At 37.6% G+C, this 243,793-nt stretch overlaps 2 protein-coding genes across 5 annotated transcripts in view; one reads left to right on the top strand and one right to left on the bottom strand.

Moving 5' to 3' along the window:
- Positions 1-4,175: 4,175 nt before the first annotated feature.
- Positions 4,176-123,998, bottom strand: LOC150076272 (thymidylate kinase). The gene is made up of 6 exons (XM_090387464.1): positions 123,630-123,998; positions 108,182-108,347; positions 78,951-79,059; positions 42,358-42,448; positions 23,605-23,793; positions 4,176-4,386 (listed from the first exon to the last, which is right to left on the bottom strand). The coding sequence occupies exons 2-6, from the start codon at positions 108,315-108,317 to the stop codon at positions 4,273-4,275; spliced, it is 639 nt and encodes a 212-aa protein (XP_090243590.1). The 5' UTR covers positions 108,318-108,347; positions 123,630-123,998; the 3' UTR covers positions 4,176-4,272.
- An 81,173-nt stretch (positions 123,999-205,171) lies between these two features.
- LOC150076271 (uncharacterized) overlaps positions 205,172-243,793 on the top strand; it is a 695,145-nt gene continuing 656,523 nt past the window's right edge. For 3 of the 4 annotated variants that reach the window (XM_090388136.1, XM_090388134.1, XM_090388133.1), the window contains exons 1-2: positions 205,172-205,369; positions 221,772-221,859. In XM_090388136.1, coding sequence (XP_090244262.1) covers positions 205,313-205,369; positions 221,772-221,859 — 145 coding nt within the window. In that variant the 5' untranslated portion in view covers positions 205,172-205,312. The remainder of the gene's footprint in view (positions 205,370-221,771; positions 221,860-243,793) is intronic. The other variant, XM_090388135.1, reaches the window with a different exon arrangement.

Genomic DNA, 243,793 nt, shown 5'->3' with positions numbered 1-243,793 from the left:
TTTCTTATGTTCCAACTGCATATATGTGTTTTCATAATTTAAAAAAACAAAAACATAATAGGCATATGCCAAGAAACATTAACGGTGGTTAAAATTAAATGAGAGAACACTTATTTTCAGAAATCTATGTAAAAAATTTCAGTATTGCTATAGCTTAATTCACCTATTAAAGTGAAAAATTTTCAATTTCATATAAATTACTTTGCTAAAAAACTATCTTAAAAAATATTTTTTCAGTGGATATATAAGATAACATTTCTTATAATGGGTTTGCACATTGTTCCCCTAATTTCTCTGATTTTCATAAAATCAAATTTGTCCCTTCTTTAGAAGCATATAAATGTGACTAAAAATGGATTTTTTTTTTGTGAGTTTTTTTTTCCTTTCCCTTTTGGTCTGATACAAATGGAAAAATCCTGCCATAATAATGCTGTTTTCATTAACCTTTTAATTCGTGAAATAAATGCCATTCTAAAAGGAAGACATTTTTGGTTTTTATTCATAAATTATTCAATGCATTACTGAGCCCATGTCTAACTACAAACTGAATACAAAGAAATTATCAATAACTGCCAACATTATGTTCAACTCAGAGAGCCTCTTATACAGTAGTCTGGACAACAGCTATTTTGAAAGGGCTGGGTTCATTTTCTTTTGAAGAACTTTACGAAGGCTTTTTTCACTCAGAACTCTGGAGAGGTGCTGAATATTTCATTTTGAATGCAAACTGGTGCATAAACACAAGCATCCTAAGGCAATACATGATCCTCTAACAGTTTAGTTAGTGGGAGATTTAAAAATGACTCATACAATGTGATTGGTCAAAAAATGAAAGAAACACTTTCCTACAGGAAACATGACTTACAAAAAATCTAGTTCTCCTAGGGCCATAAATTGGAATAGGAGAACAAGAAATCAACTTTATCTAAACAGTGAGAACAAAATTAGGTGACCAACAGTTGCTTGCATTAGTTTAATCTTTCAAATAAGTAGTAGATGATACAAAGGTTGGGACAATTAATCACAACAATCAGGTTATGCCACTGTAACAAGATCTAGACAAATTAGGTAGATGCGCTCGGAAGTGATGAAGTTTAATATTAAAAAGGCCAACACGAGAACCACGGGCAAACTTCAGGAAACTTACTGGACAAACTGGTTTGCCTCTACCGCAGTTTCTCCCTGCATTCTCGGTAAACATACAGTTCGTGTTATCGGTAGCAGCAGTGGAAGTTGATTGACACGTAGGCATGCCAGATCATTAGCTTTTCTCATTATTAAAAGATTATTGGAGTTCATGAGTGTTTTTGCTATTAAAAAAAAAAACCATATTACTGATTTCTTTGTACATTTTTAAAGTTAGGTTAGGAAAAAGTTTCTTTATTTTTTATTATATTTCATATAATAAAAATAGTAGGAAATAATAGGAAAAGGTTTCCTTATATAGAAATAGAAAAAGAAAGAAAGGTTCTTTATATATATATATATATACTTATAACATCAGTGAATCACTTAACACTATGATGTTATCGTCTGTCACGCCTACATGTCAATCAGTATATTGTTCTTGACTTCTACTGCCGATAACATGCACCTTCTGTTTACCGAGAATGCAGGGAGGCACTGCAGTAGTGACAAACTAGTTTGTCCGGCAAGTTTCTATTAGTTTGCCGTGGTTCTCCTGTTGGCTTTCTTTACCTTCGCCATTAACAAATGCAAGGTACTTCACATGGAGAGCAATAATCCCAGATTAATGTACCAGCTGTGTGGTGCCACATTCTGGGCAGTGGAGACCTAAGGGTAATTGTGCACAGTGTAAAAGTTCTCTGAGCAGTGCAGACAAGCTTCCAGCACAGCTCATGGGGTTTTGTTAATGGTATACAGTAATTTGAGAACAATATATTCATTGACATTATGATATGTGTGTGTGTGTGTGTGTGTGTGTGTGTGTGTGTGTGTGTGTGTGTGTGTGTGTGTATATATATATAAAAAGAACCTTTCTTTCTTTTCCGATTTCCTAACCTAACCTTAAAGGTTAGGTTGGCTGGTGCAGCAAAAGCACCAAGCTTCCTTGCAAGGTGTTAAGGTCGAAGAAATTAATGCTATAAGGGATTAAAAAAAAAAAAAGTAATTTTAGAAGCTGTTACCAACCAAGACTTACCCACGATACTTGTGTTCGATGTAACTAAAGGACACGAAGAGATAACTGTTAATAGAGCAACTTAGATGTAAGAACTTGAAAGAATATGGCTTTTCTAAAGAAAAAGTATTTAAGGATGTCAATGATATCTAGTTTGTATACATCCCATGCATTTTTCTTTTCTGCCACGAGTCTCATTAGTTCATCTGATATCCATTTAGGCCTAAACCTTGAACAATATTTATTAGTTGGTATGAAAAGCCTAGTAGCTGCCAAGATTAAATCTTTGGATTCTTCCCATTTAGAATTTGCTGTTGGTAACATCATCAGTTGGTCCCACTGTATAGAATTTAAAAACTGTCTGAGACCACTGTAATCACCTTTACAAAAGCAAAAACCCTTCCCTTTACCCCTGATAGTAGTTACATCTTTGAGTAAATCCCACATCAGCACACTGTAATCACTGCCACCTAGTGGTTCTTTTACCTGCAGATTCTTATGCATGAAGAATCACTGCTGATAATCAGATCAAGAGTATTATTCCTGGTTGCCTCCAGAACATGCTGCTGTAGAAAACAATCATCCAATAAATCCAAAAAAGCCTTGCTAGTGTGTGAGTGACCAAACCGCAAGATCCAGTCAATATCTGTGAAGTTAAAATTCCCCATTATAATACAATCTGATATAACACATTCTGGAAACCAAATACCAGGAGGTTTGCTTTTAACATTTTGATGCCTTTTGGTTCGACATACATCTGTTAACTTTTCTCTTCCATGAAATAAGTAGAGGAGCCAGCTGACTGACGAAAGATTGAAAGCTGTAGTATAATTAAAAAATATCAAATACATTTGAAATTTGAATAAGTTGGCTGAGAACACAAGTTCAAAGGTCACACTAATAAATTTTATTTTTACAATACAGATTTATTGTATTTACTTGAATATGCCTATTAAAATCAAAACTTATCAAAAATGTTTTATTTATTATACTTACAAAAAACAAAATAACCGTGCAGACATCAGACATCTTTTCAAATGTTATAACTACAGAATTAGTGTTTTTGTCACTGCAGAAATAGTGATAAAATCGCTTATTTTAAGTTTCGACTTTTTAAAAAATTTCCTGGACCCCCCCCCCCCATGGCTCAAATTATAGTTGCCGCTTCTTAAATTTTACTCTTATTAGGTTTTTTGCTGATTTGGCCCTTCGTTTGAAAAAGTTTCCTGACAATGGTGCTAGACATGGTACTGTATAGAACAGAGAAATTCCTTTGTAATGCATGGACGGTTGTCATTGGCTGGGATGGTTAGCATTCTGATAAAAGGAGGTTACTATGTAGCAGTTCAGAGATATTCTTATTGGCTCTTAAGCTGTCTACTTGTTGTTTGTTTGTTATTTGGATTTTAGGAGCATTAGCAACTAAGGCCATATTGCTCCGGGGATATGCGGTGGTCATTCCCCGACCTTTCCGCATCCTCCATATATGGTGATCATGGTCTCGAACCCTGGTCTAATCAAGAAGCATGTGCTATGCACTGCTGCTCCTGCCCACCTGGCTACGGAGGCACCTAAGCTGCCTACTACGTATGGTAATATTGCCTGAATTTCCATTTTGTCATCAGTAAATTTAAAGTGAATTTATTCTTAGGAAAGAAGTATTCTTCTGCCTAAGAATAAATTCATTTTAAACTTCTTCTTTTGATCTGCATATCAAGATTCCTCACGTTCGGCACTCTACAAGGCATTATACACTATATTTAAACTATTTTAATGCATTAAATTAATCTGAGTATAATATTCTACAAGACTACAAAAAAACAGTACTGATATAAAAATTGAAAAATTGAATATTTGAGAAATAAACTATTCCAACCCTTTATATACCATGATAAATTTTTTAATAAATGAGCAAAATTCTATAAACCTTTCACCAGGTTCTTGTTTATTGTGCACAATAAAGAACCTGGTAAAGGGTTCATAACATGATGCTCACTTATTAAAAATATTTATCATAATGTACAAAGTGTTGGAATAGTTTATTTCTTGATTGATATCACCCACAATGTCTCATTTCAAGACATTATTAAAGCAGATTCTGGGCTTTAAGTTCTGGACAGCTTCAAATATAGTTAAGTATGCCATAATTTTTTTAATGGTGCATTTGCTACTTCTGGCAGGACTTTTTCAACACGTTTTCTTAATTTTTGGAAGATCTCTTCTATGTGAAGATTTGCATCAACAACCTGGAAATAAGGGAGAAAAGACAAGTTAAAATAAACAAATCATTAGCATATTATAAATACACTGGTGTTCAAAGAAAGTGCATCACCTAGGAATTTCACATTTCTAACCCTTTTTTGGATGGTATGTTACATTAATGACTAGCATCACAAATATAAATATAAACAAAAGATATTTATTAATGGTTAAGGCAAAGCTAAGTAATATTTGACAGGTACTCTCAAAATATTCCAAAATGAGCATTTGCAACCTTTATACAACAATTTTGGTAAACACGACAATTATGGCTGAAATGTTATCAGAAGCCCCCAATTTGCTTCAGTTTATCATTTTAAATGGAAAACAAAATGAAAAGTTCACCAGGTGCAAACTAATATGCAATATTATATAATAATATAATATTGCATATTATATTATTATATAATATTATATCACGTATGCGTGTCGATCTTATCTTATGCAATCTGTAAAAAATATTGCTATTTACTTACACTATTTGGACGACAATTAAAATTAAGGGGTGATGCACTTTCCATGAACACCAGTGTATAAGACTATATACATATAAGGTGTGACCAAAAAGATCAAGGACTGACCTGTATCATGAAATTGCAGCACTATAGTGAGCTGCAAATCATAAAATGTTCAGTGACTCACCCAGACAGTAATGCATAAATTGCTCTTTTATCTGCATTGGCACACACTGAACAGTATTATTATTAATAGTAGTGGCAAATGATGCAAGAAAAGCAAGATATTCACAGGGCCTAGGGTCCGTACTTTGAGAAGGCCTGTAAATGGCAATGTACACACCAAAATCAGCGATATCCAGTAGTTTAATGACAAACGTAAGTGCTCATGTTCCTTATAAAATTGGCGCCTCCATAGCCAGATGGGCAGGAGCAGCAGTGCATAGCACACGCTTCTTGATTAGACCGGAGTTTGAGCCCGTGACCACCAAATATGGAGGATACGGAAAGGTCAGGGAATGACCACTGCATATCCCTGGAGCAATATGGCCTTAGCTGCTAATGCACCTAAAAACCAAATAACAACAACCTTATAAAATTTGCAAATAAAATATACTTTCAAATTGTAATGTAGCATCTAGTCAAAATGCATGTGCCAAAAAACTTTGCTAAGAATTTATATAACATTACCTATTTATTAGTAATGCTAGTGGTGAAATATCTTTTTCAACCTTAAAAAGGGTTAAAAATTATTTAAGAAATTCTATGAGAATTAGTGGAAAAGTTATGTCATTTCATAATAAACATTTTTTCAGGGGCCCCAAAAAAACTTTTGCACAGGATCCACATTTCCTGAATTTAGGCCCTGGCTATTCAGGGGCGTTCCTAGGGAAAGTGGCAATCGCAATTTGGTACCCCAAAAATATTTATTTATTTTATTGCATCTACTTTTAAAAATATAATGACAATTTAATAACAAAAGTAATACAATTATAATTATTGACAATGAAATTTATATAATCACAACTAATAAGAAGCACAAATTAAAAATTAATTAGCATTAGCATTACCAAAGGCACATGATGCAAGAAAGCAAGCTTATATAGCATGAGCCAAAAAAAAAAAAAAAAACCCCTTATTTCACCCATCCACTCACTCCAAATGTTTGTCAAGTTCTGCCTTGAATCTATTTAAGCTATTAACTTCTACAACAACAAATGCAAGTTTGTGCCAGCAATCAACCACCTGCTGGCTAAAGGCAAACTTCCACACATCTATCCTACAACTGTCTTTCCTCAGTTTGAATTTATGCCCTCTCAGGCGATTGTTCCTCTGAGCAAGAGGAAGAATCCCATCAGCATTGAGCATGCTCAAACAATTCAAGGCTTTATACACCTCAATCAGATCACCTCGCCGGTGCCTAGTCCCCAGATGCTGTAATTTGCAAAACTTAAGCCTGTCTTCGTAAGAGCAACCCTTTGTTCCATTCACTCATCTTGTTGCCCTTCTCTGTACTCGTTCCAACAGCTCTACATCCTTCTTAAAATGAGGCCTCCAGACCTGTATACAGTACTCAAGATGCAGCCTGACCACTGTCTTATACAAGGGGATAATCACCTCCTTATCCCTGCTAGAAAAATTCCTGTATATCACTGACAAGACACCATGAGCTATTCCAGGTGTCTGCACTGCTCAGAAAACTTCATATCTGCCTGCACAATTACCCCAAGGTCCTTTTCATTCTCTACCACTGTCAGTGTGGTACCACAGAATTGATACATTACTCTGGGATTACTGCTTCCCATATGTAGTACTTTACATTTGTCAATGTTAAACTTCATTTGCCACTTCTCAGCTCATCTGCTCAACTTTTCTAGATCCTGTTGCAGCAGTGTACTGTCATTAGTGTCAATAACAACCCTGCCAACCTTCATATCGTTTGCAAACTTGGACATTAAGCCTGATATACCATCATCAATATCATTTATAAATACAGAAAACAACAATGGACCCAACACTGAACCCTGAGGGACTCCACTAATAACATTAGTGGAGACATGAAGAGCATGTCTCCACTAATGTTATAACATGAAGAGCAGCATCCGTTGATTACCACTGTGTCTTCTCCCACTCAACCATCCCTTTATCCATAGCAGCAATTTGCCTCCAATGCCACACTGCTCCAATTTGTGCAGCAGTCTTCCATGTGCAACAGTATCAAAGGCTTTTCTAAGATCCAAATATATGATATCAAAGTTATTCTTTGCATCCAGTTCCTTTGTGACTATATCATAGTATCCAATCAAATTAGTCAGACAAGACTTCCCCTTAACAAACCCATGCTGTGTCCAAGCTATAACTGAAGTCTTGTCTAGATGATCCTGCAGTGCTTCTTTAACCAGTGCCTCCATTAATTTTCCTGGATCAGAAGTTAAACTCACAGGTCTATAATTACTTGTCAGCCTTTGATCCTCCTTTGTGAATTGGGGTCACATTTACATATCTCCAGTCTATGGGTACCTCCCCTGATTCTAAAGAAGCTCTCATAATTATGGCTAAGGGTTTGCTTACTTCCGTTGCTGCCTCCTTTAATATAACTGGATAGATTCCATCCACCCCAGGTGCCTTTCTTATGTTCATCTTCAACAATTTCTGCTTCACTTTACTCTCAGTCATTAGAAAAGAAACAATGAAGTAAAAGTTATACATACAAAAGTACTATGTTTATACATATAAATTATATAACAAAGAAGAATACAATAATATCATACTAAAAAACTAAGTTTATTCTTGATTTTCTTATTGAAAAATTGTTGACAATTTCAGAAATATTGAAACTGGAAACTATCTTTTTTCAATACTAATGAGACTCAAATTTCTTGCTTCACTGTTGATTTTTGAGTCTCATTAGTATTGCATCACTGCTGATCTTAAATAGTTCTTTACCATTTTTAATTTGGAAAAGCAAGCTCTCCATGTGCTATGGTGACAGGAAGGGTGAGATATATTCATATTGCAATAGAAAAACATAGCAAGAAGTTCATTTGAAAAAAATATGGTAACACATATGCTTCCATGTTTGGCTGCATAAAAATTGACAAATTTTCTATTTCTTCACACAAGTCAATAGGTATTCAAATGCCCCTTGAGCATTGGCACTCGGGTTCAGTGCAACCTGGCATCCTTGGTACGGCCCACCCCTGAAGCTAATACAGCATCAGACAAAAAAAAAAAAAAAAAAACACCTTTCCCATTTCACCTATCCATCCATCCCTCTAACAGTTTTGTCTAGCTCTTCCTTCCTTGAATTTGTTCAAGCTATCCACTTCCACAATATCAGACAGAAATTGGTTCAGGCAATCAACCACCTGTTGGCTAAAGGCAAAACTTCTGCACATCTATTCTACAACCATCCTTTCTTAATTTGAATTTATGCCACCTCATGTGCTTAGCCTGAAAGAGAAAAAGAATCCATCAGCATTCAGTTTGCTCAAACCATTCAAGGCCTTAAACACCTCAATCAGAGGTGTTTAAGGCTTTGAATCATCTCGCAGGTGCCTAGTCTCCAGTCGCTGCAATTTGCAGAACAGGAACCTTTCTTGGTAAGAGCATCCCTTTGTTCCCCCTTACCAATCTCACTGCCCTTCCCTGTACCCACCCCGGCAGCTACATCCTTCCTAAAATGAACTCTCCTGTATGCAGTACTCAAGATTTAGCCTGACCATTGCCTTATACAATGGAATAATAACCTCCTTATCCCTGCTAGCAAAATTCCTGTATATCATTGACAAAATCCCATGTGCTGTCCTGGCACAGTGCAGACACTGTGCCAGGACAGCACATGGGATTTTGAAAGAGGAAAGTTCGCCAGGAAAGAGAACTTCATATCTGACTGAACAATTTCCTGCAGGTCTTTTTCTTCCACTACCGTGAGTGTAATACCACGCAGTTGGTATGTCAATCTGGGATTACTGCTACACATATGCAGTACTTTGCACGTGTCACTGTTAAACCTCAATTGTCATTTCTCAGCCCAACTGCCTGATTTTTCCCTACCATCGTTACTGTCACTAAACCACCCTGCCAACTTTCGTATCATCTGCAAACTTAGGGCATTAAGCTTGATATACCTTCGTATCATTAATAAATACAGAAAACAACAATGGGCAAAACACCAAACCCTGGTGACTCGACTAATAATATTAGTCGATGAACAGCAGTGTCCATTAATAACAACTCTGTCTTCTCCCACTCAACTATCCCTTTATCCATAGCAGTAACTTATCCTTAATGCCACACTGCATCAATTTGTACAGCAGTCTATTATATTCAACAGTATTAAAATCTTTCCTGAAATCCAAGTACAGTGGATTCCGGTTATTTGAGCCACTGGTTAATTGGAGCAGCCATTTATTTGGGACAAATCTTAAAGAACAGGACCCAATTGAGAAAATAGCCAGGGTTTACTTCGCTTAATTGGGACAACATGCCATTTAATCGGGGCAGGAAACTGGAGCAATGGAGATTACCCTACGATTGTCTCCGACCATATCTCGTGGTTCAGTCAGATTTTTGGAGGCCACAACCATAAATTAATAAAAACAATTAGCAGTCTCCTGTTTATATGGCTTTTCTGTTAGTGCAATCTATCATAAACAGATAGTAAACTCAATCTTATTGAATTTGCGATAATACCGACAGCTGCAATTCTGTGGGTTTTTATGGTGAAATGTGTTTACATTTCCATGAAATCTTCAATCATATAAAAAATTAATTTTCAGAATCTTCTCTTCATTCCTATTTTTAAAGTTTTGTAACTTGTTACTCCATCCTCACTTGTACATATCGTGTTATTTGCAATTTGTGTGTGCTGTGTTCTTTGTATTGATTGCTGTTTTAAATTTTACTGTAAAATCTGTAAAACAGTAAAATCTTTTTACTGTTTTAAATTTTAACTCCCACCCACAAATGTCAGTGAACAGATATGTCAACTAGTTAGTATGTACATATTACAGTATGTATTAATTATTCCGAGTATCACGTATCATTTAATTTTTTAATTGGTAAGGTAATAAAGGGTAAATTTTGGCTTAATATATCTTTATTTTTATAGCCTGTGGATAATATTCCTCCTATTTTTGCTGACTAGAATCTCTGTTTAATAGAATTAAAATTCAATTCACAAACGTGATCATAATGACCGGCGCTTACTGCACATCGTATAATGAATGGTACTTTACTATGGTGAGTCCGTCGTAACATGGCTTGATTGTACAGTGAACCAATTGTAAAGCGGGGGTCCACTGTATTTTTAAGTATTTTAACTATTTATGCGAAATTTCACATAATTGGGGCAGCCGCTTGATTGGGCCAAAATTTACTAGCTCAGATGTGTCCCAAATAACCGGAATCGACTGTATATGATATAAAAAATTATTTCCATCAAGTTTCTTTGTTGCTGCATCACAGTATTCAATCAGATTGGTCAGACAAGGTTGCCCCTTTACAAATCCTTGCTTGACTGCAGTATAATTGCATTCCTGTCTATATGATCCTGCATTACATCTTAACCAGTGACTTCATTATTTTCCCTTGAACAGAAGTTAAACTAACAAGTCTGTAAGTACTCATGTCACTCTTTGATCCCCTTTATGAATTGGGGACATATTTGCAAATCTCTAGTCCAAGTGGACTTCTTCCAATTCTAAGGATACTCTCATAATTATGGCTTATGGTTTGCTCACCTCCTTTGCTACCTCTCTTAATATAATTGGATAGGTCCTACCTACCCCAAGTGCCTTTCTTACATTTTTCAGTAATTTCTCTTCCACTTTGCTCTGTTATTACAAAATCATTTAGCTCCCTGTTAGAGTTTAATAAGCTTCTATTCTCGACTTCCCTACAGAATTCCTCATATGTGAATGTAGATGCAAAATATTCATTCAATTTGTCAGCTATATTACTTCTTTTACCAGTGACGCTTTATTTTCCCTGGAACAGAAGTTAAACTAAGAGGTCTGTAATTACTTGCATAACCCTTTGATCCTTTTTGTAAATTGGGAATACATTTGTACATAACCAGTGTGTAGGGATCTCTCCTGAATCCAAGGATGCTCTCATAATTATGGCTAAGGGCTTGTTTACTTTTTTCACTGCCTCCCTTAATATAATTGGACAGATCCCATCCAACCCATGGATGGGATCTGTCCATGGATGCCTTTATTATATTTAACTTCAATTTCTCTTCCACTTTCCTCTCAGTTATTACAAAATCGTTTAGCTCTCTGGCAGAGTTTGATAAACTTCTGGCATCCATTCCCCTAAAGAATTCCTTACATAAACGTTTTTCGTTTTTTAATGTTTTTCTTATGTAAAAGAATTCGTTTACATAAGAAAAGAAGTCTTTGCTAATTTTCCTTGCATCCTCTGCAAAATATTTCTCATAATCCGCCTTAAGTTGTCTAACATCCTTTGTGATTTGACTTGATTGCACACTAGTTTTATTTACTGCAGGCTTCTGTATCACCTGATAATTTATATGCATAACATGCATTTTTTTTTTTCTCTGCAATGAGTCTCATTAGTTTATCTTACATCCATTTGGATCTAAGCTCCAAACAGCATTTCTTAGTTGGTATGAAAATTCTAGTAGCTTCCATGATTATTTTCTTGAATGCTTCTCATTTAGAATTTGATGATGGTAACATCATCAGTCGGTCCCACTGCATAGAATTTAAAAACTGTCCGAGACCACTGTAGCCCCCCCTTTACAAAAGCAAAATTCTTCTCTTTAATCTTGATGGTAGTTACATCTTTAAATAAATCAATACACTGTAATCACTGTCACCTAGTGGTTCTTTTATTGCCAGATATGTTTTCATGTGATGTCATATTTGAGAACAAGCAATTTTATTTCAAATTAGAGAAAAGTCAGTCTATTATTTTAGTTATAAAAATATACATCCACTCCCTGACTTACGTAAGGGTTACATTCCACAGAAATCTGCGCAAGTTGGAATTTCCTTAAATGCTTATGCAGCACTCACAATTATGTGTGCTGAATTTGATTGAAGTAAACAAGAAATGCTGGACGAACATGTAAATAGAATTATTTATTCAATTTTTTTATCTCATGCAAAGGAAAAATTACAAAAGTGTACAAAATTACAAAAAGAGAGAGGAGACATACATAACATCAGCAAGTTTTACCTTTCAAGCATCATTGCCAGAATTAACTCTCCAGCTGATAACTACACCACTGCAGAAGTTGAAGGCTGTGGAGATTTAGAAGGGTTTTTTTTTCCAACACATCACAAAATTTCTCTGCAGCTGCAGAATCGACACTGGCAACTTCACCACATACTTTAATGTTTTGGAAATCAGCGCAATGCTTGAACCTATTAAACCACCCGTTGCTTGCCACAAAATTGGCTTGGGGTTCGCTGTACTTATCCTTAATATCTTCATAAATACTTCTTGCTTTTGCTTGATTGGCCATTGGACTCAGGCAGACACTTGCTTCTGAATCTGATTTTACACATCAATATCATTAAGAGCTTTTCCATCTTCAATATAGCACCTGAATGCTGTTTTGTGATCACTGTTGATCTTAAATGCATTGATCCTTTAACATGTTCTTTTATACGTGCACCCTCCCTTAAAATAGCATTCACTGTTGAAGCAGCGAGACTTAATTCTGTGCAATAGATGACAAACTTTGCCCTGCTTTGTACTTCTTAATTAATCATCTTCATTTCTAAATCAATTTTGTTTCGTTTCCTAGCACTGCCAGCACCTGCACTTTCCGTTGGTCCCTTTCTCTTCACCATTGTAATAAGTGAACAGGAATGAAGAGAAGATTCTGAAAATTTATTTATATTTCTTATATGATTGAAGATTTCAGCGAAGGGGAAACACATTTCACCATAATAACGTATTTGCGATAATACCAATAACCACAATTCTGGTTATCGGTATTATCGCAAATGCAATAAGATCAGGTTTACTATCCGTTTATAATAGATTGCACTAACAGAAATGCCAAATAAACCCGAAAGTGGAAACTCTTTTTTTATTGTCTCCAGAAATGTGCTCTAGAAAAATATCACAAAGTTGTGATATTGTGAAAATTGATTCCTATAACAGAACATACGATAATGATGAAAATGTAGTGCAATTTCCATTATAAAAATGACCTTTTAGAGAGATAAATAGCTTAGTTATATAGCGAAATTGTCAACTTCCAAGGTCTTGGAACAATTACCAAAAAAAAAAAAAAAAAAACACATTGGGTTCACGTTACGATATTTTCACAATACCTCCAACTATTCCAACAGGATGGAAAATACGTTTCCACAATGACTACACCACTGTAGAAGTTTTAAGTCGAATTACCGTAAGTCGAGTATTACATAAGCTGGGGAGTGCCTGTACTATTTTTACATCATATAAAAAATTTAAAAAAAAAATAAAAAACCATTGTTATGAATATGGTATTTGAACATTATGGTGATAATATAATCAACAAAAATTGCTAACTGATATTTAACTATTCATAGAGTTGCCAGTGAACCTGGTATTTAAGTGATGTAGCCATCAATTTTTAATAAGATTTAGGAATGAAATACATTTCCACAAACTTTTGTCCTGCTTCCCTACTGACAATTACAAGAGCACGAGTTCTTGCATCTTCATGAAAGATGCTGTGCTGACGACAAATCGAGAATGTATGGTCACAGCCTATAAACAAAGGCTTAGTGCTCTGGATGGACGATTTAGCCTTCTCCGAGGCCCTAAAGAAGCCAGACAGTTTCAATCAATTAAGTGCGAAGGTTGTGCTTTTCACCAAAGTTAAGTTTTGCAACTTTTAATTGCTAAAGCTATGAGGGATCAGTATATTGTGTCTGTAATTGTGTGTATTTTTCATTGTTTGCTGGACAAAACAAAAACTAGACATAAAACCAAACAATCCTTGTCTCAGACAGACTAACTGATCCACATGGCAAGAAAGCCTATAAGAATTCCTCATATCATTTATGGGATTCAAACTCAGGGCATTTCAACCTGGTATGGGAGGATGATGATTGTAACTACTGCATTACCCACGAGGATAGCATGCTTATAACACTTTTTGACTTGCAACGATTTTGTTCATTAAGAACTTGTCCCTACTGATATAGGAACTATTAGCAATTCCAAAAGAAGTCTATCGGAAACGGTTCCTAAAGTTGAAGATGTGTTGGAATCAGAGTACACAGCATCTTTCATACTTTGAAAAAGATCCATCAAAATTGCAGGTAAGCTTCTTCATCTTCCACATATTACCGAAGTCTGCAAACATTTTAATCACATCTCAGACTGATAGAATTTTAATTACATCTCAGTCTAATACCATCTGCAATGGGTACAGGCCTTGTCACCAGCAGATTACTCTGCACGAGTAATGTTCTGCCAGTGGTTCTTGCAGCAGTGTGGTACAACTCCTCACTTTCCTGCCTTAGTGATATTCACAGATGAACCACAGTTCACACGAGATGGAATCCAAAACTTTCACAATCAGCATGTATGGACTGAGGAAAACCCACATGCAATTCTTCCATCACATCACCAACAGCAGTTCAGCCTCAACAATCTGGGCAGGTGTTTTTGGTGATAAGTTATTTGGGCCCCATGTACTTCCAAACAAACTCACAGGGCAGGCATACAGAAACTTTCTGGAAAACAACATGCCTGATTTCTTGGACGCCACGCCACTGATCATTCGTCAACAAGCACACTTCATGCACGATGGCGCTCCCGCACATTTCGGCCACCTAGCCCGCAATTACCTGAATCAAAGGTTTCCTGGTCGGTGGACCAACTCCCTGGCCTCCACGATCACCTGATTTAAACCTACTAGATTTCTTCTTGTGGGGCCATTTAAAGTCATTGGTGTATTCGACTCTGGTAGCTGATGTGGAAACTCCCCCCAATTGAATTGTGGCAGGTTGTAAGACAATACGAAACATGCCAGGAATTTAGCATCGTCTTTGCGAGTCCATGAGACGTCAATGTGAGGCCTGTATTCAGGCAGAAGGTGGACATTTTGAACAATTACTATAAGGTGATGTGAACAGTTAAGTGTCATAGGCAGACCTTCAAAACTCGGAAACCAAGCATTTCCGGAACTATGTTGATATAAAATATTGTTATTGTCTACATATGAGGAACTTATTCCTGAAGTTATGTTGTGTATTTTTGAGACACCCTGTATACAGGGTGTTTCAAAAATGATGGTCAATAATTTAAGGGTGAAAAGTACAAACTAAAATAAGCAAAAAAGTCCCAGTGAATATCGGGCCACAAATGAACCGTTTTCGAGATAATGCATATTTTCTGTCAAGATTCACCACTGACTATGGGAGCACCCTGGGAGGGTAGTCTGTATTGCTGAGACCTTGTACACACTGGATACGGTAGACGTACAGTAATTGATGTAAAATTCGCCACACGCTGCTATGACTCAGTACACGATCTTGCAGAGCAACCCTCCTTGTCAAAATTCCTGGATTTTTTTTTATTCTTTCTAACACCCTTTTCTCAACATCAAGTATTATGCTTCTGAGCCTACTGCTCGTACTCCATGTGGAAAGTGCCCGTGTTCTCTAAGGCGTTGATGTATCCTGATGAATGTGCGCCTGTTGGGCTGCCTTTGGCGGGGAAATGCTTCTTGGTAAAACATGCAGCCTCGAGTGCACTGCTATTGGTTTTACCATACATAAAGTGCATGTCCACATATTCATCGTTGCTGTAACCTCTTTCCATGTTGACTATCCTTTGACAAGTACTAGTATGCCTGCTACGTTTCAGAGCATTGAAAGAGGAGAAAGAGAGAGAATGAGCATAGCATAACCTAACCTAAACAAACAAGCCAGTGGTGGATCATAACTAGAAATGTGCAATGTATCAAAAATGATTCACTTAAGGACGCATGTTTACTAGCCTTTTTTTTTGCATATTGTAGTCTGTACAGTTCACCTTTAAATTATTGACCATCACTTTTGAAACACCCTGTATATTACCCTGCTCAACTTATTGTATGTTAGATACTGTTACATGTGGATATTTTGGAGGATTCTCTATTTTGCAAAGCTTTATTAAAAGTAGAAAGAGGGGCGAGAAGATTTTTGATGTTATAAAAATTATCTTTCAAACAAATAATCTAACGTGGAACAATTGTGTTGCGATTTGTACCAATGGTTTGGCTGCATTAACAAAGGAAAATAAAGGTTTAAAAGGCAAAGTAAAGGAAATTACTCCAAATATAGTTTTTAATCATTGCATTATACATAGGGAAGCATTAGTAGTGAAGGAAATGCAAACTGATTTGCACAAAGTTTTGAAAGATGCAGTAAGTGTGATAACTTTATTAAAAGTAGGAGCTGAAATAGCAGACTTTCGCTATACTTTGTAATGAAATGAGATCTGCTTATGAAAAGCTTCTTTTATATACGAAAGTGAGGTGACTGTCCAGTGGTAAGTAGTGTTGCGACATCATTTTGACCTCAAATGTGAAGTTTTAGTATTTTTATCAGATAAAAATCAGAACCTCACTCAATTGTTTACAAATCAGAAATGGCACGGGAAAACTTAGTTCCCTTATTGACATATTTGAAAAACTTAATGATTTAAATTTAAGTCTTCAAGGGCAAGGAACAAATATATTAATATCCAGTGATAAAATAGAAGCCTTCAAAAAGAAGCTTAATCTTTGGAAAATTGAATTTAAGTGTAATAATACCGAAATGTTACCATGTTTTTCTGATTTTGTTCATAACAATAATATTGACATTTTACAATTTATGGATATCACTGCCACCCACCTAACAATGCTAATTAAGAATTTTAACAAATGATTTAATGTATCTCCAGAAAAAAAATTGCATTGGATTTGTGATCCATTTGCTTTTGAAATTTCTTCATGCCCCAAAATTACCATTCAGTAAAAGGAAGATCTTATCAACCTGTCTTCTGGCGAAGCATTACATGCTCATTTAAAGATTACAACTTGTGAAAAATTTTGGCTTTCTCTTCAAGATGAGTATCCAGAATTATCGAAAATGGCGATACAAACATTGCTATCTTTCGGGTCTACATATTTATGTGAGGTTGGTTTCTCAAGATAAAGCTATAAAAACAAAACAGCATTCCAGACTTAATCCAGACGATGACATGGGAGTAGCTATTTAAAATATTGCGCCAAATATGAACCAAATATTATCAGTTATCCAGGCTCATCCTTATCATTTGTGTTTTGTTTTGTAATTGTTAATTTTTTATTGTTTTGTAATCTTAGTTGAAGAATAAGATTTGTTGTTTTTGCTGTATTCAAATAAAATATTAAACAATTATTTTAATGTGCAAATTAAAAGGAAACAATTTTTTTATTCCTTTCTCAGTACTCGAATAAAGTTTTCTAATACAATTTATAAAATGCCACTTTTCTTCTCTAAAAATCTGGTCATCCTACCTCGGGTTTACACTGAGGAGTCGTGAGCAAAATAAGTTTGCATGCCACTGTGCTAGTCAACTACATTCCAGTAGGACTTCGGATTATTTTGTATGATAAGGCTATTTTGTATTGATGCAATATATCTTTGATAGTTCCTGAACAGAAGTTGTTTGACCTGTGTTCTTAATGCATTTTAAATCTTTCTTGTTTTAGGTGATCGCTGATGACCCCCCCCCCCCCTTTACCACGTGCTTGAGACTTTTTTTTAATAGCCATTTTGGGATCATGGGTATCTGCTACAAAACATCTTTGCAGAAATGCTGATAACTTGCCCCTGTAGGATGAATTCCTGAGGCACAATTCCAATGTACATAACCAGAATACCCTTTACACTGGAATTCATAGGCCTCCTCTGAGCACACCTTGAACTCTTTCATTATTTGTTTTAGGGATTATACCCACCATCCCATTTTCATCACCAGTAATGACCTTAGGAAGTAACTGTAGATCTCATCAAAGTATTTCTTGAAGCTCCTAATATACATTGACCTAATTCTGCTTTTCCTCGTCAATCAGTAGATTATGCAAGAATTTAGCAATCTATTACATGTTCATATCTTGCATTAAAATGATTTTGTGATCCAAATGAAATGAAATTAGCATTAGTAGAGGAATATGATGCAAGAAAGCAAACTTATTAGCATCAGCCAAAAAAAAAAAACAAACCCCTTCCTGTTTCATCCATCCATTCACTCCAAAAGTATGTCTAGTTCAGCCTTGACTTTATTTAAGCTAACTTCCACAACGACAGATGGAAATTTGTTCCAGCAATCAACCACCTGCTGGTTAAAGGCAAATTTACGCAAATCAATTCTATAATCGTATTTCCTCAATATGAATTTATGCCCCCTCAGGTGCAGAATCCGAGAAAGAATCCCATCAGCATTGAGCTTGCTCAAACCATTCAAAGCCTTATACACCTCAAATTCTCATCCCATTAGCCAAATCATAGATAGAGAGATGCTTTCATAAACACACTCACATTTCCAACCAATCTACTTGAGGATACATATCCCAAATGTTTGACACTGTCAACAGAAGCAAAGAAAGTTTTAACAAGTCATATGCTTCTACAGCAGTTTCTGCCTAATCAGAGGGGGGAAAAAAGAAAAAAAAAAAAGCCAAGTACTGTACATGTCTTTTCAAATCAATCATTTTCTGAAAATGACTTTACTTGACAGCATGTTATCTTCTGTATGGCATACCTAATAGTTTTGACATAAGCATCAAATAATCGAGACTACATCCTCGATTATTTGATAATCCCTCTTGCCATAAGCAAGAGGGATTATATTCCAAAACATGAAAAATGCAAGGGCAGAGTGAAAAATAATGCCTCTTACTTAGTTCATAACCTAAGCACTAGGTGCATAGTAAGCTCCAACTAGGTTCTCCAAGTAGAAACAGTTTCTAGTTAGTATGTGTGCAGCATAGAAATGCTCACACACTTGGAAAGAATTTTAAGCTTGCCTGTTATATAAAAAAATTGATACAGGTACTATAATAACACCATCAGGAGTGGTAGCCTATCACACACATTGATGATGCCAATGAGCACCAAAATAGTGTCTGTGTGGTAGCATCACATCACCATTAAGTAACATTATACATAATTAAATCTAGGGCATAAGCATCAAGCTATAAAACATCACTGTGTATGTCAGGCACAGCCTCTTTCTGTACACAGCTTTGAACAATACCAAGTAGCCTTGGTATTGCACTACTCTTTGACCATTTATTTAGAATAGTGCAATAGCAAGGCAACTCATGACGAAGTGCCTCCACAATAAAAGTTTGATGCACTAAGTAGTAAATCCAGTTTGCTCAAAGTTATGTATAGAAAGAGGCTATGGGCAACATGCATGTACAATAACATTATAATTTTCTTGAGAAGTGTTACTTATTAGTATTGCAATATAAGGCAACATGAAAGTTACTGTTTAAACAGATGCACCTTTGAACATGTGGTTCAAACAATGTACAGTTATTGCATTTCTGGTTAATATCTACACTGAATTTTTTGAGCTTGTCCACTGTCTCTCAGTGAACAAGCAAAAAAACACAAGTAAGGTCTGGCAAAACAATAATGCTGCTTCAAAAACACAAACTCACTGTGGCCATGCAACATTGGCACTCCAGCAAACCATGTTTTTTTTTTTTTTTTTTTTGTTCCCAAAGCTTAAAGAACATCTCTGAGGCAGCAGATATGACTCCAAGAAGTTAAACAGCCATGAAGAGATCGCTGGCCTCTCAACCAAAAGAATTTTACTTTAACAACGTACATACTTAAGTATGTATGTTGCATAAAAACTTAAGTGCTGAATGAAATGTATTGAGTTATGTGTGACATGTGTATAAAAATGACACAAAAAATTATACATTTTTAGATGCAAGTATGTTCATCTTTTTAATTTATTCTGCCTTTTGATTCCTCCAAAATCTGTGCAATACCAGGCATTGCAAATCACTCTTGCACTAAAAATTAACATATGATGCCAAAATAATAAATAAATAAGAACAGAGGGAATAATGTTATTCTTATGAATTAAGTGTATTTAGTAATAAAAAATTCATATACATTCACCAAATGTTGCATAATCCAGCTCATGAATATGCATAAAAAGACTGACATGTTCAGAGCTGCCATTTTTAAATTTTTATCATCTCACATAAAAACACTGATGCATTTTCAGTTCTGAAAAGATTGCAAATTCGAAATGGCAGGGCAAAAGACAATTATGTTTAAAAAAAAAAATGTGATCATGTTTAAGTGATCATCTTAAACATTAGTATAAAAGGAAAGTTACTTGCTGGACTACTACACTGGTAGCATTTTCTAATAAGTTGACTGGCAAACATTGATAGCCAATCTGGCTCTGGTTTTCAGGTACTTGTGATGTGAGGTATATTGGATTGAAGAGCCATATTTAGATTTTCTGGAAAAATTTAAAAGACAATTTTAAAGGAAATATGCAATTGCTTTATTCAAGCTAGAAGAAAGGAATTAACAGCCTTTCCAATAAGAAATAATAACATGCCCAGAGTTATGAACTTTCTTGGCACGTTTAGGATTGCTTTTACAAAAAAGTTTGCAATTCAGAAGGGTTTTTCCTTGAGAAGTTCATTAATTTATCTTAATGAATTTATTTAACTGATTAAGGTATTTTAATTTAATTAATAATAACAATTAATCTTCAAATCACCAACTGAATTCTGATATGAATCAGTGCTAGTGATTGCTTGTTATACTTTTCAACTTGATAACTCTGAAAAGTGCTAATGTGGCTTTTCCCACCACATCTAACTTTAAATAGACTTGTCAGAAGTTTCCACTGTTTTTCTACAAGTATTATATGATCACAAACTGCAAAACTGTACAGTACACAATGCAGACATGTTACTATTTTCAGAATGTACACTACATGGAAAATCTTATGTATATGTCAACCATAGGGTATTGTTAATTGTTAGCTTCACACCACAAACAACAACAAAACCAAAGTTAAAAGCTACACTAGCGTTAAGCCAAAAATCATATCTGTTACTCTGTCAATGATAAATCACTATTTAAGCAAAAGAAATACCATGATGCACAGTATTCATTAAGAGCATGAGTGAGTATGCGCTATCAGTTGCCAATTACAACCAACAGTAATTAATTACCAGAAGATTTTTAAAAATCAATCTTTTTTTTTTTTTTTGCCTCTGTTTTTATGACCACTAGATTCAGTAGCACTTCTATATTAATATGATAGCATACCTACTCTTTCTCAGACAACATACATAGGGAGCCAAATGAGAAAGGTTTGTCAAGAAAGGATGGTTACAGAATAGACATGTGAAAATTTGCTTTCAACAAGAGAGATAGAGAGAGAGAGATTGTTAGAATAAATGTCCATCTGGAGTTGTGAAAGTGGTTATTCTGAACAAATTTAAGGATTACACAAATTATTAGACAGATGGATAGATGAGATAGTAAGCTTTTTTTTTTTTTTTTTTTTGCTAATTCTGTATAAGCTTGTTTCCTTGCATCATATGCCACTTCTAATACTAATATAAGTTAAGTATATATTTTAGACATTTTCTAAGGTTATATCAAGTATTAGAGACACAGTCAGAAGGTGGAACATCTTCATCCAAACATGGTTAAACATCTAAAGAAATTCAACGTCTTAACTACATCAGTACAGTGCAACTTCTCTATAGTTGAAATTATAAATGACATGTATAAATTCCAGTGAACTTCAAAAACTTATGTAATTAAATCTAAACAATAAATAATGTTCATTAAAGATATTTAAAGTATAGGTAGTTCTCGACTTTACGAGTTAATTTGTTCCTAGTGCGCACTCATAAAGCGGGAATTATATCCATAGACATAATGTTAAAAATAGGGGTTACGTTCTCACAGTGAAATTAGTTTATGTTTAAACAACGATTGATTTAACCAAAGAAATTAAAACGTAGCCTGTAAAATCAAGCAAATTATAATAATAAAGAAATTATTTATGACTTACAAATTTTAAAGAATGTTTATTCTTCATCATCGACTAAATGCACACTCTTTGATCACTTATTATTGGCTCGGCACTCGTTGGTTTGTTGCACAAGGAGGAGTCTTCTTCAGAAATGCTTCAAGAGGTGTTTGTTTCCAAGATAATCTTCTATTTTCTTTATAAATTTCAATAGATGCATAAGCATTTTTTAACGGAATGCACAAATTGAAACTAACACAATTTGCATGGAGTAACAAGTTTACGAAGTTAAAAAAGGAATGAAGAGAAGATTCTGAAAATTTATTTGTTTTTTATACAACTGAAGATTTTAGTAAAGGGGAAACACATTTCACCATAATAATGCAAAAAACCACACAATTCCACCTGTTGGTATTTTCGCAAATACCAACATAACATCGAGTATGTTCACCCATTTATAATTGCTTGCAGTAACAGAAAAGCCCAATAAACCGGAAAATGCAAATTTTTTTTGTTTTATGGTCGTGACCTCCAGAAATGTGCTTTAGAAAATTGTCACAAAGGCATTCAAAATTGGTTCTTATAACAAAACATATAATAATGATGAAAGTGTAATGCATTTTAATGATTTGAACTAGTAACTAATACAATTTGCACTATGAAAGCAACCTTTTAGAGTTATATAGCAAAAATTTCAACTTCCGAGGTCATGGAACTAATTATCAAAAAACAATGTGTTATTGGGTTCACATTACGGTATTTTCACAATATGGTGTCTCTGCAACGGATTAATATCGTAAAGCTGGGTACACTATATTGTATAGCTATGCACGTTGTTTGAAATGCGGTATTTATGAATGTTTAACATTCATTTTTTGGCAATTAATGTTCATATTTTCGATTTTGTTGATATGAAAAAAAAAAAAAAACTTGTAAAGCAAGAACTGCCTGTAATCTTTTTAGCCAAAAATGACAAATCATATCATAACATTTATATTACTTAATAAAGTTATTACTATTGTTTTTTTGAATGATTCGTTTTCAATCTTGCTAAGTTTTTTCAATGCCATATTACTACAATTATCAAGCTATGTGTATGATGTAATAACTAGTAACCTGATGAATGGATATCATCAATATAAGCAACAAATGTACAAATTAAGATCTGTTATAATAAGAATCAACAAAATAAAAAAAACCTTCATACTGCATATATATACAACTTAAATAAGTTCAAGGCAGAACTAGACAAGCATTTGAAGTGAATGGATGGATGAAATGGGAAGGGTTTTTTTTTTTTTTTTTTTTTTATTTGGCTGATGCTATATAAGCTTGCTTTCTTGCATCATATGTCTCTACAATGGTAAGGCACATGTATGCATGTGCCTTACACTTTCCACAAGTACAACATTAAAATAAACAGCAGCTTCATCACTGACAATTGTTATTATCAATGATGAAACTGCTGTTTCATCATTATTAAGAGAATAAGTTGCCTTATTCTCTGTTACACATAACAGAAAATAAGACATCTGGGTGCACAGCAATGAATTTTCTGTTATAGGCTGGTTCTGTAGGTTGAATTTTTTTCTTTTCTTTTTTATGTCCTATTTGTTTATAAAGAAACCTAGAAAAATTGTGTGTCAAATTCCAATGCAGTTATTATTTAAGAAAATTAGAAAGAAAAAAAACCTATTTTTAAAAAATGATAAAAAAAAGCACAACCTCCCAATTATCCTCCTGAAGAAGAAGAAAGTTCTTTCTCACATTTTCTTGAAAATATTCATTTTCATAACGTTCATTTCCAAATCCATTTCTCTTTGTGGCAATATCCACTGGAAGGTCCAGAAAAAGAACCAAGTCTGGTCTCGGTAATCCAACATCTGGCTGTTTGCACCATGATATTTCCAGTTCCTAAGTATTAAATAGTATAATCAATACACATTACATAAAAATATATAAATATTTGAACACAAAAGACATGAAATTACTTTTATGTAGAATTAATTACAGTGTGAGGCATATACTTTTTTTCTCTTCTTATTCATTGTGCATTGAATAACAATGCACCCATCATACATATGCATAACCTCAAACTTTTGACTTACAAAATTGTGGAGATTATGTATTTGGATATTTTACTCCCCCCCACACACACAAAAAAAGGAAGGAGTTTTTCTCAAAACACCAAACCTATTTTTCAGAAAAATAGGTTGTTTTTAAAATCCAAGCTACATTAGAAATTAAACTTCACCAGCAAAATACACAATTTATATTAAAATACAGTCACGGGACTGTTTACCAGTACAGTGCATTTTTAGATATTAGCTTACCTAACGTTTTTCTGTCTATGGATTTCTGTTTGGATTGTATGTTAGACATCAAGTGATTATGATTGATACTGTAACAGACTTTTCACATCTTCAGAAATGTTGACTCTACTTTGTTTATGACAATGGCACTGATGCTCAGACTTGGCTGCTATTTCCAAAATGCACCACCAAAGGACATTTACAAAACTATACCAGAAAGAGAAGATCCGAATTCAGTTTATTTTCTTCAAAATGGTTGAATATTCTCTGACATTCAACACTGCTATGAGGAATTATTAAAATGCCAAGAATGACAGGATAATTTGTTATATTTCATGCTTGCTTGCGCACTTGTCAGTTCTCCAACCAAGGAGTACACAACAAGTCTTTCTTCTTTCACAATAACATCTGAAAGGTTCTTGCAATGAAACTGACAGAACTGATCTGCAAAATATCTATTTCTTTACCTTCAATTATACTGGTACCTTTTTTTTTCTGCAAAATTGATTCATTTTGATTTGGTTAAAAAAAAAAAAAAAAACTTGCTCTCTGAAAAGTGTCAATGGATGATAAATCAGTTCTCCAAATATGATTATATTAAAATTAAATTAAAAGCACACATACACTTATACATTAAATTAAAGGCACAGACTACAGTGAGGAAGACGATAGTGTTGCATATCTAGTTAACATAGTGTCGAGCACAGAGGCACCACCTGCTTTAAAAACTTTGTTTTATGAACCCAATGATATCAATCCCGAATTTCAATTTTATCTCAGTAAAATGAAAGACATTACTCTTAAATTTAACCTTAAAAGAAATTTGAAACGAACAATATTGGAAGACTTCTTTAGTAATGAAATTATTTTTCTTGTGAATTATTTATATAGTGCATAAATATATCGAATAAACTGTTAATCATGAGCTACCATTATTCATTGTTGTTTTTATCCCATTTTTCATAAGTACAGTGTATATCTGTTGTCGGTGCACAATAAATGTGGTGAGTAACAAAAGCAACATATAGCTACAATAATGGACATAATGAGTAACAGTAATAATGAGCGATATTCTTTGGTCCCTTGGATCTTGTTATAACCAAGTTTGACTATAAATAATTTTGTTCAGATACTATAGAAGTGATTTTATAATGAGAGCAACGTCAATTAACACCAAATTTGAGAGAGTCTACAAGGCTTATGTGGGAAAGGGGGTGTCACAGCTTGGCCTGCTCTAATTGGTAAAGCAAATGTATTTAACAGAAACGGTGCTTCTTGAGTGGAAAAGGCACAAAAATCTTTGCAGGGATCATAGAGGAAGCCTCGGTGTCTACAAAAAAAATGGTGCGTGTGCCAAGGTAGCTGGTTTTATGTGAAACATCCTTGGCTTGAAAGAGGTTAGTGAAATCCAAGCCAATAGCATAATTACCCATTTGAATGGCTACAATTGAATGACAGCTGCAGGAAGTATGATTTGTTCAACACTTCAAGAGAAATGTGGAAGACAACGAACTTTACCAGGCTGTCTGGTATCCACATAAACTGATGGAAATATAGACCAGGTAAGGACATCAATTAGAAGTGATTGTCGTTTAAGAATTAAAATGGTTGTATCAAAACTCAATATGGACAAAGAAACAGCTACAAATTTTAATTGAAAATTTAGGCATGATCATGGTTGGTTGCTCCATCAAGATGCTACTCCAGCAACACAATGTGCTCTCTGTTTGCTAATTTCTGGCCAAAAAAAAATCTATGTATGAAGGTGAACCCTACTCACCAGACCTAGCCCCTTGTGACTTTGTTCTCTTCCCTAAACTAAAAAGTGTACAGCCACTTCCCGACTTACGTAAGGGTTGCATCCCGCAGAACTCTACGTAAGTCGAATTTTGCGTAGGTTAGAATTTCCCTAAATGCTTATGCAGCACTCACAACTATGAACACTGAATTTGATTGAAGCAAAAAAAAGAAATGTTCAACGAACATGTAAATAGAATTATTTATTCAATTTTTTTTATTTTATGTGCAGGAAAAATTACAAAAGTGTACAAAATTATAAAATTACAAAAAGAGAGAGGAGATAGACGTAACGTCAGCAAGTTTTACCTTTTGAGCATCATTGCCAGAATTAACTCTCCAGCTGATAAGTACAGCACTGCAGAAGTTGAGGGCTGTGGAGATTTAGAAGGTGTTTTTCCCAATACATCACAAAATTTCTCTGCAGCTGCAGAATCAACACTGGCAACTTCACTACACACTTTAATGTTTTGGAAACCAGCGCGATTCTTGAACCTATTAAACCACCCATTGCTTGCCACAAACTTGGCTTGGAGTTTGCCATACTTATCCTTAATGTCTTCATAAATACTTCTTGCTTTTGCTTGAATGGCCATTGGACTCAGGGGCACTTGCTTCTGAATCTGATTTTCTATCCATATTATTAATAGCTTTTCCATCTTCGATATAGCACCTGAACACTGTTTTGTGGTCACTGTTGATCCTTTGACATGTTCTTTTAAATGCACGCCGTCTTTAAAATAGTATTCATTGTTGAAGCAGCGAGACCTAATTCCTGTGCAATAGATGACAAACTTTGTTCTGCTTCATACTTCTTAATCATTTTCATTTCTAAATCAATTTTGTTTAGTTTTCTAGCCCTGCCACCACTTGCACTTTCTGTTGGTCCCTTTCCCTTCACCATTGTAATGAGTAAATAGGAAAGAAGAGAAGATTCTGAAAATTTATTTGTTTCTTATATGATTGAAGATTTCAGTGAAGAGGAACACATTTCCCCTAATAACACCGTAACATAAAACCCACAGAATTCCAGCTATTGGTATTATTTTTGTTATTCTTTTTCAGAGGAGGGTCGTCGATTTTCTATAGTGGTTTGGGAAAAAAAAAATTGCTGAAGGTGAATTCGTTAGACTGAAATTGGCTGATTTACTCCAACGAAACTAGATCTTTGCATTGTTTTCCATGCATTTTATTTCAGGGCAGGAGGCAGAGGGTTGTGATAAATGGTTATTCCTCAGATTGGGTTGATGTAAGAAGTGAGGTTCCCCAAGGATCAGTATTAGGACCACTCTTGTTTTTGATTTTCATAAATGACATCAATGAAGGGATAGAGGGCGTGATGTCTAAATTTGCAGATGATATATTGGTAGAATAGTTAATGATCACTGCCAAGCAGCACGATCGGGTTTACTACCCATTTATAATAGATTGCGCTAAGAGAAAAGCCCAATAAACCCGAAAGTGCAAACTGTTTTTATTGTTTTATGGTAGTGACCTCCAGAAATGTGCTTTAGAAAAATATCACACAGTCATTCCAAAATTGATTTTTATATCGGAACATATGATAACAATGAAAGTGTAGTGCAATTTCCATTGTAAAAATGACCTTTTAAAGAGATAAGCAGCTTAGTTATATAGTGAAAATTACAATTTCCGAGGTCTTGGAACAAATTACAGGAAAAAAAGAAAAGAAAAAAAAAAAAGTGTTATTGGGTTCACATTATGATATTTTCACAATACCTCCATTTATTCCTATGGGATGCAAAATACGTTTCCACGATTTTTTTTAAATTTGCACCGGCCGGCAAAAACTTACATAAAGTTGAATTCTGTAAGCCAGGGAGTGCCTGTACTAAAGGGAACTCATTTTCAGCCCACCAAAGACATTCAGAAAAAAATTACCGAAGTGTTGAAAGGGCTTACAGATGATGACTTCCATAAATTTTTCTGTGCTTGGAAGAAACGTATGGAACAATATGTGCAAGCCCAAGGCAATTATTTTGAAGGGAATAACTTGTACAGTATGAAATATTTCATTATATTTATTTTATTTTATCAGTCTCATTATTTATTAGAATCTACCAGATGGAAACCATTATGGTTGAGAAAAACAGTTGAAAGTCATCATGTTTTAATTCAGTGATATATTTTAGAATATTTTAAAGATTTAAAAACATAAGCTCTACATTTTATTTATACAAAACATTTACATTTTTTATATATTTTTATGTAACCAGTAATTAAAGGAACTAAAGAATTTTTGAAATACAGTTTGGTTGGGATTTTATAGAATTCATCATATATTGTATTTTGTTATTTCACTATTTGGAAACATATTACTGAACATCGTGCCTGAGAAAGATTATTTCATCAATGATAAACGATGAGAAATAAACATACAGCAAGCATATATGACAGTATTACATTCACTGTAATACTGTCATATATGCTTGCTATAAAAATCGATATAAAAATCTATTTTTGCATTTCTTTTTATGCAGCGCAATGTTATCCTAATGACTATTTGTTTGCAATGTTTGATTACCTTTCCTGCCACTTGAAAATGAAAAATCACATCTACAGAAAAAACAGTGCTACCTTTTTCAGATATTTTACATTACATGGAAATTTATGTACTTCTTCAGTATCTTACTGAAGGACATTACTAATTAGTTTTGAACACACACACACACACACACACACACACACACACACACACACACACACACACACACACACACACACACACACACACACACACACACACACACAAAAAGAGCAGGAGAAAAAAAAACTGATGAATGCTGTGGACTTGTGTAACAGGGAACAAGGCACAATGCAGAGAACAAAGTAACAAGTTTTCCATGTTTCACACACTACACAACCCTGATGGTGAATTCGTTTAATACAAATATGCAGAAATTCACAAAATGTTTAAAAATTCCGAATTTAACAGTAAAGCAAGTTTTACTATTTTTTTTTGAAAAAGATGGAGAAAAACTATATTACAAAAGCAAGACAGCAAAAGGGATCAATTTAACAGTGTGCTCTTAAAAGCTCTTTCCTAGTGTTTGTGTTCATGTTTAGTCTACATGCCAGTATGTTGTTGTTGTTTTTTTGGAGCATTAGCAACTAAGGCCATATTGCTCCGGGATATGCGGTGGTCATTCCTTGACCTTTCCGCATCTTCCATATTTGGTGGTGACGGGCTCGAACCCCAGTCTAATCAAGAAGCATGTGATACGCACTACTGCTCCTTCCCACCTGGCTATGGAGGCGCACATGCCAGTATGTGTTTACAACCGTAGGTAAATGTATCCATAATACATGAATTATGGATACATTTACCTATAGTTGTAAACACATACTGGCATGTAGACTAAACATGAACACAAACACTAGCAAACAGCTTTTAAGAGCACACTGTCAAATTTGATAAATTCACGTTCAGTGGGTCTGTAATTTGAAATAAAAAAAAAAGCTGCACATTGAACAATAACGAACTTGACAATCCCCCCCCCCCCACACACACACACACAAAACACTAGCCAACAACTGATTTTCAGAAACTTTCCTAACTAAATCAGAATAATTAGTGGATATGAGTAGTGTTAATAAGTAACAAAGGAAGGCCGAATTACCTTACTGAGTCCTTTGCATACTACGTCTAGATCAAGGAGCACTTTAAAATATAAAACAATAAAAGTAGCACACAAAAGTAAGAAAATCAGAGATTCAAAGGAGTTTTGCTTGCTTGATCAATGAGAGATGGTCAGCATCTGTGGCCAAGACTCCAAGGATTTCTGGAACCTTTTTTTTTTTGCTCCTCACTATTCATTTCTTTAATGAACAGTATCATCTACAACTTTGCGTAGGAAATGTTTCTATATAAATGGAGTGCACCAATATTCCACACACCTGCTACTGGTTAATAATACTGGTGAGTTACACTAAGCTAAAACATGATGGCAACCATAATGCAAGTACCCATTTATACTTGGTGCTGTATTATTACTTTTTTTTTTTTTTTCTATATTATTTCTACTCATGGCAACAGTAAATGAGGTGAAACTGTCAACTCTCAAACAGAATGGACCTTAACTTGAAAGAGAGCACTTTCATCTATTCATATTAGAAAAATAAACATGCCAGTTAAGCACCCATTGCTGCACATTGACAGTACTTTATGAAAACTGTTAAGAATAGGTTAATTTTCTCGGATCAGCTGAGTAAGCAGTGCAGACACAGAACAATGTGAATACACAACATCATTCTACAAACGAAGGTACACTGAAAGGACAGAATTCATGGATTCATGGGACACTCGATTCCTGGGCAAAGTGACGCTGTCACTCCTCTAGCTAGTGGATGAACCCACCGCTTGGTAGGTATATAGGTACAACTGCATTCACGTAGACAGTAATTCATGATGTCAGTATGGATAAACATTGTGAGTTAACCGACTTTGAAAGAGGGATGATAGTGGGTGTCCGATGCATGGGTCACTCTATCGCAAAGGCGGTACAGAAATTGCACCATCCCTGTTTGATAGTATCAGGAGTGTATCGGGAATACGCAATTTCCGGAATAACATCTCATTGTGGACAGCGCTGCGAGTGGAGAAAGGTGGTGGATGAACGTGGCCGGCGACGTCTGTTTCGCATTATTTCAGCCAACCGGAGAGCGACAGTGGCACAAATCACTGCCAACTTCAACGAGGGAGGTGCCAGAAACATCTCCACCGAGACCATCAGCAATCATTAGCTGCAATAGGTTATGGGAGCCGCCGACCCACAAGAGTTCCATTGCTAACACCATGACACAGGACTCTACACCTCAACTGGGCAAAAGAACATCGGCACTGGACCTTGAATGATTGGGATGGGTCTCCCGGTTCGATGAGTCCTGTTTCCAGTTATTTTGAGCAGACAGGAGTGTGCATATCTGGCAGAAACCACACAAAGCTATGCATCTGTCATGTCGACAAGGAACTGTTCAGGCAAATGGACGGTCAGTAATGGTCTAGGGAGTGTTCAACTGGCACGTGTTGGGATCTCTGGTACGTCTAAACCAGGGATCACCAAACTATGGTCCATGAAAGAATTTTATCCAGCCTGTGGATATCTCAATTAGATCATAAAAATTAATGTTTAATTAGATCACAATAAAATTTATGAAAAACACATTTTACAGATTTTAACATTCGTCAGTTGATTAAAAGTGCTGACACCTCTGTGTTGTCAGCTTAGTCTTGTCATATATTAATTCTGTTATTTCCAGTCAAAGCTATTCTTTGAAACATTGTTAAAATAATCCGTTAATCTTGACCCTGTCATTAAATAGCAAAAGGCGTTAGAGATGGTAATTAGGGATTTTCTAATCTCTTGCCAGCCTGGACACCAACCCTGATGTTCAGAGCATAGGAGCAAAGGTCACCCTAGGCTTCTACTACACAAAAATCCCAGATCCAGGATAAAATCTGGCACCAGCAGCATGGTCTGATGATTGGTCATTGGTAAGATCCTGAACCAGCCTGCACGTGAACCTTGATGTTCAGAATATGGGAGCAAAGGTCTCCCCCTATGGCTTCTACTATACAAGGACCCCAGATCCAGGATAAAAACACGACAATATCCTATTGGTTAATGGAGTTAATTCCTCTGTTATAAATTAACTGCTGGCAGCCTGGATGCACATAAAAAGTTTCTGGTAGCATCGGCAGGTATGAATTTAATCTCTTTGCATTACCTTAGATTTCCTGTTTTCTATTGTAACAGCAATTCAAAACTTAATACTTTAGAATTGTAATTTGCAAATTGTAATATTGGTAATTGCAATCGTATTATCGATAATTGCAACTGTAATATCCTAAAATATTCAAATTTCTAGCCCTTTCTGTTCTCCCCACAGCATGGTCTGATGATGGGTATTCAGTAAAATACCCGAAACTTCACCTATTAAACTATTATAATGAATAATATAGTTTTATATTATAATAATTTAGTTTATTAGGCAAACAGCCTAATAAACTATATTAATTTCATGTAATATAAGAGTGATATGAATATAATAATAACCTTTATGTTAAAATATTTCATAAAATAGACGAGTATTCATAAACGAGTATTTTTTTTTAAATTCCAGTGACCCCATAAAAATCATATCGAAGTTGATGTCGAAAAAATAAGTTGATGTTGAGTTTTGCATTTTTAATGAGTGGTGGCCAGTTAATTACTTTTTTGGCAGTGCTCAATGATACTTGCACATGTCTTGTTTGCAATAAAGCCTTGTCGGTGTTCAAGGAATATAATGTGAAACATCACACCACAAAACATGCCCCAAATTATGATAAATTTCAAGGAGCTTTGTGGTAGAAAAAACTTGAAGGACTAACCGAAACCTTTCCCAATGTCAATAACAGAAGATTAGAACTTTTACTCGTCAAAATTTATCTGCAGTTAGAGCCAGTTTTCGAGCCTTCCAAATCACTGCCGAAGAAGGAAGGGCCTTTACGGATGGAGAATTTGTAAAACGAATGTTTGACAATTGCAGAAGTATGCCCTGAGAAAGTAAAGAATTCTGTGTCTAAGAATATCTTCATCAACTGTAATGAGATGAACTGAAGATTTAGGAGATGATGTTCAAAATCAACTCTTAGAAAAAGTTCATGAATTCACACATTTTTCGATAGCAATTGATGAGTGTGAAGATACAAGCCATACAGTTCAATTACTAATTTATATCCAAGGTGTAAATCAAAATTTTGCAGTAACTGAAGAGCTAGTTGCATTAAAAAGCTTGAGAGATAACAACAGGTGAAAATATTTTTGAGTGTGTTAGACAATTGACGGCCTCAAATTGAATTGGGATTTGCTATCAGCAGTTATGGCAGATGGCTCTAAAAATATGGTTAGTACTAAAATTGGGTTAATGGGTCAGCTTCATAAATATCTTGAGAGTAAAAATATTAGAAAACCAATGCAATTTCATTGTATAATTCACCAGCAGTCTTTGTGCAGAAAATGTTTGGGCATAGATTTAGTAATGTCAACTGTTAATATCAACAGTAAATTTTATTTGCAAGACTGGTCTGAATCATTGGCAATTCAAATATTTTCTCAAAACTATTGAAGATGAATACAATGATTTGTTGTACTACACTGAAGTACAATGGCTGAGTTGCGGTAACATGTTGAAGCAATTTTTTGAACTTAGGATCGAAATAGATCTTTTATTAACGAAAAATTTAAACCTGTTCTGGAACTGTCAGATCTCAAATGGTTGTGGAACCTTGCCTTTTTAACAGATATGTGAACACATGAATTTTCTTAATATGAAACTACAAGGACGAGACAAACTTGTCAATGAATTGTATTATAATGTCAAAGCATTTGAAACAAAACTGGAATTATTTAAAAGTCAACTACTTTGGAAAATTTTTCACATTTTCTATGTTGCGATAATTTATCTAAAAATATGCCTAGTTGTAATTTTTCAACTGAAAATTTTGTTCAAAACATCAGTTTGTTGCAGGAAAATTTTGCAACTAGATTTTCTGATTTTAAAAATAATTCAAAAGGTGTTTGAACTTTTTCAAAACAATGTTGATGAGAATTTACAATTAGATTTGGTAGATCTTCAATAGTTGGGTTTTATTGGCGCCTTAGCAACTAATGCTATAATGCGATCTTCAATAGTAGTAGTGGTATGTGATGCAAGAAAGCAAGTGTATGAGCTTATGCAGCATCAGCCAAAAAAAAAAAAAAAATCACAATATTCCCTCCAAATACCTGCCCAGTTCCTCCTTAAATTTATTTAGTCTATCAACTTCCACAATGACAGATGGAAGTTTGTTCCAGCAATTAACCACCCACTGGCTAAAGGCAAATTTCCACACATCTATTCTACATCTGTCTTTTCTTAATTTGAATTTATGCCCCCTTAGGTTTGTAATCTGAACAAGTGGAAGGATCCCATCAGAATTCAGCGTGCTCAACCCATTCAAGGCCTTATACACCTCAATCAGATCACTGTGCAGGGGCCTAGTCTCCAGCCACTGCAATTTGCAGAACTTAAACCTCTTGGTAGGAGGATCCCTTCATTCCCCCTCACCAATCTTGTTGCCCTTCTCTGTACATGCTCAAGCAAATCTACATCCTTCCTAAAATGAGGCCTCCAGACCTGTACCAATGCCTTATACAGAGGGACAATCACCTCCTTTTCCCCACTAGCAAAATTCCTATATATCATTGACAAAACCCCGTGACCTGCCCTGGCAGCCTGTCTGCATTGCTCAAAAAACTTCATATCTGACTGCACAATTACTCCCAGATCTTTTACCACACAGTTGGTACTCTGGAGTTACTTATACCCATATACAGTACTTTGCATTTGTTAAGGTTAAACTTCAGGTGCCACTTCTTAGCCCATCTGCCCAAATTTTCTAGATCCTGTTGCAGAAGCACACTGCCATTACTGTCATTAACAAACCTGGTAACCTTTGTATCATCTGCAAACTTCGACACTAAGCCTGATATACCTTCATCAATATCACTGATAAATATACAAAACAACTGTGGACCCAACACCAAACCCTGTGGGACTCCACTAATAACATTAGTCCAAGAAGAGCAGCACCCACTGATTACCACCCTCTGTCTTCTCCCACTCAACCATCCTTTTATCCATTGTAGCAACTTATCCTTAATACCATTCTGCTCCAATTTGTACAATAGTCTTCCATGCACAACAGTGTCACAAGCTTTCCTGAAATCCAAATATATGATATCAAAATTATTTTTTGTGTCCAGTTCCTTTGTAACCACATCATATTATCCTATCAAATTTGTCAGACAAGACTTTCCTTTAACAAACTCACGCTGTGTCTGAATTATTGCTGCAGTCTTGTCTAGATGATCCTGCAATGCATCTTTAACCAGTGACTCCATTATTTTACCCGGAACAGAAGTTAAACTAACTGGTCTGTAATTACTCGTGTCACCCTTCGATTCCCCTTTGTGAATTGGGGATACATTTGCACATCTCCAGTCCGTGGGGACCTCTCCTGAATCCAAGGACGCTCTCATAATTATGACTAAGGGTTTGCTTAGTATATCAATCTAATGATATACTGAATACAATATTTAAAAATGAAAATCTAATTCAATTTTATTCAACATTATCTCAGTCAGATTATACAAAAATTTTGTAAGGTTACATCAATTTTCTGAAGTATATGTAAGCAGATTTCAAAAATGAAATATGTAAAATCAAAAATACAATCATGTCTAACTGACTTGCATTTACATGACCTTTTAAGAATTGGAACTACAGTAAGTCTCCGACATATGTAAGAGATATGTTCTAGGATTTATTTGCAAGTCGAGTTTTACGTAACTCAGGAATGACTAATAAAATATTGCTACGATATCCCTGATATGCAAATATTACAAAAACCACATATCTTCAGAAGAATGAAGAAAAATAGTTAATTTTAAATTAATTAGTTATATATTTTCTAGATATTAGTTATATATATAGAAAAATAGTTATATATTTTTAATTAGTTCAATTAAAAACTTTATCTGGGAATAGTGGTGAAGAAGCTGGAGTGGCACATAAGAAAAGAAAACACAAACGGAAGGAAAAACACACGTAATTGTACTGTAAAAACTGATATGTATTTCATAGCCTTGGTTATTATACACTGGTGTTCAAAGAAAGTGCATCACCCCTTAAAATTGTAATTGTCGTCCAAATAACGAAGTATATGGCAATATTTATTACAGATTGCATCAGATAAGATTGACACATGTTGGTGATAACATAAAATTGTAGTCATTCCTTGATTATGTCAGGATGGAGAGTTATGTGCATGCAGTTGTAGTCACGAAGAAAGAGTGCTATTGTTGCTTTACGTGAGGAAGGATGTTCTTCCCATCATATTGCTTATAGTGTGTCTTGTAATCAGTCGACAGTGGGTAGATTTTTTTCCAAACTCAAGAATACTGGTTCTGCTGATAGAAAAAAAGGAACCGGACAAAAATGAGTCTCTACGCCAAAACAGGACCATCTTTTGAAGCTCTTATGCTTTAAAAACCGTAAAACTTCTTCGTCTAAGCTGAAAAGAGGATGGGAAGAACATACAGAAGTGGTAGCAAGTGCAGTAACAGTCAAAAGACACCTCTTCAAAAATGGACTTGTAGCCCATCGTCCTAAGAAGAAGCCCCTCCTCACACAAAAAATAAAAAAGACCTGATTAATTTGGTGTAAAAAGCATGTCAAATGAACCCCTGAGCAGTGGAAGTCAGTTATTTTCTCGGATAAGAAGAAATTCAACCTGCGTGGCTCTGATGAGAGACAAACGATTCCCCATAGACATGGTGAAGAATACCACCCAGACTGTATACAGTGAAATTCCCTACCAGCCAAATGATATGAGGGTGCGTTTCGTATCACGGAGTAGGTCACCTGCAGTTTATAAAAGGTTCCATAAATGCCAATGGATACCTAGCTATATTGAAAGGCAAATTGCTGCGAACCATTAGAGACCATTTCAACCTGCCAAGTAACTGTATCTGCCCTTGTCATAGGGCGAAAGGTGTAAGTAGGCACTTCTGTAGTTACTTCAGCTTCATTTCCGCATTATAGGTTCAACAGAAATGTGTTTACATTTGTTACAGGTGAAAAAATGGTTGGAAGAACGGTCCATTACAACTCTTAGCTGGCCAGGAAACAGCCCGGACTTGAATCCTATAGAGAACTGTTGGCATCGTGTGGAATTTGCAGTTGCCAGAAAGAAATCAAAGATCCTTCATGAACTTCAGGAAGCTATAATTCCGTGTTTGGAACCACAAACTATCAGTTGATTATCTTCAGAAATTGATCTTGTCAATGCCTCAACGGTGTGCTGCTGTCATCAGGTCCACGGCGGTTCAACTAAATATTAGTTTCCACCTGGTGAACTTTTCATTTTGTTTTCCATTAAAATGATAAACTGAAGCAAACTGAGAGCTTCTGATAACATTTCAGCCATAATTATATGGCTGAAATTTCATGTTTACCAAAACTGTTGTATAAAGGTTGCAAGTGCTCATTTTGGAATATTTTGAGAGCACCTGTCAAATATTACTTAGCTTTGCCTTAACTATTAATAAATATCTTTTGTTTAACTATTAATAAATATCTTTTGTTTAACTATTAATAAATATCTTTTGTTTAACTATTAATAAATATCTTTTGTTTAACTATTAATAAATATCTTTTGTTTGTTTTGTTTACATTTCTATTTGTGATATTAGTCAATGTAACATACCATTGCGAAAAAGGGTTAGAAATGTGAAATTCCTATGCACTTTCTTTGAACACCAGTGTAGTTGACTTCGTTGGTGCCCATCCTTTCACTGCTTCTTGTATTCTGTCTTTGTCCTTTATTATTGTGTTCACTGTTGACACTGACAAATCTATATTCTGTGTGATACTTTTTAATGTTTGACCATTTCCACACATCTTCATTATTTTAATTTTCTGATCCAAATCAATTGCTTTCCTTTTCTTGGTAGATTTACTAGTATGGCTATCACTTATTCTCTTAGTCGGCACCGTGATAACAGTCAAAATGAAATATGTAAAGAAAAGGTGGAAACACACTATTATCACTTCACGCGAGCTTACATTTTACTAAAACAATGAAAAGCAGTTTCCATTTTATTGGGCTTTTCTGTTAATGCAATCCATTATAAACAGGTAGTAAACTAGATCTTATTGCATTTGCAATAATATTGATAGCTGGAATTATGTGGATTTTTACGTTATTATGGTGAAATGTATGTCACCTTCACTGTGCATGTTCGTTGTTATTGATTGCTTATTATTATTTTTTTATTTACTGTTTTAAATTTTGCAATTCTAAAAAAAAAAAAAAAAAAAAATTTGAAAAAAAATTTGTAACTGGGGCTACATAAGTCAAGGATTTACTGTAGTAGTTTAAAACAAGATATTACGAAACTTAGTCGCACTCTACAACCACATTCATTGCAGTACTTAGTTTTGTTGTATTACTAACTGTATTTTTGTGATTAGTACAATAAATAAGTAATAATTAAAATTTGAAATAAACAAATTGGTATATTTTATATTACATATCCATCGATTAATTTTTGAATCTGTAGATATAGGTAGGTATAAAATTTGTTTCTCTACATAACATTAAAGTTATACAAGGAATGTAGTTTTCAGTAATTAGGAATTTTCTCCAGCCGTCAAAATATTCCAAAAATTCATACATGGCCTGCTTCTCTAAAAGTTTGAGGACCCCTGGTCTAGATGCATCTATGAACGGTCCAGGTTACGTGTCCATACTTTAGCATTAGCATTAGTAGAGGCATTTGATGCAAGAAAGCAAGCTTATGCAGCATCAGCCAAAAAAAAAAAAAAAAAAAAAAACCACTTCCACTTCACCCCTCTGTTCGTTCAAAATACCTGTCCAGCTGAGCCTTAAACTTATTTAGGCTATCAACCTCCACCACAAGGGATGGAAGTCTGTTCCACCAACCAACCACTCGCTGGCTAAAGGCAAATTTCCGCACGTCTATCCTACATCTGTCTTTCCTCAATTTGAATTTATGCCCTCTCAGGTGATTATTCTGAGCTAGAGGAAGAATCCCATCAGCATTGAGCATGCTTAAACCATTCAAGGCTTTATACACCTCTATCAGATCACCTCGCTGGTGCCTAGTCTCCAGACACTGTAATTTGCAAAACTTAAGCCTTTCTTCGTAAGAGCACCCCTTTGTTCCATTCACTAATCTTGTTGCCCTTCTCTGTACTCGTTCCAGCAGCTCTACATCCTTCTTGAAATGAGGCCTCCAGACCTGTATACAGTACTCTAGGTGTGGCCTGACCATCGCCTTATACAATGGAATAATCACCTCCTTATCCCTGCTGGAAAAATTCCTGTATATCATTGACAATACTCCATGAGCTACTCTTGCAGCCCGTCTGCACTGCTCAGGGAACTTCATATCTGCCTGCACAACCACCCCCAAGTCCCTTTCATTCTCTACCACTGTCAGTGTTGTACCATAGAGTTGATACGTTGCTCTGGGGTTGCTGTTTCCCATGTGTAGTACTTTACATTTGTCAATGTTAAACTTCATTTGCCACCTCTCAGCCCATCTGCTCAACCTTTCCAGATCCTGTTGCAGAAGCATAGTGTCAGTAGTGTCCTTGACAACCCTGCCAACCTTTGTATCGTCTGTCTGCAAACTTGGACATTAATCCCGATATACCATCATCAATATCATTTATAAATACAGAAAACAATAATGGACCCAACACTGAGCCCTGAGGGACTCCACTAATAACATCAGTCCACGATGAGCAGTGTCCATTGATTACCACTCTCTGTCTTCTCCCCCTCAACCACCCCTTTATCCATAGCAGCAATTTGCCTCCAATGTCACACTGCTCCAATTTGTGTAGCAGTCTTCCATGTGCAACAGTATCAAAAGCCTTTCTAAGATCCAAGTATATAATATCAAAGTTATTCCCTGCATCCAGTTCTTTTGTGACTGCATCATAGTATCCAATCAAGTTGGTCAGGCAAGACTTCCCCTTAACAAAACCATGCTGTGTCTGAGCTATAACTGAAGTCTTGTCTAAATGATCCTGCAGTGCGTCTTTAACCAGTGCCTCCATTAATTTTCCTGGAACAGAAGTCAAGCTCACAGGTCTATAATTACTTGTGTCAGCCTTTGATCCTCCTTTGTGAATTGGGGTCACATTTGCACATTTCCAGTCTATGGGTACCTCCCCTGAGTCCAAGGAAGCTCTCATAATTATGGCTAAGGGTTTGCTTACTTCCTTTGCTGCCTCCTTTAATATAACTGGATAGATCCCATCCACCCCGGGTGCCTTTCTTGTGTTTATCTTCAACAGTTTCTCCTCCACTTTACTCCCAGTTATTTCAAGATTCTGTAACTTACTGCTAGAGTTGAATACACCTCTGGCATTCCCCTCGCTGAATAACTCCTCATGTGTGAATGTCGATGCAAAATATTCATTTAGTTTGTTAGCCACCTGAGCAGGATCATCAACAGTTGACCCATCAATATCAAGTGGACCAATCTGATTCATCCCTTTCCTTCTAGAGTTTACATAAGTAAAGAACTCTTTGCTGTTTTTCTTTGCATCCCTTGCCAAGGATTTCTCGTAATCTGCCTTCGCCTGCCTAACCTCCTTTGTAACTTGGTTGCATATCAACTTGTATCTATCATAGGCTTCTGTGTCATGTGTTAATTTGTAAGTATCCCATGCATTTTTCTTCTCTGCCATATGCCTCATTAGTTCATCTGACATCCATTTTGGCCTAAACCTTGAACAATATTTCTTAGTTGGTATGTAAAGCCTAGTAGCTTCCAAGATAAGTTCTTTGAATGCTTCCCATTTTGAATTTGCTGTTGGTAACATCATCAGTTGGTCCCACTGTATAGAATTTAAATACTGTCTCAGTCCATCATAGTCGCCTTTACGGAAGCAATAACCCTTCCCTTTACCCCTAATGGTAGTTACCTCTGAGTAAATCCCACTTCAGCACACTGTGATCACTGCCACCTAGTGGTTCGTTTATCTGCAGATTCTTAATGCATGAAGAATCACTGCTGATAATCAAATCAAGAGTATTACTCCCTCTAGTTGCCTCCCGAACATGCTGATGTAGAAAACAATCATCCAATAAATCCACAAAAGCCCTGCTAGTGTGTGAGTATCCAGCCCCCAAATTCCAGTCAATATCTGGGAAATTAAAATCTCCCATTATAAGACACTCTGATTTACTGGCCCACTCTATTTCCCTGTACAGTTCCTTATTATACTCATCAGAGTCATTAGGCCTATAGCACACTCCTACTCTCAATTTTGATCTCCCAATGCTTATGTCACACCAAACTGACTCCACACTGCACTGTCCAGCGATGTCGACTGGCTTCACTTCCTTGGTTTTTATGTGTTTCTTAACTAATAGCATAACACCTCCCCCCTTCCTATCCTGTCTATCCTTTCTGTAGACGTTGTACTCCCCAAATTGCAGTTCCGCATCCCTTATATCTGTGTGACACCACGTCTCTGATATCCCAACAATATCTGCCTTCGATGTTTTGAGCAATACCTCAAATTCATCAAATTTATTTACTAAACTCCTAGCATTGGTGTACACACAAGTATACCTGCACCTGTTTCTATTCTTAGCTACCCTAACACAACCCATGTGTTTACTTGTACCACAATGGCTCCCAGCAGTCTCTGAAATACCATGCATCTTGTTTTTCAGGCTTCTGCTCATTCTAATAGAAGCAGTGCAAGAATCTCTTTCACCTCTGCCAGTGGCTACTGTCAATCTATTGGTCTTTGTCTCCCCCCAAGCTAGCAGTTTTCCGACCCACCTAACACTGCCTCGATAGCATCAGCAAATATTCTTGCACCCTTTCTATTTAAGTGTATCCAATCCCTGTAGAAGCAATCTCTCCTGTTAACAAGTACAGTCCAGGCTGAAAAAAATTCTACCCTTTGAGCCTTGCACAATCTTTCCAGGGCCGAATTGATCGACAAGGCTCTCATCATATACTCCCTCCTATCGTGTCTGGGCAGAATTGCAGACACTTTCAAATTCAACCCTAATTCTCGGCTTTTGTTCAACAGTGACCTGTACTTGTTAAGTAATTCTGCCGGTCTCCTACTCTTAATATTATTAGTGCCAACGTGTACAACTATATCACCTTTTGTGCCCTTAAAAGATGATATTCGCTCTACAACGTCATCAACCTTTGCCCCTGGCAGACATACCCTGGTCCTGTTCCACCTATCTTTTTTACCTTACTTGGAGACAATCTGTATCCCCTTCATGGTCATCGTGCACACACAGGAAATGGACTCTTCCAACAGGACAATGTGTCCCCCCACAGAGCCGTGGTGACTAGAACATGGTTCGAAGAGCATTCTGTAGATTTTACCACTATGGAATGGCCTCCCCGTTCACCGGACACAAACCCTGTGGATCATCTTTGGGATGTTGTGAAAAGGTTGGAGCTTTGGGTCCTCCACCCAGGAATGCATCAGAATTATGGACAGTGGTGCAGCAAGCATGGATGAAAATACCTGTGGAATGCTTTCGTGGACTCAATGCCTCGCCGTGTGACTGCCCTTATCCGGGCAAAAGGTGGGCCTACCCTTTACTAGGTAGGTATTCCATGATTTTTGTCCACTCAGTGTATGTTCTTTATGTAATAAAGGACAATGCTTCTTCCTAAACAATTTTCATATAACCTTAAAGTAATTTTCTTATGTGAATATAAATAAAATTATTTGTTCCTACCTTTTTGGCAGCTGAAAATGCAACCCCAGAATATGCATACCTGTCTGAAATTATAGTAGTACCACTGTAGAGCATCCTCAGCATCTTTGAGCTAAAAAATAATAAAAAAAAAGTTTTTTTATGTAATATCATTTCTTCTTTTCCTTTTCCCCAGTATCTTCCTAGTAGGGAGAAGGAAAAGAAAGTGGGAACAAACACAGCAAGTAATTTTAAAAGCAATGGTACATTCTTCTCTTTTTGCTCATTATGCCTACAAATGGCATAAATGAACAATTTCCCAATTTTTATCTGGAATCCAAACAAAACAGGTCTTAGTCCTTTGAAGATAAGAGCAATCTGTCCACATGAAACAGTAAGAACAAGATGAAGAGAAACAGAAAGAATTATAATTTGTTGCCAAACAGGAGGACCTTTAACTGCTTACATGCTTGAAAAAATTGAAACAGCCAGAAAACTTGTGCATCAGAATTGCTGTGAGTTGATAAACATGCAGAAGCTTAGACATTTCCCATGAAAGCAGTGAAGGAATTTTCAGCAATGATGTGAAGACGTCAGGTTGCTTAGCTGCTTATTAATGATTAGAATGAGTGGATGACAATTTGTGACCTTCTCATAGAATGTAGCTGTAAACAAACAACGGCAGGTGATTATCACATATTCACTTAACAAAATTTTCTTACAGAATGATGCATATGATGTCACTTCCTAAATGGCACTAGTGATGCTAACTTGGTCCCTAACGTTGATTCGGTAGAGTAAGTAGTGGGTAGTAATATTATGCAAGAATAAAAACTTTCTCCGCTTAACCCAGCCTAACCCGAAGTCTAGATGGCCCGACCCGATCAGAGTCCGAATTTGTTTTTCAAATTCTTTACCCATACCCGACCCGAACTGATTTTTATCCCAGCCTGACTAAAACCTTTTATTTCAATAAAATCACTAGCATTAGTTTCTCAAGTTTCACAATACTAATCATATAACAATAATAATTATCCAAAATAATTATCAATATTAATTATAAAAAAGAAAATGTAATAAATTTTCAATTTAATACTTAATATAATTCCAAAATGAATATCAATATCCACCTCTACCAGCCACCTTCTCTTCACACACTTTTTATTGCAAATTGTTGTGCAGAAATAAAACAGTCAACATTCACATTACTTTCGACGCTCTTGCTGCTAATCCGGCTGCACTAAAATTTCTTTCGGATGCTAGAACTGCCGGCAGGTTATTTCCATGAAAGAGCACACACATTTCCAGTGAATTTTGGAGATGATGGCAAAGTGTGCCTTATTAGTCAATTAAAAGTATGAACAGACAAATAATACACATTTTTTCAAAAAAACCTTTAAAAATTTAAATACATAAAAAATAAACATATGTAAGAAACAGCCCAAAATGTTTGAAATAACAATTCATTTCAATTATTTGTACTCAACCCAAACATCTTTTGTATTACCCAGCCCGAGGGCCAGGGTCCGTGCAGAAGACCTCCAGTATAACTGTTAATCATATATAGTATGCAGACCTCCAGTACATAATATATGGTTAGTAGTTATACTATACAGTACAACTACTAACCATATATTATGTACTGGAGGTCTGCATACTATATATGGTTAATAGTTATACTGTATAGTATAACTACTAATATACTATATAGTAATATATGATTAGTAGTTATAGTATAAAGTAATACAGCAGACTCTTGATTAAACGGGATCGGATTAACCGGGATACTTCAAGACAACAAATTAAAAAAAAAATCAACCAGAAATCAAAAAATTGAAGTAATAACTAGAATAGGTATAAACAGATATTTTGCAAGTCGTAAATAAGTGACAAGCGACATTATAAGTTGTCATTGGGAGATTAGTGTACCTATTATCTTGCAATCCCCACTGTCTTCACACCCACAGCTCAAAAAAAAAGAAAGAAAAAAAAAAAAGAAAAAGAAAGAGAGACCAAATTTTTAGTTTGTTTTATTGCGTTGCGTCATTCATGTCAGAGATGTCGGAAATTTGTTTTTTTTTTTTTTTTGCTTAGAACTCGTGAAAATTATGGGTAAACGCAAGAGTTGAGTTTTCAGTTAAACAAAAACTTGAAATTATTCAAAAGTTTGAAAACGATGCATCTGTTAAATCTCTAAGGAATCATCATAATAAGGATGTATCAAAATGGGCAAACATTAAGTATCACGCGGAATTCAGATTTGTCAATAATAATATAGTAGCAACACGTTATTAGTCATTCTTGAGTTACGTAAAACTCGATGAAGTAAGAAGTCCTGGAACGTATCCTTACGTATGTCGGGGAGTTTTGTATTTCTGGATTAACCGGGAAATCGATTATCCAGGATTTGTTTTTTACCATCTATCCTGGAAAATTGAGAATCTACTATATATGGTTAGTAGTTATATTCCTAAAACTAGTAATGTATAGTATGTAGTTTTTACTATTAACATTAAGTTAACTAGGAGTATAATTTGAGTAGTAATAACTACTAACATTAACTAACAGCAAATAGGAGTGTTTGCTGAATCATTAACAGCAGTTAGTAGTAATAATAGTTAATCTCAGTGATGTCCATTTTCACTTACAGTCTGCCAAACCCCATGTACTTTTTCTGACAGAATCTCAGTTATCAGCTGATTCATCCACTGCTCATCCTAGTTTCCCAAATTATTCGCTGTATGATTCCTTTCACCTCAAAGGTGGTACTTGTGCATATGCCCGTTCCGATATTCCCTGTCAGAGACTTGGTAATTTGGAATCTCCTCTTTTCGATCTACTCTGGCTTAAAATCTGTCTATCTCATTCTGTCAAATTCATCTGTTGTCTCTACCGTTCTCTAAACTCCACTAATCACTTGGAACTCTTTGACTTCCTCTCTTTGCAACTTGACTTTCTCCAGTCCAACTTTCCTAACAGTGAGGTAATTTTCCTTGGTGATTTTAATGTTCACAACTCCATCTGGCTTCCTTTTCTAGTCACACAGACATAGCTGGTCGAGATTATTCATTTACCTACCAGAATACCGGCTTATATATTCATTAACATACCAGAATACCAGAATATATATTCATTTACCTACCAAAATACCTCACACAGATTATTCATTTACCTACCAAAATACCGGACAATCCTAACCATACAGCCAACACGCTTGATCTTTTTCTCACAAATAACCCTTCTAAGTACATGGTCAAAGTGTGTGGTCCTTTTGGCACCTCAGATCACAACTTGGCGATTGTCTCTTCTCTAATGGAGCCATTATCTCATGGCTATTCCCAGTCTTAAGTTGTTTGGCATTACAAGAATGCAAAATAAGATGACCTGCAAGATTTATTTTCTTCTTTTCCTGGGTTGGATTACAGTTTCAAAACATCTGATGTCAACGTTTGCTCAGATCGTTCAATGAAATTATTCTTGTAGGAATGGAATCCTTTATTCCACACTCCAATTTAAAATCTCGTCCTTTATCTAAACCTTGGTTTTCCAATAAATGTGCTAAGGCTGTTCACAAGCGAAGAAAGTTGCATATAATAACTGGCTGGTTTCCAACTCTTCAGTTTCATTTTCTGCCTACACCAAAGCTCACAACAATTGTAAAGCAGTTATTAATCAGTCCAAACTAGATTCTGGTCTCTTGCCAAAGCTATTGGCTGCAACTTTTGCCCATCTCTGCTACAACTCTGTCAAAACCAGATGGTTCTATTGTCACTTCAGCCAAGGATAAAGCTGACCTGCTAGCATCCCATTTTTCTTCAAACTCCTGTATTAATGATCTTGGTACCTCCCACCATTCCTAGCATGCTCCATTCAATGCCTACTGTGGTCCATCCTTCTGGATTCTGACAAACCTTGATGCTAAGAAAGCTCCAGGTCCTGATGGTATTTCTCCCCTTGTTCTCAAAACATGTGCTTCTGAACTTACTCCTGTTTTTTGCCGCCTTTTTTTCACTTTCTTATTCCAAAGGTGTTTTCCCTTCTGCTCGGAAATTTACTAATATATCCAGCCGGTTCCTAAAAAGGGTGACAAATCCCTCCCACACAATTACTTCTACTCTTTCTAAAGTAATGGAGAAATCAATTAACTGGCAACTCTTAAACTATCCAGAAACTTTCCATCTGATCAACGATTGCCAGTATGGATTCCATCAGTGCCAATCCACTGGTGATATTCTGGCTTATGTTACCCATTTATGGACAAATTCAACGAAAAATTTTGGTGAAACACAAGCAGTTGCTCTTGACATCTCAAAGATTTTCGATCGCGTTGGCATAAAGGTCTTCTAAACAAGCTTCGATTTTATGGTTTGCCTACTGTTTTTTGTAATTTGTCCCTCAAGGTTCAGGTCTTTCTTCCACTCTTTTCTTCTTATATATTAATGGACCTTCTTCAATTTACCGGAAATCCTATCCATAGTTTTGCTGATGATAGCACATTGCACACCACTTTCCAGTTTGAGAAACCTTGCCCTGCTCAATCAGCTTCAACGTCTCAAATGTTTGCTACCAATTGCCTGTCAATCTCCAGGCAATTCTCCAGTGGGGCAAAGACAACTTAGTTGATTTCAATCCTTCTAAAACTCAGTTCTGTCATATCTTGCAAAAAGGATTCTTCTGCTCCTATGCTTATCTTTGATGACACTCCAATTTCAAGGCAAGTTGATATATCTCTTTTGGGGATTACCCTAACTTCTAATCTCTCTTGGCACAAGCACATTACAAATATTGCTTCCTCTACATCTAAAAAACTTGGTTTCTCTTTCACTCTCAGCGTTACTTTTCTTCCAAACAACTGTTCACTCTGTACAAATCGCAAATCCGCCCTAACATGGAATATTGTTCCCACATGTGGGGCAGTGCCCCCAAAACCTATCTCAGGTTTTCAGATTCCATTCAGAAGAGTGCAGTTAGGTTAATTAATGACTATCTCTTTTCTACAGATACTTCCAAGGGCACTGTTCTTCTGAATTGGCTTTTATAATTCCCACTCTCTCTTTCAAAACAATCCGAACACGTGCCGCCACCAGCCAACATCCATTTACTGTCCAACTTCAAACTCACAGAACCAACTTTTCATCTTCCTTGTTTATTCATTCAAATGCCTTTTTCTGGAACAACCTTCCTTCATACGTATCTCCTGAAAATTACAGTATACAGAAGTTCAAGTCTAATGTCAACAAATATCTTCTTTCGTCTTCTCAACCTCCAACCCATGCACAGTACTAAATACTATAGGTTCTAATACCTCTCGTGTTTGAGGTTTTCATAAAAAAAAAGTTTGCCCTTCCACCAGTAACATCCACTGGTAAGTGGCAGGCATGAGCCTGCTACTTATTGGTGGATGGTGACTGATTCGGTACAATCAACGTTAATGACTGCATTAGCATCATTTAGGAAGTGACATAATTTGTGTCATTTCTGTTTCACATTTTTCTCAAAGATGTTTTCATATAAAACATCTTTCATGCATACAGGGTACAAGCACACTTTTTTTTTTTTAAGTGTGCACATAATTTCGTGCAAGTACAGTTTCCTTTCTGTGAATAAAATATAAGTTTAACTGAGTTTAATACACAAAGTCTGAGAACTTTTTGACTATACTGCATGTTACAAAATTATCTATTTGTTAACATGATATAAACTAACAAAACTGTATCAAAATGGAAAACTTGGCATATCTCTCTCTCTCTCTCTCTCTGTCTCTCTACACTGTTCACAAAAGTAAAGTGCACACTGCTCACAATGAATTGCTTTTCAAAATTTTTACTGTTATAACATCTTCATTTGATATGTAATTGACATATACACAATTTTGAGGAAAATTTATCTATTAGTAGAAACTTATAATCAAGAAAATTATCTAGTGGTAGCTGAGTTACCACATACAAAAACAAAGGCAGCCAAAGAGATAATATTCAAAGGGTAGAATTTTTTTCAGCCTGACTGTACTTGTTAACAGGAGAGACTGCTTCTACAGGGATGGGATACACTTAAATAGAAAGGGTGCAAGAATATTTGCTGATGCTGCCAAGACAGCGTTAGGTGGGTCGGAAAACTGCTAGCTTGGGGGGATACAAGTACTAATATTTTAACAGTAGCCGTAGGCAGAGGTGAAGGTGATTCTTGCACAACTTCTATTAGAATAAGTAGCAACCTGGAGCGAGGGGTGTTGGGGGTTTCGGGGACGGATGGCAGTCATCCTGAAATAGGTGAGTATATGGGATATGTTAGGGTAACTAGGAATAGGAGCATGTATGTTTGCATGTATACCAATGCTAGAAGTATAGTAAATAAATTTGATGAATTTTCAAGACATCAAAGGCGGATATTGTTGGGATAGCAGAGACGTGGTGTCACACAGATATAATGAATGCAGAACTGGAATTTGGGGAGTACAATGTGTACAGAAAGGATAGACAAGATAGAAAGGGAGGAGGTGCTATGCTGTTAATTAAGAAAAACATAAAATCAAAAGAAGTGCACCCAGTTGATATAGATGAACAGTGCACTGTTGAGTCACTTTGGTGTGACATAAGCAAAAATAAGTGTAGTAGTGTGTTATAGGCTTAATGACTCGAATGAGTACAATGAACAATTATACAGAGAAATAGAGTGGGCCAGTAAATAAGAATGTTTTATAATGAGGGATTTTAACTTCCCAGATACTGACTGGAACTTGTGGGTTGGTCACTCACACACTAGTTAGACTTTTGTGGATTTATTGGATGATTGTTTTCTGCAGCAGCATGTTCAAGAGGCAACCAGAGAGAGTAATACTCTTGATCTGGTTATCAGCAGTGATCATTCGTGTATTAAGAATTTGCAGATAAAGGAACCACTAGGTGGCAATGATCACAGTGTACTGATGTGGGATTTACTTAATGATATAATTACCATCAGGGGTAAAGGAAAGGGTTTTTGCTTCCGTAAAGGTGAGTACAGTGGTCTCAGAAAGTTTTTAAATTCTGTACAGTGGAATAAACTGACGATGTTACCAACAGTAAATTCTAAGTGGGAAGCATTCAAGGAATTAATCGTGGAAGCTACTAAAAGTTTCATACCTATTAAGAAGGCCTCCGTAGCCAAGTGGGCAGGAGCGGGAGTGCAGTAGCACACGCTCTTTGAGTAGACCGGGGTTCAAGCCCCTGACTGCTGAATACGGTCGATCTGCCAACCCGCACTGGACCAGCGTGGCAGATTATGGTCCATTTCCCTCAGCATGAATTGTTGAGGAGGCTTCCATCCTGCAGTGGGTTGATAATTAATGGCTGCACTTTACTTACTTTACTTTACCTATTAAGAAATACTGTTCAAGGTTTAGGGCTAAATGGTTATCAAATGAACTAACGAGACTCGTAACAGAGAAGAAAAATGCATGGGATGCATATAAATTATCAAGCAACTCAGAAGCCTATGGCAGATATAAGCTAGTTTGTAATCAGGTCACAAAGGAGGTTAGGCAGGCGAAGGCAGATTACGAGAAATCCTTGGCAAAAGATGCTAAGAGAAACAGCAAGGATTTCTTTACTTATATAAACTCTAAAAGGAAGGGAATGAATCTGATTGGTCCACTTGATATCGATGGATTGACTGTTGATGATCCTGCCCAGATAGCAAACAAACTGAATGGGTATTTTACATCTACATTCACACACGAGGAGTTATTAAGGTTTGGAAATGGCAGAAGGTTATCAAATTGTAGCAGGATACTTAATGATTTTGTAATAACTGAGAGCAAAGTGGAGGAGAAATTGTTGATGTTAAACATAAGAAAAGCATCTGGGGTGGATGGGATCTATCCAGTTATATTAAAGGAGGCGGCAAAGCAACTAAACAAACCCTTGGCCATAATTATGAGAGCATCCTTGGACTCAGGGGAGGTTCACACGGACTGGAGATGTGCAAATGTATCCCCAATTCACAAAGGAGGATCGAAGGGTGACATGGGTAATTACAGACCAGTTAGTTTAACTTCTGTTCCGGGTAAAATAATGGAGTCACTAGTTAAAGATGCATTGCAGGATCATCTAGACAATACTGCCGCAATAATTCAGACACAGCATGGGTTTGTTAAGGGAAAGTCTTGTCTGACAAATTTTATAGGATATTATGATCCGTAGCCGAGTGGGCAGGAGCGGGAGTGCAGTAGCACACGCTCTTTGAGTAGACCGGGGTTCAAGCCCCTGACTGCTGAATACGGTCGATCTGCCAACCCGCACTGGACCAGCGTGGCAGATTATGGTCCATTTCCCTCAGCATGAATTGTTGAGGAGGCTTCCACCCTGCAGTGGGTTGATAATGGCTGCACTTTACTTTTTTTACTTTTTTGGATGCAAAATATAATTTTGATATCATATATTTGGATTTCAGGAAAGCTTTTGACACTGTTGCGCATGAAAGACTATTTAATATCGGTGTGTAGATACACCATAGACAACTCTTAAAAAACTATTAAGTAGTTGTTGTGGGCATCATTTGCTCTTTCTCATATTGTGCTCTGCCTTCACAACGAGTTGCCATGATAATGCACTACCTCGAATAAGTAACGCTTCACTAATAGAGAAGACTATTGTTACTTATTCTCGGTGAGTACCACCACCCAGACATGTTTCAAGGCTATTGGCCTATCATCAGTGGGTGGGCAGGTACCCTGGTATTGCAGACATGATGACCCAGTTGTGAAGATAATCACACAATATGAGAGATGCCAAAAGGTGTATATGACAATATTTAAAATAACTAAATGCACAAGGCAAATGATGCCCACAACAACTACTTAGTAGTTTTTTTAAGAGTTGTCTATGGTGAATCTACACACCGATATTATATAGATATTAAACTCTTAATGTATTATGCCTTATGCATTTAGTTATTTTAAATGAAAGACTATTGTACAAATTGTAGCAGAATGGTATTAAGGGTAAGTTGCTACAATGGATAAAAGGATGGTTAAGTGGGAGAAGACAGAGGGTGGTAATCAATGGGTGCTGCTCTTCGTGGACTAATGTTATTAGTGGAGTCCCACAGGGTTCGGTATTGAGTCGGTGTTAGGAAGAATGTAGATTTACTTGAGCGTGTACAGAGAAGGGCAACAAGATTGGTGAGGGGAATGAAGGGATCCTCTTATCAAGAGAGGCTTAAATTCTGCAAATTGCAGTGGCTGGAAACTAGGCACCTGCGCGGTGATCTGATTGAGGTATATAAGGTTTGAATGGGTTGAGCACGCTGAATTCTGATGGGATCCTTCGACTTGTTCAGATTACAAACCTAAGGGGGCATAAATTCAAATTAAGAAAAGACAGATGTAGAATAGATGTGCGAAAATTTGCCTTTAGCCAGCGGGTGGTTAACTGCTGGAACAAACTTCCACCTGTCATTGTGGAAGTTGATAGGTTGAATAAATTTAAGGAGGAACTGGACGGGCATTTGGAGGGAATGGTGTGTTTCTTTTTTTTTTTGGCCGATGCTGCATAAGCTCATACACATGCTCTCTTGCATCACATGCCGCCACTACTATTCAGTTTGGCAGTTAAGTTTTTTGTTATGTCCTTAACATAACTGAATGAGTATTTTGCATATACATTCACACATGAGGAATTATTAAGGTTTGAAAATGGCAGAAGGTTATCAAATTGTAGCAGGATACTTAATGATTTTGTAATAACTGAGAGCAAAGTGGAGGAGAAATTGTTGAAGTTAAACATAAGAAAAGCACCTGGGGTGGATGGGATCTATCCAGTTATATTAAAGGAGGCAGCAAAGCAACTAAGCAAGCCCTTAGCCATAATTATGAGAGCATCCTTGCACTCAGGGGAGGTTCCCACGGACTGGAGATGTGCAAATGTATTCCCAAATCACAAAGGGGATTGAAGGGTGACACGAGTAATTACAGACCAGTTAGTTTAAATTCTGTTCCGTGTAAAATAATGAAATCACTGGTTAAAGATGCATTGCAGCATCATCTAGACACGACTGCAGCAATAATTCAGACACAGCATGGGTTTGTTAAGGGAAAGTCGTGTCTGACAAATCCGACAGGATATTATGATGTGGTTACAAAGGAACTGGATGCAAAAAATAATTTTGATATCATATATTTGGATTTCAGGAAAGCTTTTGACACAGTTGCGCATGGAAGACTATCGTACAAATTGGAACTGAATGGTATTAAGGGTAAGTTGCTACAATGAATAAAAGGATGGTTAAGTGGTAGAAGACAGAGAGTGGTAATCAATGGGTGCTGCTCTTCGTGGACTAATGTTATTAGTGGAGTCCCACAGGGTTCGGTTGGGTCCACTGTTGTTTTTATTTATCAATGATATTGATGAAGGTATATCAGGCTTAATGTCAAAGTTTGCAGATGATACAAAGGTTGGCAGGGTTGTTAATGACAGTAATGGCAGTGTGCTACTTCAACGGGATCTAGATAATTTGGGCAGATGGGCTAAGAAGTGGCAACTGAAGTTTAACCTTGACAAATGCAAAGTACTGCATATGGGTAGAAGTAACCACAGAGAAACGTACAAACTGTGTGGTACTACACTTAAAGTGGCAGAAAATGAAAAAGCCGTGGGAGTAATTGTGCAGTCAGATATGAAGTTTTCTGAGCAATGCAGACAGGCTGCCATGGCAGGTCATGGGGTTTTGTCAATGATATATAGGAATTTTGCTAGGGATATAAGGCAATGGTCAGGCCCCGCCTTGAGTACTGCGTACAGGTCTGGAGGCCTCATTTTAGGAAGCATGTAGATTTACTTGAGCGTGTACAGAGAAGGGCAACAAGATTGGTGAGGGGGAATGAAGGGATCCTCTTACCAAGAGAAGCTTAAGTTCTGCAAATTGCAGTGGCTGGATACTAGGCACCTGCGCAGTGATCTCATTGAGGTGTATAAGGCCTTGAATGGGTTGAGCACACTGAATTCTGATGGGAGTCCTCCACTTGTTCAGATTACGAACCTAAGGGGGCATAAATTCAAATTAAGAAAGGACAGATGTAGAATAGATGTGCAGAAATTTGCCTTTAACCAGCGGCTGGTTAATTGCTGGAACAAACTTCCATCTGTCGTTGTGGAAGTTGATAGGTTGAATAAATTTAAAGAGGAACTGGACAGGCATTTGGAAGGAATGGTGTGATTTTTTTTTTTTTTTTTTTTTGACTGATGCTGCATAAGCTCATACATTTGCTTTCTTGCATCACATGCCACTACTACTACATCCCTAAATTTCTTTCCTTTGAGGGCAGTTTTCATTCTTGAACAAGCTTCAAGAATAGTCAGAAAAGTGATAAGCTATGTTTTAATGAAGCAAAATGCAAGGTCTTACACTTGGAGAATAGCAACCCCAAAATAAATTATACACTTGGTGTGAGTGAATTAAAAACTGTAGAAGAGAAGGATCTGTGAGTTACAATACAGACAGCCATAAAGTTTTCTGAGCAGTGTAAACAGGTGGCCACGAAAGCCCACCTGTTTACACTGCTCAGATCCTATTGATGATCCAATGGACATTATCCTGTAGAGATAGGTCATAATCCCACTGTAAAAGGGACAGGGATCGCCAATATGGCTGCCGTTGTTACTGCCACTCTGAAACATAGCTCCATGATTAATGGATTAAATTATGAGTTCTTAGCGCTTTTATTTCAGGAAAAGTGCATCCAGTGATTTATAACCTACACTGGACTCTCTAGGTGAGGAACGTTTGAGTATTTAACTGGAATTTTGCAAGTTACCAGCGGTTTTTTTTGCAAGTTACCAGTGTTTCCTTTGTTTGCCCAACCTACACTGGTCACCATGTGGCTGGCAGCAGGGATATGGAGATGCACCGATTTTAACACGGAGGCCACGTTAGTACCTTGTACTTGACTGGGGAGGGTGCCACGATCTGTGATATATCCAGAGCAGAAGCTGCTCCAAGAAGCTGTACTTACAACTGTTTAAAAAGACAGTGAATTATGTTTTTAGTGACCCTCCCCCCACCATAAACTTTCCATGATATTGTGGAATCTTCTCTCACGTGCATTTTTCAACATTTTAGATGTCACCATAATCTTCGGTACCCACAGGAAACCCCATATGGAGGTAATCCCACTGCTCTAGGGGCATTTTAACACTTGACTTCCCCCCCCCCCAACGATTTGACCTTTGGGATAGCTCAAATCGTTGCCAGGGTATTGTGTGACCCGAACACAATGCACGAACTTGTGTGACCCACCAAACTTCATCTTTTTAAATCAGCTAGAAGAATATATAAACAGAATCCCGCTAATCCGAATACTCCGATTTTCCGACCTGGCCAGAAATGCCTTCGGAAGAGCCCAACCAAACCGAGGAAAACATCGGGAAAGAACCTGAATCCATCCTGATTGATGGCAATAGGGATGACACCGAGGAACAAAAGCCGGCCCACTTTAAAAAAAAAAACAAGAAACCGGGCGTCCGAAATTCGAACGGGAAACCAGGTTGCAATCTGACCCGAGCGAAAGTAATTTGGGACAACAAAACCAACTGACAGATGACTGAAGAAACGCAAATCCTAGACCCCACCTTACCAGGGTGCCCAGTATAAGATCATATTCTCATACTCAGGTCTGCCCTGGAGGAAATTTTCGCAAAGCAGAACAATCGAGTGACAACAACGATTCGAGCAGACATTGTCTCACTGTGGACAAAACTGGAAACTATCCTGTACAAAACCCACATAGAGAACGAAAAAATAAATGCCACATTAGAGGCATACCTGCAAGGCGGGTCAAGAGAAATGCCACAGCACACCCTGACCTACTCAGAAGTGCTGAGGAGCAAAACCACCACTGCAAACATAAATGAACCTGCCTCCAAACCTGCAACAGTGTCCTCGCCACATTAGAGGCATACAAGCAAAGAAATAAAGAAGGTAATGGAAAACCTGTGGAAAGACCTCAGAGCTACTCGAATTAAAGCAATAAGGAAAACAAGAAACCCGGGGATTGTAACAGAAACAGAGACCAAGGAAGAAGCAGAAATAATCATGTCCAATGCAAAGATCGCAACCTTGGGCCTTACTGCGGAAACCCTAAGAATAAAAGGGCCATCTGTCACAATTTGGGACAACATCCACGTCAATATTTGACGTGGACCAAGACATCACCCCCGAGACTCTAACCGTGGAAATCTATAGGAAAAACCTACAGAGAAGACTACCAGAGAGGGATGGAAAGCTAATGGTAATGCCCAAGTATAAAACAACTTTGGGCACAACTTCAGTAGCTGCCCAAACAAAGTAAAAGACCCCATATGCATCAACTGCAAGCTACTAAGGCTAGATCATACGCATTCCATAAGAGATCCAAAATGTCTGATATATCAAAAGTTCAAGTGTATATATCAACTCAGAACCAATTATGGGTACACAACGTAAAAAATATAACAATGGAGTGCTAAAAATTCACCAAATAAACGCGCAACGTGCGAAAGCAGTGGTCGCCCAAGTATGCCTAAAAGCAGAAGACAATGTTGATCTCATCCTTATTCAAGAGCCCTATACTCACATGAAGAAGGTTAGGGGATATCCGCTCAGGTTTAAAATAGTACAGAGTGACGAAGATACGCCGTGAGCAGCAATTATAGTCCGCAACCCAGAAATTACAGTAACCAAGGTCCTGCAGTTATGCACGCCATGGGCAGCATGTGCTCATATAATCAGCTCTGTCTACTGCCTATATGCAGTCTCTCTCTACTGCAGACCCGGCATTGAGATTGACTTCGCCATTACATATCTCCAGGATGTCCAAACTACTCTAGCAGGACAGAGGATCGTAATAGGTGCCGACGTCAACTGTCGATCCCCAGTCTGGCACAGCGCCACGCCGGACTGGCAATGCACCAGAAACGGCCAAAGACTGGAAGAGTTCCTGGCTAACTCAATACTGACGGTTAAAAATCAACCTTTCTGCCTCCCAACCTTCTGTAATACACTTTGGGAGGCGACCATTGATATCACCCTAACCACAAGAAATATTGATTCCCACATGACCGACTGGACGGTGCAAAATGCTTGGACCACGTCAGATCACTGTACCATCACCTACCGGATACAGAGAAGCACAGCAAGAACAACAACAGAAAGAACGATGCTAAAAAGATTTGCAATCTCCAAAGCCAACTGGGAACTCTACCGAGAACAGCTTATTAGTAGAGCCCAACATGATAGAAGAGGGCAAACCAGACAGGATGGAAAAGAAATAAGAGAGGACCCAGACGAACTGCAACAAATAATAACAAACATTATAACCAAGGCAGCTGAAGTCGCCATAAAAAGAAAAATGCTTTCGAGCAAGGCCATGCCCTGGTGGACCCCAGAGCTGCAACGACAAAGGAGATTAGTCCAACAAAAAAAAGGAAGGAATATCAGAGAGCACGGAGGTCGTGGCCGCCCGCTGAGGTCACTTACCTGCACCGCCAATATACAGTATTGAGAAATACTTATACCAAGAGTATAAAGAAAAGTAAAAAGTCCTCCTGGAAACGACTGGTCTCAACTAAAGGTAATGAGAATCCCTGGGAAGTGGTCTACAAGATCACAACAAATAAACTCCCCAGGGGGGAAATAACCACAGCAACTGTAACGCCGCAACGCACCCTTACCAGAACATGGAACGACTCGGTGGCCAACATTCTGAACAACATTATAAAAGACCCAACGAATATACTCATGGAAGACCAACAAGCTATCATACAGGCAAACGAGACCTATAACACCCAATAAATGGAGCCGCCAATTACCATGGATGAGCTACAGGAAGCCGCAACACAAATGCGCAACAAGAAATGCCCTGGCCCTGACCTCCTGGACACAGAACTCGTTAAGAGGGCGGTGGAGCACATACCGGAACCCCTGCTGCACCTCTTCAACTGCTGCCTCAGAGTGTGCCATTTCCCAACCAGGTGGAAAACAGCACATCTCAAGCTCATCCTGAAAAACCCAACTAAACCACCTGAACAACCAAACTCTTACCGTCCCATAGCGCTGCTATCAACACTAAGTAAACTCCTGGAGAGAATACTACATCGAAGAATACTCAGCCACTACAGAGAAGCTAACCTAGAGTCACCCAGACAGTATGGGTTCAAACTCGGACTCTCCACCATTGAAGTAATTCGGAACCTCCTAGAAAGCGCAGCACAATGTAACGAAAAGTACTTCCTGGTAATTGCGGTTGACTTCGCCCGGGCGTTCGACACCCTCTGGTGGCTGACCGTCCTGGGCAGACTCCGCAAGGCAAAAATCCCCACGAATTTATATAATTGCATTAGATCCTACCTCTCTGATAGAAAAATTAGGGTAATGGCACCTAGCAGGGAAAAGGAGGTGATTGTCCCTCTGTATAAGGCAATGGTCAGGCCACGCCTTGAGTACTGCGTACAGGTCTGGAGGCCTCATTTTAGGAAGGATGTAGATTTGCTTGAGCGTGTACAGAGAAGAGCAACACGATTGGTGAGGGGAATGAAGGGATCCTCTTACCAAGAGAGGCTTAAGTTCTGCAAATTGCAGTGGCTGGAGACTAGGCACCTGCGCGGTGATCTGATTGAGGTCTATAAGGCCTTGAATGGGTTGAGCACGCTGAATTCTGATGGGATCCTCCCACTTGTTCAGAATACGAACCTACGGGGACATAAGTTCAAATTAAGAAAGGATAGATGTAGAATAGATGTGCGGAAATTTGCCTTTAGCCAGCGGGTGGTTAATTGCTGGAACAAACTTCCATCTGTCGTTGTGGAAGTTGATAGGTTAAATAAATTTAAGGAGGAACTGGACAGGCATTTGGAGGGTATGGTGTGATTTTTTTTTTTTTTTTGGCTGATGCTGCATAAGCTCCTACACTTGCTTTCTTGCATCAAGTGCCACTACTACTACTCTGATAGAAAAATTAGGGTAATGGCACCGTTCCAGAGCCTGACAAGATCGGTCCGCAGGGACTGCCTACAGGGATTTGTCCTGGGGCCACTCCTGTGGAACATTGTTTTTGATGAATCCCTGGCACTCGACTTGGGTGATGTCAACACACAAGCTTTCGTGAATGATCTCGTCCTAATGGTGGCAGTGAGCTCTAGATCACAGTTAGAAGCCCGTGCGAACTATGCACTGCAAGTACTCCAGGACTGGGCAAACCTGCATACACTGGAGATTTCCCCGACCAAAACGAACTCAATTCTACTGAGAGGAACACTCAACATCAGACAACCGCCCCAGATAAAAGTAAGGGAAAGCACAATCAAACTAGCAAAACAGATGAAATACCTAGGCATTATCCTAGATTCCAACTTGTCCTTTAAACAACACCTCTTATATCTGAAGGAGAAGCTGAGAAAATACGCAGCACTAGTAGTCAGAGTAACACGCAGAGACTGGGGACCAAACAAAAGAACATTATCCCTCTACTATAAAGCGATTTTCGTCCCAGCAATTACTTATGGAGCCCCAATATGGTACGCCAAAGCAAGAACCGCAGTAAATAAAAGAATCCTTGAAACAATACAGCGAAAAATACTCCTCATCATCACCAGGGCGTGTAACACGGTGAGTCCTGTGCGCTGCAGGTCCCGGCAGGAACTCTCCCTCTGGACCTGGAGGTGGCGAGATGTGGGTTGATGTACTACCTGGCAAAGGGAACACCGACCACGTTTGACACTTTTACAGTGGACCCTACAAACAACCACCGAACGGAAAAAACAGAAAATCATGGAACACCTGAAAGAAACTTGGCAGAGGAGATGGCAAGAGACGAAGGGTGAAGTCACACGGAAATTTATACCCTACGTAGACAAGACCTATCCAAAGGCCCCCCCAAATGGTTCTACCTGGGACTGAACACCACCTTCCTCCGGAAGGGCCATGGGTCCTTTAACGCAAAACTGAATGCACTCGGACTGACTGAGGACCCAACTTGCACCTGTGGCAATATGGAGACGTGGCAACATATCATGCACAAAAGTGAATGCTATGAGGAACAAAGATCAGTACGCATCACCAGCATAAAGTTCGTACCAAAAGACAATGAGCATCACCTCCTGGATTCAGAAGACGAGTACACCGCGTTCAGCCGCTACGCCCAGGACATCTTTAACAGACGGAGAACGGAAATCGCTATCCGCAACAATATGGAAACATCTGAATAGAACTCCACTGAAACTAACCAAGGAGGAGACATTCAAGACTACAGAATGAACATACTGCATGACTACAACTGATCAGAAGAAATTACCAACAAAGATACCTCTCCATTCATGACCTGGTGCAAATGGCCAGGACTGATTCTCTCAACGAATATGACTACTATTGACATCAAAGCAGTACTACAAACTGACCAGTCATCAATCCTCTTCCTGACCCCATAAGACGAACACGAGACTAGTGAGACACTGAACCAAGAATGTGACCTACCTGAAGTGAACATCCAAAAACCATGACTGTGACTGCAGCAACCCACCTGAAGTGATTCTGAACTGGCAATCAAAAACCATGACTGTGACCGTACTACGCTGTTGCCTCGCCTTTTGGCGGTCTGGGTTGGACATCTAGTCTGGCCCACTTTCTCTCCATATCCTGGCGGGGAGGGGACGGTCCCCCCCGTCCCCCCGTTTACTTCTCCTGGTCTGGCATGGGCATGCCGCACTGATATCTGGGGTCGTTTATTTGTTGTTTGCTATTTGGTTTTTAGGAGCATTAGCAACTAAGGCCATATTGCTCCGGGATATGCGGTGGTCATTCCCTGACCTTTCTGCATCCTCCGTATTTGATAGTGACGGGCTCGAACCCCAGTCTAATCAAGAAGAGTGTGCTACGCACTGCTGCTCCGTCCCACCTGGCTACAGAGGCGCCATCTGGAGTCGTTTTCCCTATTGACCCCATACTTCTGTCTTTCCCCTCCAGTCTTCAGTCTTTCCCCCACTCTCTCTATATACAGCACAGTGTACGCCCCACACGACAAAAACTTAAACTACCAAATTATAACAGCCAAATCGTGCATCAATTCCGAAATTCAACCACATTAGCGAACCACACCTTAAAAATCATGTTTTTTTTTTATTTATTATTTTTTATTTTTATTTATTTTTTCTAAGCCCTAGCCACCGAAATCTCAGGAAATCAAGTGTCAGGGCCTGCCAGAGTAAATAATTATGCTGGGTTGATTGATTGATTGATTGATTTAGATTTTATTGGCACATTAGCAGCTTTGACTATAATGCACCAAGACCAGGTCACATATATAAAAAAAATTTAAATATTCATTGATCTAACTAGTTAGGTCACCATGTCAAAATATATAATAACAAATGTATAAAAGGTATAAAAGATAAATCAATAGAAAAGCACAATAAAATGTAAATTTTATATACCAGTAAAAATGTTTATTGATTTTAAAAAGCTAAAAACAGCAGACACATGGTCATTGTCAGATAAAATCAGACTGAGTGTATAAGGCTCAGCCGGATGACTAAAAATGGTAAAATGTAAATCATGTTCGTGTCTAAAACGTGGACACACGGTTAAAATGTGATGAATTGTTAAAATGGTGCCAAAATTCTTGCACATAGGACAGTCATCTGCCCTCAGCAGAAAAGCATGTGTAAGATGGCTGTGTCCTATGCGGAGAATTTTGCTGGGTGTACCTGGTCTGCCTCCACAGGGCTGAGTGTGGGTAACGTTGAGCCCCAGCAGGGGTCTAGCGGCTAAATGGCCAGAGGAACAAAGATACACAACACAATACTTCCAAATCCCATACACTTTTAAATCTCTGGCCTTAACAGTGATATGTTACACCCACAAAGAAAACCACGCGGAGATGGGGGAAACCCCTGGTGCCATTTGACACGAACACACTTTACACTTTACTTTACACTTGTATAAGAGACAGCGGAGTTGGGAGAAATCCCAGGTGCCGTTTGACATGAACATGTATAAGGGGACAACTGAAACTGCCGTTTTTAACATGCTTGAGCTAGGAGCTGCAGTAGCTAAATTGAACCATAAAAAATGTCCTGGCACTGACCTCATTGAGAATCAAATGATTGAAAAATTTTATGAATTCTTCCCTGAGACTTTATTAAACTTATTTAATAAATGCTTGCTAGAGGGGCTTTTCCCTCTTGAATAGAAGCTTGCGCTGCTAAAAATCTTGCATAAACCGGGAAATCCAAAAACAAACCCCAGAGCATACAGGCGAATCTCTTTATTGGCCAATCTTGGAAAATTATTTGAAAGGATGATTGCCCCAAGGATTTTAAAATTATTTACAGAACATCAACTCTCCTCTGATTGCCAGTTCGGATTCAAAAAAGGACGATCCACTGAGGAAGCAATCTCAACCTTGCTGACTTATATTCAGGAGGCAAACAGCAAATGTTCTTGATGTTTTTATTGACTTTGAGGGCGCTTTTGATTCCCTCTGGTGGGAGAGTGCTCTCACGTCACTGCAAAAGACTATCGTTTCAAGAGGACGTCCTCAGGGTTCAGTCTTGGGACCTCTCTTCTGGAATTTTAACGCATGACACAGAAGCCTATGATAGATATAAGTTGATCTGTAACCAAGTTATAAAGGAGGGTAGGCAAGCGAAGGCAGATTACAAGAAATCTTTGGCAAGGGATGCAAAAAAAAAGAGCAAAGAGTTCTTTCCTTATGTAAACTCGAGAAGGAAGGGGATGAATCAGATTGGTCCACTTGATATCAATGGTTCAACTGTTGATGATCCTGCTCAGGTAGCTAACAAACTAAATGAATATTTTGCATCAACATTCACACATGAGGAGTTATTCAGCGAGGGGAATGCCAGAGATGTATTCAACTCTGGCAGTAAGCTAGATAATCATGTAATAACTGAGAGTAAAGTGGAGGAGAAATTGTTGAAGATTAACACAAGAAAGGCACCTGGGGGTGGATGGGATCTATCCAGTTATATTAAAGGAGGCAGCAAAGGAAATAAGCAAACCCTTAGCCATAATTATGAGAGCTTCCTTGGACTCAGGGGAAGTACTCGTAGACTGGAGATGTGCAAATGTGACCCCAATTCACAAAGGAGGATCAAAGGCTGACACAAGTAATTACAGACCTGTGAGTTTAACTTCCATTTCAGGAAAATTAATGGTGGCACTGGTTAAAGAAGCACTGCAGGATCATCTAGACAAGACTTCAGTTCTAGCTCGGACACAGCATGGTTCTGTTAAGGGGAAGCCTTGCCTGACCAATTTGATTGGATACTATGATGTAGTCACAAAAGAACTGGATGCAGGGAATAACTTTGATATTATATACTTGGATATTAGAAAGGCTTTTGATACTGTTGCACATGGAAAACTGCTGCACAAATTGGAGGCAAATTGCTGCTATGGATAAAGGGTGGTTGAGGGGGAGAAGACAGAGAGTGGTAATCAATGGACACTGCTCATCATGGACTAATGTTATCAGTGGAGTCCCTGAGGGTTCGGTGTTGGGTCCATTGTTTTCTGTATTTATAAATAATATTGATGGTATATCAAGCTTAATGTCCAAGTTTGCAGACGATACAAAAGTTGGCAGGGTTGTTAAGGTCACTACTGACGCTATGCTGCTGCAACAGGATCTGGAAAGGTTGAGCAGATGGGCTGAGAGGTGGCAAATGAAGTTTAATATCGACAAATGTAAAGTACTACATATGGGAAACAGCAACCCCAGAGCAACATATCAATTCTGTGGTACTACACTGACAGTGGTAGAGAATAAAAAGGACCTGGGGGTAATTGTGCAGGCATATATGAAGTTCTCTGAGTAGTGCAGATGGGCTGCAAGAGTAGCTCATGGTGTCTTATCAATGATATACAGGAATTTTTCTAGTAGGGAGAAGGAGCTGATTATTCCCTTGTATAAGGCAATGGTCAGGCCACACCTTGAGTACTGTATACAGGTCTGGAGGCCTCATTTCAAGAAGGATGTAGAGCTGCTGGAATGAGTACAGAGAAGGGCAACAAGGTTAGTGAATGGAACAAAGGGTTGCTCTTACGAAGAAAGGCTTAAGTTTTGCAAATTACAGTGTCTGGAGACAAGGCACTAGCGAGATCTGATAGAGGTGTATAAAGCCTTGAATGGTTTGAGCATGCTCGATGCTGATGGGATTCTGCCTCTTGCTCAGAATATCTGAGCAATACAGAAATCACCTGAGAGGGAATAAATTCAAATTGAGGAAAGACAGATGTACGATAGATGTGCGGAAATTTGCCTTTAGCCAGCAGGTAGTTGGTTGGTGGAACAGACTTCCATCCCTCGTGGAAGTTGATAGCCTAAATAAATTTAAGGCTCAGCTGGACAGGTATTTTAAACGAACGAAGGGGTGAAGTGGAAGTTTTTTTCCATTTTTGTTCTGGCTGATGCTGCATAAGCTTTCTTTCTTGCATCATATGCTTCTACTAATGCTAATGCAGTGCTAGACCAGTGGCTCACGAAGGATAGCGATTAGTTCATCAAAGTTGCATATGTAGATGACCTGGTGTGGTAGTGCAGGGAGGATCAAGACAAATTCTCGAACAAAAAATTCAGTCAGCTTTGAATAATTTACTGGCACGGGCAGGTTTAAATAAACTAAAGATTTCTGTCACCAAGACCAATTTCATAGTGTTTAAACACCACTTCAATTATGGAAGGCTGCCAAAGATAACTCTATATGGTACTCAAATTCCATATGTACAGAACAACAAGTATTTGGGTTTAATTTTAGATGATCTAAAATTAAACCCAAATACTTGGGTTTAATTTTAGAAACTAAGATTCTGTCCTTGCAACATACAATGCTGCTTACAATTATACAGGCTCCCAGGACAGTGTCGACAAATGCCTTACATGTAATTGCAGGTACCATCCCCTTGGATTTACACATTATTTTCCTAGGTACTGTATATAACTTAAAGAAGGGAAGGCCGTTACAAATACTGAATATAACCTCTAATCCAAATAACAACATAAAGGAGGAAAAACGTAGAATTTGGGGTGAGCTTGTTGTTTGTTTGTGTTTTGGTTTTTAGGAGCATTAGCAACTAAGGCCATATTGCTCCGGGATATGTGGTGGTCATTCCCTGACCTTTCCGCACCCTCTGTATTTGGTGGTGACGGGCTCGAACCCCAGTCTAATCAAGAAGCGTGTGCTACACACTGCTGCTCCTTCCCACCTGGCTACGGAGGCGCCTTGGGGTGAGCTTGAATTGCTGGCAGTAACATTGGGATCTGAGTGAGTATGGAACCATTACAAGAGGATTAATTCCAGCCGTAAGCTTTGCAATGGACAAGAGGGTGTCTTCTTGGTTTGCTCCCACCATGACCACGAGTTACTTAATCACTGGACATGTCTTAAGGGCCAAAACTATTTGAAAGAGGATTGGAACCTGACCCCTACTTTTCGTGTGGTGAGGTTGAATCTTGGAGGCATGTCATCCTTGAATGCGGACTGTATACTTCAGACAGGCAGGAATTACTAAATAGGTTACCAAACCTCACGGAGAATAATTTACCTCTCTTGGTTAAGGTGGAACATCTTTGCTTTGCTTCAGGATTTCTCGGCCAAAGTTTTTAAAAGACAGGAGTTAAGAAATCTATTGCAGGATCCCAATTAACGGAAGTGCTGCACATTTGACGACAGAACACTTCGTGTACCATCATCTTCACAGGATGCTTCTGATTTACAGTGCGAGTTGATCTTCCGCTTCTGGATACCCAAATGCAGGCTTGCATTTGTGGATGGACTCTAAGTGGAGATAATGTTAATCTAAGTGTTAATGTTAATGTTTTCTAAGTGTATGTATGTATTTTCTATTTACATGTAAATAATTGTATAATGTTGCTTTTGTTTCAACAAGTATATTTGTTCCTAGTTGGAATTTATTATTATTTTTTTTTGGCTGGTGCAGCATAAGCCTCAGGCTTCCTTGTACCATATGGCTGATGATAATAATAATAATAATAATAATAATAAAAAAGTCTGGGCAGCCTTGGAGGCGGGGTTGCTGGCACCTACCAGTATAGCACTACATCCGGTAGGTGCAGCTGGGCGCCTCCGTAGCCAGGTGGGAAGGAGCAGCAGTGCGTAGCACAGCAGTGCATAGCACACGCTTCTTGATTAGACCAGGGTTCGAGCCCGTCACCACCACCAAATACAGAGGATGCGGAAAGGTCAGGGAATGACCACTGCATATCCCGGAGCAATATGGCCTTAATTGCTAATGCTCCTAAAAAATAAAAAAAAGAAAAAATAAAGAAAAAACCCAAATAACAAAAAAAAAAAAAAAAAAAGAAAAAAAAAAAACCAAACCAAGGTGTGGGATTTGTGCATTATAGCACATACAGAGAATGGTTGATCCAGGTGTTGGTTAGTCCCTGGTGGTGAAATGGCCTGACATAACACTATTTTCAGGCCTGTTTTGCAGAGATTCTGAGCTATTACAGGAGTAATAGGTGGAGATAGGCTTATGTCTAGGAGCCACCCTTCATATCAGGACACACACAAGCAAATGTACAGAAAGGCTACAACATATATAAGAGTATGTATATAAAATTTGCATGGAAATCTTGTATATAAATTGATTAATATGTACCTTGAGAATGTATATACAGTTGTGTGTTAATAAATGAGAAGTAAGACCGCATTTGGAATACTGTGTACAAGTATGGAAACCTCATCTAAAAAAGACATTCAGCTTCTTGAAAGGGCCCAAAGATGAGCAACTTGCACATTGAGGTCAGCAAAGGGGCAACTGTACAAGGTAAGATTCCGATTATGAGGACTACAGAGCTTGGAAACTAGGCAACTTATAGAGGACCGAGGTTTAAATGTCCTGAGAAGGGTTAGTAAAATTAATGAAGGCAGAATTTTCACTATCATAAAGAATTCCAAAATGAGGGGATATAAATTCAAATTACAGGAAAAGAGGTTAGACTAGATTTTATAGCCAGCAAGTTGACTTCTGGAACAAGTTGCCTCTGCAGGTAGTCGAGGCTGACAGTTTGAAGAAATTAAAGGATCAACTGGATAGTTACCAACATGAGAAGGGAAGTGCATAATTTGCATTTCTTATTTGGCCCGTACAGCAAAAGTGCCTGTGACTTCCTTCCACTATATGGCTATACTAATACTAATGCCTTCCAGGAGCTAAAGTTTACGACGTTGAGCAGTAGCTATCAACTTTTAAGAGTACAAAAGGAGATACTGTTGTGCACGTTGGAACTACTGATGATATTAAGAAATTCTGCAACTCACATGTACAGAGAAATGTTGAGAAAAGTCAGGAGTTAGGATTGAAATTGAAGGAATCTGTAATTCTGCCCAGTCACAATAGGAGGGAGTACATGATGAAAGCCTTGTCAATCAATTTGGCCCTGGAGGGACCGTTCAACGCTCATGGTGTAGAATTTTTCTCAGCATGGTCTGTGTGCTTTTTAACAGGAGACTGTTTTCAGTGATGGGATATGCATAAATAGAAGTGGTGCAAGGTTATTTGCCGATGCTATCACAGCAATGTTAGGTCAGTCAGAAAACTGCTAGCTAGTGGGGAGGATAGCAGATTCACAGATTAACAGTAGCCACAAGCTGAGGTGATTCTAAGTGATTCTTGCACTGCTTCTACTGAAATGTGAAGCAGCCTGGAAAACAAGGTGTTGGGGATTTCAAGGCCTCTTAGGGATCCTCGTGAAACAAGCAGATACATGGGCTGTTATGGAGTTAGTAAGAGATAAAACAGGGACATGTATACTTCCATGTAAACCAATGCTAGGAGCACATAGATAAATTTCATGAATTTTAAATACTGGTGAAGTCATCAAATGCAGACATTCTGGTGATATTGGCATCATGGTGTCACTCAGATATAAGGGATGCAGAATTTAAATATGGAAAGTACTATGTGTACAGAAAGGATGTAGGGAATGTCTGTATTTGATGACTTGACCAGTTTTTCGAATTCATGAAATTTATCTGTGTGCTCCTAGCATTGGCTTACAGTTATGCATTTAGTTAAGAAACACATAAAACATAAGGTAGTGCATCAAGTTGACGTAGATGGCCAAAGCAATGAGCAAAATTTAGTCAGTTTGGGTGACATAACCATGGGGAAAACAAAAATTAGAGTAACAGTGTGTTATAAGCCTAATGACGATGATCAGTATAATGAACAACCGTATACAGACAAAATGGGCCAGTATATCATATTGCCTTTTAACAGGAACTCCAACTTTCTAGATATCAAGTAGACCTTGGTGCAGTAGCAACACTTATGTGGATTTACTGGATGGCCATTTTCTACACCAGCATGTTAGAGAAGAAATAAAAGCAAGTAATACTCTTGATCTGATTATTAAAAGCAACCTCCATGTATTAAGAATATGCAGGTAAAAGCATCCACTAGGTGGCAGCGATCATAGCACACTGGTGTGGATTTACTTAAAGATGAAACTATCATTAAAGGCAAAGGGAATGGCTTTTGCTTTCATAAATGTGACTACGACAGTCTCCGTTTTTAAATTCTGTGCAGATACATTGTGTGGGTGAATACTGATAGGATTCATGGCAAAAAAGAATGCACAGGATGCATATAAATTACCAGATGACAGAGAAGCCAACGGCAGACATAAAACAGCCTGCAATCGAGTCACAAAAGATATTAGGCAAACTAAAGTAGATTATGAGAAGTCTCTGGCAAAGACTTCTTTACTTATATAAACACTAGAAGGAAGGGGATGAATCACATTGGTCCACTAGATATGAATGCTTTAAATGTTTGTAAACCTGCACAGGTTTCTGAGATACTGAATAGGTATTCAGTATTTATATTCATGTACGAGGAATTTTTTTAAGAATGTGGATGCCAGAAATATATCAAATTCTAACAGGGAGCCAAATGATTTTGTGATAACAGAGAAAAGTGGAAGTGAAATTGTTGAAGCTAAATGTACAAAAGGCACCTGGGATGGATAATTATCTATCCATTAAAATTAAGCGTAGCAGCAAAAAATGTCAGCAAACCTTTAGCCATAATTATGAGAGCTTCCTTGGATTCAGGAAAGGTCCCTATGGACTAAAGATGTACAAATATATCCTCAATTCACAAAGGGAATCAAAAGGTGACATGATTACAGACCTGTTAGCTTGATTTCTATTACAGGGCAAATAATGAAGTCACCGGTTAAAGAAGCAATGCAGGACCATCTAGATAGAAATGCATTTATACTGCAATCACAGCATGGATTTAAGGAAAGGTATTGTCTGACCAATCTGATTGAATATTACACAGTGACAAAGGAACTAGATGCAAAATATAATTTTGACATCACACACTTAGATTTCAGGAAAGCTATTGATACTATTGCACATAAAAGACTGCTAAACAAACTGAAGCAGTGTGAGGTGACTGTAAAGGCCACATTATGTCAAGGATCTGGGTATATTCTTACCATGAGTACGCCATATCCAAAAATTTCATTACTTCATACAACACATCCCCCTCCACATATTCTTACTATTGAATACACTATAAATTGTCAAACTAATAGAGTAAGCTTATCTGCGAAAAGATCTAAACCTCCCAAACACTTCCTAGTTCATTTCACAAATATACGTGGTCTCAATTCTAATCTCAAGGATGTCCATTTCCACTTGCTGTCCGCCAAACCACACGTACTTTTTCTTACAGAATCTCAGTTATCGGTCGATTCAACTACTGCTCATCTCAATTGCCCAAACTATTCGCTGTACGATTCCTTTCACCTCAAAGGTGTTACCTGTGCATATGTCTGCTGCGATATTCCCTGTCAGAGACTTGGTAATTTGGAATCTCCTCTTTGCAATCTTCTCTGGCTTAAAATCTCCCTACCTCATTGTGGCAAATTTATCTGTTGTCTCTACCATTCTCCCAACTCCACTAATCACTTGAAGCTCTTTGATTTCCTGTCTTTTCAACTTGACTTTCTCCAGTCCAACTTTCCTAACAGTGAGGTAATTTCCCTTGGTGATTTTAATGTTCACAACTCCAGCTGGCTTCCGTTTTCTGGTCACACTGTCCAAGCTGCTCGAGATGCTGAGGCTTTTGCAATTACAAATGACCTTGCACAGATTGTTCATTTACCTACAAGAATACCAGACAATCCTAACCATACAGCCAACACGCTTGATCTTTTTCTCACAAACAACCCTTCTAAGTACACGGTCAAAGTGAGTGGTCCTTTAGGCAACTCAGATCACAACTTGGTGATTGTCTCTTCTGCAATGGAGCCTTCATCTCATGGCTATTCCCAACCTGGTATTGTTTGGCATTACAAGAATGCAAAATGGGATGACCTGCAAGATTTCTTTTCTTCTTTTCCTTGGTTGGATTACTGTTTCAAAACTTCTGATGTCAACATTTGCTCAGATCGTGTCAGTGAAATTATTCTTGTAGGAATGGAATCCTTTATTCCAGGGCTGGGGAGTAGTGGTGATTTTGGGTTACTCCTTGTCCTACTCCGGAGTAAGATATTTTTTCTTAATGTTACTCCTACTCCTATTATACTCCTCAATAAAAAATATTTCGTCATTGCCACATGACTCATCAGGCTACTTTTTGGAATTCTGTTTACATTATGATTATATGGTAATCACAGAATTCAAATGGCTGTAGCTATTTTTTTTTTTTTTTTATTTAATGCAAATTTGAAATTACACAATATATATTTGACACAAACATTATTTATTCAATACAATGCACTAATATGCTAATTTTTAATTTTATTTAATATAAAAAGAGCAAAAAACTAGTAAAAACTAAAACTAAACTATACATTGTCTTTTAGATTGAGTTAGTTCTCAAAAACAGTATGGACTCAATCAAATCTTCTTTCATCGAAGCACGTAAATCAGATTTTATTATTTTGAGTGCTGAAAACAGCCTTTCAACACTGACTTGTAGGTGGTAGAGCAGTAACACAAAATGCTGCATCTTGAACTATTAGTGGATATGTTTTTATTGCATCTATCACCTGTAACTTTGATGTACGACCTACTTTCTCCACTAAAGTTAAAGCTTGATAGAAATCAAAGCGGAACTTCTCGTAACTGGTTGCTTCCAGCACTGCAGCTTCTCCTTTGTTGGTATTTGTATTACTAGCTTGAATGCGTCTCTTTTTTATTTTTTCTTGGTGATTAAGCTGTTTTTCAAAATCACATTCATCAAATTCTGAACTAGAAGAAGGTGATGTGTCAAGCTCAGGGGAGGCCACATAATCTTCTTGCTTTAATCCTGTTATTTTTTCACTTAAATCAAGTAGTGCAGCTTTTCCTCTGGCTACCTGATCCTCTGATAGCAAAATTCTGTAATTTGGATCAACATAAATTGCTGCTAATAAGATATCATTTTCTATTAAATTAGTTTCTCTGCACTCCATAGACTGATTCCATCAGCAGTGAGACCACCAATTTGGGAAAACTTGAAGATTAGACTTTTCCATTCTTTGTAGAATGATCCAGATGTTAAGTAAGGCTCTTGGGACTTTAAAGTCTCATTATATGGGTGGCGAAGTAATCTTTCAAGCTGCTCAACTTCTTCCCATTCATGATCAGATAAAGTTATTTCAGGATTTGCCATATCAATAAATAGAGGCTTTAATTCCAAAAGACATTTGATCATTAAATAAACACTGCTTGTGTCTTGATCAATTAGAGCTCCTTTTCCGCAGCACCTCTTCAGAATAGCACATCACTCTTGGGGGATCGAGCAGCTACAGCAACCTGGCGCAACTTACTTATGAGATTAGCTGCATGAGCTCCTTTCAGACCATCACGGATTGTGAGCTGTAAAGTATGCACACCACACCTCATACTACTAATCATCTAAAACCAGCGATCGCAAGAATAACCCCATGGAGCTGCGGATCTTCCCATGATGAAGAGAACCACAGCCATAGCTAACAGACCAACAATGGACCTGACCAGTGTTCATAGCTGAGGAAAAATATGGCTACCAATGACAGAGAAGACCAACGAAGATAGAGAAACTCCAAGTTGCTGCCTCAACGGAGCCATATTGGCTCTATGCTCTGCACTCTCTTGTGCAGTGCAATTCTTTTACTCCCACACCCGGCAGGGGAGGGAGGTGACGGCTTGCTGTCGCCTCTCTTCCCTGCCACACCATTTCTTCCCTCTGGTGGGGCATGGGCATGCCTCACTGAAAAATTGGGGGTCACCTACCCTATCGACCCTCTTCTTCCTATTTCACCCACCAGCCTCCATTCTCCCCTCCCAGCACTTTTTCTTGCACAGCGTATAGCCCTACACGTCCAAATTTAAATACACCAAAAAATTTCGCCCAACCTTTTAGGCACTTCAGAAACAGGCTTTCAGCGTCAAACCCCATATTAGTGCTTTAATGTAAGTGATTTAAAATCAACCGCGGTCGTTCCAATTTTTTTTTTTTTTTTTTTTAAGGTCCTAGCCACTAAAATCCCAGGAAAGTAAGTGGCAGGACCTGCCAGAGTACAATTGACTCAATGGTAACACCCGGCTAGCCTCCACGTGGCGAGGTATGGACAACGTCTGGTCCCATTAGGGGCCTGGCGGCCAATAAGCCGGATAAACAATGGGCACAACATATAACACTACTCATGACCCACACACTTCTAAATCTCTGGCTTTGACAGGGTACTGTCACCGATACATAGAACATTCGCGGAGATGGCAGAAATCCCAGGAGCCGCTAGACCCTCAATATACCTCATACCTCATACATTGTATGTTGACGTTGGGGAAAGTGAAACCAATTGTTTGCAATAGCATCCAAGGTCTTGTCTAAGTACTTATCTTCATCTAAAATCACTGTACACACAGCTTTCTCCTGATTCAAAATCTGTCTTTTCCTCATTAAACTTCTCAACAGTTTTTATCATGTTCGATGCATTGTCTGTAACTATTGTCAAGATATTTTCCTTCTTAATTCCAAAATCTTTGAGCACATTTTCAATTAATTTGCAAATTGTTCGCTTGTATGTTGCACTTTGCTATCTTTAAGTGCTAAAGTACGTATTATCATTTCTTTATTTTCATTCACAAACTGGACATTTATTCCAAAATAATTTACCCGTTGAGGGGTGCATGCATCCATCTTCAGATGAATATACTTTCCTTTTAGCATCTCCTTCAACAAATTTTTTTGATTGTTAGCTTCCTCTAATATTATTTTCCTAATATGTCGTTCCAAAGATACTCTCAGTTTGGCTGCCATTTCACCACTCAATCCAATAAAACCTGGAGAAGAGAATACACTAAATGGTAGTCCATTCTCTGCCAGTTGCCATACTATTATACAACAATCTTCTCATGATACAGAAGCAGTGTTTATGGTTTCTATGGTGACAGCAGTGGTTGGAGCTCCCGGACCACCGATTTTTGTAATTGAATCACAACCATATTTTAAACATTCTAACCCACCTGCAAGCTGTGCTATATGGAAGCACAGATTCACCATAAGCCTCTTTTAACATTTCATACATTTCGGCATTATTGAGACAGAAACAAAATTTGAAAGCAGCATACCGTTCATGACATGTCATGTCCATTGTTACACATTCAAAACTAAACAGGCATAAACTTTACTGACCATCATACCATGCACTTAAGTCAACTGCATAGTTACTACATTATACAATGTGATATGTTCTTAAATTCCACAGCTCAACTAGAAATAGCAAGCAGTCGGTTGTTCGTGAAAAATTATGATCACACTTTATTGAACAGACCTCGTATTTAACTTGACATTTCTGATCACCCAGTTGGGCAACTTGCTATCTATGAATTCTGTTTGTAGTTAGTGGTCTTTTGACTGCCATAATGACATACACTTTGGGTTTAGGAATTCACAACAATAAGTTGCTGACTACTCAACTAAATCCAGAAATTACCAAATTTATTCATAAAGTCATTCAGCTTCTGCTGTGAGTGTATTAATTACACTCATAGCAGAAGTATTAATTGTTTTAATAGTAATACTTGACTTACGGAAATTCGACTTTACATAAGTTTTTGCTGGCCAGTGCAAACTTAAAAAAATCGTGGAAATGTATTTTGCATCTCATAGGAATAGATGGAGATATTGTGAAAATATCATAATGTGAACCCAATAAGACTGGGTTTTTTTTTTTTTTTGGTAATTAGTTCCAAGACCTTGGAAGTTAAAAATTTCACTATATTTAACTAATCTTAGGCCATTTATCAAGGTCATTTTTACAATGGAAATGGCACAACATTTTCATCGTTACCATATGTTCCATTATAAGAATCAATTTTGAATGCCTTTGTGATATTGTTCTAAAGCATATTTCTGGAGGTCACATTGTACCATAAAATAATTTGCACTTTCCGGTTTATTGGGCTTCTCTGTTAGCACAATCTATTCTAAACAGGTAGTAAACTCTATCTTATTGCATTTGTGATAATACTGAACTGGAATTCTGTGGGGTTTTTATGTTATGGTATTATGGTGAAATGAGTTCCCTTCTGAAATCTTCAATCATATAAGAAACAAATTTTCAGCATCTTCTCTTCATTCCTACTTATTACAATGGTGAAAGGAAAGGGGACCAACGGAAAGTGCAAGTGCTGGTAGTGCTAGGAAACAAAACAAAACTGATTTAGAAATGAAGATGATTAATTAAGAAGTACGAAACTGGACAAATTTTGCCATCTATTGCACGGAATTAGATCTCGCTGCTTCAAAAGTGAATACTATTTTAAGGGACAGTGCACGTATAACAGAACGTGTTAAAGGATCAATGCACTTAAGATGTTTAGGTGCTATATTGAAGATGGAAAAGCTATTAATAATATGGATGGAAAATCAGATTCAGAAGCAAGTGCTCCTGAGTCCAATGGCCATTCAAGCAAAAGCCAGAAGTATTTATGAAGACATTAAGGATAAGTACAGCGAACCCCAAGCCAAGTTCTTGGGAAGCAATGGGTGGTTTAATAGGTTCAAGCATCACAGTGGTTTCCAAAATATTAAGTATGGGTTGAAGTCACCAGTGCCAAAATTCCTCTGCAGTTGCAGAGAAATTTTGTGGTGTTGGAAAAAATCCCTTCTAAATCGCCACAGTTCTCAACTTCCACAGCGACGTGCTTATCAGCTGGAGAATTAATTCTGGCAACGATGTCCAAAAGGCAAAACCTGCTTCTGCCTATCTCCCCTTGCTTTTTGAAATTTTATAATTTTCCTGCGCATGAAATAAAAAAAAATTGAATAAATAATTCTATTTACATGTTTGTCGAACATTTCTTTTTTGCTTCAACCAAATTCAGCACGCATAGTTGCGAGTGCTGCATAAGCATTTAGGGAAATTCCGACTTATGTAGAGTTCCGTGGTACGCAACCCTCTTGTGAGTATGGGCTCGGCACACCCAAGGTCCTGAGCTGGATATCACCATTCTTCTCTTTCTTGGTGATTCCCTTCTACTTCTCTCTCTCAGGGTAACTCAGGATTTTTTTTTTTTTTTGGTGGTGCAGCATAAGCTCAGGTTTACTTGCACCATGTAGCTAACAATAATAATAAGTCAGGGAGTGGCTGTATTAACACTTCATTGGATTGTATAAGCATACAAATCACCTCACCTCAAAAAAAAAAAAAAAAAAAAAAAAAAAAAGCATTAATGCTTTTTTTTTTTTTTTTTTAACCATATGTATAAAAACTTGAAGGTAAAGTTTTACCATTTCAACATGTATTACAGTGCTTTGGCATGTATTCTAGTCCTCATAAACAATGTATAATTTATTTTCTTTGAAAATAAATTTTTATTTATATAGTAAACTCTGTAAAATCCAGCACATTTTACAAAAAATTCATTATTTTAGAATCCAGAAATATTAAGAAAGTAATTCAGCACTCAAATCAACAACTGCATTTGTTTTTAAAAATCTATGCAAAAAAAGGATGACATTTCTCTTATAAGATGGTGTCTTGTCCTTTAATCTGTGGGCAGTAGGATTTAAACTGCATAGATAATGATCTTAATTCTCACAGAAGGAAAAAAAAACCTTTCATTTGCAAAGACTTTCCCTAGTATTGCACTACTTTCGAAGAGGTAATCTAGCAAACAGTTAACTGGCCATTCGTTTAAAAGCTGAGACTGCCGTGACAGCCTGTTACAGGACTAACTAATTCCTCATCAGATAGCAAGTGGTCTCTAGTGACAACATACAGACAAAAGTTCAATGAAATTAGGCATGTGAAATCAGAATTTTCCAAGTTGTAATAAAGCTATCTGTTTTATCCAGTGTTTTGAGTAGAGTGCCTCCTACCTGACGAAGGACCAGCTACTTCTGAAATTGGCTATCATAGTATTATTTCATCTTTTAAACAAGTGGCCAATTAACCCCTTGGCAAGGGCATCTGTTTGATAGTACAATATCAGAGCAACTTGCTAAGAAGATAAGCTGGTTCTGCAGTGAGAATTAAGGCCACTGAATTATCTATTCAACTTAAATTTTGCTGGCAGCAAAAATATAAAAAAACAAGGTGGTACTACAAACATTTTATAAATTCTCTAAGGCCATGTGTTTTAACTATATCATAACTCTAAATTTCTGTCTTTTAGTGCTGTCTTTTTTTCAGTAAATTTTGTAACTTAGTGTGAACTATTCTTGCAATTGCAGCCGTATAACTGATACAGCACTTGCACATGCTAGTGACCAGTTTAACATAACAATCTCTCCATAAACAGCAAACTTACTAACCTGCTGAAACATTAGATTTTAATTCCACACAAACAAGATTTTTATTTTATCTATCTTTTTTTGCTATTATAATATATACCCTAGTTCCCACTCTGTACTAATGTTACAAAAGAAGAGGTCCAGTAAGCAGCAACCTTGACAAAAACAAAACAGCAATCATTGCCATTATGTGTAATAAACTTACAGTGCATTAATAAAACCATATAATATCGGTGTAGATACACCATAGTTAACCCATAAAATTAAACTGCATACGTAGTGTGAAGGCTTCATTTTAATTATATCTCATATTGTGGCTACCTTCACAACGAGAAACCAGATACGAAGTATCCTTCGAATAGAGTACTACTCTATTCGAAGAGTTACTCTACTAGAAGAGTAACAGTACTCTTCTAGAAGAGAAAAGTACTGTTATTTATTCTCAGTGGGCACCACTGAAAAAATTAAAATAAAACTAAAAAGTCGTGTAAACTGATAAAGATTGCACATACCCCATTATTTTATCATATTCTCCTATGCAAAAGTGTCTTTCTCTGCAGCTCATTCATTCGTATTCTGTCTGATACCATACTAGGCATGCATATAAAACTGACATTACAGTACATGAAGGTATTTACTGCAACTTTTTTATTGTTTGTTTGTTCACATTTAGCAAATTGAAGTGTTATTTACATTTTAACCACTAACACCATCTTTCAGTCATTATGTGCGTTTACAAACGTAAATAAGTTCAGTTATTAGTACTTAATAATCACTGAATATGTGCTTCTCCAAAACTACACACCATATTAAGTATAACACTTCTAAAATCCAGAAAACTGTGAAAGCCAGCACCTCTCAATCCACAAGAGTGCCAGATTTTAAAATTTATCGAACTAGTTTTTAATAAACTTCAAATACTTTATTAATCTTCATTCCTTTCTAAAATTGAGAGAGAGTATCATCCCTGAGCAATATCATATGCATTCCACTGGAAATGATAACCTCAAAATAAAGTATGCTTTTTTTTTTTTTGATGGCTAACTGAAAAATTATGGCAAACTAATATCAGGTATTTTATCACAGCTGTATTCATTAGAGAAATTAAGAAAAAATTCACAAATTTCTAAAAATTGATTTGAATGTAGTTTTAGTTATTTTTGAAAAAAAATAAAAAAAAAGACACAGAAAAACTGTTTTTGCAAAAATGGAGAAACTATGGTAAAAACTCTAGTACGATGGCAAGGCACACGAGTCAAATCAAGTAAAAAAGACAGTCTTTGTCATAAATTCAAAAAGTTGGCAGCTATTATGTAAGCCATTTTAATTGTGTCATTGAATATTTTTAATATTCTTCTAGTGATCTATGAGAGTCAGTTCACAAATTAAAGGCCGCTTTGGCCACAAAAGTATAAAGTTAACAGAAAGTTGATTAATATCATTTATTAAACTAACACTGGAAAGCACGTATATTTTTATGATTATTCTTTGTATCCACCTTGTTTATCAATAAATTTTCTTTCAACTCATGCACCGTGGTAAAAGGATGGACCCTGCTATGGAAGCCAGGCAATCAGTCTTTTTTTCCTTGAAGATATCTCTTCATATGTCCAAATAGAAAAAAAAAATTGGATGTAATCAAGTCTAGACATGCAGGATGAAGTAAACTCTCTCTCTCTAGGTAAGCAGTTTTCATCTGAGTCATATGGGTCATATCTGAGTCGTGTAGCCTAGAATTATCAGTGTAATGTGATTTTGTATCCTGTTAAAGCCTCTTTTTTTTTTTTTTTTTTTTTTTTATAGCCCTATTAAGCTTATCAAGTGTTTGGCAATATGTTTCTTATTTACAGATTGACTTTTCTCTAAAAAAACAAAAATCAACCAAAACTTGGGTTTCTATACCAAAACACTGTAGCCATATTTTTTGTGATGATCAGGCAATTTGAGGTTGTCACTGGAGGTGATGGATGCATCTATTCCATAGAGTTGCATTTAGAATAAAGGTCATAATGGAAGATCTAGGTCTCATAATCTATTATTAAACCTTTAAAAAATCTCCTCAAAAGTAACTGCTGCACTCCTGAAAGAGATTTTGCGATATCTCCTGTTTGGAGAACTTGATTTCTCTTTAACAGCTTGGATATCCATTATCCATTTTCAGCATACTTTCCCATTACGTGATGTGTCAGGTTATGGGAAAATATGCTGAAAATGAACACTTTGCATCACTGCATATGTGATTATTGTCCTTGAATTATTTTACCCAAAATTTAAATTTTCTTCAATGCATACAAACTCTATTCTTCTGCTACTTGGCTGGTCACAACGTCAGTGATGACTCTTAAAACATGCAAGCCATTTATGAACATTTTGTTTATATCACCTCAATTTTTCACAAATCCAACTGAATTTTCTCCTGATTTGAAGAGGAATTCTAACTTGACTACTGGCAGAAACCTTTTGTGTCTTAATATCTATACCAGCAATATATAAAACTTCATCAGGCTAACTCAACTGCAAAAAATTTTGTTACCCATGAGCATTACTTACGGACCAACTCTTGTAAATACAATATTTTAAAGAGAAGGATATGAATAAGTAACTATATACTTACAATGCTCAAATAATATAAAAATATGGTCTAATTTTGGATGTTCAGGAACAAATAACCTACCCATAACATCACATTTATGAGAAAATAATTCCCTATATGTCAAGTCTCCACAGAACAAATTAGGAATGTAAATCGAGGGGCGACTGTATTTATTACTCAACTTATATATAATATATATATAGTTCAAGTATATAATTTTATATAATTTTGATATAGTTCAAATAAAAAGAAAAAAACTCACACCAACTCCCATCTGTTAGCAGAAAACAGCAAATGGATTGCATGGTCATCAAGCTCTTCTTTGTTCTGCAGATACTTGTTAATCATTTCTCCAATAGGTGTGCTACGATCTAAAGGTAATATATTTCACTTAATACGCCAACATACAAAAAACTGAATAAATCTGCAATGCATTTTTAATAAATTTAAGTAACAGAAGGGTATTATATTTCATTCACTTTGATTAAATTAACTGCATTCTTTTCTTTTTCTGTGAGTAATAGAAGTGAAAAGTAAATATCTCTTACTAATTAATTGATAATTTATATACAGCAATACCCCGCATAGCACTGATAATTGGTATCGAAACTGTTCCGTGTTGATTGAAGTATAATTATAATGGGTTTTAAACGAATGCATACCAGAGAAACAGTCTATAAACAAATTATAATAAATCTATAAACAATTTGCACCTGATAGCCAATTAAAAGGATTTGAAATAAAAAATACTGCAAAAATTTTATTAACGAAAAGTAACATCATGAGAGATGAGAAAAAAGCTTTATTGTTTATTTGGGTATTTCAAAAATGAAGTTTGGTGAAGTCATCTCTTCTTTTTCTCGGTATACAAGTCTTTGTAGCATTGAATCCCATCTTATAAAATTTGCCGTATCTGGATGCTACATCCAACATTTGGATTTCCATTCACAATTGCCTCACAGGCAATGTCAAGCCCCAAAAACCTTGCTTAAATTCTTCTGTTGAAAATTCTTTTGGTGCCATTTCAGTGCTATCCACTTCAGAATTGTTTTCCTCTTCTTCATATGCAATTTTCTTATCAATTTCAAGGAGAGTTGCATCATCTAAGTTATTTGCATGTGAGTCAATGCAGTCATGTACATTGGCAGTGTCCAAAGTTTCGAATCCCAAGTCTTTTTCGATCTTCACAATGTCTTCGGCAATTGTCTGAACTCGCGATTCAAAACCAATGAAATCATTTGCCAAATGGAGCAAAACATGCTGCCAAACATAACGCATGTTGTTGGCAATGATTTCTAACCAAGACGCAGATATATTTTCGATCGTATTTAGAGGGGTAAAAAATAAATTGTGAAATGAAAAGTTTGAAAAGCTATCATGTCGTCTCGTCAGGATGGAATTTAGAAGTGTTGCCACTGACTGCCTGAGGGGACTACTGTCATATGTGCAGCATATATTATTATTATTATAATTAGTGTATGGTGCAAGGAAGCCTGAGGCTTTTGCTGCACCAGCCACAAAAAAAAAAAAAAAAAAAAAAATTGAGTTACCCCTGAGAGAGAGAGAGAGAGAGAGAGAGAGAAAGAGAGAAAGAGAGAGAGAGAGAAAGAGAGAGAGAGAGAAAGAGAGAGAGAGAATGATGATATCCAGCTCAGGACCCTGGGTGTGCCAAGCCTATACAACCAGATGTGATGAGCCCCTGGGGATGAGACAATACAGTTGGCATCGCAGCATATATGTAGAGTACATGTCTAGGCTACTGAATGAGTTTTAATATATATAGTAAATTTTATACTTAAATTTAATTGAAAACAGTGTTATAGTAAAACCCATGCTGTTTTAAGCCGTGCTAAGCAAGGTATTGCTGTGTGTATATATATATATATTATATATTACATATAATGTAACATATAATATTATATATTAATATATAAAAATAATTGTTTTCCCATACCTCACAACATAATATTCATTCAACATTTTGTAACACTACTTATTTCTTCTCATATTTTAATAACAATTGAAAGATGACACATATATTTCATGTTTTTGCCATGATCAATATAACAAGAAAAAAAACTAATTATTCCTGGTTCAGTAAAAACTTCATATACAGTATTCAGTTAACTGATTTAAAAAAAAAAGAGGAGCTCATCAAAAAACAACCACTTCATGTGTACAAACTGAGACCATATAATTCCTGTGCATCCACCATATTGCCCATTCATTCCTCCAATCAGCACATGAAACAAACAATATCCAGTACTTCAGCTACAATATACAGTATAAGGATAGCCTATGTGATGTGTGTGAAAAAAATATTTTGATGGATTTCTATTTTGCCAATTTTAATGAAATTTGAGATGGCTTGACAAATCTTTCTATAAGACCGAAATATAAAATTTCACAAAAATCCATACATTGGGAGTTGGGTTATGATATATGATGAACAAAGATAGGGTGAAACAATAGGCACTATATACATATACATGAATGCACTGAAAACAGCAATACATATGCAAAAAGGGGGTATAAAAAATATGCCACTCAAGATTTAGAAAAGTTTACATCCTGAAAAATATCAAAATAATTTTTTTTATCAAAAGCTTTGAAGCAAAGAACAAACTGACAAAGAATCACGAAAATTTGCAACTTAAGACAATGACACTGCAGCTACTGCAACAAAAGTACTTGCCTATAGAGAATAAAATATTACAGACCATGCATGTGGGCTTGAGGTGATTATCCCGTTATACAAGGCAATTGTCAGGCCACACCTAGAGTACTGTGTACAGGTCTGGAGGCCTCATTTTATTAAGGATGTAGAGTTGCTAAAGTGAGTACAAAGAAGGGCAACAAGATTGGCGAGGGGAACAAAGGGATGCTCTTACCATGAAAGGCTTAAGTTCTGCAAATTGCAGTGTCTGGAGAGTAGGCACCTGCGAGGTGATCTGATTGATGTGTATAAGGCTTGGAATGGGTTCAGCAAGCTGAATGCTGATGGGATTCTTCCTCTTGCTCAGACTAAGAACCTGAGGGGGCACAGTTTCAAATTGAGGAAAGATAGTTGTAGAATAGATGTGTGGAAATTTGATTTTAGCCAGCAGGTAGTTGATTGTTGGAACAGGCTTCCATCTTTTGTTGTGGAATCTAATAGCATAAATAAATTTAAGGCTGAGCTGAACGGGCATTTGGACGAATGGAGAGGTGAAATGGGAGGGTTTTTTTTTTTTTTTTTTTGGCTGATGCTGCATAAGCTTGCTTTCTTGCATCGCAAGCCTCTACAAATACTAATACTAATATAGTGTCATAAAAAGTCAATTTTTTTATTTTTGATAAAAAGGAAATAAGATTTTTTGAAGATGAGGGAATAAGGGAGGGGGAAGTTAAACTGCGACTCATCTACTACTACTATCTCAGTATAAAACACCAACCAGCACAGAATATCCAAAAGGATGTTTTCTGCCACTAATTAAATACGTACCAAAATTAGATCCAATTTAAACAATAACACTATTGAGTTTCTTAAGAACTCACTTTATTCAGACAGGTAGTGTGGATGCTTATTCTTTTGTTTTTAGAATAACTGTGTTTAATAATTTTTGCTAGAATATTTATTATAATTAAAGTTTGATTTAAAATGTGAACTCAAGTAATTACTTGTTTTTTCCTTATTTTATTGCACCTAATTGTCATCAAAATTTATTGCAAAAAATGTTTTTTTTTGGAATACCAGTATCCCAGTTTCGTAAATTAAAAATACCGAAATACTGGTATTAAGATTTTGAACAGTATTGTGAGCCCTAGTTATCATGTCTTCAAGCTATGTCCAGCACAAGTCCATTCCAGTTCTTTAATTTTTGATAAGAATATCCTTTACTTGATTTTGCTGCCTAACCACGTGTTTCTCTTATCCAAAGGTCTGATTCCTAATATAATTTGTTCCATTCTTTGCTGTGTAGTTTCAGCTTCTCTTTCATTTTGGCGAGTACCCAAGTTTCAATTCCATAGGTGGTGGAGTATACATTGGTTCATTATTTTACGTTTCAGACAATTTGGGATATTGCTTCTCGGTATGCAACTATATTTCCTGAATGCTATCCATCTGAAATTTATTCTTCTCTTGACTTCCAGCCATTTATCATTATTACAACTAATGACTTGTCCAAGATAAGTATATGAATCTACTATTTCAATTTCTGCCCCATCAATGATTATATCCCTTCCTGATGCATACTTGTTCATCATTACTTTTGTTTTATATTCGTCTTTAGCCCGAAATGCTTACTTACTGCATAACTGATTAAGATTTTCCTCTAATTCTTCATTTGTGGCTTATGATCACAATGTTATCTGCAAATTGTAAATGGTTCAGGTACTCTCCATTCACATTGACTCCTTTCTACAACAAGTGCAATCTTCTGAACGCTTCTTCAATGGCAGCATTAAACAATTTCTGAGATGTTGTGTCTCCTTGTCAAACTCCTTTCTCAATTTTAAATTTGCTACTGTCTTTGTCTAGTCTATAAAAGGAGGTAGTGTTCTCATATATTTTCTTCAAAATCATAATGTTTGGGATGTCTATTGTCTATGCCTTGTCTTTCCAGTGCCCGAAACATTGCCTTATGCTGTATGGAGTCAAATGTCTTTTCATAATTCACAAATGCTTGGCATAATGGTGTTTTATATTCATTTGCTTTCTGCAACCATCCTTCCTCAACTTGAATTTAAGCCCCCTCATGTGCATAAACTCAGCAAGTGGAAGAATACCACTAATATTCAGCTTACTCAATCAATCAATTCAAGGCTTTATCCACCTCAATCAGATCTCCCCACAGGTGCTTTAGTCTTCAGATGCTGCAATCTGCAGAACTGAAGCCTTTCTAGAAAACAGCACCCTTTTGTTCCCTTCAACAATCTGGTTGCCAATCTCTGCACCTGTTCTAGCAGATCCACATCTTTCCTAAAGTGAAGTCTCCAGCCTATATACAGTACTCAAGATGCCGCCTAACCATGGCCTTATACAAAGGGATAATCACCTCCTTATCTCTTAAATCAAAGTTTCTGTACATCATTGATAAAATCCCATGAGCTGTCCAGGCAGAATGTCTGCACTGCTCAGAGAATTTTATATCTGACTGCACAATTACACCAGTTTTTTATCTCCACTACCCTGAATGTAGTACCACATAGTTGATAAGTTACTCTGAGGTTACTGCCACCCATGTGCAGTACTTTGCATTTGTCAATGTTAAACTTCCATTGCCACTTCTCAGCCCATCTGCCCAACTTTTCTAGATTTTTTTTTTTTTTTTTATGTAAACCCCAAACACAAGAAGTATTAGAACCTATAGTATTTAGTACCGTGCTTCGGTTGGAGGTTGAAAAGACGAAAGAAGATATTTGTTGACATTGGACTTGAACTTCTGTAGACTGTAATTTTCAGGAAATACGTATGAAGGAAGGTTGTTCCAGAAAACGGCAGTTGAATTAATAAACAAGGAAGATGAAAAGTTGGTTCTGTGAGTTTGAAGTTGGACAGTAAATGGATGTTGGCTGGTGGCGGCACGTGTTCAGATTGTTTTGAAAGAGAGAGGTGGGAATTATAGAAGCCAATTCAGAAGAACAGTGCACATGGAAATATCTGTAGAAGAGGCATGCAGCAGACACAGTACATCTATGAAACAGAGAATGGGGAGACTTTGTTAGAGATGAGTCATTAATCAACTTAACTGCCCTTTTCTGAATGGAATCAAGAAGCCTGAGAGAGGTTTTGGGGGCCCCACTCCAGATGTGGGAACAATATTCCATGGTAGGGCGGATTTGCGATTTATACAGGATGAGCAGCTGTTTGGAAGAAAAGTAATGCCTAGAGCGAAAGAGAAAACCAAGTTTTTTAGATGCAGAGGAAACAATATTTGTAATGTGCTTGTGCCAAGAGAGATTAGAGGTTAGGGTAATCCCCAAAACAGATATATCATTTTGCCCAGAAATTGGAGTGTCACCAAAGATAAGCATAGGAGCAGAAGAATCCTTTTTGCGAGATATAAGACAAGACAGAGTTTTAGAAGGATTGAAATTAACTAATTGTCTTTGCCCCACTGGAGAATTACCTGGAGATCGGCATTTAAGGAATTGGTAGCAAATATTTGAGAAGTTGAAGTTGATTGGGCAAGGTTTCTCAAAATGGAAAAAGTGGAATGCAATGTGCTATCATCGGTAAAACCATGGATAGGATTTCCGATGAATGGAAGAAGGTCATTAATATACAAGAGAAAAAGAGTGGGGGAAAGAACTGAATCTTGGGGGACACCGTCATTAGTGGAGAAGTTAGAAGACAGAGAGCCATCTACCATCATCCTCAGTAAGCGATCAGAGAGAAAACTGGATAACCAATTACAAAAAACAGTTGACAAACCATAAGATGGAAGCTTGTTTAGAAGGCCTTTACGCCAAACACGATTGAAAGTCATTGAGATGTCAAGAGCAACTGCTTGTGTTTCACCGAAACACAAGCAGTTGCTAAAGCAAGTTTTTCCATTGAATTAGTCAATAAATGAGTAACATAAGCCAGATTATATCACCAGTGGATCGACACTGACGGAATCCATACTGGCAATCATTGCTCAGAAGGAAGATTTCTGGGTAGTTTAAGAGTTGGCGGTTAATTGATTTCTCCATTACTTTAGAAAGAGTAGAAGTAATTGCAAGGGACGATAATTAGATGGGAGGGATTTGTCACTCTTTTTAGGAACTGGCTGGATATGAGTAAATTTCCAGGCAGAAGGAAAAACACCTTTGGAATAAGAAAGTGAAAAAAGGCAGCAAAAAACAGGAGTAATTTCAGAGGCACAGGTTTTAAAAAAGTGGAGAAATACCATTGGGACCTGGAGCTTTCTTAGCATCAAGATCTGCTGCTTAGCATCAAGGAGTCTGCTGACGAGGCTACTAGAGACGGTCGTGTTCCAAGCCGCTAAGTGGATTTTTCTTATTTATTGATTTGAAATTATTGTTTTTCTAAAACTTTTGATTTAAATTTAGTAGTATAACATTATTTTGTGATTTTCTGATTAACTTGGTGTAATTATTCTTTACTCGGCCTTGTAATTGCATAAAGTTATCGGTAAAGGTTTCCACGTGTTTCAACTCCGGTACCGTTCGTAATTTTCCCGCCATTGTGATACGATAGTTGTATGCCGTACTAGATAGCGTTAGATGAACTTCGTTAGGAGTTAAATTGTACGTTTAAATAAATACATATAACGACTTAGATTACAAACGTAATATAATTAATTATATTTAACATAATTAATAACATAACATAATTAATTAATAAATTAATAGAATCATGACTCAGACCAGAGCAGCAAAGCAAAAGGCTCAAGCTAATGGAAGCGCTGTGGCTCAGAGCAGAACTGAGGGGGGCAGTTGTCCTCTGACTCACAGCCTTATAAAATGCACTGTTTGCTTGATGTTTGCAGAGCAATCAGGTACGGGACATGATACTGCCAAGGGGGATGTCTTTGTGTGTGCGCGATGCAAGGAGTGTATCGATATCAGGCAACAACTCTGCGTTCTTGTGGGCCTATATGAGAGCTTGAAGGACAGGGTGGATGCCCTTGAAGAAACTAAATTGAGGGGCCCATCAAGCTCTCAGCTGCCCACATCAACGCCAGAGCTTGCACTTGGGCATCGCGTGACACAGAGACAACCCCCAAGGCAGAATGCGCTGGTCCCGAAGGAACTAGTAGTTGTTGGTGACTCTATTGTCAGGGAAACGGGGAACATGCTTTGTAAAAAAGATAGGTGGAACAGGACCAGGGTATGTCTGCCAGGGGCAAAAGTTGATGACGTTGTAGAGCGAATATCATCTTTTAAGGGCACAAAAGGTGATATAGTTGTACACGTTGGCACTAACGATATTAAGAGTAGGAGACCGGCAGAATTACTTAACAAGTACAGGTCACTGTTGAACAAAAGCCGAGAATTAGGGTTGAATTTGAAAGTGTCTGCAATTCTGCCCAGACACGATAGGAGGGAGTATATGATGAGAGCCTTGTCGATCAATTTGGCCCTGGAAAGATTGTGCAAGGCTCAAGGGGTAGAATTTTTTTCAGCCTGGACTGTACTTGTTAACAGGAGAGATTGCTTCTACAGGGAGGGGATACACTTAAATAGAAAGGGTGCAAGAATATTTGCTGATGCTATCGAGGCAGTGTTAGGTGGGTCGGAAAACTGCTAGCTTGGGGGGGGAGACAAAGACCAATAGATTGACAGTAGCCACTGGCAGAGGTGAAAGAGATTCTTGCACTGCTTCTATTAGAATGAGCAGAAGCCTGAAAAACAAGATGCATGGTATTTCAGAGACTGCTGGGAGCCATTGCGGTACAAGTAAACACATGGGTTGTGTTAGGGTAGCTAAGAATAGAAACAGGTGCAGGTATACTTGCGTGTACACCAATGCTAGGAGTTTAGTAAATAAATTTGATGAATTTGAGGTATTGCTCAAAACATCAAAGGCAGATATTGTTGGGATATCAGAGACGTGGTGTCACACAGATATAAGGGATGCAGAAATGCAATTTGGGGAGTACAACGTCTACAGAAAGGATAGACAGGATAGGAAGGGGGGAGGGGTTATGCTATTAGTTAAGAAACACATAAAAACCAAGGAAGTGAAGCCAGTCGACATCGCTGGACAGTGTAGTGTTGAGTCAGTTTGGTGTGACATAAACATTGGGAGATCAAAATTGAGAGTAGGAGTGTGCTATAGGCCTAATGACTCTGATGAGTATAATAAGGAACTGTACAGGGAAATAGAGTGGGCCAGTAAATCAGAGAGTCTTATAATGGGAGATTTTAATTTCCCAGATATTGACTGGAATTTGGGGGCTGGTTACTCACACACTATCAGGGCTTTTGTGGATTTATTGGATGATTGTTTTCTACATCAGCATGTTCGGGAGGCAAATAGGGAGTAATACTCTTGATTTGATTATCAGCAGTGATTCTTCATGCATTAAGAATCTGCAGATAAATGAACCACTAGGTGGCAGTGATCACAGTGTGCTGAAGTGGGATTTACTGAAAGAGGTAACTACCATTAGGGGTAAAGGGAAGGGTTATTGCTTCCGTAAAGGCGACTATGATGGACTGAGACAGTATTTAAATTCTATACAGTGGGACCAACTGATGATGTTACCAACAGCAAATTCAAAATGGGAAGCATTCAAAGAACTTATCTTGGAAGCTACTAGGCTTTACATACCAACTAAGAAATATTGTTCAAGGTTTAGGCCAAAATGGATGTCAGATGAACTAATGAGGCATATGGCAGAGAAGAAAAATGCATGGGATACTTACAAATTAACACATGACACAGAAGCCTATGATAGATACAAGTTGATATGCAACCAAGTTACAAAGGAGGTTAGGCAGGCGAAGGCAGATTACGAGAAATCCTTGGCAAGGGATGCAAAGAAAAACAGCAAAGAGTTCTTTACTTATGTAAACTCTAGAAGGAAGGGGATGAATCAGATTGGTCCACTTGATATTGATGGGTCAACTGTTGATGATCCTGCTCAGGTAGCTAACAAACTAAATGAATATTTTGCATCGACATTCACACCTGAGGAGTTATTCAGCAAGGGGAATGCCAGAGGTGTATTCAACTCTAGCAGTAAGCTACAGAATCTTGAAATAACTGGGAGTAAAGTGGAGGAGAAACTGTTGAAGATAAACACAAGAAAGGCACCCGGGGTGGATGGGATCTATCCAGTTATATTAAAGGAGGCAGCAAAGGAAGTAAGCAAACCCTTAGCCATAATTATGAGAGCTTCCTTGGACTCAGGGGAGGTACCCATAGACTGGAAATGTGCAAATGTGACCCCAATTCACAAAGGAGGATCAAAGGCTGACACAAGTAATTATAGACCTGTGAGCCTAACTTCTGTTCCAGGAAAAGTAATGGAGGCACTGGTTAAAGAAGCACTGCAGGATCATTTAGACAAGACTTCAGTTAAAGCTCAGACACAGCATGGTTTTGTTAAGGGGAAGTCTTGCCTGACCAACTTGATTGGATACTATGATGCAGTCACAAAAGAACTGGATGCAGGGAATAACTTTGATATTATATACTTGGATCTTAGAAAGGCTTTTGATACTGTTGCACATGGAAGACTGCTACACAAATTGGAGCAGTGTGACATTGGAGGCAAATTGCTGCTATGGATAAAGGGGTGATTGAGGGGGAGAAGACAGAGAGTGGTAATCAATGGACACTGCTCATCGTGGACTAATGTTATTAGTGGAGTCCCTCAGGGCTCAGTGTTGGGTCCATTATTGTTTTCTGTATTTATAAATGATATTGATGATGGTATATCAAGCTTAATGTCCAAGTTTGCAGATGATACAAAGGTTGGCAGGGTTGTCAAGGACACTACTGACACTATGCTGCTGCAACAGGATCTGGAAAGGTTGAGCAGATGGGCTGAGAGGTGGCAAATGAAGTTTAACATTGACAAATGTAAACTACTACACATGGGAAAAAGCAACCCCAGAGCAACGTATCAACTCTGTGGTACTACACTGACAGTGGTAGAGAATGAAAGGGACTTGGGGGTGATTGTGCAGGCAGATATGAAGTTCTCTGAGCAGTGCAGACGGGCTGCAAGAGTAGCTCATGGAGTATTGTCAATGATATACAGGAATTTTTCCAGCAGGGATAAGGAGGTGATTATCCCATTGTATAAGGCAATGGTCAGGCCACACCTTTAGTACTGTATACATGTCTGGATGCCTTATTTTAAGAAGGATGTAGAGCTGCTGGAACGAGTACAGAGAAGGGCAACAAGATTAGTGAATGGAACAAAGGGGTGCTCTTACGAAGAAAGGCTTAAAATTTTGCAAATTACAGTGTCTGGAGACTAGGCACCAGCGAGGTGATCTGATAGAGGTGTATAAAGCCTTGAATGGTTTAAGCATGCTCAATGCTGATGGGATTCTTCCTCTAGCTCAGAAAAATCACCTGAGAGGGCATAAATTCAAATTGAGGAAAGACAGATGTAGGATAGACATGCGGAAATTTGCCTTTAGCCAGCGGGTGGTTGGTTGGTGGAACAGACTGCCATCCCTTGTGGTGGAGGTTGATAGCCTAAATAAGTTTAAGGCTCAGCTGGACAGGTATTTTGAACGAACAGAGGGGTGAAGTGGAAGTGGGTTTTTTTTTTTTTTTTTGGCTGATGCTGCATAAGCTTGCTTTCTTGCATCAAATGCCTCTACTAATGCTAATGCTAAAGATTCTTCAAATTCGTTCCGACATCCTTTTGACGGAAGACCACAGGAAGCATTGAATGGAACATGTTGGGAATAGTGGGAGATGTTTTACCAAGATCATTAATACACGAGTTGGAAGAAAAATGGGATGCTAGCAGGTCAGCTTTATCCTTGGCTGAAGTGACAACAGAACCATCTGGTATGGACAGAGGTGGGAGCAGAGATGGGCAAAAGTTGTGGCCAATAGCTTTGGCAAGAGAACAGAATGCTCGGCTACCGTTAGGTCAAGAAGCAAGTTTACTACTCTTAGCCTGTTCAAACTCTAGTTTGGACTGATTAATAACTGCTTTACAATTGTTGCGAGCTTTGGTGTAGGCAGAAAATGAAACTGAAGAATTAGAAACAAGCCAATTATGATATGCAACATTCTTCTCTTGAACAGCCTTAGCACATTTATTGGAAAACCAAAGTTTAGATAAAGGAGTTCAAACGTTGAACTCCTTTATCTAAATTCTAAATTTTAGATAAAATTTTAATTCTAAATTCTAAATCTTTATCTAAATTTTAAGTGGAGTTCAAACGTTGACATCAGAAGTTTTGAAACAGTAATCCGACCAAGGAAAAGAAATTGCACAGGCCATCCCATTTTGCATTCTTGTAATGGCAAACAATATTACGTTGGAAATAGCCATGAGATAAAGGCTCCATTGAAGAAGAGACCACCAAGTTGTGATCTGAGGTGCCTAAAGGACCTCTCACTTTGACCGTGTACTTAGAAGAAGAGACAATCATCAAGTTGTGATCTGGGGTGCCTAAAGGACCTCTCACTTTGACCATGTACTTAGAAGGGTTGTTTGTGAGAAAAAGATCAAGCATGTTGGCTGAATGGTTAGGTTTGTCCGTTATTCTTGTAGGTAAATGAACAATCTGTGCAAGGCCATTAGTAATTGCAAAAGCCTCAGCATCTCGACCAGCTAGGTCGGTGTGACTAGAAAACAGAAGCCTGCTGGAGTTGTGAACATTAAAATCACCAAGGAAAATTACCTCACTGTTAGGAAAGTTCGACTGGAGAAAGTCAAGTTGCAAAGAGAGGAAGTCAAAGAGCTCCAAGTGATTAGTGGATTTGGGAGAACGGTAGAGACAACAGATAAATTTGACACAATGAGGTATAGAGATTTTAAGCCAGAGAAGATCGAAAAGAGGAGATTCCAAATTACCAAGTCTCTGACAGGGAATATCAGAACGGACATATGCACAAGTACTACCTTTGAGGCAAAAGGAATCATACAGCGAATAATTTGGGCAACTGAGATGAGCAGTAGTTGAATGAACCGATAACTGAGATTCTGTCAGAAAAAGCATGTGGGATTTGGCAGACTGCAAGTGGAAATGGACATCGTTGAGATTAGAATTGAGACCACATATATTTGTGAAATGAATTAGTGTTTGGGAAGTTTAGATCTTTTCGCAGATAAGCTTACTCTATTAGTTTGACAATTCATGTATATTCAATAGTAAGAAAAAGTGGGTGGGACATCCTGTATGAAGTAATGATATTTTTGGATATGGCGTACACATGGTAAGAATATACCCAGATTCTTGACATAACATGGCCTCAACAATGCCTCCAGCATACACACTACTTGGACTCCCTCCAATCACTATCTGGCAGAGTAGAGGTAGTAAGATTATACACTAGCTGATCCGGAAGCCTCCTAGAGAGTTATCAATAGGTTCAGTCTGGTGTACTAACTAGTGGCCGACCTGCGAACACCGTTTTAGAGCTGTGCCCTCGAAATGTAAGGCAGTTTGGATCTTGCCATGGTGTTCATCATAACCTCAAAGGTCATCAATCATACTGCATGATGGAAGAGATGGGGATGGGTTGACCAGAATCTTTTTGCAACAGCTCACCCTGATGTCTGTTATTAACCACCCTGCCAAACTTTGTATCATCTGCAAATATAGACATTGATAAATATTGAAAACAACAGTGGATTCAGAACTGAACCATGGGGAAGTCCACTAATAACATTAGTCCAAGAAGAGCAGTGCCCATTGATAACCACTCTGTCTTCTTCCACTTAACTATCTCTTTATCCTGAGCAGTAACTTGCCCGTAACGCCACATTGCTCTAGTTTGTACATTAGTCTTTTATTTGCAACAGAGGATAAGCCTTTCCGAAATCCAAGTATACAATGTCAAAATTATTTTTTTGCATCCAGGTCCTTGGTCACTACATCATAGTAACCTATCAGATTGGTTAGACAAGACTAACCCATGACAAATCCATGTTGTGATTACAGTATAATTGCATGCCTGTCCAAATAGTCCTGCATTACTTATTTCAGCAGTGATTCCATTATTTACCTGGAACAGATGTTAATTTAACAGCTCTGTAATTACTAATGTCACCTTTGATCTCCCTTTATGAATTGGGGATATATTCGCAGATCTCCAGTCCATAGGGACCTCCCCCGAAGCCAAGGAAGCTCTCCCAATTATGGCTAAAGTTTTGTTGTTATTTGGTTTTTAGGAGCATTAGCAACTAAGGTCATATTGCTCCGGGATATGCGGTGGTCATTCCCTGACCTTTCCGCATCCTCCGTATTTGGTGGCGATGGGCTCGAACCCCGGTCTAATCAAGAAGCGTGTACTATGCACTGCTGCTCCTTCCCACCTGGCTACGGAGGCGCTGCTAAAGGTTTGCTTACCTCCTTTGCTGCCTCCCTTAATATAATTGGATACATTCCATTCTGCTGCAGGTACCTTTATTTTATGTCCATTCTCAGCAATTTCTCCTCCATTTTCCTTTCAGTTATCACAAAGTCATTTAGCCCCTCATTAGAGTTTGATAAACTTCTGACATCCCCCTCCCTAGAGAATTCCTCATGTGTGAATGTAGATACAAAATACCTATTCAATTTGTCTGCAACCTGAGCAGGGTCATCAACAGTTAACCCATAGATATCAAGTGGCCCAATATGATTCAACCCCTTCTTTCTACTGTTAATATAAACATAGAAGTCTGCTGTTTTTCTTAGCATTCTTTGCCAGAGACTTTCATAATCTGCCTTAACTTGTCTAACCTCCTTTGCAACTTCCAGACTAATTTATATGCATCCCATGCACTTTTCTTCTCTGCCACATGTCTCAACAGTTTATTTGATATCCATTTACGTCTAAGCCTTCAACAGTATTCCTTTGTTGGTATGAAAAGCCTAGTAACTTCTTAGATTACTTCCCTGAATACTTCCCATTTAGAATTTCTCTTGATAACATCATCAGTTGGTGCCACTGAACACAATTTGAAAATTGTCTGATACCTCTGTAGTCACCCTTATGAAAGTAAAACCCATTCCCTTTACCCTTGACAGTAAATATGTCTTTAATTCCACATTATTACAATGTGATTGCTGCCACTGAGTATGTTTTTTGCCTGCAGATTCTTAATGCACGAATCACTGCTGATAACCAGATCGAGAGTATTGCTTCCTCTTGTTGCCTCTCTAACATGTTGCTGTAGAAAACATGTCATCCAAGAAATCGACAAAAATCTTGTTAGTGCATTTGACCAATCCACAATTCCAGTCAACACTTGGAAAGTTAAAATCTCCCATTATGAGACATTCTGATTTGCTGGCCACCCTATTTCTCTGTATAGCTGTTTGGAATACTTATCATAGTCATTAGGCCTATAACACACCACTCTCAATTTAGTTTTCCCAGTGCTTATATCACACCAAAATGACTCAGTGTTGCACTCGTCACCCAAGTCAACTGGAAGCATAACCCCTCCACCTCAAATGTCCTGTCTATCCTTCCTGTATACATTGTACTCCCCATATACAAATTCAGCATTACTTGTGTCTGAGTGACACCATATCTCCACTATTCCTATGTCTGCATTTGATGACTTAATCAGTATTTAAAACAAATTCATCAAATTTATTTACAGTGCTAAGAGCATTAGTGTACTTCAATGTACATGCACATTTCTTACTCTTGGTTCCCCTAACACAACCCATGTATTCATTTGTTCCATGATGACCCACAGCAGAGCCTGAAAAAAAATCCAAGACACCTTGCTTTCCAGGGTTCATGTACCAATAGTAGTAATGCAAGAATCACTTTCACCTCTGCCTGCGGCTTTAGTTAAACTATAGTCTGTGTATCTCCCCCTCCCTCCAAGCTAGCAGTTTTATAACTCACGTATCACTGCCTTGATAGCATCAGCAAATATTCTTGTACCCCTTCTATTCAAATGTATCCCATCCTATAGACGGTCTATCCTATTAACAAGCACAGACCATGCTGAGAAATATTCTACCCCACAAGCCTTGCACATTCTTTCCAGGGCCAAATTGATATTCTTCTCCCTCCTATCGTGTCTGGGCAGAATTGCAGATGCTTTCAAATTTAATCCTAACTTGCAACTTTTTGCCAACATTACCCTATACTTGTTAATTAAATCCTCAGATCTCCTATTCTTAATACCATTAGTACCAAAGTGTACAACAATACCATCCTTTGTGCCCTTAAAAGGTGATATCTTTTCTACAAATACCATCCACTTTTGCCCCTGGCAGACACCTTGGTCCTATTCCACCTATCCTTCTTGTACAACATATTTCCTGTTTCCCTGACAATAGTCACCAACAATAACCAGTTCCTGTGGGACCAGCACATTCTGCCTTCAAGATTGCTGCTGTGTTGTCTGATGGATAAGAGTGAGCTCTTACGTTGAGGTGGGCCATTGAGAGCTTGATGGGGCCCCCATTTTAATTCCTTCAAGAGCATCTACACTATGCTTCAAGCTCATATAAAATTAATTGATTAATTGACAGTACTACACTAAGCTAATAGATTCCTAACTGCAGTGATACGTATTATGCTATTCTTTATACTATCAAGTTCAAGATATACATTACACTATACATAACAATTGCAAAGTTAAATTAGTTATATCCTTGCTAAAAAGTAAAAATTCCTTCACTAAACACAAAAAGATATGCCCAGCAAATGATTAGAACCTTTGAGTTAATTATCCTAATTAAAACCCTACTATTCCTCTGCACTACTCATTATGTGCTACAATTCATACCAAAACACTGATACAATACCATTATGAATAACTTACAAAATCATTAGCTAAATTTAAAAATAGGTTAACGAACATCACTTAAGACTATTTAAACTATTTGCAAAACACAATTTAATATGTTAATCAAAACATACCCGTTTCCACGAGCTCAAAATTCTGCATCCAGGCAAAATTTAATTAAATGGATAGTACAGAGAACATGGAAAATTTTATTTTGCAAAGTGTGAAGCATTTAAATCTAATTTTATACTCACCTCTCATTAAACTCTTAAGTGCCACTCATGCAAGCTTAATGATTTGAAAGTTTAAAAATGAATACACCGATACGAGTTCCCCCCATGAAGCTGGAGGTTTAATATTAATAATTAAAGAGGCCAACTCTTATGTTCCACCTCTGAAAATGTAATAATTTCACTTTTCCCCATTAAACATCTTGCTCATTGGGTTCATGATGGATCGTCTCTCCATCTTCTTGATTTTCCTCTGCTTGCTTATGGGTTTTCAGTAATTTATTATGATTATCTATCCTTCTCCAGTCTATCTCTAATTTTTTTCCCTATTTCTTTGCTTTTAACCCTTTATTGGGAATGCTAAAAGCATAACACTAGCAAGCACAACAAAATTCAAAGCTGTTCACTTTTTGAAGCACTTTTAATTTTTATCTATTATGTTTATCTACCTACAATTCTCCATTCTGTGTGTGTGTGTGTGTGTGTGTGTGTGTGTGTGTGTGTGTGTGTGTGTGTGTGTGTGTGTGTGTGTGTGTGTGCGTGCGTGCGTGTTTTCCCTTTTATATATCCCATTCATTAATACAGCGTTTCTCAAACTGTGATCCACGGAACACTAGTGTTTCATGAGATGTGAATAAGTGTTCCCCGAAAAATCGTAATTAATAATTAAAAAAAATAAATAAATTTTGGATATTTATAGTGTACACCACTTTTGCATGACATTATAATATTTAACATAATTTTTTTTCAGTTATTAATATACTGGCAGAGTCTAATAATCAAATAGACTGCGGAACACTTTTTTTTTTGGAGGGCTTTGCATAGAGAAATATGCGTAGAGGTAATGACACCTACGAAAAAGTAGCAATGTCGTGATCTAGTATGCCATTTGCATGCAATTTAGCCTGAAGTACACAGATTGAAGGAGAGGAAGAAGCGAACAGATATAACTAAACAGACTTCCTTGTATAATTTTTTTTTTGATAACACTACCCAACATGATTTTTACCTCCAGCAATTCAATGGTTGTTTCCAGTCAAGTTTTATGTATAGAATTTAAAATCAATCATAATTTCCCATCACGTCTCAGTTTTAAGTTACAGATAGATAACTGGATTCTGTACAAAGATATCATTACTGTTTGAAATACAATTTCTAAACTTATTAACTTTTGGTTGGTTTTATTTATTGGGCTAAAAGTTAAGCAAGTACATCATTACTGTTCTTGCAATATAGTATATTTTGATTTTGATGCACTTTTCCACACAAGTCAGTATTTTTATTAATTTCATTACACCATTCAACTATTCAATATATAGTGTATGATAAACTACACTACAAGAATTCACCTTCTGTTCAAATTTACCAATTGCTTTTACTGTTTTTAGGTTAATGCATTGTTAAAATGGAGAAGACAAAGCACAGAACTTGCATCAATCAACTTCTGCTGTTTGTGGACACTTAATCCCAAAAACTCAGAGGAAGAAAATATACAATGTCATAAAAGTTGTGAATTCATTGTACTTCGGCTGCAAGATCAGTGACCAAGAAAAAAATTGGGCTCCACATATCTGTTGTATTACTTGTACAATGAACTTAAGGCTGTGGTTATATGGCAAGCTGAGAGCATTACCTTTTGCTGTCCCTATGGTGTGGTGCGAGCCCAAGAATCATTTCAACGACTGCTATTTCTGCATGACAAAATTAAAAGGTATTTCCAAAAAGAGGAAGCACTGCATCAAATATCCAAATATCCCATCAGCAATTAGGACAGTGCCACATGGTAAAGAACTGTCAGTACCTGTGCCACCAAAATCTTGGGGTACTGGAAGTAGCGATGAAGGCACAGAAGAAATCGTTTTACCAGATGTCACAAAACCATGTACAGTCGGTCCTCGTGTAGCACGATAGTTATGTTCCTAGAAACCCTCGTGCAATGCAAAATCGTGCATTGCACGATTTTGCATTGCACGAGGGCAATTAAACAACAGGCCCTATGGGAAAAATAGGGTTAGGTGCCGACCACCCAAGATTGAACACATATTTGTAACAAAAACATTACCAAACACAATAATCGTAATAAAATACTTAAGCATTTTATTACGATTATTTATTATTATACTATTAGTAAATTAACGTAGAACATATTGAGTATTACAGCTCTGATTCATACTATCTTATTATTATACGTAATAATAATACGTAATACGGAAGCATTTTAATTACTTAAGTATTTTAAGTAATACGTAAGTATTTTATTACGACTATAACGTAATAAAATATTGCTAATGCTTTTGCTTCTATCGTAAGCAAACTTTTTTGTTTGATTTTCTATCCAAACAGATGACAGCCGTTCCATCTCTTCCAATTCTTTGTGTCTTAATCTAATGGATTTTAATTACACTTTGAGTTGTTCCTGCTATGAAAGTTGTTTTTATTTTCTCTGCATTCTTTGTAATTTTCCGCGTTTCCTCATTTAGGTCTGTAGCACGTGCAATATCACATGGTCTTTCATTTCGCTCAAAGCGTTTCACAATTTCATATTTTTTCTCTATCGACAGAAGCGGACTGGCCATAAGCCCTACTGGGGAAACCCCGGTGGGCCGTAGGCTGGTGTGATTTTGGCCATAAACCATAGTATGAGGCCACTATAAATTTTCCCAGGTAAGAATTTTTGACCCAGTCCGCCTCTGTTTATCGATATTGCTTTTATTTTTCTCTCTGAATCTGCAGTGTCCTCACCTGGACGCTTCCTTTTCACACTTTTTAATTAAGTATTTTACTCATTTTTAGGGAATAAAGCACAATTACAAAACGAGGAGGCACGCTTGATACACATAAACAAAGCTGTTCACGTGTAGCAACTGAATAAACAACATCGTAAAGGCAGAGATACACCATTAACACCTCACATTTTATTAAAGCATATTTCTAGGGGTTACTACCATAAAACAATAAAAACAATATTCAGTTGCCTTTCTGCTAATGAATCTGTTATAAACTGGTAGTAAACTCGATCTAATTGCATTTGCGATTATACCGATAGCTGGAATTGTGTTGCTTTTTACTTTATTATGGTGAAATGTGTTTCCCCTTCACTGATATAAAAAACAAATATATTTTCAGAATCTCCTCTTCATTCCTATCGTGTTGCGTTCATTTGGGGTGATTCCGCGTTCAACTGCCATTTCTTGTAAACACAAAGGCGAATCGTGCATAAGCGAATTCGGTTCGTGTTATATAAGATATCGTTCCCCTATTTATAAATCGTGTATGATCGAATTCGTGTAGTGTAAACACATGTTATACGAGGACAGACTGTACTCGTAATAATTTTAACATGATTTGGACTACAAGCCAGAAAAAGAAAAGGCCCCACACTACATTGAACAAGAATTAAGCGACTTGATCAGACTTTGGCTTACCCAAAAAGAAGGCTGAATTACTCGGATCCAGACTATAACACTGGAATTTACTCACCAAAGGTACAAATATTACAATATACCATAAGCGAAATTAAGAGTTTAAGATATTTTGCAATGGAAAACAACATGTGTGTCTGCAAAGACGTCATTGGTCTTGTGCATGAACTGAACATTGATCACAATACCTCTGAATGGCGTTTGTTCATTGATGTGTCAAAGCTAAGTTTGAAAGCAGTATTGCTTCATAATGGAAATACTTTACCATCAATTCCTCTTGTTCATGCTGTTGGCCTAAAAGAAACTTACGACAGCACGTCCCAGATTCTTGCCGCTATACGTTACAACGACTATGGTTGGAATATCTGTGGTGATCTCAAAGTGATTGGACTGCTTGTTGGGTTGCAAGTTGGTTTCAGTAAATATTGTTGTTTCCTGTGTTTGTTGGATAGCCATGCAACAGCCAAACACTACGTCGTACAACACTGGGACAAGAGAGATGAACATATTCCCGGCAAAGGCAATGTACAGTACGTTGCATTGGTTGATCCACAAAAGGTTTTTCTTCCCCCTTTACACATCAAGCTTGGACTGATTAAGAATTTCACTAAGGCACTGGATAAAGAAAGTAGAGGATTCGCATATTTATTGAAAATGTTTCCAAATTTATCTCATGCAAAGCTGAAGGAAGGAATTTTCATAAGTCCTCAAAATAAGAAAGCTCCTAAAAGATGAAGAATTTCAAAGAAACCTGAATGATGTTGAACTGGCTGCATGGAGATCTTTCAAGGCTGTGGTACACGGATTCCTTGAAAAGAAGAGAACTATGAGCAACTGATGACTAACTTGCTGAAATGTTACAAGAACATGGGGTGACGAATGTCACTGAAAATGCATTTCCTTCATTCCTATCTGGATTTCTTTCCTCAAAACTTAGCAGATGTCAGTGATGAACAAGGAGTGCTTCCACCAGGACATATCTGCAATGGAAAAACAATACCAAGGTAGCTGGGACTCTGCCATGATGGGAGATTACTGTTGGTTCCTTTAACAGGAAAGCAATCTGGAGTATAAAAGGAAATCACTGAATGGGAAAATGTCTAAGTAACATATATTGTGTGTAATAATTATAGCCATGTATGCTGATATTGTATAAAAACAAGGAATTTAAAAAATGCATATATCTTCTGATGTAGACGTGACAGAAGCAAAAGATTGATATTTTCATAATCAGGACATTAATTCTGTTCAGAATAAACAACTTTCGTTCCAGAGATATGATGAAAAAAAATCTTGTCGGGCAGTGTAATTATTAGTATTTCAAAATATTATTATTAAAATATGTGACCATAGATTTGTGGTTGAAAAACGGAACTTTAAAATGAGAAGCAAAGTACTTCTAGTAGTGCAACTGTGGTCTTTGAAGAACACAATACTGTCACACTTCAAAGTGAGGATGAACAATCGCAGCCTTTTGTTCCCCAAAAATCCGAAGTGAAAAAACAGGAACCAACTAATAAAAAACCAAAACAAAAGTATAATGACAGATATTTGAATTTTGACTTTACATGTATTGGAAATAAAGATGCTCCTGATGCACAGTGCATCATATGTAATAAAATATTAGCAACAGTTCTTTGGCTCCCGCTAAACTTGTGTTTCGTAAGTGTTCCATGAATATGTTGTGAGATGAAAAGCATTCTGTGAATATGTTGTGAGATGAAAAGCATTCTGTGAATATGTTGTGAGATGAAAAGCATTCTATGAATATGTTGTGAGAAGAAGTGTTCCATGAATAAAAAAGTTTGGAAAATGCTGCATTAATAGATAGAATTCTATATTGCTTTCCAATTTCTTTCACTTTTATCCCTTTACTGGGCATTCTATTATTTATGAACAACCACGAAAAATACATTTTTTTATATTGAAAAAGTATATTTTTAATAATTTTTTTTAAATAAAACACCCTCTAATGCACTTCACACATGCATTTTTCATAAAATGTTTTTAATGCCACATTTAGGTGTTATCTTCAACTGTAAGCAAGCAAAACTTGAACAAAATAAAAACTGAAAGACCTGCACACCTCAGTGACTGGATTTCACAGACACGCAGATGTAAACAACTTTTGATACTAGAGAGCAGTTTTGTTTACTTTTATTCAGATCAAAGGTTATGCTAGTGCTTATTTACTGAATGCTAGAGCCACCACTAATTTTAATTTTTGCTTTAGAGCACTTGATAATATATACAAGATCTAGCTTTAAGAAGCCTAACAAAAACTCTCCCTTTACTATATTTTATGGACGAACTTCTTCTATAACAAAAGAATTAAATTTATTCATTTTATTTTTGTTGTTCCTACAAGGTGTTTCATAAAGGATGCAATCATATTATAGGAATTTTAACAAATCACACAAAAGGGAAATAAATTACACATACTTTTAGAATGGAAAGAAATTACACAACCTTTACAAGTATTGGAAATGGTTTCCACTCGCCTGGATGCAGATTCTTACCCTTTTCGTGACTTTTGCAGCCACCTTACATAATGTTTGCTCAGTTATGTTTACAATCTTTTTCAATGTTAGCCTTCAATTCATCAAAAGTACGAGGATTGTTGTGAAACACTTCACCTTTTAACTGTCCCCAAAGAAAAAAATCTGGAGGAGTAAGATCTGGAGATCTTGGGAGCCACAAGTTTTTGAGATCAAGCGATCTCTGAAAAATTCCTGTAACATGGCCATCATTTCATTTGCTGTATGGCAGGTCGCACCATCTTGTTGAAACAAACATTCTTGTTCATTCAATAACAATGCAATAAACTGTTGGATTATGTCACGATAAACTTCTCCATCCACAGTTTTGTCAAAAAATATAGGCCCTATAACATAACAGCACGAGATGGCACACCAAACCCCAATTTTCATGGTATGTAATGATCGTTTGTGATACACATGTGGGTTTTCGCTGCTCCATATTCGGCTGTTCTGACTATTCATATAACCATCCAAGTGGAACCAAGCCTTGTCACTAAAATAAACACAATCCAACACCTCAATTCCATTTTCATCAACAAAAGAACGAAACCAATGACAATACTATACACGTTTTTCATGGTCAGGTGCTTTCAGTTCCTGAACAACACCAATACGGTAAGCATGCAATTTTAACTTCTTTGTAGCCCCGAAAACAGTAGCTGGTGACCCGGTTTGAAAAGATAACTTCCTAAGTAATTTTCTTGGTGAGTGGGTTAAATGTTCATTCAGATCATCCAGAATGTTCGCAGTTAACAGCAATAGCCGGCCTGGGCTTTTTGTCCTCCACACTTCCAGTCTAATCAAATTTCGCAATTATACGCGATACTGTTGACTTGTTGGGGACAAACGACCGAGGATATTTCATCTGAAACTCGTCTTGCACACCTTTATAAGATTTATATACAAAGTAACACTCCACAATAAACACACGCTCATTCTTGGAACACGCCATGGCCGACACAACACAACGGACTGGATACCAGACCGAGAATGCATGTCACGGTCATTCAACTGCTTACCTCGGGTAACCTTGGGTGCAGTGCTGCCACCTACACTTCAAACTTGATATAACATTCGCCTGCCCGTAAGTTCTACCTTCTTCATTTTAGGGTTACGTCCTTTATGAAACACCCTGTATAATTACCTATATGTTATTATAAGTCTTACTACAGTTTTATATATTTTAACTCTAGCTTCTTGATTAATATTTCAGTTACAGGAATCCCTTGCCAACCAAATTTCTGAAAATGTACCACATTTACAATATAATGTGCTACAATGCAATGTGGCACTACCCAAAAGTCAGATAACAATGCTATCGATAATAGCATGAATTTTTTCATTTAGTGATGATACAAATATCTTCATAGTAGTTTTCATCATCACATGAAAACATTTTATGATAAATTATGTGAATTATCTTCATGCATGTGAACATATACACAAACATGTCCTGAAATGGGTGAAGAATTTTAAAGTAAATTTTTTTTCAAACTTGGTTAAAACAGTTTCAGATACAATTAGCATCAGTAGTGGATAATGCAAGAAAGCACACTTATAAAGCATTAGCAAAAAAAAAAAATTCCCATTTCACATATTCATTCCCTTCAACTTTCACAACAGATGGAAGCTTGTTAGAACAAACCAACACCCACTGTCTAAAGGCATAACTTCCACACATCGATACAACCATCCTCAATTTGAATTTGTGCCCCTTCATGTATGTAGTCTGAGGAGGAAGAAGAAGAATCCTATTGGCACTTAGCTTACTTAATCCATTAAAATTCTTAAACACCTCAACACACCACCTTGCAAGTGCCTAGTCTTCAGATACTGAAATTTGCAGAACTGAAATCTTTCTTGGTAAGAAAGGCTTCAGTTCTGGGGGCCTAAAATTAGGCCTCCAGACCTGTGTGCAGTACTCAATATATGACTTGACCATTGCCTTATACAATGGGATAATTACCTCCATATCCCTGTCAGCAAAATTCCTATATGTCATTGACAAAACCCCATGTCCTGGTAGCCTGTTGGCACTGCTCAAAGAATTTCACATTGGGCTACACAATTACCCCCCCATTCTTTTTCATTTTCCACTACCCTGAGTGTTGTACCAGACAGTTGGTATGTTATCCTGGGGTTACTGCTACCCATATGCAGTGCTTTGCATACTGTCATTCCTATCATTAGCCACACTGACAACCTTTCTATCACCTTCAAAACTTGAATGTTAAGCCTGATATTCCTTCATTAATATCATTGATAAATATAGAAAACAACAATCGGCCCAACAACAAACCCTGGGGAACTACACTAATAACATTAGTCCATTAAGAGCAGTGTCCATTCATTACCACTCTCTGTATTCTCCCACTCAACCATCCCTTTATCCATCGCATCAACTTGCATTTAATGCCACACTGCTCCAATCTGAAGAGCAGTCTTTTATGTGCAACAATATTAAAAGATTTCCTGAAATTCAAGTATAGGATATCAAAAGTATTTTTTGCATCCAGTTCTTTTGTGACCATATTGAAGTATCCAATTAAACTGGTTAAACAATATTTCTCCTTGCTGTATCTGAAGTACACTGGTGTGCAAAACTTAAGGACCAACACTATTTCTAAAGGTTACAAACACAAAACCAAACGAAACAGCCTGTGGTGATTTGCATAACTGTGGCCATTCAGTAGAAAGCTGGTGCACGTGCAAAAATTTGACATCGTGATGAAAGGGCTCACATAAACAGATAAAAGCAGCAGTTAAGCAGTTATGTGCAAATTACCGAATGGTGAGCATGATTGTTACAGACATTCGATTGGTTTCATACGGTGCTACAGACAACGAATTGGCCAGTAGACAATATTTGGATGACTTTACCCGGGGGTCGAATAATTGGGAAGCTCGAGGAGTGTGGCTGCAGAATTTGGTATCTCCCATAGCATAGTCTCACGTGCGTGGTCAGTCTTCAGAACAACAGGTACAACTGTTTGAAGGACCAGTGGTGGTTGTCCACGAAAAACAATGCCCAATGATGGCCGCTATATACTCCTACAGGCCAAGAGGGACCAACACCAGACAGCAGGATCCATTGCAAACCAGCTGCACAGGTTTGTGTCCAGGCAACTCCACAAAGGTGGACTGTTTGCCTAACGGCCAGTACGCTTTGTCCCTTTAACATCTGCCCATCAGAGAGACACTGTTTACAGTGGTGCATCGAACACAAGGACTGGACAGCAGTGCAATGGGGTAAGGTACTCTTTACCGATGAGAGTATTATTATTATTAGCTGTATGGTGCAAGGAAGCCTTTAGGCTTATGCTGCACCAGCCAAAAAAAAAAAAAAAAAAAAAAATATTCCTGAGCCACCCTGAGAGAGAGAGAGAGAGAGAGAGAGAGAGAGAGAGAGAGAGAGAGAGAGAGAGAGAGAGAGAGAGAGAGAGAGAGAGAGAGAGAGAGAGAGAGAGATGGGAATCACCAAGAAAGAGAAGAATGATGATAATCAGCTCAAGACCCTGAGTAGATTCAGTCTCAACAGCGATTCTGGACATCAGCTAATCTGGCAAGAGGTTGGCACACGGTTTCACCCCACAAACATCACTGAAAGGGATCGATATGGCAGTCGAGGTGTTCTCATCTGGGGAGGTGTTATCTTCTATGGACGTACACAACCCCAGATACTGGATGGCAGTACTGTAACCGGTGCATGCTACTGTACTGAGGTTTGTTTGTTTGTTTGTTATGTGGTTTTTAGGAGCATTAGCAACTAAGGCCATATTGCTTCAGGGATATGCGGTGGTCATTCACTGACCTTTCTGCATCCTCCGTATTTAGTGGTCACGGGCTCGAACCCCAGTCTAATCAAGAAGTGTGTGCTATGCACTGCTGCTCCTGCCCACCTGGCTATGGAGGTGCCACCGTACTGAGACAATCCTTCCCCACGTGCATCTGTTCGGAGGTGATATTGGCCCTGAGTTAATGTTTATGGATGATAACGCCATACCTCATCACACTGCAGCTGTTGATATGCTTTTGGAAAGTGAGGACATTGTTCGTATGGATTGGCCTACCTGTTCCTTTGAACTAAATCCCATTGAACACATATGGGATGCTCTGGGAAGACAACTAGCGGCACGTCCACACCCACCAGAAAATGTTCACCAGCTAAAGATGGCACTGACAGAGGAATGGACAATGTTACCGCAAGAACTTATCAACAACATTGTTCTAAGTATGGACAGGCAGTGCAAAGCCTGTATCAACGTTAGGGGTGACCATATCTCCTATTGAGTACCACCCTCTTTCCTTTGTTCCATCTTTGGCAGCGATGCATCTGTATCATGGCAGCCTGTGCAATGTTGCCATTTTTGAATAAGTCCTTCTGTACTGTTTTGTTTCCATTGTTGTTGTTGTTTCCTTCATCATTTCTGTACCTCACGAGATTCGGTATGCTTTTCCCATATCCAGGCCACTCCTATGAGAAGCTACGGGTGAAAACCTGACTGGTCCTTATGTTTTGCATACCGGTGTATAATTGCAACTTGTCTAGATGATCCTGCATTACTTCTTTTACCAGTAACTCCATTATTTTCCCTGGAACAGAAGTTAAACTAGGTGGTCTGTAATTATTTGAGTCACCTTTCATCACCCTTTGTAAATTGGGGATACAATCACACATAAGCAGTCTGCCGGGATCTCTCCTGAATCCAAGGATGTTCTCATAATTATGGCTAAAGGTCTGTTACTTTTTTCACTGCCTCCCTTAATATAACTGGATAGATCTCATCCACCCTATGTGCCTTTCTTATGTTTAACTTCAATTTCTCTTCCACTTTCCTCTCAGTTATTACAAAATCATTTAGCTCTCTGTTAGAGTTTGACAACCTTCTGGTCTCCTTCCCTAAAGAATTCCTCATGTGTATATGAGAATGCAAAATACTCATTCAGTTTGTCAGCAATCTGAGTAGGATCATCAACAGGTGATCATCAACCACCGACATCAAATGTTTACATAAGTAAAGAAGTCTTTGCTGTTTTTCTTTGCATTCTTTTCTCATAATCTGACTTAGCTTGCCTAATCTCATTTTTGACATGATTACAGACTAATTTATATCTACCATAGACTTCTGTGTCAACAGGATGCATGGGTTATTAATTATCGGGCAATCACTTTCCTGATAATAACCTTCTTTATAATCTTCTCTGCCACAAGTCTCATCAGCTCATCTGACTTCCATTTAAGCCTATACCTTAAAGACTATTTCTTAGTTGGTAAGAAAAGCCTAGTAGCTTCTATGATTAATTCTATGAATGCCTCACATTTAAAATTTGCTGATAGTAGCATCATCAGTTGATCCCACCATATAGAATTTAAAAACTGTCTCAGACCACTGTAGTCACCTTTACAAAAGCAAAATCCCTTTCCTTTACCTTAATGGTAGTTACATCTTTAAGTAAATCCCAAATCAATACTCATACTGTGATCCCTGCCACCTAGTGGTTCTTTTATATGCAAATTCTTAATGCACGATTAATCACTGCTAATAATCATATTAAGAGTATTAAACCCTCTAGATGTCTCTCGAACATGCTGTAGAAAACAATCATCCAATAAATCCACAAAAGTCTTGATAGTGTGCAAGTGACCAATTCTCAAGTTCTAGTCAACATCTGAAAAGTTAAAATCCCGCATTATAAGATATTCTGATTTACTAGCCCACTATTTCTCTGCACAATTGCTAATTATACTCATCAGATTCATTAGGCCTATAACACACACCTACTCTCATTTTTCCTTTCCCAGTGCTTGTCACACCAAACAGACTCAACATCGCATTATCAACCAATGTCAATTGGATGCATTCTTTAGATTTTATGTTTCTTACCTAATAGCAAAACCTGTCTTCCCTTCCTGTCATGTCTCCTTTCTGTACACATTGTACTCCACATATTCAAATTCTGCATCCCTTATATCTGAGTGACACCGCGTCTCTGTTACCCCCACAATGTCTGCATTTCATGTCTTGACCAGCACTTCAAATTCATCAAATTTATTTATTACGCTCCTCTCATTGGTGTACATGCAAGTATATATGCACCTGTTCTTACTCTTAGTTACCCTTACACAGCCCATGTATTTTCATATTACAAACATCCTTTGTAGAGATGCAGTATCAAAGACAAATGTCATGTAGTACTTTATTAATGCACCACTTGTATGCCTGACAGTTTCTGGAGAACTAAATTCATGTGCTCCCTCTACCCAATTCTTCAGACCAGGTTCCCTGCATGACCTTGTTTTCAAGGATGAAACTGAAGCTCACAGTTGTGAGATTTAATGTACACTAAAGCAGCAGAAGACAGAGATATATCACAATATTATGGGAGAGAATTTCAGAGATGCTTCCAACAATTGCAGATCATTAGGGCTAAGTGTATTAAGTCCCAAACAGAGTACTTCAAAGGGAACATGATGAATTTTTTTTTTTTAGTAACTAGTAACTTTTAGGTAGAATCTTTTATAATCTTTCTAAACAAGGCACTTTCTTTCAAAGAGATTCTACAGTTTGGCACAAAAAAGGCTGTGGAAACAATACTTTTGCCGTTCAAGTTTGTAACAGTACACTTTCTCCATGATTTTGCTATGAACCATTTCCCTATTTGCAATATGTAAATTGTAAGATAAGGCATCAAATATTTTCACATAAATTTCACCAAATCAATAACTATTAAGTTATAATAGTTTCTGGGAAGAAGGACATGATCCCATCTCTCACAGAAATGAGCAGTTAATATTTTAAGCTTTTGCCTTAATAATATGTTATTTCAGTAAATAACCAACTAATCATGTGATGCATTGAAGCAGCAAAGCAATACATTCACATTTTAAAAAATAAAATAATTATAATAAGAAATTCCTTACCAGGGAAATGTACAAGTTCTGCTTTACAACCATCAGCTTTCAAAGTGTCAACTAATCTTTGACAAAATGTTGTTTTTCCAACCCTATCACAACCTTCAAGAACAATGAGGGCTCCTCTGGGACCGATAACATTCATCTTATATACAGAAATGTGGTTTTTTTTTTTCTGTTCACAAAAACAAATAAAACAAATTATAACAATTAAAATTTTCAGCATTTTAGTTTCTACAGGGACTACTAATTTACATATAACTGACTTTGCTTAGATATTAAATACAGTATTTCTGTAAGTTAATCATAATCTCAAATGCACCATTTTCTTAATTCCTTACCACGAAAAATGTTTTATTCTTCATCAAAATGTTACAGCACCTTTCAAGTGGTTGAAAATGTTCAAGGTTTCAGTAAAAGGTAAAGTGCAGCCATTATCAACCCACTGCAGGATGGAAGCCTCCTCAACAATTCATGCTGAGGAAAAATGGACCATAATCTGCCACGCTGGTCCAGCGCGGGTTGGCAGATCGATCGTATTCAGCAGTCAGGAGCTTGAACCCCGGTTTACTCAAAGAGCGTGTGCTACTGCACTCCCGCTCCTGACCACTCGGCTACGGAGTTTCAGTAAAGATACTGTAAAAAAAAAAAAAAGAAAGAAAAAACTATTTATTAGGGTCACCCGGAAAGTTAATTAACCTACCCATGTGTATTGTGCCTAAGGCCACTGTAGCCTAGTGGTCAGGCGTGCAGGTGCCTAAGTACACATGCCTTGAGTGACCGGGGTTCAAGCCCGTGACCACTGAATATGGTGCTGTTTCTTGTATTCAATCTATCATGAGAACTCCTCTGACCATTTGGTTGTCCCGGAATATAAATAGAAAATTTATTATTTATTAAATTGCATGCATTCTCTGGTCAATTTGCCTGTTTTGCTGGACGAAAAAAAACGCAGTTTCTTGGAGGGGGGGGGGACCTTGCTATCTACACCCGAGACTAACTCAGTCATGGAGTGAAAAAAACCCCTAAAAGTTCCTTGCATCACCGACGGGATTTGAACCCGAGACTTTTCCACCCAGTGTGGGGAGGATGGTGACCAGTGTTCTCCCCAGGATCTATCAAACGGGCACACCACCCAGTGAATTTAACTGGCTATCCGGCTAAAATTTAAGCAATTCTCACGGTGCCATATGGTACTGCTCACTGATTTCAATCAATATTAATGTGAACATACTATGAGATCGAGGTCAAAGCAACAGGAGCATATAATGTTAAATTATGCAATTAATTTTTGCTCTGGATCGCTTAAGTCACATTTATAAATAACAGAAAATTTTATAATATTGCAAAGTATTATACTTCCCCACCCAGCTACTTCATAATGCCACCCAGCTGGCAAAATTTTCTGGGGAGAACACTGGTGACAATACCACTGTGATACCCACACAGTATAATATGGTATATTATTTATTATTATTATGTCTAAGGTGGCACCTAGACTTCCATCTATCTCCACTTGATAAACTGAATTTGTACAGAACCTCTGCGAAACAGACCTGTATGGCAGGCCTCTTTGCCACCAGGGAGCAGCTGGCACCTGGAAAGCTGCTCCCTAATGGCCACCCATAGTCACTTGGTACTGGGCCTGGTCTACTATTTTAACAGTGCCTCATGCACAAAAATCCCGCACCCACCGGAAGTAGTGATATACTGGTGGATGCCAGGAATCCCACTCCCAGGCTGTCCACACCTGAGAGCCAGCAAAAAAAAAAATATATATATATATATATATATTGTACATATACATACAATATAAACAAACAAAAAAAAAAAAAAAAAAAACCAGATAAGTGTATACAACCAAATCTTAATTAGTAAGCATTAGATTATTCCAATGTCTTTTACGTTGAAAAACAGTTACCCAGAACTCTTGCAGTGCTTGAAATTTAGCCTGATTAGCAATAAGATCACTTTCACATCCTCTAACTAAATTACCAATCTTCACTTTTAGCCTTTCTCTATGTTCAACATACAAATTACAATCATATAATAAATGACTCCAAGTCTCAGGTTGACCGCAAGTGCATAATGGAGAGCTGACTAGACCAAAGTAATGTAGTTTAAAATTTAATGAACCATGGCCAGTTAAAATAAACGATGTTACCACAGAAGGAAAAAACCATTTGTTATTACTATCATAAGTAAATGTAACTGTTGGAATGAACAATCTAGTCACCTCCCCAGTTACACTAAGATCCCATCTCTGTTGCCACATACCAATCAACTGTGTTAGAACATTTTTCTTAGCTTTAGCTATCTCTATAGTAAAATCAGATGTGATATTCATGAAAGAAACAACTATGCTTTTTTTTAAGTAATAACAAAGGGCCCGATATACACAATGTACAAGTCTAGAGGCAAATGCCCGGCCAAAACCTGCATAGCATTCGTTGAGACTGTTCTGCACAAACTAGAAATAACATAAAGCATTGAACGCTGAATCAATAACAATTTCTGTTTAAATTTAACATTAGTAACTCTGAAGTACCGTGCTGATGCTCCGTATGCAACTATGGGTAAAAAGACTGCCTTGTAGTATAAATTTAAAACTCCTTTTCAACCCCCAATCTGACCTAGTTAATCGAATTATTGCTGCACTAAATTTTTTAACTTTTTCGTGTAAGTAATTTAAATGTGGAAAAAACAATGATCTATCATCAATTCTTATACCTAGATATTTCACCTCAGATACTAGGGGAATCTGCCCTCCCCTTAATTAAAGCTTTTGGCGGTCGCACATAATTTAGTTTCCCCTTAAGAAGCATCATAACAGTTTTAGTTGTAGAATCAATAGTTTATGCAGATCAGCCCACGACACTAGACTTTCTAATACCTGGGCCACTCTTATTTCAAGCACAGACCTGGATTTACCAGTAACACATAAAACCAAATCCATCTGCATAAGCAATCTTATGCAGATTTTCAACTGATTGTTCTAGCCATAAATTAAGTACTAAGTTCCAAAAAAGTGGGCCCAATACAGACCCCCTGAGGACACCCTCTCGAAAGATTCCTATTAAACTGTAGATGCTTAGCTTTAAGTATAATTTTCCTGCCATACAAATAACTCTGTGTTGTTCTATACAATAAGCCTGGACATTGCATACCCCTTAATGCAGACAGAATACTCTCATGCCACACCATGTCAAAAGCTCCAGTAAAATCTATAAAGATGGCTAACACATACTTATCCTCTGCCTGGTTGGTGAAATTCATGAGATCATTAATGGCATCCTCCGTAGAATGCCCTCTCTTGAAACGATACTGATAAGGCAGGGTCAAACCATTTTTATCCATGACTTGGTTCAGTCTTAAAAATAACAATATTTCAAAAACTTTGCCAAGATTAGCCAATAACGAAATTAGTCTATACCCTCTTGGGTCATTCGATTTTTTACCTGGCTTAACTAACAGCTTAATCAAACCAACTTTCCAGATCCCGGGAAAGGTACCTTGAAGTAAGCATTTATTATACAAGTTTAACAAGATGTTAGAGGATAAAGCTCAATCACTTTAAGAACAGCGATATTCTCTACTAAATCGATCCCCGGAGCTTTGGAAATGTTATTTTTCTTAGAAACGGCTCTCAATTCCTCTAAAGTAAATAAGCTAATATCAACAGACCCAAGGTATGTTACATTAGAGTCCCTGATACCTTCTTGCTCTGTTGTCTCCCCCCTTCTTCCTCATGAGGAAACAACACGGATGTTATTGCCTGCACTGTTGTAATCCAATCAGTTGTTTCCACACCATTGACGATTATTGTATTCATTATCTCTCCAGGTCTTACTCTATTCATACTTAGTTTATAAATTAATCCCCGAGGATCTGTATTGCCCACACTAGTAACTAGACTTCTCCAAGCCTTTAATTTACTCTCATAAATAGCCCTATAATAAATTTTCTTTTTATTCCTATAACATGCATGACAAAATTGAGCCTCATTCAGCCCCAACCGTCTATACCTCTGATATGCCTTCCTACATAAAAAATACTTCTTTCCTTAACCTGGATAATTCTGCATTCCACCAATTAACAACTTGCCTCAACTCGTTGTCTTCTTGAGGCACAACTGGGGGCTCTAAGCAATGAAGACTGAATAAAAGCAGCATACTCGCAAGCATTTAAAAAATTCAAATTAACCATATTGTCTCCTGAAAAATCTAAAGCCACTGACTGTGCAAAACTAGACCAGTTAATCTTTTTATAAGTAAATCTAGTTAATTCAAAATTATCAAAATCTAAAGTAGTATTTAAATCAGCCAAAATTAAAAAGTAGTATTTAAATCAGCCAATTAATTTTTGCTCTGGATCGCTTAAGTAACATTTATAAATAACAGAAAATTTCATAATATTGCAAACTTCATAATGCCACCCAGCTGGCAAAATTTTCTGGGGAGAACACTGGTGACGATACCACTGTGCTACCCACGCAGCATAATATGGTATAGAGTGCAAGGACATTGAATTAATCTAGATGCCTCTGTACATGTTTACGGTTTTAACTTTGTTATGGCTTGGCCTAAAACAATAACACCACTCGACAACATATCTTTTCTGTTAAAGTATGCCTTTTTTCTTAATGTTTATAAAAATGACTTTGAAATATCCTTATCACAAATTTTTTTAAAAATTTTTATAATTAAATGTTAAAAATCATACTTATATGACAGAAGGAAATAAATTAAAATTGCACATGAAAAGTTCATCTTCTTGGAGATTGACAAGACCTGCTAGACTTAAATCATTAAGGATTATTAAAGCTTCTAGGTGACGCTTGTTACTGTGTGACACACTGTGACATGTTCTGGCCAATTAGGTTATGTTATAACATAAATAGCAATAAGCTGCAATATTCTACATATGAAATTGATTATATGTATTTAATATAGCACACAGAAACAGTTAAAGTCAACTGTTTCCGTGTTCTATAAATACATATTTACATTCAAATTTCATGCAACTGCAGAAGGATAGATAAGCAAACTACTTCAATAATATCTTATGAGAGTATACAGGGAAAGCTGTCAAAGTCTGCTGTTAATTTATATGTAGGTAAATAATCTGGAGCAAGCTATGCTATTTCACTATGGTTTAGATCAGTTACACATAATTCTAGAAAAAAAATAACAGAGAATAACAGACCTATCAATCATATTCAGCTTTCATTACGATTGCATGAAAATTAAAATTTACTAGAGGGAAAAAAAAAAAAAAAAAAAGACAAATATTCAAAGGTTCATTCATGAAACTGTTATTCTGTTCATATTATGGAGCTCTTATCATACATACTGTTTATCTTGGGCATTCACATGCACAATTGCTGTAAGCTGAGAAGTGACTTAACAAGTTAGCATCTCTTGAGTTTTTTTCAATCTGTGTAGTACACTTTAGTACACTTTCAACCTGTGTAGTACACTTTAGTACACTTTCAATCTGTGTAGTACACTTTAGTACACTTTCAATCTGTGTAGTACACTTTAGTACTTCAGTAGACTTTAGTACACTGGTATTAGTATTATGACAAAGGAATGCCAAAAATTGGAAACAACTACGAGAAATGTGCATTTCAGCTAGTATACAAGAAATAAATATAAAACAATACATGAATCAGTAATGGATTAGTTAAGATTTAGCAGCATTTTGTGTTGCACAGTATATATATTGTAGATAATATTTAATATAGCATTTATACTATATTATACTATTAGAGGGCGCTTACTCTCTTTAAAAATTACAGCTGTGAGTTACAGGCTCCAAAAAAGCGATACGTGTTTGCCTTTTTATTTACATAATTGTTATTTTATATTGTACTTTATACGTAGTCTTATAGTTATAGTTACCCTGGTTATTTTTATTTTTATTTAGATAAAGAGTTTTTGTGGATTACTACTTAATATACGGAAAACAGTTATTTCGTTCGAATCTTGAATCCATTGTTTTTGTATATAGTGGTAGGGAATTCATATTTTTAATTGAGGTAACTAGGTAGCTCTAACGTATAATTATATAGCATAATACACTTCACTGTTTCTATTAGATAGCGTAGTATTGACATTTAATTAATTTAATTTATTGATCTTATTAATTTAAAAAGTCATGCCCCAAACTAGAGCAGCAAAGCAACGGGCACAAAGTGGCAGGAGTGCTGTGACTCGAGGGAGAACTGGGGGGGGGGGGGCGATTCTCAAACGCATCACAGCCTAAAAAAATGTGCAACTTGTGAAATGTTTGCCGAACTCTCTGGAACGGAACATGATATTGCCATGGGGGATGTCTTTGTGTGTGCGCGATGTCAGGAGTGTAAGGAAATCAGGCGACAACTCAGCGTTGTTATGGGCCTATATGAGAGCTTGAAGGACAGGGTGGATGCCCTCGAAGGATCTAAATTGAGGGGCCCATCAAGCTCTCAGCTGCTCACATCAACGCCAGAGCTTGCACGTGGTCATCACGCAACACAGCGGCAACCCCCAAGGCGGAATGCGCTGGTCCCACAGGAACTAGTAGTTGTTGGTGACTATTGTCAGGGAAACAGGGAACATGCTTTGTAAAAAGGATAGGTGGAACAGGACCAGGGTAGGTCTGACAGGGGCAAAGATTGATGACGTTGTAGAATGGTTATCATCTTTTAAGGGCACAAAGGTGATATAGTTGTACACGTTGGCACTAATGATATTAACAGTAGGAGACCGGCAGAATTACTTAACAAGTACAGGTCACTGTTGAAAAAAAGCCGGGAATTAGGGTTGAATTTGAAATTGTCTGCAATTCTGCCCAGACACGATAGAAGGGAGTATATGATGAGAGCCTTGTCGATCAATTCGGCCCTGGAAAGACTGTGCAAGGCTCAAGGGATAGAATTTTTTTCAGCCTGTTAACAAGAGAGACTGCTTCTACAGGGATGGGATACACTTAAATAGAAAGGGTGCAAGAATATTTGCTGATGCTATCGAAGCAGTGTTACGTGTGTCAGAAAACTGCTAGCTTGGGGGGGATACAAGGACTAACAATTTAACAGTAACCGCAAGCACAGGTGAAGGTGACTCTTGCACACTTCTATTAGAATAAGTAGCAACCTGGAGCGAGGGGAGTTGGGGGTTTCAGGGAAGGATGGCAGTCATCATGAAATAGGTGGGTATTTGGGATGTGTTAGGGTAACTAGGAATAGGAGCATGTATACCAATGCTAGAAGTATAGTAAATAAATTTGATGAATTTGAAGTGTTGGTCAAGACATCAAAGGCAGATATTGTTGGGATAGCAGAGAAGTGGTGTCACACAGATATAAGGAATGCAGAACTGGAATTTGGGGAGTACAATGTGTACAGAAAGGATAGACAGGATAGAAGGGGAGGAGGTGTTATGCTGTTAATTAAGAAAAACATAAAATCAAAAGAAGTGCACCCAGTTGATATAGATGAACAGTGCACTGTCGAGTCAGTTTGGTGTGACATAAGCAATGCGAAAACAAAAATAAGAGTAGGAGTGTGTTATAGGCCTAATGACTCGAATGAGTACAATGAACAATTGTACCGAGAAATAGTGGGCTAGTAAATCGGAATGTCTTATAATGGGGGATTTTAACTTCCCAGATATTGACTGGAACTTGTGGGTTGGTCACTCACACACTAGTCAGACTTTTGTGGATTTATGGGATGATTGTTTTCTGCAGCAGCATGATCGAGAGGCAACCAGAGAGAGTAATACTCTTGTTCTGGTTATCAGCAGTGATCACTCGTGTATTAAGAATTTGCAGATAAAGGAACCACTAGGTGGCAGTGATCAACAGTATACTGATTTGGGATTTACTTAAAGATTTAATTACCATCACGGGTAAAGGAAAGGGTTTTTGCTTCCGTAAAGGTGAGTACAGTGGTCTCAGAAAGTTTTTAAATTCTGTACAGTGAGATCAACTGACGATATTACCAACAGTAATTCTAAGTGGGAAGCATTCAAGGAATTAATCGTGGATGCTACTAAAAGTTTCATACCTATTAAGAAATATTGTTCAAGGTTTAGGCCTAAATGGTTATCTAATGAAATAATGAGACTCGTAAGAGAGAAGAAAAATGCATGGGATACATATAAATTTTCAAGCGACTCAGAAGCCTATGGCAGATATAAGCTAGTCTGTAATCAGGTCACAAAGGAGGTTAGGCAGGCGAAGGAAGATTTCGAGAAATCCTTGGCAAAAGATGCTAAGAAAAACACCAAGGATTTCTTTACGTATATAAACTCTAAAAGGAAGGGGATGAACCTGATTGGTCCACTTGACATTGATGGTTAAATGTTGATGATCCTGCTCAGATAGCAAACAAACTGAATGAGTATTATGCATCTACATTCACACATGAGGAATTATTAAGGTTTGAAACTGGCAGAAGGTTATCAAATTGCAGCAGAATACTTAATGATTTTGTAATAACTGAGAGAAAAGTGGAGGAGAAATTGTTGAAAGTTAAACAAGAAAAGCACCTGGAGTGGATGAGATCTATTCAGTTATATTAAAGGAGGCGGCAAAGCAACTAAGCAAATCCTTAGCCATAATTATGAGAGCATTCTTGGACTCAGAGGAGGTTCCCACGGACTGGAGATGTGCAAATGTATCCCCAATTCACAAAGGGGGATTGAAGGGCGACACGAGTAATTACAGACCAGTTAGTTTAACTTCTGTTCCGGGTAAAATAATGGAGTCACTGGTTAAAGATGCATTGCAGGATCATCTAGACAAGACTGCAGCAATAATTCAGACACAGCATGGGTTTGTTAAGGGAAAGTCTTGTCTGACAAATTTGATAGGATATTATGATGTGGTTACAAAGGAACTGGATGCAAAAAATAATTTTGATATCATATTTGGATTTCAGGAAAGCTTTTGACACTGTTGCGCATGGAAGACTATTGTACAAATTGGAGCAGAATGGTATAAAGGGTAAGTTGCTACAATGGATAAAAGGATGGTTAAGTAGGAGAAGACAGTGTGGTAATCAATGGGTGCTGCTTTTCGTGGACTAATATTATTAGTGGGGTCCCACAGGGTTCGGTGTTGGGTCCACTGTTGTTTTGTATATTTATCAATGATATTGATGTCAGGCTTAATGTCGAAGTTTGCAGATGATACAAAGTTTGGCAGGATTGTTAATGACAGTAATGGCAGTGTGCTACTGCAACAGGATCTAGATAATTTGGGCTAAGAAGTGGCAACTGAAGTTTAACCTTGACAAATGCAAAGTACTGCATATGGGTAGAAGTAACCCCAGAGAAACATACCAACTGTGTGGTACTACATTTAAGGTGGTAGAAAATGAAAAAGACCTGAGAAGTAATTGTGCAGTCAGATATGAAGTTTTCTGAGCAATGCAGACAGGCTGCCAGGGCAGGTCATGGGGTTTTGTCAATGATATATAGGAATTTTGCTAGCAGGGAAAAGGAGGTGATTGCCTCTCTGTATAAGGCAATGGTCAGGCCACGCCTTGAGTACTGCATACAGGTCTGCAGGCCTCATTTTAGAAAGGATGTAGATTTGTTTGAGCGTGTACAGAGAAGGGCAACAAGATTGGTGAGGGGAATGAAGGGATCCTCTTACCAAGAGAGGCTTAAGTTCTGCAAATTGCAGTGGCTGGATACTAGGCACCTGCGCAGTGATCTGATTGAGGTGTATAAGGCCTTGAATGGGATGAGCACGCTGAATTCTGATGGGAGTCTTCCAATTGTTTAGATTATGAACCTAAGGGGGCATAAATTCAAATTAAGAAAGGACAGATGTAGAATAGATATGCGGAAATTTCCCTTTACCCAGCGGGTGGTTAATTGCTGGAACATACTTCCACCTGTCGTTGTGGAATTTGATAGGTTGAATAAATTTAAGGAGGAACTGGACAGGCATTTGGAGAGAATGGTGTGATTTTTTTTTTTTTTTTGGCTGATGCTGCATAAGCTCATACACTTGCTTTCTTGCATCACATGCCACTACTACTTGTTTTAACACACAGATAATGAAAAAAAAATTTAATCAAGTAAAGAAACTTAAGAGGTTAATAAATCAATGGACTGTTGAACTGAATATCATACTGTGAGGTTGACTGATCTGGCTGCTTTGAAAAGTTGGCATTATATGAATTTAATGCTAACAAGCAAAGTATCCACCAGTATTTTGAACACATCATGTGAATTGAATTGACTCAGTAATGGCTGTTTCAGAAGACTTCTTTTAGTATGCTGTCTTCTGCTTAGCTGAAATGATTGACAAGACTCTTGTCATATACTCCCTCCTATCATGTCTGAGCAGAATTGCAGACACTTTCAAATTTAACCCTAAAACTCTTTTTTTTTTCAGCACTGCCCTGTACTTAGTATTAGTAACGGCCATATGGTGCACAGAAGCCTAAGACTTATGCTGCACCAGCCAAAAAAAGTAAAATAGTATATAAAATAAATAATAAAAGAAAAAGGAAAAACAACCTATGCATTTCCCTCCTCCTGTAGGTAACTATCCAGCTGACCTTTGAATTTCCCCAAAATGACAGCCTCGACCACCAATGTAGGTAACTTATACCAGTAATTTATAACTCGCTGGGTATAAAAGAAAACTTCCTGCAATCCAGTCTAAACCTCTTCCCCCCCCCCCCATAATTTGAATATATAGCCCCTAGTTCAGAAATCATTTATAACCTTGAAAATTTCGTCCACATTCATTTTACTTTTGCTGTTCAGGGCCTTAAACACCTCAATCAAGTCTCCTCTAAGGTGCCTAGTTTCCAAGCTGTGTAACCCACATATTCAAAGTCTTTCCTCATATGGACACCCTTTTGCCAATCTCAATAAGCAAGTTACCCATCTTCAGACGTTTTCAAGAAGATTGATGTCTATTTTTAGATGCAGTCTCCATACTTGAACACAGTATTCCAAGTGTGCTCTAACAATAGCCTTGTATGATATGATTATGATGACATTATCTCTACTAGCAAATTTTCAATAAATCATCGATTGGATACTATGGGCCTTCCTTGCAACCTGTCGACAATGCTCAGAGAACTTCATGTCTGACCATATTGTAACTCTCAAGTCTGATATTAGTTCAACTCCACCAAATGAATTGGTGGAGTATCCCTAATTACTTGTTAAGTAAGTCTGCAGATCTTATACATTTAATGTCATTAGTGCCAACATGCAGAACAATATCACCTTTTGTGCACTTAAACGATGATATCTGCTCTACCATATGATCAGAGTGGATGGGAGGATCCACCTCCCATCCACTCTGATCCCATAGACAAACTCTAGCATGGAGCTAAATGATTTTGTAATAACTGAGAGCAAAGAGGAGGAGAAATTGCTGAAGTTAAACATAAGAAAGGCACCTCGAGTGGATGGGATCTATCCTGTTATATTAAAGGAGGCAGCAAAGGAAGCAAGCAGGCCCTTAGCCATGATTATGAGAGCATCCTTGGACTCAAGGGAGGTCCTGACGGATTGGAGATGTGCAAATGTTCCCCAATTCACAGAGGGAAATTGAAAAGTGACACAAGTAATTGAAGGGTAACAAATAATTACAGACCTGTTAGTTTAAATTCTGTTCTGGTGAAAATAATGGAGTCACTGGTTAAAGAAGCACTGCAGGATCATCTAGACAAAACTGCAGTTATAGTTCAGACACAGCATGGGTTTGTTAAGGGGAAGTCTTGTCTGACCAATTTGATTGGATACTATGATGTGGCGATATGATGAAAAATCGGAAAGCCCCGGGGGAAGATGAAGTTACTGTAGAGTTGTTAAAATTGGGAGGAAGAGACATAACACAAAAACTGGCAAGGCTCTTCACAAAGTGCATTAGAAAAGGTTTGATGCCTAAGCAGTGGAATAATGCAATCATAGTTTTGCTGCATAAGAAAGGAGATAAATCAGAAATTGGAAATTATAGACCAATTAGCTTGTTATCCCAAATCTACAAGTTGTTCACAAGGGTCATTACTAACAGATTAGAAAGAATACTTGATGAGAATCAACCGAAAGAGCAAGCTGGCTTTAGGACAGGATTCTCAACTATGGATCACCTTCACGTAATATCACAGCTAATGGAGAAAGCAAATGAATATAAACACCATTATGCCTGGCATTTGTGGATTATGAAAAGGCATTTGACTCCATACAGCATAAGGCAATGTTTCGGGCACTGGAAAGACAAGGCATAGATACTCCATATATTATGATTTTGAAGAAAATATATGAGAGTGCTACATCCTTTATTAGACTAGACAAAGACAGTAGCAAATTTAAAATCGAGAAAGGAGTTCGACAAGGAGACACAATATCTCCGAAGCTGTTTACTGCTGCCCTTGAGGAAGCTTTCAGAAGATTAGACTGGTCGCAGAAAGGAGTCAATGTGAACGGAGAGTACCTAAACCATTTACGATTTGCAGATGACATTGTGGTCATAAGCCACGATCCCAAAGAATTAGAGGAAAATCTTAATCAGTTATGCACAGTTAGTAAGGATTTTGGACTAAAGATGAATATGGCTAAAACAAAAGTAATGATGAACAAGTATGCCACAGAAAGGGAAATAATGATTGAAGGAGCAGTAATTGAAAAGGTGGAGTCATATACTTATCTGGGACAAGTTATTAGCTGTAATAATGATAAATGGCTGGAAGTCAAGAGAAGAATAAATTTTGGATGGATAGCATTCAGGAAATATAGTCACATACTGAAGAGCAATATCCCAGTTTGTCTGAAACGTAAAATAATGAATCAGTGTATACTCCCCACCATGACTTATGGAAGTGAAACTTGGGCACTCACCAAAAGAATGGAAGAGAAGCTAAGAACTACACAGCGAAGAATGGAACGAATTATATTGGGAATCAGACTGTTAGATAAGAAGAGAAACACATGGATTAGGCAGCAAACTCAAGTAAAGGACATTCTTATCAAAACTAAAGAACTAAAATGGTCTTGGGCAGGACACATAGCTCGAAGACATGATGACAGATGGACTAAGAAAATAACAGAATGGTACCCAAGAGGAGCTAGAAGAAAACCTGGAAAACAAAGGCGGAGATGGATAGATGAAATTCATGAGTTTTTGAGTAGTAAATGGATGGCCAGTGCTCAAAACAGAAGGAACTGGAAAGTTGCTGGAGAGGCCTTCATCCTGCAGTGGATTGAAAATGGCTGATGATGATGATGATGTGGCCACAAAGGAACTGGATGTAAAAAAATAATTTTGATATCATACACTTGGATTTTAGGAAAGCTTTTGATCCTGTTGCACATGGAAAACTACTGTACAAATTGGAGCAGTATATTAAAAAAAATAAGAGATTACCTTAATCTTTTTCGTGGAATGCTTCCAGTGAATTCTCTCCAAATGTAACGAATAAAATAAGATGAAAAAAAAACGAATTAATGAATTCCCTCACTCGTAGAGATACGACAAAATTCAATGCGCAATGCATTCGAAAGCCAAGATCCACATACCCAACCCCGAAACACATCAAACTGCCGCAGCAAGACCATGAGTGTGAGAAGACATGTTGTCAGAATAAATAATTAAAATCACTATTAAAATCACAATTAAAATCACAATTAAAATTTAGATGAACACTTAAATTAAATGAAATGCACAGCTGTTTCCCTTTCTTTCTTAAGTAGACCCAGAGTAAAGAACGGAAACAGCTGTGCATTTCATTTCATTTATCATCCAAATTTTAATTGTGATTTTAATAATTTATTATTGGAAGCAGTTTTAATTATTTATTCTGACAACATATCTTCACACACTCGTGGTCTTGCTGCGGTGGTTTGATGTGTTTCGGGGTCAGGTTGGGGCTCTCGGCTTCCGACTCTGTTGCACATTGAATTTGGTCGTCGTATCTCCATGAGTGAGGGAATTCATTAATTTGTTTTTTTTTCCGTCTTATTTTTTTTCGTTACATTTGGAGAGAATTGACTGGAAGCATTCCACGAAAAAGATTGAGGTAATCTCTTATTTTTTTAATATATTGAAAAATTATGGAAGTTATCAAGCCTTGCAGATCTGACATTTTTACTAAATTGGAGCAGTATGGCATTAAGGGCACATTGGTACAATGGATTGAAGGACGGTTAAGTGGTAGAAGACAGAGTAGTACTCAATGGACACTGCTCTTCATGGACTAATGTTATTAGCGGAGTTCCCCAGGGATCTATGTTGGGCTCGTTGTTTTTTGTATTTATCAATGATATTGATGAAGGTATATCAGGCTTAATGTCCAAGTTTGCAGATGATACAAAGATTGGTAGGGTTGTTAAGGACAGTAAGGATGGTATGCTATTGCAACAGGTTCTAGAAAAGTTAAGCCGATGGGCTGAGAGGTGGCAACTGAAGTTTAGCAGTGACAAATGCAAAATACTGCATATGGGTAGCAGTAACCCCAGGGTAACATACTAACTGTGCAGTACTAGAATCAGGGTAGTGGAGAATGAAAGAGACCTGGGGTAATTGTGTAGTCTGATATGCAGTTTTTTGAGCAGTGCAGACAGGCTGCAAGAGTAACTCATGGGGTCTTGTCAATGATATACAGAAATTTTGTGAGCAGGGATAAGGATATGACCATTGTATAAGGCAATGGTCAGGCCACACCTTCGGTACTATAAACAGGCCTGGAGGCCTCATTTTAAGAAAGATGTAGAGCTACTAGAACGAGTACAAAGAGGGGCAACAAGATTAGTGAGTGGAACAAGGCAAAGAAAGTTCTGCAGATTGCAGTGTCTAGAGACTAAGTACCTGTGAGGTTATCTGATTCAGGTGTATAAAACCTTGGATGGTTTGAGCAAGCTCAATGCTGATGGGATTCTTCCTCTTGCTCAGATTCCACAGCTGAGAGGGCAAAAATTCAACTTGAGGAAAGACAGTTGCAGAATAGATGTTTGGAAATTTGCCTTTAGCCAGCTGGTGGTTGATTGTTGTAACAAACTTCTGTGTGTCATTGTAGAAGTTGACAGCTGAACTAGACAAACTTTTGGGGTAAACGGATAAGTAAAATGGGAAGTTTTTTTTTTTTCTTTTGGCTCATGGTAAATAAGCTTGCTTTCTTGCATCGTATGCTCTACTTATGCTATGTTACAGGTAAAAACAACTACAGAGGAACCACTGCTGAACCAAACACACTTTACTAGACTTAATAGGAAATTTCAGTTGGAAAGATTACACGGAGTGGCAAGATTCATAGTTTCAGACAAGCGGAGAAGCAAACAAAACTGGTAGGTCAATTTTTTACCCGAGACAGCAATATACAGGTACCTACATATTATTAGCGTTCCAAACTATATAATTATGCGCGGCCTAAGTTAAATCTGAATTTTGCTTATTTATTAATGTATAATTTGACCAAAGATTGTCCGACGGCCCTTCTTACCTGTGAATCAGAAGTTCAAGGGCTTTCTATGCTTACTGTTAATTTTTTTTTTCTTGTTAATTTTAAGATAAACAACGGAATACCACCTTGAGCAGATATTTACAACAGCAATGCCACAAATTAAACCATGTACTCAGTTGGCGCCGTAAAGTTCGTGTGTCAACATTGGATAAAAATTCAACTAAGGCGGCATGCGCCCAATCAGAAATAAAGTGATTCAAAAGTATCAAATCCTCGAGTCGAGAACGATCCTCTCCTTCACAGCGCGCGGCCTACGCCATGTAAGCAGCCATCAAGCGTTTTGCACAGATAATAACCTTACTTCTCTGTGCAAATCTGTTTTGCACGCCAAGTTTAAAATTAGCCTGTCGCAACATATATTTTCACATTGATATTCGAAAACAACCGTTCTATTTTTCTATATTGGTTTTATCATATATTTTGTATCTTCCTCAGAATTAGCAATATCATTGAAACCAATAATTGGAAGGTTATTAGTATTAGGTAATAACCGTATTCTCGTATTTACTTATTAAATAAAAAAAACTGTAAATGGCAATGTAGATTTAAAAAAAAAAAAGGTAATAATAATAGTAATAGAGGCATGTGAGGCAAGAAAGCAAGCGTATGAGTTTATGTAGCATCAGCCCAAAAAAAAATTTGCACAACCATTCCCTCTAAAACTTTGTCCAGTTCCTCCTGGAATTTATTTAAGCTATCAACTTACACAACGACAGATGGAAGTTTGTTCCAGCAATTAACCACCGGCTGGCTAAAGGCAAATTTCCGCACATCTATTCTACAACTATCTTTCCTCAATTTGAATTTATGACCCCTTCGTTCGAAATCTGAGCAAGTGCGAGAATCCCATCTGAATTAAGCGTGCTCAACCCATTCAAATCGTTATACACCTCAATCAGATCACCTCACAGGTGCCTAGTCTCCAGCCGCTGCAATTTGCAGTATTAAGGCTTCTTTTGGTAAGAGGATCCCTTCATTCCCCTCACCAATCTTGTTGCCTTCCATGTACACGCTTAAGCAACTCTACATCCTTCCAAAAATGAGGCCTCCAGACCCGTATGCAGTACCCAAGGCGTGGCCTGACCATTGCCTTATACAAAGGGATAACACCTCCCTTTCCCTGCTAGTTGTTAACCTGCCTGTACTTGTTCACAGGAGAGATTGCTTCTACAGGAACGGGATACAATTAAATAGAATGGGTGCAAGAATATTTGCTGATGATATCGAGACTGTGTTAGATGGGTCAGAAAACTGCTAGCTTGGGGGGGGACACAAGGACTGATAGACTAACAGTAGCCGCTGCAGAGATTAAAGTGATTCTTGCACCGCTTCTATTGGAAGGAGCAGCAGCCTGGAAAACAAGATTCAGAGTATTTCAGAGACTGCTGGGAGTCATTGCGGTACAAGTAAACACATGGGTTGTGTTAGGGTAGCTAAGAATAGGAACAGGTGCATGTATACTTGCGTATACACCAATGCTAGGAGTTTGGTAAATAAATTTGATGAATTTGAGGTATTGCTCAAAACATCAAAGGCAGATATTGTTGGGATATCAGACACCTGGTGTCACACATATATAAGGAATCCAGAACTGGATTTTGAGGGGTGCAATGTGTAGAGCAAGGATAGACAGGATAGGAAGGAAGGAGGGGTTATGCTATTAGTTAAGAAACACATAAAATCCAAGGAAGTCAAGCCATTCGACATGGCTGGACATTGCCGTGTCGAGCCAGTTTGGTGTGACATAAGCACTGGAAAAGCAAAATTGAGAGCAAGGTTGTCTTATAGGCCTCATGACTCTGATGAGTATAATAAACAACTGTACAGAGAAATATAGTGGGCCAGTAAATCAGAGTTTCTTATAATAGGGATTTTGATTTCCCAGAGATTGACTAGAATTTGTGGGTTGGTCACTCACACACTAGCAAGGCTTTTGTGGATTTATTGGATGATTGTTTTCTACAGCAGCATGTTTGGGAGGCAACTAGAGGGAGTAATACTCTTGATCTGATTATCTGTAGTGATTCTTCATGCATTAAGAATCTGCAGATAAAGGAACCGCTAGGTGGCAGTGATCACACTGTGCAGAAGGGGGATTTAATCAAAGAGGTAACTATCATCAAGGATAAAGGGGGGAGTTTGCTTTCGTAAAGGCGACGATGGTCTGTGAAGTTAAACATAAGGAAGGCACCTGGGGTGGATGGGATCTATCCAGTCATGTTAAAGGAGGCGGCAAAGCAACTAAACAAACCCGTAGCCATAATTATGAGAGCATCCTTAGACTCAGGGAACGTTCCCACGGACTGGAGATGTGCAAATGTATCCCCAATTCACAAAGGGGGATCGAAGGGTGACACGAGTAATTACAGACCAGTTAGTTTAAATTCTGTTCCGGGTAAAATAATGGAGTCAATGGTTAAAGATGCATTGCAGGATCATCTAGACAAGACTGCAACAATAATTCAGACACAGCATGGGTTTGTTAAGGAAAAGTCTTGTCTGACAAATTTGATAGGATATCATGATGTGATTACAAAGGAACTAGATGCAAAAAATAATTTTGATATCATCTATTTCAGGAAAGCTTTTGACACTGTTGCGCATGGAAGACTATTGCACGAATTGGAGCAGAATGGTAGTAAGGGTAAGTTGCTACAATGGATAAAAGGATGGTTAAATGGGAGAAGACAGAGAGAGGGTGGTAATCAATGGGTGGTGCTCTTCTTGGACTAATGTTATTAGTGGAGTCCCACAGGGTTTGGTGTTGGGTCCACTGTTATTTTGTATATTTATCAATGATATTGATGAAGGTATATCAGACTTAATGTCGAAGTTTGCAGATGATACAAAGGTTGGCAGGGTTGTTAATGACAGTAATGGCAGTGTGCTACTGCAACAGGTTCTAGATAATTTGGCCAGATGGGCTAAGAAGTGGCAACTGAAGTTTAACCTTGACAAATGCAAAGTACTGCATATGGGTAGAAGTAACCCCAAAGAAACGTACCAACGGTGTGGTACTACACTTAAGGTGGTAGAAAAAGAAAAAGGCCTGGGAGTAATTGTGCAGTCAGATATGAAGTTTTCTGAGCAATGCAGACAGGTTGCCAGGGCAGGTCATGGGTTTTTGTCAACGATATATAGGAATTTTGCTAGCAGGGAGAAGGAGGTGATAGTCCCTCTGTATAAGGCAATGGTCAGGCCACCCCTTGAGTACTGCGTATAGGTCTGGAGGCCTCATTTTAGGAAGGATGTAGATTTACTTGAGCGTGTACAGAGAAGGGCAACAAGTTTCGTGAGGGGAATGAAGGGATCCTCTTATCAAGAGAGGCTTAAGTTCTGCAAATTGCAGTGGCTGGAGACTAGGTACCTGCGCGGTGATCTGATTGAGGTGTATAAGGCCTTGAATGGGTTGAGCACGCTGAATTCTGATCGGATCCTTCCACTTGTTCAGATTACGAACCTAAGGGGCCATAAATTCAAATTAAGAAAAGACAGATGGTGAATATATCTGCTGAAATTTGCCTTTAGCCAGCGGGTGGTTAATTGCTGGAAGTTAACAAACTTCCAGCAATTAACTACCCGTTTGCTGGAAGTTAACAAACTTCCATCTGTCGTTGTGGAAGTTGATAGGTTGAATAAATTTAAGGAGGAACTGGACAGGCATTCGGAGGGAATGGTGTGATTTTTTTTTCTTTTTTGGCTGATGCTGCATAAGCTCATACATATGCTTTCTTGCTCACATGCCACTACTACTACTATTACTACTACTACTACTACTACTACTACTACAGTATTTAAATTCTATTCTGGGACCAACTGATGATGTTACTAACAGCAAATTCAAAATGGGAAGCATTCAAAGAATTTATCTGGGAAGCTACTAGGCTAGACATACCAACTAAGAAATATTGTACAAGGTTTAAGCTTAATGGATGTCAGATGAAATAATGAGACACATGGCACAGAAGAAAAACGCATGGGATGCATATAAATTAATAGGTGGCATGGAAACCTATGATAGATATAAGCTGGGCTGTAACCAAGTCACAAAGGAGATTCGGCAGGCAAAGGCAGATTAAGAGAAATCTTTGGCAAAAGATGCAAAGAAACATCGCAAAGAGTTCTTTACCTATGTAAACTCTAGAAGTAAAGAGATGAACAGATTGGTCCACTGGATATTGATGGTTCAACTGTTGATGATCCTTCTCAGGTGGCTAACAAACTAAATTAGTATTTTCCAGCTACATTAACACCTCAGGAGTTATTCAGGGAGGAGAATGCCAGAGATGAATTAAACTCTGGCAGTGAGCTAGATTATTTTGTAAAAAGTGACAGGAAATTGGAGGAAAAATTCTTGAAGATAAACATAAAAAAGGCTCCCGGGGTGGACGGGATCTATCCAGTTATATTAAAGGAGGCAGCAAAGAAAGTAAGCATGTCCTTTATTATGAGAGCTTCTTTTGAGTCAGGGGAGTTACTCATGGACTGGAGATGTGCAAATGTGACACCAATTCACAAAGGAGGTCAAAGGCTCCAAAAGTAATTATAGACTTGTCAGTTTAACTTCTGTTCCAGAAATATTAATGGAGGAACTGGTTAAAGAAGCACTGCAGGATCATCTAGACAAGTCTTCAGGTTGGGCACAGCATGGTTCTGTTAAGGGAAAGTCTTGCGTGACCAATTTGATTGGATACTATGAGGTAGTCACAAAGGAACTGGATGCAGGGAATAACTTTGATATCATATATTTGGATCTTAGAAAGGCTTTTGATACTGTTGCACATGGAAGACTGCTGAACAACTTAGAGTAGTGTGGCATTGGAGGCAAATTGCTACAATGGATAAAGGGATGATTGAGTGGTGGAAGACAGAGAGTGGTAATCAATGTACACTGCTCATCGTGGACTAATGTTATTAGTGGAATCCCTCAGTGTTGCGTCCATTGTTTCTTTCTGTATTTATAAATGATATTGATGATGGTATATAAGCTTAATATCTAAGTTTTCAGATGATATGTAGGTTGACAGGGTTGTTAAGGACACTAATGACAGTACGCTGCTACAATATGATCTAGAAGAGTTGAGCAACTGGGCTGAGAGGTGGCAAATGAAGTTTAACATTGACAAATGTAAAGTACTACATATGGGAAACAGTAACCCCAGTATAACATATCAACTCTTTGGTACTACACTGAAAGAGGTAGAGAACGAAAAGGACCTGGGAGTAATTGTGCAGGCAGATATCAAGTTTTCTGAGCAGTGCAAACGGTCTGCAAGAGTAGCTCATGGTGTCATGCCAATGATGTGCAGGAATTTTTCTAGCAGGGATGAGGAGGTGATTATCCCATTGTATAAGGCAATGGTCAGGCCACACCTTTAGTACTGTATACATGTCTGGATGCCTTATTTTAAGAAGGATGTAGAGCTGTTGGAACGATTACAGAGAAGGGCAACAAGATTATTGAATGGAACAAAGGGTTGCTCTTATGAAGAAAGGCTTAAGTTTTGCAAATTACAGTGGCTGGAGACTAGGCACCTGCGAGGTGATCTGATTGAGGTGTATAAAGCTTTGAATGGTTTCAGCATGATCAATGCTGATGGGATTCATTCTCTTGCTCAGAATAATTGCCTGAGAGGGGATAAATTCAAATTGAGGAAAAACGGTTGTAGGATAGACGTGCGGAAGTTTGCCTTTAGCCAGCGGATGGTTGATTGCTAGAACAAACTTCCATCTGTCGTTGTAGAATTTGATAGCTTAAATAGATTCAAGGCAGAACTTGACAAACATTTGGAGTGAGTGGATGGGTGAAATAAGGGGTTTTTTTTTTTTTTTTTTTTTTTGGCTGATGCTGTATAAGCTTGTTTTCTTGCATCATCTGCCTCTACTAATGCTAATGCTAATGCTAATATACACTGAGTGATCTCTGAATTATGACCAACTACCTAATACTTCGTAGGTCCTGCTTTTGTCCTCAATCCAGCAGCTAACCGTCGTGGCATTGAATCACCAAGATGTCGGAAGCGTTCGGGAGGTATGGCCAACCAAACTGTGTGTAATGCAGTCAGCAATGCAGATAGGGAGGTGATGGTGTATCCAGACGCCTGATATGCCTTTCTATAGTGTCCCACAAGTCCTCTATGGGATTGATATCGGTGGATTTCGGAGGCCAATCGATATATAGACGTGTAGACATGTATAGTGTCTTCTGTATAGCGGCTCCAGGAACATAAATTCATCTGCGCCCTGTTATTCTGTGATGATACAAAACTCTGTACAGCGGCCAGAAACTGTAGTGTTATGTTTGTGTATATTATGTGTTGTTTTATTGTTTCTAGTCTCTTTGCCACCGGGCAGGCGATCTCCTGGGAAACGTGCCCGATGCCCGTCTGCACCGCGAGGAGGTGGGCCACAACTAGATATGTCCTTAGCCAAGTGGAAATAGACAATTACAATCTTTGTCTGCCCTGAAGAGGGTGAAGTCCCGCACCTACTGGTGATAGTGCTATACCAGTGGGTGCCAGCAAATCCCGTACCCACAGCTACTCAAACTTAGGGTACCAGCATAGAGGAAAAAACTAATAAATAAAATCATAATTAAAAAAAAAAATTAGTTAAAAAAACAAAAAAGTAAAATAAAATAAACTAAGATAAAAATTTATAGAGAAGAGTATAAAAAAATAAATAAAAAAATAAAAAAATGAAAAATTAAATTAAAAAAAAAAGAAAGAAAATAAAATAAAACAGTATTAAAAAATGAAAATAAAATAAAACAGTATTAAAAAAAACAAAAAAAGTAAAATAAAATAAAGAAATATATATACAGATACAAAGTAAAAAAAAAGGAAATTGCTAATGAAATAAATAATAAATAAATAAATACGTTGCCCAGACTTTCTTCTATTTTCTCTAGCAGGTACGACTAAAGAAAATAGAAGAAAAGAAAAAAAAAATTATGCAAAATTAAAAATAAAATATATTAAAAAATAAATAAGTAAAATAAAAAAAAAAGAGTGAAAGAGAAAAATTTATATATAAATAAATTTAAACGAAAAAAATAGATAAAAAAAATTAAAGTGAATTGTCTAAGATTGGACAAATTCCCCCCCACTGGAGGCAGTGAAATACCAGTGGGTGCCAGCTTCCTTGGGTTGCCCAGGCCTGAGGGGATGAAAGTAAAAAGAAAAGAAAATAAAAAAATAATAAACAAAATAAATTAAAAAAAACTGGATCTATGTGATCTTCTAAGAGCTATTCAAGGTGACAATATTTTAACTTTGCAGACCACCACTCACTCTTGAGGCTGAAAACATTATTGAAGGTGCTGGAGGCACCACATTAGGTGGAGGTAAAGCTGAAGCAGGATTGGCCAACACAAGTTTTCTTCTAGCAAATAAATCGGAAGCAAATTGTTGTAGGATTCCAAAGTGTGAGGCAGATACTACTAGATGTTTTTCGTTTCCAGTTGAGGCGTTTATACAGTCTTGTAAGGATTTCCATAAAGGGCAGTGATATAGCAGGTGGTTCCAGTCTTCCAGTTAGAGACAAAGGCAATATTGCTTATTCTGAACTGAAAGAGTTTGAGTTAAAAGAGCCATGTCCGGTTATGATAAATGATGTGTAGAGGTTTGAAGAGAACCATAGGGAATTTTTCTTGTTGGCACTAAAGGAGACATCTGGTATAAATTTATATGTAGTTCTGCCTTTACGGGTTGTATCCCAGCGATCTTGTCAAATTTTTATTAAAGCAGACCAAATCCGGATTTTTCATCTTTGGTTTCTGCAAGGACATCATTCTGTATTCCGCAGAATTCCATGGAGGTCTGATGTTTTTGAATGTAGCAGAAGGCACTAAGTAAAATGTGAAAGTCCAGATGTAATACTCCAGCTATGACCTGCAGGGCATCAGTTGAGACAGTCCTGCAGGCACGGAGCATTGTGAGAATCACGGATCTTTGCAAGGAGAGTAGTTTTGATGTCAGTTTGACGTTCTTAAATCTGTCATACCAAACCGGAGCAGCATAGGTTGTAATAAGTATGAATACTGCTTTGTAATATAAGAGAACTCTGCGTCCAAGCACCCAGTCAGTTCTCGTAATCCGAACAATAGCCATAGGAAATTTCTTGATTTTATTTATTAGGTGGTTTACGTGGAGAGTAAAATTGAGTTTATCATTAATGATCAAACCAAGATGTTTTAAGTGCTTGACATATGGTATTTGCTTGTTGGCTGTTTTCAAGATAGGAGGACGATGGATATTTAGTTGACCTTTAAAGATCATGAGCTGGGTTTTGGATGGAGATATTTTTAGTTTGTTGGCAGTTGCCAATTCGATGCGATCCTCTAAGACCGGGGAGGCTCTTTCTTGAATTTAATGCCTGGAGTTGCCTGAGAAGACAATGACAAGGTCATCATCATATGCAGATCGAATAGCAAGATCAAAATGTCTGGTTAGCCATGTATTTAGCGTAATGTTCCAGAGGGGCGGTCCCAGACCAGATCCCTGAGGACGTCCTCTATTGACAGCTCGTGTTATGCTGCAGATTTTTGAAGTAACCTGAATAGATCAGTGATCAAAGTAGGCTCGGATAGCTTGGCACAACTAAGATGAGCATGAGATGTTCCGAAGCCTTGCTAGGGCGCTCTCCCACCAGAGGGAGTGAAAAGCACCTTCGAAGTCCATGAAGATGGCCACTTCATATTTTGATGTGGAATTCTGGATGTAGTTTTTTAACGCAGGAAGTGCATCTTCACAGGATTTGCCCTTAACGAAACCATAATTGTGATGTGAAAAGATGGCTTGGGCTCGGAAGAGTTCATAGATTCTTGGGGCGAGTAGTCATTCGTAGAGTTTTTCTAAATTCGGTAGGAGAGAAATTGGGATGGAAAGCTCTGGGGGGTCTGATGGGGGCTTGTGCACGACTCGAAGATTTCTTCCTCAGAGCAGGACTTCAAGTTATTAACCGCCCTGGCCATCTCCACACCTACAGCGGCCCCCACTGGGAAAGCAACATTGACGTTACAGCGGCAACTTCAGACATTGCTGGCAAGCTCGCAAGATGGACTGTTCAAGAATCCTGGACTATATCGAACCACAGAGCGATATCATTCTGGCTCGTGAACAAGCTGCCCAGGGGAGAGATGTTAAATGAAGTTTTCTGAGCAGTGCAGACGGTCTGCAAGAGTAGCTCATAGTGTCTTGTCAATGATATGCAGGAATATTTTCTAGAAGGGAGAAGGAGCTGATTATTCCCTTGTATAAGGCAATGGTCAGGCCACACCTTCAGTACTGTATACAGGTCTGGAGGCCTCATTTTAAGAAGGATGTAGAGCTGTTGGAACGAGTACAGAGAAGGGCAACAAGATTAGTGAATGGAACAAAGGGTTGCTCTTACGAAGAAAGGCTTAAATTTTGCAAATTACAGTGTCTGCGAGGTGATCTGATTGAGGTGTATAAAGCCTTGGATGGTTTGAGCATGCTCAATGCTGATGGAATCTCTTGCTCAGAATAATAATTTGAGAGGGCATAAATTCAAATTGAGGAAAGACAGATGTAGGATAGATATGCGGAAGTTTGCCTTTAGCCAGCGGGTGATTGGTTGGTGGAACAGACTGCCATCATTTTGTTGTGGAAGTTGATAGCCTAAATACATTTAAGGCTGAGCTGAACAGGTACTTGGAACGAGTTTCTTTTCTTTTTTTTTTTTTTGGCTGATGCTACATAAGCTTGCTTTCTTGCATCATATGCCTCTACTAATGCTAATGCTAATGCAACCCTGACTTTCTCGGGCAATCCAACACACACATGGACTGAATCCATTAATAATATCCTGAATGCCCTACTTCAGACTGACGAGAGTCCCATCAATAATGAACAAAAGCAAATTGAACAAGACAACCGGGCTTTCTCCAACAATACAATAGAATCACCTTTCACCTCTGAGGAAATGAACAAAACCCTTAACAGAACAAGAATAAATCAATGCTCTGGTAACGATAATATATAACGAGGCTGAGGTCGTCAAGAAAGCAGCTATCCACCTTTCAAACCACCTATTAGCACTCTTCAACAAATGCCTTGCCAAAGGGATTTTCCCTGATTCTTGGAAACAGGCGGTTCTCCGACTCATCCTAAAAGGTCCAGACAAAGATCCTACTCTCCTCAAATCTTACCGCCCCACTGCTCTTCTCTCGGTCTTGGAAAAGGTAATGGAGTGACAGCTTCATCTAGATTACCTACCTACTACAGACAGCCAAAGCATTATGGTTTTAACCAGGATGCTCCACTGAAGACGCTATGAACAATCTGCTAAACACAGAAAACTCAACCACAGAAAAATATCTACTGACTATCTCCATTGACTTTGCTGGTGCCTTCGATTCCATCTGGTGGCCCATCATTGTCAGGAGATTACATCAACTCAATATTCCACTCAACCTCTACCGCTACTTTTCCATTGCCTATTATACTCACAGGTCAGATTGGACCTACAAACCGCAGTTCCAGATCTCACAGAGGCTAATGTAAACATACTTTTGGAAAACAAAACTAATTTCAAGACATTACAGATTTTCTCCACCTTGGCTTTCAAGATGTGAATGGAGCTGAGAGCACAAACTGCTAGGCAATGCACTTAATAGATCTTGAAAATCTAAAGTAATAGATGGAAATCGGCTTTGAGGCATAGTTGCCATATTGTGTTACGTCACCTAACCTAGAACCACAATATAAAACAACGGGTGCAATTTCTACATCTAGTGTGACTAGAACTCTATTCTCAGTGTCTTCTTGGACGTGAACTTCAGGCGAAACGCTTTCGACGGCTCTGTATATTATCAACATTGATGTTTTGGACAAAACTGGAGACAAAGGAACTTTTTCCTTTTTCTGTATTGGATATTACCCATTGGACATATCTGATCCGCTTTGGAGACTGAGGTAAGCATGTACTAATTACAATTAAACTACAGCTCTGATTTTTAAGTACATGGCTCTGAGGTGAGGACTTGTAAAGAATCCTTCAGTTTGGGAGAAGTCTTCAAATGTAAGATGCTGTATTGGTTGTTGTTGTTGTGTTTGCCCGAGTTGGGTCTTCGCAACAATTAAATGTTTATATTGTAAATAGTGTAAATGATGTAATGTTAAAAGTCATACTCGTTTTGGTGCTACTCGAGTCCTTGTTTGGGCTCAGCACTATTATAACTAAACTTGATTAAGTTGTGATAAATTGCTATAATTTAAGCATCGAGTGCCATGTTTACCTAAAAATAGGTAGTGGTACTACTATGGGCAACTATGTAACTTTATTTTTATTATTATCTCTTTGTTTTAATTTTATTTATTATTATTATTTTATTGTATTTATTTATTTTTTTTTTTGCTGGCTTCCAGGTCTGGGCAACCTGGGAGCAGGATTGCTGGCACCCACCGGTATTGCACTACCTCCGGTGGGTACGGGATTTTGTGCACATAAGCACATATAGGACAGTAGACCCAGGCCAGTTTCATCTTGCCTGGGGATGGGGACCAGGCAGCAGCTGCCCAGGTGTTCGCTGCTTCCTTGTGGCAAAGTGGCCTAGAGTTTCTACACCAACACAGAAAGCAAAAGTGGAGACGGGCTACTACTGCCTTGGAGCCACCATCACACACACACACACACACACACACACACACACACACACACACACACACACACACACACACACACACACACACACACACACACACACACACACACACACACACACACAAAACACCTGGATCATGGAAATCTATAGTATATAATTGTATATAAATCTATGTAAGTTTTGTATATATATGAATGTATGTAAATTTTGTGTAATTAATAAATGAAAAAAAAAATGGAAAAAATGGAACCTCAACTGCTGTCTCCAGAACTACCTCTTCAACCAGTCAGTAATTTTTCAAACAAATTTTCAGAAAACTTCCCGACCAGTTGTTAAAGGTTGTGGGCTCAGTTCTTGGCCCCTACTTTTTGGAACTTAATACTAGATGAATTTCCTCTTATGGATCTAGGCCCGGTCGACTGCATGGCCTATGCAGATGACATCATCCTCCATATCAAAGCTGATTCTACGTACAACTCAGCTTGAGCAAATTGCCTTCCCTGCCTTAACGATCCTCCAAAATTGGGCAAACAACCACAAGTTAGTCATCTCTTGAGAAAAAACGAAGACTATCCTCCTAGAAGAATCCTTGGACATAAGAAGACCACCCCAAATTAAAATCTCTGGGCTGACATTGCGACTCAAAATGAAACTCGAATATCTAGGAGTAACCATTGACTCCTGTTAACATTCTTACCTTATCTTAATTACCTCTCCAACAAAATACGTCGTTATACGGCTATGATCGTAAAAATTAGCAGGGCAGGCTGGGGTTTGAAGTGGAGGACTCTCATGTTACTTTACAAAACCATCTTCTTACCAGCTGTGTGCTATCGTGTAGGCATATGGTTCCCTCGTGCTATCATTGCACGTAATAAAGAAAAGCTACATACAATTCAACGCAATATTCTACTCACTGTGACCAGAGCTTACCGTACAGTTAGCAATCCTGCTAACTGTACGGTAAGTACTTACTAAGACTTGCCCTGCAAGTCTTAGTAAGTACTCTTCCTCTGGACCTGGAGGTTATTCGTCGTGGCGTTGCATACCGCATAAAGAGAGGAATTCCCACCACCATTCTGGATATAACACGCAATCTAGCTAAGGATCCAAAACACGAAATGAAACACATTTCCCCTAAGCTCTTCCAGCACTGGCAACGATCTTGGGAGCAAACAGTCAAAGGTGAAACAACTAAAAGATTTCTTCCACAAGTTATGATTACTGCACCAAAACCTCCACCGTAGTACTCACCAGGCCTTCATGTCTCGTTCTTCCTCACTGCTCATGGATTTGTTTTTTTTTCTTGTTTTTTTTTTTTTTTTTAGGAGCATGGCCATATTTTTTTTTAGGAGCATGGAAGAGAGCCTAAAAACTTCAAGGGTTGTGTTAGGGTTGTTAAATATACAAGAACAGTAAATCTTAATTGTTTATACAGTAACGTTAGAAGTGTCGTCAATAAAATGAGCGAATTCGAACTGCTGGTTAAAACAAGTAATGCGGACAAAATAGGGCTTACAGAGACGTGGTGCCACCCGGAAATTGGGATGATGAGTTCCAGTACGGCTTGTATAATGTATTTAGGAAGGATAGGTTAGATAGAAGGGGTGACGGGGTAATGCTTCTTATCAGAAGCAGCCTGAGTGCGACGATAGCTTTATCGGATTCAGACATTTCACATGCTAGTATAGAGTCTGTATGGTGTGAGATAATTGGAAACAAAGGTATAATGCGAGTAGGAGTAATCTACAGACCAGGTGATTGTGACGATTATGACAAAAGCCTCTACATGCAAATGGAATGGGCAAGTAAGCGTCAATGCCTTATTATGGGTGATTTCAATTTGCCTCTAATTGATTGGAGTAAATGGGAAGGAAATTCGACATGGGGAACAAAATTTTTAAATCAACTAGATGACTGTTATTTGTATCAACATGTCAGGTTAAATATTAGAAAAAAGAATATCCTAGACCTCATCATCACACATGAATCAGATGATATAACAGGGCTGACAGTAGAGGAACCAGTTGCAGGAAGTGATCACGGAGTTCTACGGTGGATGATGACGAGAGAGGTAGCAGAAGTAAAAGGCAAAGGAATGGGTTTTAATTTCAGAAAAGGAAATTACGATGCCTTAAGGTACTACATGGCCTCTATTAACTGGATAGATATCGCACAGAGAATGAATACAATTGAACTGTGGTATGCTTTGAAAACATTAATCACAGATGCCTTGAATGCGTATATACCATTAAAAAAATACTCCACGAGAAGGGTTCCAATTTGGATGAATAGTGAAGTTGCCACATTACTTGAGCAGAAAAAGGTGGCATGGAAAGGTTACAGAGCAATAAAAAGTACTGAAGCCTATAACAGCTACAAGGTGATGTGTAATAGAGCCACAGAAAAGGTTCGACAGGCAAAGGCAGTTTATGAGAAATCACTAGCAAACAGAGCAAAGAGGGGGGGATAAAGAATTCTTCACATATATAAGTACCAAGAAGAGCAGGACAAACCAGATTAGACCTTTAAGTAAGGGAAAGGGGATAGTAATAAATACACCAGCTGCCGTTGCAGATGAACTCAACAGTTATTTTGCATCGATATTTACAAATGAAAAGCCTTTTGTGGCAATGGGAAATTGTGGGAGCGAAATTAAAAAAATATGTAATTAATCATATTGAAATTTCGCAAGATTATTTAATGAAAAAACTTTCGAGCCTACAGACCAGTAAGGCTCCTGGAGTTGATGGAATATACCCTATAATCTTAAGAGAGGCGGCAAGCGAGTGGATTGAACCATTGAGGCTAATTATGCGAGCATCACTAGACGCTGGGGAGATTCCCTCGGATTGGAAAAGTGCAAATGTATCTCTCATACATAAGGGTGGCTCTAAAAGTGAAGTTGGAAATTATCGACCTGTCAGCTGACTTCAGTAGTAGGGAAAATCATGGAGGCAATGATCAAGGGTGGAATTCAGGATCATTTGAATCGAATTGAAATTCTCAAGGATACTCAGCATGGTTTTGTAAAGGGAAAATCATGTTTAACAAATCTGGTTCCCTATTTCGAAAGGGTCACTCACGAGCTGGATTTAGGGAATAATTTCGACATTGTTAATTTAGATTTCAGCAAAGTTTTTGACTCAGTCCCACATGAGCGGTTGCTTTATAAGCTGGAACAGATTGGAATCACTGGGAAAATCCTTAGATGGATAGAAGAATGGCTTCAGGGCAGGAGGCAGAGGGTTGTGATAAATGGCTATTCCTCAGATTGGGTTGACGTAAGAAGTGGGGTTCCCCAAGGATCAGTATTAGGACCACTGTTGTTTTTAATTTTCATAAACGACATTGATGAAGGGATAGAGGGTGTGATGTCTAAATTTGCAGATGATGTTAAAATTGGTAGAGTAGTTAATGATCACTGTCAAGCTGAGCTTCGTCAGAGAGACCTAGATAGACTTCAGGAATGGTCAGAAAAATGGCAGCTATGCTTTAATCCAACAAAGTGTAAGGTATTACACCTGGGAAACAGTAATCCCAAAATAACTTATTCACTTGGTGGAGTTCAACTAAACCCAGTACTGGAGGAAAGGGACTTGGGTGTTACGATACGGTCAGACATGAAATTCTCTGAGCATTGTAAACAGGTTGAAAGGAAGGCCCATGGTGTCCTATCGATGATCTATCGAACGTTTCCAAGTAGAGATAGGGACGTGATAATCCCATTATATAAGGCTTATGTTAGATCACACTTGGAATACTGTGTTCAAGTAGGGAGACCGCATCTAAAGAAAGACATCGAGCTTCTTGAAAGGGTGCAAAGACGAGTAACTCCCCTGGTGAGATCGGCAAAAGGGCGTCCTTATGAAGAAAGACTTCGAATATGTGGGTTGCAGAGTTTGGAAACTAGACAAGACACTTTAGAGGAGATTTGATTGAGGTGTTTAAGGCTCTGAGAGGCATCAGTAAAATGAATGAGGACGAAATTTTCAAGATTATAAATGATGCTAGAACTAGGGGACATAAATTCAAGTTACGGGGGGAAATGTTTAGATTGGACTGCAGGAAGTTTTATTTTAGCCAGCGAGTTATAAATTACTGGAATAAGTTGCCTTCATGGGTGGTAGAGGCCGACAGTTTGGGGAAATTCAAAGGTCATCTGGATAGTACTTTCGGGTAAGGGAAGCGCATAGGATGATAGGTTTAATTTCCTTTATTTTTTATTAATTTTTATTAATTAATAATAATTAATAAAATAGTTATTTATTTATTTATTTATTTTATTATTATTATATTTTTTTTTGGCTGGTGCAGCATAAGCCATAGGCTTTCTTGCACCATGCGGCCGTTAATAATACTAATACTAAATATTGCTCCGGGATATGTGGTCGTCATTCCCTGACCTTTCCGCATCCTCCGTATTTGGTGGTGATGGGCTCGAACCCCGGTCTAATCAAGAAGCGTGTGCTACGAACTGTTGCTTCTTCCCACCTAGCTACAGAGGCGCCTGCTGATCATGTATCGTTCCGGGACAAGCTGCATGCCCTGGATGTCACCGATTCTCCTCTCTGCCCTTGAGACGACAATGCAAGGCCAGAGATTTAAAAAGTGTGTGGGGAGTGGTCTGTTGTTTCTCTGACCATTTAGCCGTTGGGCCCCTATTGGGACCCACCGTTGCCCACACTGTGCCACGAGGAGGCAGGTTAGACACCCAGTAGATTATTTTAGTACTCTGGCAGGGTCCACCACTTAATTTACAAGGATTTTAGTGGCAAAGCCTTAAAAAAAAAAGGAAAGTACATTATCATTTGGCCGAAAGAGATTTACAAGAAAACGGTAGAATTTATACGTCAATTAGAATTTGGCGGCATTGTTCGAGGGTGTACTCGGTCGGTTTAGCGAGAGAGAGAGAGAGAGGGGGGGGGAGATGTCGTAAGTTAACCTACTTTAAAAGTGGGATGCTAGTGGGTGCCCGACTCATGGGTTACTCTATCGCGGAGGTGCTACAGAAATTGAACTATCCCCGTTCGACAGTACCAAGATTGTACCAGGAATGCAATTTCCTGTTTAACATCTTATTTCCAGATTCTCATCGTGGACATCTCTGTGGGCGGAGACAGGTAGTGAATGAACGGGGCCGTCGACGTCTGTCTCGCATTGTTTTAGCCAACCGGAGAGCGACATTGGCACAAATCACCGCCAACTTCACCGAGGCGGTGATTTGTGCGTCTCCACCATGGCCATCAGGCGATCATTAGCCGAATAGGTTATGGGAGCCGCCGGCCCACCAGAGTTCCATTTCTAACACAGTGACACAGGACTCTACGCCTCAACTGGGCGAAAGAACATCGGCGCTGGACCTTGGATTATTGGAGACGGGTCTTCTGGTCCGATGAATCCCGTTTCCAGTTATTTCGAGCGGACGGGAGGGTGCGTATCTGGCGGAAACCGCACGAAGCTATGCACCCGTCATGTCAACAAGGAACTGTTTCAGGCATGTGGACGGTCGGTAATGGTCTGGGTCGTGTTCAACTGGCACACTTTAGGACCTCTGGTACATCTAGACGCATCTCTGAACGGTCCAGGTTATGTGCCCATCCCTGCAGCCATCTGCATCCCTTCATGGTCATCGTGCACCCAAAGGGCAATGGACTCTTCCAGCAGGACAATGAGCCTCCCCACAGAGCCGTGGGGACTAGAACATGGTTCAAAGAGCATTCCGCAGATTTTACCACCATAGAATGTCCTTCCCGTTCACCGGACTTGAACCCTGTGGAGCATCTTTGGGATGCTGTGAAAAGGTCCGTTCGAGCTTTGGATTCTCCATCCGGGAATGCGACGGAATTATGGACAGCGTTGCACCAAGCATGGGTGGAAATACCTGTGCAACGGTTTCGTGGACTCAATGTCGCGTAGCGTGGCTGCCCTTATTCGGGCAGAAGGTGGGCCTACCCGTTACTAGGTAGGTATCCCATGATTTTTGTCCACTCAGTCAGTACTGTAGTCTCATAGCGTTAGTTGATTTAGAGCTTACTGTTTAGACTAATTTATAGTTTATACTATGTGCTATTTTGCTCCAACTAATAATGTATGATCGTCCAATGCACCTTTTCTCTGCCATTAGTGTTGTTATTTCTTCTGAGATCCATTATAGTGGTATAGCCGATTTTTTTTTTTTTTTTTTTATAAGCAGAATAAATTCTTGTAAACTCTTATATTTCTCTAACTCATAAGTATGCCTACTCAAATAATATTGCAATGTACTGTTCATAGGTGTACCCACCTCTACAGTACATTGCAATAAGATTATGATTTTGTAATCTTATTGTTAAAAAGTTTTCGTATCTTACTTAAATCATGTTTATCCCATTTATCATGGATTTTTGGAAATGAACATTTAATTTTTTTGGAGCACATCCTCTCGTAACACCATTATATCTTTTACCACATCCGGTAAATCTTAGGTTTTACAAGACCAATCAAGCCCAAAAAAAAAAAAAAAAAAAAAAAAACGTACCACATCAATGGTTCTTTCACTTTTCCGAATTTTATAAGACGGCACAGTGGATATGTCTTACACTGAGTTAACTCTATTAAAATAAGTAAGATACAATAAAGTAAAAAAATATTAGTACAGTACTGTAACGTTTTTTTTTTTTAGCATTTTTTAGTATTGGTGTCACAAGGAAGCAAGCTTATGTTGCAACAGCCCAAAAATAAATAAATAACAAAAAAAATAATAATAATAAATAAATAAAATTTCAATTAAATTAAAATATAAAATAAAGTTTCCATGCCACCTACCTTCATTTCGTTTAATGTAGTTAGGGAAGGGCGTTACGTGGTTGTTTACCATGAAGATTAATTACTATATTTAATAACCACTCTCCTGCCACGTAAAATTAATAATATATTTTATTAAGCTTATAGCCAAAATCACTATACATTTAAGGCGACGTTTCAGAAATCTTGGCGATATCCATCATCAGACCATGCTGTTAGGGGTAGAAAATCCGTATGTATTTATTTATTTTTAATATCCGTTTTCTATTGCAACTAAAACAGAAATTTAACCTTAAATATTTTAGACTTAAAATTCACAATTAATAATTATTTTAATATAATTCAAAGCGTAACCCTTCCACCTTAAATGTACAGTGTTCTGGGCTAATAGCTTAATTAACTATATTATTAATTTCACGTGGTATAAGAGCGGTTATTAAATATAGTAATTAATCTTCACTTCATTTACTTATTTATTTCAGATGTTTATTAAATTTATATAAATTTCTACATTCCTTGTGGTATTTGGAAGTAATAAACTCCCATCTACTTACAAAAGTCGATGGGAGTTTATTAATTCCAGATATCACAAGGACATCTGAAAATTTTCGGACATCTAGTCTACATTTTCCCTCTCAATATAAATTTATCCCTCTTATGTTTTTCATGTGAACATGTGTAAAAAATTCCTTCAACACTTAGTTTAATCAAACCGCTTAAGGTCTTAAATGTTTCGAACAGTTCACTTCTCAGGTGCTTAATTTCCAAACACTGTAGCTTACAGAACTCAGTCTCTTTTTCCCTTGATAAGAATGCTCCTTTGTGTCCTTAACCAATTTCCTAGCTCTTCTTTGTATCCTATCGAACAGGATCTTCGCGTGTAGCACATGGTACTCCACACTGGATATAAAGGGTCCCATGTTCGAACTCGTAATGACGCAAGGAACTTTTATGAGCTTTTTGCACTCCGCTGCTGATTTAGTTGGTCTCAGGTGAAAATATTAAGAATTTTTCTCCCGGAAACTTGGGATTTTCGTCCAGCAAAACAGAAAACTCGATAGGGGTTTTTTTGTATGCTCTCCAACAAGTCCACATCTCTACTAACGTGGGATTTTCAAGCCTCTAAGCGACATTTAACATGCGGTCTCAAGTTTGCTTTAAATAATGGAATAATCGACTCTTTATCTCTACTGTCAAAGATCTTATTTATCATTCACAGAACTCATGAGCTATCCTAGCAACCTGTCTTCATTATTGAGAAAATTCCATATCAGACTTCATAATTACCCCCAAGTCCTTTTCTTAATCCAAAATTAACTACGATCATTCAAATTGGGTACTACCAAGTTGAGTTTTGTAGTACCGAATTTGGAAAATTTGGAAACCAGTCATGTAGTGGTTTCCAAACTGTAAGTTCAAATTTCTGAAGAGGGCGCGGGGGAGTGAGAACAATATTCGTTTTGATAAATGTAATCATTCAATATTCAGAATAAAAAGAAATAAATACATTTTCTGTTAATACTTCCGGGACAGCACCATCATATCAGTGGACGTGGCAAGAAAACAGACTACAAGAATATTATCGTAATTTGGTGATTCAAATACACAGCAGGTGAACCCTATAGTTTCATAATGACCACTTAGCTAAACTGTATGGATAGCATAGTGGTGTCTTCTCCATATCGAGTGAAAAGGCCTTGGTTTGAATCCCGTCAATGACGCGAGGAACTTTTATCGGCTTTGTTTTCACTCCATGGCTGAGTCAGGCGAGCGCAGCAATTTTTCTCACAGAAACTTGGGTTTTTCGTCCAGGAAAAATTGACCACAGAAACCAAAATTATTAGAATAATACACATGGGTAGATTGAGGTAATTCTCCGGTGGCCGTAATATGACAGTTTTTTAATTTTATTATTATTTTTTTTACTGTTGAAACTACAAGGAAGAGAGCACAATGGAAATGCTGGTGAGCTAAAGTGGATATTACACAAGGTTTGTAAATGATTTTTTTACGGTAATCATCTTAATTTTGTTTCTTTAATTTTCTTTTGATGTTCTTCTTCTTCTTTTTTTTTTTTTTTTTTTTTAGAGGCATCGGCGACTAAAGCCGTATTGCTCCGTGTATATTGTCTGTAAAACGCGTGTGTTCTAAGTTTGGTTTTCCGTTTGCTGGACGGAAACGCCGAGTTTTCGGGAGAAAAAACATGATACCCTCGCCTGAGACCGACTAACTCAGCGACATGGTGAAAAATTCCTCACGTCATCGACGGGACTCGAACTCAGGTATTTTCCACCCGGTGTTGGGAGGACGGCGATTCTATGAACTGTGCTACCCACGAGGGCTCTTTTGGTGTTAAACCATGTAGAAGAAGAAGAATAAGAATCTTTATTGTAACACTTAGAATGATAATTTACATAATAGTAGTTGCAACAGCCCGTCACAGCACAGCGGCCAGGGATTAACAATGTACTACAGAGACATTATTGCCTCAATAAGCCAAAAATAGATAAATAAATAATAGAATAATAAATAAGTGAAATAAGGTACAGGAAAATGGAGAAATGACTTGAGTATACTACATATATAGAACATTAAGTGAGTCTACAACCATTTGTTTCAAAATACATGGCGGACAAAAAACGGCATCACCTTAAAAAAATAACATTTGTAGTGAAATGTATAAGATATTGTTTGATTACAGTCATTTTGTTTGTCGCAAAGCAAAGGTATTGCATCAGATAACGCTTCTATTACATCAGAGAGTAATTGCAAGGCATTGCATCAGCTATTTCTATAAATACGGCGTTGGAAGTGTATAAACACTCATTAGTTTCCTGTTTTGCGGAGGTGTAATGGTGACATGGCGCCATATGTTCAGTTGAGACCATGAAAAAAAAGTGTAGCTGTTGCACTGTCCCAGGAAGGGCTTTCGAAACGTGCTATCGCTCATAAAACAGGCTGTCAAGAGTATCTCGAGTGCTAAAATTAAAAGGAGAAACCGGTGATGTGAAGAGAATACCTGGATCAGGCCATAAGAGAGTGACTACGCCTTCCCAAGATCGATATTTGAAACCGCTATGCCTGCGTAATCGCTATGCTAGTGCTCCTGATCTAAAACTGGACTTTGAGATGGCCTCTGGTGTTGAGTGTTTCACACTGTCCAAAGACGGCTTTTGGAATGTGGTTTGCATGCCTATCGGCCCAAGAAGAAGCCTTTGTTGACCCAACAAATGAGGAAGAAGCGACTTGCTTGGGCTGAAACGCAAGTTTCATGGACAAAAGAGCACTGGGACACCGTCATCTCTTCTGAAGAATCGAAATTCAACGTGCATGTAGACATGCATAGTATCTTATGTAGGACGGCACCTGAACGAAAGTTCAACTCCGCCTTTGTAAAGGTTAAAGAGCACTGTAACAGGCCAGAAATGTGTGTAATATTATGTTCGTGCAGCATGTGTGTTGTTGTTGTTGTTGTTGTTGTTGTGTTGTCTAGTTGTTTCTGACCATTTTGTCACTAGGCAGGCGATCACCTGGAAAGCCTTCCCAGTGTCCGTCTACACCACAGGGAAGTAGGCCACAACTACGTATGTACCATGGCCAACCTCAACAGTCACGCACTGAATGTACAAAAAGTGTTTGGAGCCATTCAAAAGAAACCCGTGCCAGCAAGCTTTTAATCATTCCCAGGAGACAGGACAGCAGAAGACGAAAAAATAAAGAAGAGAATAGCATACAGTAAAAAAAAATAATAAATAAATAAAAATAAAATAAAATAAAACAAAGAAAAAAATAAAAAATTAATTAAAAAAATAACTAAATAAAAATAAAACAAAAAAATTAATTAAAAAATATATAAAAAAAATAAAATCTTTATCTATGTCTTTGCCCACGTCTTTATGCAGTGCTGCGAAAAGTAGTTCAGAAAGAGTGTACTGTCAAACAGAAGTAGCAATGTCATTCAAACAAGATCAGCAGGAACAAGTTCTAGATATAATTCTGTTAATCTGGAGTGGTATCAGAAGTCACTGGTTGATGACGGTGTCACTGTGCAGAGGAACGATCGAGTTGTGGAGAGTCTGGATAAAGAATGAACCAGAAAAATGCAGCATCTCTTAAAATCTTCGTGTGTTCTTGAAAACCAGCAAAATTTTGGACATTACGTCAACAGGACGACAAACGAGGCAACAGGTTGCATTTTCATTTATGAAGTGTTTTCAGTTTTATTGCTTGCATTAACATTGACGTTGAAATTTTTTTGACGTTGAAAGTCTTCCTGCGATCGATTAAAAGCAGCATTTCAGAAGGTTTAAAGGGCCTGGAAATTATTGATAGATATGAGTACCTTCTCACATTCAGGAGACAAGTTTGGTACTGTTGCCTTAAGAGCCAATCTTAGGTCCTCGTAAATGAAGCATTCAAAAAGTACGTGTGGAGAGTCTTCCGGTAGTCCACATCGACAGGAGACTGTATTGGAAAGTCTGAATTGGTAGAGTTTTGCGTTAGGCGAACCATGTCCAGTTAGTATGTAAGAGGTAAACAGTGAAGGTGAAAACCATTTTCTGGCAGATGACGAAAGTAGTGCAGTTACGTCGGGAACGAATTTTTTGGTAATAGCTCCTTTTTCGGTAGAATTCCATCTATTCTGCCAGGTGTTCACTAATAAATTCCAGCATCGAGGTTAATACTGTTCAGCAAACGTGAAGTAGGCTAAGGAGAAAGCAACGTTGAATAGTGGATAACTTGGTTTGTACAGTTTTGAGTGCAGTACGTCTAAACCAAAGACTGGCAGCATGAATTCAACGTGCGTGGCTCGGATGGGAAGCGATATGTCAGAAGACGAAAATCGGAGGCATACCATCCTAACTGCATAACACCGACTGTAAAGTTCTCCGGCCGTCAGATGGTCTGGGGATGAATAACAAACAAAGGGGTAGGCGAATTAAGTTTATTAACGGAACGGTGAATGTAGAAACCTACACTGCTATCTTGAAGGAGTGCCTGAAACCCATTATTAGGGATCACAACACAGACGTACAAAACTGCATTTTTCAACAGGACTCACCACGCAGCAAAATCGGTAAGTTTTATGCTATTTAGATTTAATGATGAGTTTGTCTTCTTGCCTCACAAGGCTTAAAATATACTTATACCAATGTTTTCCTTCGTTTTAATCCCTTAAGGTGCAGTCATACCTCAGAAATCCTGGCATTACAGATTTGAACCCTATTGAAAATTGCTGGTACGTAATGTCGTCTAAAATTGCTCAGAAGAAGCCAACAAGTAAGATTCAGCTGCAGGAGAGCACTGTAAGGGTGTGGTACCACGAAATTGGCAACCGTATATCCAGAAGTTGATTACTCTATGCCAGATCGTTGCAAGACTGTAATTGCACTTGAGGAGGAACAACAAAATATTAAGGACTTATTTTGCTGATTTACCGGACATAATACTATTGCGTTAACTTGTCATTTCAGTGTGTACACGTAAATTCAATAAAATGTATGTTTGGTTGTCATGATTGCCATTTCCATGGTTTGTCATATTTCCATTAATTACGCATTTTACCCTTTGGGAAGATATTTATGGCAATTAAGTATATCAGGTAGAGTCTTTTTATTTAATTTCATTCACAGAGATATATAAAAAAAAGTAAAGTGCAGCCATTATCAACCCACTGCAGGATGGAAGCCTCCTCAACAATTCATGGTGAGGGAAATGGACCATAATCTGCCACGCTGGTCCAGTGCGGGTTGGCAGATCGACCGTATTCAGCAGTCAGGGGCTTGAACCCCGGTCTACTCAAAGAGCGTGTGTGCTACTGCACTCCCGCTCCTGCCCACTCGGCTACGGAGGCCTTCGAGATATATATCTCATCTAACAAATGCATTTCAAACATTTCTGAAACCCATATTGCAGCGCAAAACACATTATTTGTAAAATTCACAAGTGATGCAGTTGTTTTGTTCGCACTGCAAATTGAAGTTCATAATTATGTACATAATTGGTTGGGTTAAGAATATACATTGCTCAAGACTCATATTATAATAGTAGTAGCCTTGGCCTCCCCACTGAGTATTCTTTTCTTATATTGTCGATCTCGACAGAACTCTTTGAAGTCGACATCTAAGTCCTGGACTCGAGATAGCATCTGCTGAGGAAGAAACTGGTCTGACAGATGAAGGCGTCTTTGCAGAGGATATAGCTAGGGAATTGCTCGTAGACGTGCCACTGGGATCTTCCATGTACAGTTGTCCCAGAAGGAGGGGGGGGGAGGAAATGAGATCGGTCATGAGTTTGACTGTTGTGACGAGCGTCCTTTCATTAATGAACGACATGAACCTTGGGATGCGTTGGCCATAGCGGTGGCCATAGCGATGGTCCGGAGCTGGGGAGGCAGGCTAAGTTTGTGGCACACCCACTCGAGCAGCCAATACTCAGATGAGAAAACTGGTTTGGTGATAGAGGGAGATGGAGATGCCCAAATCTCTGCAGCATAGAGAAGTGGCGGATACACTATTCTTGAAATGTATCTCACCATCGTGGGTTTGTCCGTTACATGGTGCAGATGTTACTTGCATATCCATCTCAGTCTGGCGGCTTTTGTGAGGAGTATGTAGTTTGTCTGTACCTGGATATTCTTCATAGTTTGTTTGGCAATGAATAATTTTATATATTAGAATGACCAAATGCTTGAGAATGACCAAATCAGCATATTCTTCTTTTGGTTAATCAAAAGACGAATATGCTTTCTTTCCTGCTTACCTCCTTTTAAAGTGCATTTGTTGAATAGGCTGAGTTACTGTGGAATCGGGCCCAAGTCAATTTGCACGCTTTGGACGTGCATACATACCGGAAGTGGCACCGATCATTCACCGGACACACGATCATATGTAGTGTCCGGAAGTGGCACCGGACACTACATACCGGAAGTGGCACTGATCATTCACCAGTTGATTAAATATACACTCAGTAAATATTTTAGAAATTTACTTAAATTTTCCATGTTTGAACAAGGTAATGATATATGCAAAGGTTCAAACGGTCTAAAATTTGAAATCGAAAAGAAGTAGGATACAAAGCCATTGGAGTGATAACTGCATCACATACTGTTGTTAATTACAAAAGAAAAAAAAATTTCAGGTCAGAGGCGTCTATGTCCCATTTAATTCAACTAATCAATCGACAATGATTATTGTCAATCACCTTAGTCAGCGGTCACTTAGTGTCTGAACCACAGTAAACTAAAACGTATTTACTGCCGTACTGAAACTTGACAAATTGGCTTCGTCAGGCCAAAAAGGCCGAATGATAGTGAGCCAGTTTGTCGGAAAGACTCTTGACTAGTTTACTATTCAAGAGTCTTTCCCACAAACTGTGCCCATACCACGTGTACTTGCAGGAGATAGCTCAGAGCCAGATATGAATACCTCTATTCTGTAACAACAATTCAGAGTTAAGATAGAAATATCCTAGCACAGAATTAGCTTCAGCCTTTCCAGAGAAGTGGAGCAAGTTTACAGATTTCGCACAAAACATGTAGGAAAGGGTCACTCAAAGAATTACTGATGTAATTAAAGTCCATGGAGGCTCACGGGCACATGAACTATCAAGACAAAAAAACATCCATTTGTTTTTTTCATTTAATGTCCAGAAGCACGTTAGAGAATAGTGTACATCCAGAGGAAGCAATCGAAACTGGGCCTCTGATCTTTGCTGAAACTTTCCCATGAAAAGATTCAAGAACTGTCCTCATTACATTACTAAAGGGCAAAGTCTGTTGCTAATAAAGGACCTCGAAATGGTTGGGGAACATGTTTGTACTCCCCTTAATGTGAACTGTTGGCACTCCCCTAATGCAACGTCATTTTATGTATTATTTCCTTACTGTTGAAAGCATTAACTCTAACAATAAAATATTAGTATCGATACTATTAAGAATATTTTGTTGGCAAAAGAGGATTCCCCCCCCCCTAGCTTTTTGCCACCTTGTCACATTCTGAATTACAGAGAAGTACTTTAGATGAATTTCGGCATTTGTTGGAATAAATGCATCCTGCTATGTCATATTCCCCTCTCCACCAATGTTCTAGGACTGGAAACAACGAACAATAATATGACTATTAGTTGTATCCGATTTGTTTGAAAATTTAACTTAACGTCGTTAAATGTTCCTATAGCAACGAGAAATCTCACTTTAGTTGAAAATATCTGGGATATGCTGAAATAGACTCTTCCGACTCATCTTGGAATTTGTACGGTACATTCCACCTGGTGTTAAGGTACGTGGTAGTCTTCAGAATGTTTGACTAACTAGGGTTTCGTTGCAGTGCGCTTTTTTATTCCGCGAAATATGTGTGTGCATTTAGTTTCAGAAGTGTTTTCCGAATTAGCTGAAGCATTTAGCTGGTCCACATTTTTATATGTATTAGCGAATAAATTTTAGCCAGTAGAGCTGTATCAGAGAGTAAGTACAGTAGTTCAATGTCTTTGCCCTTTTATTTCCTTTATTAATCATTGAAACTTATGCCAATTATATTGTATAAGAACAGTGTTTGTTCGATACTTCATAATGAAGCTCGTATTCCGAAGAAATCAAGTATGTAACTTCCTAAGAAACAAGAAATTTCTTTATTAATACATATAAATGTACACCTAAATATTAATAAGCAAACAGCAGTAGAATACGAAGCCAGACAGCTCATAAATGAGACATAGCTTACTATCAACGGCGCTAGAATTAAAAGCTACGAAAGTGCACGAGAAGAGCAGGCAACATACAAACAGAAGCAACTCGAGAAATGTCTGTGGCTACTTCTACATTTAAAAAAAAAAAAAAAATGAGTTGGTGTTTACAAAGTTGTTATTATTATTAGCTATGTGGTGCAAGGAAGCCTGAGACTTATGCTACACCAGCCAAAAAAAAAAAAAAAAATATATATATATTCCCGAGTTACCCTGAGTAGAAGGAAATCACCAAGAAATAAGAATGATGATATCCAGCTCAGAACCCTGGGTGTGGCAAGCCCATACTCACCAGATGTGAGCCCCTGGGGTTAAGTAAAAATGGCATTAAACAAGATAATCCACAACTTTCAGGAGTTTAAAAGCGTTAGTCTGGAACAATAATTCAACCAGGGAAAGAGGGCTGCATTTGCACCCTTAAAAAAAATTCAAATTTTGCGATTGTGAATTCTAATTATTACAAACGTCTCACATTGGTAGTTTTATTACTGTCCACTTTCAGATACCACCAAAAAATAAAAGTAAACTAGACTTGTTTTTGCAAGTTAAAAGAGCAATTATTTTTTTTATATTTTTTTAAATATGCAGCAATAAATAAATAATACAGTATATATATATATATATGTGAAATGTGAAAACGAAGAAGTGGAAGGAAAAAAAAAAAAAAAAAGGGAAAACAGTACGTGTACCTGAATGCGCAAAGCAGCAATGTATATTATTTTATTTTACTTTCACCAATGAAAGTAAAATAAAATAAAATAAATATAAATATAGATGGAGCAGTTAAACACAAAATGCCGAGCCTAGTTGGAGAAAAAGAATGTTAAGAACCTATATAAAAAAAAAAAAAAAAAATTAAGTAGAATTAAATCTGAATTAATGCCGAATTAACAGGCCAATCATATGTACAAAAGCTGAAAGAAAAAGAGGGGAGGGTAATAGAGATAAAAATTATAAAATAAAAATTAAAGAATTAAAAATTAAAAATTGGTACATAGATGAGGTATTTCATCAGGGGGCTACACCTGATCATGTACCAAACACTGTGTTTCTATGCAAACTCATGCTGATGGAGACGCTATAGAAATGAAATGGATGTAAAAATTATTTTTAAAAATTTTTTTAAATTTTTTAAATCTCCAGAAGGGATTACCTCACTCATTAGGGGCTACCTCACTCATGTTTCTGGAAAAAAAAAATTAATTTTTTTAAATCTCCAGAAGGGATTACCTCACTCATTAGGGGCTACCTCACTCATGTTTCTGGAGATTTAAAAAATTTTAAAAAAAATTTTAAAAATAATTTTTATATCCATTTCATTTTTTATATCCATTTCATTTCTATAGCGTCTCCATCAGCATGAGTTTGCATAGAAACACAGTGTTTGGTACATGATCAGGTGTAGCCCCCTGATGAAATACCTGATCTATGTACCAATTTTTAATTTTTAATTCTTTAATTTTTATTTTATAATTTTTATCTCTATTACCCTCCCCTCTTTTTCTTTCAGCTTTTGTACATATGATTGGCCTGTTAATTCGGCATTAATTCAGATTTAATTCTACTTAATTTTTTTTTTTTTTTATATAGGTTCTTAACATTCTTTTTCTCTTTTTTCTTCAACTAGGCTCGGCATTTTGTGTTTAATAACTTCTCCATCTATATTTATTTTTATTTTATTTTACTTTCATTGGTGACACTTTATATATATAAAACGTTTGTGAATTGCGTGTGTTCTGTGGTGGATTTTCACGATTGGTGGACGAAAAACTCGAGTTTCAGAGAGAAAAGACCTGCTACCTTCGCCCAAAATGAAACTCTGATACTTTGTGGGAAAAGAACCTTAAATTCTTCACAACACAGTGTGGAAAAGACTCCAGTTCATCCGAACTGGAGTCTTTTCCACACTGTGTAGGGAGAACAGCGATTCTACCAACTGTACTACTGCGAGGATAATTGTATCATCTGTTATTACCAACTAATTCTCAAGGAAAGAAACTAAAAAAAAAAAAAAAAAACTTAATCAGAAGTTCTCAAGTTGAGGGTACTTTAGCTAGAAACTTGTAAATGGTCAGATCAGGATTATTCTTTATAAATTGTACAATAAAAGTTGTTACGCTTGAATAGTATTAAAATGGCAGAATTATGCAAAAAAAAAAAAAAAAAAAAAAAAAAGCAAAGCTTGTGTGGTGCTGTGAAAAAAGTAAGTAAACTTAAAATATTACTAATAAAATAAGACGAAATAAAACTTGAGAGAAACTTATTTTATGCATTTTATTTAATATCTCTTTAAATGTACATAAGCTGTGCTTGTACAAGGTCAGGTGGCGAATTGTTTAAGTAGTACTAAAGGCAAAGTTCGTTGCATTATTCACTCTACGGCTATCTTTCCTCAATTTGAATCTGTGCTAACGTTTGCATCATAGAAAGAGAAGATATTCTCTCCATCCTATTATTCAACGACTTTGACTTTTTATACAGATGTCTACTTTCAAATTTTTTCACGTTAGTTTCAAATTTGTTCGTTCTGATTAAACCTTGTAAGATCAGAACACGGCAAGAGATAGTTTATTCAACGCGTTATCATCGGTATGCAGTTGTTCACCCATAAAAATGGAAAATCCGCACTTTAAAATAACGGAATTTACAGATTCAACGTAACGTAGGTAGCATAAGTAGTAACTCAAAATAAAATATTTAAAAAGCATGCCTAGGTAGTCTCAGTGATAGAAACGAAATTCAGTAGTATTGAATTATTTGCTCTCTTGCGGAATATAACTTTTCATCATAAAATTGATGTAATGACCACCTACATCTTAATTGTTCCTGAACGCTTTTTTTTGTAAGCTTCCAGCATACACTATAATACAAAATATTGTGCATTCTATTGTGCAGAAGTTATATGAAAATAATACAAATTCTGGTTCGAATCTTGTCAGTGACTCCACGAACTCAATGAAACTAACTTATCCGGTCTTAGGTAGCTGTGCACGAATTTTTCTCGCCAGAAATACGGGTCTTATAAATACGCCACTTACAAACACGTATACTGACACCTCGTTACCTGAGTTGCCTAAGCACTAATTTATGACAATCTCAACACTTCACATGAAGCACAACAAGTCTTTTTCCGATCGTATGCGAAGGAGCAGCTAAGGGAGAACCACATATTAATAACGGTCAGTATTGATCCGAATGGCGAGCTACCGCTCGGCATTCAGATCGATACTGCTGGTTAATGACTAAGGGTTAGCAAGCGAGAGTCAATTTTCGAATACGTTGGGATAATAAACTCGCTTAGAATTTATTTTCCCATAATGAAGGATGTAGATTGGCATTAAAGACAAAATTCTATTTTATTAATCCTGCTGAGCGAATAATTTTTCCAAAATTTTGCAAAATTACGCAGATGAAGATCACTGTAATTTTGCATAACACTACCACTGCCAGTAAAACCTAGACAACATTAAGTTAGGAGCAGACCATGTCAAGCTTCCAAACACCTGGACGGAACCAGGGAAACGCTCCCAGTAATATTGTTTTGTCACCCCTGAGAGCACTTGGATGCAATGGCTTCCCTGCTAACGTGTAAGGTTAAGAAACAACTAAGGGATCCTGTACCCTTCTTCTGCAGATTCTCCGTAGCCGAGTGGCACCGTGGTTATAGCTCACATGACTGCTAAGTGTTGTGCTATTCTTGCATTTTCTCTCTTTCTACCTTATAAGCTCCTCTGACCCTACGGTCGTCCCGGAATATTTTAAAGAATTTCTGAAAGGACAGAAGTTTGACAGCCGCGTAGCAGTGCAGACATGTTCTCCAGTTGCGTTTGGGAGCTGTTAACAATAACTTATCCCTTAAAACTCTTCCTTAGTCGCACACTAAATTTTGTCTTACTGATAATTCGACATCTTCCTAAACTAGAAAGGAATACTGCCGAACTGATGAACAACCTGGAACAGTTAATAGCATTGGCGCTTTTAACCATATAAAATATGTCGATCATTTATTGACTTGCGTGCTGCTCGTACGGCATGTTCTATGCGCCTCACCTGTGTTCTGTGTTCTTAAACCTAATTCTAATAATACCGAAAAACTAAAAGCGTTGTTAGAAGAAAAGGATATATGCTCAAACGAGTTTATTGATTATTGTAATAACCAGCCTCAGGCAGGGATGTAGTTCTCCCCCCCCCCCTCTTTAAACTTGAGTTTTCCTGCCATGCATATGCCAATCGACCTAGAATGCATACAATTAAAGATACGATATGCTGTTGAGCTGAAACTGGTTATTACATTAATCGATAGGCAATAAAATAACGGTAGATTCCGAACCTGCATACACGTCTGGAAGGCTCGTTTTAGGAAGAACGTGGACTTGCTGGTGCAGAGAAGTGCAACGAGGGTGAGGGGGAAAAAAGTGTGCCCTTACCAAGAAAGGCTTCAGTTCTGCAAATTACAGTATCTGGAGACTTAGACATCCACGAGGCGATTTTACTGTGGTGTTTAAAGCCTTGAATGCATTGAGCAAGCTCAATGTTGATGGCATTCTTTATCAGACTATAACAGTAGGGGTGCGACCCTATGTACCGCTAGTAGATGAAATAAAAATTTCCGTCCTAAATCTACTGATAATCGTTAATACTGATAAAACATTAACCAATCAGAAAGCAATGTCAAAAAAATAATAATAAAAATAAAAATTAACACCCTTCTAACTGCCGCTCGTAGGCAAAGCCTACCTCGCCTACCCACTTGCGCCGGCCCTGGACCACCCACATAAGTGAGGAGCGGGGTATAAAACAACAAAACAAGACGCACACTTCGCAAACATACCATAGTCTTATCTGGCCATTTTACAGAGTTCTGTATTCATTAGTGCACCATGGCAGAGTTGAACTAAAGTTTAGGTGTCACCGTACCACACACAATTCAAATTTGAAGTATGGTGGCAGAATAGATGTGCAGAAGTTTGCCTTCAGCCAGAGGGTGATTGATTGTTTGAACAAATTTCCGTTTGTTGTTGTTGTGGAAGTGACTAGTTTGAATAAATTCACGGAACTAGACAAACTATTAGAGGGGATGGACAGGTGATGTAGGAATGGAGTTTTTTTTTTTTTTTTTTGTCGTCGATGCTGTATAAGCTTGCTTTCTTATACCCGTTGCCACTAGTAATACCAAACCATACATGGGCATACATTTTCTGCTCTTGCTTAAATACAACCAACTCACACCTTATGTTGTATTTATCGGAGCCATTAATTTTTTTTTTCTCCTGTTATGTGCAGGGTCATTGAGAGCTAAAGCAGATTCTGGCGCAAAGTGCCTGATGATTCCTCCGTGTTTCCATATGTGCTTGTCAGAGGAGTTTACAAGATAAAGAAAATACAAGAATATTATCATATTTAGCACTCACGCGGTGTTTCGCTTTTGTCCACTCGGCTACGGCAGCCCCTTAGATGATGTTAAACAGCATCAAGTCAGTTCTAACATATAATACATTAATAAGATAAAAGAAAAACACTTATTAGTTTAGTTACTAGAATATTTTGACGATTATTAAAAATGTATCTATTATTTAAATGTAATATTAAATTCTCAGCCTTGAGTAATTGAGGGCCAGAGTACTGTGGCCCCCTCCCACTCATTGGGGCCTTATATGTAATAAAACACACCCATCTTTCAGTACTTTTAATGAGCTTACCTCATTGAATGGAATTTTAGTGGCTCGTGCGCAGCAGCAAATAAGTTTGGAAAGAAGAGTTACTTCTAGTATGCAAATATTTGGCTTGTTAGTAGACAGAATCTGTTATAAATAAACAAGTTTGTCGTAAAAGGACGTTACATACATATATAAATGAACTTGGGATATAGTTTTGATACAAAGAATATTTAAATTGGTAAAGAGAAGCTCACAAGCTTCTCTGTATTTTTTAGCCAATGATTGTAATTTTAATTTAATAATAACATTTTCCTAAACGCAAGAGTTCAATTTATATTATTTTCAGGCCTCATCTGGTCAGCAACGAGTATCAACTTTTTAAAAAAGCAGACCATCTTGTTCTTCAGATTTGCAAGGGTTAGAAACTACTTTCTTTAGACGATTCCATCGATGAAGATTTTATAAATTCACAGCATGGGCGTCATCTATTGGACGATAGAGATTACCTTATGTTTGGAAATTGTCTTCGTATGCACAGACTTGATTACATTGATTGCTCAACTCCTAATTGAACTTCTTACGCCTTTATAAGATGGCTAAATATTCCATATATTGAAAAGGGATAGTTTAATAAAGAAAATTTAATACCTTGATTGAATGCAATTCAACTTCATATAAAATTCCTTGCTTCCCTTTTAACAAATTCATGCAGACAAAATAAAATGTGATTCCACACACGATACATAAAATAATCGATATTAGGTTGTATTTAGCAAACAGAAAAACGTTTGCCATCATGCCGAAAAACTATAAGGGTAGCTGAAGAGAGAGGAAAAAAAAAAAAAAAAAAACGTATGCCCAGGTGGTTTTATTGCCCTAGAATGATGTATTATTTTTATCAAACTCCTTAACCACTCAGCTAAATCATCAACCAAGCGGTTAAGGGTGCTGTTACGAAGAATGATTTCCTTCGATAGATAATCCGATTAGAGAGTGGTCTCACGCTTTATCACTACACAATTCTTTGGACTCCCGGAAACAATAACTGCTATAAGCTATTGTTTTTAATAAACTACAACCTCGCAATTGAGTTATTTCTTTACTTGGCGTACAAAGTTGAATCTAGAAACTATCTATCAGATGGTTGTTCTTGCGATGATTAGTGATGTTATCGGAAGCAGCATTTTGGATAGAAACTGACATCCCATAAACGGAATTAAAAATAAATAAATAAAATAAGTCCCATCACAAATATTACTGTAGTCTGTATTTTACATTTCGTTCATATTTTTTATAAAAGTATTATTGAAGGTATCAACTTAAACGTGATGTAATCAACTAGTGATGTTCCAGTGTAATACTGCTTATATTGACAACCTGTTCTAGTCACGATTGCAGAATATATCATTACTAGACTTTTTGTTTTTGTACCAAAGTGATATATATGTTACTTATAATTCTAAACTAATATACTCAGCGGAATTATTATGTAACAGGGCTGTTTAAAGGCTTAAGCCACTGGATACAAACAAGGAAATTACGGGAAAAGTCAGAACTTTGTAAAATTGCTTTTACTAAAATAAAATAAATCGAGAAAAAAGAAAGTTAATGCGATTTTTTTTTACTTGTAATTTTGCGATTTTTTTTACTTATAATTAGTCTTCTAGAAGAAAAAAAAAATTAATCCTGTACTTAATCGTAGATACTGTTCGTTGGTGTTTGGTAGCAGGCCAAATTATGATTATCATTACATCCAGCTACTGACATTGAGACGACCCTTACTACTAGAAAAGTCCCCTCCCCTTCATAATCCTTCTGTATCTTGAATATAGCAAAACCTTCAAAAGCCAGTTCAGTGTTTCAAAAACAGCAACGTTACTGGTCTTTAAAAGTGAGTAAAACACCACATTTGAATTGGGCTACCTGATTTTGCCAATCGAAACAAAATTCACTGCTTTCATTAACTGTAAGTTAAATCGGATATATTCGTAGTACATGTGAGTTGCGTCGTCTGCTAGACATTTGTTACATCAGGGCTGTCAAACTGCTTTATCATAAAGGCCGTGGTGAACCTTAGACTCGTACAAGAGCCAATTACACTGGAAAACGAATCTTAAGCTTTTGAAAAATTCCTCCCGAAATATAATATCTCATGGATTCTGAAGAACTGAATCCAAATTTGGATTCAGATATGATACTTCACAGCATTCAGATTTACAGAAGAATGCGGGTTACGCTTATTGAAATTACAGTAAAGGGGAGTGAAAATATAGTAATTGTTTCCCGTTTGCTTTTTTTCTCTTCAAATGATGAGGATCTTCTGCCTTCCTTGCCAGCATTGCTCCATGGTAGCAATATCTTGATGAAAACGTACACCACTTTCAATGTAACGTGCGAGAGGTTACCTGGGAAAAAGTCTAGATGTGACTGGAGGAAGATTTTAGAAATATACGAGACGACAAAACGTCCGAGGATATGGCGCGTTGTATAAGGTGTTTCGTCGCATTTGAATATAAATGATTTTAAGGAACATCGAACTTGCATCAAATTTTATGTGAAATTAGAAAGAGCAACAGGACTATGAAATGTTAAAAAAAACAGCTTTCGTAGGAAATTCTATATATTCGAAAACGTTTCGGTGTTTTTCCAAAAAGTTTAAAAAGTAGCACATCCATCGAAAATGATCCTCAGTCTGGCTGCCCTTCAAGTTCAAAAACCAACGATTCGATAGCTCGTGATCTGATCAAAAGTAAACAACTATTTGTGAAGTTACTAGTGAAATTTTCATTTCTTATGGGACACGTCAAACAATTTTAACAAGATTTGATGGACGCGTTATCAAGGATGATGATTATCATCCTTGATAATCATCACAGAGGCGCGTGCTCTCATATCAAAGTCTTCATTAACGTGCTCCTGATCCACGCTTTGTTTCTTTCATCGTTACTGTCGGTGTACGACTATTATCAGGGAAAAAAAGGCCCAATCCTCTGGAAGGCTTCGTCTTCTCCAAAGCTCATAAAAACAAGACAATCTCGATCAAATGTGAAGATCATATTTATCATATATTTTGACTCGCAGATCATTGCCGGTTATGAATTTATTCAGTACGGTCAAACCAGGAAAACTATGAAACCTTTCTCAAGCGATTGGACGATGTTGTTGAGGGAGAAAACGGCCAAAAAAGTGGGCTTCGGGAAATTGGCGCTTGCCTCATGACAACTCCCCTCACACCCGGCGCTTTCTATTCACGAATTTTTTGCGAAGTACTCCACCACTGCAATCCCCCATCCGACGTCATACTCACCGTGTTTAGCTACTGTGATTTGTTAAAGCTTTCTTGAAAGGTCATAGATTTGCGTCGAATGAGAAAATTAGAAGTAACCCAGGAAATATTAGCATTTCCAAAAGAAATCTATCAGGAATGCCTCCTGAAGTTGCAGAAGCGTCGGAATCGGTATATACAGTGTCATGGGGACTACTTCGAAGGAGATTCTTCCGGATAGCCGGCAAACTTAATTTGCCAAATATTAGTTTGTTTCCGAAATTTTTGGTCGTATCTCGTATTGTAACCGAGATTTTAGTAGGCTTGCAATAAATCCTGAAACAAGATTTATAGTTATCTGCTCTGTGGTTTCCCCAAAATGTTCAAACTGTCTCCGAGGATTTTCCAAGCTTCCAATTCCAAAGGATTTAAGAATCTTTCAAAATCTTCATCTTTCAATAACCCTCTTATCTGCAAGCCTTTGATTTTGTTTTGTCCTTACTGATGCGTGAAAACTAGTTTTAAATATTGAACGCCATCTTCAATCCTGTTCTAGCTTTTATGATATTCTTCGTCGGAATTTCATAAAAGAAATCATACCTCTTGGAAGTTCCGTGAGATCTTGTGTGTTTCTCTTTGCAATGAATTAATTTGGACATGATTGGGATCCTATGATTTTATAGAGCTATCCTGTACACTTTACGTTGATCTCGCAATTTAAATATTTTAATAGTTTTATATTTTCGAAATAGTTTAATATTTTCGCACAGATTGTTGTATAAAGCTCAAATATCCACGGTCCTAATAAAGTAGCTATGCATTTTACAAGAAGTGTATAATGCTTGTTGTAGTTTGGAGTGCAACAATAACAAGCAGTTAGAAATAAAATTGTTTTATTGCAATTTCATTATTTTTTGGTGTATTTGTCCCCCTTCTGTCTTTGGTTAGTAAACAAAATCTTTTTGTCTCTTTCTGCATCACGTTTGCTAAGGCAGTGAGTAGTTCTTCTGAATAGATTTTGATTACTCTCTGCTTCAATTTAAAAAGAAACAACTTATCGTTTAGACACTACTTATATAAGAATTGCTCATGGATCATTTTTCTTAAAAGTTCTTTTTAACATTAATTTCTCATACTGAGCTAATTTTTTCAAAAATCTCCCCAATTTCGAGAATAGTCCGTATTTATTTAAGAAAGTAGAGAATCAGTGGTTGAATCCTGAAATTTTTCAGTCAGGTTATAAATCTTAAAATTATTCCATCCGAAACATCCTTACAACTATAAAGATCATTCCAGCTCTGGGCGAAAATAAGTTGTTCTCAGAACCACTTTCAACATCCTTAATAATTTCTTCACAATACTGCGCTTCATTATTTACAACGGTGTTTTGAAGGAGACTGGATGATATTTGAACGCTCTCCGGTGAACTTGATGCTATCAATCACGATAACCAACAACATCGTTTTATCTGACGGGTGTATTTAACTTGTTCCCCATTCGTAGTGCATTAAATCTTTATTTACATTACTTTGGTGTCGATATCGAACGAGGCCAGCGAACATTAAAGATCCTTTTTAATTCCATAAATCTTAAAAATGAGTTTAATTTGCGCTGAATTCAACGACTTATTTTTCAAAAAGAGAGTTAAGCAAAAGCTTTCAGAATAAAAGCGACATAATAATAGGCACTTAGGAATAATTAAAGTACATCACGGCTTTCCTTATGAGCAAAAATATACACTAAACTGCACGTTTAATATTAATGTTTTCATAAAGACTCTTAGAGTCGCAGTCTGTCATCCACGATTACACGAGTCGAAGTAAGAAAATATTTAAATTATGCGTATTTAAACCTAATTAAAATATTATCGGCTATTAATTTGCATAAATAACCTCTAAAACATTTTAAACGCTTTGCTAACACCGTCATATATCAGTTTTACTTTTCTGAACGATCCTTATCGTGCCCCTTCATGGGGCTGAATACAAAAAAAGGGCTCGTAGATTTTGTGATCACAATCCAATCAGAAACAAATTTACAGTACGCGCTAGGAAGAGGCACAGTAAATTTGGCTGAACTGGAGTGTGACCGAAAAAGGTCTACCCATTTAAAATTCTTGCTTTGACAATCCAATGGGGGATGGTTAGCTATTCTGACAGCGGTATTCCACACCGGATGGAAAATAGCTGAATTCCCATCCTTCCTGCCAATGATGCGAGGAATTTTTATGGATTTTTTTCACAACACGGCTGAGTTAGTCGGTCTCAGGCGAGGTTTCATGGTATCTTCTCCCGGAAACTCTGGTTTTTGTCCTAAAAACAGCAAATCAAACGCATAACACACGCAATTTACGACATATTAGATACGGCACGATACGACCTCAGTTTGTTGATGCTCTTAAATCCTGCAATAACCAGCCAATCGCAATAGCACACAAACAAATCATTCAAATTATTATTTTAATGGCACTGGGGCTTGTGTCATATCCGTATCGTGTACTTACCTGTAGAAATGTGTGTTCAAGGGCCGATTTTCATGTTGTGCGGACTGAAAATAACCGAGAGTAACTCATGGAGAAAAACCTACTCCCGCCGCCTGAATATAGCAGATATTGCTTGAAGAATGTTTATTTTCTTTCTTCAAACAGTTTGTTCGGGCCCTCATGATTAGCGCAGTTGATAGAATTGCTGTCCTCCCTACACCGGCTGGAAAAGACATCAGTTCGAATCCCGTCAATGACGCGAGGCGTTTTTATGGGTCTTTTCCACAATGTGGCTGAGTTAGTCGGTTTCAGGCGAAGGTAGTATGATTTTTTTCTTCCAGAAACTCGGGTTTCTTTTGTCCAGCAAATCGACTACAGAGAACACACGAAATTTACAGATATATAGTAGTAGTAGTTCATATAGTATCAGCCAAAAAAAAAAAAAAAAAAACACTGTTTACCCATCCGTACCCTCCAAGAATTTGTCTGTTCTCCCTTAAATTTCTTCAACCCACTTCCACAACAACAGATGGAAGCCTGTTCCAACAAATAGCCACCCGCTGGTTGATGATAAACTTCCGCGTATAGAATATTATTTATTTAATCAGGTAAAGAAAGTTATATCCACCCCTTGACAGCAGTAGGAGGGTAACAGACTTATAAAAATGAATACAATATCAATATTGGGTAAAATAAAATATACAGAGATCAAGTCAATAATTAATTACAGAAGTTAAGACAGATTAGGTCCCACATAATACTCTAAATACGTTCAGCGTCTGTCCAAGAAGAGTGCGGGGGATGCCAGGAAGATGCTGTAGGCTATCAGGAACAGGAGAAGGAGCGCAGATGCAGGGAAGATGCTGTCAGGAACAGGAGAAGGAGCGCATATCATCCTCCAACACAGTAGCCACGTAAAGCGATGTGATAACGTAAAGCGAAGAGATCCCTTGGGCGTCGGATATGAAAGATCTAAAATTGCAGGACTGTGTAGATATCAGCTAAAACTTTTGATCTAGGCTTTGTCGACGCAAATTGTCTCAGGGTTGATATTCAGGTCGTTGTGGAGTCCAATTGTGTTTGTTGGGAACATATGGCTGACACAAGTTCGGACAAACCTAGTTATTAGTTTCTTATTTCCATAACCAACCAGTTCCTGTCCAGCAGACCAAAGGACTGCGAAGAATTTGTTTCTTGCTTCTTTGAAGTGCTCCAGAAAAGACAGGTTCGAATCCCAGACCAAACCTTGTGACAGTTGACAAGTTTAATTTGGTGTCCATTTATAGAGATGTGTATTGGATTTATTCGTCTCCTCTTTGTAAACGTCATCTGGGCAGATTTTTCGGCATTTAGCTCAAGACCAATGTATTGAAGAAATGTGCTTATCTGATATATACTGTATACAGCGAAATATGGCCTAAGTTGCTAATGCGCCTAAAATCCTACGACAACCAACCAGTTTGTTCAGATTTGTTTTGTATGTGTCACAAAATTATTTGTTTTTAATCTATACTGCATGGCAAAATTAACAGAAAAAAAAAAGTTTCTCTTGAATATTTTATTGTGAACAGTGTCGCCGAAGACACTGTTCACAATAGAATAGGAGTCTCGTTTTAGCCTAAAAACAGATTCTATACGTTATTCCACCTGAAGACAACGAGGAATGCGGTACCGTCCCTTCAACATCGGAAAAAAGGTGCACTTACGATGGAGGCGGTGTTCTCGTGTGGGGTGGAATAATGATCAACAGTCGCACGACTCCACGTTTTTGATAGAGGTACCGTAATGGCACAAGGTACTAAGAAGAGATCCTCGAACCTTATGTGCGACATTTTAGGGGTACGGTTGGTCCCGATTTTCTTTTCATGCATGACAGTGCCACTGCACATAGAGCTCAAGTGGTGGAAGAATATCTTGAAACTGAAAATATCTAAAGACTGCCATGGTTGGCGTGATCAGCAGACTTAAATCCGATAGAACATGTGTGGGACGCCCTTGGGCGTCGGATTGCACGTCAACAGCTAACTGCTCGGTGAAAGAAGGAGATTTGTTGCCACAGAATCTTAGACACCCTTATATCGAGTATGGTTTTCCGCTGTCAGGCCTGTTTAGCCGCTGGAGGGGATCATACGCCGTACTGATGTCATATGATCATATTTCTGAGCATCTTGTATCGTCTTCTATAATGTGACTATTTTTGATAATTCATATACAACCCCTATAAATGTCCCTTATGCCTGTCCGAAATTTATCGCTGTCTCCTCATTTCATCGTTATTTCTATGGTACACCACCATACCAAATTTTGTCCCGCTTCAAGGCAAGTTGCACGAGTTAGACCACGTTTTTTACGTGGTCTGGTAATTTTGTCGAGCAGTGTAGTACAGGTCCAGTGAATCGCATGCTATGAGTAAGATGAATAATGTGGTCTTGTAGATCTCAAATTACGTTTTTTTTTGTTTTTTTTTTTATAGAAATGTATTGCTTTTTTTTTTTTTTGTTTTGAGAAAAGATAGCTATGGCAGATGTCCATGCACCAATTTTAGTTATTGAAATGTGGGGGTTGTCTCTCTATATATAACATGTCATGTGAATGATCCGAGTCTTAAGTCATCTGCAAAGAGTTATCCTTGCACTGTATTCGAAAGTTCCTTGGTTAGTTGATTAACAGTAGGACTTAGCATCGATCTCTGTGATACTCCTTCCTCTTTATTATGCTGAAAGAGGGTATTTTGGTAGTGTTGACATCCAAAATTCAGTCACCCTGACGTCGTTTTATTTTGACACGAATACTGGACATCCACTAATTTCCTGTTTACTTCCTAAAGGTGGCTTAGATCAAAAGGGACGCTTCGTAATCCCGTTTAACGGTCCTATTGTTCTTGCCCTCAGCAACCCTTTCACGCCTGTTCTCAAATGGCACCCTCTACCTAGTCCTGCTGTCCCTGTTTGCTATCTTATATTACTCGAAATTACTTGTTTCCATTTAGCCGCTATTTAACATATACATCTATAACTTTCCCATCCCCAAATCCAGTGTTTCTTCAAACTTTAACCCTATTTACATTAAAACTAAATATCCAATCTTAATACTTACTATCTTTAACTTGATACTCGGGCATTAATGCTAATTCTCACTTTTCATTGCCCTTCCTGGATTTATTTTAGCAAAACAAATATTTCTATTTTAATTTGTAAAGTCTACATCTTGCATACCATATGGCACCAGTGTTGAGCAGAAGAAAGTGACGGACGTTTAGATGTTTCGAATAGCCAATCTTGTCTTTGTATTTCAGGCGAAACCTATAATGGATGGTGACCATTAAATTCTCTCAATATGCTCTCCAAAATTTTGCATTTGTGCCACCTTTTTCTTCTGTTTTCTACCAGTAAAAATATACCTCTTATTCATTTTACTGATTCCCTTGGAGACTTTATATACCTCTATCAGGCGCTTCCCTAAGATGTCTTGTTGCCAAGTTTTGCAATCCTCTTCTTTTGAGTTGTTCTTTATATGGATATCGATTAGCACTCCTCACCAATCTGGTTGCGCTACTTTGAACATTTTTAGAAGCGCGTTCTTTCTTCAATTGTGGCTTCCAGACCCGAACACAATATTCTAAATGCGGTCTAACCATCTTATGTAAAGGGACAATCACATCCTTTTTCCTACTTGCGAAGGTTCTGTAATAATAGATAGGACACCATGTATCTGCCTACTTATTTACACCGCATGGAAGATTTCGTGTCTGACTGAATTGTAACCCTTAAATCTTTTTAATCTTGAAACAAATTTAATCCACTCCCCCTAGTAAGTAACTCCTGGATTTCTATTCCATAGGAGCAAAACCTTACATTTAGAAGCATTAAAGTTCAGTTACCGTTTTCAGACTATCTGTGCACCTGTTCCAACAACCTTACTCTTTCTGGGACGACCCACGTATGGGACATACATTTAAATTGAGGAAGGATGGTTGCAGGATAGATGTGTTGTTCAGGGAAGCTAACTGCCCCTCCCGTTGAGGGGGACAGTCAGCTTCCCTCAACTCAGTCATTGTGATGGGGAACCCAAAGTATAATTCTGGCCTAGCGAGAAAAGCCGAGCCAGCCAGTGAAGCTGTTTGTTCCAGGAACCTGTGCGGGCTCTAGATGCTCCTGGTTACATCAAATCAAACTTCACTGTGAAAATGCCTTCATTTATTTGTAACAATCGGCAAAACGCTATTATTGTAAAATACGTTTTGTTAAGCAAATCAGTGTTACACGTGCTCATAATTCAAAGTACAATGAATGTTTCTTAATAAAGTACTATACTGTATTTGTAACTATAATTATGTTAAACATTGAGGAAATGTTTAACATAATTATAGTTACAAATAGTCCCACTAGATGGAACTACTTTAGAGAGCGTGACAACTAGTAATCACCAATTTAGTGCACGCTGTACAGTTCTCTTAGGTAACAATTGAATCTTATTTGACATAACAACAGACGTTGGAAGAAGTACAAAATATGATACAGAATCATCAAGTTAAAAGAAAATAACTTTTTTTTTTATAATTATGCAAAAGAACTGTAGTACTTTTTTCATTGCAACAGCTAGTCATGTCGTTTGAAATTGAGTGAACGGTGAGAGAACAACCGGATGTTCCAATTTTTTGGCACCATCTTGCTTATTTATAGATTTAAGCTATTTGTTGTTTTGACCTTTTTTTGCTATATTTGAGTTGAAATTTTGAACTGGATGGTAAATTTACCTGAATGTTTGGATTTTATGATTTCTAAAATAAAATTTTGCTAATCGACTACTATTTTTCACAATTGGAAAGTTCTTCCCGCCCTCGGTTTAGCCTGAAAACGTCATCAGTGTACTTCTAAAACAAACATAAACTGGTTTTATTTGGAGAAGAATTAAAAAAAAAAAAAAAAAACTGTTGTATATGGTGTTCGTACTTCGCTATACATGTTTGGCTGTAAAGAACTGTTATACGAGAGCAGTTTTGGGTCGCTTTTACTCACGCTACTATTGGTGTCCCCCCCCGTTCAAATCAAATCGGTTTACGTTAGTTTCAAAAAGTATACCAATGATATTTTTAGGCTAAATCGAGGGTGGGAAACAACTTTCCCACTGAGGAGAAAAAAGCAGGGCAAAACGAAATTTAGAAATCATATAATCCAAACGGTAATACTTTATCTATTTTAACGAGGGGCGTAGCGTATAGCAAAAGTAGGCAAAGCCTTGGGCCCTAATGAATTAGGGGCTCTATCTCACCAGCTACCTCTGCCGAAAGAAGATCATTTAGTAAATACGAATTATAAAAGAAATGCTATTGGTCAAAGTAGACTGTGCAATCTTGTAATATTGCTTATTGAGCATAAATATGCCAGTAAAATGGATTTTATTAATGATTTTGCATATGTAAAAGCGCTAAAAGAAATATTTTAACCTTTTACGTAAATTTATTAGTTATAGTATAATTTATGTTTGTCAAATTGTATTTAATAAGTATTTTTTATTATTTTTTATTTTTTTATTTTTTTATGTGAACCCCAAACACGAGAGGTATTAGAACCTGTAGTACTTAGTACCGTGCTTGGGTTGGAGGTTGAGAAGACGAAAGTAGATATTTGTTGACATTGGACTTGAACTTCTGTGAACTGTAATTTTCAGGAAATACGTATGAAGGAAGGTTGTTCCAGAAAACGGCAGTTGAATGAATAAATGAGGAAGATAAAGTTGGTTCGGTGAGTTTGAAGTTGGACAGTAAATGGATGTTGGCGGCACGTGTACGGACTATTTTGAAAGAGAGAGCGGGAATTATAGAAGCCAATTCAGAAGAACGGTGCCCATGAAAGTATCTGTAGAAGAGGCATGCAGCAGAAACAGAATGTGTATGAGACAGTGAGTGGAGACACTGTTAGAGATGAATCATTAATTAACCTAACTGTCCTTCTTCTGAATGGAATCAACAAGCCTGAGAGAGGTTTTGGGGGCACCATCCCAGATGTGGGAACAATATTCCATGGAAGGGCAGATTTGCGATTTATACAGAGTGAGCAGCTGCTTGGAAGAAAAGTAACGCCAAGAGCGAAAGAGAAAACCAAGTTTTTTAGATGCAGAGAAAGCAATACATTTGTAATGTGCTTGTGCCAAGAGAGATTAGAAGTCAGGGTTGTTTGTTTTGTTTGTTATTTGGTTTTTAGGAGCATTAGCAACTAAGGCCATATTGCTCCGGGATATGCGGTGGTCATTCCCTGACCTTTCCGTATTTGGTGGTGACGGGCTCGAACCCCGGTCTAATCAAGAAGCGTGTGCAACGCACTGCTGCTCCTTCCCACCTGGCTATGGAGGCGCCTGTAAGTCAGGGTAATCCTCAAAAGAGATATATCATTTTGTCTAGAAATCAGAGTGTCACTAAAGATAAGAATAGGAGCAGAAGAATCCTTTTTGCGAGATATAAGAGAAGACTGAGAATTTTAAATATTCTTTTAGCGGCATGGCATATCAAGAAATGGAATTGGTGAAATAGTGAGCATTGAACCTGCGTGGAATGTAATCTGCCTTTAATTTCTTAAAGAATTACAAATTATTCTCAGAGTTTCGTGGTACCTTCTGTGCCACTTTAGTGGCTGCAAAGACAGCATATCTGACATATGGTGACTTCATTTAGGCAGAGTTGTTAATTTGATTCAAGTTCTTATTTGTAAATATTTAGCCTTCAGTAATTATGTGCGTAATAGATCCTAAGTGAATCAACAGATAGCTATTAGTAAATATTAATTTTAGCAATTTAAATAATTTTTAAATCAATTAATAATTTAATTAATAAGATTAAATTTAATAAAATTAAACTTCAGTAAATAGATAACCATGAATATTTACATTCCTGTAATGCTGTCCTTATGACACCATCACACTCACATATCAAGACAGTGGTTTACAATTATATGTTCTACGCTGTACTCTAAAACTAAGAATAAGAAAACTAAGAAAAAAAAATAATTTTGAATGTCAACTCAAAGAAGCTAAGAAAAAAAAAAGATAAAAGATCTTCGGCGAACCAGGTTAAAATACTTCATAATCATCAAACTCCAAAGGCATCGCCTTGTCGCTGCAACCAAACATCTCTGTCTACTGCTGAATGTTTCATTTCCTCATATCCCCTAAAGTTCATTTTCCTCATTAGGTTTTCCAAAATTTTCTTCCTTGGTCGTCCCCTTCCTTTCTTTCCCAATATTTTTCCTTCTGAGATATTCACTAAAAATTTGTCTTAGGGTGTGTGTGTCCTAAAAATTTAGATTGTCTTTTTGCCGCCGTCGTGAGTAGCTGCCGCTTTTCTTGCATCTCGTTCAAGACAGATTCGTTGGATCGTCGCTCGGTCCAGCTAATCCTCAACATCCTCCTCCAGACCCACATCTCCAATGCCTCCAGTCTCTTGATATCTTGCTTGCATAATGTTCAGGTTTCACTTCCATACAGCAGCACACTCCAAACGACTGACTTAGCAAACTTTTTCCTGGTCTCCCTGTCGATGTGTCTGCTAGTTAGAATATTTTGCTTGTTACTGAAAGCTTGCTTGGCAAGGGTGATTCTTCTTCTGATCTCTATAGTGCACCGGTTATCCTGGGTAATGAAATTCCCCAGATAACAAAACTGTTTCACTTGTTCCACTTTGTTGTTCCCCATTTTGATGTTTGTTTGAAGTTGTTCATCATTCTTGGTGACGACAAGTATTTGTCTTTTGTTGTTATTTGGTTTTTAGGAGCATTAGCAACTAAGGCCATATTGCTCCGGGGATATGCAGCGGTCATTCCCTGACCTTTCCGCATCCTCCGTATTTGGTGGTCACGAGCTCGAACCCCGGTCTAATCAAGAAACGTGTGCTACGCACTGCTGCTCTTGCCCACCTGGCTACGGAGGCGCCTTAGTCTTTTATGCATTTATGTTTAGATGTGAATCTTGTAGCTTTAATGATAGCGTTTCCAGCATCTTACACAGCTCCTGCTCTGTGAGTCAGGAGCTGTGTAATTAGCTGACATTATTAGCTGACTCTTAGGTGAGTCAGCTAGTAATGCTATGTCGTCCGCGAATCTGATGCAGTGAATCTGTTGTCCATTAATATTGATACCCTTTGCTTCTTGCTTCATTTTTGTTATGGATTCCTCGATGAACATGTTGAAAAGGTACGGGGATAAAGAGCAACCCCGCCTCACACCTCTCCTGATCCTTGCTTTCTTTACGGTACCATTAATATCTATTTCAGTACATTGTCTGATGCAGGATAAGCCTTCTGTCTCTCCAGTCCAGGCCAAAGTACTTCATGACTCTGAACAACTTCTTCCAATTTACGTTATCAAAGGTTTTTTGTATATCAACAAAAGCAATGTATGTTCTCCTATTCATTTCCATTCTTCTTTCAAGAATTGTTCTCATTGCTAAAAGCGCCTCCCTTGTCCCATATCCAGTTCTGAAGCCAAACTGATCGATAACCTTTTCTATTCTTTTCTTGATCCTGTTCTTCACTACATTCAAGATGATTTTGGATGCATGGACAGTAAGGTTATAGTCCTATAATTGGCACAGTCATTAGCATTTCCTTTCTTTTTAAGAGTGGAAATGCTTATGACTGTGCCAATTACAGGACTATAATCCTACTGTCCCATGCATCCAAAATCATCTTGAAAATACTTGACATAGAAAAATAATAAAAGTATATATTGGATGGGATGAAGTATATATTAAACTTCAGTAAATAAATAACCATAATTATTTACATTCCTGTAATGCTGTCCTTATGAAACCATCACACTCACATATCAAGACAGTGGTTTACAATTATATGTTCTACGCTGTACTCTAAAACTAAGAATAAGAAAACTAAGAAAAAATAATTTTAAATGTCAACTCAAAGAAGCTAGAAAAAAAAAAATTGTCAAGAAAGTTGTAATTCTCATACAATGCATATTAGATGAACTTGAAAAATTTGTAAATATGGTTGAATCTATTGAATATAATGCAAAAGTCCGATACCAGAGAATAATAGGAAAATTAAATTTAAAAAAAAATGGAAAATATGTTTTATAAAGCAGCAGAGGCGGTCTCAAACATTTTCTAAAGAATGGGGCTAAAGCAATGTTCCGGAGAATCAATAAGCTTTACTTATGGCATTGCTATAAAAATTCCACATTATTTTGAGCATAAGAGAGGCTTTAGCGGTCTTTAGGTTTCTGGCGGTCCCAGGTAAGGACCGCTAGAAAGGGGATAAAGGGCCTTGTAATGCAGTGAAAACAACGGGAACGAAAGGTTGGTATAAGCTACACCTTTATTGGTTATGTGGTTATGAAGATAAACTTTTCAGGTTAAGGCACTGATTTACTGATGGTGCTTAACTTTTATGATCCTTACCGCTGCAATAACAAAGCCAAATCCGTTAAGTCCTCGGAAGAAATGGACGTGACTCATCGAGCTGTCTAGATGCATTTCTTGCATTAGGTATATATTGCTCAGAGTGAGGCGAAATGAACGTGCTAACCAGTTCACTAAGTGCGCTGCCTGAATGGAGGTGAAGAAAATAAAAGCAATACCACATTACATCATTTCTTATCAATCCTCACTCCTTCACTAATGGAGTATTAGTTATTTAATGTTAAACCCCTAGCGTTGTCGCTGTTGTGGGTATTATTGCATGAGGCAATCATGTAACCAATCACTGCCTGCAATAAACATATTTAAGGTATTAGATTAGTGATAAAAAGTACAGTTCACTTTAGCTGAGCATTGGGCTTCTTTTGGACGGAATATTTTTTCCTCGTCATATACTGTCCAAGTGAACTCTAATGAGTAGAACAATAACAAAAAATAAATAATTAACGAATACCAAGATAGGAGGGATCGAAATTAATGTTTCTTAATTGCATAACCTTTTAAGAAATAAAGAAAACAAAACGTACATACACATAAAAAAAATTGTCTTTAATCTCATGTGCCCGTTTTCTATATACACCGCACCCAACTCGTTACGTCTTATCCAGCACTTAATAAATTTTTGTATGCCGTTCAAGCTAAATTTTTTTCGATGAGAGGCCAACCATCGCCTGACGGCTGCTTTAATTTCTTCATCGGAATCATATCTGCTACCTGAGGTGTTCTTTTAAGTTTGGGAACAGACAAATTTTGAATTACAGAGAGATGCAGAATTTCAAAGCCTAGCGAAGAAATTCTTGCGAATGGCTGCAGTTGAGATTGGGAGCTGTGTTGAAACATTTCTGCACTGCCAGGCCTTATTCATTTCTTTCCTATTTTGAGGTTGTCCAATGTTTCCATGTCTCGAATTGAATTGATTTTGGTTCAATTTTCCATACCTTTCGAGTCCCAGAAAATAGTGAATATTGTCTTTGAACGGCATGCTCAAAGAAGATACTATCATTTAAAACAGTAACTTGTAAATGAAATGCTACTACGTTCATGCCAACTAGAAACTATTAGCTACGTGAACTTAACTGAAATTTGCTGCTCCACCTAGCGCTAGGATTATGAACTAAGACGCATTACTTTTCTTATTACCCTAGTCTATCCATATGCATTCACCTTCGACATGGCACAACTATTACCTGAGAAATAAATAGCTTTTCATGGGTAAGGAGCGGTGATAGTGCTGACTATCTTAAGCGCTGATGCAGACACTTTTTTTTTTTTTTTCGGTTCTATCTTTTGCCATTAAATAAATTAGTTTTGCCAAAAGAAAGCATTTTATTTAGCTTTGGGTAAAAGAATAAAGAAAATAAATATACTTTGTCTCGATTGTGATATTGCATGTGAGCAAAGGCTCTTCACAAGTCTTCAATAAATGATGCCATAAATAACAACTCTTCTGGCTAGCGAAAAGTGGATGTGGTTAAGAGGCCAGCAGACTGTTCGCATCTTGTAACAGGGTTAACATAGCCATTGTGATGAAACTTTCACGTAAATTCATTTTCCTTATTACATCGCACGCGTGTCATTAAAAGAAATCAGGCGAAGTCACACTGAATGCAGCAATTATGTAAGTAATAACAGCTGGCAGGAAATTACAAAGAACGAGGCAATTTTAGTAACTGCTAAGATTATCGTAATTATGGACGTAAGGTACAAACAGTAAATCCGAAGAACCACAGCAGTGACCTATTCTTGAACTTGGCAATCACCACTAAAAATTCGCACAAAAACCATAGCTTAACAGCGAGGAAAATTAAAAATAATTGTTTCAGTTAATAACGTAGATGAAGCTGAAAGCGTTGTCAAAAAAGGGATGTTTTGCTCAGTTTTTCGTACCACGGCACGAATATTCTGGTTGTGAAAATAAAACTACTTTTTTGAAATAAAAAAAAAAAATCTTAACTTCACTGTCAGCCTGATTTTTCAAAGTCGTAATATAAAAAAAAGAAAATTGGGAATAAACGAATACAGAAGAGACATATCCAGATAGATTAATCATCGACTAAGAGTATTTTAATGCAACCTTGCATTAAATATGAAACATTTTATTGTGATCATTATCAAATCGTACAAATTTTTGGTTAATGCCCAGTCTTTGAGTTTTGTTCGAAAGTAAATATATCTAACTGTAGCATGTTGCATTTTGTTACTGAATATTTTGAATATCTTATATAAAAGCACCAAAATTTTAAAGATAGATTGGACAAATTATTGGATGTTATGGGTGATTATTTTTTTTTTTTAACTGATTCTGTATAAGCTTGCTTTCTTGCATGATTTTGCTGATATTAATATATAATTATGAAATTATAGATAAAATGCCAGCTTTTTGAAAATAAAAAGCGAACACTGACTGATTAATGTTTCACGCTCAAATTTATACAACAAATATCTGTTCAATTTTAGATAATAAGGCAATTAATGGAATCACTGGTTAAAGATGCATTGCAGGATGATCTAGACAAGACTGCAGTAATAATTCAGACACAGCATGAGTTTGTTAAGGGAAAGTCTTGTCTGACAAATTTTATTGGATACTATGATGTGGTTACAAAGGAACTGGATGCAAAAAATAATTTTGATATCATATACTTGGATTTCAGGAAAACTTTTGACACTGTTGCGCATGGACGACTACTGTGCAAGTTGGAGCAGAATCGTATTAAGGATAAGTTAATACAATGAATAAAAGGATGGTTGAGTGGGAGAAGACAGTGATAATTAATGGACGTTGCTCTTCGTGGACTAATGTTATTAGCGGAGTCCTCCAGGGTTCGGTGTTGGGCCTACTGTTGTTTTGTATATTTATCAATGATATTGATGAAGGTATATCAGGCTTAATGGCGAAGTTTGCAGATTATACGAAGGTTGGTAGAGTTGCTAATAACAGTAATGGCAGTGGGCTACTGCAACAGGATCTAGAAAATTTGGGCAGATGTGCTGAGAAGTGGCAACTGACGTTTAACATTAACAAATGCAAAGTACTGCATATGGGTAGAAGTAATCCCAGAGAAACGCCACTGTGTAGTACTACACTTAGGGTGGTAGGAAATGAAAAAGACCTGGGAGTAATTGTGCAGTCAAATATCAAGTTTTCTGAGCAATGCAGACAGGCTTCCAGAGCAGATCATGGGGTATTATCAATGATATACCAGGAATTTTGCTAGTAGGGAAAAGGAGGTGTTATCCCTTTGTTATAAGACAATGGTCAGGCCACGCCTTGAGTACTTCGTACAGGTTTGGAGGCCTCATTTTAGGAAGGACGTTGAGTTGCTTGAGCGTGTACAGAGAAGGGCAACAAGATTGATGAGGGAAACGAAGAGGTCCTCTTACCAAGAAAGAATTAAGTTTTGCAATTGCAGCGGCTGGAGACTAGGCACCTGCGAGGTGATCTGATTGATGTGTATAAGGCCTTGAATGGGTTGAGCACACTGAATTCTGATGAGATTCTTCCACTTGCTCAGATTACGAATCTGAGGTGGCATAAATTTAAATTGAGGAAAGACAGTTGTAGAATAGATGTGCGTTAATTTACCTTTAGCCAGCGGGTGGTAAGTTGCATCACATGCCTCCATTACTACTACTCGGGAATTCTACAATTGCCACATATTATCAACTATCTTGAATGAGCATATAAACTAAGCGCTTTTAAATAACATTTCATATTCTATTCTACTTGTTTAAGATGCAGACCAGAACGAATTAAATTTCACTTTATGTTAATTTTAACAATAATCATTTCGGGCGCACTTCAATGAATATTTAAATGTTGTAAAATCTCTAACGTTACTCATCTTTTTTTCTTATTTTTATGGAATTTTTTTTTTTTTTTGTTTTTTGTTTTAGTGTTGAACACACATGTACACACGCTGCCGTAACCATGGTAACAACCATTCCTCAGTGATAAAACAGCAAGATCCTTTCAAGTGGACAGATAAATTCACGGACAGAGCTTTATTATGCATCGTGAAGGTTCCTTTCTGTAGTAACCACGAGCGCTGCTCTGCACATAATTATTTTTGGCGTCGGTGAAAGAAGGAATTTCATTACTGTATATTTAAACACATTTTCAGAAAAGCACAGGGATTCCAGTTCAAGGAATGATTTCTTGTATACGTGCTTTGTCTGTATAGTAGAAAAGTAATGTATTGGCTCTAAAAGATATTGGAAAGCATAGAATATTGATTTACAGTATACTGTGGGTTAAGTCTAGGAATTAATGTAAATATGGTAAACAGTGGCGTTTATTACCGTTTATGGCAATATTAGAAATTTCTGGTGCAAATTAAGAAAATTGGCTTAGCAGCATCTTTTGCTGTTAGGGCGAATGAAATCCTTTTTTATTATGCAATAAAAATATTTTTACCTTAAATTCTCACTGTGTTATGGCCAGCTACGTACATAAAATTTAACCCCGGGGGCTCACATCTGATGAGTATGGGCTTGGCAAACCCAGGGTCCTGAGCTGGATATCATCATTCTTCTCTTTCTTGGTGGTTCCTTTCTACTTCTCTCTCTCTCTCTCTCTCTCTCTCTCTCTCTCTCTCTCTCTCTCTCTCTCTCTCTCTCTCAGGGTAACTCGGGAATTTTTTTTTTTTTTGGCTGGTGCAGCATAAGCCTCAGGCTTCCTTGTACCATGTGGATAATAATAATAATAATAAAACATATTTTAGAAAATTTATAACATTTATTTTATTATTTATTCCGATAAATTTAGTTTGCTATTAGTAATTACTAGTACAGAACGTTGAGCTATTTGAACTTCACATATCATACATACCTCAATATTTTGTTTAAATTTTCAATTTTTATTCTCTTATAAAGGGAGAATTCTCTCATATTAATATAAGATTTACAGGAAGGGCAAAGATGAAAACACAGCAACAACATATAAACAGAAATTATTATTCTAAATTATATGCTATCATATAATCATAATTCGAATTGGGAAATCCTTAACGTTATACTATTTTAAGTAAAAACTTAAGCAAGATTAATAGTAAATCGTTAAATTAAATATATAATTTCTCAACAGGTTTTGTGGCAAATCAAGCCCTCAATGTGATTGTGTGCAATTATGTAATATATTATGTAATTATCTCTTAATTTTTATATTTGAAATTAGCTTTTAAGCATTACGTAGATTCAGTGCAGAAGCGTATCTTCAATTCTCAGGGTACTTCTTCCCTGAGAATTTAAAATGTTTTATATGGATCATTATCATCCAAAAAAGTAAATTCTTTGGACCTTCTTCTATTGCGGAGTCCTTTTCCCTCCCACATTCTGCTGCTGGTTGTGGGAGAGTAACCTCCTCCATTCTTTTGGGGAACAATTAATCTCTCAAAGAAGTGTTTCTTAATAGTGAAAAATATTTTTGAAATACTAGCTGGAACTACGGAACCCGAAATCTAAAAAAAAAAATAATAGTGTTGAAGCTCGAAGCTACAAAATTGCACACGATTTGAGAGAGTGTGATTCAAGTCACGTGAATACTAAATATCGTAGAATGTTCCTGTGTTATTTACCATGTGAACTTCTCTGCCCGTATATGGTCGTTCTGGAGTATAAACAGAATTTATTCATAATTTGATTTAGTATAGGAATTTCTCATTTTGAAAATAATGTAGAAGTGACATATAAATACAAATAAGAAGTGATCCTGTTCTACTAGTAGGTTATTCAATCAAATGGCCATTAGTCGTTCTAGCAATTTACCCAAATTAGCTAGCAGGGCATCGACCTGTGTGATCTAGCAGCTCCAGAATTATTATTAATATTAATATCAATTTATTTCCGAAGAAATGTCCCTTTACAGCTATGCAGCTGGAAGACATGAGTTACATACAGAGATAAAACATAAAATACAGACAAATGCATTGTATACAGAGCCAGATACAATATACGGTCTTAAACAGCCACTGGTGAAGATACAAAAACATAAAGTTATAACAAATAAAAGTGTATACGGATACATCAGAGTGGATAGTGCGTAATCACAGAGAGTCCACTAGAGCATGACTAAGGCATACATGTATGCAAGAATGGAAGATCTGTAGGTTCTGTCCTTGCAAAGTTTCTCGACGTCTATGGCTAATCTGTTAAATATTTGGAAGGAGTTATGTGGAAACATGTTGTCCAGGGAGGACATGCTACGCAGCTTCGATCTGTATGGGGAGGTGTTGGACTGGCATCTTCTCCTGTCGGACGGTCTGCCGATGATATCCCATATATCAGGTGAGCTCAGTTTTCTGGATAGAAGCTGAGAGAGGGTAAGAAGGTTCCTAGAGATGATGTGATACCTCCAAGGAAGCGTATTAAGATTGGTGACCAGAACAGATTTTGAGATTGTGGGTGTTAGGCCGGCAACCCTATTTAGCCATTTCAAGATCCAGAATTCCAGGGAGAGGAACCTGGCTTGGTATGATGAGGGTGCTGAGGACCATATAGTCGAGGCATATAAAGGAATTGGGAAAATGCAACGAAGAATGTATTTGATGATAAGGTCCGGGTTATGGAAGTTGGAGATCTCTTATTTTACTGCCCATAAAGCCGAATATGTTTTCGTTCGAGTGGCATTAAAGTGAGGCAAGAAGGTGAGGTCTTTGTCCCAGGTGACACCCAAGTCCTTATGTTGGGTGACTTTTTTAACTGGAGAGTTCGCTATAATGATGTTCACACCGTTGGTATTTTTCTTCTTGGTGATAGAGTTGTGAAGTTTTCTCATTATTAATGGAGAGCCCAATCGCGTGAAGGTAGTTTTCCAGTTCATGTAGCTGTCGGTTGGAGCTCACAGTAATAGACTGGGGGCATTTTGTGATGATGAAGAACTTAATATCATCTGCGTAGATGGTAAAATTAGTACGGTTTGATATGAAGGGTTTTAAAGATGCGGCAGAGAGAACGCCCCCTTGGGGGAGTCCTATGGAGCAGAGAATGTGGTGATTATGGTTTTGATTTCTGATCCATAGGGTCCTGGACTGAAGGAGTTTCCTAAGGAGAACTAGGATGTTGCCAGAGATTTTGAAGTAGTTGCACAGTATGGTACATAATGCATGGGTGGACAGATTGTCAAAAGCCGCCTTAATGTCGAGGAACACAATATCCAGTTGCTCTTTGTTGCTTAAGGTACTTTCAATTCTGAACAGTGTGTCCAAGAGGTTGGTGATCGTGGATCGTGCAGGTAGTACACTATGGAGGTTTGTGGCCGAACATGTGATGGGTGAGAGCAGGAAGTATGGCTTTTTCCAAGATTTTCAGGAAAGTGCATCCTACGGAAATTGGTCTGTAGTCATTAGGCGATTTTGGGTTAGACTTTTTTGGAACGGGAGAAACATAATGTGTTCCAGATAGCAGGGTCAACTCCTGTTACGAGGACGGAATTGAATGAGTCAAGCAAGAGGTCGATGATATATACACTGCATAGTTTAATCATGAAAACAGGAAATCCATCCGGGCCAGTGGTAGATGCTTATCTGGCTTTCTGATCAACTTAACGAGAGCGACCTTCCAATTTTCCGGAAAAAAGTTTCTTCCTGAAGGCATCTGTTGAATAAGTTTAGAAGAACATCAGGTTTTAATTTCACTACTCTAATAATAAAAATATTTACAAGGTCTAGTCCTGGGCACTTCTGTACGTTAACTTTTTGAGAGACAGACTGCAGTTAATCCAACGTAAAAGGCTCGGTGGTAGTTAAGGGCACATGAGATTCATTATCCGATCGACTTTTAGAATGAAGAGCGGAGTCTGAGGCAGGATCATCCAATGGAAAAAAGCATCCAAGATCGCATTTGCTGAATCATGCCAGTTCAGTGTTTCCACGGGGTCAGCCACAATTGAGCCAAATATATTAGAATCAAAGGTCTTTCCTCTAACAATTTTGTATAGAAGACCCCAAGGGTTAGCAGTTCCAGAGTTGTACACGAAATACATCCATGTTTCACGCTTTACAGAGGTAATAGCCTTCACGTAGCTTTACCTAAATGAAGAATACTGCTGGTAAAAACGATTAACGTCGGCTTGGGGCCAATCTCTGTGCCTTTGGTAATACCTACGGGCTCGATGAACTTGCCTTCTCAACTGGGATAACTCCTGCGTCCACCATGAACACGTCTTCTGATTAACCCTCTTTTTTTTCTAGAAGATTTATATGATGCTTTTATTATAACATTTTGAATATAGTTCACTAGATCAGAAATAGGCGAGGTTTCAAAAGAAGAACGTTTCTGTTCATCAAGGTCCTGAAGAATGAAAGAGTCAAAAGCATTCCAGTCAGTGTTTCTCGTGGAAAAACGGCAGAATGAGGGAAAGTCATATAATACATGACTCTTTGGTCGCTGGTACTCCAGTCCGTATATACAGTCTAGTCAGTAAGCCACAAATCGAAGTGAGAGTTTGTCGTCATTATATCTATATTAGATTCTCCTGCATAACTTGAAAAAGTATGAGGGTGATTAGGCTTGTTGTGAATTGCAAAACGATTAATTATGAACTCCTCTAAGAGAAGGCTACATGCATCTGTAGAAGAGCTGTTCCAAAAGTTTGTTTTTGCGTTGATGATCCGATGAGATGAAAATATTAATATTCGGACCCCAAGTATTTATCACAGCCTCAAGTAAGCAAGAGAGTGATTAAAGTCCTCCGATGGATGGCAGTAGAGGGAAATTAAGTAAAAATTCACTGAGGAGTGTGAAACAAGAACGCAGGTAGAGAACTAAGTGCAAGATCCATGAAGAACCATGACGTCTAAAGAGTAAAAAAAAAAAAATTAATATACAAGATTTTGGATTCTGGCCAACAGGTTGTATTATTCTCGTTTTTAACGAGTAACGAGGATTTTAGATTGTGGTCCAGACTGGCTGGACGCGTGCAAAATAAGGCTCCTATATAGTGGCAATGTCAATAAAATTTCTCTCGTTAGCTACTGCCCGATATCGCTGCCCGTTTATCTGCATAATCCTCAGACGGCCTGTCAACCTCAAAGACAAAACTGGCGTAGAATCGTTAAGAGAAGTAGTGTTTACATTATGTTCAGAGTGATGAGTCAAATTATTTATAAGCAGTACTTATTCTTGTGGCTTCTAATACTCTTTTATATTCAGGACATTCGCTGTCCCTTAGCGAATGTCCCTTACAGCGAATGTCTCGTTTACGACAGCGACAGCATCGCTGTAGTAAACGAGAATATGGCTATATTAGCATTAGCATTAGCATTAGTAGAGGCATATGATGCAAGAAAGCAAGCTTATTCAGCATCAGCCAAAAAAAAAAAAAAAAAAATCCACTCCCATTTCACCCCTCCGTTCGTTCGAAATACCTGTCCAGTTGAGCTTTAAATTTGTTTAGGCTATCAACTTCAACAACAAGTGATGGAAGTCGGTTCCACCAACCAACCACCCGCTGGCCAAAGGCAAATTTCCGCACATCTATCCGACATCCGTCCATCCTCAATTTGTATTTATGCCCTCTGAGGTGATTATTCTGAGCAAGATGAAGAATCCCATTGGCATTGAGCATGCTCAAACCATTCAAAGCCTTATACACCTCTATCAGATCACCTCGCCGGTGCCTAGTCTCCAGACTCTGCAATTTGCAAAACTTAAGCCTTTCTTCGTATGAGCAACACTTTGTTCCATTTACTAATCTTGTTGCCCTTCTCTGTACCCGTTCCAGCAGCTCTACATCCTTCTTGAAATGAGGCCTCCAGACCTGTATACAGTACTCAAGATGTGGCCTAACCATTGCCTTATACAAGGGAATAATCACCTCCTTATCCCTGCTAGAAAAATTCCTGTATATCATTGACAAGACACTATGAGCTACTCTTGCAGCTCGTCTGCACTGCTCAGAGAACTTCATATCTGCCTGCACAATTACCCCCAGGTCCTTTTCATTCTCCACCACTGTCAGTGTAGTACCGCAGAGTCGATACGTTGCTCTGGGGTTACTGTTTCCCATATGTAGTACTTTACATTTGTCAATGTTAAACTTCATTTGCCACCTCTCAGCCCATCTGTTCAACCTTTCCAGATCCTGTTGCAGCAGCATAGCGTCAGTAGTGCCCTTAACGACCCTGCCAACCTTTGTATCATCTGCAAACTTGGACATTAAACTTGATATCCCATCATCAATATCATTCATAAACACCGAAAACAACAACGGACCCAACACTGAACCTTGAGGAACTCCACTAATAACATTAGTCCACGTTGAGCAGTGTCCATTGATTACCACTCTCTGTCTTCTGCCACTCAACCATCCCCTTTACGTCGCTTGCAATTTACACAGCAAGCCGTTCGTCCTTATGAGGGCACTCAGAGAAAACGGGACCACTGCGGGCGCAGTGACCGCGCCAAGGGGTTTCGTGGGAAACCCCTTCGCGCGGTGTAGTGTGCTCATATCTTAGGCATCGGTAACACTTTGTTACAATTGTAAACCGACGAAATTTGTGAGAACTCCAAGATAAGAAGTCTTTCTTGCGACAAAAGGCATTTGTACATTCTTGGCTAGAAGCTTATTATCCAATGCACAAATGGCGACGATCTTTCACGGGTAGTAAATCTGAAAGCTATTTCCTGTTTACATTCCTCTAAGGAAAATCCATTGTCACCCAAGTTTTTCACATGAAGATTTTCGATTATTTCGTTTTTAGTTAAATCTTTGGAATGGTGTAAAGAAGCAAACATGGGTTTACCATTTTTGCTTCTTTGATTTGCTGGCCCACTCCATTTATTTATATAGTTGTTTTATTATAATTTTTTCATCATTTGGCCTATAACAGACACATGGTGTCATCTTTATTTTTTCAGTGTTTATATAACACACCAAATTGATTCAACGTTACACTGGCATTGCACAAGTCTTATGGGCCGCTGTTGTCTTTTCTCATCAGCGAGCCGTTTTCGACCAAAGGATTGTTGTTGTCTGGATGTTATTTGATTATTTGATCAATCTTGATACACTTGGGACACAGTTATACGTGAAAACTCCAGTAGCATTGTAGTTTCCGAGATACTTCTATGGGTCCATGCGGCTACGGCTATCATGCAGAGTTCCAATTTACTTAAATCTTTCTTTCTTATTGTCCTCTCTGGCACTGAACTGCGGACATACAGTATCGCTAAGTATCTGGTTGGCTGTTGGTTGGTTGGTTGGTTGTAGGGTGTTAGATTTATCAGCAACTTAGGCTATATTGCGCCGTATATAATGTCTGGAAATTGCGTGTGTTCTGTAGTCTATTTTGCTGATCGAAAAGTTTGAGTTTCCGGAGAAAAAAAAAATCATGCTACCCTAGCCTCAGACCAAGTAACTCAGCCACGTTATGAAAAAGGCTCATAAAATTTTTTTGCGTTATTGACGAACTCAGCTCTTTTTCAGTCGGGATGAAGAAAACGGTGATTATACCAACTGTGCTACCCACAAGAGTCTAAGTACCTATCTACCAGCTTTATATACATGGTACGAACACATGATACTGTTACTGACGGATTGCTCCATTTCATGAAGAGGATAGGTGTATCTAATGAAGTCGCCGCTTATTCTATGCAGCAAAACCTGGCAGGGAGTCAAAGAGCGAAGCGAAAATCGCAGCGAACAGAAACGGTGATTATGGGCCGCTCATCTTATAGAGGCTTGGTGATAATTTCTTATTTAACAGTAGTCTCGGCTTGCTGTTCTGACTAGAAAAGAACGAATGATATTTCATATCTGAATATTTTTACTGGAATTATCTACATATTGTCTATGCAATTTTTGGTTTCTTTTCATCATCCAAACATTTTCTTCTACGACTATATTCCCCCCCCCCTCCAACTGCGGCAATTATAAGGAAACACCAAGAGGAAGTAAATTTGACTAGGAAATATTTAGTACAACTATGTAGTAGAAATATTTAGTATTAACGGAAAAGGCAATGTTAACCACTTGAGGTAGCTTCCATTAAATTAACATTACGCTTATCATGATATAGAAAGATATATTGACGGGAATCAAAGGAATTCGAGATAGATTTTATTAATTAGAATTAAATTTTCCACTCTGTTGGGGAGACATGTACTAATGTGTATCAAAAAGATATCTGTCAAAAAACGTCAACAGCTATTTAAAAAATATTTCAAACTTTTCGCTATAACAGGTTAAAAATCAAGGTACTGGCAGTGGCATATTAGGGTCTCTCGAGCGTGAACTTATCTGCCATTCTGTAATATGTTCATAAATTGCATATGTTCTCTGGTCGAAAATCCTTGCTGTTCGTACCTCAGACCGAATAACTCAGCCACTGAGTGGAGAAAAAACAAACAAAAAAAAAAAAAAAATCGTATGACAGTTCCTCATGTCATTGACAGGATTCGCACTCGGGTTCCCCCCCCCACACCCGTGTGGAAGGACGGCAGTTATAACCACTGTGCTACCGTGCAGACAAAGTCAACCTACCTATGTATAGTACATACCTGGACTTTAAGACAAAGGTCCAACGCAAGAGATTGCAATTAGTTAGACAATCTCGAAGAGTTAAAAGCATCGCTAAAAATAAATATCTTTATTGCAGGCAGTGATTGGTTACATGATTGCCTGATGCAATAATACCCACAACAGCGACAATGCTAGGGGTTTAACATGAAATAACTAATACAAGAAAAATTACATAAAACATATATTAGGACATAAAACGTATAATTACATATTTTACATATAAAATTAATATTAGCATGTGAAATGAAGACAAATGAAAAGCGATGAAAAGACGATGGCAGTCACTCGGTTGAAGACGAAAGCTGGTCCCTGATGATGCGTCTTCTGTACGATTTGTCCTCTATGTAATTTTTGTAGTCCATCTCCTGGACGTTGTGGAGCATCTCCATGGGCAGGAATCTATCCCTTATTCTGAGCCGTCACGCCACAGACTGCAGAGAGGGGAGGGCTCTTAAGGGTTTCGCGGAGATCCTCCAATTGCAGATCTGCCAAAAATTTGGCGTATTGACTTCACCTGCTATCATTTTAATTGACACAAGCAAGCGGAGGGCAAATATCCGTTTGGAGACTTTCTGTAATTTAGAAGTTGGGTGATATCTGAAGTATGTATGAGTGGTGGCAGTTTATGCTTGAAGAGGACCCACCGAAGAAGCCAGTACTCATCAGATGCAATGGTTTTTAGCGTGATTTTCGCTGCCGACGCCCAGATTTCTGACCCGTAGGTGATGATGAGATCGTTGTGCTTGTTGACTGGAGTGATGTGGGTTCCGTGGATTTCCAGGTTTAGAAATGTAACTACTTGCCACACGATTCTTGTTGTAGCTGTTGTCTGCTTTGCTTTTGCACCAGAGAAGACTTCAGTGTATTTTATCTAAATTGTGTATATATAATATGGCCAGTTTTATTGTTTCGCTGAATAAAAAGAATTTGAGAGAAATTGCTACGCTCACCGAAAATCGACTAACTCAGTCAAGGTGCAAAAATTGGCCAGAAACATTGTTCCTTCCTGACGGGATTCGAACGCAGTCCTTTTTTATATGGTGTAAAAGGACAGCGATTGTAACCATTGTGCTACCCCTCAAGGGTCTTCTTTTAGCCTATGCACGTAAACTTTCGTACAATACATATAATTATTAAGATTATTGCTAAGTATTCAACTAGATGAAACAAAATACAGAAAATTATGAAACACAAGAACAAAAGGCAACTATATCACAAGATGGTGCAACCACAGAATGCATCTGTGGTTATTTTTAAGCAGTGTTTTTTTTTTTTTTTTTTATATAAATACAGGAACTGTATCGTTTTCACCACGTGGGAAACGAAACTGAATAGTGTTTCAAAAGTTGGCAGAAAATACTAAATTAAGAAAAAAAAAAAAATATATATATATATATATATATATATACGTAAGTCGCGTTTTTATTTAGTCGTACTCATGACTTTAAGCAGTTTGCACCACCTAAAATAGTCATGTGACTCCAGTCACACCACTGGAAGTAACGGCAAAATAGTGGCAATGGGACTCGGTCATGTATTTGTTTAGTGATTTTTAAGGACTGTTGTGCACTTCAATATGTTGAAGTGTGCACAATTATAATTTTATTTCTTTTTGGTTTGTATTTTTTCTCAAAGGACGATTCCAATTCTTTGAAAAATTACCCAAAATGAAAATATTCATATGTGAGATTAATATATTCCTTAAATCGGGAATTTTTTTAGAAATCTATTTACGGACACCTAAAAAAAAATTTGTTGATTTTCCAGTCGTTTAGTTTCCTGTTTTTTTTTGTTTTTTTTTAATGCAAATTTACGGAGGTGAACAACTCCGAACCGAATGCAACAAATTATTACATAAAATAAAATCTTTAATAATATTAATATAATGAATTTGCATTTTTAATTGTTTAAGAGAACTTAGAGGGCAATACTATACACGCAACATTATTTATGTGCTTCTTCGTTCATAAGTGTTAACTTACTAACATACAGTGCTTAAATTATTTAGAAAATTGCATTAAGAGGTAGGATTTCAAAACTTTATAGATTATATCATTCATATCACATGAAATACTGTTAACCGTATACTATCTTATATAGTATTCTCGTAAGAGTGTACAATAAAATTGTTTTCAATGTGTTTAGCCTTAGGACTAAAACTAGCTTTCTCTTTAGCTTCGTAAAGCAATTTTATGTCGCCATCTATCATAGTTTAATGCGCCTATGTGTCATACATGACAATCCATCGTATTTTATATTTTAAGCCAAAAAATTATTTTATCTAGCCTAACTGCTAGTGTAGTTTATGTTCGCGTATTCTTACGTCGTCAGGTTATTTATTTATTCTTTTTGTATGCTTACTGTAACAGTGTTACACTCTGCGTAACAGCGAGCATACAAAAAATTTACTGTGAATTCGCTGTTAATGTGAATTATTTGTAAATTTACCGTGAGTGTAAATTTGCCTGTGAATTTAATGTGAATATGATGAATTTTTTCAACGTCATGAAAAATGCATCACACAAACATAATTTTGAAAGGGAAAAAAAAAAATCTCTTTCCATTGTTCTTGTACAACATACAACGTACGACATATGTTGACTTCGCAATGGCAACATACTCTAATAAATCTATAGCTTTCATGCGTTTAATATTCGTTTATCCTCTGATAAATATGTGTTACATTAATATCATTATTTTTTTGGATACAGCCATTTCGCACATTAAATACGTTTGTCCATAATTTTATAACCTTTTTGAAGTTTAATAATTGTACAGGATATAAATGTAAAATATTCTAACGCAAACATAAAGTACCGTAAAAAAGATTCAAATTTGTTTATTTATTATAATTATAGTTTTCACTTATTTCTTCGGAAGAGTTATTCTTGAGTGATTTTGTTTACTGGGTATTTCTTCTGGAAGTATTTTTTCTGGGATTCGTAAATGGCTTTTTTTTTTTTTTTTTTATGACAATCCCAAATACAAGAGGTATTAGAACCTATAGTACTTAGTACCGCGCATGGGTTTCAGCATGAATTGTTGAGGAGGCTTCCATCCTGCAGTGGATTGATAATGGAGTTTGAGAATGGAGATCCTGCAGTTTATACCTTTTTTTTTTTTTATGGGTTGGAGGTAGAAGATATTTGTTGACATTAGACTTGAACTTCTATAGACTGTAATTTTCAGGAAATACGTATGAAGGAAGGTTGTTCCAGAAAACTGCAGTTGAATGAATAATGAGGAAGATGAAAAGTTGGTTCTGTAAGTTTGAAGTTGGACAGTAAATGGATGTTGGCTGGTAGCGGCACGTGTTCGGACTGTTTTGAAAGGGAGAGCGGGAATTATAGAAGCCAATTCAGAAGAACAGTGCCCGTGGATCTGTAGAAAAGGCATGCAGCAGAAACAGTACGTCTATGAGACAGAGAGTGGAGAGACTTAAATTTGAGTCATTAATTAACCTAATTGCCCTCTTCTGAATGGAATCTAGAAGCCTGATAGAGAGGTTTTGGGGCCGCCACCCCACATGTGGGAACAATATTCCATGGTAGGGCGGATTTGCGATTTGTACAGAGTGAACAGCTGTTTGGAAGAAAAGTAATGCCGAGAGCGAAAGAGAAAACCAATTTTTTTTTAGATGCAGAAGAAGCAATATTTGTAATGTGCTTGTGCCAAGAGAGATTAGAAGTCAGGGTAATCCCCAAAACCGATATCACTTTGCCTAGAAATCGGAGTGTCACCAAAGATGAGCAGAAGAACCCTTTGTGCGAGATATAAGACAAGACTGAGTTTTAGAAGGATTGAAATCAAATAAGTTGTCTTTGCGCCACTGGAGATCGGCATTTTAAGGAATTGGTAGCGGATATTCGAGAGGTTGAAGCAGATTTAGGAGGGTGAAAGTTCTCAAAGTGGAATGCCATGTGCTATCATCAGCAAAACTATGGATAGGATTTCCGGTCAATGGAAAAAGGTCATTAATATGTAGTCTGGTTACAAGGAGGGCCCATGGTGTCCTATCGATGATTTATCGAACAATCGCTAGTAGAGATAAGGACGTCATAATCCCATTATATAAGGCTATATTTAGACCACACTTGGAATACTGTGTTGGGAGAACGCACCTAAAAAAAGACATTGTTCTCCTTGAACGGGTCCAAAGACGGGTAACTCGCCTGGTGAGATCGGCAAAAAGGGCGTCCATATGAGGAAAGACTTCGAACGTGTGGGTTGCGGAGCTTGGAAATTAGCCACCTTAAGAAGAGACTTGATTGAGGTGTTTAAGCCTCTGAGAGGCATAAGAAAAATGAATAAGGACGAAATTTTCACGGTTATAAATGATTCTAGAACTAGGGGCCATAATTTCAAATTACGGGGGTAGTTGTTTAGACTGGATTGCAGGAAGTTTTATTTTAGCCAGAGAGTTATAAATTACTGGGTGGTAAAGGCTGACAGTCTGGGGAAATTCGAAGGTCAGCTGGAAAATTACCTAAGGGAGGAAGGAAATGCATAGGTTGTCCATTTCCTTTTCTCTTTTTAATTTTTATTATTATTATTATTTTTTAATTTTCTTATTATTAATTTGTTTTTATTATTTTATGTATTTTTTGTTATTTTATTATTATTATTATTTATTATTATTTTTTTTGGCTGGTGCAATGTAAGCCATAGGCTTCCTTGCACCATGTGACTAATACTAGTAAAAGAGTAGGAGAAAGAACTGAACCCTGGGGGAAAGAGAAAACCAAAATTTTTTTTTTTTTTTTTAGATGATAATTAAAAAATTTTTTTTTTTTATCTTCTAACTTCTCCACCAGCATTAGTGGAGAAGTTAGAAGATAGAGAGCCGTCTACCATCATCCTCAGTCGGAGAGAACTGGATAACCAATTACAAAAAACAGTTGGCAAACCATAAGCTGGAAGCTTGTTTAGAAGACCTTTGTGCCAAACACGATCAAAAGCCTATGAGATGTGAAAAGCAACTGCTTGAGTTTCACCGAACTTTTCTTTTGAATTTGCCCATAAATGGGTAACATAAGCCAAAATATCACCAGTGTATCGACACTTGCGGAATCCATACTGGCGATCGTTGATCAGACGGAAGGTTTCTAGATAGTTTAAGAGTTGCCGGTTAATTGATGTCTCCATTACTTTAGAGAGAGTAGAAGTAATTGCGATGGGAGGGATTCGTCACCCTTTTTTGAGAGTTTTGATATCCATCAGGCTGGATATCAGCAAATTTCCAAGCAGAAGGAAAAACACCTTTGGAATAAGAAAGTGAAAAAAAGGCGGCAAAGAACAGGAGTTCAGGAGCGTAGGTTTTGAGAATACCATTAGGACCTGGAGCTTTCTTAGCATCAAGATTAGTCAAAATCCTTCTGACATTATTTTGACGGAAGATCACAGGAGGCACTGAATGGAGCGTGCTGGGAATGGTGGAAGGTGTTTTACTAAGATCCTTAATACATGAGTTGGAAGTAAAATGGGATGCTAGCAGGTAAGCTTTATTCTTGGTTGAAGTGACAATAGAACCATTTGGTTTTGTTAGAAATGGGAGCAGAGATGGGCAAAAGTTGCGGCCAATAGCTTTGGCAAGAGACCAGAATGCTCGGCTGTTATTAGGGCAAGAAGCAAGTTTTCTACTCTTAGCCTGTTCAAAATCCAGTTTGTACTGATGAAACTGAAGAACTGGAAACAAGCCAATTACGATATGCGACATTCTTTTCTTGAAAATCCTTAGCAAATTTACTGGAAAATCAAGGTTTAGATAAAGGACGAGATTTTAAGGTGGAGTGTGGAACAGAGGATTCCATTCCTGCAAGAATAATTTCTCTGACACGATCTGAGCAAATGTTGACATCAGGAGTTTTGAAACAGTAATCTGACGAAGGAAAAGAAGAAAAGAAATCTCGCAGGTCATCCCATTTTGCATTCTTGTAATGCCAAACAACACGAGGTTGGGAATAGCCATGAGCTGAAGGCTCCATTGGATCTGAGGTCACCAATTTCACCTCAGATCACCAATTTTTTGGCGCACTATGGCCATAGACGCCGATGCGCCAAAACAATTCCCAAACAAACAAACACGCATACCAATTTGATCTGAGGTGCCTAATGGACCATTCACTTTGACTGTGTATTTAGAAGGGTTGTTTGTGAGAAAAAGATCAAGCGTGTTGGCTGTATGATTAGGATTGTCCGATATTCTGGAAGGTAAATGAAAAATCTGTGCAAGGTCCATAGTAATTGCAAAAGCCTCCCCATCACGACCAGCTGGGTCTGTGTGACAAGAAAACGGAAGCCAGCTGGAGTTGTGAACATTTAAAATCACCAAGGAAAATTCCCTCACTGTTGGGAAAGTTGGATTGGAGAAAGTCAAGTTGCAAAGAGAGGAAGTCAAAAAGTTCAAGTGATTAGTGGAGTTGGGAGAACGATAGAGACAACAGATGAATTTGACAGAATGAGGTAGAGAGATTTTAAGCCAGAGTAGATTCCAAATTACCAAGTCTCTGACAGGGAATATCCGAACGGACATATGCACAAGTACACCTTTGAGGCGAAAGGAATCATACAGCTAATAATTTGGGTAACTGAGATGAGCAGTGATTGAATCAACCGATAACTAAAATTATGTCAGAAAAAGTACATGGGGTTTGGCAGACTGTAAGTGGAAATGGACGTAATTGAGATTAGAACTGAGACCACGTATGTTTGTGGAATGAACTAGGAAGTGTTTAGGAGGTTCAGATCTTTTCACAGATAAGTTTGCTCTATTAATTTGACAATTCATGGTGTATTCAGTAGTAAGAAAAAGTGGGGGGGACATGCTGTATGACGTAATGAAATTTTTGGATATGGCGAACACATGGTTAGAATATACCCAGATCCTTAACATAACGTGGCCTCGACAATGCCCCCCGCATACACACTACTCGGACTCCCTCCAGTCACTCTCTGGCAGAGTAGAGGCAGCAAGATTATATACTAGCTGATCCGGAAGCTTCCTAGAGAATTACCAATAGGTCCGGTGTGTTAACTAGAGGCCGGCCTGCGAATACTGTTTTAGAGCTGCACCCTCGAAATGCAAGGCAGTTTGGATCTCGCCATGGTGTTCATCATAACCTCGAAGGACATCAACCATACTGCATGTTGGAAGAGGTGGGGGAAGGTTGACCGGAACTTTGCTCTGGAGATTGTACATGGGTTTCAACCACTTCAAGCCTCCAATAAGCAAAGTGGTGGTATTGCACCGGTTGATGAGAGTCATCTATCACCTAGTATTGGCTTATAACACAGAGGGGTGGCATTCCTCGTGTGGTGTTGGCGTCACACCTCGACCCCTGCTTACGTTGATTCACACATGGGTGGTCACCCACAGTGTGCTTGTGCATGGGGGTTATACCCAGGATTAGTAACAGTCACACCATCATGAAGGTGCAAGCAGAGGATTTGGCTGTCACAGGGCGTCCGGACTTCTCCTAAATTAGGTCCGCTTCACTTGAGTGTCACCCGAATATCAGTTCCATCAGCGTTTTAGTCCCAGGTAGCAAGCTCAGCTTGTCTGGCATATATACGAGAATGTCTGCGACAGTCTCACGGACCTAAATTGCATTGCTTGCATTGAGTGGTCTTCTTTGTTTTCTCCTTTTAAGAAACCCTTGGCTTGATGTCGACTAATGCGATTACGTGTGAAAAAAAGCTCGAGAAATTCCTATCGACTCGAGGAGATTCGAACCATAGCCTTTTCCACATAGTGGAGGAGGAATAGCCATCGTAACCACTCTTATAATTGCGAAGACTGCAAATAGTGTGCATCGCATAAAAAATAGATTTATGAAATCTGTTACATTAAATGCTTTTATAAATGTTATACTGTATATTGTTAAAGCTGTACTCTTCTATGTATGTTTGTCCTCTATCTTATCCGGGTTTTCATTTAGAAATATCATGCACTGTATGTTGCTATCGTTCGAAAGATCCGGATGAGAAAGTATGTTTATGATAATAACCAGAATAAAATAAACCATTGTAAAAAAACTCGAGTAAATTTAGAGCAAAAGCCTCATGCTATGAGAGTTCTAGAACATTATTGTACAGTGTAGGGGAAATAGTCTCAGTTTTTAAGTGTCTATGGCAAATTAGGTTCTCTACGAAATACATCCAACTGATATTTTGGAGGAAATTCATTAGGAGTTGCCTCGGTGTGGCACTACGCACTTCAAGTGAAACGTATTGTTCCAAATGGAGGAGTACGTTGCTGTATATTTAAAGTATGTATTATTTATTTTAAATGGATAGTGGCATATATTTAAAAAAAAAGTAGTAACATTCTTCTCAATTTAAAGTAGTGTTTTTCATTTAAAGTGTTAAATTGCCTTAGTGCAATTCTGAGGCAACTCATAGTGACATTCCACCATAATATGATGTATTCCATAAAGGCTATTGCCCAAACCTGCACAGTAATAACCGCTAAGATCGTTTTGGGCCGACTTGAGAGTTTCTGAAGACCGCCGCTGAGTGTTTTAACCACGAATGTAGTAACAATTTTTTTTAAATGCATTACTTGGATGAATGAATTCAATGCGTGAAGACTGTTTATTGACGTGGTATCGAAACCAAATGTGAATATTTGGTTTTCTTGTCAATTTTTTAAATCTTTTTGTTAAAAGTGAAATGGTCTATGGAAATCATGGGTATGAATGAGAAAGCTTATCAGGGAACAGTTAACATATTATAAAAAAAAGTAATTATTTTAATCCATCAAGTTCCAATGCAGTCTGCTCTGTACATAATCGCTGAATAATTATCGTGTATTTTAATCATATCCGGGTCGATTTGCTTCCCAGATCCTTTCAAGAAGGTCCATTATGTACGTCTCTTGTGAAATTATTGATTTTGGTAGACTCTTTCGAAACTAAAAATATAATAATATTGTTAACCATCAAAATTTGCTCTTTTTTCATACTACGCAGATTTAAAAAGTAAAATTTAAAATCTATCTGTGTATGCTGTCTGCTCGATACATATTCGCTTATATGGCTTCCAGAAATGCTAGAGGGCAAGTCTCCAGTAACTTACTTCTCAGAGTTAAGTGTGATAGCTGAGCTAGTATCGTTTTTGTTTATAACTCATTTGTGGTGCACATAATGAGTAGAAAGTCTACCGTCAGTGGATTTCCCTGGATCCAGGGAACCAGAGTTTGAGTGCCACTGGAGTTGAGTAATATCTTAATTATGATTATTTTATTTGAGTTACATGCATATAAATGTCTTTTCAATTTAATATTATCGTGTTTATCTTATTTTCAATAATGAATTCTATGGTAGGGAGGCCTGAAACTTCAAATTCACTTCGTATAAATTAAATTACAATAAGGTAAATGTATTATTTATAATTGACATGCCATACAGAAACATACCCAGGAATTGGAACATAGCCGGATGAAATAAGGCATTATATAGAAATAGGACGAATTTCGAAGCTTTGCAACATTCTTAAAATCTTCATATGTAATACTGAAATGCAAGAAGAAGGTAGCTGCTTACGCCAGATTTGAACATCAATCATGGAAACAGCGTATCTTGAAGGAATCATCCCAAAAGTTTTTGGAGAGTCACTCAAGAGGTTGGCAATGTGCAGAAGCAATTGGTAGTGCTCATGCTACATAAAACGCTTATATATGCAAAGCGTTGCGTCAACACTACAGACAAACTGTTTGCCCATCATCTTTCCTCACTAAAGTTAGTGAGGAAATGGATATAATAGAGAAATGCTTGAAGGAAGACTTTTGGAGGAAAAAAATTTTTGGAGCGACAGCTCTCATTATACGCTGTTTATTTCAGTGTGCAATTCAGTGGGAGAATGGACAGAAGAAAGATGTAAATTTGAATGTGGCATAGTAGTCGGTAACAGAAAGACTCTAACGGCTCAAATAACAGCCTAGTAAAACATGATAATCAATGGCATTTTGCAAATGGTCGGATGAAGATATCACGGCCGACGACCAAGCCGGGTTTCACTACTGCCAGGAAAAAAAAAAAAGCAATAAGATGTGGTTACAGTGTGTTCAGAAACACCAACACTCAATAGTGGAGGATTGGAGAAACGTCCAGTACAGAGGAATTCCCGTGATGCCCTAATCATTAGTCTTAATGTTTCTATGTACCCTTCCACTGCTTTTTTCAAAATTACTGGATATGTCTTCAACTACACGAGCTTTATTCACCTTCAGCTCAAGTAGCCTTTCTAATAAACAGTAATGTATAATTTCAGTATCACTAATTTCATACTTCTCAGTCTCACTAGCACAGCCTCTTCTCACCTTGAAGTATGTTTCGGGTGTAAAGATCAATGCGAAGTACCTGTTCAATTCATCAACATCAGCTGGGTATTTTAAGACTTTTCTACAATTTTTACACATGGGTCCAATCTCACTCGTTCTTAACTAATTTACTCACATACGTGAAAATTCCCTGTTCCCGTCGTCGCTCTCTTAGCCAGCGAGTTCTCACTTTTTTTTTTTATCGTATGATGTACACGAAGGAACCAATTTTTTCCTGCTTCCTTCGTGTATCGTGGCCGTGAGATCCAACCAGATAGTGTGGCACCATCGTGATATCCAAGCCCGAGGCGGGATTCGAACCCGCGATCTATGGGTTGCCAGGCAGGCACTTTACCCACCCGGCTAGCCCGGTCGGCAGCGATTTCTCATATTTAGCTTTGACAAGTTAACCTTTTCTGTGGTACTATTACATATCAACTTGTAGCTGTTAGAGGCTTCAGTACTCTTCATCGCTCAGTGCCAGGAAAAAAAAACAAAACAATAAGATGTGGTTACAGTTCAGAAACACCAATTGCCCCATGCCATCTTTTTCTGCTCCATTTGACTAGTCAACTGTATTCATCCATCTTGGAAAACGTGTGCTATATTTTCTTAAAGGTATGTATGCATCCATGACTCTGATTGTTGCTTTAAAGATGGTCTTTAAATCTAATAGCGCAAGGTTCCGTTTCTTCAGAGACTCAAATTCAACTAGTAATGCAGCATTTTAATTTGAAATCAGTACACTCTTTACATTGGGAATATGTGATGATAGAAAGTCTTATAACAATACAAGCTTTTTTGAAACAGAAAAATACTATTTAAAATATTTCAAGACTGAGTTTTTATATCTGATTTATGTAATGGTGGGATATTGCTATCCATTACCATAAAATTTTCCGTATAGGAATTATTCAATTTTGTCGTTGAATTTGTGATGATCTTTATTGCATTAGGGAGGATTAGGGATTATAGTGCCCTCACGGGCAGCACATTTAATATAAAGCTGTCCTCCTTACACCGGGTAGAAAATACCTGATTTGAATCGCGTCAGTGGCGCAATGAATTTTTGTAGACCTTTTTCACAACGTGACTGAGTTAGTCAGTCTCAAGCGAGGTTAGCAGTTTTCCCCCCCCGGAAACTCCGATCAGTAAATAGGCAAATCGAATACAGAATACACGCAGATTTACAGACACAGTATTTTGAACCGTCATAGCCTCAGTTGTTTTGGCACTTACCATAGATTACACTGCTCTCATAGGTAGCACAGTTGGTATTATCACTGTTCTCCCCATACTGAATTTTTCGACATGAATTCGAATCTCGTCAAGTTGCAAGGAATTTTTATGGTTCCCCCCGACAACGGGGCTGAATTAGTCCGTCTCAGGCGAGGGTAGCATGGTTTTTTTTCTCTCGAAAACTTGGTTTTTCGTCCAGCAAACAGACCACAAAACACAAGCAGTTTATAGACTGTATTATATACAGTGCAATATGGCCTAAGTTAAATCTCTACAACAACACATTAAATTGCATAATACAGTCGTTTTCATAAAACCGCTGGGAAGTGAGCAGTTTTACATAGAGAGAGAGAGGTGCAGGCCAGATTTACTGGAGTGCAGTTCCTGCTTGGAACAGTGCATCGCAGAGCCTCCAGAAAACGCATCGTTATAAGAATTCTTTTTGACTTTTAATTGAATTACATCTACTGTAATTACTGTATTTGTTTTTCGTTTATTATGTTTAAATGTATTTATTTCTCGCTGCCGTTTTTTCATTCATTCATACTAAAATAAAATATTCTACGAACCTGTGAGTATGGCAAACATTAGAAAAGGGCCTCGAAAAATATGTGCGCCAGCGGCCCCAGACTTCCAAAATCCTATATAGTGTGTGTGTGTTTGTGTATGTATGCGTGCGTGCGTTTCTTGAAAATATCAAGGTTTATGTACAGTAAGTTTATAACCAATTTAATGCTGTGTAAATACACAGTGAAGTCTATGTACAGTAGACAACTTCATACGACCATATTCGAGTAATCAAGCTTAAACGGATTTACTCGTTCCACATGACACTCCAAAATACGTAATGTTCTCATAGAGCCTGTTTTGTAAACACCTCTGATCTTCGTTCCGGATATGAGCATTTTTTTATTTTATTTATTTTTTTATTTTAATAAGAGGTTATGCATTTGTAAGCAGAGGCATAACTTCGATTTTTGTACCCGTCTCTTCTCCGCAAACATCTAAAAGAAGCTCGTAAGAGTTTTAAATTTTAAGTGCTTGGTCCCTCCCCGCTACTGCTGTACGAATAATATTTCAAAGGTAGAGCAGAAATAGGCAAAATGCGATAAATTTTCAGAACGGAGGCATTTTAACGGCAGTTGTTGAAGGGATACGAAGAGTTGTTTGAAAAGTGAGAAGAGCGCTGTCTGTATTTGCGCAGACATAGCGATGTGCCATCTAAACTAAAATGGCAACCAGCCGGACAGTTGCATAAATATAGAGGTGGGAAGTGCGATTCTTTTTCTGCATGCAAAAGGCAATACACCAACTCAAATTCATTAGAAGTTTATTGTTGTGCATGAGGGAATATATTACGAACAGGAAACAAGTTTTTGGTGGTGCACTGCATTCCATTCTGGATTTATTTATCAGAAAAATGAATCACGCTCTGAAAGACCACGTTCTTCAACATTAGTCTGAACACATTTGTTATAATCACAGATGTGTTCTGATACAGTATCCTTGTGTATCTTTCTGAACATCCCTAGTAATTTAATACAGAGCAACACAAGTTCAAATTGATTAACGACAACAGTACAATAAACAAATTAAGGACTTCGTTTTTCGAAAATTACACTGGTGTTCAAAGAAAATGCATCACCTAGGAATTTTACATTTCTAACCTTTTCGCTATAGTATGTTACATTAATGACTAGCATCACAAATAGAAATATAAACAAAAGATATTTATTAATAGTTAAGGCAAAGCTATGCAATATTTGACAGGTGCTTCAAAATATTCCAAAATGAGCATTTGAAAACTTAATACAACGGTTTGGTAAACACGACAATTACGGCTGAAATGTTATCAGAAGCCCCTCAGTTTGCTTCAGTTTATCATTTTAAATGGAAAACAAAATGAAAAGTTCACCAGGTGCAAACTAATATTTAGTTGAACCGCCTGTGACCCTGATGACAGCAGCACACCGTCGAGGCATTGACAAGATCAATTTCTGAAGATAATCAACTGATAGTTCATGGTTCCAAACACGAATTATGGCTTCCTGAAGTTCACGAAGGGTCTTTGGTTTCTTTCTGACAACTGCAGATTCCACACGATGCCAACAGTTCTCTATAGGATTCAGGTCCGGGCTGTTTCCTGGCGAGCTAAGTTATTCCAACCATTTTTCCCCCTGTAGCAAATGTAAACACATTACTTTGAACCTATAATGCAGAAATGAAGCTAAAGTAATTATAGAAGTGCCTACTTGTACTTTTCGCCCGATGACAAGGAGTAGAGTCGTCCTGAAAGATGCGGTTACTTGGCAGATTGAAATGGTCTCTAATGGTTGGCAGCAATTTGCCTTCCAATATAGCCAGGTATCCATTGGCATTTACGGAAATGTTTATAAACTGCAGGTGACCTACTCCGCGATACGAAATGCACCCCCATGTCATTTGGCTGGTAGGGAATTTCACTGTAGACACCATACAGTCTGGATGGTATTCTTCACCACGTCTACGGCGAATCGTTTGTCTCCCATCAGAGTCATGCAGGTTGAATTTCTTCTCATTCGAGAAAATAACTGACTTCCACTGCCCGGGGGCCCATTTGACATGCTCCTTACACCAAATTAATCGGGCTTTTTCATTTTTTGTGTGAAGAGGGGCTTCTTCTTGGACGACGGGCTACAAGTCTATTTTTGAAGAGGCGTCTTCTGACTTATTGCACTTGCTACCCCTCCTGTATGTTCTTCCCGTTCTCTTTTCAGCTCAGACGAAGCTTTACGGTTTTTAAGGCATAAGCGCTTCAAAACGCGGTTCTGTTTTGGCGTAGAGACTCGTTTGCGTCCGGTTCCTTTTTGCCTTCAGCAGAACCAGTATTCTTGAGTTTGGAAAGAAATCTACTTACTGTGGACTGATTACAAGACACTCTATAAGCAATATGACGGGAAGAACATCCTTCATGTAAAGCAACAATAGCACTCTTCTTCGTGGCATCAACTGCACGTAACTCCGCCATCCTGACACAAGCAAGGAATGACTGCAACTCTTGCAAAGCATGCTTATTTAGCTGAAAGTAACAGCTGATGCAATATTACGTCATCACCTACGCTTGCCAATCTTATCTGATGCAATCTGAAAGAAATATTGCCATATACTTACGTTATTCGGACGACAATTACAATTTTAAGGGGCGATTCACTTTCTTTTTACCTCAGTGTACATGAAGTGTAACATATAAGAAATATTACAGAATAGGCAAAAAGACAGGAATTTCTCATTAAAATGAGGTTAATATGGTCATGAAGAAAGCTATTGTATGTGCAATCACATAGTAAGCTATGTAATTTCTAAACTTTATGAATTTGTTTACTCGAACATTCGTTTATGCTCCCACCCAACATAAGAGTGGAACACACCCTATTAGGAGGTTGCGGTTCGCAGTTTAGAAATTACTGCAGTTAGCAAAATGAGTTTACATTTTTGATGTTTGAGGCAAACAGTAACGACTTAGGCTGAATAGTACTGAGAAGTTCTTGGTTTCTGACAAACCCACTAAGACCAAAGGCGCAAATCACATGAGTTTCGAAATTTCCTGGATATGGGCAAAAATTGGCATCGAGAGTATTCAGAGTTCTTGTGATCTTTTCTTTTCGTAAAACTATGGTAAACATTTAATGAGATAAGCGATGATCATCAAGATCAATAGGAGTAGTAAATTGAGATGCTAATAAATTAGCTTTATTTTTAGATGAAGATGAAATAAATACCACAAAGATGTAACAGAGGTGGAAGTATATAAGTGGATGGAAGTTGCAGGTAATGGACTTGTCAAGAGACCCGAAAGATCAACTACCGTTTGGACAAAGGCATCTTTCCTACTCTTGGACTTTTCAAAATGAAGTTTGGGTTTATTATTAATTTGTTTACAATTTTGTAAGCAAGTTATACTTGCGAATTTTAGTTTAGGCAGAAAATGAAGCCGGAGATTTTGATGTAAATCATTTTTGATATGTTTTGTTCTTAACCTGATCACCCGTGGAGCATTTTTTTAAAAATTATAGTAGAATAGGAAATAATGGCATTCGTCCCTACAATAATAATTTAAGTGACACGAAATGAGCAAATATTAGGATAAGGAGATTTAAAATAGTAGTCTAACCAGGGGAAAAATGCACCTAAACGGAAACAGTATTAGAACCTATAGTATTGTGTATGGATTGAAAGTTGACATTGGACTTAATTCTCTAGATTATAATTTTCAGTAAAAAGCATGTAAGGGAATGTTGTTCCGAAGAACAGAAGTAGAGAAAGAGAGGTTAGTTCAGTTGAGGTTCGAGTTGATCGATGATTGGATGTTGACTAGTTAAGACACTTGTTCGAATTCGATTAGAGAGAGAGAGAGAGAGAGAGAGAGAGAGAGAGAGAGAGAGAGAGAGAGAGAGAGAGAGAGAGAGGGGGAGAGATATTACAGCAGGAAACTGAACATTTGTGTGATAGAGAATGGAGAGAGCTTGCAAATGATGGGCCGTTAATTAACGTGACTGCCCTGTACTTTTTTTGTATAGAGTTTGAGTATAGGAGCTGGTTTTGGGGATACTGTCCGAGATGTAACAAATTTCCACGGTACAATGGATTTGAGATTTGTTCAAAGGCAGCACTTGTTTAGAAAAAAAAAATGTTGGCACGAGTGACAACAATTTTAGACGACAAAAGGCAATTTATTAGATTTTAGACGACAAAAGGGAAATTATTAGATTTAATGGTTAGCGGCATTTTTATACATATGATCAGTAATATGATGGATTTTTTACTGCAGTTTATCATTATGACTGATACCATATAAACCAAGCTGAATAAAAATTAACTTTCCTTGAAAAAAGTATATACTAAGTGGCCACTTTATTAGGCATCCGTCTAAAGAGTATGTGCCCCTTTAGCTTTCAGAACAACCTTGGTTCTTTATGGCTTGGACTTAACGAAGTATCGCAAGATGCCGGTCCATGTTTACTCAGTTGCTTCACACAATTTTTTTGAAAATATTGCCTATCTCTACTCTGAAGAGCTCGTTCCACCTCATCCTGCAGGTGCTCAGTTGGATTGAGATTTAGTGACTGGCGAGGCCACCGCAACAGGCTGAATTCACTCATGTCCCTAGAACCGATTCTGTACAATTGTGACATGATGCATTATCCTGTTAGAAGAACCCATTCGTAGATGAATACACTGCAATCATGAAGGGATACGCCTAGCTGGAGACAATTTCCGTATAACCTAACCCGCAGCATCCAAATGTTGCTGCATTGTTATTGAAGAGTTCAATGTACGTGGAAAAATCCTCCCATGCCATTACATCGCCTCCTCCAGCTTGCACTCACTGTGAACTGGTAAGAGGTCCATGGATTTATGCTGTTTCGCCATGCCATATTCTTGTCCTCCCATCAGCATAAAACAGCAGGAACCCGGATTGATCTGACCGCACGACGTGTTTTTACTTCTCCACTGTCCAATGTTAGTGTTCCTCAGCCCATTATAACGAAACCTTGTTTTTGCTGACGAGTGGAACCATTTCAGTCGTCGGGTTCCGTACTTGTGTTCGCTCTATTGTACTGGGTTTTTGTTTGGCTCACTGTAGCCTCTCTCTGTTACCCTGCGCAAATCTTGTCAGTCTCTCTCTCTCTCTCTCTCTCTCTCTCTCTCTCTCTCTCTCTCTCTCTCTGGGCCTTTCGTATCAACGAGCTATTTCCGATCGCAGTTGGCTAGACATTATTTGATTTTTGGACCAATATTGATAACACTTGAGGGAAGAGAGTTGTACGTGAAAATTCCAACAGGGTTGCATTTTCCGAGATATTTTCCGTTGATTCTGGCGACTACTATGCTACATTCAAAGGCATTTAAATATTTCATCTTGCCCGTTTTCGCACTAAACTGGACACATACAGCATCCTAACTTATTTTGTGGGAGACCACTGGTACCGCTGACACACACAAGCCTAACTTATCCGACCACAGGCTTTATATTGCATGAACAAGTGATGCTCTGTTACTGAAGGAGCGCACCATTTCACGAAATGGGTTGATATACCCAATAAAGTGGCTATTCAATGTATAAAATACATTGATGGGCAAAACTTAAAGACCAACACTAGTTTTGTTTCTAAAGGTTACAACCACAAAGCCGACCGGGCTAGCCAGGTAGGTAGGTAAAGTGCCTGCCTGGCAACCCAAAGGTGGCGGGTTCGATTCCCGCCTCGGGCTTGGATCACAGTAAAATGCAAAAACTTTGGGAGGTTCATTATAGCCATAGAAGCTGATGCGCCAACAACTAACAAGGAAAAAAAAACAACCACAAAATCAAACGAAACAGCCTGTGGTAATTTGCATAACTGTGGCCGTTCAGTAGAAAGCTGGTGCACATGCAAGAATTGAATCGTAATGAGAGGGCTCACATAAACAGATAAAAGCAGCAGTTCAGCAATTATGTGCAAATTACCGAATGGTGGGTGAGCACGATTGTTACAGACGTTCGATTGGTTTCATACAGTGCTACAGACAACGAAATGGCCAGTAGACAACATCTGGGTGACTTTACCCGGGGTCGAATAATTGGTAAGCTCGAGGAAAGTTGAAGTGCCGGAGTGTGGCTGCAGAGTTCGGTATCGCCCATAGCATCATCTCACGTGCGTGGTTGGCCTCTAGAACGACAAGTACAGTTGTTCGAAGGACCAATGGTGGTCGTCCACGAAAAACAACGCCCAGTGATGACCGCTGTATACTCCTACAGGCCAAGAGGAACCGACACCAGACAGCTGGATCCATTGCAAACCAGGAGCACAGGACGCAGGATATCGCGGTTTACTGTGGCCAGGCGACTCCACAAAGGTGGAGTGTTTACCCGACGGCCAGTACGCTGTGTCCCTTTAACACCTGCCCATCGGAGACACCGTTTACAGTGGTGCATCGAACACAAGGACTGGATAGCAGCGCAATGGGGTAAGGTACTCTTTACTGATGAGAGTAGATTTTGTCAGTAGCGATTCTGGACGTCAGCTAATCTGGCGAGAGGTTGGCACACGGTATCACCCTGCAAACATCACTGAAAGGGATTGATATGGCGGTCGAGGTGTTCTCGTCTGGGGAGGCGTTATCTTGGATGGACGTACACAACTAAAGATACTGGAAGGCGGTACTGTATCCGGTGCACGCATGGGGTAATCCTTCCCCATGTACGTCTGGTCCGAGGTGCCGTTGGCTCCAAGTTCTTGTTTATGGATGATAACGTCACACCCCATCGCACTGCAGCTGTTGATATGCTTTTGGAAAATGAGGACATTGTTCGTATGGGTTTGCCTTCCTGTTTCACCGATCTAAATCCCATAGAACACATATGGGACGCTCTGGGGAGACGCCTAGCGGCACGTCCACACCCACTAGAAAATCTTCACCAGCTGAAGATGGCGCTGACAGAGGAATGAACGATTTTACCCCAAAAACTTATGAACAACATTGTTCTAAGTATGGACAGGCGGTGCAAAACCTGCATCGACATTAGGGGGTGGCCATATCTCCTACTGAGGACCATCTCTTCTCTTTGTTCCATCTTTGGTAGTGTACATCTGTATCATGGCAGAGAGTGCCATGTTGCCATTTTTGAATAAAGTCCCTCTGTATCGTTCTGTTTCCGTTGTTTCCTTCATCATTTCTGTACGTACCTCCCTAGGTTCCCTTGGTATTCTTTTCCCATATCCAGGCCACTCCTATGAGAAGCTACAGGTGAGAACCTGACTGGTCCTTAAGTTTTGCACACCAGTGTATGAGACATATCACTTGTCTTCCATTTGTACTTTTGGTTCATGAGAAAAACACAGTCGCCTAAATATTTCCATTTTATAAGTTGTAATAAAATTTGAAAATAATATATCTAATAGGCAACCCAATGGAATATTACAGTGGTTTTAATTAATTTATTAAAAAGGAACCCACATAACAGTGGCCAACATGGGCGTCGGAAGGGAAAGAGAACTTGTTCCTCTTTGCATTTTAGGCATTGCCTTTTAGTTTATTTCGTGCAGTACGCTGGATAAAGTAATTTAAAAAGAAATTTTTACCTTAGGAAGCCGTGTCTGTTCCTTTTGTCAAAGAGAGAGAGAGAGAGAGAGATAGGTTTTCTAACGTAAAATCTCCTCTCTCCTCCAACACACACACACGTCAAACTTTTTGGTGTGACTATGTGTTGGAACATAAGCCACAAATAACAGCTTTGCATGACAATTTATTAGTTTCTAAATTGTACTTTAGGAGCTTTTTCGCCTTGTTATTCGTTTTTTAAAGTTAATACTGGTGAATATAATAAATAAGAGGCGTTGGATAGATTAATCTTTGCATACTACAGTTTTATACACCAATTGAAGATCAATTTCCCAGAGAATATAAGCACGTATCCCTTAGAGTTGTGAATTGATCGATGCTGCATAATATCATCAACCAGTTAATTTCACTTTGGGAAATTAACTGGTTTTCTAAACCAGTTAATTTCCCAAAGTGAAAGAGATCTCTGTCAGTAAATGTTAATAAGTCAAGTTAGACCCTTAGAACACAGCTGTTTAATAGCTAAAAAATTAATAATCACCAAAGATGAAAAAGAAGTCTTGAAAGAATAACGGCATATAAGTTTACATAGTTCATTAACCCCTAGGCTCCTTTTCTGCCTTCTAAGTTAATCGGCTTGTGTCTAAGTTAATACTTTTGTCTTCAACCGAATTTTATAAAAAATTATTAGAAACATCCTGATCTTAAATTATTATTCAAGAAGACGTAGCGATGGTTTATATTATCAAATGTTCACTGAAAGACTTTCACTTCTGCTATGCGAAACATCCTACCCAATATCACCGTTTTATCGCACTACTCCGCCAGCAAGAGCTGGTCGTAACAACGGCTGATGTCACTGACCAGCCCCTAGCGAGAAAACCCGAAAATTACTATTGATTTCTGTCTTTAGCTCCTTGATCTTTAAGTCAGGTGTGAGTGAACTTGCACCCGATTAAGGATCATTCTAAACCAAAACTTAGGTGTGGTTTGCAAACTCGTGACGTCACACTGTCGCAGCATTCAGCACGTGATAGCGCATATCTATCTCGCTCTCCCTCACACTCTCTCTATCTTATTGTAATTTTTTATTCTGAAATCTGTCAAACCATTTAAAAGTTAAACATCCAATAAATTTTTCTCTGGCCAGGTTAACTACTGAAATGTAAATGCACTGACACTATTAAAATTATTTGGTGATAATTATAGCTTTTTTTTCTTTTTAAGCTCTTTTATCTCTGCAGTACAGCCCTTTCCAGTATGTGTAGAAGCATAGGGGAAGGGCATTGCGGCAATGCAGGTTTTCTCGTTGGAGAACGTGTACAGCTCTTTGATTTACGTACTCAATATTTAACCGCTAGGGAGCGCTTGTATCGTTTAGAGGAAGACTAGCAGACGAAGACTAGCAGATGTGGGATTTACCGGCATAGACAGGGGAGATTCTGATTCAGGTGTTTGGCGAGGTTCGATTTCATTTTCAGAGGCTAGTTTAGGGTGGTGTGGGGAAAACTACTAAGGCCTGCTCATGATTAACTCATTTATAAATTTGTGCCGTGTTTGTCCGGTGCCTACGGATGAAAAGGTAAGCTGCAAACGGCATCTAAGCTGTCTGCTCTAGGCTTAAGTTCATAGTTAACTATGCATTCACTGCAGACCGAAGTTCTTATATGTGAATCAGTTTAGGCTTAAGTTACTTATCAGTGCTTTTTTAAAGAATTATTACACAGGGCTATTGTTTTACTTCATATATCAGTTACTGATCCAAACATAATTAAAATATAGGAGGTTTCTTCGGTTAAGAGTTTAACATGCTAGACAGCTCATTTGCGCTCAATTAAATACTTAATTTTCATGAAATCTGCATACATATATAGTAAATATGCAGTATTTATTTACGCTTAATGTGTTCAATCGTGGATATTTTTATGCTTATTTACTCAAAAGCCTTGATGAATATATTTAACTATGAATTTAATTTATGTAAAAGTATAAAATACTGCAATTACCTTGCAGACTCTTTTAACGATAACAACAGTATTTTGCGGAACTTTTGATGTCGAAAAAAGGTAATGAGATAACACAACTTTGGAAGCAAGAGAAATGTAAACTGTTTTTTGTTGATAAATGAAACGAAATATATAATATTGAATGCTAAAAGCGAAGAGTGGAGTTAAGATGGAGGTCCGGTAGTAACCGCATCCAGGCGCCAGCTTTCAGGGGCGGCAAATTGAATAATATCAATAGCCCCTATTAGTATAGTGGGGCGTCGGAAAAACGAATATAGTATTGAGAGGACCTTTCATGTAGTAGGGAGGGGAAGCAGTTCCTTGTTTGCATCTGGGCGCTTAAAAATCGCCATGCAGGTTAAGAAATTTGTATGAAGACCTTGAAGCTGCTTAGGAATATTAGTTGATAGTTCTAGACATTTCTAAATAAACAAATTCCGTAACAACACACACACTGTATATAAGGGTTGCACTACCGGCATTTAGTTTTAATTCCACTTTATATTTAAATACTTTTAAGAACTTCCGGCAATTTTATGATAGGTGTTTTTTTTTTTTTTTTTTCCTTTGAATCGCAGATATTTTTGATAACTGTGTACACAAACTGCATTTAAAATAATTAGTTTAAATTCTGCGAATCGGCATGAAAGTTTTTAAAATTAAACTGCAAAATTAGAATAATCAAAATGCACGCTGACAAAACAAAAAAAAAAAAAAAAAAACATATGAATTTTTGGAGTCACGCTTGTTCTGCACTGAAGCCCATTTTGAAAGACTGTACATCATTCCACTGAATGTTATCTTTATTAATGATTTTAATGACCAGTGCAATTTTGGATTGTTGAGTTCAAAAGTAATAATTTTGTGATAATTATAAAATTTATAAATAAATTACTACAATTATTCAATAATTTATTAAAAATTTTGCTCACAATTTCTGCATCGAATTGCTGACATTTCATATAATTTATTATGAAAAAATATATTAACACAGTTTTAAAGTTAGGAAATAATATTTAATTATAAATTGTATATTATAAAAAAAAACCTCATTTTATAAAGATTAATGGATTCTTGTAATTAATGCACAATTTGGAATGAGCTATCATTTAGCATCATGAACAACCATGAAAGCCGATTTCAAACTGCAGGTCAACTGATTGATAAAATAAATACCACAGCTACTTAGCAGCAGATATTATTCATGGGCAGATCACAGCCGTAGATGCTGGAATTCGACATATTAGAATGCTAAGCTTTAATAATTAGAACGCTATTATAATAGTATTAATAATCATATAATTAAAGTGCAACATTATCACGAGGTGACATTGCCAGCGAGAATATCTAGATCAATTTATCACCCAAATTACAACTTATGACTCGGTCTGTACGAACGCCAGTTTGTTATAATTGATGTGCCGTTATGAAACTAATAAAAATTTAAGAAAGGTTCTGCATATACTTGATATAATACAAGACATTATTTAAAATCATAGTAGACATATTCCTGGAGATGCGCATGCGCTTATTAGTCGATGCGTATAAAAAAAAAAAAGTAACAATGGTAATAGCAGACGGTTTGTTTTCAAATCGTTCGACGCCACCAAGCAAACCAATAATTGGCATATTTGTCCCCATATTTAGATGGCTGAATGTAGCGACAGTTTTGACCAACTATAAGAATATAATACATTAAGCTACAAAGACTGGGGACACCAGATTAAAAAAAAAAAAAAATCAATCATCGGAACAAATTCGAATACAAGCAACTACTATTATTCAACGCTGGCATCTATATGCCACTATTAATCTTTTACAGTACTGTCACATTTATGCATTACTCGAGGGGTATAACAGTGTTTCTGAACTGGTCAAGGGAAACTTCCTGTGGAGGCGGAGTGGGTGCAAGATATACAAGAATAAAAGATTTAATAAAAAAACATTTTTATTACAAACCTGTAAAATTTTAAGGTCCACTTATAAAATTAAGCTTGAATTAAAGGTACGTGCTTAGTGTTAGAAAAACCCGAATTCATAAGCTATTCGTATCCTTTTAAAACCCAAGAATTTATTCATATTCTTCATGAGACGGAATTTAACATAATTCGTCGGGATTTATGTTTTCGGATTTACTTTGGATGATTTTGGGTGGTTTACATTTCGAGTTCTCGAAAAGTAAACTTTAAAAATTGGCAATTTCTTATAGCAAACTTTCTATATTGAGGTGCTATTTACAGAGAAACCAATTTGCAGTCAGTACTAAACAGACAACAAGGTATGGTTCTGTTACATAATGAAAGCCTCCTATGTACTCATGTAGCATTAATAGAAGCGACATGTCATCACCTATGCCTGTTTGCTTGGGTTTTGAGACCGTCTAGGTAAAGATTTCTGTGCAGTGTGATCTATTAAAAATAAGACCAGAAAATAAATGAATTAAAAGTGAGCAGTAGTAAGAACCACTGCTTACTTTTATTCAATTATTACTTGATTTAATTATTATCCAGTTCAGTTAGTTTATATCGGGGACGGTTGTATGGTTTTCCCTACAGAAAAAAAAAACTGTTTCTGTAGGAAAAAAAAAAAAAAGTTTCTGTAGGCGCCTGCCTTTACATTATGTATATGTCTAAGGTGGCACTTGGACTAACGTCCATCTCTATCAGTATTCTCTGTATTCAAGTAGAACCTCTACGAGTGGGCCTGCAGTGTGAGTGAAAAAGTGTGTAGTACGAATGTAAAAAAAAAAACAGGCCATTTCGCCACCAAGGAGTCTGCTTCCTGGTGCCCATCCTCTGCACGAGGATCCAGGCCTGGGTCTACTTCACTGTCAATGCATTGAGCACAAAACACTGCACACACCAGATGTAGTGCAATATCAGTGGATCCCACTCCAAAACTGATATAATGATAAAAAATAAATAAAAATAATATATATTTTTATATTATTTATTTTTATATAAATATTTTTATTTATTTTTATATTTATAAAAATAAATAAAAATAATATATATAAAAAAAATATATATATACATATAAAATAATAAATAAAAAATATGTAATTAAATAAATAAAATCACCCCGTACTCAAAGGGAAAAAAATCCTACTGAGAGTGCCTGCAAAAAAAAAAAAATAAAATAAATATGTACATTGTCTCTATGCATTCATTAAAACCATAGACATTTGTCTACGCTTAGAAAACAGTTTTAGCAAATTCCCGCATAGCATTAAAGTTTATCTAGAAGATAAATACAGTTGCTCATTGCCATCCTGTAAATCTGAAATGGCAGTCCTTAACTTGTTCCTAAATTCTTCATAAATAACACTCATAAAATATGATTCCATGATTCCTCACTAGAACAGTAACATAAAGGATCTAATACTAAATTAAATTTTAATTTAGAATTAAACGAGCCGTGGCCCTTAATAAAATGTTTCCATTTCAGGGAAAAACCATCCTGTTATTTTTTTTTTAGCACTAACAAATTTAACATCAGGTATAAAATAATCGAATAACTATTCCTGTATCACTGTTATTCCATCTTTCCTGCCAAACGCTCACTAATTCATCTATTATCAACTTTTTAGCCTTTTTATGTTCAATGTTAATATTAGAAGTTATACCCATGAGTGTCAGCGGACAATCCTTTCTCAGAAAGTAACAAAAGGTCCTGTATACAATATAAGTCCAAGGGCCTGCACCAAGACAAAACTGGAGAGCATTATTCGATACAGTTCTACAAACTTTAAACAGAGAGAGTAACATTTTCCTTTGTATCGATATTAATTTTTGTTTAAATTTAACTGTCAAAACCCTAGAGAACCAATTATTAACTCCATAAGCAATAATTGGAAGAAATACCGTCTTATAGTAAAGCACTACTGCTTTCTTCCTTAACCCCCACTGAGTTCTAGTTATTCGTAAAATTGATGAGGAAATTTTTTAACCTTTTCACCAAGATACTTCAAATGTTGCGAAAAAGAAAGCTTATTATCAATAATGACACTCAGATGTTTTGTAGTATCCACCATGGGGATTAACTTTCCCTCAACAAATATCCTAGGAGGTCTCTCCACATCTAATTTCCCCTTGAATAACATCATGACTGTTTTCTTCCCTTTTTTAATTTATGTTCATGAGCCCATGAAAGTTAATCATCCATAACTAAAGACGCACGGTCTTGTAGTTTCCGTCTAGACTTGTCTTAACATTTTGGACAATTCCATGCTCCCTACAATAGGCGCCTCCGTAGTCAGGTGGGAAGGAGCAGCAGTTCGTAGCACACGCTTCTTGATTAGACCGGGGTTCGCGCCCGCCACCACCAAATACGGAGGATGCGGAAAGGTCAGGGAATGACCACCGCATATCCCCGAGCAATGTGGCCTTAGTTGCTAATGCTCCTAAAAACCAAACAACAAGATCCCTACAATGTGGCGGTTATTTGGTGCAGCCCCATTTCAACAGAATAATGCTCCATGTCATACCGCCAGTGCCATTCAAAGATGGTTGTGAATGTACAAAAGCTGATAGGAGAAACCCTGGAGCCCGCAAAGCAAAACTTTTATAAAATACTTTGTACAAAAGCTGGAATGGCCGGCGGAGAGTTCCGATTTTTATCCTATGACACGCCTGTGGGATAAATTGGAACATCGAGTGATACTCACACTTTTCCTACATCTGTAGCTCAGCTGATCACTTCTGCAGGAGGAATGGAGAACTATACTCGCTGCAGTTTTTTTCGTTGGTGGAAAAGGTTGGATTGTGTCTGCATTCAATAACGTAGTCGGCCCCCGCCACACCTTTGTGGCATTGACGCCAGTGTTCCACTGACGTGTGTTCGTATTTCGGTGTTATTTCAGTATCCATGTAAGAATTTTTACATTTCGATATTAGTGAAAATTTCAGATCTCTAAAAATTAGATTAAGTTAGGTTGATTAGTAAACCCCTGTGGTTAGACTTTGACTACCGACCTTTGGATGTCATAAAAGGTGAGTAATGAGTTGAGGACAGGAAAGACATCCACCCGTAAGAATTGATTCCATTAAACATTTGTGTGTTGTGTAGACAGTAAGATCCGTGCGATCAACCCAATAGAAGAGAAATTAAGTTTTAGTGAATAATGATGATCAGTGATTAGTACTGACTCGATTTTATGAAAATCTTATGCTACAAGGTTTAGCAGTTAAGTTGTGGGACTGAGTCCATTGCATGCGTTGCAATGGACTCAGTGATGCAGCACTCTTTGGTAGCTAATCTGCCTAACTATTTTTCTCTACAAGGGAAGCAGTCATGTAGATAAGTCGTTGGGACGCAATAGAATCGTGTTAGAGCTGTTCTGTTGTTAAATGTATTAGCACTGTGTTAAATGATGGAACAAAGAGCTAACATTAAACTTTGTTTCTAGTTGAGAAAATGTACGACTGAAACTTACGAATTGGTAATACAAGCGTGTGGCAACAATGTTTACCACTAATTTGCAAGATATCAGGATGATCGTGAGGATCTGGAAGACGAACAATGTGGACGTCCAACAACGCTTCGGGAAACTCAGAAATAACCAAAAAACGAAAAGGTTTGCACATTAGATGTTTAATGAGCCATGGATAACAATATGACTTGCAGTAAGAGCATACAAAATGTAAGCAGCCATATCTATATTTTTAAAAATAGCCCTGCCTGTCCCTAATTCTAAATGGCTGCAAGAGTTTTCATCACAACCACTCCAACAGCTCACTGTCCTCACCCATTCAGTTAAGAAGATCTCAGAGGATTGCTTATGACTACCCTACCACCTAACTCGGTGTAAGGTTAGTCAATTGAGTTAAGATCTTCTGGAATTCGAAGATCTTAACTGATTCATTATAACTAATTGTTGACTAATTTATAAAAAAATTATCCTTTATGGGATTTTTCCGACCCGTGACGAGTACTACTCCAAGTGCGGTGGGTTGGTTAGTTGCGTTCGGTTACTATTATTATTGTTACTTTTTGTTACTGTAAGTGAAGCCTATTGCTGTTAGGTTCTTATGGAGGCTCTTTGCACCATGACGGTGGTTGACACGGTAATTGGGTTGGTTATTACCTATTCTATATGCCACATTCTTTGAATTTCTGTCTTAGGTGTGTATACTTCCTGATCTTGTCGTCGTAGGTTTTGTGGAGGTTGCTAGTGTTTGACATTGTTATGTCGATAAGCCATTTCCTTCTTGTCCGCCCTCGTGGGTAGTACAGTTGGTAGAATCGTCGCCCTCACGACACTGGGTGAAAAAGACCTTGGTTCGAGTCCCGTCGATGACGAGAAGATGGACTCAGTCCCACGTTGTGGCCTTTTTCACAACGTGGCTGAGTCAATCGGTCGCAGGCAAGGGTAGCATAGTTTTTTATCCCGGAAACTCGGGTTTTTCGTCTAGCAAACAGAAAATCGACCACAGAACACACGCAATTTATAAACAGTATATACGGAGCAATATGGCTTTAGTCACTAAGGCTCCTAAAACCCAAAAATAACATAATTTCTTGTCGATGAGGGTTATGTCTGGTCTGTTGTGCTGGGTCGTTTTGTCCGTTATTATGGCGTGATCCCAGAACAGTGTGTGAGTTGTATTATCCTGACTAGCTGGTCATGTCTATGAGTTTACTCCGTCTGGGTGATAACCCTGTTTACCGTAGTGATATGCTGGATTGTTTCTGGGGTCAGGTGGCATCGTAGACATGTGTCATCTGTCGCTCCGGGGTCCTTGGTGATGTAGTTCCTGATGTTGACTACTTGGTTTTGCGGAAGCCACCCGCTCGTTAGCCATGCATTGGAAGCCATCTTATTATTATTTAAAACTTTTTCTCCTGCATGGCATTGTTTCTTTACCTGTTATTGTTTTTATTATTATTGTGTAATATCTAATGACTAGTAATTAATGTAATATCTAATGTAATTTAGCTAGTGAAGTTGATTGATTTTACAGATACAACATATAAAGATACAACAAAGCGTGGATAGAGCGGCACTCACCTAGAGCATGACGAGGGCATACATATCTGCAAGAGTGGAAGATCTGTAGGTTTTGTCATTGCACAGCTTCTCAACGTTTATGGATAACCTATTAAATATTTCGATGGAGTTAAGTGGAATCATATTGTCCGAGGACATGGTACGCAGCTTTGATCTGCATGGGGTTGAGTTTTGGTCTGGCATCTATTTCGATTTGACGGTCTGGCGATGATATCCCAGATATCAGGGGAGTTCAGTTTTCCGGATAGAAGCTGAGAGAAGGTAACAAATTTCCTAGAGATGATGTGATACCTCCAAGGAAGCTTATTAAGATTGGTGACTAGAAAAAAAATTGAGATTATAGGTGTTAGATCGGCGATCGTATTTAGCCATTTTAAAATCCAGTATTCCAGAGATAAGAACCTCGTTTGGCAAGAAGGTGCAGAGGACCATATAGCTTAGGCTTATAAAGGAATTGGGATTATGCATCGAAGAATGTAATGCTCACAACAAATTAAAAATTCGAATGACCTAGTAAATTTTGAAGAATTTTCATAGAATTATGCTTTTAGTAATGACCACTCTTATGCCATGTAAATATTAAGATAGTTTATTCAGTAAATAACAAAATCCTTATACGTTAAGGTGAACTTTGTTGGTAGCCATTATCAGACCATATATTGGCCGTTGTCAGCTCCCTGCTTTCCGGGTGTCTCGATCCTTACGTGCATGCACAGCAGGGGGCTGACTACAGTGAATATATGGTCTGATGATGAGTATTGCGGCACGGTTCTGAAAGGTCACCTTAATGTATAGGAATTTAGTTATTAACTGAATAAACTATCTTAATATTCACGTGGTATGAGAGTGGTCATTACTAAAAGTATAATTATGTGGAAAATCACTACGTAACGTCCTTCCAAAACTATATTGAAGAACTTTGTTATATTAGAATTTAGGAAAAGAAACGAGAACGTTAATAATGCTAAAATGAGATGGGAAATTTATCGTAAAAATTGTTATCATTGAATCAACAGCTGTCGTTGGGGAGAAAATGCTTTGAAAAAAAGCATTATCTGAGTAGAAATCTGTTGTGTGGGTGGCTGTGTAAAGAAAGCGAAATAAAAAGGCAGAACAGCAGCTGAAGTCTGTTTTGCCCTTAATCAATAGAAGATTGAAAGTATGCTCACTTAGCAGAAAGGGCATGTTGGGCACCCATTAAAATGCACTTCTGAGAAAGCACGCTTGAGAACATGATAGAAGGTCAGACTGTGTTATTGAGGAGTCCGCTTTTAAGGTTGGCCTCTTTCATAACAGTCTCATCTCATTTCATCTGCCTCACTGTAAAGAACACCGATCAATCAGACTTAACAGCGTTTCTACACAATACATCTTAGTCATCTATTGGATACAAATGGAAAAAATTACGTTTCTTTGTCTGCCAACGAAGATTCTTCTGAGCTCTTTGAAAACAATACTAACACCCTGCATCAAGCGTGATTTTCAGATGACGCCGCTTTCATTTGAATGGGTATTTTAACAAATTGCCATGTTTATCTTCAACTCCCACACGGATGAGATTGTTCCATTTCTGATATGTAAGCATGTGGCGAAAGAATTCAAATTATACTACAGAAATCACGTTGTGGAAAAGTTACGGCACAAAACTTTACATCCTGGAGTAAATTCTTTGAAACAGATTCCCTTACCAGTTCTGAAAAGATTCGGCTTAATTTATCAGTTGACAGATACAAATTATATAGGTACACTGTTTACACATAAAAACCAACACACACAAAATAAACACTGAGCCTGTGCAGAAATAATTGACAAGATATGTGTGTCTGAACAGTACGCATATCGTGTTGGATGATTAGCATCATATTTCTAATGAGTAGATAAATTCGCTTGCTAGAAATGTCAGATCAGTTTTCTGTTAAAAATTTGCATTTTTTACTGCAGGATTAGCTTAGATGTGATAGAAAACTAGACGATCTCTCAGAATTATTGTAATTGTTAGCGAGACAGAAAACATACAGTAGCTTATTTTTGCACTAGAGAAATTGCTGAACATGCTTTAATATCTGCCTCTTTCCAGTTTTATCAATTGATTTGCACTTACTAGTTAAAATAACTTCTCATACAGGTAATATTATATAATAAAATAAGAACTGATAATTTTATCATAAAACAAAGGAGAAGCAAAATGTGCACTCAGTAAAGTCACAGTGGAAGGGAGGGGGGGGTTAGATTCATAGAGGCAGCAGCTCCGATCTCTCATGATTTCATGTAATTTTTTTTTCATTATTCCAAAAGTTAATACATGGTGCATAACTCGAGAATTGAGGAACTGAAAATGAAATTCTTGCGTTCTCCAATTTGCTCATAATCTCTCGTTTCATTCTGTTTGTCGTAAATCGCTTATGGAAAAATCTGATTTCTTTTAATAGTCCGACTCGATGGCAAAGTTAACTGATGCATTAATGCTTTGCTGTGCAGTTAGAACAATTTCCATTGTTATTATCTTCTGATATTTCGATTATACTAAGAATATTAAATAATAAATAAATGTTCTCTTTTTAATCTAGCACAATTGTATAAGTCAGTGGAACACGCATTTGAGTTGAACCACGGTCAACTCAAATGCGTGTATTGATGCACCTCCGCGTTGACCACTTTGTTGACTATACCAGCTCCTGATATTAGTGGGAAACTGCGTTCTCCTACTAACCAACTTAGCTTAATTTAAAGTAACCGACACATGTTGCTTGCGTTCTACAACAACACGAGAAAGGTTGGTTGATCTTTCAGTTATTTCTGTCGAATATAATTACTGATTTTGAAATTGTAAAGGGAAAACAATGTTTGATTGTAATAATATGTTATTATTTAGAAGTCGGCTGACACAGGAGACTTTAAGGCATCGCCCTTAGTCACTTGTATTCATACAGGTCTATTCGACCCCTCCTTAAATTTATGCAGGCCTTCTAGTTCTACAAGATTAGATGATGGTTTATTCCAACAGTCAGTAGTTATTTGGCTAAAAGAGAATTTTCTTACACTCATCTACAACTGGATTTCCTTAATTGAAGGTCATATCCTCTTGTTTGTACGGCTTTCGAAAGTAAAATGCAACCACAATTAATCCTTATATGCCTTAAATACTTCAGCCAAGACTTCTAGGGAATAATCTGCTCTCGGACACAATTGAAGTTTCTCTCTCTTTATATATGTATTATGAATGCTTTTTTAATATTAATACGTAGCCTTGTTGCCTTCTGATGCACCTTTTCCAGCAGATACATATACTTTCTGAAATGGGGATTCCAGACCTGTACACAATACTCAAGAAGTGGCCTAACGAATGTTTTTATCAAGTATAACGAAGAAATTACTTTTGTCCCTACAAGGATAAACGGTTTCAATTTTAAGCCAATCGAGCAAGTATTACACATCTATACATACTGCAGTATATTATATCTGTAAATTGCGTTAGTTCTTTGATGGGTTTGCTTATTTACTGTACGAAAAACCCCGAGTTTTCGAAGAAAAGAAGCCATGCTGCACTCGACGGAGACCAACCAGCTTGGCAACGGTTGAAAAAAAGTCCATAAAAGTTCCCCATGTCATATTGTAAGACACAAAGTCTTACAAGTTAAATTTAAATATAATTTAAGAAAGAACGCTAGATAGTGATATTGTAAACCACAAAAGAAAACACTTAAAGTCACTAATATTGTTTAAGATAATGGGTCTCGCGCTAATGGAATTAATTTAAGAGAAGGTTAAATTTAATGTACAAGCAAATATACCTTGAAGAAAAACATTAGAAACAGATATACGATCAGTGCCCACACCGGAAACAGCAAGCGAAGATAGCAAGACGGAACAGTGGGGGGTCAACTGATAGAATGGCAAGGGACGGTTTGGTCCAGAGATGACAATAGGGGTACCAGCGGGGGCGCTCTTGTTTACTGCAAACAGAGCAGGTGTGGTCATTTTAAAATAAGGCGAGACGAATCAAGAAAATGGACGCAGATGTTTTCCGGATGGGTACCGAGCTCCAGAAAATTCTGGTCATTTCCAGAATATTCGAGAATTCTCTAGAAACGGAAGTTATCTCTACACCGGAAGGGGACGATGATGGTCAGATAGAAATGATTGGTCGAGGAAAGGATGGGCGTTACTAAAATTTGGGAAATAAAAGGGGAAGAGTGCGTGCAAAACGAGGTGAGAAAAAAAAGAAGAGGGGGTGAGAAGGTGATAAGATGTTTTAGATATGTGATGAAGTTTTTCGGAGATGATTTTTCGAGATGTGATAAAGTTTTTTTGGAGATAATAAAGTTTTTCGGAAGATGATAAAGTTTTCTTCGAGAGTGATTTTTTGGAAAGATAGGCCCAGGAAACAGTCCCCGGAAGCGACCCACCAGTAGAACCAGTTATGGTGAGTTCACTAAATTCTGATAAGTTTAATGAAGTATAGATGAGTTACAGAAAGGGGAACTTTCTCGAGACGAATCACAGAAGTCCGAAAGCGTCCACCGAGAGATATATTTGAAAGGAGGACAGCGAGAAGGACACCGTACCGTCCTGTGGAAATAAAGCGATGGGAAGCGACCCCTACTGAATGATCCGGCACAGCAAAGAAGGATACGAGACCAGGATGATCGGCAAAGCGAAAAGTGTCCCTGGCAGAGTTTAGCGCATTCCAGATGAACGTTCCCAAACCAATGGAGGACCCGATGCAGAGCAGAAAGTCACAGGCCACACGTTGTATCAGCGGTAAGATCCAAATCCCCAGAAGTAAGTGGTTAAACAACGAATTTACCTCTATGTAATTGCAAAGGACTGCAGGGAAGATAGATAAATATTAAGTGAGATTTGGGGAAGCATACAGTAAAGAGTTAAGTTAAGGTATAGATAAGTAAGGAAATATCATAGAAATAGTTAATGAAGGATGGTTTACAGTTATGATTTATTTACTAATTAATAAATGGAGTAAAAGTAATAATTTTGGACGGGTTAGCCTATAGAGCAGTTACAGTTGTATGTTATTTATATAATGTTACTGAAGTAGAGAAGTCAGTCGCTATATGCTGAAGTTTACCTGAGGGAATGAAGAAATAAATAATCCCACGTACATTTCATTAACATGTAACTTTAAAGTGCTGGGGAGAGAATAGAATAGAATAGTTTGTAAAGTGGACATTAAATTCCAGAAGAAGAATTGTATCAACCATGAAGAAGAATGTAGGATTGTGCTAGATAGGTATGAAAAAGGAAGATATAAATAAATAAATAATAAATGTCAATTGTAATTAAGAAAGAGTTAAATTAAACTGATTGTACGAGATGTTAGTGGGCCTATAGTAAGAAGAAGATGATGGATGGGAGAGCCTAATGACCAGGAACGTGATCCATGCCCTGTACCTATATATGAAGTGAATAATGTGTAATGATTTGTCTTATCTTTTATTTGTAAGTATGTATAATAAACTGATTGTAATTTACTTAATGCAAATAGTGTTTGGTCATTTCTGAACACACAGCAAAGCCCAAAGGAGGAGTGCTCTAATATAGAAACTCCCTCAGAACCGGAATTCTTCTGTGAGATAACAAGTCAGATGCAAAGTGGGGAATAATAAATATAAATAACAAAATAAAAACTAATATAAATATATATATAAGTAGAAACGCCACCCCCACAATTGGCGACCCAGCCAGGGATAAATAGAGATAGATTATTTCATCATAAAAACCCCACCCCCACAATATGAATTTGGACCCAAGATCTTTTCTGCACGGTGTAGATGTAGTGTTTATAACCACGGTGCTGCTCGCGTGGTTCATACTAGGACAGTATGGACAAAGCAAAATTTATTTTATAGTATTCCTAAGCGTGCGTGTGTATGTTTTAAACACCAAAGCAACTATGGCTAGGAGGCATCAGTATACTATGTCTGTAAATTGCGAGTATTCTTCGGTCGATTTGCTATTTGCGGGATGAGAAGTGCTAGTTTCCGGTTTAAAAACAAAACAAAAAAAAAAAAAAAAAAAACACGAAACCCTCGCCTGAGAGCGACTAACTGAGCCACGTTTTGAAAAGTCACTGACTTGATTTTAACCCTGGCCTTTTCACTAAGTGTGGGAAGGGCGGTGATTATACCAACTGTGCTATCGATTTATTTTATAGAAAAGTTCTAGTACATCATAGATAAAACACCGTGTGCTATCCTAGCAGTCTGTCAAAAAAAAAAAAAAAAACTGACTGAATTTTCCTCATTCCATCCAATAATTTGGCCAAATCTGGTTTAAATTTATCCAAACTACCTGCCACAACATTTTGTGGAAATTTAATCCAACAATCGAATACTCTTTGGCCGAATGTGAATTTCCTTACACCTGTTCTGCAACCATCCTTTTCCAATTTAAATTTATGTCCCCGCCTGTATTTTAATTTATTCAATCGTTTTAACGATTTATACACTTTAGTTAATATCAGTTTGTAGAGACTGTAGTCACAGAACCGAAGTAGTTTTTTTTTTTTTTTTTTTTGTAAGCATATCCTTTTGTTTCCCCCTCCTTCCAAACTAACCTTGTTGCTCTCCTCTGCACCCCTTTCCTTCTTAAGACCAGGTCCTTCTTAAAAGTGCCCTCGTGGGTAGCACAGTTGATACTATCTTCCCCACACCGGGTGGAAAAGTACCGAGTTCGAGTCCTGTCGATGACGGGAGGAATTTCTCTGGGCCTTTTTCACAACGTGACTGAGTTAGTCGATCTCATTTCAGGCGAGGGTAGCATGGTTTTCTCTCCCGGAAACTCGATTTTCTTCCAGCAAACAGAAAATCGAACCCAGAACACACGCAATTTACAGAAAATATACACGGAGCCTTAGTCGCCAAAGTTTGAGTTAGTAGCATGGTTTATCCCCCCCGGAAAATCGGGGGTTTTCTGTGATCGATTTGCAAAACAGCAAAGCGACCACAGAATACACGCAATTTAAGACATTATATACGGTGCAGTATGCCTAAGTTAGTGCGCCTAAAACCCAACAACAATTCACTACAGCTAGACATTGTCTTAGCATCAATCATTTTGCCCATAAGATGTCAGTATATTATGTCTGTTATTGCATGTGTCTTAGGCGGTAGTTTTGCTGTTTAGTGAACGAAAAACATGCTTTTCCATTATGCAACTTTCTCTTTATGACCGACATACTCAGACAGCTACGTTTTGAAAGAGACCTTAAATTCCTTTAATCATTGACGATATTCGAACTCGAGTCTTTTCTGTCCTGCATGAAATCAGTCATTTTTTGTTCCGGTTCATGGGAAGACAATATCTGCTTAACTCATATTGCCTCTACAGCAATAAATATGCAGTCTCATTTTTCTTGAATCTGACAATTTTGGAAACAGACTGTATATGCTCGAAAGTGCCGCCTTGAGAATCCAATGTTTTTACAAATTGTTTGACTACACTTCCAGCTTCATATGAAGTGATGGAAGCAAAAGTGTTTATTTTACTACATTGCGTACGATAGGATAACTCAATTTTGATAGATCATTCTGTTTTCCCTATAGCGTTGATCTAGTGGCCTGTTGTCCAGAGGCAGAGAAGGCAAGGAAACTTAGTGAAACCACCTTCAACTCAGAAAAAAAACTCCAGCACTTTTAACTACCTACAGGCATTCCATGTAACGATCATACTTGAACTTGCTTCGTTTAATCGATTCCTGTTGCGCAGAGTGCCCAACAGAAATCGATGGGTACATATTCCCATTGGGAAGCAAGAGAGCATTCAAACTTTTACTGGAACTGTTTGTGAAACTATGCCACTCTTTTCGATTTGACTAGTACTAGTGTTTCTTCATAAAGACCAATCAGATCAAAATGGGGATTCTGAAACAGGGTGAAAACATGTGTAATTGGCGTACTATTTTCTGTGTGGAAAATAGTACGCCAATCTGCAGCTTGGATGCAACAGATTCTACTCTTGTAATGAGCTGTCAGGGGCTCTGTTTTGGATTTAGTTAGACCCAAGTCCCTCACTGAGTCATCCATTCCTTGCTAATTAGAGAAATATGGTGTTTTACTTGAACACGCTTCTGAGGCGTAACCCCAATTATCTTGTTCACCAGATTTATCACCCATTTCTGAAACTCTTCTCTAGAAGGTGGGTTGGAAATTGGCAGGTCTTAGTTGTGTCGCACTAGAGCAATAAGATGGTATGTTGGGATGCGCTACAGCTTTTCGATCCACAACTTTTTTTTAATTTGATATACACACAAAAATAGCAATCGTCATATTGACTTGTGGATCCTATCCATTTTCGAAATGTAACGAAAGGAAACCATCCCTGCAGTGTTGACCTGTAACTACCACAACAGAAATGAGGTGTCTACAACTTGTTTTGATCACTTATAGGCATTCCAAAATAGGCTTCATGTGAATTGAAAAACTCGGTGCCACCAGTGATGTTGTTTCACTGCTCCTCTGGGTCTATATAATATTCACAAACACAGTAGAATCTGCAGGTAACGTACGTTTTTTGGCAGTCGTAATAAATTGCAACAAAATATATTATGCAAATGCTATAGAGGGTCATTATATATATATATATATATATATATATATATATATATATATATATATATATAACAGTATTGGTATACGCTTAAGCAATACATAACTGTCTCAAAAACATAAAATCTTCAATTATTGCCAAGATATTGACACTAGAGAATAACCGATGACACAGATTTTTATTTTGTTTAAAATGTTATGTTTCTTCAATTTTGTCCACACATGTATATAAAAAAAAAATATTTTTTAAATTCCAATCTGTGTAGGAGATTAAAAAGCTGTATTGTGAGAATCTTAATTTCTTAAGCTATTTTTACCAGGATGTAATAAATTTTAGTATGTTTATTCCTTTAAGCTTTATAGTCATGCATAGATTAAAATGATCTCAGGTTCTAAACGTTGCAGGTCAACTCGGAATACAAGCGAAATTTTACGTGGCATGAAGGCTACCAGCCTGCTAAAACGGATGTAGTGAAAAAACCTCCTGCTGGCTGTAAGTACATTTTTTTATAAAGATCTAAAACAGTTGTTTAAGAGTTGATTATATATTACAAAGTAAATATTTTAATTACAAAGTAACTATTTGCTCATGCATGGGCATATCCCATCGCATACGTGATGTCGTTTATAAGTACTTTCACTGGAAATTCAGACATTAGAGAGACTTTGCTTTAATAGCAATGAGAAAGAAAAATATCAAAGCATTCCATGTACAAGTATGAGGGGGAAAATATCCAAAAAAAACTAATTTTATTCACAGAAAATGAGCAATCAGCTAATGTCTGCAACTATAGTTCATAAGCATTCATAATTGACAACATTCGTAACATGAGAATTCATAAGGGATTGAGCAGAGGGTGAATGACAATGAAGAAAAATGTACGAAACAAATTACAATAATTAATTACTATTATGTTATGTACATATAATAAAAAAATATGCAACCTAAGCAGAATAGAAGGCAACTGGTGTAGCTCTGGCCCTTACGAGTAGTAAGTGCTGTTCTCTCACACTTTGTAGAAAATGCTTGAGTTCGAGTCTCATCGATAGCTAAAACGGTGAAACAATCGTTGGGAGAGTGACAATTTTGAGTTTTTTTTTTTTTTTTTTGATACACCATATACGAGTTATTATCAGTATTATCCATATGGCGGAAGGAAACCTTAGGCTTTTCCTGTACAGCCAGAAAAAAAAAAATAAATAAAAACAAAAACCCTATGTTGATTCCTTCTTCATGTAGGTACCTATACACCTTGAACTCACGTTCAGGTGCCGTCCCACATAAGATACTACTACCTGTACAGCTGACCTATGAATCTCTTATGAAATCAGACTCAACCTCCCTTGGAGGTAATTTATTAATAACTCGGTGGCTAAAAGAAAAATTCCTGTAATCCAATGGAAACACCTCATTTCCCGCCATTTTAATTTATTATTCCTAGTTCTGGACTCCGCGAAAATTTTGCCCTCATTCATTTTTCTTTCTCCTCTCTGAGCCTTATACACCTAGGCACCTTATCCTCTATAAGGTGCCTAGCTTTGTAACTCACATATTCTAAGTCTTTCCTTATATGAACACCATTTTGCTGAAGTCACAAGTGCCTTGTCTTTGGAAGAAGGATTTTGCTCATTCAAGAAGCTATATGTCTTTGTTTTAGGCATGGTTTCCATACTTGGAGACACTGTTCCAAGCTCTGTCTTACAATTTTCTTGTACAACGGAATTAAGCTTTTAAAGGAAGTGTTCCATAAATCATCGGTAGGTCCCTCTTTGCCGCCTGTCTACACTGCAACTAGAACTTCATGTCCGCTCGTATTGTAACACCCAAATCTTTCTTCATATACTGTTTTCTTTTTTTATTCAACTCCAACAATTGCATAAGCTGTTTTTGGGTTGCTATTGTATTAAATTCCATGTCTAAGCCCTTGCATTTTGCTGCTTTAAAACATACTCACTTCTCTGACCATCCCTGAAGCTTATCCAGGTCATCCTGAAGAAGCATGGTCTTTCGAACTCATGGCCTTTTTGTGGGTCTGCCAGATGCCTGGAGAACGTTATTTACCAGAGTATGCTTCCCAAGCATGATGTTTGGTGGAGTATTAATACTCAGTAATGAGAGTATTAATACTCTCACAGCCTAGGATTGTTTTTAGTAGTTTAGGCTTGGAATATTGGGCGTCGTTCCTGAAACAGTGAATTCCATTCATGCAGTATTTGAAATTTTGAAGTATTACAGCAGTATGGAAGGCGATATTTCACCACGCTGTGCACCATGTCGTACTGCACAGCCTGTGGTTAGTTTTCGCACCTCTGTCCTTAAACTAAGGCATTAGTCTGCCCAGAGTGCTTGCCTTAACCTCGTTTAACACCTTTAGGATGAACTGGAACGTTGGCTTCGGGCCAAGTCACCACCTCCGCAATAAGTATCTGAATTGACCTCTGTATTGATACGGCGGTATTTTTGGAGGTAACACGAAGTCATGTGGTCCAAATAGACCAATATATTGCTCTTAATATGTATTAAACATATATCAAAAATTGGTAAGCATTCGGTGTGTAATTAAGGCCAAAAGTGGGTTGACACGTTATTAAATATTTTTTTTCAGTAAAGGATTCTTTGAAACACATGTTGTCAGATAGTTTTATACATATATTTTAAAACTTAAACTGCTTAATTTTATATTAGATATTACTGATACCTTATCAATGTACTGTATATATTTTCGGAATTACAATTTAATATGTACGCTTTATTTACAATTCTGATTATTTTTTAGCTTTTAAATTATTTGATAACAATATGCTTTTTTTGTGGATCCACATGCATGTACATATTACTTTGTAAATATTTTCAGTTATTTGATAGATTTTAATAAACCAGTAATATCTAAATAGTAATTTAATTTTTATGCTTCAGTACAATTCTTAATATAATGGAACTTAATTCAGTTTTGTTGTCTCTTTTTTGCAGTAACAATTAGTATAACAGTAATGCGAATTGTTCAAAGGCACAACATTTTGATTTTCATTTTTAGGGTTGAACAATTAATATGCTTAACCACAGAATGGCCTCAAAAAAGTAACTGAACACTTGCTCAGTTATGTGGGATACATTGTTACTTATGGGCGTGTGCACATAAGAGTCACATGTATGCGAAATAGCAGGCATTGTGATGTTAGAAATTCCCGGCCCATCATTTGTACATAATAAATGTGAAATCACATTTTGCATTTTTAAATTATCATTTTTTGGACCGCATGACATAAGGGAAAAATTTAAATTAAATTGTACATAACAATTTGGTTTATAGGAAGTCTACATACATCTATTTTACCAGTATATAGTTTGTTGCTCCTTAAAATTTTATAACTTAAATAAATAAGGTCCCTTTTTTGATTTTAAAAGTTATATACAGCGTATAAAACATTTGAAGTTTTCCATATGTTTGGCTTTAAAATAATCTAAATACCTTTTGTACAATTTAATATGCACAGTATGTTTAGTTTTCAGTCTGTGGGTTTGTATCTGACTTAAAGAATTTTAATGCATCTTTTATAGAAAATTTCATACTAGAAAAAAGAACTCGATTAAAAAAAAAAGATGTTGAAAGTATGACAGGTTGTCACAGTGGGCATGTCTATTCACTAGATAATAGAAAGAGCTGGATACCCAAAATTGGTATCCAGCTCTTTCTATTATCTGGATACCCAAAATCGGTTGGAAACACCCAAGCCAATAAGACATCAGGTAACGCGACTAATCATCTTAAGCTAGTAAGCCACTATTAATGACTCCAGAGCATGTGTACAGTTGAAACGAATAATGAAAGGGAAACCCAAAGCATTCTTAATGAGATGACTCAAGAGTCAGTTGACAGAACAAGGTTAAGTATAGGACCAACAATTATTAGAAAAACACTTTACAGGTTGGATTAATATGCTTTCGCAGCTCCTAAGCCGAAGATGTCTCCCACAAATGCATTACCGCTTATGTAGAGAACGAAAGCATTGTACACAGCATGACAGAATGTGATGTGGAGTTATGAATCACTTTACATAGTCCAGGTACCAGAAGCACATGAAAGTGGCCTGTGCCAAAATAACGGTTCTTTTGGATTGTAATGCACAAACAAAAGTTCGGTGATGCTAGTGTGATAGGTTTGAGTTTATTTTTCGTGGATTGGACTTGGTCCGTCCGTTCGTATCTGTGGAACCATAAATTCATCTATCTGCTGTGATCTGTACAATTCTTCCCCAATGCATTAGGTGCAATATGGCCTTAATAGCCCTTGCGCTAAAAATAACAGTACCAAAACCAACCAACTTAATGTATTGTCACACTTCTTTGGAGAGTGAAAATTTGTGTCAACCTAACTCCCCCATCCACAAAGAGAGTTGCCAGTACGAATGGTTTGAATGGAAATAATATCGTGAACCTGCTGTTTCTAGCTCTGTGTTCAGATATGAGAACAATTGAACATTTTATGGGAAGTGTTTCGAAGAACATCAGTTGAGAGCTAGGACAAGACCTAGTTCAAACAGAGAACTAACTTCAACCTTACGTGAAGGGTGGAGCAAGATTCCATTCTTAACATAATATATTGATGATAACTGATATAGTTAAAATTAATAGTTATTGACGATTTTAAGATGGAGAGGATGGTTAACAATTTGAGCCAGGCCTTGATGCTTCAAAAGGACTTGGTTCGGTTGCCTGTATGGTCTAAAAAACGGCAACTAAACTTCAAATGCTTCTGGATGTAAGGTTATGCAATGGGGCACACAAATTGTCGAGTCGGGTATAAGCTAGGGAGAGAGAAGCTAAAAGTGGCTCAAAACGAAAACGACTTGGATGTTACATTTCATCGTTATGTGCAGTTTTTGCATGCACTGTAAAGACCACTAGGAAAGTCCTTGGTGTTCTCTCCGCGATTTATAGAACTTTTGCCAGTAGCGAGAATGCCATTATCTCTCTGTACCAGACGATGGTTAGACCGCATTTGGAATATTTTCAGCTTTGGAGACCGCACCTGAAAAGACAATTTCTGGACAGTTTAAAGAAGAGCGACCAAGATGAGCGTTAATCGATACACATATAGAGAACAGCGTAGATGGTGTGGACTGCAAAGTTTGACAACTAGATGTCTACGAGGAGATCTGACTGAGGCTGTATAAAGCGCAGAAGAGATTGAGGAAGAATCAAAGGCCGCACATAAAATATCACGGAATAACAGAAGACTGGATCTCATAAAGTTTGCTTATGGGCAGCGAGTTGTCGAACACTGAAATAAGTTGCTTCCGTAGTGGCAGATGCAGTAAGTTTGGCTAAGAACATGGATTTTATCAATGATATACAGAAGTTTTGCTGGCAGTGATAACGAGGTAATTAACCCTTTGTACAAGGCCATGGTTAGACCCTCATCTTGAGTACTGTATACTGGTGTGGAGGTCTCACTTTAGGAAGGATGTAGGTTTTCTGGAAAGGGTGCAAAGAAGGGCAACCAGATTGACGAAGGGAACAAAAGGGTACTCTTACCTTGGTACTCTTACCAAGAAAAGCTTCAATTCTGCAAATTGTACCGTCTCCGGAGACAAGGCACCTGCGGGAGATCTTATTGAGGTGTTGAGGCCTTGAATGAGTTCAGTAAGCTAAATGTTGATGGCATCCTTCCTCTTGCTTGAGACAGCACACATGAGGGGTCATAAATTCAAATTGAGGAAGGATGGTTGCAGTACAGATGTGCTAAACTTTTCCTTCGCCCAGCGGGTGGTTGATTGTTGGAACAAACTTTCATCTGCTGTGGAAGTGGGTGGTTTGAATAAATTCAAGGCAGAACTAAACAAATTCTTGGAGGGTATGGATGGGTGAAGTGTAGGTTTTTTTTTTGGCTGGTGCTTTATAAGCTTGCTTTCTTGCATTATTTGCCAATAGTAATATTAAACGCTCAAAGCAGAATTGGATAATTGCTTTGTGGGAAATGGGAATAGTTAGCATGAATATCCTTTTTGTTTTATTTTAGATTATTATTTATTTTTATTTATTTATTTTTATTTTTTTTTTTTGCTGCCTTTCCTTGTTGGCCATAATAATACTAATACCGAAAACTTGTAGCAAGTGTTTCCGAGTGGGTTATTAATATCATCAAGCCTATGAAGGTTATACTCGATATTAAATTTTTTCCGTGTATAAATTCATGAAAATATCGCTTTCTTTTACTCTATTGAGCATGACAAGATAAGAGGTTCAAACAAAATGCTTATTTCACACTTTTCTACATTTTACACTTATGAATAAGAGAATATCATGTTTGGCTGCTATTTCTGAATACTTCAAGTCGTGTTCGTTTATATTAGACGAGACTTTTCGCACCCTACTCTGTTTGCAGTATATTTTATGATACTCAGCTTAACAGAACATTTGCAGAGGATGAAATAGTGCGGAAGCATCCCCATTTTCAATTCTCTCGCTTCATTTTTTAGAAATTCTGCTTTCAGCAGATGTCTATATGCGGAATGCATGCAGTTGCGTTCAGTTGATTTTCCTCATCTCTCATTGACTGTTTCATATCGTTTATTTATTATTATTATTTTTTACTACTTCGCTTCAAATGCCTCAAGTGAAAGCCGACGAGAGTGCGAAGCAGAATAATTTTATTCAGTTAGCTACAGATGTGTTTTCAAGGAATGGAATTGTAGTTTTTTTGTAAGATGTATTAAAATTGTGTTTATCGACAAAAATTCTTGTTTCCCAGCATTTGAAACGAAACATGGGTCCACAGTTAGAAGGTTAAAAGAACTGACTTGACATTTCTGAATTTTAGCCTTTATTGCAAAATTTAGCCAGTACCACTTTCGTTTTTTGTTGTGCACTGTACAGCATTTTAACCTTGACATGTATCATTGAAAGACGATAAATTTATCCCATAGGATTGTGACACGTGCACAAAAGAAGGCACTCCAAGTGATTTGTTTTACGAAAATTCTTTCTTAAAGGACTAGTCAGTTTGGAGAATTGGGACAAGAAATACTACACTGTGCAAAAAATCATTGAAGTTAAGTATGACAATTTTGTTTTGCCTTAAGAAGCCAACCACTTTCGGCCTTGGTAGATATCGCGGATCTTCGATTGAGCGGTGCATCTCGAACAATCACCAGATTTTTATCTCTTTTATTCTGAAGAAATTGGAAAATCAACAGTACTGAATTGCCGTGCTTTGTTCCATCATTAGGTGTACTCTGGCAAGAGGAAATTAACTATGAAGATATGCTTCTTTCTAACGTGTTTAAAAAAAATCAGCTGAGACTCTTCAGACCTTCTCTAACATAATCCGAGTTGTTTGGTATACGCGCTACATAGCACAGAAGTATATCAGCAGTATTAATTCAGAACTGCTGATATGCCTCGCAGCTTTCAAGCAAATTTTATTGAAAGCTACGAGTGATTCAAAAAATATATATAATAATTTTGCTATCCAAAATGTACACTGATTATTAATGAAAAATATATACATGCTATAAGATATTCATCTCTGTCATATATAGTTCTTGTTATTGGATTTTATAAGCATTGGCAAATAAGGCCATGTTGTTCCTTGTATTCTGTCTGTAAATTGCGTGTGTTCTGTAGTCGGGTTTCTGTTTGATGAACGAAACTCCCTAGTTTCCGGGAGGAAAAACCATGCTACCCTTATACCATACACACCATACATGAGACCAATGAACTCAGCCACGTGAAAAAGGCCATAAATTCCAACCGTCAGCGACGGAACTCGAACTCGGGTCTTTTCTACCCGGTGTGTGGAGGACAGCGATCGTACCAACTGTGCTACCCACGATGGCATAAGTTTTCATGCTCACAAATGAATGCATTCTTATAATTATCAGCAAGACAAAAAAATTTAGAAGTCAGCAATAGACCACAGATAAAATTCCAGTCCAATAAGACTCCAAAGGAAAGTTAATTGTTGGTTATGTTTCAGTTTCTTGAAGAAGTAGTCGAGAGAGAGAGAGAGAGAGAGAGAGAGAGAGAGAGAGAGAGAGAGAGAGAGAGAGAGAAAAAATGTGTGTGAATCTTATTTTTTAAAGAAAGCGGTCTCAGCCAGTTTTTCAGGTAACTCCACAATCTACTGAATTACTGTACAGGTAATTTATAGCATAACATATATTACTACTAATTAGTTATCATTCCTGGCAATATGGGGACGGCCAGGGATCGTCTACCTGCGTATGGGATGATATCAAATACAGCATCAGTCGTCTGCCAGCGTATTGATAACATCATACACAGCATCACTATAATACCCTCAATTTGGAGGGTATGTCAGTTTGTTAGTTCATATGTCAATGAAACAGCTATTTCGCTAAAAGGTGATCATGAGTCTGCTGGTCTTGATTAGAGGATAAGTCCTCATATATTTAACTGTTTCACCTCGCCATAGAAAGTCAACTTTGCATTCACTACAAAAAATAAGTCAAGGTCTTTGTAACCATAACAACACATGCAGCTGATGTACCCATCACATAGAACTTTTGAAGCCGTAATCAAGAATAGTGCTGCTCAGGAAATGGATTGCAGTCCATATACAAGTCTATGCAGTAATGGAATGAACAGGGGGTGTAGCATCCTTTCATTAAGTATTAAGGAATACGCAGCTCACTAGCAGACCAAAGCAACGATTCGATATTCAGCCGTCGCCATTATAAGCGGCTGGATCGCCGTGGCGGTCTGATCTTCTACAGGAGCCCCCAGATTCTTCGACACGAACCCAGCCACCTAGAGACTACAGGTGTGCTTCAAGGGTGATGAATCACAAATTAAAACTAAAGTCTGGGCCCTAAGTTCAGTCCCTTACTTAAACATCGAGACCAATTTCATAGTTGGCTCATCAGTTCATATAGGTTACATACCACTCTACGAGATGTTCCCTAGTCGCAAACAACTTTCATTCTTCTGTCTGAATTGCCACAACACAGTCCACTCACTGGTTCGAATGAAGTGTTACTCATGTTATACCCTTACCAAAGCAGGATCATAGCCATTCATTCATCAGGTAGCCCATAAGTGTGTAACCTCGATCCAGAACTTTCACCATCAGGCAACCATTGAAACGCCTATGCCCGTTTCCAAAGAGCATTGCTTTTAGTCTGGTCAGCCACAAACATCTGCACAAAGGCATGTCATTCATCTCTCAAACCACCTCACCGTACTTTTCCACAGGTTAAGCGCCCACTATTATTCGAAACCGTTACTTCACATCCTTTGGCCGGCCTGTCTCAAATAATTTCCGTTTTGAAGACTGCTAACCAGCCAGTATAATCAATATATCGTCAATTTATCTATGATGCTTGTCATATCTATCTATGAGCGCAAAATACACCTTAATTACTGCATCCGAGGGACACGTCCTGCTGCATTAAAAGAGGCATGGAACAAAGAGTTCTGTGCAACACAATGAAAGCCAATGAAGTACCATAGATGTATTGTAGAAGATCCAATGATCATTGCACCACAATGAGATACAACTGAGGTGTACGCAGAAAACCAGCACCCATGCACCCCTAAGGAGTAATAGAAAGAAAGGCAGGTAACGTTTCACCATATTATAGTCACACTAAAATTTGATTATAATTATGTCACAGTAATAGCTGACGTCTTTCAAGATCTCAGTACATGGTAAACAGAACTATTTTTGAAAACTGATATCCAGGTAAGTGAAGTTCAGAATGCCAAGTCAGCCTTATTAAATGAGTTTAATTAGTATAGTATCTAGCTATGTTAAGCACTCAGTATTTAAAAAAGGATTTACAATAAGGATGATAGAATAAAATTATTAACAGGTCAAAACAACAGTTTATTATACTCTGTATTAAATTTATAATAGTATATACTGTTTAAATCTGTCATAATAAAAATGATAGACTGAGCTGTATAGATTCTCTACATATTCCATCCAGACAGTTTTGGACTAATTGGCATTTACTAACTTTTCAATTTTAAACTATAAGTATAACTGAGTTCCAAAGAACATATTATTCAGGAGCAATATAACCCCACTAATAGACCTGTTCAACTATTACAGTGTTGTTAGGGATAAAGGTAATCCCGTGGTATAATAATAGATACACCTACTACTGAAGGATGATGCGATTGTCTTCATTGAAAACATTTTGTGCAAATACTTGTAGAGCAATTAGTTTATCGCTATTTTCCAATAACAGCGATTCATAACCATTGCCCAACAGAGTTGCACAAACCAATCGAAGATCATTATATTGTGGGTAGTCATAAAATGTTTCCAGTTTGCCTTAGATCCACGTGAACAAAGATCAGTTTGGGATAGTCCCAGTTTAAACAGTTATTCGTTTAACGAACCATCACCTGTTACAATATATGATAAATACATAGAATATATATAAATACATGGACATAAAAAAAAAAAAAAAAAAACATTTTTGATTTCTCTTGTTAAGTAGAAACGTGACGTCCGGGATAAATTGTTTGGTACCTGGCCCGAAGTAGTAGTACTCCATCTTGATTGCCATATGTTAATTCATTAAAGCACTTGTTTTTTTCCTTTTTAACATCATTCTGTAAATTAATAGTTATACTAAGGAATTCAGCAGTTATTTTCCCTAATTCTGTAGCTAAGTCCTCTATAAATGACAACCAGATCTATAGGCAGTGTATCTGTAAGCACTTGGAGAATAACATGCGACACTGTTCTACAGGTCCTCACGACTACAAGCAGAAATGTTCTCTGTATAGATATTAATTTAGCTTTAAACCTTACAATAGCCACCCTATGGAACCGTGCTCCTGCAGTATAGGTTACCATAAGGAGGAACACCGCATCTTAATAAATTTTCATTGTTTTTATAGATAGACTCCATTCATCTGTGAAAGTTCTAAATTTGACTGTAAATTTTTTAAATTTTAATAGAAATATTGTTCTTATAAGATATGAAATTTAGTTTATCTGTTGTGATAATAAACTACAGTCAAAATATTCGCCGATATTTCAATTGTGTAACTAAAGGAAGTTGAACACTTAATTTTAACCTGAGGAGGCTTGTTAATGTATAATGGAGATCCAAAAATCATAATTTTATTTTTCGTTGGGTTAATAGTTAATTTGGTTCTTTTCACCATTTAAAAAGGTCATTAAGTACCATATTAGCCGAAGTTTCCAATGCCCTACGAGAGTGACCGCTAACTAGAATGGTAACATCATCAGCATAAGCTATAACTCTAATAATCTTGTTAACCAATTCTAAAGAATTGATTCCATACAGGGGGTCCTAAAATAGAGCTCTGTGGGCCTTCCTCGTGAACTACATCTTGAGAGCTGCATGTGTTTAGATTTCACTATCACACTATGTTCACTAAAGTACTTTCTAAAAAAGTGGAACAACTGTTTTGAGCAATTAGCTGAACGAAACCGTTCGAGGGGCCCTTTCCCACTAAAGGGAGTGAAAAGTGCCCTCAATGTCTACAAATACGAGCAAAGTACCGTATTTCCCCATGTATAAGACGCACCTTAATTTTGGGGCCCGAAATTTAAAAAAAATGTATTACATAAAGTTATTGAACTCGTTTTATTCATCATAAAATTCATACAACTCATCACTGTCAAAACGCCCATCCATTAGCTTGTCCTCATCTGTGTCTGATGACGAATCACTGTCTTCATATATTGCCTCGTCCTCAGTTCCATCTATGGCATTTGAAATGCAACACTTCTTAAATGACTTGACAACAATCTCAATCTTGATATTATCCCAGGATCTTTTCACCCAGGTACAAACTTCTCCTATAGTTGGTTTCTTCACTCTTCCTGCTGGTGTCAAATTGTCCCCAGAAGACTTCATCCATTGGTTCCATTCATCTCTCATGGCAGCTTTGAAGGGTTTGTTAATGCTGACATCGAGTGGTTGGAGTTGGGATGTCAAGCCTCCAGGTATGACGGCAAGTTTTGTTTTTTGCTCTGCAGCAATCTTTGTATTTTTTGTTATGTGTGTCCTGAACTGATCAAGCACCAATAGGGCAAGTTTGCGTAAGATCCCACCTGGTTTCCTGCTCCAAACTTTCTCAAACCAGACCTTCATCCCATCCTGATCCATCCAACCCTTGTCATGAACGTGGACAATCACTCCTCGAGGAATATCTTCTTGTGGCATTGTTTTGCGTTTGAAAATCAGCATAGGAGGCAGCTTGGTTCCGTCGGCACAAGAAGCTAGAACAGCTGTATAATGGCTCTTTTCATGTCCACTTGTCTTCACAGTTACAGATTTCACTCCCTTCTTATTAACAGTTCTGTTACTTGGGACATAAAATTGAAGGGGGACTTTGTCCATATTTGCAATCTGTCCCAACTCAAACTGATGTCTTCCGACATTGAATTTCATCGTTTTGTCATTCAAGGACCTTCTGCTCATAGCTTTCAGGCATCTTTTGGGCAAGTCTGGTGCGTGTACGCATGCTTAGTCCATTCCGTTTCATGAACCTGAAGCCTCCTTTGAAATCAGTAACTTCTTTTTCATCAGCAATTCTTCTTGCCTCATGCTGAACCATCTTTGTGGACACAGGAATTCCAATTGCCCTTTGCTCCTCAATCCATATCTTCAATTCCCTCTCTGAATCAGGCCATTTTGCTGACTTGCCTTATGTTCAGCAGCACGATTTCCATTCACTTTTGCAAACTGGATCACTTAACTTGAATTCAGCACTGTACGAAAATCTTTTCTGAGCCATTTCTGGGCAGAACGTGGCAAAACGTAACGTAATATACCGGTAACAAGTGCGAAACAATGAGCGCAAAGACAACAAGCGGGAAATGCAAGTAAAAAAATCTACAACCACTGTATAAGACGCACCCAGTTTTTAGACCCCAAATTTTTCGAAAAAAGGTATGGGGAAATATACCGTATTTCCCCATATACATGGGGAAATACGGTATATTTCGACGAGGAGCTCTGAATATGAGTAACAGTCTACCAATGCATTTTTCACAGGATTTCCCTGCAGTAAATCCGTACTGATAAGGTGAAAGTAACTTATGACTTTGTACTAAGGTGAGTAGTCTAAGTGCCATCCGCCTGTCAAGAATTTTACCGAAGTTTGTCAGTGCGGCCGTGGTTCGGTAGGAGGTTTATTAGGCTTCCTAATTAAATTAATCAAATCATTAACATTCGAGGTCTAAACTTCAATTTCCGTAAAATAAAAATATTCTTAACCATCCATTCCTGGACAATTTTTTGATATCAACATTGTTAGCAACATTAACTCTTGTTGTAAATGGTTGTTCATCAGTTGTATCGGTATATTGCATATTAGCAGTTCGAAAGTGAGTATCCGAATCAAATTCAGGATTGTCAGGTGGAAATAATTTATATAAAATGGTATTAACTGTACTTGCCAATCCATAGTTTCTATCGAATTAGTAACCACTGTACGAAAAATGTCAGGAGTCTATTTCGTATTTCTGGAGCTAATTTACATACTTTCTCCACGGCGCTACGGTCCTTGTAGAACCTTGGCCTCCTCAATGATTTTCTTCCAGCTGTCTCTTTCCATGGCCATTGTTCTCTATCGTCTCACCTAAGTTGTAAGTCTTTCTCTGTCATTCATGCACCTCCTTCTCTGTCTTCCTCTCAGTCTTCTTCCTCCCGGTTGCCCTTCCTTTGCTTTCCTTGGCCATCTATTTTCCTCCATTCGTATCACGTGGCCGGCCCATCTAAGTCTAGCTCTTTATCACTCCTACTATATCCGGTTCTCCATACACTTCCTTCAGCTCTTGGTTTGACCTTATTTTCCACTCTTCCCCGACTTTCACGGGGCAAAGATTTTCCTTTCCCAGGAAAAATTTAAAGATTTTTCGTCCTTCTTTTTAAGCACTCATGTTTCACTAGCATAAGTCACGATGGTCGTACCACTGTTTTGTATAACACTAATTTCGTTCTTCTAGAGAGCAGTTTTGATCGAAAGTGTTTCTGCAGCGTAAAATGGCATCTATTACCAGCATTAAGACGAGCCGCTGAATTTCTGGGGCATTACTACTATGTTGAATCATAACTCCCAGATATTTGAGGATTCTGATCTATTGAAACTATGCTTCGCTGTTTGCCAGATTTGTTCAGTACTTCGTCTCTCACTTCTACCTGTAACCATAAACTTCGTTTTATTTTTATTTACCTTCAACCCAACCCTTTCTGCTTCTTTCTCCAACTCTTCAAAAGTTGTCTTCAGAATATATGGGTTGCTTGCAGTCATCACTACATCTGTATAATTGGGAACTAAAAAGGCGCTGTGGGGGTGGGGTGTGGGTTTATTCTTTATTGTGGGGGGGTGGTGTATTATTGTTTTTTCTTGGTTGCCCTAATTTTCTTTATATTTTAATTATTATAATTTATCCCCTTTTTTATATGTATATCCCCGTAGTCCAATCCTCCCACTTAGCATCTGACTTGTTTGTTCTCAGAAGATTACCTGACTCGTAGGGGACCTTAATTATTTTAAGTATTTCTCCACAGGATTGGCTGAGTTTCGGAATGACAGACTCCAACACATGAATGTAAAATAAAACAATGTTTATTAACATATCATACAGAAATTAGCAATAGTATTTGGTCAAACTATATTTGGCTGGTGACTTGTTAATTCATTAACCTTTATATGTGTAAATATCTTGTTCAAACTCAATTGTTTCATCAACAGATATCCTATTCTAATACACATTATTTTTCATTATGACATGGTGTCTCTTCATGTTCTTTACAGGGACTTCAATAGGTCGTGTCACACACTTTACATAGATTCTTCCCACTCTTCTTCTGAACAGTCTGTATAATAAACCAACAACTACCCGCCAATGAACTGGCTCACAAAAACCTTCAGAGTTCGTGTCTCAATTTGTAAGAAAATTTCATTTATTCAATCAGACACCCTTTCTGCAATCAGGTCAACAGGAAATATTAATCAATTCAATTTAACATTACCCTTTAGAACAGATAATCCTCTATACCGTTATATATCACTTATTAATTAGCCCCTACTTAAATCAGAAATACTCTCCACAAATCAACTCATAATAAATCGAAATTTCAACCTTTAATTTCATACATATTATAAAAACCTTTCCCAACCTTAAACAATTCTCAGTTATCTATTATAATCTCTCCTTCCAGCAAGCATACATATGAGGAGCTTCACTTCAAATTATAGGCTACGTCCGTCTTAAATACCTTACACTTTTATTCATATATTCATTACTTAAACCTCCCTCCTTAACCATATATGTCTAGTTATCTTAAAGTCCTCTCCTTAATAAATTAAGTACACCTATGTTGGTAAACTCTCTAGCACTTACGTGTTAGGCCTGGAACTTTCCTCCCTGCTCGGCTTCCTTTCATATCGGTCATTCAGGTACTGGAATGCGGGGGCGCTCTTTTGGGGATCTCGGTGATTACGGTGTTTCCCTACCGGATACTGTACGGCTGGAATCAATCAGTGTCGCATACTCTTTATCGGTCAGCATTTCTTCTTCCGTGGATAGAGGGGTTTTCGAGTAGGTCAATGGTTCGACCACTCATTCGACTGGCTTTGCCTATATAATTCTCAGGGTGTGATTCTTCCTCACTATGGCTTCCATGTTTACAGGTGAACATTCCTACTGGCTGTCGGGATATGCAGAATTTCTATCACTGCTTCCATGTACCTCAGGTCTGCAGCTATCACCCAAACTAGACTGCTGCTCTGCTTTGTATCGTTCTCCAACTCCTTCAAATCATCCTCCAGACCGCTCCGAAAACTTCTTCCGATTCTCACGAAAACTTTTCCAGAATGCCACGAAAACCTTTTCAGAATCTCCCTCTCAAAATTCCCTCTATTTTCTTCCTGGCCAATATGAGATCTGCACATCGTTTTTCCTGTGTTCTCATTTGTCTCCTCTCCTCTTCCGTGGGCGGGTCTTCTTTATTCTTTGTGCCCCAACTTCCGTGGACCTCGAACATACCAGAACAATCCAGAAAGAGAAGCGGAAGTTCAGGTCAACTGAGAAGCGTCACAGCTCCTCCCGTGACCTCACGCGCGCACCTGGTGACGTCGCCCACCTCTAATAGCGTTTCACCGTGAAGTCTTTAAGAGGGCCAGCTTAAGCACTCTTGGCCCTTTCTATGGTGCATCTGCCTCTGTCTTAATGGGGGATTTGTCATGGTATATTACTTTCACTCACTCGTCAAAGAACTTCTATACAAACAAGCTACTACTAAACAGAGAGTGACTGGAAGGTATTTTTGAATTCCAGTGTTTCTTAATCCATGTTGTTTGTACCAGAAAACCACTATTCGTACTACAGTTAAATTCTCATAATATTTAACCATTTTTATTAATTAATGTAAGGACGGGTCCTTACAGCGCCATTTTTATTCAGGCATTGAATAAATGGCATTCAGGGTATCTTAAACTGTCTTTCAAACGATGCCATCTTTGTGATATTTGGAAAATAGGTGGAGAGATGGGAAAAGTATAAATGGGGTTATGTCAAAGTAATAACTATTCACTTGAGATAAGCCAATTTTAAAAACGATTTATATTTTTAATTTGCCTCAGTATTTTTGATCATCTTTTCCGTACATCGCAATCTAAAAAAAAAATGTAACTGTCTCTGGAGATCTGGATCTCAGCCTCAAACTTCAATAGGACCTCTAAAATTGTAAATCTCCTCCAGATAGAGTCATACCGAAAGGTATTTTCAAACAGTATTGCAAGCCTTATCATGCAAGAGGAGCAGTATGAAATGGTTTAGCATTCATTACTGTCCTGTCCTCCCCACTTTTTTGAAGATACCAGGGTTATCGTATTCCTGGAGAAATTGTGTAATCACTAACCTATAAATTGAGAGGTGATCGATAAGCTAGATGCATATGCGTCTAATATAAGTGAAATGTTTAGTAACGAACAAAATACTTATTTCACTTATTACCTAACTAAAAAAAACAAACAAACAAAAAAATATCTCTGGAAAAAATAGTTTGTCATTCAACCGCAATCTTCGAAAACAGAAAATGGGATTTTTGCGTTACATTACCTCGACCATAGAATACATGCAATTTTTTATAGACATAATATACTGAAGCCTTATGGCCGTAACTGTTTAATCCAAAAACAAGACAGACGAACTTTAGGCCCTTTAGACCACGAGGATTCAGTTTTATATTTTAAAAATTCAATTCGCCGTATTAAGTATATTGTTGGCGTGATGACAGTGCGAGTGTTATTGGATGTTTCTCTTTTTTCAATTGCCGAACTTGTTCATCTAAAAAATGTGAAGTGAAGGGTTTACAAACTAGCGAAAATGCTGATCACGAATTTAAAGCACATCAATGTAGAAGATACTTATATATCAATACACCTTAGATTTAGTCCATGAAAGCGATAGGATACTATCTGGAAGGACAATTCGATACCTCACCATGTGTCAGAAGCTCAAATTAAAGGTGATTACACTAATGACCTGGGGAAGTCATCAATCTTTGTCATCTTTTTGGCGCATTAGGGATAACCATAATGAATGATACGGTGTTCATTCTCTGAATCCATAAAGCGCTTGAAATTCAACTCCTACTCTGGTAAGTCTATTAAATTTTAAAAACTTAGCTGATTTCCATAGCATTAGGAAATAGTAATAAAAACACTGTTTCTATTAAGTAAGAATTTAAAGTGTATGCAAAGTGTGTATATATATTATAAGTTATCAAATTTACATATTCAGAATTTAGGCAAATATATTCTATTTGCTGATATCATTCTTTTGTCAAAATATTGTGTTTATAAATCAATTTATTATCTATAAAATAAGAAATAATGCTTCAAATTTTCTAACAATTTTTACATTCGTTAACAGAAATGATTGAACAGTAATATATCACTAAGGTATATAAAATATTTAAGGGCAAAGGCCTCATGCTACGAGGTAGAATGACTAACGTGTAGGTTAGTGCAAAAGCATCATTTTAACGTAGCCATCTACCAAAGTAGTTTAATTAATATGGCATCGTTTTGGTTGTATCTCATATTGTGAATGCCTTCACAATGAGTTGCCATGGTATTGTACTACTTCGAATAAATAACACTTCACCAGTGGAGAAGACTACTGTTATTTATTCTCAGCGGATACCACCACCCAGAAGGCAAAGTTTTGAAATATGGTATGGGATAAAGTTCTCGGTTATCCTCATACTATCCCTATTAGACTTAGAAAAGAGATAAAGATGTAGGAGAGGTAGAGGAAGGAAATGCCGTAGAAGGAAGGAAGAAAGGGACAGTTGCTCCTTCAACTCACACTCAAAGCTCATATATTCCTCGAATAGGCAACGCTTCCCCAGTAGAGAAGATTGTTGTTACCTATTCGAGGAAACTCAGTGGCCATCAGGCCCCCCCAGACGGCACCGTTTCAAAGCCTGCGACTTCTCCTCGGTGGGTGGGTGGGTGGGCAGGTACCCTGGTGTTGCAATAGTGACAATCCAGTTATGAAGTATAACTTCACAATATGAGAGATAACTGATGGTGTGCAGTGATATAGACCTCATGCTACGAGGTAGAATGACTAACATGTAGGTTAGTGCAAAAGCATCAATTTAACGTAGCCATCTACTAAAGTGGTTAAAAGTTAAACAACCAAAACGATGCCAATTTAATTAATTTAACTACTTGGTAGATGGCTACGTTAAAATGATGCTTTTGCACTAACCTACATGTTAGTCATTCTACCTCGTAGCATTGAGGCCTTTGCCCTTAAATATTTTAGTCTATATCACTGCACACCATCAGGCATATCTCATATTGTGAAGTTATACTTCATAACTGGGTTATCACTATTGCAACACCAGGGTACCTGCCCACCCACCGAAGAGAAGCCGACAAGCTTTGAAACGGTGCCGTCTGGGGGGCCTGATGGCCACAGTTTCCGAGAATAGGTAACAACAATCTTCTCTACTGGGGAAGCGTTGCCTATTCGAGGAATTTGAGCTTTTGAGTAGTGTGAGGTGAAGGAGTAACTGTCCCTTTCTTCCTTCTATGACATTTCCTTCCTCTACCTCTCCTACTATAACCTTCCTACATCTTTATTGCTTTCCTAAGTCTAATAGGGATAGTATGAGGATAATTGAGGTCTTTATCCCATACCATATTTCAAATGGTACCGCCTGGGTGGTGGTATCCGCTGAGAATAAATAACAGTAGTCTTCTACACTGGTGAAGTGTTATTTATTCGAAGTAGTACAATACCATGGCAACTCGTTGTGAAGGCATTGACAATATGAGATACAACCAAAACGATGTCAATTTAATTAATTAATTTAACTACTTTGGTAGATGGCTACGTTAAAATGATGCTTTTGCACTAACCTACATGTTAATTATTAAGGTTTTTAAATAGTATTTTATTCTTTTGATTGGCAGAGTTTTATTGCTACAGTATCTGCGTCTATAAAAGATTTTTCTTTGTAAACTATCTTCAGAAATATTATAGTATACAATGTTCATAAAAATACTTTATAAAACATAAACACAGTATCGCAGAACATGTACGCAATAAGGTGTGTGACCAATTAAAATGCTTTAATTTTTAATATTAGCAAAAAAATTCCCCCTCTCCTGAAAGCGGTGTCGTATACCTCAGGTATTTTGAAATACCTGAGGTATACTGAGAAATTAACAAGTGGTATATTTTTGTTTTACTTTCTTGTTCGTTACTCCGTATTTAGAATATACAGCATATATTCTCTTTATATCTTTGTTGTGGGTGGCCCGTCTAAAGGCAGCTTCCTAACTCCTGAGAAGTCAGAGATTTAGCGATAATTGATTCCTAGATCTGTCTCCAGCTCATGGGGTTCTGTCAATGATATACAGGAATTCTGCTAGGAGGGACAGGGAAGCGACCATCCCATTGTATAAGGCAGTGGTTAGGCCGCATCTTGAGTACCCCATACAGGATGGAAGCCTTATTTTAGGAAGTACGTAGATCTGTTTGGAACGGGTGCGAAGAAGAGCAAGATGATTAGTCTGAGATAAAAGGGTACTCTTACCATAAAGACTTCAGTTCTGTTAATTACAGTGCTTAGAAACTGGACATGTGAGACTTGATGATATTGTTTAAGGCTTTAAATCGATTGAGTAAAGTGAATGCTGATGGCATCTTTACTCTTTATTCACAACACACACATATGGGACATAACTTTAAATTGGACAAAAAAGGATGGTTGTAGGACTGATATTTTCTCAGTATTTCATTTCTGAAAATTTTCTTACTGCTAAATAAAGCTATACCAAATAAAAATTACATCATAAAATATAAATTATTTAGTATAGCTTTGTCTGGAAGGAGACATACCGTCTAACTGATATTTTGTAATTTTCATTATTTTTCCAATCGCTTCATTTACTTTAGGGAACAAACTTTATCTTCTTAAAATTTCGTTAAGTTTTCAGCTCTTCCGTACCGTTTGATTGGTGACTGCAAGTATATTAAGTATTTTACTCCCGAACTTCATAAGACTCTTTATGATCACTTCTCATGCATTTCGTCAAAATCCATGTCAGAAGCAGTGTGCACTGATGCGATAATAAAGGCAGGGAATAAAAAATAAGCATACGGCCGCAATTTCAAACTACATTCACCAAGGCAAAACTGAATTAAACTAAGCATAACTTGACTATTCAGTGTGATTCATTCATTTATTATTTCAGAAATGAATGGTGTGATGAACACACATGCTTCTCTAACTGCTAATAGTTTAGAGTTGTATGACATTTTTAACTTTTTAAGAAGCATTTCCGCACAAAGTATTCCAATATGAAAAAATGTGCAAAACGTTTTTTCCTCTTTTTTATTTTACTTTATACTCTGCAACCTTTAATCATCAGGCATCAGTGTCTCACCTGTCCACATCGCTGTTTCCTTGTTTAAATCGACTTTTGTTAAAATCAGTCCTTGTAAGCTTATAAGAACTGCATGGGTACATAATTCTAAAATTAGTTGTTCATCAGAAATTAGCTGCTATAATTTTTCTCTGATGTTGAAGGGAAGCTGAACACAGATTCCTGTGACTATAAGATTTTCCGTGTATTTATTATGTGTTCTTCGAACTTAACACAAATTTTTAATATTAAATTAGCTAATTTAAGTTTAAAAATTTAGTGTAACATTCAAAGATAAAATATAAACTAGTGTGTAAAATAACAAAGGAAGTCTTTGAATAGCGAAGATTTACCAACATAAAAAAAAAGGTTATTGCTAAAACTTTCGTGTATATATAATATTATATATACGATATTTGTTGTGGACAGGTGCTAGTATCTGTTATGTGCATATCGTGATGCACGGCAGTAGAGGCACAACCCTGGGTTTATAGCGCCAAAACCCAGCGTTGTAAGTAAACATTTCTTTGTGTAAATATAAATAGTATATTTAGATGAATATCAACTCTAAATAATATTAGAAAACAGGCCTTGGGCATCGGGAATTAATATTGTGACTACGTATTTTGTAGTTTAGTAGTAGCACTGTTGTAGCGGTAACATTGATTTAATGGAGTTAAATCAAGGTAGTCAATATTAACTTAGGATAGTCGCGGGCGATTCCGATTGTGATATCAAAAACTTTAGAATTTTTTAACGAACTTTTGAATCGTCGATACTAAATTATAGAGTAGAATGTTATTGTAAGATACTTTAGAATACATAAAGTGTTACAAGCAGAATTTTATTGATAATGTTATGATACTTTTGTGGTTTCAATCGAATTTTTACTAGATGTTTTAGCTATAGAAGAGCCAACATAACATGTTTCAGAAGAGCATGTCTCTTGCGGGAACTGCCGTTGGTGATTCAGCTATTAGTTAGTGCTTCCTGGCAAAAACTGCCACACGTATGCCGAACCGTTGCTAGCTGACGGTGATACATTTGTGTTCAAAGTGTCTAGCCGCGAAAGATGCTCCTTACTCTAATGCCCGAGATTGAGACTCTGAAACAGCGAATGGTTGCCCGAAAGTAATAAATCTGAGGATTCGGCATTTAGTGTCCAGTACTAGGAATCTGATGATCCATTCCCATTATTCAAGTGTCCAGTACCATCTGATGATCCATTCCGATGATTCAAGTGTCCAGTACCATTTGGTCCATTCCTGATGTTCAGTTCTCCCAAAGGATTGGACATCAGGAATGGATCATCAGATGGACAGTATTCTGGTTCTAAATGAGGAAATGTTAGTGGGTGATGTACTGGATGAGAAAGACTTGTCGATTATGATACAAAAAGACAAAGTAAACATGCATTGTAAGCAGGCAGCAAGTAGGATTGTGTACTTTCTATGAATTAAATTGGTCAATACGCATTTTGTCATGTGAATATTCCTTGCTAATTATGTATTTT

This window comes from Mastigoproctus giganteus, chromosome 13 (genome assembly GCF_048544385.1).
Source record: "Mastigoproctus giganteus isolate SK-2022 chromosome 13, ASM4854438v1, whole genome shotgun sequence".
In the NCBI taxonomy this organism is placed as follows: domain Eukaryota; kingdom Metazoa; phylum Arthropoda; class Arachnida; order Uropygi; family Thelyphonidae; genus Mastigoproctus; species Mastigoproctus giganteus.
The sequence above is the reverse complement of the archived record's forward strand: the minus strand, read 5'-3'. Positions and strand labels throughout refer to the sequence as shown.

Bases quoted from the DNA above. Each gene is read 5' to 3' on its own strand.
- LOC150076272 (XM_090387464.1), bottom strand. From the start codon at position 108,317: ATGAATGTTATCGGTCCCAGAGGAGCCCTCATTGTTCTTGAAGGTTGT. The intron at 42,449-78,950 runs GTGAGTTTTTTT...ATTATTTTTTAG, and splicing joins GCTAACAGATGGGAGTTGGT to CTCAAAGATGCTGAGGATGC. The intron at 23,794-42,357 runs GTAGGAACAAAT...TTTAATACTTAG, and splicing joins CATTTTCAGCTGCCAAAAAG to GAACTGGAAATATCATGGTG.